Consider the following 288,358-nt stretch of genomic DNA (forward strand, 5'->3'; position numbering starts at 1 on the left):
CTTGCTTCATTCTTTGCTGAAAGGTCTGCAACAAGAGCAGAGGTAGAGAACTGCTGTAGAGTGAACAGCATTTAAGTAACTCACTGGCTACACCGAGTGTAATCCCAGATTCTTTCTTGAATCTCCACTATTTTCTACTACAGGTTGCTACGTCTACTCTGTCTATGGCAAGAAGGATGGTTGTACTCACCAGGTAGAGCTGAGCTCCTTTTAAGCTGTCATGCTTTGCAAGTCTTTGGTTAAAGGTGTGTGCTTTAGTTGTGCAGACAGGTGATACAGCTGAACTTCCCAGCACCTCTTGGCCATGCTGTGGCCACACCTACCAAACGGTGAGCAAGCAAGAGCCTCTAAATGGTATTCAACCTTTCAGGGTCAGACTTGCTGATTTTCATACTGTTTGGGTTGGTTGCAGCCCAAACTTCTGGGATGGATTCAATGAGATCCCATCAATCAAGGAGAGCAAGGCTTAAAGAAATTGCTATTTATGTATATAAGCAAAGCAAACAAACGAACCAAGCTTTTCTATAAGCAAAACCTCAGCAGAGAAGAGCAGAGACAGGCAGTATCTTGGCAGGTTTATTAAATAAGCCATTGAAGACTTCCCGTGCCTAGCATCCAGCAGATCTGGGGACAGGTAGCAGGTCAAGTCCATTTCTGGATACTATTTGGGTTGGAAACTAGGGTTAATTTAAATTAGAGCCATCATGCATATTCTGGGCCTGACTGGTGCTTTCCTATTGGTGCTGGACCCTTCTGCTTTCAAGGGAAGTGTTGTCCTTGCAGCTCTGCCTGGGTTGCCACAGGGTTAGTATTCTCACCATGTAACTTAAATCCCACTTAAAAGACACTGCAGCAGACAACAGCATCTCCCTGTACTGCAGAGCTGCTGGAAGCTGATGTGGGTTAACATGGCTTTAGGGGTCAGGCTTCACCCAGGCAAGGTAGAACTTAAAGTATTCACTTCAGGGATGAAGTTTCTCCTGAAGGCATGAGGAGCTGTTTCCTGAGCTTGCAGCCTTTCGCATCGGAGGTGAAGGTGCTCTATGGATGCTGTGTATTCCTGTGGATTTGATTTTTGGGGGAGAACCAAGCCAGCTTTCTTCTCAATTTCCACCAGCAAAATGCATGAGTTTGCATTTCAGACTAAGCATGTGATTTTTTTTTGTTTTTTTTGGTTTTTTTGCCTTTACCACGGCTGTTCAAGTGTTTAAGGCTTCTGTCACTGCTTGATGTAACCATCTAGTGTGGAGGTAACTTCACACCTAAAGGTTGGGCTTCACATCTTTGCAGCTGAGAGTAGCTAGTTTAGTTGATATTGCCCACTGCTTTTCTCATTCTCTCTCCTTCAATGTTTTTCATGATGTCTGCTAAGAGGAACTCAAGCTCTGAACTGGTCTGGTCAAATGGCTGTCAGCGGTGCTGGTATAAAGCAGCACTTATCTGCCTCTTGTATTTGGATAAACTCTGAGTTTCAGCTTGAATTATCACGGAAAGATCCAATTCCCTGAGGCATGGGAAAGCTGCACTACAAATACACTGATGCTAATGGTCTTGGCTCTGCATGTTATATTGCTTTTGTTGTTTCTAACATTCTAGAAAACATAACATTAAAATGAGCAGAGTAAAAAACTTTGGAGCAGGAGATGACTTTGTGCCCAAGGCTCTGCTTGTCCCTACCTCAGGATCACTGGACCACTTTGGCTCATGCTTAAGGTTTTGATGGGTGTCAGTTGGCGTTGAACAGCCTTCTTAGTGGGCACCTCGCAGAAATGGGGTGGTCTGAGGGCAGACTTCAGTGCTATAGAAATGGCTCTTACATGGTAGGAATAAGGCAAAGAAATTGCCTCCTGGGATTTGGACCTTGGTAGAGGTCAGTCTGCTATGATTTCTTGTAAGAGCAGATAAAGAATAGGAAAGTTGCTCAGCCCTGATGGCTGTAGAGTAGTGATGAGCTAATATTTTTTGTTGTTGTAGGAAATGAGTGTAAGCAAATAGGATTTTAAGATAAATAGTCCATTCTCTGTAAGCATTTGAGCACCTGGTTCTTAGGAGGGCTGAGCTGCCAGCAGGAAGCTGCTTCCTGCCTCTGCCATATGAAGGTTTTTTTACTTGTGTGAAGGATTCCGAATGCACATAATTACCTTTTCTAATCAAGTCAAAAAGGGGCTAGTGCTTAAGTAGCTCCACTCAGCAGCTTATTTTCATATTTTACCTTTTTACATTAAAGTGTCAGGCTTTTATAATGGTATAAAAACCTGACTTCAGACACCTTCCTCCCTGTTCCCACCTCGCAGAGGAGGTGACAAAGTTATTTATGAAATAGAATAACTGGAAGCCTGTGGTGGGGCTCAGAGGGTCTGACAGCTAGCCCTGGAAACATAATGCATTTTTCTTCAAGGACTAAGAACAACCTCCATATTCCCTGGACTTCGAGGAGCTTGGGGTGCTCAGTACCTCACAGAAAACTAAAATTTGGAGTTGAGCTGTTTAGGTCAGATCCAACTACCATTAAAGTCAACATCAAGACACTTGTTCACGTAAATGGGTGTATATGGATGTTTATGAAGAATAGCAGCTGAAGAAAGCTGGTGGTACTCTACCAGCCCAATGCTGGTGCACAGAAGGACCTTCCTCTGCATCAGTGCCACAATGGTTACCTCCATTTGTGATTTTCTTCCATAGTAATTTTTTACTTAGTTGCAAGTAATTGCAAAACTACTCCCTTCTTTTGGTACTTTCGTGACTTTGTTATTGCTTTTTCCTTTATTAATATAATGCTGACTGAATGATCTCAACAACATTTGATCAATAATTCAATGTAATTAAACTGACTGTGCTTCCTCAAATGTTGTGGCTTGCTTTGGTATTTATTCCACACACCAGCTCCTAATGCACTTACACCATGCTTCTAGCAACTACTTGCATGATGTAAGGAAGTGACATCAGCTGATGATGTAGCAGTTACTGTTTTTCTTCATAATCAGAAGCTATGTACATCATCCTCCAGGTGATGGATTACAGCTTGTAGAATGTTCTTTGTATTTTACCATACCTATATTATTATTAAAAACTTCTAGTCTCTGTTTACTTTCCTTTCTCCCCACTGTGTTCTTTACTTTTTCATTAATATTAGAGGTACTTCCTGCTGCTGCTGTGTCATGGCCTGCTTTCTTGGAACCTGCTGCTTTGGCTTTTGCTTATGTGAGTGCAGCTCATGGCACGTGGTCCTCTTCTGAACATGGTGTGGTACAGAGATGTTTTGCTTTCTGTCCTGAAGGAATCTGTTTTGCTGGCTAATGATGGCAGTTAGCTAATGATGCCCATTGCTTTTGGAGAATAGATGCTTCAGTGTCCAAAAAAGGACTCACAGAAGCACTTGGCTGAGTTCTGCTCCTCATTGCAGCTGGTTTCAAGGGGTGCACTGGTTTCAAAGTTAGATCCACACTGAATATCAAGGTTAGTAGTTATTTCCCCGCCTTGATCAGAACTCAGTGCAGCTCCTTTTTGATTGAGCTGTTCATTGTGTTTAAAGAATATTGTCTTTAAGTTCTGGGCAGGACATGTGCCTGTCTGTCACCTATGGTGAGAGCAGCTCTGTCTCTCGCTGGGAAGTTTGATCTGGGTGCTAAAGTTGGCTTCTGGGCAGCCTGAGAACAGGCTGAGACTGGGACCTAGATTCACACTCTACTTGAAATATAAGTGAAGAACTGAAGCTGGCTTGTGACCAGTTTTGTGCAGAGCTTGCTACAGAAGCCAGGTCCCCTGGCCCTTGAGATCATGCCTCTGTGCCTGGGTTTGTTGCCATGTTGAATGGTCATCGCCAGAAACTGGCACCGAGCAGATGAAATATCACCACCAGTGACCTCCTCCGTCCTGGCACATCCAGCCTCATGCAGATGTGCCCCATGCAGACATGGCAGCGTGTGCATGGCTACGTGCATGACCTTGCAAGCTGGCTGGTGCCTCTGCCCTCGTGAATGGAGGTTCCCTCTAGAGAATGAGGCACTGTGCCAGGGTAGCAGATGGGCAGGAGCAGCAGCAGCTGGGAGACCATGTATGATCATCACGTGGGCTTACTCTCTGCAGCAATGCCAAAATGGCCACTTGGATTTATCATGTCTGTACTCAGGATTGCTCCTAATCCAGCAGCTTCTGGAGGTGGGGTGTGGAAAGGGGGCAGGCAGCACCGACTGCAGCAGGTGGTGGGGTCTGCCCAGCATCCACCACCAATGGAGGAAGTAGGTGGTTCATAAGGGGCTGGAGGCCTGGGTAGTGTTTCCACCTCTATCTGGAGCACCATGTGAGAGCAGACAAACTGAGACCTTACTGTTCACTGTCATGTGTAGAGGCTGAGAAATTCTCTGCTTAGGAGAAGCCTTACCTCCATACACACTGTCCTGTTACTTCTGAGGAGAGGACGTAGCTCTAGGGGCTGCTCTTCACCATGCGAGTTGGTCTGGTGGGACAGGAAGGTCTCCAGTAGTACATGCTGGGCAAATGCCCTACTGATCAAATGGTGCAGGAGGCCCTGGAGAAGCCCTGTGTTGGCAGCCCCACAGAAAAAACACTCAGAACTAACATCAAGGGTGAATAACTCTGCCTTTCCCAAATAGTCATCTCCCTGCCATGATGGGAGCCAAGGACACACTGAAACATTAAGAAGAAGAGCGTCTTCACAGAGCTGTTTGTGCTTGGACTGAGCTGCCTTGATATTTGTACTCCAAAAGCTTGAACGTGCAAGGGAAGTACCCCATGAACTTGGTACAGGAGAGTGGTGCTTCAGAAGCTCTCTAACCACTTTGGCTCAAAAGGTGTGGATGGGAAGGAGTCCAGGCTCAGCACATCTGCATCTCCTGAGTACTATAATGCTTTGTCTCACAGTGGTTTGGAGACCAGCTTGATGCATTACTGACATACCATTAATGTGTGTATCTTCATTTGCTTGTTACTTGCAAAGCCACAGTAGACATAGATCTAACTTTCCTGAGGGAAAGCCCCCTTGAAGGGGCTTTATCTGTGTTCTGCATAGGAAGATGGACTTCTTCCTTCAAGCTGTGTTTTTTTTTATTTTAAGAACAGGTATCTTAAGGCCTTGTGATGGTTTCATGATCTAGAATTGAAATTGTGATGTCCCAGATGTGATCCAGAAAGAGATCTGATAAACTGTGATGGTAAATGAATGTGTGGATTGGTGGGTTTGGGTGTTTTGCTTGAAATGTGTTTCTACCTGCTGTTACCTCAAAGGAAGAAGTGTTTTGGAGGTCAAAAGCAAAACAAAAATTAACAGAAATGTTTATTTTGCCTTACTCCCCAAGGGCAAGCCCTCTGAACTCCTAATTCACATACTTCTCCGTTGAGAGGACCTCCACAAAGAAAACAAGCCCCAGAAGAAAGTAACCCACCTTTGCTAATGGGGACCATGCTATGGCTGTCCCTTTCAGGATGTTAGAAAAATATATTTCCTGTGTTTGGGAAACTTGGTCTTCATGTATTCCCATGGCACTGGGGCTCAGCCTGATGCTAAGAACCATTCCCCAACTTTTTCTGTGAAGCAGAATTATTGACGGCTCTTGGCTTTCCAGGGAGTGCGCAGCTTTGAAAGGAGTCTGCTGGTTCCTTGGTCCAGTGCCTGGTATTACAATGGTGCCTCAGATTATGCTCTTGGTAACGAGTCCTCTGTACCTTAAAAGTTCGGGTGCTTCTTTGCCCTCACTTTTTCCTGTTGAAAGTTGTTCTTGAATTTGAATGCCAGGAACCCTAATGTCCTCTGAGAGTTTGCCTGGTTTTAATCTGTGGGAGCTAATAACTTGAGTCTACGAGTTTTAAAAGAACTGGCTGAGGAGTTATTGAGCACTCTGGTGTATATTCTGATTGCGTTTTGGACCATTAGTAAGGACTAATAGACCTTGAAAGAGTTATTGTTTCGCTTCCTTTCAGAAAAAGCACACAGGTTGACCCTGGAAGTGTAGTCCGGTCAGTTTGGCATTGACAGTGGGTAAAGACATAGCAATGGGGAAACAGAATACCATCAGTTGATGAAAGAAACTGAGGAAACAGTAGAAATTTAATTTGACCTTCTAGTCAAATCAAAAAGTCTAAGTCTGCTTCATCAGTTCTCTATAGTGCATTTTGACTCAAAGCTTACCTACAATACCTGAATATTCAGTACTGAAATAAAATCAAACTAATATTGTTCTTCATGATAGTGTATGACTTGGTAAATGGGTAGTCACTTAATATGTGAATTTTACATGGTGGATCTTCATCCAACTGGGCTGTTTCTAGTTGATTTTTCAGGGGTATGTTCTTGCACTAATATGCCATCTCTAACTTCTGTGCCCTGCCATTTTGTGGGGTGGTATCTGAGAGTGGAGCAGGTGGTGATCAGAACTGCCCAGACTGTGGGCTAAGGTAGGATCATGTGCACAATGGTCACTTCCGTAACCAAATTCAGGGTTCTGCTTTGGGATGGAGAAGCCTGTAAGCAGTGTCTGCAGAATGGGTTACAGTGGATTAGAACAAGGAGCATAAGAAAGTCCATATAACCATTGACTGGTTTGCCAGAACTGGGCTGTAGATGAGAAGGTGAATATAAACACCAGGATATTAAAAGAAACAGTAGGAAAGAGGAATTACTGTTCCTGTATTTAGAAACTTAGGTAGTGCCGGAGCTGTCCATCCTCTGTGTGCAGATCCCAGCATGGTGCATGCCTTGAGCTGCTTTTTCAGTAACACAAATTGTAAAAATAAGCACAGAACTGCATTTTACCATCCCCATGGTACCAAACTTGAAAAAATCCATAAAAAATTAAGAGCTACAGGAATAATTCCAGTGGAGAAAAGTTTCCTTATAGGGATGAACTTAAGGAGTTCAGTCTATGTTCTCTGAATAGATGACTTGATCCTGCTATGAATGTTCTATTAAATTCTCATTAGCAGGGGATGGCTTGTTTTATTAAGCAAAGGGAGAACAAAATCCAGTGGCTAGATGCAAAAGCAGAAACTAGCCATGAAGTGGATGTTTTATGAATCAGCATAATTAATCTTGAAACAACATATCCAGAAAAGGCCTGAACCTGAGACTGGGCATCTCCTAGGAGATCCTCTCTGCGTCTGCAGGTGCTGTGGGCTAAGTCTGGCTTATATGGTACAGTGAGGCAGGGGTGAGTGGCATGATCCCTCTGACCTCCTCAGTTTGAGTGTTGTGGTCTGGGGGTTTGCCTCGGACCATGCGCGGCGCACGCATCACCTGCGGAAATTGGTGCGCATGCAGCAGCAGGGATGTGTTTTGTGTTGTGCTGCACGGATGCCACCTCTGTGTACCCAGGAGATGATTTACGTGCCCAGCTCGGCAAGGAGGGCTCCAGCAGGACTCCACAACGAATCACCGGGTGTTTGTGCCCGCGTTGCAAAACTCAGCGCCCCCGCTCGCAGGCTGGTGGGTGCAGCCCCTCCGCGGGTGCGGGGACGGGCTCAGGCCGGCCCCACCGAGCGGGCGCTCCTCCTCCGCGCCCCGCGGAGCCCGCAGCCGGCAGCCCGGCGGTGCCGCGGTGCGGGCCGCGGAGGCGGGGCGCGGGCGGGGCGCGCATGCGGGCGGCGCCAGGCAGCGCGGCGGGCCGCGGAGCCACTCGCCCCCGCAGCACCGCTCGGCCAGGGACAGCTCCCGCCGGCGCCCAGGTAACGCGCTCCCCCGCGGCCGCGCTCCGCTCCGCGCCTCTTTCCCCCGCCAGCGGCGGGGGCGTGGGGGGGCTCGGCGGCTCACGCCGTCTTCCCCCGGCGGTTGCTTGCTTGCTTGCAGCTCCGAGGCTGTGACGGCGCCGTCCCCACCGCGGAGCAGGCAGCGGCGGCCGGCTCTGCCCGCCGGGCTCTCGGGGCTTTCGGCTGAGGAAGGAGCGCGTCTTCCGGCAACTTCCCCGCAACTTCCCGGCGCTCGCAAGGCTCCGCGATGGAAGGGAAAGGTGGGTCGGGGCGGGGGGGCGGCGGCGGCAGGACCGCAGTGGCCGGGCTGGGTGCGCGGCTCGGGGCCGGAGCAGCCGAGCCGAGCCCAGGCGCTGTGCCGGGTCCATTGCAGCACCGGCGGGGACGCGGGCCCGGGGAGGTGCTTCCCTGCCCGCCCCAGCGGGTGGGATTCGGTCGGTTGCGTAGTGGAGTGTGGAGAAGGGTGGGCCGTGTGTTTTTTCTTTAAAAAAAATCATTTGTTTTCCATTAGGGTGGGACAGATGTTAGTTGGTAATTTGTTTTCTTAATGCTAAGGATTTGCATAATAAATATGAGGTCTGTCCCGTGTTTTTTTAGTCACTCAGCAATAGGGAGATTTTTAAGAGATGAAAAGCATTTCATAATTAGAATGGCTTTAAAAAAAAAATCTTTTTTTTTTTTTTTCTGAACCGAGAAGAACAGGGCTATAGAGCTCTGCCCTCATTACGTTGCATATTTAACACATCAGAACATCCTGATAGATTGGGAGAAATGCAATGAGTATTGTGCTATTGAACTATCCACCCTAGGAAGAAGAAATAATTAAATATTGCCTGTCTAGCTTGTGTGTTTGCATATAGAGATGTATATTTCATGCAAATATATCACTTCATGTTGGGCACATAGCTATGTATGAAACCAAAATATATATGTAGTATTGCGTGTTTATTTAGCTATCTACCTCTACAATTGCATCAGACATCATGCATTCAACTGGTACATGAACTCAAAATCTGTACATGTTAATTATCAGTGAAATATTGATGGTAAGTTGGTCCATGCAGTGGAAAGGCTAGTTGCCATTCCCACCTAACCCTAGCTGCCACCTCTCCTGTATAACAAATCTGGTGGCTATTTAATTGATAGAGATCAAGGCAGCGGGAGAATATGGACTATATTAATTCAAGGAAAATGATGGTAGACTTGTATAACACAATACTACATACCTTCCAGGGAGCCAAGCAAGCTATATTTAAACCTCAGGTTTATTTTTGTAACTGTCTTGTCAATCAAGGCTATAGTTCTCCTGTGTGGGAATATCTGATTATATGCTGATTAAGGAAGGAAGCTATTTCAATCATATGGAGGCAGTAGGTCCTATTAAGTACAGTTTCTTGTGGGCAGTGATCAATAGAATTACCAGGGCTGGAGGACAGGTAAGTACGTCTTTAAAAAGGTGTATCTGCAAAGATTTGACTTAGATTAAAAGCTCACAACAGTCATGTTAGCTTTGAGTTTGGTGAGGTTTGCTGTGTTGTGTGGGGTTTTGGGGTTTTTTTTGGTTTTTTTGTTTTGTTTTGGCTATCCACACTGTTTTCAGAGTTAACCTGAGATGGGACACCTTTATCTTTTTGCATGTCCTACTGGTACATGTCTTGATGGGAAACAAATAGACTGATTTCAGTATAACATATTATGTGCCTTATCATGCACTACTCAAGCAGGTGAAAGGCTCTCCATGGAACTTCTGATGGAGCTCATGGAACTGGAAGAGTTGTGCAGGGAGCAGAAAGGTAACATCTGCAATAAAATACAAGCAAAAGAGTCTAGTTAACTGGTGGCAAAAGCAGCACCCGAGGGAGAGTCACCCAATCCCGTCTTGTGCAAACAGTAACTGTTACGATGCAGTTACTGCCTGAGTTGGCAATGAGCAGCTGAACAAGGCAGCCTTTTGGGCCAGCGGTACTCGCATTTATTAATTGCGAGATGGTCTCCATGGCAGTCCATGTTCCCAGGCTCTGGGCTTTGGGGGAAGGATTATCAGGAGGTGAAAGAACACCAAGGGACACTACTCTGATTTTTTGCAAAAAAAATTGTCAGCAACTTGCTCTTACTAGAGATTTTTCTTGATGGGGTAGAGGTGGGGAACGAATACTCTCTGGGTTTCCTCTACCTATGCAGAAAAAAGGGCTCTTCAGAGCAAACCAGCAGAAATCAATGCACCAGAATGGGACAGGTCTGAAATAAAGATGACCCTAAAGAGAATGCTCAGGCAACTTTGGCATCTCAATGGGAAAATGAAAAGGCAGATGAAGTCTGTTCACAGCAGGAATCCAGTTGTGTTGGCACTGAAGTAATTCTTGAAACTTGATTAATGCTGGAGTAGCATGAGAAGGCCTGTGGTGCACAGATCCAACAGACTAATTTTGTGTACGTGTATAGTGAGATACAATGCAGGATGTCGCCCTGGAGGGAAGGTATAAGCCAGCCCAAACTCTTCATATCTTCAGCTTTTGTGACTAATCCTAGGTGGACATGCAGCTGCATTGCCTTAGTAGGGTCTTGTTTACATTTTGTTTTCATTACTAACCAAGCCTCTGCATTGCAAGTCCTGTGTTAAGACATTGCTGCTTGTATATGGTGTTTCTCTTAAGTCATCCCTTGCTTTTTAAATGCTTCCTCCTGCAGCCCGTCTTCCACCCCTCCAGTCTTCCTTGGTGCAAATCTTAGAACGTTTCAAACTCAGCATTATGCAGATACTGGGGAAGAGTGTGCTATATTAAGCATCATAAAGTCTGTTTAAGAAAACCTGCCTTCTGGTCTCTGAATTCAGCTATCTCTAGTGACTGCTGTGGACATTTATGCCTAGAATTTGTCATCCCAGGACAACTTGGTTGCCTGAATGTGGCTAGGACTGATGCTTTGCAAAGCCTGCAGTCCCCTGTAAAAGGGGTTAAAGACCCACCTCTGGTGCTGCTCAGAGTAGCCATGACTGGTTGGACTCATTCATGAGAATGAGGTGAGAAGGATGCACCCTAGTTTTTCTGCAGTGGGGTGCAGGACTAAGAGCTTTACCGTTGTTAGGACTATTTGAATAAGAGTGCAAGCAAGAGGGTCCTGGTGTGGGCTGAGGAGGAGTAGGTGGTGCAGCCTGTGCCTCCTTCCAACAGTCAAATCTGTCTGGAGTTGAACGTCTCTATCTCATCCTAGCTTCTAAAATATAAGTAATCGTAGCACTCTATGGATCTGCATCTACCAAAACATCTTGGTGGTCTTAAAAGTAACATTTGGCCTCATCTGACTTTCAGCTTCTTTGACTTACTCTGTTCTGCATATTCACTGTTTCCAAACCTTTTCCAGCAGTGAGAAGCTTAAAAGTTGTAGCTGTTCCCAAAGCTCATTAAGGCAATGGGGGAAGGGAGGGTATTGTGGATGAGGACTTTGTTTTGCATCTGCTACCTGATCCCTGTTCTCTGAATCTCGCCACTACAGCAGTTCCTGTAGGCTGCAGCAGTAAGCGATATCACTCCAGGCATCCCAGAGCTGGGCTTTGCCAAAGCTAACAATAGTTAATGTGGAGGTTAAAGAATATTTGGTCATTTGCCAGATTCTTCAGTCACAGTCAGAAAGACGCTTAGCAGGGTAAGGAACATCAGAGAGTGATGTTCAGACTTGGAGGCTGGGAAAGAAATCAGCCAAGCAAGAGTCAAACTGCACAGTGTGGAACGTATCCCAGGGCTTCTGGAGGGAGCAGAGAGGGACTGCAGACTGGCCTTGCTGCAGGGAGAGCTCTCTTCTTCTCAAGGTGCCCGTACCCTTTTCTGTAGCCCTGAAGGCACAGAGAAATCCCTTTCTGGTGGTGAGGGATAAAAGACATAGTAATACTTTTATCTTGTCTGAGGTGGGGAGCGGGGACTTGATGTGTCAGTGTTGCATGGGGTTAGGAGCATGCTGCCTGCTGGGCCCTTCTGCAAGGGTCCAGCCAGTTCTAAGTGCTCTCTCTTGCCCCTGGAGGTCAGCACTGGACTAGGGCAGCCCTGGTGAGGTTTTGCTGCATATGTGTGTGGGGCAGGCTGCAGACAGCACTGGGTGCCTGCTGTCAACTGGGAATTACAGCAGGACTTATTGTCAGCTGGTCTACTGGGATAGCGAAGCTAAAGCACGTGGTTGGCTACCCCATTGAGATCTGGAGTTGCTCTTGTCAGTCTTCTGAACCATGGTCTTGTCCTGTTGGATAGTAGTGTCAGGTTGGAGAGTCATCCTCCATGCAGTGGGTCTTCCCTCAGGAGCACCATCCCGCGCTCAGAAGGCTGGGCAGTAGAAGCCAGGGGATCTGGCCTTACAGCTCTCTTCTGCTGGAGAGTCCCACGGCAGCAGGGCTTTGAGGAGATGTCTGCAGAGGACATCTCTGCAGAGCGACTGTCCCAGGCAGAAGCTGCCACAGTGGTGCTATCTGAGTCATGTTCTCTTTCCAGTCACAAAGGCTGGGAGCAGGCTTTTTGCTTTTCCAGGAAAGTGACAGTGCTGTTGTTCAGAGACATGCAATGTTCAGGCTGTTAATTGAGGTCCTGTAAAACAGCACTAAGATCCAGTTTACCTAGGTCACAGAGGTGCTCTTCTTAGGACTGACAAACAAGGTCTGAGCTCTTTGCATCTCTTACTGTTTTGTGGATATGTGAGTGGGCACGTTGGCTTGATCCATCTCTCCCCACCGGAGCTGTTCTGAAGCCTCTTTGGCCAGACCCAGCATTATGAGCTAGCTTTCTCTGCGCAGCGCTCTGTGTGCTGTGCCTGTAAAGGACAGAATCTTCACCTTGAAGAACTTGTGATCAAAACCCAACAAGAGATGACGAATCTTGGGATTGCAGATGGGCTTTGTGGACAAGGTGAGAGAGGGTGGCAAGTGAGAACATGCTGTTCTGGAGATTGCTGTGCACTGTTCCCACCTTTGTGGCTTTCTTCGATGATGAAAGAAATGATTTTGGTGATCCCAGCTGCAGTTCATGTCCTGAAGCTGTTTGGAATGTTGACATCAAAACCTACCCCATCATGCATCATCTTTACACCTTGTGTGTTTGTCAGAGGTGAGTCTGCAGCATGTATTATCTACTTAAAAACATTTTTGTGTTGAAGTAAATGAAGATTGCTCTGGTAAAGACTGTGTCACACAAGTCTTCTCAGTTACTACTTTGTAATGGAAACCAAGCACATGGTCACTTTTGTTATGAAACTTCCTTTTTTGGGAACATTCGCACCTCTGTCAAGATGGTTAGAGGCTTCTCCAAGAAGCTTGTTTTCCATAGAGGAGGTAGCTGTGTGCTCTTTGCCCTTCACAGTGATGTGTGAGATCCAGGACATTACTGAGGCCAACAGTTCTCAAACTGGCTGCATGAAGTTTGACACAGGGAAGCATATTTGGGGATAAAAAAAAATTTAAAAAAAAAATCAGGCCATTTATGTCACACATGCCTTAGGCTGTGCATTTCTGTATGGATACCAGCTTTCTGTAAAGCAGGGGAACACCCTGATTACCTGACCTCAACACCTTATCCTTGAGGCTGGAGTGGGGTGCTCTGAAAATGCTTTGCTCCTGTGCCTCAGACTCCATCTCCATGAAAAGATGTGGGAAGGGAGTATAAGGCACTAAGCTAGCACCACGTTGCATGCATTTCTTTAATGCATTGCAAAAAGGAAATGAAATGTCCATTCCTCTTACATTAGAAATCATGCTAAAACACAGCACAAACATGACTGTGTCCTGGGAGGGCTCAATGATGGTAAGAGCTCAGGTTGCTGTGTGGGACTGGCAAATGAGCAAACCTTGGCTATGTGCTGCCACCTAGAAGAGCACATAAATCTAATACCTTTAACTGTCAGTTGGTAGCTGCTGAAATACTGTGAGCAGGCATCTGCAATTTCTGGATGAGAGGGTGACCCAAGCCTCTCTGATGCTGGGGGAAGTAGACATCATACCCCAGAAAGCATCTGCGCTCTATTGGGCCTCATGATGAGGAGGGAAAGGTGGCTATGCTCATATTCCTGCATACCTACAAACCCACCTTGTTACTAAAACAAAGTGGGGGAAAAGGACCCTAGTAATGGGCTTAAATGCTATAAAAATGGGAGGAGGACTTAGTCATCTGGCTATTGTTAAAACACCCAAGAACAAGATAAATTCCTCCACCCCACTTTCACAAGTTACGTGGGAGCTGTGGAAGTTGCATTTAGCCTGAATGAAATGCTGGAGTAATTTTAAATGATTTTTAAAATGCATTAAGCTGTTCTGATATACCATTTATATGTACAGTGGCTGGAAGCATAATCTGTGGATACTTTGAGTAATGACCTGCATGCAACTGTTTCATCATTAGTTCATTTAGGGTGCAGAAATTTAAAAGAAGAAACTTTATTTTTTTTAAGCAGTTTTTTTCAAAAGGCTTAGCTCACTGCAAGATTTTTATCTGCTCTTATCTTTCCCTCTCTATCTACTCAGCTATTCAAATCTGGTCTGAATTGCATTCATTTCTAATGTGCCATAAAACTTGATATGCAAAAGCTAGTTATTTAGGGAGAATTGCAGAAACTATTTTAGTCTGTGTCTTTTGACCCATAAATGAGATAACATGATTAATTTTTGCATGCAAAGCTTAGTGTTTATTAGCATGGTAAAAGGCAATTTGACAATGAAAAATATTCCTGATGGGCACAATAATTAATGCTTTCACTCAAAGTATAAAGATTTTAATAATGCTGTTATACTAAAATGATTGAAGAAATAGTTTACTATTTTCCTGTAAGTGATACAAGGATGTTTCCTTTTTTTTATAGCTCATATCCCTGCTTTTACTAAGTGTTCTTTATACTTGATAAGAGTACAAATCATCATGCTAATTCACTGAGTTTCTTCTCCTGGGTCCCAGGCTTGGATGAACCTTGTGATTTGATATTTATGCAGGATACACATTGAAAGCTACAGCTTTTTTCCTTCGGATTGAATTAAACTATTTATGGTGTCGTCATGTTTCAGTAAAGATCTTGTGGCTTGAGATGATGGCTGCTCAGCAGAGTGCGGGAGCAATCCTGCGGTGTGCCTGAGCCACGTGGCCGAGGGACGGCTACGTATCCATCAGGATGTGTGCTTTCAGAAGTAAGGCACCTTACTTGCTGTTTTTAATAGCATATGCAAAGCAAGAAATCAGGAAAGTATAGAATCTTCTCATTTGGAAAATTGTTTTTCTTGAGCTGTGCTTCTTCCTCTTGTTTCATCCCTCCCTTGGAAGCTGGTTTAGACTGACTTTACCCACCACCAGCCTTCAATAGGTAAGGTTAATTTATTGAATGTAACTACTTGGAGGGTTTAGCTAGAAAAGCCAGAAGTGCTGAATGTTATATTGGTATAATGAGGGAAAGTTGCCTCACTTCTCAGACACTGAGAATGTATTATTAATGCAAAAACACTTTCCTTGAACTTAATGCTATCTCTAAAAGAGCCTGACAAGTAAGAAGGCTTCTTCAGGAAGATTGAAGCATATCTGGTCACTAAATCTCTTGTTCCATGCTTATTCCAACATAAAGAGCTATCCTGATTCTTACTTTTCTCTCCAAATCCAGCCAGTGGTTATTGGTAGGATGGGCATGCTCAAGTGTTGTGATAGTTGCTGTTCAAGCAAATGCTGTACTAGAGACTTTGAGGTCTCTTCTAGCTGATGTTGGTCTCTGATATGACCCTACTGAGGAGCCTGAACTCTAAACCTGGTTCTGAATTCTGTATCTTGCCTCTTCCTCCTCCTATTCACATACTGGTCTGTACCCCCTTTTCATATCTGAATTAGTTATCATCACTTGGGGCACTGATGAACTGGCTCCAGATGTTATGGCTGGAATTTGGCTGTGATTTATACATTGCATAGGAGAGGGGTTACAGGTGGCTATTCAGTTTGAAAGATCAAACTTGTATGAAATTCATCAGTGGAAATAAACTTCTGCCTTGAAGAGCTCTAAGGGCTTCATCCCTTTGTGCAGTCCTAAATGTGTATTTTGTGGGGAGAGCTTTAAGTACAAAACTTTTCCGACCTTCAGGTAAGAATATCATACAGCAATGGCTTTAGAACAGCAAGAAAAAAAAAACCCACAAAAATATTCCAGATGTCAAAAATTACTCAGTTTCATCATAGGTGACATTATTTTGAGATTCAGCTTAGTTTTCTGTGTCTTTGTTTAGGAAAAGATGTACAGTATGAATTCGTTCTTTACTTGAGCATCCTTGCACATACTGTGTTTGCTATAGTACAAAAGTATCCATTTCGCTGCTGCTTTAGAATAACCCAAAATTCAGCTTTATAAGTGCTAGCAGCTCAAACATACTGTAAGCAAGTGGGGAACAGCAGTAATGCAAATAAAATGTGGAAAAATGTAGAATCCAGCACCTTCTGGTATGTGGAGAAAAAAATTACTTGTACATAAAGGAAGACTTGGATTTCCTAATTTGATACTAACAACCCATTGCAGCATAACTGGGTTGACAGTAGAATAAGCTTCCTCAGCAAGACCTGGTTTCTGTTATATTTTCAGCATATTTTCTCTCTTTGAAGGCTGAGTCTGAGCTTTTGAGATATTTTCTAGCCTTAAATTCATATTCCCTTTTAGTATTGACCAGTTCTCCTGGTATTATGAGATTGCATGTTAATCAGTGCCATACATTATTGAATAATTGCATTGTTTAAGTCAGCTGTTAATTTTTAAACTTTCTATTCCTATCATTGTGTCCCACTGGAGAAGTTCCATACTGCAAATTATAGCCATTTTGTTGCCATATGAGAAGTGAGGGAGAAATCAACAGAGAAGCTTAAAAATTACTGTCCTGGGTCTCCTCTTCCAGTCAAGATTTTAAATAAAGCCTGTGGAGCTACTCTGGATTTGCACTTGTGTAGGTAAATGCATCATTTGGTCAATAGGCAGAGGCCTTTAATGCCTTACCTAACTGAAAACACAATGGGAATAACACTGATTATGTGGTGTAAGACCTATTTAAATGCCTTTTGACCTTAATTATTAACTACTTAAGAAGTTGTAAAGGTCTGAAGAAGTCATTTAATATTGGTTTGAGGGAATGTTAAAATAACAAACAGTTGTAGCTTGTTTACCTTTGACTTTCTTCCTGCCACTTTGAAGGCAGTTTACTTTATTGCTACAAATTATATAGCTTTGAGGCTCTTTTGTTAGCAACTGCTATTAAAACTGCTCTATAGTATCTTCAAAAGTCAGAATATCCACCCCATCTTAAAAATTACTGTTAAGTACACTTATGAAAAGTGGCTTTGTGCTTTGCCATCACTACTGAACATAGTACCAGGTATCTAGAATTACCTGTTAATTTTATTTGCATGACTCCTGTGTAACCTCATCCAGGTGTTTCTGCTCCAGCAGGGGGATTGGACTAGATGATCTCTTGAGGTCCCTTCCAATCCCTAACATTCTGTGATCCTGTGACTCATCTCTCATAACATGTGTTTCAGGCTTTCCTACCTAAACTGCATTTGTAGTGCATTCCCCTCCCCAAAAAACCAACATCCAGGAATCGCAAGTGTGTGGTGGTGTGCTCTTTGTGTGTGGTGGGTTTTTTTATGTGTGTTGGTTTTTATTCTTTTTGTGGGGGTGTGGGAAGCTAGGGTTGAATTTTGCACCTCCTTTGATTAGAAGGTTCCCAGAAATAGTGAGGACAAGCCTGATATACTGAAGCAATGCAAGCATGCAGCCGTGGGCAGTATACAGAGACAAAGAACAGAATGTGTTTAAAATCTTAATTATTTATAGTAAGAAAGTACTGGTTTTGATTAAATTGTACCTTCTGTGGTACCGCGCTAAGGTTGGCAGCAGCAGAATGGAGAATTTAGCCTCATGTTCTGCTGTCTGTGAAGCTGAGAACAATTTATTGGGGCTGATGTCGAGCTTTGCATGCACTGGGATCCTCTACTGCAAGCAATGCTCTGCTGTGCAAGTCAGTCAAATGGTAGGAATTTTTGCATTGATGGCCCTGTTATAGACATAGTGACATGTGGAAACACAGGCAGTTCCTTTTTTATTTAAAAGTTTTTTGGGAACAGTGAGTTCAGAAGAGTCTCATTGAATCTCGGCACCGTTAAAACTGGCATCACCACCGCTGAAATAAATTTATGGTCATGTGGAGCATGAGTTTATATTCAGTAATCTCAAAGGTAAGGCTGGTGCTCAGCTGCTTTACTGCTCTTGTCTTCCTGAAGTCATCTTTATTACCCAGAAGCTGCCCAGCAATTTGGTCATCCAAACCAAATAGTCCTGAGTGAAGCTTTCCATCTTATCTTGAAAGCGGCTGTGGTGGGTGTTTGGTTTGGAGAATATTGGGAAGGACCACGTCCCACTTCTCTCTTTCTCCCTTGTAGCGTCATATCAATGCTGGAAGTTGGACTTGGGCTTGAGACCTGCCTGGGGCACCCAGGAGGTGTTCAATGCTTCACCCCTCTCCCTGGTTCCTCAGATCACAGAATGTTAGGGATTGGAAGGGACGTGTGAAGGCTTTGTCTCCTGCAGAATACTTGCTTGTGGGCAGGTCCTTCTTAGTGTCAGGAGTTCTGTTCAGCCTTAGGGGTAGTAGTTAATGGTCTATCAAAAGATAATATATGACACTTCTGGACTGTCCACTGCCTGTCAGGAACACTGGTGTACACATCTATCTCTTCTCCCTCCTGTTTGCAAAGGAGCTCCCTAAAAATCAGGTTTTCTGCTTTTCAGGAAATCCCATTTAACAAAGTTCTTGTGCTGAATTGGATTTAACCCAATATTTTTACCTACCATTCAGGACAGTCAGGGGCTTCTTAGACCCTGCACTTACTGACAGAACAGAATATTTTCAGTTGGAAGGGGACCTACCACGATCATCTAGTCCAATTGCCTGACCACTTCAGGGCTTCAGAAGTTAAAGTGCGTTTAAGGGCATCGTCCAGGTGGGTCCTGCCTTGGATCTGTGAGAGTTTGTCGATATGTGAGGTGTTACGAACAACACAACTGAGTCTAGAGACTCATGTATTTCAGCTAAACAATTTCATTGTGCTGTTTAAGTAAGGAGGTACCACAATACTTACTGATCTCTGAAGCACTGTGGATTTCATGTGATGCTTTTCAGGCCTTTCCAGGTGGAGGTACATATAGACCATAAAGCTTTATCATTGTTTTTAGTTATTGTATTATTTCCCTAATCAACCTTATAGCTCTTTTATTTGTTGAAATATGGAGGTTAAGTTGATGTTGGAAATGGTTGTTTCCAGCTTTCCATTTTAACTTCCTTTGTAAAAGAGAAACAGTGCTGTTGGCAAGGAAAGGAGGGCCACATAGTTAGGAAAGAACACATTTTTTCTCTTAAAAAAATACTGTATTTCAATGTTAAGTAACATGTTTTAGTTTGAATTTGTTTTGAAATTGGTTCCTTTAAAAAATAAGAACAAAAACCATTTTAAACAGAACAAAGAGTAATGCTTCATTTAAAGCTCTAAAAGTTATCTTTTTCTATGAATTTTCTCAGGACAGAAACAGAACAGTTCAACAGAACTGGTTGTGAAATTGCAAGAGTTACAACTGACTATATCAAGTATTTCTGTGCAGAAGAGTTCAGCTGCAAATGTTCTGCCAGTGCTTAGCTAACGGTTCCTGGCTCAAATGCTTTGCTAAGGCCGTGTGAACTTGTTTAGTTCCATGAAAATGGCTGATCTGGTCTCACCTGGATGGATTATCTTGTTGCTTTACCAAAAAAGTATCACTCAAAGCAGATTGCATTGTCTTGGTTTGTGAACTATGAGGTTTTCACCCTGTGTCCTAGAACAGCCCTGGTTGCCACTACTAGGTATGAACTATTTTATTCATAGTGATGCTGCGGGGTACCAGAAATGGTGACCAAGATGGCTATCGGCCAATAGCTGTTGAATGCTCTGAGTCTAATGAACTGAAAATCTCAAGTACATCACTGAGGGGAAAATGCAATCAAATTGTCTCTATGACCCCAGATGATGACAGAGCAATCCAGAAATAGCAAAGTATGGGCGGTGAACCCCCTTGATACAAGACAAAACTGGATGGGTCTGGTATTGAACCTTTCCTTTTCACTGAAAGATCTATTGGACCATCAGTTCTGTTCCTGGAGGGGCTAGTTACAGCTGCTTGAGGCAATAAATCAGCTGCAGCTCCTCTGGAAAAGAAAACCCTTGGCTCTCAGCTCAGCCCCTGCTGGCAAAAAAAGTGTGGGGATGGAGAGCCAGTTTCATGCAGCTGTGCCAAGTCCAAGACACTGGCTTGTAAATCACCTGGGTTCAGCCCCTTACGTCTGTACTCCACAGTGGGAAAATGGCTACAGAAACCTCTGGTTAGTGGAGATACTGTGAATGGGAACTGTATGTCAGTATGGCTCTGTGTTTTATGTTGAATGGGAAGTGGTCTGGTGCCTGAGCAGTATATGTTTATGTACATACTCTGGGGTTGAGGCATGTCTTCCTTACCTTACCTAGAAATTGTATTAGAAACCCAATGTGGTTTTAGTGTTGTATTCTGCAGATCTGAGACCTTGCTTGGGTAGAACTTGCAACTGGGACGTGGTTGGATCAAGATCTTGATGTTGTACTGTTGGCCAGAGAGCTTAGCGGGCTTTGGAAGGAGATCTTGTTGGTGGTAAGGAAGTGAATGGTATAGAGCAGCAGGACTCCTGGGTTAAATCCTATCTCTGAGTTTTCACATGTTAAAGTAATTTTTAAGCCTTCTCTGTGCTGCTGAATGGTATGAAGATCGGTAAGGTAATGCCACCCTGAAACCAGAGCACTGTTTCTGTTTTGCTTTTTTTATCTGCTAATCCTAAAGGTTTTGAGCCATTTTACTACTAAAGCATCTGTTTACCTGTAGCCCAGTAGGCTGCTTTCAGCTTCCCTATCTTCCTTTTTCTGAATTTCATAGCTCAAAGGTGCTGTCTGAAACATCTCAGATGAATTTACTGGAGAGATGCATCCCATGCCAGCTGTCACCATGACTAGCAAAGTTAAAGTTTATCAGTTATTTTTTTTGATTATGGATACTAATAGTTTTTCAGTATTTTAGCAACAAATAGAGCAGCAGTGTTTAAAACCAGAAGAACATAGTGTCAGGCCTGGAGGCATGCATTAGTGCTGCAGCATCCTGGGTGGTGGTCAAAGATTGTAGAAGGATAAAAGCACATCTGATCTGTTTGGCAGGATAGACAAGGGTGTTAGAAAACAGCTGTTCTACTTTTTTTCTTTTTCTTTTTTTTTTTCTTTTTTCCTCCTCCTTCTTCCAGATGATTGCTATTGTAACATGTTCTCTTGTTCTGTGTTTTTTTCCTTGTAGCTGTTGTCAGGGCTGTATGCTTAGGCAGTTGTCTGTGGATATGATACAGTAATGTCCCTCCTGTGCCTTGTCCCTAGTTAAAGACTATGCAGAAGGCACTGGAGATCTAAAGATCTGAGAACTGTTTCTATAAACATGTTATATCCTATAGAATGATCTGTGTGCTGTACCCCAAGGGGACATCCTTACAGAAACAAAGATGAAGGGACTGAAGTAGCAGTCCACGTAACTGTCACATATTTTTTGTTGCAGTTGCTAATCACCTGGCATTTCATGACATTTTTTTCTTCTCCTGTACTGTCAGCTCGAATAGCTGCTTTACAATCTCACCTTCATTGGCATGGCAGAAGATTGGGATCTCATAACTGCTTTATAGTTGGTTTGCTGTGAGACCTAGTGGATGGAAATTACCTTGAACGGTAAATGAAGTTACAAGTGCATGTGATCGAATGCCAGTGTGCATCACTGCCCTCTTCACATTTTATACTGCATGTGTAACATTTTTATTAGCTATCACCGAAGGACTTGTTCAGATGTTTGCAGTATTTTGCAGGATACACTAGACTTCTGTCTGAAAGATAATACTAGTATTTTTTCATACTGATAAGGTCTGATTTATATGCACTTTCTGGGGGGATCAAAATCCTTCAATATAAGAGACATTTCACTTACATGAAACATTTCATACTTTTTAAATATCAGAGAATCTTTATAGACCTATGAAAATTTTATTAATCTAACATGTAATCTGACAGTTTTAAAATTTACAGATGTTTTATAAAATTAGTATAGTGAGCATGTTTTATTAAGTTTAAAATAATGTAGTTGATTTGGGGTAGTAGTCTGTAAAGTTTCCGTGCACACTTAATCTCATTTTTCATGCAGAGAAAGATCTTTGAAGACAAATATTTGCGGTAATAGAAAAAGCAACATGGAGAAACAGTGTCTAAGAGAGTTATTCTTCATATAATTGTTTTTCTTTTCCTTATGGATCTTCACTGTAGGAGAATAGCCAGGGCTGTGTATGGATGTGTGTGCCTCTAACAGGTGACTAGTTTTAATCACCTTTGTATGCAGGGAGAGGTTTGGGAATTTTCAATGACAGGGTTTAGGAGAATTGTGCTGCTTTAATACTTGAGGTGTCTCAGATACTAGTTGGCTTGGTTTTGTGGGTGGTGGATGCATTTGGGAATGTACCAGAGAGATTAATGGGTCCATCTCGCCCAACCCTGCCAAGGGTGCACCACTAGTTAGAGGTCATTGATAAAAGTGTGTCCACCATTGAGGGACGAAGAACCTGAGACAATAAGCATCTATATCAGTGGCCACTTTTCCTGTATGTGCCTTGTTGTGTTCTCTTTGACTTCTGCTGTGACACCTGCCCTGGCACACCTGCCTGTGCCAGTCAGTAAAACTGGCACATCTCGAGTCAACATCTCAGGCTCTTATGCATTTGTATTCATGCTGATGGTGCTTAAGCAAAGATGCCTGTAATACTCTATACCAAACACTGTCTGTTTGAATAATGTAGCCATTTCACCAGTACAGTGTAGAGCCCTAGGAAATAAAAATAATTTTCTGAAAATGTTCTATCTTATTCTTTTGCAAAACCCAGCCAGGAACAATTGGTGTCAGCTCCTTATGGTGTTGGAGCACATTTGGGGTAAGGCAGCTCACCTCATATATGCAGCAGCTGTTCCAGCAGTCAGTTGGAAGCATTGGCAAAGGCAAAGCCTTTCAGGTGTGGTATAGGCTTGAATAACTTTTGGAAGACCCATCTACTGGGAAATTCAAGTGTTTCAAATACTAGCTTTTGCCCGGATTAAGAAAAAAGTGGAATAGAAAATTTGTGGGACGTGGAAGAAATCAGTTCAGCAGTGTTGAATTGCTTTCTTTTGATATTTCTGTTCAAAGCCAGCTCAATGTCTCAAGGATATTCAGTTGACATGTGTTCATATGGCATTTAATCTTTTGCCAAAAGAACCAAAATGCTTCATTCTCATTGACTTCAGTATTTTCTCCTAATGACACATGGTTTCTGGAGCTGTCTGGCAGCTGGACTACACTCTTTCCTCAAGTCAGTGTACTTGGTGAAACATCAGCATTTGTAATGTACAACACTAAGTTGTTGCATAACTCTTTGCATTCATGGGTATTGGGGCTACAAAAAGGAAGTCAAGAGCATTATTGGTGTTCCAAAGGAAAACAAGGCAGAGAGTAGAAGCAACTTGCTCAAGTTCAGAATGCTAGGATAACTCTCATTCTAGTACAGTTAGCAGTACAACACCTTTTCCATGATAGTCTGAGCTAGAACATCAGAAAATTCATATCCTTAATGAAAGACAAGGAGATTCCTTATTGCAGTTTGGAAGATGTGTTTCTCTAAATAAGAGAATGGGGGCATGAACCACAAGTTTGAAGCAGTTATATTAGTAGGGAAAGGCAGCTAAATTTATTAAACATATTCTTCAACTATTTTGGGTTAGTTGAACATGGCAGGACACTCTTATTTGGCCCTGTATTGGACACTTCACTGCAGCTACTCTGAGGCTGTCTCAGTGTTTAAAATGCAGGGAGTTTTATCTTGCATAATGGGGGAAAAAATGTGTAAGACAATTCTCATTGGTGGTAATGAAGGAAGCCAGGGGGATCACTGAGGATGCATCTGTGGACCCAGATCATAAGCAGATGATCATTCTCTGAGGGAGGACGATATTGTTCCTATCCTTTGGCATAAAGAAATCATAGGAAGCTCAGCTTAGAACAGCAGTAAGTCAGCACAGTGTTTATACCCACTTCTACTATTTATGATTCCTGGAGTTCGGGGGCTCTGAGGGAATGTGATGTTTCCCACTATTGACCTAGGTATGTACATATCTCAATCTACATATAGAGAGAGGTTAGGCTTCATTTCTTATTCTTAAATGAAGACTTTTCTGTGGAGTTAAGAGAAAGCAAAGGGTTCTTAAGTGATCACTTTCTTCCTCCATCTGCCAGCATCCTGACCATCCTCGCAGGAGTACTGTGGTCCTTCTAAACCAGAGTTCAGTGCCCTACATGCAAAGCTTTTGACTGCTTCCAAGCATCAGCCTCCCCCTCCCCAAAGGAGTGACACTGACACAGAAGAGGAGTGCGCTGAGGACAGAGCGATGCCTTTGTTTGGGTGGTGAGGGTGGAGGTTGTGCTCTGAGGTGTAACCCAGCCTTCAAAGCCAGACTTTGAATTGCAACTTCAGAAAAAGTTACCTGCTGGAAAATCAGGGAGTCCAGGAGAACAGTTACATAATGCAGACTCAAATGTGTATTTTTCCCAGAGATGGGTGTGAGCTGCCCAGTGATTTAGAGGTGAGTGTATGTTCATTAGGATGTGTCTTGCTATAGATAGGACCTGGGGTCACAAAGAATTAATAGAAATGGAAGCATACAGAAGTATCTCTGTGTAAGAGAGGCTGCTGTCTGTTATGGAAAAGGATATATAAAAATATATACTGTTTATTTCTGTAGCCTATACATAAGGATATAATTTGTAAAAAGATAATACAGCTTTTCAGGTCCCCGAGTTTTTATGAAGCATAGCAATTTAGTCATTTGTTAAAAAGCTTAAAATTCCTGTATTCAGAAAATAATAGATACATCTGGCTAGTTTTGGTTTTTGGTTTTACCCAAAATTTGAACTGTTCACTCTCAGTGGTTCAGTATCTCATGGTTGATTGTTCTGTATGGAATATGGGATGGATATTTCTCAAAGATCTATGCATAGTGTTCACAGTATCAGCAGCTGTCTAATCTCTGCTCAGATAGTATTCAAAAGCAACAAACAAATGGGAAGACATTGCTCAACACTTGAAGAAAAAGATTTAAGATAGGGACTGTTTTATAGTGTGCCGTTGCCTCAAAGTAATATATGTCAGAAGAAATGATTTGTTAAGTTTGTGCTGGTTATCTTCAGGCAACATAACCAGGTGACAGGCTGCTGCTTGTATAAACTGAATGTTAAATTCCACCTGGAAACTAGTCAGAAGCCCAGGGTGGCCACGGAAGCATCATTGTAGTATATTCCCTGCATGAACCATTGCTCAGTAGGTTGGCAGGACCATGGTGTATTAGTTTAAGTCCCAGATGCTTTCTTTGTGGTGGTATCTTAAAACCAAAGGGCAGTGCTCCACTCTGAGTGTGGGTGGTGGCCTTTCCTGCAGGGGGACAGCAGAAAACAAGCAGGTTTATCCTGGCGTACAAATTGTGGTATTTGATTCAGTGCAGAACTCCAGGGTCATCCTGGTGCTGCAGAGCTAGTATTACATATGACATGGTTCCAAAGTTGGTGCAATCTCAGGTTTTTTTTCTAGGCTTGTGCCTGTCTTTACTCAGCTGAGTCTTGTGAAACTGGTCTGTAGGTAGTTGCTGTGGAGGTGGATTGCACTGTGGCAGCCCCCCATTACTTGTGGGAATACCTGATTGGGACCCTCTCCAGCAAAGGCTGGGGTGTGCAGGTGGAGACTGGGATGCTGGCTGGGTTTTGGAGTTGTCTAGCTTTTGGTTGGGTGAGAGCTGGATCCAGGGCCATACTTCAGAGAGCTTGCCTCCTTCCAGATCTGCAGCTCTGGTGAGACAAACTGTGGCTGCTGTGCAGAGCAGTGGGAGAAAAGCTATCGAAAGTGTCAGCTCTGTGATATGTGCTGTGGTACAGTGGAGTCCTGCTTCCATTGCTCTCTTGCCCCATGCCAGCACTACTTCTGGAAAAGTATTTAACCATGCAGGGACTGACTTAATCTCTTGCCCCATATGAATTACAAAAAGAGGATGCCAGCGCTCCTAACCACTAGGCACCAGCATTACAGACTAGCTTGACTTAGCACTTCATCCTTGTGCTTATTTTTGAATATGAAATGCTACATATAGCTACTCATAGATTTGCCAGGCCTTTACTGAAGCTCAACCGACAAGGTGATAATGGATGTTACTCAGGTTTATTGATTTATTTTGAATCACTGCTTATTAGCATATTACATGGAAGAATTCTATTGAGAATCATTTGATAGACCTAGAGGTTCTCTCCTTTCAGTCTTTGCATAGCCATTTGAGGAAACAAGCATGACAACCCCAACCTTCTACTCATCTGTAGGCCATCCTGCTTACTGGTGTTCCAGGCAATAGCAGGAATGCCTAGTGGGATGGAGAAGCAGACATTTGGTATCCCTGTCTGTCCAGTCCAAGCCAGTTTCTTCCAAAATCCGGCTTTATCAAGTTGTGGAAACAGCTTGGGTTGTTTTGGGAAAGCCGGAGCTATTTGGATATTCCAGGGGGACCTGAAAGTTACTGTCCAAAACCAAGCTGAGTTGGGGAATGTGACCAGTAGGAGAAGGGACATTTTCTTCCAGTGCACATGAGAACCTGCAGCCCCTCAGAGAGCAGCAGTGTCTCTGTTCATTTAGCTTTCCTTCTCTGTCTCCGCCTAAGAGAAGAAACCCCAGAAGATATGCCTGAGTGTCCTAAGGAGTTTCCAGTGAGCTGCTGTTAAAATGTACTTGGGTTTGAATGCACAGAAGGGGTCAAGGTTGGTTTGCAAGGGGCAGGAATTACTTCACTCTTTATCACAGGGATCTGAGGGTGAGAAGGTCAAGCAGATGAGATTTAATAGCATACAAATCATTGCAGTTAATGGTAGGCTGGACAATTTCTTAAAAAAACAAAAAGCCATGCAGCTTGAGCAACTCACAAGTTGCTCTCAGATGCATTTGGCCAGCAGAGATCTAGCAATGACTTTCTTGCCATTCTTGAGGCAACTAGAGAAAGAACAGGGTCAAATCCCTACCCTGGGTGTGTATTGCCTGCAAGTCTTGTATACACACGTCTTGAAAATCCTTCCCAGGTGCCTTAGAGGAGCTAAATGAACAATGTATAGCCTTGACGAGAGTGGTGTTAATTGCTTATGAATAACCCTTGCTAAGCAAATATATTTTAAGTAGAGTCTCAAATGTCTGCCTTGGAAAGCAACTTACCTAAGACACCCTGGTGGGCAGGTGCTGAGCTCCAGTAATTCTTTTGTATTGATATGGTGAGACTAAGTCTGCTGCAACATGCAGTAGGGTGCGGTCAAAGAAAGTGCAAAATCATTGTTTGCCCTACAGAATATGGGATTTGTGGAAGCCTATTTTCCATCTAGGCAATTTGGAGAAGTTCTAATGTGGATCTGAACACTGTCTTGGCACTGTATGTGTGTTTATGCTTTTGCACACCACAGATTCTCATTTGCCAAATAGATTAGCGTCCCACAGGTGACTCCTTGGAAAGTGAAGTCATCCCTGAGTGGTCAAAACCAGCCAAAGATGCCCCGAAAACAGAGAAATCCATCCTCATAATTCTTGGATGCTTCTGAGTTTCTTCCCCTCAAATCTTGTTTTGTGCTCCTCTGGAAAGTCCCAGGGTCTAGAGTACAGCATTATTGATGGTGACAATGTGGCTCTTTTAAGAGGAGAAAAGAATATTTTAATTGATTTTTTTTTTTAATAGCAGATTAGGGTCAGACACCGTCTGTGGAAAAGTAATTGGCTTATCTTGATATGATTCCATATTGGACAAGTGTCTTTGTTCCAGCACTTGTTTCTGTTGGTACCTCTGTGCTGTGTGATGACAGTGGCTTTGGGGAATTAAACAAGCACTGAGGGGTGTGTGGGCAGTGCCTGTTGCTGATGGAGTGTGTGGTACCTACCCTGGTGAGAGGGGATGGACTTTTAGCCTTGGGTGGCTGCTGCTCAGGCAGGCTGTGCCAGCACAGGATTCACACGTGTCCAAGATGGTGTTTAGAGGAGCTTGATTACCAGGGGTAGGTGTTGCTAAGCCTGTGCAGCTCTGATTTAAACAGCTGATGTTAGGACAGGCAGTCACTGTGTGGCTGTGGAGATGAATAGAGGAGGGGGGATGGGGAAAGGTGATCAACTGGTTCCTTGGTTTGAACTCCAAAAATAAGCCTGAAATCTATTTTATTCTGCTCTGAAAGCATATTCTCCTTGCCTGGGAATTAACATGGTTGTGATGCTATTCCAGCACCTGAAGTGGGATTGAGGCTGTGATGTTCTGTGCCCTGGAGAGTCACTGCCTCAGAAATCTGCCAGGGCTCTGCAGTTGTCACTTCTCCATTGTATCAGCATCCTCAGCCTCATCAGTGTTTCAGTTTGAAGCAGCATGGGCTTTTGATCGTAAACCATTTCACTTTCAGAACAACATGAAGGAAACTGCATTATGCTTTACTTGGAAGAGGGGAGGGACAGAAGCATGGCTTTGTGCGTGTGTATTTTTCCAGCACACTAGAGCCCAAACCTTCTAACTTCTAACTAACAGATTTGCAAATTCACACCTGCAAATTCTGCCTTCCCAGGGTTTTTGTGTGCAAGCTCTTTATTCATGGCCCAGAGAGCAGCCTGCATCTGCTTCATCTCGCCTGTGAGATAGGCAGCTCGGATCAATTCACAGTTTGTTCTCTGATAATAAATGCCTCATCCTGCAGCACTGACCCCCTTTAGGGGGTAGTGAGGTTCGCCTTGATGAGCAAGGGCCAGAAACACAGCCCTGCCCATCCGTACACATACGGCAAATACTGTCATACGACAAGCACTACAGAACATATATAAAGCACCGCTGCTGTCTAAGCCCACAGATCTCCAAGCTGTCAAGAAAAGCTGCTTTTTTTTTTTTTTTTTTTGGCTGGCACCTGCCTGTAAAACATGGGCAGATGTGTACTACAGCTCCTTGATAAGTCTGGCCTTGTTTCTTCCTTACAGTGGTTTGTGCATTGCATTTTTCCTGAGATGGTAAGCTCAGGCTCCCATAACCATGGAAACCTGGTTTGTCTTCCCTAATAGCTTCAGCTGTACTCAACATCTGTCTCCCTGGGAAAAAGAAGGCTGCAAGCCACAAGTTAGTTGCATGCACCTTTTGGGATGCTAAAACCCTTGAGTACTTCTAGCAGGCTCCTGGCCCACCAGAGTGAAGCAGCAATGCTGAGATAAAGCTTGAGTGGCTTATAAATATATGCCAGGCAGGAGGGGAAAGTAGGGAGTGAAGGAACTCTCCAGAGGCAGGAAGGTGTTATGAAGCTGAATAAGAAAATGTTGCATTTTGGTTGTCTCGCTGTGTGTGTTGGCTGGATGTGCTGGGCATGTGGAGCTTTCTCTGACTTTAATGTTTTTTAAAAAAAGCCATTTTCCATTTTAAGTTAGCAGCCCCTTAAACAGCTTGTAGCAGAGAAGGAAATCTGGGTGTAAGTTGTCGAGCATAAAATAAGCTTTAAGATGTGAGAAGTGCCTCTCTTTGGTAACTGCATTTCTTCATACAGCCCTTCACTTAGTTATTGGAAAAATGTTGATAAATGTGTCTCATGGCTCTAACATATTTCTATCAGTGTTGTGAGACTGGTTAGCATGGGGAAAGGTGGTGAGAAGTATTTTAAAAAGAGGCTTAAAAACTAATTCAAGAGAGTTCTTTCTGCTGCATTTCTGCATAGATATGCATCTCCTACAGGCTGATATTTACATTTTCCTCATTGACTTTGATAGCTAGATGTGTCAAACAAAAGCTAAGCATGGTTACAGCTCTGTGCTCTGGGCTTCCAGGAGAAGCCCTGCAGACCACCAGTCTCTCAGAAAAGCATTGCAGGAGCTGGCAAGGCTGTGCCCCTTTCCTGATGCGCCCAGTCCTGTGTCTCTGTTAAATGCAGGAGCAGGCCTGGTGCGAGCTTTTGGAAAAGGAAGGGGGAAGAAGTGGAGAAGCAGCATGTTCCTGCACTAGGGAGGTGTTTGGTGCAGTGACCTGCACCAGGGCTCTCTATAAACCAGAGGCAGAAGCAGAAATAGAAGCAACCTTGTCCACGGGCAAATCACAGCCTCAGTGTGTCCACCTGGGAAAGGGAGGTGATAGTATTTCACTGTGAATGCTTTAAGGATTAGTTAGTGTTTATGAAATGCTCTGAACTTTTGGATAGTACCTGCTGTAAAGGGCGCTTGTAAATGTCCCAAATGTCTTTGATACAGCAGGTACATGAAAACACTGTCGTCTTCCTGGTGTACAGTATACAGAGGTGCTGGGAAATGCTTACAGGTTAAAATCAGAATGTTTCTAAAACCGGAAATAATCATCTAACAGCTACCTGGATATGGTGTGGGGATGAAGAACAGAAAAATGGTAGCAGGTAAAATCCAGGGTTTAGGTTAGTGCTTGAAAAATAAAAGCTGTTTGGGAAATGCTTCATACCTCTGCTTAATATAGCTGTTGATGTTCTATCTGTGAGCACAGAGCCACTGGTCTAGTGATGAGTCCACATTTCTTTGTGGACATGACAAGCATAAATCTCTGCTTTCTCTATAGCAGCCTGGTAGGTTTTCATGCCAGTTACTGAAGTCTTAGAAGATTGGACCAAATCAGGGAGCCAAACTCACCCTTTCAGTAGGGACTCTGGCCAGTATAGCCTTGCTAGATGTAGCCTTTTAATAACAATAAGCTTTAAAGAAACACTTCTTAGTTTCCTAGCTCCTTGAGTGTTTGGTGAGCAGAGAAACAAATGCTGATCTCTTGTCTGCAAAATCCAAGTAAAGATCTTGGGAATTGATCCTGCCTGTGTGCATCCACAATACACAGCAGCTGCTGTATTTTAGTTTACTGTCAGTTAGAAATCCATGTTTTTAACCCATGGCTTCTTTGGTATTATAGATGCTTTCTCACTCCTTGTTTACAGAGTGAAATGATCTTTCATCAAGATACGTGGATCCCCATCTGTTCAGAGCACTAGTTTCTGTTTCCAACTTGGACCCAAGGAACCTTTTCCTTAAGTAAATGTAATCATAGTTGCTCCTTGTAATTAAACTTAAATTAAAAGGCATTTTATGACCAAAACACCTTTTTGTTAATGCAAGAGCCAGCTGGGAGCACTTTCTCCCTGCAGGAGCTCCTGGGAGCCAGCAGTTCCAGCTGTTGGCTGTGTCAGATGTCAGAATGCACCAGAAGTACACTGAGCTGTTTCAATGCTCAGCACCGCTGTTGGAAGGTACCCTGAACTGCTCCAGGTTTGTAGTTGTTTTGTCCTCTTGTAATAGGGATTTCTCTGGTAGTACCAAACAGCTCTATTTGTCCAGTGACTATGGACTTAGAATATACATACTCTATGCATTTATATGTATATATACACACGCATACATATTTAAAAAAATGCATATGCTTATTAACTTTGCTACAACAGCAGCCATTTACCACACTGTCCATGCAACCAATGGGATGTAGTGATGGCAAATGTCACCTGAACTATTTCTGGTAGCAAATCAGCTTAATAAGAACAATACTGTGAATAGTGCCTTTTTTCTCGAAATTTACTCTGGCATTTATAATGTAACACAAGTAAGTTCAAAGCTAATCTCTGTATCACCACTTCAGAGTTGAGGTTGAAGCTCTAACAATATTCAGTTGGTGTTGCATAGACACTGGGGTCTGTGTGAGAGAAATAATCACATCTGGAAGTAGGCACAAAGTTGGACCTTCTCTGAGTTGTGCTAGAAAGCACAATGACTTTGAGTTGGATCTTAACAATAGAGATGAGATAATAGCTGGAAGTCCGTTCAGAATGAGCAAGTCAGCATCAGGAACTGGGCAGGAGATTCGTGTAGATCCATTGATTCGAAGTTGTCAGGGGTGACTTTGATTTTCTGAGACTAGTGGTAGGTGCTGGCTTTGTCTGCTGAATTGCATTTTTCTGGTGACCTGTTTCTTGCCAACTCAAGTCTATTTATGGATCAAATGGTGAATGAGTGACTACTGTTTGGGCTACATTTGTGGAGCTGAGGAGTCCAGCTGAATGGATCCAGAAGTGACAAATCATCCCATAGCTGCTGAGGACAATATCTGATGATTGCAGTTGTGGTGCAGGCTTCACGTACTGTTAATATTTTTTGCATCAGTGAGACAGGTCTGCAAAGAACTTATAGATAAGGGTCAAATTCATCAGGTTGGCAACTGAGCAGGGAAGGAGAACAAGGTGCTGGGGTGGTTTCAGGACACCCAAGTAATAATCTTGCCCCTTCACTTATTTTGCTCTGTGACCGTAGTCAAGTCTTGTCCCTTTATTGTGCTTTTGATCTAAAGTCAGGGGTTTGTTTGTTTTGTGTATGTTTGTTTTAATTTACCTGTTGAGACTGTAGATGTCACTTTTTGTGTCTGTGTATGATACTTAGAGCTTTCAGTCCAGATTCCAATCATTCCTTCAGAGTATTACTAAGCTTGAAATGATCTAGTAGCAGTTATGATACGTAAAGGAGCTGAATGTGACCATCTAAGGAAAGCATCCCCCCCTTCAGGTGACATGTCATTAGAGAGTCTGTTAATGGTTTATGTGTTTCTGCAATGTTTAGTAATAAGCTGTCTAAAACTGAGGGAAATCTTGGAGGCAGTGGGTTGATCTTATTAATGCATGAAGGAAGGGAGCATGGAAAACAATGAGGAACTGGGCAAAGCTTTACACTTCTAGCTTCCAGAACTGGTGCAGGACTCAGACCTCTTCACTCCAGTAGCCTGAGGCCAGTTAGAGGTGGCCGTGGCTCATTGAAAGCAGCTGTAAGCCATAGTGGTTTGTAAATCTCTGCATGGGGCTCAGCTCCTGCTTACAGATGTGCTGCCTCCCTTCAGGGCCTTTAGTGCTGCAGCACACGATTACACTGTGGCAGCCTGGACTCGCTGACCGAATATTATTTGCTGTCTTGAATTGCTGCCTCTGAAGTCATACTAAGAAATTATGGTGTAGTTACAGATGCTAAAGCAAGTGTGTCACATCTGAGCCTAAAGCATGCAGATGGAGCCATGTGCAAAAAGGTATAAACCTGATATTGTCCACATTGGAGAGTGGGGACTGCAGAGAGCTATGCAGGTATGTAGCTTTATTTGTGCAAAAGTTAGTGCCAATCTTGGAGTAATGGGATCAAAACACAGTTTTTCTTAAAAATGTGAGGTCTGGAGATGCTGCACTAAAAGCTTAAGAGCACTGTTTTATGTTCTGCAGTGCAGATTAAACCACTTTACTACAGTGACTTATTTTGGACTCTCAAGTGAAGAAGTGACCATGGGTTGCTTTTTGGTATGTCATAAGCTTTCTTGCTAGAGAAGGGTGTGTACAGGTACATGCTATGTTAAAAGAGCATCCTTGAGTTGCAAGGAGACCTTTTAGCTGGATTCCTGTTCTGGCTTTTCAAGTGATAATCCAGTCTCAATTTCAAAAGATCCAGGACAGGCAGCTTGGTTTGTACAACACACAAGGCAGAGAGTAAAATGTGAGGGCTTCTCTACTTTTGCTCTTGGCTCTCAGTTCCCCCGGAGTCTGGAGCTCAGCTGGGTCTGAAGCTGCACCTCTCCTGGGTGAGATGTCATTGATGCTCCTGCAGCAGGGTGAGGCTGCATGTGCCACAGGGCTTGTGCTGAGCAGGTGCAAAAAGCTGCTTCACCGGGCAGAGAAGTCAAGGAGGGAACCAAATGGATCTGAGTTGCTGTGCCAAACTGTTGGCTGTTCTGAGGTTTCAACTTTGGGTTTGGTTCCAAATGTAAAGATGCTTTTTAAGAAGCAAGTCTGAAAAATGTGAGCTACTCTCTTTTTAAAGCTGCCATGCATGTCTTCATAGGGTTACTTCTGTCACTGCTGCCCGTGTGACTTGGGTGTGAAAAGGTGGCAAGGTATGGGCAGGAATTTTCCTGTGGGTGGAGGCAGTAGTGCCTCTTTGAAGAAATGAAGTTGAAGATGCTTTGAAAGGTAACAGATCTGATAAATGATTGCACACTATTTTAAATGCAATTAAAAGCCATATGAAGAGTCTCAATTTAAGGCATCTTCAATCATCAGTCACTTTGGGAAAGTAAGTAATGTTTCATCTCATTAGCAGTTCATACAGAGTTAGAGCTATATAACTGAGCCTGGAAAAGGGCCTGATACAAATCCATGTATTGTTCCCTCCCCAAATCCAAAAAAAACCAGAAAAAAAGGTCTCTAGTTAAAATGTTATTTAGCTGGCCAGTTGCTTGTGTGCTCTTTAAAATAATAGATTCTTTCCATCTCTTCCTATGACAGATCTCTTGCTACGTGCTGTCAGTATCTCCCTTGCTTTACTCTCGAAGGTGCTTAATAGTGGGGAACCAAACCCCATTTTCTTGTTTGAGAAGGCTCCTAAAGCAGCTGAAGTTAATAGAAGTGAAGAGAATGTAAACCTAAGCACATAGAGCTTCCACAGCTGGAGAAAAGCTTAGGGTCCATAAATTAAGTATATTTCATCCATGTATTTTGAGCTTCTAATAGTTCTGTTGCACAAAGCAAAACAGACCTTGAAAGCCCTGGATTTCCATGGTTAGCGTGGAGGCTTCTGCTCATGCCAACACGTAGGAGTTCTGTTTCATGTTCTGTCCAGCCCTGTGGGTTGTGATAAGGTGTTGCAGACCTGCATGGATCTCAGAATCAGTAGAGGGTAGAGTGGGCTCCGGACTGCAGCCCTGCTCATTCAGGCCCTCATGTGCTTAATTGGAGTAATTTCTTCAGGCCAGGTCAGGACTAGGTATTGGTGGTTACTCCAAGATAGAGGAAAAAGGGTCAGCTTCAGCTAATCCAGCACAGCCCTCCTCTTCCTTGAAGAGCTAAGAGTTGTACTGTTTCAGATGACTAACAGGCTCACATGGACTGACTGCAGAAGCTGAAGCTCATGTGAACATCCAGTGAGGATGCTCCAGTTTTGTTTCTGGTTATTTATGTCTGCTGGTGCTTTGGAAACATCTTTATGGGTCTCGGCTACTGTGGAGTCTTATCAAGGAGACATTTAAGTCTAAAAATTCAAGGGCTCTGGAGACTGATGTCAAACTTTAAGGGAAATGCAGTTTTTCTCAGCTTAAAATAACTTTATTTATAATGTCCTTTTACTCTCCAAGGTCTTTCAAGGCTCTGCCTGGGTTGCATTTTGACTTGTGCAGAGCAAAGCTCCTGTGAGGAAGGAGGACCAAGAAATTCAGGGAAGGCAGTTTGGGGCAGGCAGGGGAAAGGAAGGGGGAAATGCTGATAAGGGTGACGAACAGTTTCACCTTCAGGAGTGATGAACTGTGGGAGAGTTGGCAGCATTGACGGTCTGGCACAGCTTCAGCATGCACACGTGGGGAAGGATCAGCTGAGAGAAATGACTGCATTTATTCAATGAATTTACATGAGGTGCCTGCATTGCCAGAAAGGGATGAGCTCCCTCCCCCTTTAAAACATCAGCGGCTCTATGTAGGAACGACAGGAGTGGAGCAGCAGGCTCAGCAGAGCCACCGGGCTAGGAATTTTTCAGCAGAGCCTTTCCTGTGAAGGCTGCTGCATGAAGCACCCACACGCAGCGTGGGGTTCAACTCCCTCCTGCTATTCCTGGGATCTGGCTCTTATAAACTGAATTAATAAATGGTTACATATAGCCAGCCTGCTGCTGACTGCTCTCTAGGCTGCTCCTGCCTCAAGCCAAACTCCCTCTCCCCTTTTCCCCGCAGGTCACCATCTCTAGAAATCCACCAGCAGTTTCTTACACATCTGATTTGAGGTATCAGCTTCTGCTCCGTAATTGCATTCCCCTTAAAAACAGCACCTATAGGCAGGGTGTAAGGCAGAAAGCATCAATTTGCAATAAGTGTAACAAACAGAAGTGGAGAAATAGGTCTGTGCTCAAAGGCTGGAGCCACAAATTCATGTGGTGAGAACTGGAGCTTGAGGTGAGGAGTCCTAAGGCACCTCATGCATCCTTTGAGCTCCCTAAAAGTGTATGACACTCTGTAAAACAAACTCCACTTCTGTGTTCTTATTCCTGGCCCTGAGAAAATGTCCTGCCACAAACCTCTGGTATGCAGAAGTCAAAGAGCTTGTTAAAGAAAACATGCTCAAGAGGTTAAATTACTTATTCCTTGACCCTGCTGGGTTATTAACAAGGTGAGTGTTAAATAGGCTGCCCAGGTCTGTGACTGGGGTGTATTTATCCTGAAGACCCCCACCATGGGCTGTTCTTGGCACAGCATATTGAGCCAGAAACAACTGGTCCATACTGGGAACAAGTGGGAGTCCTGCAGCAGATGCACTGCTCCCTCAGCTTCCAGAGCCAAAGAGGAAAGCCATGTCTCCAGGTCCTTCTGAAAAAAAAAAAAAATTAAAAAAAAATCATTGTTTATTGTGGATTTTTTTAGTCTTAAAGTGGGATTTCTTTAGCAGGGAACCCAATTCTTATTTATACTTAGTTATAGCTGCTGCCTTGCTGCATGGTCAAGAGTGTGGGCTGAGGTGAGCTCTGTGGGGTTGGGCTCTGTGTGAATGTGCATGTTCTACCCCCAATAGTCACATTTTGTGGGAGATGCTGAGGGATATGAGGTACTGTGGTAAACACCAGCTTGGTGGGGGAATGCTGGCTGGCCCACGGTACAGCAGGGGTGCTTCAGTCTTAAACTGTCATTCCTGAGGGCTGCCAGAGTGACAGAGCCTGTCCCCAGTGGCACAACCAGATTTCCCAGCTTGGAGCGATGCTCCTGCTCTAGGGGCCTCATGGGACACACAGAGCTGCTCATGCAAAGTCTGTGCTATGAAAAGAATTCCCTGGCTGCTCGGAATCAATTCATTTTTTTAGCTAGAAAGTTGCATCTGAGTAGGAAAAAAAAAGTCATCCCATCACGTTTTTAATGTGTGATGGAGAATCTATGACAGCTTTTACTGCTCTGCTTTCAGCTTTACTGACAGGTATCAGAGCTGGTAATACTGTCAACGTCAGCATTAACTGATAGTTAACTGTAATAAACATTGTTTTGGGCCTGAGTTTGTCTGGTTTTATACTGCCTCTTGTTAGACTGGATTTGCTAAAGGACAGAGCTCTTTGATCAAATTTTTGTTCCTTACGTTGGTACTTGCAAACTGTGATCAGATTGTCCTATTAACCTTCTCCCTTTGTTAAGGAGAACAGATGGTGCTTCTGGAGCATTTCTCGAAGCTGAGCTTTTGGTCCTTTAATCATCCTTCTCGTGGTTCTTTGCACTAGATCCACTTCCTCATTATCCTTCCTGAATTGCAAGCATTAGAACTTATAACTTGGACAATATTCATGTCAAATGCCACACACTGTTTTTTAACTTTTATTTTTATTTGTTATTTGAGCATCCCCCACCCAAAGCCTCTCTGAGCTCTTTTGACCACAGGACCATTCTAGCATAGTGTGCTCAGGTGCTCTTTTTCCTTGTTGACCAGGAAGTTCCTGCCAAAATCAATGGCTTCACAGGCTGTTCTCATCATTTGTGTCACAATGTGTGTGGCAGTACTGAAGTCTATACTGTATTCTTTGGGCAGCTTCTTTAGCCATGCAGATCTATTAGTCTCTTCTCAGTTATTTAGCAGTCCCATGCTATTTGTCATCTTCAGGCTTGATAAGTAATGATTTTAGGCTCTCTTCTACTCATTAACATGTGTTTGCAGCATGGGGCTGAGGAACAGCCTCTGCCAAGTCTTCAGTAGGGAACATACATGTATACCTGTGACTATTTAGTCACCACTGGATGAGGTGACTTTCATCCATTAATACACATCACATTATTTCCTCATCTTAATCAAATTACCATGTAGTCTGAAGCTAAATGCTGTATGGAAAAATCAACAATGTCATTTTAATGACAAAAGAGTAAAATCATGTTAAGTAAAATTTTAATTGTTATTTTAGACTTTTATTTTTAAAAGTCAATAATACTAGATACTCCCCGTTCTGGAGAATTTCCAGTTTATGCAGAGAAATTTTATCATTCTCTTAGTTTACTGGAGATCATTAGGATTTTCTATTTACTCTTTAAAATACTCAGCACATCAGCAGGTTTTGTTCCAGCTATTGCAACTTCTGTGTGCCCAAGATGTGGTTAAAACTTATATTAATAATACAGTGTGTTTCAGGATGTTCTTTAAAAACTGTGGTGCAAGTCATCCAAACCTACTGAATTTAGGTTCTGCTTTGTCAGTAGTAAGAATCAGGAGCACAGAACTGATGATATAACATGCATACACCACCTAACTGCTGTCCCTGTGCAATGAAAAGTGTTAAATTGCTTGTAATATTTTTTTTTTTTACTACTACCCTGTGGAAATGATTGAAATAGCATTGAAGGAATCTTTAATTGCCTCAAAATCCATCTATATGTTTCTTAATTTTACTAGCTAGATTCACCCCTGTGTCTTTATTTATAAATTTATGGTTCCAAGCTTTTGGCTCCTTGTCATCACCTTTCCCTTTCTGCAGGGCGATGTGTGTTTTGTCCTGTGCCTTCTAAGTGGCTGAGTGTTGGACACAGCACTTTTGTGTTAGTACCTTGTCATCTGGATGGTGGTGTTAATGTTTGGAGGGCATTTTGGTAACAGCCATGTGGGGCTTCCAGTTTTTCTACGCTGAAATCCACTGCAATATCCCAGTGTTTATTCTTATCTATTTTTGACGCTGGTTGAAGAACAAGAGTGAAATCTCAACTTTCTTTTTCTGAGCTATGATTGACTTAAGGACAGAAAATACTGAGAGTTGCTCCGTTTCTTCTTTGCTCACCATTCCCAAAAATGTTAAAACCACTGATTTCTTTGTATTCCTGTGGTGTGACTGTCTGCCAGGATGCAGCACTCAGTAGTGGAGTTTTCAGAAATGAGCAATCCTGGCTCCTCTGATGTATTATAGTCTTGCTTCTGCTGTGTGGACAGATAAAGCAAATTAACCTAATAGGAGACATGCAGAGAAGAAACAAGCTTATTTGCTTCAGGTTGTGTGTGTGTTTTTTTTTTTTTTCCCTCAGGTATCAGTGTTTTGCTGTTGGTTTCTCACTTGTCTGGCCAAACCCAGAAGAAAAGGTCTGTCTTTTCCTGAGACACATGTTCCACTTCTGCAACTCAATGGTGCATTGTTGCTCACAGTGAATGTCCCATGTGCCCCACAGGGTTCCCTGGGTGAGCGCTTACAAGCTGAGAAAGATATTTTTGAAGAACAGCGAGGAGTTCTCTTCCAGTGAATTGCTCAGATGTGGCTGTATGCGGTGAAGCACTGCTATTAGACCCTCAGGATATTTGCCAGCAAACTTCAGAAGCCCTGAAATTTGCACCTTGTCTTGGATCTGGGAGGACAGCAGGTTATGCTGTTGTTCTCTTTCCTTCCTGAAGAACACTTTCTATTCAAAGTCCAGAAGCTGTAAGTGTAGAGGGCTCGTGGGGATGAAAATCTCTCCTGAATGCTTGTATTATGAAAGAACTGTTCATAGTTAATAGTTAAAACCAGAATTTTTTTTAGCACTTCCACAAGGACAGAATAGTGTATTCTTCAAAAAAAAATGTGTAGCTTGAGCTCACCTGCCTGCACAAGTTAGTGTAAATCAGCAAATCCATAGCATCTACCAAGTGCTCAGCCTTTGGGGGCAGAGGAGCAAATGCAAAGCAATTCAGGCAAGCTCAGTTGTCTTTCACTGAAAGCTGGACTGATTCAAGTTGTCTTGTATTGGGCTTGAACTCAGGGTTTCCTCAGCTCGGTGTAAGCAGAGTTCCTTGATGATCTTGCTGCCTTCTTGTGCCTTATTTGTCTTAGCCTTACTCTTTGAGAAGAGAAGGAATTTGATGGTTTGTGTGGTACTCAAATTAGTGGGATTTTTATTACAAGAATCAGCTGATTTGTAGAAACAGAAAATATTTTTAAAAGGCTTCCTTTGAGAAAGCAGTGTCTGAGTTATGAGTGACCTTGATATCAAAACAACAGATATATCACACGCCTTTCTGAAATCTCATCCGTACTCTGCATTTGAAGTAGTTCTTTAATGATTATCTCCTCCACCCTCAGCCTCTTCCTTTTGTAATTGAAAGTTTATACGTCAGCCATGTGATTTCAATATGGGGAGCTGGCAAATGTGACATCTTTAATTCTCTCCCTCTGCTGTGACATGGTGGGAATGAAGATGCATGTTGTTACACAAGATAACTGTGTAAAGACTGCTAATGTGGAACAGTGGTGTTGGTAGACGAAACAAGTATTTGAAGTTGCATGGGGTTTTTTCTTATTGTTTTGACCCTCCCACCTGAATTGTGTGCAACTGAGATAAAATGAGCTCAGTAATTAGGCCTATCAACTTTTAACCTGCTTGATGTTGCAGAAAGTTAGCTCTAAGTCTGAACATCTCAGGCTTGGAAATTGAGTATTTTGATATGACAACTTGCACGTCTCTGTGGAGTGGTTAGTTCTGTGTTATTGGTATGTATGCTTTCAACCTGTGCTCTGCTGTAATGTAGCTTTTAATCAGTAAACATATATAGGATGAAATATGGCCCTTGTTGATGCTGCTAGTAAGGTGCACTTGCAAGTTGGAATCTAGTTCTAGTACAGGTGGGAGTCACAAACAGCATTTTTATTTCCTTTTGCTTTTTACTGTGTGTTTGTTTGGTTGGTTTTTTTTCTCTGTATTCTAAGTCTGTTTCATCTGAGTGTGCTCTAAACATCCAAAGCAGTAATGGAGAGGGCAGCTAGCTCTGTACAGGCAGAACAACTGGTCTGTCTCCTAGCTGTGGACTGGAGGTACTGAGTCTTTATTGATTAGAGCTATGTGGCGGGATCTTTTCTTTCCTTGAATAGTGGCATGCACATTAGTTTGCCATTGGAAACTCTTCTTCTACCAAAGATACAGCTGCAAGCTTTAAACTTAATGTACCGAGCCCAAGATTTTAAAGAATATTTAGAGGTCTCATTTGTTATTGATGATGATGCCTCTGCCATATGATTATTTCTGGAGATGGCTACAGTCATCTTTGGAGAAAGTACCCATGAGCAAGTCTGCTTCTGACACCCTGTTAGCAGTGGGGTATGAATTCATTGCAGGGCAGATGTTATTTAAATCATCTCAGAAGTGACTTATGGTAAATGATCTTGACTCAAGATCACCTTCAAGAGCTGTATTTTTGCCCTACTTAATGCTATGTTTGAGATCAGATTTTTTGGATGTTTCCTGCTGAGCTGAGAGCTGCACCTGTGAGCAAGGTGGACGCCAAGTGTGGTGTGCAGGACATGCCCGGGGTCAGCCAGCCCCAGCCAGCACAGGGCTGCTGCGTGCTTGCTGTCACAAAGCTGTGCAGTTGTGAGGTCCAAAGGACTTGGTTGCTGGAGCAGCTATCAGGTGCAAGGACGTGTCCTGCCAGCAGAGCAGTTGGCTTTGGGAGTGAGACAGGTTTGTAGTCCCCTGGATAGATCAGATGTCTCCAAGCATCACCAGGGCTCTTGCTGTAGAGCTGTGCTAACTATGGTCAGGAAACTTCTGTGCCCACTGTCCCCGCTGTGATTCTAAATCATTGATACTACAGGGTGACGTTGGAGCTGAGATCCTGGTCTGAGATTGCTCTGGGAAATGTCTCTGGAAGGAAATTCAGGCATACCCTGAGCTGTTCCACAGAGGGATGTGGGCTCACCTGTGGGAGATCTCATGGGGGCTGCAGCTGTGCTTCTAAAAGGAGATGTGGATGGGATTAATAAGCACTGTGGATCCCTGAATTCCCTGAGTGGTGTTAAATAGAAATCAGGAAACCCTGAAAAGTGGAAAATGATCAGTGAATATGAGAATATTAGGGGCAAGCAGCAAATATTTATGGTGTGTGCCTAGATACCTTTCCCTGGCTCTGCTAATAACCTGTATGAGACAAGATACTGGTCTATGCAGCCCATCTCTATGTTGAGAGTGGAGAAATCTAAACAAACTGGAATTGTTTTTGGCAGTTCACACTTTCTGTTAAACTTCACGTTCTTGTGGTAACTGTTAAATCAAATACTATGATGCCAGCTCTGTATTTTTAAGTATACTAATATCTCAGTTCCTTCTTAGTGCCGCTCCTGTTCAGAAAGACAGTTCTTGGTGTAAAAGGTAAAATGTATTTGTTCTCATTGTTAATAAAAGTTATATTCAATGACAAGACCATGAATCAGTGCAGCAGCATGCTGAATGTGCTGAGGCTACTTCTCAGATCCAGGATGCTGCAGTTCAGTGTGGACTGAGCATTAGTTCCTCATGGGTGTATTGTTTTCTGCTGTCCAGCTCAGTAAAAAGTAGCTGCAGAAGATGATAAAGGGAACTTTTTTTTTTTTTGCAAGCTACACATGCTGTGAGCAGAGATGAATGGAAAAAAGGATTTTTAAAATACCCGAGTCCTCATTTTGGAAAAGGTGGAAAAATGTTGGTTAATTCATCCCTGGTGGGATTCTGCTGCTACAGAGTTAATCACAAGACAGATTTGTCCGTATACTGTGATATTTCTGTAACAGGACAAAGGTTGCTTATTTAGTGGATAGAAAAGGTTTTACAGCTTAGCTATTAAAGAGGTGAGAACCAACCTGTCTGCACTACGGAACAGATGTGCTAATGTGATTTCAATGTGAAATGGTCCCAGCACTGTGCTCCATGAAAATATTTTGATATTTGGCAACAGTTTCTAGTTTTAGGATTTGGGAGGAAAAGGGGACATTTTCTCATCTAGGTTCCCCTTTCTCTTGTGATTTTTTTTTTTTTTCCGGCTTTTCACTTGAACTAGACTGTAGGAGAAATTAAACTGTTTTGCTTTAATTGTTAAAGAGGGAAATCTCTCTTCTATTTTGCAATAGACTTTATCTTGTTGTTTGGAGTAATTACATTGATTTATTTTTCTCCTCAGGCTACAAATATTATCCTGCCCTTATTGCTGTAGGTGAACATAGGTCCTGGAGTCTGTTTTTCAGCTTTTCGCCTGTGGGCAGACTTAGCATCAATAGGGCTTTCTTCCCCTGTGCTGCTTTAATTCACACACAGGTAATGATATTTAGGGCTTACCACCCTTATAAACTGGAGCTTGCTTCTTTGCTGAGAACAATCCAGAGAATTGCTTGTAGCAGGAAAATAAATTCAATGTGGAGTTTCATGTCTGATTTCTTTTCAGCTGTGCAAATTGTTATCCTAGCAAAATTGAAGTGAATATAATTTGTCCTTAAAAACAATTACTTTAATTATTTTTTGCTATGCTGCACTCTGCTGATGGCATATGTGGCCAGTGGGACTTATTTAAAATATGTATACTCTTAATATCAGCTCAAAAAGAAAGATATCTCAGCTGGGAAAAATTAATGTAATGTAAAAAATTAGATTATTTTTTCCATCTGAACTTGCCTCTATTTAGTTATCTCTGCATTTGATGTTGAAATTTACAGATTAATAATTGTAGCTTCTTGAGCAAAGTCAGGGCAGAGAACAGTTACTGACTGCAAACAAATCCCTCTCCTACTTCGCCTTTCTCTTGGTCAGAGTGAAGTGTCAACAGCACTGTTATAACTGTACACACGATTACTTACGTTCCTAATAACTCGGACGAAAACTGATTTACTTTTTCAGGACCGTTTGCTGCCAAAGGAGGGCCTTCCATTATCTGCCATAGCAGAGGTCTGCAGGCTCTATTTACACTGCATCGTTGTGATGTCAGCCCTAGTTTATTTTATCAGAGGTGCCTCTGGTGCAGCAGCGCACGGGTCTGGTTAGGGCTATGCAGGTTTTTCAGGCTGGTTTTGCAATACATGCTGAATTTTACTCAGTCCTTGCTAACCTGCTATCCGTCCCTACCTGGCTGTTTTGAAGCTCGCTTGTCTTGCTCTGATACATCGTGGTCGGGCTTTTGGCACTGTGCGAGTGCATGTCCTTGCCATGGATGCGTGATACAGCGCATTGTGATGGTACCAGTGATGCCAAGCCTGCTTTATGCTCAGAGGTGTGTGCTTTGTTGTCATTGAGTTCTCAGCTCATCCCTCCCTGGGTTAAGTTGGTCAAATACTCTTGTATCTGCTCAATTCAGGAACACTGACTATAAGATGGTCCAGTTTGAATGAATAAGACTCACCATTGCAGGTGCTGGCATGATGTGGCTGAACTGTGCTTATGTACTGTATAGATAATGTTTAGAGATTGAAGTCCAGAAATACTGCAGTTATTGAGGCTATGTAAGAGCTATAAAGGTCAAGTCCATCAGACCCATAACAGCTGATCGCTTGTGACTGTCAGTGTGACTTCTTGAAGATGCTGTTGCAGACCTTGCAGTGTACAGCATGTTCCCAGAGTACACGCTGTTCTTTGAAACTAAACCTGAAACTGGCTTTACCTTTAGGGTTTTGTAGTGGAACAGCCTGTTACAGCGTAACTACCTGAATTTTGGATGTGGAAAGGCTCTTAATCATCTCATAAATCCAATCAGTGCTGTAATTTTCTGAGAGCTCAGGATTCAGTGTGGACCTGAAGCCAAGTGTTTTTGGAGAAGATCTAAATCTGTTGGAGAAGGCAGATCCTTGTGCTACAAGGGTGATACAGAAGAGACACCTGTCCTCAGTGTTGTTGACAAATTGAAGAGCTGTTCCCCATGCTAAGCTATTTTTATTTTGTGTCTATAGGTTTGAGGGTGCTTTTAACCCAGAGCGCTGCTCACCAGATCAAAAGCATTATTGGGAAATTAGATTTTTAATTATTGCCTCTTTAGATATATAGGGACCTACTGTACAGAGCCTTCCTCCTCTGCCCCCGAAGTTGTTTCTAAAGCTCAAACCTTTAATTATTGGGGCCTTCTGGCTATGTAAGGCATTTCTTAGAATTAAAGGCCAACTGATTTGCCTGTGCAATTTGCAGCCCAGCTCTCTGTTCAAGGCTAGTGGAGTTTGAGAGCTGCTCTATCCAAGCAGGAGTAAAGCCTCTCTCTCAATAAGGGAAGTTCAGTCTTCCATGCCTGCTTCACTTCATATCTTCCTGGATTTTCATGACTGTGAAATAACTGATAAATTGTGGAGTTGTGAAGGTGTAGGTGCAAATAACTGCAAAGCAGCTTTCCTGTGAAGTGGTACCGAAAACTAGTTATATGGCTATTGCTTATTTGCACACACCAGATACAGTTACTGCTACACCACAGATACCTGCAGTGCCACTGTGATTAGCTGATGACATGGTGAGTGTTGGTAAAATAAACTTTCCTTGGGAATACACCAGCTACTTACCCTAACACATATTACCTTTTAAAAAGACATAATAAAAGGGGTTTACTCAGTCACAAGCAGCACTATTTCACATACTCTGTATGTGAAAGGATTTCCATTTTCTAATTTAGTGATATATCCAACTAACCACCTCACTAATAGAGCAGGAGGGAGTTAAAGCAGTGATTTTTTTTTTTTTTTTTAAATATCCTTTAAAATTAATTTGTCTGATCAGTTACTTCAGGAGCTTCATTTTATCATATGCCCACGTTCTTGTTTCCACCAGCAGCCTGTTGGATCTCATATAGATGTGGTTTTGTATCACATCGTGTCCTGTCACAACATATGACCCTTGTCTCTACCCAGTCCTGTCATTGACTTCAGTCTTGCTTTTATTCTTCATACAAGTGTGAATGGCTCAACATAGAGGAAGTCTTGGAGATGGGGACACCCTCCTGCCCTGTTTCTGTAGCTTCTGCAAGCCCTAGCAGAGGCAGAAGCTGTGGGACAGAGGTGTTGTGTTGGCAGGCTGGTAAAACACTTGAGTAAACACTTGCTTCTTTGTATGGTCCAGGAGAATCTCTAATTTAAATGCTGCAGAAAAGATGCTAATGAAGCGAACCTAGCAGCCTCATTTACCCATATGAAATCATTGCCAGTGGATAATTCATTCTCCTGGAAAATACAATAATAGTAATGTAATATACGGAACACAATACTACCCTCTAATAAGTCTGACAGGCAGATTGCAGTGTCTATGTAGACTGTATTAGCCAGCCAGCAATTTCAAATGCTTTTATGTGCAGACCCTTGTTGTTCAACTTCTGCTCTTTGCTGGTTGAGCTAAACTAATTAAAGAAAAATGTGCTGTAGCTTGGAAGTCCAAAAAAAAGCTAAAAACCTTTCTAAACAAAATAACCCTTCCAAATGAACAGCTTTCAGTTGTTTTTGCAGAAATCAAAGTCATTTTGTTTTTCTTCAGGAATGGACAGGGCAATTATGCTATGTTTAATTATCTTGTTCAGGATCTTGGGTTCATAAATGTGGATGTTTATTGCAGGCACTCAAAAAACTTGTCTTGCCTTGCTATTTTGCCCTTACAATATGAGATGACAGTTCCGTTAAGATAAATGCAACTAGCTGTTGTTTACTGCCTAATATATGGACTGTAGCCTCTAAACAGCAGCATTTCTGATATGTGTTTAAGGCTATTCGTGGCTGAAGCCTGCAGTGCTTGGGAGTGCCTTGGCATAGTTCATAGAGCGTGTAACCTGCTAAGGTCTATCCTATTTCTCCTTCAATGTGCATTCAAAATGTTGCCTCTTTCCTTAGGCTGATGCAAGCTGCCAGGCAGAGGGCATCTGTTTCCTTGATGGCTCTGGTGAGAATATCTCCAGCTTCAGATGCTGGCATGCTGCTCAGGATCTGCTTTGCTCCAGGCCAGCAAACATGTTAAGGGCTTTTGCAAGGAATGTGTTGCAATTAGAAGTAATGCCAGTTGTTGGAGAGCTGTCTTTACAGGCTGCCAGCCAGTTGTAGGCTTTACAAGTATGGGAGATACACTACTTGTAGACTCTGGGGGTGTCCCTTCCTCAATCACACAGCTGTTCAGAGAGCAGATATGGGCAAGGAGCACACGTGGGGTTGGGATCTGCACTGAATTGCTCAGCAGAGGTGCCGTCCTGATCAGCCTACTTGTGAAAGACAATGATGGTCTCGCTGGCGCAACCCATATACCTACAGGAGTCCTTTCTGCACCCTGTGCCAGTCATCCTAATGTCATCTGTTTATATGAAGACTCTGTATTTCCTTTTTGAATGTCTCAATCTGAAGAGCAGTTTACCTTTCTGCAGTAGTGAACTTTTGTTTTTGGATCTCTAGATTGCAAACACTGCATATAGCTAGGACTGTCCTGGTGTGTTCACTATTCATTTGGGTTAAACCATCACAGAGAGACCTGAGCAGGTTCAGGCTTTCCCTCAGTCTGTTTGAATTTGACTTGAGTAGCCTATTTTGATCAACTCAATGACAAAAATGGATCCAGAGTAGAAAAACTTTGTCTGTGGATGTAATGTAGAGCCCATAACTGGTTACCATCTTGAGCAGCACTTGAAGTTGAAATTCAGAAGCTGCAGTGTTCAGCTTGTTCACCCTGCAGCCCGTGTTTGAAAGATGCGTACCTGTTCGGTGTTCAAAGAAATACTGGCACAATGTGCTGTTGAATGCTGGCCTGCTTCAGTTACTGACGGAAAGATAAAACACATTTTGCTCTTGGCTGGTTTCCTTGCTTGCTGATGCTAATAACATCACACGCTCAGCATTTCAGGGGTCATCTTGAAAGAGCAGAGACCTGATCTCCCCTGGTCCTGCCCTCCTGCTGCCACTGCTGCTGCAGGGAAACATTGCTGGGTTAGACACCAGCATTTGTGCTTCAGCAAAGCAAGTACCAGGGGACTGCAAGGGCTGCTGTGCAATGAGAGTCATCATCATCCAAGGCAGGGGGGTGGTGGTGGTTCTTCTGACTGGCAGGTTTCTCCATGCACATCTCATCTCTTATTTTGCACTTGTTCTAAGGTGAGTCTGAAAACCTGCAGGACTGCGGCTTTAACAGACACTTTGTACACCTTGGCAGAATACAAACATACCTGGTCATGTACATGTATGTACATCTTTCTCATCCTCTGGAAAGTTTTGTAGTCTTTAGTTGTTTTTTAGCACTCCAGGGAGCTTCTCAGTCTCTGCCAATTAATTTGCTATGTTTGTTTTGTTTACAACCTGCTTTACAAGAACTCTTTAAAGCTAGACTCTTCACATTGAGGGGAAAAAAACATGAGGTTGGTCTGGATCACAAGTAACAGTAGGAGACATAATGCTTAGCCATAAAAACTGCATACATGCCTATAAGCTGATGTATGGAAAACTCCAGTGCTTCCTCAGCTGCCTGCCACTATGAATGATAAAGATGATAGAAATAAACTTTAACTTGTTCATTAGTGTGAAAATCAAACAACTGCAAAGTCAGCTTTTACTTTACCTCACAGAGAGTGGTTTTGCTACAACTACTTAATGCCAGTTATTTCTCTGCATGTCATTGTCCCACATGAAAAAGTGATGGCTTTCTTCCAGTCCAGTCATGGGACCTTGTGCTTGTAACACCTGATAATTGTAAGCACCAAATGTGTACTTTTTTCTTCTCTCCATACATATGGGCTTTTATTAACCTGCTGCTGTAGATCAGTGATTAGCTACACAAGTGATGTTTGCAATCGTATTTTCTACCTGGGGATGTTACAGTAGGCGCAGGATGGCAGCAGTTCAGCCAGTCCTTATACGAACATCACTTTGCATAACTCCTGCTAATGCTCTATTTCCTGGCAACTTCCTCTGAGGGTGCTGCATAATTCCTCTGCTGGAAACATTTTCATTAATAATAGAATTTAACTTCTTGACATGCTATTAACTAGATTTCCTTGTTTTAGGTTGACATGAGCTGTGGTGGTTCGTGGGGATTTTCATGTGCATGCAAATGTAATTGTGTGCAGAACTTGGTCCTGTCACTTGGGGTGATAATTCCCAGCGCCTTCAGTGAACTTTACCAGCTGATCTGAGGTTGAGGCACTTGGATCCTGCAAATCTGATTTCTGAAAAAAGACTTAATGTTGTTGAACTTAAAAGTGTTAAAGGCTGCTCTGGGAAAGGGTGGATGTCCTGTGCCTCAGTTTCCTCTAGTGATTTTAGTCCATCTGATAAAATAACCTCAGTCATCTGGAAATTTTGATGCTTCAGGCTAGTCACAGCAATTTAAAATAGTATCGTCTCTGCTGAGGATTTACTACTGTACAAAGATCAGCAAGCTCATCTCCCATTGAGAAAAGCTGGCTTGATAAAGCTTTCCCTTGCAGGCCTGAGGAATGATGAGAATGACCTGTGACTCCAAGGGGACCTCGTGTCCCTTCCTGGGAGAGCAGCAGCAGGGGCTGACCAATGTCCCATCTCAGCTGTTTGGCTAAGTTCCCCTAGGGACCTGGTGTTTCTTGGAGAGCTAAAAGCCATATCTTCTATGCTTGTCACAAAAAAGGATTTTTGAATGGGTTTAAGTTCCTTAAATTTATTAAAATCTGTTTTCCTTCTTCTGGTTATAAATTTAAGGCACTGCTTTCAAGACACTTTAATTTGGGCTGTAACAAGGCTCATCATATCTGGCAATGATGAATAAAGGGTTTGACTGGAGTGTATGTGAATGCACAGAAAACAATGACATTTAAAATAAATGCCCCCAAAGTGCCAACATCTGCAGGAGCTATGTAGCAAATGATGCAGTGCTGCCACTGTGCTAATAAAGGAGTATAGCAGCTTCTGACTGGTTCAAGGATTTAATTCTGCTGAACTCCAGCAGTCATGTGGGCAGTGACCTGCAATGAGTGTCTTGTAGCCAGACTTTCAAAATTAGCCACTAATTTGAGCTGTGTGAGAGGTTTGCAAATCTCCCTGCAAAAGGCTGTGAATGCAAGGCACCTCCAGCACCAGATGCAAGCACTTGGGGCTCTGGGGGCTCAATAGGTTTGAAACCTAGGCTGGAATTTGGTTATTTCTTTGAGGTTTCTGGGCTGAACATGGTCAAGGTGCTGAGTTCCTATAGCTGAAATACAGATCTCTGCTGCAGGATACCATCTACCAAAAGGTGTCCCTGTTTTTATTTACATGTGTGTTGTGTAGCTTAAATCATTTGGATGGAAGAGCAAAGTGCCATTTGCATTAAGGCACAGCTTTTGCAGTAGCCTGGTGTTTGTACCACAAGCAGAGCTACTTAAACATAAGAAATGACACTTTCTTTTGCAAGATTGCTCATTTTCCTCTCTTTGGCTCTTGTTTTTTTTGCCTTAACATGTAACTGAAAAGAGAAACTGATTTGTTGCTTGCAAGGTTTTGGTAGTAGCAGTATGATGCCCCAGGAAAGGCATATGTAATAGAAGCTTGGGGGGTTGTATGCTTTTTGATTAGTAAAATATTTATTTTTTGCCTGTGGGCACAAAAGTTTTCTTACACATCAACTCATTAATCAACTTAAAGAAAGCCAACAAAGTTTGCTAGCAAGCATAGTGCTGTTATGAAATGAAACGAAGTTGGCGGATGCACAGACAATTAATTTAGAGGCAGCCTGTAAACTTCACCAGAAAACTTGTGCCTTGTAGCACTGCATCCGTTTCACGGGAGAAGGAAAAAAACCCACCAAACCAAACAAACAAAAAACCACAAACAAAATGACCCCAACACCACCAAACAAAACCACAACCAACAACAGAACACACCAAAAAAAAAACCCCAAACAGACCCCACCACCTGCAAGCACAGGTAAAGTCTGTAACACCTTTTTTCCAGAAGGGGTTAATACAGAGAATGCAGCAGCACAAGGTGGAGAGTAGGGCTGGTTCAAGTGTGCGGGAGGGGTTGCGTTCTGCTCAGAGAGGCTGCAGCCCTGCAGGCTTCCCAGCCAGTGCAGCTGGGATAATACATCTGGGCTGCAGGGCTGGAAGCTGAGCAGGGTGAGGGGAAAGGGAGGGGGTGGGCATGCAGTGGGGGTCTGTGCTATGCAGCGGCTTCATCGTGGTCAGTTTTGCCATTGCGTAATTATGTGTTTGTGCTTGCAGAGTGACCGAGGTACGTGTTGTGCTGGATGCAGGCAGGCAGCTCTGCCGTGGCGTTGGAGCAGCTCCAGCGTGCCCATGGGAGATGGCATATGGGACAGCGTGGTGTTGGATGCTCTCACACAGGGTGCTGCGACTGGGCTGGGGTCCCATCCTCCCAGGGAAATAAACATTGTAAACTGTGTGCCGTGGCTTAAACTGAGACTGCTCAGACTGTGTTTGCTGTTGTGTTCACGCTTTTGACCAGACTGTGCAGGAGCACGTTGTGCTGGTGCTGAGAGCCAGCCATGTTTCTCAAGCAAGCGTGTCCAAGTCCTATGGCAGGAGCAAAAAGCCTGGCAATGTTTCTTCACTTGGATGAAGGAGGGCTGTTGCAGATACCACAGAGATCAGTGTTGGGTGTCTTGTGGCAACCCCTTTGCTACAGCTGGAAGTGGGCTGTGGAAATCTGGGTGGGAGAAAAATCAGCATGTGTGTGCCAGGGAGCCCTTTTGCTCAAAGGAGTTGGGCGTGAATTTTTGCTTGAAATAGCTGCAGGTGTGAGCTTAAACAATTACCAAAAAAATTTGTAATGTTACCCTAAGGAACTGCTGTGCTGTGGTTGAGAGTAATGGGAATTTAGGATACTGTGAATAATAGAGAAAATAAAATAAACAAACCCCACCAAAACAGAAAACAACAAAAAACCCCCAAACAACCTGTCTGGTAGAAGGATTTCTGTTTCCAAGCCTCAGTTGGGTGTCTTTTCACTGTTTTTTTCATTGTTCCATGTTCTGGGAGGGCTTATTATACCAGCACAGTGCTGCAGGAGGTCTGGCAGACAAGCATTATCTTTCTGGACCTGTTAACTCAGGCCAAAAGTCATGACAGTTGTGACAAACCCTGCCAGACCTGAACTAGTCACCCAGGAGGAACCGGAGGTGCTGGTGTCGTTGGTCTGCAGCCTGGGGAGCCTGCCTGTGGCAGGGGTTGGGTTTCTCTAGCATAGTTGGACAAACACCAAGGAGACAGAGGCACTGTGACCTAAGATGATCTAGAAAAATAGACTTTTTTCCTCTTCTGAAAGCAGATCTTTCCTAAACAAACTCTCAGGACTTTAAAGAACACCTGACAATCAGCTTGGCTTTTGCAGCACACTGGGATTTAGTGCTGAGTGAAGACTTGGTTCACTTTTGGTGGTTGTTTTTTCATTAGAAATGTGCCAGGGAAATGCACTGTCAGTTCAGCAGGGAGAGAAATTAGACTAATCCTTTGGGAACTTTCCTATTTTTACTCCAAGATACTGCTTTATTAATGAAGCAGGAAAACAGGAGGTTTCAGAACTTCTTTTACAAAAATGCTGATAAAATGAGCTTCCAACAACTTTTACTTTGAATGAAGAACGGATAAGAATTAAGCAAAATATTCATTCAGTAGTCTTGATTTTTGATGTGTGTGGAAAAGGTAACAAATATGAACCTATCTTGAGACTAGAAACCTGAGCTGGAAAATCGCCTTTAAGAGAAAACTGATTTGTTCCTCAGGTTACAGTTTCCAACCCACCAAGGCTAATTAATAGCAGAAACATGAATATGTGTTTGTGCTTCCCCGCCCAGTTGCCTCTCATCTGTAGATGTGACATCTGCTCCCAGTCAGCTGCTGTGAGCTAAAAATCTCTGGTTTTCCTCATGCTGTTTCTAGCATGTAGCTCTAAGCAGGCTTGACTGGTGACTTACATGTTTAAAAGCTATTGCTGTAGCTTATCTTCAGTTGTATTAATTGACAAAGTTTTTTGGTTCTTGCTAGTGTTTCACTGAGCCTCAGCTGCATAAGGAGGAAATAAATGTCACTGCCTTCTCTAGGATAGTGGGACTTTGTGAGCCTTCAGTTGAACTGAGACATCCCTTGGGATTGCCTTACAGGCAGAAAAAAAACCCCCACAGACTGCATATTAAACTTCCTATTTTTAACTTTGTCAGGTTTAGAGAGCGTAGCAAGACAAGCTGATTTTTCCCCTGAGGATTCAAGTAGAAATATCAGTTGGTCATTTCAGTTCACTACTTGGGGATAATTAATTACTGCTGTGGACAGTTAATCATTTTAAATAATTTGTTTCTTGAGGAGGGCAGGGACAAATACAATATAAAAGTCTCTGGCTGACCCCACATGAGGTCAAGCCAAGGCACTGTGATATGTTAGATGTAATAGCTATTTGCTGGCCTGAGCCTTGGTGATTCAGAGTGGCTTTGGTGTCTGGGTTCCTTGGTCCTGCCCTTCATGGTTGAAACCATAACTCAGTTGGGATGGATAGTTTCTGACCAGTTTGCTCAATAGTGGTCCCTGATTTGGGGCAACTGTGGAGAAACGTCAGCCTGTGGCAAGAGCCAGAAGGGCTCAGAACCATATGAATGGCTTGTTCCTGCTGCACTGCGTGGGTGGTTGAGGATGAAAGGGCCTGGTGCCTCCTGGTTTTCTTCTCCATCAGACCAGTCCATTTAGGAGGAGATGTGGCAGCAGCTGAGGTTGGCTGAATAACCTTTGTGGGTGTGATTGGTTCTGGACTGAAAGATCTCTGAGTGCTTAAACCTGTCTGATATCAGCTGCAGCCCTTCTACCTGCCATCTCATCTCCTACTGATTGCCAGATGTTCTGTGCATTGCAGAACCAGTGTCCTAGTGACAATAGTATAAAGACTTGTTTTGTAAGAGTAATATTATAATTTATATAATTTTTAGACCATTGGCCCAGCTGAGCACTGGTCTGATTCGGCAGTGCAGCCTGTTGCTCCCAGCCATTCATGTTGTGAGCTCATCCTGGGTCTCCTACTGAGGAAAAACATCATGTCGCTCAAGTGGGAGGAACCAGGTGCTGGTAGTACTTACCCAATAGGCCTGCTGTGCCTGTGGTTCCTTCTCTTTCCATCCTTAGGCCATGATGCATGTGTTAACATAAAGCTGCAAATCTTTCAATGAGCTTATTTACAGGACTTCCATAGGTATGTACGGACCAATTATTATATGTATTGATTTCCAATAAACAGATGTTTTAGAGCTAAGTGGAACATATCTTGGGAACACGTCGAATCAAGTATGCTTTATAAATAAATCATAGCTGAGATACTTGCTATGAGACTGTCTTATTCATAAGGTAGACTGTCTGGGGTCAAACATACTTTCTCTAGGTCATTGTAAATGTGACAGAAAATAAGCCAGTTTTCTGCCTATACTGTAACTTGTCTAGAAAAGTGGCACAGACTCTGTGGTGGGAAGGAGCACCAGCAAGTTGCTAGGCGTAAAGAAAGTAGTCAGATAATGTTGCCTTGACATTTTTCAGGGAAATTTCTCTCTGGACTTAATAAGCAATACTTTCTCAGCATGAGTCCCACAGGCTATGTCAGTGGTCAAATAAACTTACTTCTCTCTGTTTGCTCTGTCCCCCATTAACCTGGTTTTGTCCTAGTCTGGCTTCTATTAAGGAGAATTGTGATGGAGCTGTCTGATGGTTTAAATGTTCTCCACAAGTGCAGCCTGTTGTGCAGCGAAATCAATTGCAATGGATATTTGGGATTTTGGTGTCTAGGTGTTTGGAATGGTTTCCCGAGGAAGCACAGAGAACAAACATAGCGTGAAAGTGCATTTCCAAGTGGAAGATCCCTCATCTCACAAGCACTTAAGTAGAAAATATGACTGTCTGCATGCCCAGGCTTCTGTCACGTACCATGCAGCTGGTATCTTCGCTCTCCTGAGGAATTCTTGGTAGACTGACGTGGTGCTTTAGCATCTGACCTGAGTTAGAGGTGAAGTGTTCCATGACAAGGACAGTGTCAGAGCTGGGTCTTTGCTTCATTCATGCAGCAAAAAGCTGGTGCAGCTTCTCTTGCTGCAGATGACTCCTTTAGCCGTGGCTGCTTTGCTGCTGGCTGCCTGGATTTTGCCCAGAGCCTACAAATACTGCTGACTACTGCAGCATTTTTTTTTCTTTCTGCACAGGACTGAGGACAGCTGAGCTTTTACATAAGTGAAGTTTACTCCTGCATGCATGCAAGCCCCAGTGCTGGCTCTTACTTGAAGCTGGCAGATTTTGGCTCTAGCCCTCCGTTAATCAAATTCCTGAGTTGCTAGTTTGTTCTTTTTCCTGTCAAACCTTCACTGAGCTGAGTGGGCATTTAGCAGGAGTAAATCTGTAAGAAATGCTAATAGAGAGCAGCTGTTATTATCTTGAGAGAAACAACAATGTGAATTTTCCCTCAAGGTATTTGTGTTTCAAAACAGAGAGAAAATGTTTAGACAGCGGCTGGCCCATAGGTGGGAAACAAGCATGTTTGGAGAGAGGGGATTGATTAAAACCCCCTCTGCCTTAACAACCTGCCACTAGAGCAAACAAGGAGGGGCAGAGACCCCCTAGGCTGGCGGACCTGCTTTCCTCCCATTGCTGGAAACCACATTGTACGCCACGTTTATGAACTTCAAGTGCCATCTCAAAAGCTGCATTTCTGCTGGGAAACTGTTTCAGAGCCTCCCTGTGCTGATCAAACCTTTGATTTCTAGGTTATACATATTCTTGGCTGTATTTATCTGCACTGGGCTCTGATGCCGTCCTATAAATACCTCAGGGATGATCATATTCCCTCTTGCATTTGGTTTTGCTCGGTTTAAATGGGCCAAGCTGCTTTAGTCTTTGTCGTGCGCAACTCCATTGTCCGCAGATCCTGCTGACCCTGCTCTGCACATGTTCCAGATGGACTTCATCTCACTCAAACGCTGTAATGTAAACAAGCCACCTTCTTTAAATATAAAAGCCTTTCAGGTCGACAGGCTTAAAGATCAACATCTTGTCTGGCATAAGGCTGGAGTCTGCAAATTCAGCATTTGGACTTAAATAGTTTTTCATTTTTCACACATTTTAAAAAAATGCAGTATACATACTAAACAGATGATGCTCAGCAGGGCACTCTCTAAGCTGCTTTCTGTTGTGTATCGCTCTTGGTGATGGATGAAATTAGGCTTCAAGAGTCACTGGCAACCTTTCTTCTGGATATTGTACATATAGCAGGGGATGTTTTTTGGTGGTTTCATTTTCAACTCTTGTGCCAGCACTTCTTAAAGTGCCTGTTAAGCTCTGCCAACCCCCAGAGAGGCTGAGGAATGTAGAAACATTTGGATCCAAATACCTTGAAGGGTTTATGAAGCTCAGATCCAGCAACGAGCCTGGCAAGTGCCAGCTAATGGAAGCTGTCACAGTAGCTAAGATGTATGGTTCATTTTGTCCATTATATTTCTGACAGTGTCCAAGGGCCAGTGCTTCACAGGGACCTCTCAGAAAGCAGCAGCAGATAATGGTTCTGTAGGAAAAGCATCTTCCTCACCTCCAAGATTTGGCTTATTCCCTAAAGCAGGAGTGTTATATTCCTCATAAAATGTGTCAGCCAGTACCTGCGGATGTTTTTTTATGATCAGTAGATGATCCTTTTTGGATTCGTGCCATTCTCTTCCAATATAAGGCATTGTCACAGTGAGTTTCAAAGGTTATTATAGCTGAGCCGTGCAAGGTGAAAATATTGTGAATTTTGGAAATACTGGGATCCAGTTACAAGTCAGGATTCTTTGTATTTATGGATTACATGGAAAACATAGAACATACTCAGTGAAGGCTGAGACTCTTATAGTACAAGTTTTTCTCTGGTCTTCTAACAGACAGTATTACATGAATTCATTAAGGATTTATTAATATACTTAGTTCCACTTTGTTACTGAACCTTAAATTAAGCTCAAATAATTGGTAAAATAAAAGATTACCAGGAACATGGGAGTTAAACGAATCCTGATACTTTTTTTGGAATGAGCATGGACGTGAATTAAGCAGCAGAGCAGCAGTTTTGAGGTGACTGGTTCCTGAAGGTAGTGTAAGCATGCTGTTAATTAACATTTTTTGCAGTGCTTTGAAAATGTAAATTGCTCCAGGAGTGTTAAGTATTATTATTATGGCAGTCTTGAAAAGTAATAACTTAATCTATAAAATTATGAGTCTATTCTTCAGAATTACAAGTGGGACCATGATGTCGCTCTTAGAGTAGCAAACTGCAGTTCAGGACATTGGGTTCAGCTCTTGGGGCTTTTTGGTGGGGTGTCTCTGAGGTCAGCTTATGGCTGTTTGCTGCTCAATGATAAATGATTTGGAAGAAGAGTAAGGAAGATGAGGACGGGTCATTTGTAGAGAGCCATCTGGTTGCTCGGCGAATTTGCACAAACCAGTGGTATTTAAAGTGTTACTTGTAAAAAGAGGCATTTGGGTACAGGGAATTTAGGGGTGGCCTGTTTCTAAGGAGCAGTAAATCTGAAAAGGTGCTGGGCCACTGACTAGTGACCTGGACCAGAGCTCTCAGGATTTAATCTGAGCGCTCCCTGTTCCCATTCATTGTGCCTGCACTTGAGAGTGTGGGGGTAAATATTAGAGAAAAGCCAAAGAATAGGATGAGAATGGCTGGAAAATCTGGCTTATAATGAGAGGCTCCAGGAATGTGATTAATTCAGTTTCAAAGAGTGATTTGATCTGTCTGGTATCTAAATTGAGAACAGCTTTTTAATGTCCAGCAAGATCCAGTGGTTGGAAATGAAAGGTGGGCACACTCTGACCAGAGATCAATTGAAGTTTAACTGTGAAGGTAATTAGCATGGGAACAGTATCTGATACTGAAGATTATAGTGAACTCTCCATCACTAGAAATGTTAAAATCAAGATTGAATTATTTTCCACTCTTTCATAGAAATTGATTCAGGACTATTTCTTGGTCTGTGTTATGCAGCCTATGCAAACTGATAATAAGTGACCCTTATTTATCCATTCACTGTGTGGCTTTGGGCAGGTTTACTGGGGACATTGCAATTCTAAGCACTATCGATGAAGTCCCAGCTCCAGGGGACTTCAAAGGCGAAATTATGACTGAATTTGTCAGGGCCAAGATTTCTCCTGTGCTGACTTTCAATAGTAGTTAACACTTCAAAGTCTATTCACTTCAGTTTCAGCAGCTGTGAAAATACAGCAGGCAGCTGGGAAAATGAGCATCCCCAGAACTGGGCATCAAGAGGAGCCATGTCTTCAAATTTTGCCTTGTCCTTGCTGCGAGGATGAGGTTAGACATCTGGAAAACAGGAGTAATATTGACTATTATAACCCAAGGACATGTATGTGACCTAATGAGCATTTGGAGCAAGTCTTGCAGAAAGGTGCGTGCAGTTAAATTTGTCCCCTCTGGCTCTGCCGGGTGTCTGATGTTCACCGTGCTGCTTGATGCAGAGCGGCTGAGCTGACCTGCTGTCTGGCCAAAAAGCACGAGGTCTGTCTTGCCACGAAAAAAAAAAAGTCAGAATCTTGCATTTGTTATCTGTATCTGAAACTTTTCAAATTCTTTTATAAAACCCAAGGAGAGGCTGTGTGGGTGATTCATCTGAGTGCTGCTCCAAGCTGGGCAGAGCAGGACTCTGAGCAGGCACTGCTGCAGGAGGGAACCTGAGCATCACCTCTCCCTGGTTTTTGGTGGTTTTGATTTTTTTGTTTGGGTGGTTTTCAGGAGTGTTATTTTGGTTTTGTGTGTATGCATGGTGTTTTATTTTGTGGTTGGTTTGTTTGGTTTTTTACCATAAGCTTCATTTTTTACAGCAGTTCAATTGAAACACTAGTTTGAAAGAACTGGCATTTCCCAACAGTGGCATTTTAACCTAAGAAGTTCTTGGTAACAGCAGAATGGTCCCTGGCCAAGGAGAGGACCGTTTGAGATTTGCTGCCTCTCATAGGGATGGAGATGGTTTGGGGCAGGTATGCTGGGCAGGGATGGCAAGGTTGTTCCCTGCATTAGTGTGCAGGTTCCTCAGTGCATAGTAAGAAGATAATGGGGATTTGTGTTCTTGAGGTTTCCTTGGTCTGCCTGAACTTATCTGTGGCATCAGGATATCTGCTAAGTGAGGGACATTGCTGTTACTGCTCTCTGGTGGGGTACGGCAAAGAGCTATTTGTCACCAGAAGATGACAGTACCAAAACAAGAGCCTGTCTGCACAAAATGCTTACATTTGCATACAAACTGCCTAACCTACTATAAATGGATACATCTTGCATATATGGGTAACCTAAGCATGGCTAGTCACTCCAAATGAACAGGCATCAAAATTTGACCTATCCAAAGTCACACATTGAAGCAGGAAGCAAAAGCCAAGAATAGATTCAGGGTCCTGAACTTCCCCAACCTCTAGAATAGGAGCCAAATTTCATCTCTCACTTGTAATTATGGTCAAAGCCTGAGCTGGAAATGAGAAGCACTGATTTCTGTTTCTGCTCTGCAGTAGATTTACTGTATGACCTTGGAGGAAAATGTGTCCTTCTGTGTCTGTTTACCTCCCCACTAATGGACACAATTGTATGCAGTAAGCTTTAATGGACTTTGTTTCTGCACCTACTGAAGTTAATGGCTCTCCTTGCTGTGGAAGGAAGACCAGATGCACCATTTGTAGAGTGTCTGGATGAAAGGATGTTGCTGAAGTGAGACAGTGTGTTTGTTTTAACATGTGGGCCCAGGTAATAGCCATATTTACTTGAGAGTTGATTGCTTACATGCATAGTAAGAGAGAACAATTCTGTCTTGAACAACAGCTGCCTCAACCCTGCTTGCACTGCTGCTGTGTGCACATGTGGTCTCACCTGGCCTGGGTGCTGCTGGAGCACTGGGTGGCTTGAAGATTTATAAGAAATCCATGACTCAAATCTGTCAAGGATTCACCGAACCAGGTGAGCACTAAACCTTGATGCTAATTCATGGTTGTAGCAAACAAATAGTGTGTGGAGAGTTGCTGGCTGAGCAGGGCTCTGCCTTGTGCCTTATTTTCATAATTAGGAAAATCAGCCCATGCATTCCTCCAAGCTAGTGGTTTTTCCAAGTGTACAGAAACGAGACAGCTACTTGCAAAGATAAAGTTGACACTGACTCACTGTGGTTCATAATGATTAGCTAGAAAAGCTAGCTGTCCCAGCACCATGGCAATGAGTGCAGCATCGCTTGTTGCTCTTCATTCTCTCCTGTGCATTGCAGGGGCCTGTGTGGGTCTTTCAAAATCTGAGCTAATGTTGCAAAGTGTATCTGACGTGTTCCCTGGTAACTGGTGTCACTAAGTGCCAGTGGAACAATGTTTCTCTGTTCTTCTGTTAGTAGATGAAGTCTAAGCACTACTGTTGGTTTATGCCTTTTGTAATGACTCTTTGTTTCCTAAGCCAAGGGGAAATAAATCACCATTCGATCTGCTGACCAACCAGAAGTCTGTTCGAGTAAATTATGCTACTAAGTCTCCTTCTGTGCATTTTTACTTTGAAGTTTTTCAGAACCTGATTTAAAAGTCCCTATTTTGATGTATCTAGGTTGGTCAGGTGTCAATGTATTAATATTTCCTCAATATTAGTACTGGGAATCATTGGAGCGATCACTTATCGATGAATACCTGGTTTCCAATCACTTATTGATGAATACTTGGTTGACTGTGATTGCCTGATGGAGATGTAAGGTTACATCCAAACCTGTGTTGTTTCTTTAGCTTGTCAGTAACTGCAATAGCTTCCTTTGAGATTTTACTAGGTGAACAATTGCATGCTAAAGACAGCCTCCATCCCAAAAAGCTTATGACTTGAAGACAAAGGGAGATTTAAGTCTCCAAAGTTCCTGGATCAGATCATAGTCACGATGCTTTGTTTTCCATCCCTCCTGTTCAGGAGGAAGGATGGGATCGCTGGCTTGCCATTATGAAACTTTACACATACACCCTCACCACCAGTTTTTTGATTCTAAAATTATTTTCTCATAAAATTGCCCTTGATCTCCAGTCTGAGACTGATGCATATTTATCATGCTTCCCCTGTACTTTCTTGTCACTTGACTTTACCAAATCCCAGTCCTTGTCTTGAGTTGATAATACAAAGCACAAGCTGCAGCCAGAACAAGGATGAGGGCTGGAAGGATTCTCTTGCTTTGTCTTTGTTCTACTTTTAGCTCCAGATGTGTAAGAGGGCATCATTTTGTTGCCTGCTAATGAAGACATCCAGCGGGATGCAACCTGTGCTTAGCCAAATTCCTCCAGCTCCAAGACAGCTGGTTGACTTTCACTGCACAGCTAGCAGAGGTCCTCTGCAGGCAAGCAATAAGTGGCAAATTCCCCAAAAGAGTCCTTCTGCCCTCAGATCCTTTCAAGATATATATCCCTATGATGCTGCAAAGTAGAGGCCAACTCTTAGCCAGTGTTAATTGTCACAGCTCTGCCACCTGATTCAGTTTGCCCTCACAAAGGACTTGTGCCCTGCTGTTCAGAAACAGCCAAGAGAAATTAAGACAGCTCCCGGTCTCCAGAGCCACACTGGGGAAATCAGGCATCACAAATCTCACACCTCAGCCCAAGGGTGCTGACAGACTCACAGCTGGTTTCCTCTGAAAGGACTCTTCTTTTCTCTGAGAAACAGAGCACGATGCAGGATGGCATTGCACCTCCAGGCCCTGGGGGTCTATAATTCAGCAACTCATTGCACCATGCACCGTAATTCCGGGGACTATTAAGACAGCACAGCAAGCTGGGGGAGAGGCTGTTGGGAAGAGCTGTAAAATGGCAGTGTGTTTCACACTCTGTCCTTGGATGTGAGTCATGGACATCTCCGTATGCTGAGGGTAATGCACATTTGTATTCAGATGATTTCCCAAGCTCTGTTGTTGAATGTTGGGGAAGAAAATGTGTTTGCTGTTGTTTTTTCCAGGCAGGGACAAAGTGCAGGGTGGTCTATCAAGCTGCTTTCTAAAAGCTGCTCTTAGAAATGTGTGTTTTGGGCTATTTTGCTTGTTCTCTGCTTGCACAGAGACAGTCAGAGCTCTCTGTGCTTTCTCCCACCTACCGTCAGCGCGAGACAAAACATGATTCTCTGCACAGATCTCAGCAAAAGGCCTAGTTATGGTTGAACAGGTGGGTTTCTACTTGCTGGTCTTTATAACTTAGATACTTCCGTGTGCTAGACATGAAGCATATTCAGACACAAGAGAAACACTGCCTGCCTTCAAGAGTGTTTTACGACTTTGGTTTTGTTTGGTTGTTTTGGTGTGTGTGGTTATGTTTTGGTTTGTGGTTTTTGTTGGTTTTTTGGGTGTTTTTGTTTTTAAATAAAACTGCAAAATAGGGATTTACTATGGCTTGGACAAGGGCATGATAAGTCCTTTGCTATCTGACCTGCTGGTGCCAGGGCCCTGGCATCCTGTCTTCTGGGGATGAAAGAAAAATGTCCCTCATGAGCTGTGCTGCAAAGCTGTCAGCCAGAAGTTGCTGCATGGGTGTCCTCTACTCTGCTGCTTTGCATTGCACTGTGGTGGTGCCCCAGCGGAGCTTCTCTTCCTGCCAAACCTTCTCAAGAGGTGCTGAAAGAGCAGGGAGGTCTCTGGAGGCATGGAGGGCCCTATGTGGCATCTGGTTTATCCATTGACACAACACATTTTTTGATGATGTGGTGACGATTCAGGTCTGCTGAATGAGATGCTCCAGTTCACGCTGTGGGTCAGCTGTTGACTGCTGGCTGAGAGCACAGCTAAGGCCACTTCACTGAATTCACCAGCTGCGTCAGTTAAATGATGACTGCATGCTTCATCAGAAGCTGCTGCTTTTTGAAAGCCATAGAAGCTAACATCCCCACTGGGAAGACTATTTCTGAGCTGCTTCTGCAGAGCAGGTGTGAATTTTAAAGAAGTAGGGTCATCTTTAGTTAAGTTCCCTCAGCATTAATCAGTTACCAATATTTCAGCTTCCTTCCCTGTTGCTTTTGGAGTTATCTGACATCCATCAAATAAAGCAGCCTCCAGATGGCCCCAACATATGGTCCATGTCTCGGAATAGCTGAAATCTAAATGCTGGCCTCCTTGGGAAGCTGCAGCCCCTTGCTGAGTTTCAGCATCCAAGGGAGATGCCTGCTGCTTTAATCAATGTGTGTTCTGTTTTTTTCTGCTTCGTCATAGTCATAATAATAAGCAAGTCTCACTTTGGCATCCCTAGCTGCAAGAACCTTTCTGTGCTTGAAATACTAAATGCCTGTCAGTCCCTTTCCTCTTGTCTTTTCCCTTGTCACTAGGACCCTACTGATCATCTCAATCCTGACAGTGCTAATTACCCTTCTATTCCCTCCTGCTATTGTTGCCTTTTGTGCCTTTTTCTAATCTCTTATTTGTATAAATCACCAAGGGTGAAGGAAGAGTAAATATCAATAAAGCAATCAAGCTGCTTCTAATGTTTCTAAGGGTTGCCCAGGCTCCTACCTAGGGAATGGCAATTAGTGATGGCAGTTATTGGGCTGTCCCACTTTGCACCAAAGTTTGTCTTGGTCTGTCATCTCTTCATTGCTTTGTCCTCGCTGTGCTTAGCATTGTGATATGGCAAAGCAATTTCTGAGCCTTCTGGGATATGCCTCAAATCTTGTGCTTCCTTAAATCTTCTACCTGCTGTTGATGCTGTAGTGCTACCATGCCTAGGAGTGACATGGCATAAGTGCTGAGAGATGGGCAGCAGCCGTGGGAAAGTTGTCTTGCAGCTTGTGGTCACCATTTTCCTTGTCCCCATTGAAACTTGTTTGGAGGGAAAATCTCCAGAGGATGATGTACTCCTGTAGCTCCTGCTCCCTGTCAACGTAGCAAGTCACTTAAAAAGTTAAACTACTGGAGCTGGATAGAAAACAGTGCCTGTACAAAAACTTCACATGGAAACCTTCCAACAATTCTGTAAATGTATTTATAAGGCAAAAGTATGGTCTTCATTTGAAAGTGGCACATGTCACTAAGCATCTGATGGTGTGGCCACACTTAATATACACAAGTAATTATGACTTGTACCTATTTGCTTTGTGCGCAGAAGTATTTGGCCAAAATTTACCTAAATCAGAATTTCAGTTAAAATTCCCATTGATGAAAAGGCTCATCTCTGGGGAAAAAACAAAAACAAACAAACAAACCAAAAAAAACCCAAAAAACCTGAGAAGGAGTTGGAGTTGTTACTGCAGTGGTAGATTTCTGGCATTCTGCAAGGTTCATAAATTTTTCAAGGTTTACCTTGTGAGCGTGGGAACTTTGTATTGCAGATGTTAGAGGCTGAACAACTTGCTTGGGACTTCTGCATGCAGGTCCCTAATGGCCTTGACCTGCTGAACTCTGCACAGGATCATTTTTGCAGAGCTGCATTCACACACCCTCCAGACCCTGAGATTGCCATTCAAACGGTGCAATCCACTGGTATGAGATCAAGCCTTGTGTACTCATCTGTGTAATCTGCAGCTCAATTAATTTAGCCTGTGGCATCCTCTCAGAAGACCATTGCTTTTTATCTAGCTTGGTGGTAGTTCTCTGCCCTGTGTTTGAAAACCAAGGCAGATGCTCCCCTGGGCTGTAGCTTTGATTTTAAGTTTTTGAAACTGGAGATGAGGATGATATTCTGCAATGATGGTGTTTGTGGTGAGCCTATATGAAGTGATGATGCATGTTAGTAGGTGCGTGGGACAGGGCACTTGACATTTTGGGGCCATAGCAGTTGTCTGTGGGCCTCATTCAATGTCATATTTTCAATTACTTCACTTACTTTTTCTTTCTGAGATGAAACATCAATAATCTTGATTGTCTGTGATCACTTTATCCACTAGCAGAGTAACTGTGCCTCAGGTGCAGTCACTGGGGTGTCTCTGTGTGGAGCAGCAGGGCTGGAGCCTGGCATGGGACTGTGCAGATGTGGTCGTTTGGCTTTGGAGATGCTTTTGTACCTGGAAGCATCCCAGTGACATTTGTGTATGAGGCACTAAGCTCTGTGGGTCTGCACCTTTGTGCTGTTGACACCTGGGCAGGTTTGGCTTCAAGGAGCCTCTCCTTAGGTGTGGGGGGCAGCAGGACTGGCAGGGTGGCTGCAGAAAGAGGCTGCGAAAGTGTCTGGGATGTCTCTGTGTCCCCAGTCCCATATTCTCCCTGTACCCAAATCCCCCCTTGCTGCTCCCAAATATTCCATCCCTTCCCTTTCCCCCTATCTCTTAAAGCTCATTCACACCTCTTTACCCTGCACCACGTTGCTGGCAGCAGAGTTGTGTAAGTATCTTCTTTAAAATGTGCTGGTGCCCTCTCATCAGTGATCAGCGGGAATAGCAGTAAGCATGGGCAGCCTGGCACTTACCTTACACCTCATCGTTCCAGTTCTCTGTCTTCGAAGGCAGATGCCTTTTATAATTGATTCTGATAATGGTCATAAGACACATGGTCTACAAGATGTGAGGTGGTAGCTAGCAGAGGGAGAGAAAAACATCTTGATTGTATCAGCACTGATTTGATGCCAAGCTTAGCTCTTGGTTAAACTGGGACCCCGCTTTGCATGCTTACATCTGCTAGAGAAAAAAAATGAGTTGGGGACATAAAATTATTAACTTTTTTCATAGTATTGTTTCTACACTCTATATGCAAAACATACAGCATTAGTAGCATACAGCATGAATAAAAACATTCTTAGGTGTAATATTTTGGACTGACTCTGGTACTAAACTAAGACAAGTCAATTTATTCTGTCTCCACTGAGAAGCAGAAAGCAAATCTCTATGACTGCCATGCTCCATCAGCTTTCCTAATCACTTTGAACGTGTATTTCTGAAGATGCCGTGTCTCACATGCCAAATAATTTATACTGTGTTTCGAAGACCACTGGTGGTGTATGGGTGTAAAGGAGTGAGCTGCATCTCCGGAAGGCACTCAGGAAGGTTTCAAGGGTGGCAAACTCCTTATTTCTGTGGTTATTCTCTGTGCATCTATTAGTAGGTTGATGGGTATGAATAAAAGCATGTGGTTTTTCATTGAGACCTTGTTTGATCTGTTCATGAAGACGATGCATTATGGAAAAGCAGCCTTTGTTCTTTGAAGTTCACCCTTGAATAAGAAAACATAGGAAAGTTTTTGCTTGTACAAGCAGATAATGGAAAGATAATGTTCTGAAAAACCTCATCAAATAAAACTGGGATCTGGGGAGATGGGACAATGGGAGATGTGGAAGGACTTTTGGCTCAGTTTATTTGTGTAGGTGTGGGGTCTGGGGCTGACTTCCCTGTGTGAACATGGTGCAGCCAGGAGGTGCTTTTCCATGGGTGCTCTGGGTTGGTTTTTTATGCCCACCATGTGGTGTGCCAGACTGACTCTGTATGCCTGGATGGTCAGAGGTTAAACTGTAACTCTCAGTTTAAGTGATGGAGAGCCTTTTGCCTGTGTTTGAGAGTATCTTAAGCTGTATGGATGTAGCTAGTGTGGTTTATCCTCAAATTCTGGATTTAGGTCTTTTTCTGCCCCTCTTTCTCTTTAAAAATCTTCATTTAGACAGCTTCATATCACAGTTTCTACCAGTTGGAGAGTTATATTAAAATCAGCTAGAAAAAGATGAGTCTGTGAACTCTCAGCCCATCTGAAATGGGACATGCATGGGATACCAATTAACTTAAGACAAAAAAGTTTTAATGCCTTAGAACAACTCTTTGGGTGTGATCCTTCTCAGCCTGTGGCTTCTCCACTGCATGATGTGAATGTGCTGAGGGCTGGTGTTGGAAGCAAACTCACAGTATGATGTTATTGTGGAACCTGGCATCATTGCACACTAAACTCGATACATAAATAGATTTGTGAATTTGACGTTTTTCCTTATGATGATCTATATCTTCATTAAAAATACATACATACCTAATATCCCCAAATGGCAAATGTGTGAATCAGAAGCTTCTATTAAAGATACCACATTTGGAGGATACTCCATTTTTTATGCAGCAATTAATCTGAAATACCATGAGAAAAATCTGTATTATTGCCTCTCTGAGATTTTGCAAGTAGGGCTTTGAACAAAAATAGAGTTTTAGTGGAGGCAAGTATAAATTCTCCAGGTAATCTGACAATCCTTTCCTGTTATGCCACATGCTCTGCAAATGCGCTTTTCCCACACAGTTTTTCTTAGTGGGAAATGTGAACTTTTTTCCCTCAGTCAGCCAAACTACTTGTACTACTTAAAAACTGGGGAAAAAAAAAAATCAGGCACAATGGCATTTTTCTCTAGAGAATGTCATCATGAAGCAATTTGTGTGCAGAGGGAAAAAATATTCAACCTGTACTTGCCATCAGATATGGCAGAGTATAGACTAGGCACGTGTTCTTATTCCTCAGCTTGTGTAGCTCCCAGACAGGCATCCTGGAGCTCCAGCCCTGAGACCTAGGCTATGTTGTTCTCCATGTGGATACCAGCCAGACTATGTCAGAAAAGCTGGACGACTTCTGATTATAGAAAGGAGATCTCCCTCTAAAAAACTGTATTTCAGGCATTGCAAGGTCCATATGAGCATTGCTGGGTTTGTGTGTACAGAACAATTGAGAAACTGCAGTGTTTTAGGGCAAGTGCTGACTCTCAAGGAGTACCTGGAAGTCATTATTCAATATCATCTTATCTGGTATATCTCTGCCTCCTTTCAGGGAAGGTATTGGAATGGATGGGGCAGAGAATGTGTGATAGATTTCTGAGGTGATGCTCTCAGATGTTTGAGGCTAGGCTAAGATACAGCAATTAATTGTTCAGCCTGGCACAAGGCTTTCTAGCAGAAATATTTGCTGACTATGCTGGCAAAACCATTTACGCTCTATGTTGTCTTAAGGCGAAAACAGGACTGACCAGAAGGGCTTTATGAGTGAGACTCAATTGCCAAGCACTGGTGTCTAGTCCCATTTTAGTCTCCCCAAGGAGCCCAAGATATCCACAATAGTGCAGGCAGAGCTAGTACAGCCTGCAGGCCAAGCAGGACACCTTATAACTCCTTAAGTGGCAATGGATACATATATTGGGTGATTGATTTCCCTTCCGTGTGTGCTGCTTTGTCGAGTGTATGTCTGAACTTGCTTCCTAATGTGGTCTGCCCTGGGATTTAGAGAGTAACTTGCGATGCCTGACAAGGTTCTTGGCCACAAAGGAAACAGCAATGAACAACTGAATGAATGAAGCACAAATTGTGAAGCTCTGGGTAGACAGGAGCATGTTTCTGGTGCCTGTGGAAGCCCACCAGCAACATCTATGCAGATATGGTAGGAGCCAGAGGGACCAAACTGAGCGGAGAAGTGGGAATGGTGGTGAATGTTTATCTGCAGTGGAATGAGAGGAGCAAATGGGTAAAACCCCACCAAGCCATGTAAACACAGTCTCCTCCCAAAAAAATCTGTAAGCCATGTGCGGTGCTCACCAGTTCTCTTGGTGCACTCACAAGGTTACCTTATGTGGTCACCAATGCAAGGATGTGCGTGTCTGTGAACGCAAGCAATGGAAAACATCTCTCAAGAGACGAAAGCAATTGTCCAGCCTCAAATCCTACCTAATTTCTGTACCACAACTCTGGTCAGTTGGCGAGAAACAAACCCTGCCTTTCCTGGATAGATCTCTGGGACCAAATGCCCAATGAACTGAAAACTCATTGAAAATATATAGTTTTTTGTTTTTCCTTGAACCATGACTGAATCTGAAGCACTTTGTTGATCTTGGTCTGCAATAATGTGGGTCGAAACTGGATCTAAAACTGGAGCAAGATATTAAGCGGTAAGGGTTTTACTTGGAGACTATTTATTAGTACAGTGATGCAAAGACCGAAAGAATTGAATGGGCTGTCTTCTTGCTATGTGTTAATTTTGTGGTGTGTTGTCATGTGTGTTTTTTGTTTTGGTGTGTGTGGTGGTTGGTTGTGTTGGTTGGTTTGGTGTTTTGGTTTTTTTTTTTAATTTTATTTTATTTTTTGTGTGTGTGTTGTTTGTTGTTTCCCCTGGTAGGATAACTTCCATTATGATGGGATCTTGGAAGTTTTACAAGGGAGGACCCATATCTTCCTAAAGAGCTTACAGTGTAAGGTTCAGCCCTCAGGCCTTGTCCATACCGGTGTGGACTGAGCTGCTACATCTGAAGCTTTACCTCTGTGAGTCACAGTTTCCAGGACAGGGTCTAAAGGATGAATGGGGAAGATACAATATGTTGTCTAGGCAGTGCTGTGTGTTTTATCACCATCTTTTATTTTTCTAGGCTAGGACTTCTTCTAAGCCCTCTTTGTCTAAAATCTTGCAGTCTGAACCACAGAGGCAGGCTCCATGTGAACATGTGTGATCTAACCACTGTTAGGAAGCTTTTGCTTTTATTAGCCTTTGGGCCAGGTTTCATATAGTTCTCACTTATTCAGATCTGAAAATGTATGCCTTTGTCTTCCCACAGCACTTCTGTACCTCTTCTGTCTACGACAACTTGAGTTTAGCTCATCTCTTTCTGCTGATTTGATCATCTTTCCTGCACTGCCTTACTATATTTGCCTACTATTGATTTTCTGCTTTGACTCTGCAAGAACTAGAAGGAGTTTGGGAAAAAATAGGCTCCTAGAGTGGATATTTCTTGAGTGAGAAGCTACAGTTAACTATGTTTATTAGGACATCGTGAATATCTCAGACGGAGGGGTGGTCTCATCTCTCTGTGCCCATAGAAAGCTAGTATGTCCAAGCTTGAGCTATGAAATTACCAGCCAGTTGCACAACACACTCTTGATCCTCTGTAGAAAAGAACTGTTTGCCAAGAAAGGGCATCTGTTGGGCAAGAAGGACTTATTAATCTACAAGCACCTTCTGGCCTCTGTCCCTGCCTTCAGGGCTTGATGCAATGTCCTGCAGAAATCAGCAGCAAAAAGCTGAGAAAGGGCTCTGGACCTCCTGACTAGGTTTCTTGTTCCCTGAGCTAAATGTCTGTCAGGCTTCATTCCATCACCATTATAATTCTATGTTTGTGTAGACATGTCAGCATGGGGAAGGTAGTTACCTTAACTGTTTTCAATTGTTACATAAAAGACTGTCAATGAGGAGCTGCAACTACCCAGAAGTTTTAATTATGGCCTGATGTGATGTTATTGTTCTGGCCTTGCACGTCTCTGTGGGTGAACTTCTGAAGGAGGTGGCTTTTGTTACTCCAAGCTGACTCCTTCTGAGAAGTCCTTCTTTTCATCCAGGTGACATTCAGGAATGACAGTGTGACACATCACTGAGGAAGAGAAGTGCTCAATAGGGAACTGTGACTTTGATGTGATGTTTCCCTGTATCGCCGTGGTCTTTTCCAAAGGAGATGTTAGTGGTCCTCCAGTTTTTCCTGAGGTGTCATTCCCAACAGTAATCCTCTTGATCATGAAGAGAAGTTGGATCCTTTTAAGCCACTCTATGAGCAGCCATAAAAATTGGTGATGTGCATCTTCCTTGTTGCAGGTGCATTACCAGTCCAGGGCTCCCAGAGTCCAAGGAAACTGAACTGCATCAATAAGCACCTGAACTGTAATGAGAACGGATGAGGGGCTGAGAATGGCACATGAAGCCTTGTGCTTTCATTAGCTGGTAGCGGCTGTCTCCATCTTCTGTCCCCTCACCAGAGGTCCAAATTGCATCTACTGGAGATGCAAAGTAGTATCTGCAATTCCCCTGTCTCGAACTGCCCAGTTTCTCAGATCTTGTAAATCAGGACGTTCTTCCCAGAAGTTGCATAGAGTTGCTGTCTGCATTCACACAATAACTGGGCTCCCTGTGAGTTGGAAAGCAGAAGGTTAAGACAAGCATTGAACCCCTCAAGTCAAGACATAGTGGCAGGAGTACTACAGATGGTGCTGTGACGAGACAGTAGCTGGGAGAGGACTTTGAGTGCTGCCCATCATACTCTTTGGCCAACTTTCAGAGAAAAAAAAAAAAAGTTGTTTTTTTTTTTTTTTGCAAGCTGGAAAAGGGAGAGTGTTACCTTGTGTAGGTGTACTTAATTTGATGTAGACAAGATTAAAGAGGTTGTAGCTTCCCACCGAAGGGACAGTGCTGGTGACGAGAATGTTGGTAGTGAAAGTGTGACTGTCATGCAAATGTATAGCAGGGAAATGCAGCCTTCCTTTTTAAAACAGGTTCTGCAGCTTGTTTTGCCAAGTATTTGTGTTTTGGACTGTCAACAACTTTCTTGTGTGTTATGAAAGACACAAAGATTACTGGGGCAAAAATAAAGGAAGGGGGTGATTTTTGTATTTGGAACCATGCACAGCAAACAGTCAGTTTGGGGAAGGGTCTGTTTGAGCTCACTGTCCTGCCCCAGAATGTCTCAGACCGAAGGTCAGTTAGAACTTGGTTGAGTGATTTGTAATAACAGATGAATTTATATTAAACATTCAGATGTATTGGGTTAGGCAGTAGGGAATCTCAAACTTGAGATGCCTGTGCCCTAACTATCCTAGATTTGGTGTCTGCTTCATGGAGCCTGTGAGTAAATGTCTCTCTTTACTATTGGTGGGGCAGGACTGATAATCAAGTTCTCTACAGGGGCAGAAGCTTTTTCCTAGAACTGGAGGTCTGCAAGAGCCTTTCCTCTGCCCCCCATTGCTTCCTGACTATGTGGAAAAGAGTTAATCCTCAGGTATGGCATAGTACCTGGGCAGAGCAAGTAAGATACTCCAGTTTGGAGTACAATTTGCAGAAAATCTATTTGATGACTTCCAACCGTATGTAATAGTCACTGAAAGCAGCTGTACTGAATAGATATAACTTGACAATCGATGCAAAGTGTCAGCTGCACTACAGTGTTAACCTACTTGGTGAGACATACCTGTATTAAATAAATAGGATGGACAAGGGAAGGTTAGTTTGTCTTATTTTTTAGCAATGGGCAGATATGAAAGAATTTCTGATTTAGGGGCTTGAGGGTTTCTTTGAACTTAGGTCTAAGGGAATGGAAATTTTCAACTCTGCAAGTGCAGCTGGATGAATAATTTGTACTGAATAATATGTCTGGCTTTCGCCGCATTTGGGATTGACAGCAAACACATCACAATTTTGATTATTGGGAATGATTTGCTGAAATATTCAGGAGCTATTTTTGGTTCCTGCAGACTGTGCATGAAAAAAAGTTAGCTCTTTAAAAGCCAGGCTCTTTTTAAGTCATCTTTTTTTATTTATTTATTTCTCTGATCTCCTTGCTCCATACAAACTTCTCCAAACAGGGCCACAGGACTCATTGTATCCTGGCTTGAATAATCCTGGTGACAATTTTAAGTACAGGAACTTTAAAAACAAAAAAAAAGTTACTGCAAGTCTTCCTACTGTAACACTCAGCAGAAAGCATCTGAGAAAGATCAGGATGGGTTGATTCATTGGTTTCTTGAGGTGCTTGCAGAGCTGAGGGCTTTCCATGTAAGTGGGATGGAAATCTGCAAGGTGGAAAATTGAGACTTTTGGAGAAGTGGGGAAGGCATGATATTGTAATACTTTACTTTTCACAGCTATGAGAAAGTCAAAACCTCAAGGCTGGCCAGCAGCAGTTCAGGCTGGGTGTTATTTGGATGCTGCATAAGCGAGACTGTGGGGTAATCCTGTGACTCCTAACGTGGGGAGTTACTAGTGTGGCTGTCTTCCCCAAACCGCTGGAAACAGCTGTTTGCCCTCCCGACCCTCTTCCTCTCCCTGCAGCCTCCCCTTCCTGTGGTACTGTTCGTGCTGTATGTACTGCTGTGCTATTCCAGTGTGGTATTGCCTGCTGTCCACTGCTGCAGGGGAGAGTTGGCCTGGGGGGTGATGCGGTCACTATGGAAATAGCAACCAGAAAGAAAGGAGGGAGATCTAGGTACGGATCAGGCTGGTTTGCCTGAGCTTCTTTTAGCTGCTCTCTAAAATGTTTTGCTACCCTCTGGTGGCTTTCTGAGGATTTGTACAGTCTAGTTTTCATTCCTTGTACAATCCCCTGCCAGGTCTTTAGGATGCATTGAGAAAACCAGATCTGCCAATGAAGGTTTTTATTTTCTCTGATTCTAAAGCTGCAGTATGATAATAATAGAAAGGCAGTTCTGGGGTTCCTCTCTGCACTCCCCTTTTTTTTCTTTATTTTGTTTTCCTTTTATCTGTATGAAGCCCCTTTTGGTCTAGAGCTACAATCACAGAGGCAGCTTGGTTGGGAGGTTAAAATGAAAGAATAATAATTTTGCACCTAGGTTGGCTGTGTAGTGGGACTGTTTAGTGTTTGGGAATTACACAGGCTTCACAACCCAGCAGAACACAAACCTGTGTCCTCTGCTTATCTGCAGAGGACACAAAGCGAGTACCAGTGAAGTCAATAATAGCAAAACTCCCATGATCTCCGGGAGCCCAGAATAGGTCCTGTTCAGCCTGACGCAGGGGCAATACTCAAACTTCCGTCATCTTTGTACCGTGCCTTGGTCTCCATTATTCAGTAACTTCTTGGGTGTTTGTTTTTTTTTTCCCCTTTCCATCTTCCCTGCTCTTTAATTGATTCTACATTATGACTTCATGGCAGAGAAGCTGTAGGTAGGGATTTAAAGGGCAGTGGTTTGACAGATTTTACAAGAAACTCCTCCCAGGCATTAATTCCTGGGTTATGGGGTCAGGGAGGCTCTTGTGATCTTCTCCATCTGACCTCCTGCAGAGAGCAAGTCACAGGACTGCCCTCAATTGACTCCTCCTTGAAGTGCAGCATTGAATATAGAAAACATCCCCACTTGGCTTAAAATTTTCCAGTGATGGAAGATTCACCTTGTTAAATTGTTCCAGTGCTTTATCACCTTCAAAGTTAAATACTTCCACACTTTACTTTGTTTAGTTTCAGCTTCTAGCCTTGGGTTTTCTTGTTAATTTGAGAAGCTGTGTGCTGCTGAAACTGTGTCCTGTGTAGGGAGTCAAGGGCTTGATCAAGTTGCCAACCAGGTGGAGCTCTGAGAGGCACCTTGGCTGTAAGAAAAGTTGTTAATGCTGGCTGAGAAGTTGTGGGGTGTGATGTGAAATCACACACTCATTGCACGGAAGGCACAAGAAAAGCAATTCAAGGGCACTGCTGGAGTGTGTGTGCGTGCACACTTTTCCCTAGTGCATGTCTGCACTGAATATTTCTAGGGTTCACACACTTAAAACATACAGATAGTAAGGGAGGATTTATACAGGTTTTCAAGAGAGATCTAATTGCAAAAGTCCTGCAGAGGTCGAGTTGCACAAGAGATGACTTGAAATACAAAAGCACTTGCTGTTTTGGGTGCATTTTTTTTGTCAATCGACTGTGCTGAGGTCCTTTGGGATATAAGCTGCTACATTCAGCAGAATGATTGTTGTTAGCTTCTTACGTTGTTCCAACTCACAATACATTTTAAAATGAACTCCATCGATCTCATAACCTGGCAGAGGTTTGGAGTGGAGAGCAGCCAGTGCCTTTTGTGCTGGATTTGCCTTGAGAGAGAGTAAGACCACAAGCCTGCTGGGGCAGCAAGCACCAGCCAGAAGGCCACCTTAAAGGAAAAAGCAGCTTTTTGTGGTTGAGGCAGGAGAAAGGACTGCAGTAGATTTGGGTTACCTCAAGCACAGAATATGCTGCAGCAGCAGGTGACCCAGCTCCTGTGGTTTGACCTCCATCAAGCCAAATCTGCTGTTTTTAAAGCCACTTGAAACCCCACAGGAAGTGATGGAGAGGCAGTCAGTGTAGAGGCGTGCGACACACTTTTAAGTTTCAAAGCTTTGTCTCTTCTTGTCAGGATGTCTGAGCCCAGCATATGGGACCAGCAGTCCTGAGTGCAAAGCCCACTTGTAATATAGTTCCTTTTATGGTCTTGTGGGCTGCTTGCGTGAGACTCTGGGAGCTGCTTATTTCAGTCCTGCTGCAATGGCCCTGCTTGTGAAAAGGGGCCAGAAATGCCAACCTCAGCATCTCTGCCAAGGAATACTGTGAGGATTTGTTAATGTACACAGCTGTTGTGGGAGCAGCTCTGCTGTCGATGTTCAGCATCCCAAATCCACTTTCTGGCATTGATGCTTTCTAAACCAAAGAAATGTTTTGAGCTGATGCCAGTAGTCATGGGTATGTCTTACACAATCTTTAGCAGCCAGATGCAAACTTGTTTGGGCTGTATTTTGGCCTGTCTGGACTCAGTCTGGTTCAAGACTGCAGGCTGTGTAATTGCCTGGGTGTCTGAGCTGATAAATCCAGTGTCCCAGCAGACTTAAACAGCTAAGTGTTGTGCTTTGCTGACATGGCTACAGGGCTTTGGGACTGGAGACAGTTTACATCCATCCCTCTCAGGGAAACTTCTCACCTGCCAACAAAAGGAGAGCATAGACCCTTCTGAAAAGAGAGGACCAGCTTTTAAACCCCCATTCCCTCTTCTTGGCTTCAGTGACCAAGTGGATGGCAGAGATGTGAAACTGAGAAGGCTTCAACTGAGGCATTTTCACTTTAAAGTAACTTTTTACGTTCAAGGTCCATCTCAATACTGTCAGACCACAGCTAGTTCTGGAGGAAGACAAGATGCAGACTGACAGCCTCGAAGTAAGGGAGATGCCAGGGATGTGTGTGAGCACCTCTGCAAGGGGGACTCTAGCCTGCTGTACTCCCCCTTGTAGAGCCTGTCTGTGTAGTAACAGAAGACTGATGTGCAGGAAAATCAGGAGTATTTCAGAAAATTTGGATTCCTACAGGCTCAGCAGAAAAGCACTTTGCCAGCTGGGGATGAGGGTCTGTCTGTCTGATCACTGGGAGTTCCTGGAAGCTGTTGCGTTGCCATGCACAGAGACCCTTTTTGTGCAAGGTAACCTCTTCCCCAGCTGCCTGTATAAGAGGGCATCAAAAATGGAGGTGTGAAAAGCAGAGAAAGAAGTGTTGCATCCAGTGTTCACACTCCAAAAGGAGAGGGAAAGAGACAAAGGAAGGGAAAAGAGGGCTTCATGTCCTTTAAAAAAAACCAGTCCCATCAATTTGGAAACAAAACTGGCAATGGTTAGGAAAGAACAATCCCATCTAAAAGCTTCACCAGTGGGGCTGAACTCCTCAGTACTGAGGGGAAAATGCACTCTTGAAGCTATGCTCCTCCTTGTTTTCCAGGGCACTGCACACTCAGTCTCGGAGTGTATCAGACAACTTTCCCAAAAAGGCACTTTGGGGATGTAGCCTACATCTCTGGAAGGAACTGAATGGGGAACATGTCTCTGCTAATGAAAGCTGCAGCCAGAAATAAAAGTTCTGGAGGCTGAAAACTAGGTTAAAAGCAGCCAGCAACAGAAAGCAGCTGAAGATGGAGTGGGTTAAAGAGCTCTCGAGCGTTAGACAGTGGATGGTTTTGCTTCACTCCCAACTCCTGGGTAGTGCAATCCTGGCAGACTGATGGGGCTTCTGGGGTGAGTTGTCACAAGATACTTCAGCTTGTTGGGTTTTTTCCCCTTAGGCTTTTACTTTTAGTTGAATTCTGCCACACACTACAGTGATCCCTACTGCTGCCAGCAGTTATAGGGACCCTCTCAGTGCAATTATTAAACTATAGGAAAGTATTGCCTCTGGTCTTAAAAATAGATAGTATCATTTATAACCCTTAACTATGCAGAAAGTCTGCTGCTCAACCCTATACCACTAAAGGGGAAAACTTCTGTAAACCCTTGCAATGCTTAAACTGTGGTCATAGTGTTTGCATGAAGAACAAGAATCAGCCAAAACCTTTTCTCCCTTTTCCAAGACTGGAGAGGAGATGCTGACCATTTGGACCTCCCACACTATAAAACTGCTGTACTGCACCACATACAGCAGCAGCATCCTTGTTGCTCTGCATAATCCCAGCCACCAAGGCCCTCTCCCATTTTTCAAGAGCAGTTGTAGGGTGGGAAGATCCTGACACCAGTTTTAGAAGGGCATTTGAGGCTATTGCCCTTGTGAAAGCGGATGGCAGCTGCTCTACCTTCTGTAATTTCTGTCATGTGTTAAGGGAAGACCCTTATACGGGTTGATGCATAGCATTTTGTGTCTGTGTTAATTACTCTGACCCTGGGCTGAACCATCACCTGTTTATTTAACCTCACTCTTTTCAGCATGATTTTTCTGGTGAGCAAGTTGTTAATGGGGACATGGAATTACAAAGAGATTGTGAAGGAATATGAAGTGTGCGATGTGGAATAAAAGGAAGCTGGAAAAGTTGGAATATTAAATGAAATAGCAGGGTCCCAGTGAAGTGCAGTGCAAACACAGCTGCTGTGCAGCAGACTGGCCAAGCCATCATGTGCCCATATCCATCAGTTGTAGTCAGTGTTAACACCCCTGGGACAAATTATAACTGTCCTCTACAGGCATCCTGCATTAAATATCCCTTGGTGAGAATGACACTAAGGAACAAATCATGGGGTACCAGAGGCATAGCACAGCAGTTTCTACAAGGCAAGAACCTAAGTGGGAAAGCAAGCTGGGGAAAAGCAGAAGGAAGAAACTTTAAAATGAGATTATCCAGGCACTGCTGCCCACCTTCCTGACAGACCAGTGCAGGCTTTTCCCTTTGACTTGTTCCCCAGGAATTGCTTTGTTCTAGTTTTAGCTGCTCAGAGACTATCTCACAGGCTGGAGCAGACGTCAGCTCAGAGATTGTTCCTGATTATTAATTTACTCTTAATGTAGGCCCATTACCAGGTGCTTCCCCTATGGTGTGCAAGTAAAGCTGGTGTCTGTTCTGCCTGTCATCAAAGGCAGCTGCATGTTTTACCTGGAGACCATGGGCTGTCAGCGCTTTCTGTGCTTGCTGAGAAATGTCCCCACTTCTTTTGGTCTGGATAAATGGGCAAAGAGGCGGCCCTGAGGCCCTCTTGCCTGAGCTGAGGTGATTTGTCAAGGGATGTGGGGGTGGCAGCACATCAGGAGCCGTCCCTGGGTCTCCCGGTGAATGGTTCCTGCACCTCTGCGTGAACAGCCTGACTCACGGCCGTGATGCAAGTCTATGGATTCTGTCAGGAGAACACCCTTCTCCCCAAGTCAATGATGGCTTGGATCTGGGGAAAGGCAGCCCAATTACTGCAGCTGGGTGGAGGCCCAAGAATCCCACTTAAACACTCTTTTATAAGTTATCTTGGATAATCTGTCTCTCAAGAGCATCATCCTGAGAACAATCCTCCTGCTTTCCCCCACGTAGTTTGCAATTGGCATTAACGATCTTGGGCATTTGTGGTCTTGCTTGGTCAACCAGGAGGGTGATTTGAGGGAGCAGGGTGGGGAGTAAGGCTTTTCTCTGCCATGCCTCTATCTCGCTTGCTATCGCTGCTCTTCAAGGAGTGTATCAAATAAAAATGGGGAGCCAGGCTTTTGGTATCAGACTCTCCTCCTTCCTGCAACACGACACACTGTACAGTCCATCTTTGCAGAACTGGACCAGAGTGTTTTTGTATACTGCTGAGAGACACTGGATTACTTATGGTTTCATTATGCCTGGATATTGGGCACAAGGGAATGAAAAATAGGTGATGTAACCATGACACTTGCTGTAACTCAGCAGGGGAATAGGAAAGACACCCCCTTGGGAACCTGTGTTTCCATTCCTCACGCCCTCAGATGTCAAGTGTTGCCTTATGGTGTGCCTGGCACTGCCCTCAGGAGCTTGTGGCTCTACCATTGTGAAAAGCAAATAGCTTAACTTGTGCTTTACAACAAGTTGTTGAGGGTTTAAGTAAATGCCAGCTGGAAGGAAATAATTTTGGCAGTGATCTTGGGATGGATCCATGACATGTGAGAGCTTGCTCAGAACAGTTTGACTTTAATTGGACACTTTTTCCCCATCATAACTACTGATTTATTGCTGAAGTGTAGGATGCAGCTCTTTAGGAATGGAAAGCGATGACTGGTTGCACTCGCTCGTGAGCCCAGTATACCTGGTAGGACTACTTGTGTGGGGACAGAAATGGTGCGTGGGGCCAGGCAGCACTGAGGGCTTGAGATGACTCAAGTCTGCACTCAAGTTTTTTGATTCTGCAGGGGCTTTCTGGTCTGAGGGTTGCAAAGCACTGGATACACTTACTAAAATTTAGTGCTGCCATTGTGTGGCACTTGTTTGGACAGTGTCTGTGGCTGTCCTGATGTAAACAGGGAGATGGCTAATGCAGAACTAGCTGGAGGTCAAACATGTCCTGCGGCAGAGTCACTGCAGTGGCTCTGCCAACAGCCTCAGTGGATAACATGCTGTGGTGACTTCTCTCAAGTAGCCAGAGAAAGAGCATTGGCCACATGTCATTCACAAGCCAAGGTGAGAATTAGAAAAGGTGTGTTTTAGTGACTCACCAATAGCTTAGCATATGCTGACAGGGCAGCAGCTCAGCTTTATCATTCCAGCTTTGAATCCCTAAAGTGTCTGGGAAAAAAAGAAGTCAGTTCCTGAAATATACAGACTGAATTCAGATCTCATGGAGTAGTATCAGTTTATAGCAGGTTTGAATCTCTGAATCTGAACCTAGCTATCTAACATTATCAGTAAATCCTCTGCAGACACCTCTTTGTCCAACCCTTCCTTGGTCTGTTCTGCTGCTGCAGTTATAGCTTTAGCTTGTGCTGAGCTGGATTTTGTGCCATGCCAAGTCCATCACATGTGCCTTTTGTGTGGTCCAGGTTTTGAACTTTGCTTGCAGGAACTAGACAGCCACTGCAGTGACCTTTGGTAATGCCTTGTGCATGTTTCCCTGCTGATAAAGTAAGGTCTCGCTGATTTATCTGCTCACACACAAAAGTATTTCTCTCTTGTATTTTATTTTCTTCTTGAAATTCTACCCATTGGTCATTCATCTTTTGTGATTTCCTCTTTCTTACTGTGCTCTGCAGCAATCTTCATAGAATGGTGCTTCATCTTTCACTTGAAAACTTTTAATTACTCCCTGGTTTTGCCTGATTATGCATGTTTTGAAATGGGACTCACTGGAATTTTCCTTCCAACATAAGTGAAATATCTTCAGCTGCTGAGGAAAGAAGGTTTTTTTACCTTGTCATAGGGAAGCAGAACTTCCCAGGGGCTGTGAATCGGTCTAAGCTGCAGTCTGGGCTAACACCGCTCCATTTTCAGCAGATGTAGAGTAAGGCCATTACTGAGTATGTCACAAGTCAGCAATGATTCCTGTCTCTGGGAGCCAAACATGTTACCTGTCACTGGTGTGATGACTGCAAACTGGTGTTGCTAACTCTTAGAAGAGCTGGGGCCTTTCTTAAATCCCCAAACCATTATGTAAGAATGACAACTTGGCATATTTAAATATTTTCTGGTTCTAATGGCTGTGGAGAAAAGCTAACAACAGAAACTTTAAAAGACCCTAAACCATGAGTCAAAAGCAAGAACGAACCCCAAATTCATTACTTAGGTTCGTTTTTACTCTCCTAGCAGAGGATGGAGGAAGTGGATATGCTTTGCAGCTGGCAGTGTCTGAGCCTTGTAATATCGACTGCCTTCCCCATTTATCCTGAAACTATGAACAGCAAAGAGTCTCCTCTGCCCCGTGAAGCCAGCCTGTGGTGCATGCACCTCACCGTGCATGGGGCTGGGGCTGCAGCCGCAGGGTGGAAGTTGTGGCCTAGTGGGGTGGGAGTTAAGTTCTTCCCAGTTCACACCAGTGCCAGCCAAATACTCCTGGGTATTCCTCAATTGTCAAATTTTGTTTAAGAAACTTACAGATGTGTTTCATTTTGATAAGATCAGAACTTTTCTTTGCAACTTTTTCATAATATTGTCAAAATATTTCAGCAAAGTTGAAATACTTTAGAAAAACATCATTTTAAAGAAAAATGAGTGTGGTGATTTTTTTTTTTTTTTTTTTTCCCCCCCCCCCTTCTCCACCCCCTTCTTCCTTTGGAGCAAATGTAACAGTGTTTCCTGAGAAAGAAAATCTGAATATCTTTTTCTTTCTTAGCTCTCTTTCATTCTGGTGATGACTACATTGCATGAGACAGTCTTAGAAAAGGAATTTTCCCAGACAAAAAGTCCTCTTAGCTAAGTTACCTGGAAAAAAGTACCAAATATTAAGTCCTAAGAAGCTAGGATTTCAACGCTGGCTCTTATAAAGGTCTTGTAAATCCTGTCTTCAATTCTCTTGAGAGGTGAACTTCCTTTTACATGTATAGGCACACTATAAATACTCTGTAATATTATTATTTAATGCCTAGCTTTTGTCTTTTTGGTTTTTTTTTTTCTTCATAACCAACAGGGACAAACCTGTTTGTGAGTCTGGTAAAGACCCTGCTGCTGTAGCGATGCTATGCTGGAGGAGCTAGGAGTTACAGGCTCCAGAATAGTGGTCTTGCCAGTGCAATCTGTTTCAAATGTGTCTTCACGCGCTCCTCTACCACTGTGGCCAGTTAAGGAGTGAGAATCTGAACCGTAGTGCCCTGGCAGTGGCTTTACTGTGATTGGAGAAGCTGTGAATTGGAGCAGAAAGCGTTTCTTGTACCATCATTCCCCAGGCAGGGAGTTAGGCAGGCAAGTACGTGCTTGTCTTCATGAGACTGTGCCACACGTGTTGTATTAACATGTCAGAATAAATACGCTTCAGATCTGGATGACAATAAAAGGCTCTGTAAGTGTCACTGGAAGTAGGCAGATGGGGAGGTTCATACTTCCGTGGATGCTGCTCCCAACCTCAGATGCACTCCTGAACATTAGGAGTGAGTTTGCTGGGGAAGCAGGGTGGTTGGCTTCTTGGGGAGGTGGTCTATTGTACTTGCCCTTTGACAGTCTCCTGTATTAAGCCTCCCAACTTTTTCCTGTGGAATGGATAGATAGTTGCAGTGTTAGGTGAGGAAAGTGCCCTGCTGGTTGTTCATGTTTCATGCAGCAAATTGGTGGAGAAAGCAAAGAGCATGCCCTGGTTGGATTTGGAAGATGTACCTGTTCAAGTGCTGGCTTTGCCTCACTAGCTGCCTGCTGACAGCAGAGGAGCCAAGGGGCTGGCCAGCAAGCTAACATGCCTGCCCACCCCAAAAGCTTGGTACAAGGGCAAGATGTTGCCCTCTGAACTTAGGCCATACCTCAAGCAAAGCCGTTGCTGCCTACAGTGGATTAATAACATCAATTACTGGGGCCCTGTGGATCAGATCTTCCCCATGCTGGCTGCGTTATAGCCCTGCTTTCCTCTTTCATGACTTCTGAGCCTGGAGGGATTGGCAGACGGGGGGCATCTTCTGTCTTCCTGCATGTTTTTCACTTGTTGAGGGGCTGCAGAGACTGATTGGATGCAAAACAACAAGCAGAGCTGGCAGAGGAATTGTACCCACCAAGGAGGTGTCTCTATAAGATGCTTCTGCTGCTCTCAGGCACAAAGGACAAATGTAGCAACATTTGGGGGTTTGCCTTGAAATCCAGCCACCTGCAAAAAAAAAAAAAAAAAATCACAGCCCCCCCCCCCCCACCGTGGGGGGCTGGCAGTCAGGTTTGGTCATCTGGGGAAGGGGCTGCACGGCTCTTGCAGGGGGAACATACCCTCCAAATATCTTGGTATTGACTAAGCGTCTGGTTAAAGGTGATGCAGAAGTCACACACTTGGATTTCTAAAATGCTTCCCTTACTGGGTGTTTCCTTTGAAGAAAAAATGTCAAGTCTCATCAGTGGAGAGGGACAGGACTGCGTAGTCCAGTATGTTCCTAAATGATCTTGAGGAGAGAGGGGGATAGAGAGAAGACAAACAAAATCACTTGGAGTAAGAAAAAGGGACGTGGACAAGAAAGAGTTGCAGAAAGATATCCTGATACAGAACATCTGGTAAACTACAAGCAGTATAAACTGTGGAGTACAAGGTAATGCACCCATGGATAAAAAAAATAAATTGTGGCCACTCATGATAAGGGATGCTACTGGGGCCATGTTCTCTCTGGAAAAAGATCTCAGAGACAGTGTGGATCTCTCTGAAAGTGCTAGCTCAGTAGAGGCAAGCAGAAATTATTGGGAAAGGTACAGAGAGCAAATACGACCCATCATCCTGCTGTGCTAGAAATCCCTAGTGCACTCACACCTTGACTACTGTGTGCAGCTCTAGTTATCCCATCTCAAAAAAGATGCAATAGGACTAGAAAGACACAGGAAACAGTGACAAGGTCAGCAGAGCCTGCAGAATAGCTGCTGCCTGGGGAGCGATGGAACAGATTAGGCATTTTCAGGTGTCTTCAAAAATGAAACAATTGAGGAGGGAAATATGACAGAGGCGTATAAAACCATGACTGTCACGGAGAACATAAAATTACCATTTCACAATATAACCACTAAGGTGAGCATTAAATGGAACTACCAAGACAGTTTTAAACTAATAAAAGCTTTTTCCTGGTGCGTGATTAACCTGTAGAATTTCTTGGCAAAAGGTAGTGAGGAGATGAACAATATTGCTGGCTTCAAAAAACAATTATAAATATTTATTGCAGAGAAATCTACCAAGAGTTATTAAACACATTGTGAGACATCCTGTCAAGGAGGAAACTGCAAAGCTGCAGGGCTCTGGAAGCGGGTGGAAGGAGCATGTATGGCTGCCCCTTTTTTCAAATGTGTCTCTTCCAAGCTCCTGGTATTACTACTGATATAAGTTTGGAGAAATCCTAGGCGTTCCATCTTCTGAGGAGGCATCACTGTGCTGAAAAACATCTAGAACAACCACTTATCACTAATTCAGATTGGAGGTATTTGATACACAAAGCCGCCTTTACCTGTAATTTTAGGTTTCTTCTTAATGTCTGGAAATGAAACTACTAAGTACTTATTACTATGAGCTTTTTATGTGTCTGAGGATAAACCTATTAAATGATCAAGGCTATGAGACATCTTTTCTTTTTCTCCTGAATCTGCTTTGGTGAGCTGAGAGGAGGCTGAGATTTTACCAAGTCTCTACCAGGAGCTGGAGTAAATGGTTTCTGTTCCCTCTTGTTTATGTGATAACGCTGCTTTTTTTCAACCACAGAAGAGCAACCATGAAATTAGTATTTCTTGTCTGATGTACAAAATCAAGCTATGTCTTTTTTTCTCTCTCTCATCTCCTATTTGCTGTCAGAAAATGTGTGGTATACTTTTTCCATGGTAAAGAAGAATAGCTACAATCTTTGCACAATATTATACTGATCAGGAAGAGGCTAATCCTCTCATTAAATCACCCGAATGAGGACTGACAGATGATTCCCTGCTTGGCCACAAATTTATTGCGCGACCTTCAGCAAACCCCTGAACTTTGTGCTGCAGCTTTCACTGGCTCTGATGCAAGAGCTCTGTGCTTCGGTGGAGCTGGATGTAGGAGGAGCTATAGGTGGTCACTATTTGTACATGGTTAGTATTTCTCTGGAGCCTGCCCTCCCTCCTCGTCAGCAGTGCTCTGCTTCACAAAGCAAGAGCAGAGCATAAGCAGAAATACTCGGAGAGCACAGTGGTGACAGTAGAGTAAGTACTTGTTTGCACTGAAAAGGGCTGTACTTTTTTGGCCCATTCCAGGGTAGATTTTGCTCAAATGGCTTCTGCAAAGAAAGGTGCTGAGAAGTGTTTATCTGCCATCACTGAGGAATATACCATCACTGATCACAAATAAGATCCATGGAGTGAGTGTCAAGAAGTGAGCACCAAGTGCTCCTATAGGAGTTTTGTAAATTCACGGAGACACAAGGCCTGAGATGTGTATTAGCACTAGCTTAACCAAAGCTTTTGAGGCTAATGAGATGTTTATCTCCATATTTAACTGTGTTTGGCCAGAAAATACAATAAGGGCAAAGACTTGAGGAGGAAAAAAGAGAGAAAAAAAAAAAAAAGAGAAACACAACCCACCTGCACAGGGTGTTTATCTGTGTACCAGTTGCAATGTTCAAAGAACTACAAGTGGACAATATGGGAGAAAACAGAAGCAGAATGGACCCTGTACTTTGAAAGATTATTGCCTGCTTTTGTATGAACACAAGGAAATTGCCTTTCCTGACTAGTCTCTTTGAGCTTTTGTAGATTTCTTTTCTCTTTTGGCTTTTGTGACTGATGAACTCATGCATATTATGCTATTTTAATACCTAGCAAAGAGCCTTGTCTGCTAAATCACCTTATTTTTCTCTGATCAGAGCACAGTGCACTCCTCTTTTTAGTAGAAGGTATTAATTTAAATTCCATAATCCCAAACATATTCTCGTTTCTGCTCTGTGCTTCAGAAGGCCAATGGCATTTTAATTTAATAAGGGAGAAACACACATGACACTGTGTTCGCTGTAACTGTCTTCTGACCTCAATGAGTCTTTCACAGATTTCTTTGTGTTCCAGCAAATACAATCTCTGGTTTTATTCAAGAACAAAATTTAAATATCCATAGCATTTTCACAGTAACTTTTGAGATGTTATTTGCATTATTATTTGGTAGTGCAGCCCGTCAATGGAGGAACAGCAAGATTTATGCACCACTTACTTCCCATTGAAATATTGTTTGGGTGCATGCTGTCCCTTTGCAGAGGAATAAATTTTATTTTGGTTTACCTTGTTTTTGGATTAAAATGAGTTAACTCATCTAGCAATATTGATTTATGTCAGCTCCATTTATCTTTCCAAGTTCCATAAGCTTTGTTTACTGGGTTAAGATTTACCTAATTGGGTACATGATATTACTGAGTATTTTGTGGCATGTAAACACTTGAGTCATATGTATCACAGTTCCTAAAGAATCATCCTGTGCCATTTTTATGCTTCCATTTTGCTATTTAAACTTACTTGAACCTACTCAGTTTGAAAGAAGAACATGTGCTTGTAGCAGTCCTCACGGCCCTTCTTTAGAAATGTCAAGTAACACTTGTTCATTCTTTTCACTGTTTTGATTCTGCTCTGCTTTGCTCTGATGTAAATCAGGACCTGACCCCTTGGAGCCTGTCCCGCAAAAGCAGAAGTCCTGTCAGATCAGTACTCGTTAAGCCTGGATCATCAGCCTTGCTGAGAGGTAATGAACCTCCCTCTAGAGAAATTTAGGTTATTTTATTAGTGGTTTTTTGAGTTATTCTGAATAAATTTTCCAAGAACAACTCTGTTAGTTTAATGAACAGAGGTCTCAAACTTCAGTTACCTGTTGCATTCTCAGTTTTTTCTTCTTAGAAACACCTGTATTGTGTCCAATACACTTGTCCTCACATGTCCAAGTGATGATGCCTGATTGTTCCCATGCTGGCTTAATATGTGTAACATCTGAGTGCACCTCTCTCGTGGTACCTGGTGCTACACTTCAGTACTGGCATCTTTAAATCAGAGCCCCCTCATTTACAGCACCATGTTGGCAGCTAAGTAAGGAGGGCACCTTGACTTCAGATCTCACTGTACTGTCCTTGATCGGCCAGATCCAGAATTGTTCTTATCTCAAACATGCTGCTGATGCATTTGCAGAAAGAGGACTATTATTCTTTGTGCTTTTATAAGAGTACCCAAGAACCACTGGTTGTGTTTCAGGGCTTCACTGTGCAAACTACTTCTGGCCTTGTTCCAGAGGGGCTACAGGCTTGCTCAGTGATCAGTATAGTGGAGAACTGAAGGACAACCATGGGTGAAGAGGAGAGGTATCAGCTATAGTCTCAGTTTGGTATCTGCCCTGACATGGCACCATAGTCTTCTGTGATTGCTGTAGATCAGGTATTGATAAGGATGGTAGCAGGAACAATGATCCTGGGTAAGCGGAGACATGTAGTAATGGGGGAGAAGGGCAGTTTCAATTAGCTTTTTGTTGTGATTTGGTGCATGTGCAAGGTGCTGTGTAAAATGGCTGATGAATGAAGACAGAGTGGTGATTTTCAGCACAAGTCACAGCAGACAACAAAAACTGAATTTAGCATGGATCCCAGAGATTAGTTATTAATACCTTGCACCCTTTTAACAGTCCTGAACTGTATGCTACTGACTTTGCTTCTAGCTAAGTGCAGTTTTCAGTCTACTAAGAAGGGCTGACTGGAAAATTAGAGCTTCCATTTCATGAAACATTTAGCATTTTAACTATTTATTTTTTCCTATTCTAGAGGAAAACTGAAACTGTTGGGTATTTCCTGAGGGTATGAAAGACTCCAAATGCTCTCACAAGTATTGGTTTTGGCACAAAACCTCAACAAACTCTCACACTAGAACAGCATTTCCTTTGCTATACCTGATTTATGTGCCTTGATACTCTGTGTATTTTTTAGCTTTTACAGTTCCATCTTAATGGGGTTTCCAGTAAGCAAACCAGTTTTGCATCCCATATCATGTGGACTGTTGCCTCTCTTTTTTCGTTTTGACTTGAGAGACACCCTAACAAGTGTTAATGGTAAGGTCTCTGTCCTCAGTTTCACATCTCTGTGGAAAGTGGGCCAAAAGCCTGCTGCATCCCAAGTGAACTCTCTAAAACCTTCCATCTCATGTACTGGTCTGAGAAGCCCAGACACTTTTGCTAGGTGCCAGGAGCAGCAAGAGCTTTGAGAGGTGGTGCTTGAGTAGGTAGCCCTGCTGAAGCACAAGGTAATCCAGAAAGAAATTCACCCTGGTGCAAGGTTCAGATTTGTCCAAGAGGCATCTGCCTTTCAGTAGAGTATTGGAGTCTATGCAGGTGCAGGAGTTCATCTGAGAGGTTTTTGTATGTACTATTTCTTCTGAGGAGCTTTCTGTGCTTTCCAGCCTTGTGTGGTGGGTTTTGCATGGAGTAAGTTCATTAATTGAAGACAGTTCTAAGGAGAACAGATTTTCCCAGCCTTCCTTGCTTATGAAATATCGGCCCTACATTTCTGTGCAGTACAAAGCTGAGCGAGACTCTAACCTTTTTTTCGTTTGAAGTGTGTGCTTATAGCAACACCCCTTGCTCTAGGCACACGCTCCTACTGGTGATTTAAGACAAGAGGTGTGTCTTCTTCCCAGCCACGTTGCGGGTCCCGTGGTTTCTGCCAGGCAGGGAGCCCCAGAAAGGGCCATTCAGTGCCCCCTGCACGTGGTGCCTTCCTGGCCGTGCTCAGCCCTGGGAATATCGCGGCGGACCGAGCTTGCCTTGCTCCGCAGAGCATCCTCGGAGAGCATCCCCGGGGCGGGCGGCAGGGACGTGGGGCCGCCTCCCTCCCCGCCGGGACTCGGACAACTTCAGCGCGGCGGGACCGGGCTCTTCGCGGCGGCGGAGGGAGCTGCGGTGGGAACAGGGACAACCTCTGCCCGTCTCCCCGCCAGCCGAGCGGCGCGGCGCGGCCGAAGCTCCCGGCAGCTGGGGGGGGTCCCGGCAGGGGCTGTGCCGGCAGGGGGCAGGGCTGGGAACCGGCCGCTCGTGTTTCTAGGGCTTGACGTCCTTCCAGCTAGCCCGACCCCCTTCCCGGCAAAGCCTGCCCTCCCCCGGCGGCGAAGTCCCGAGAAGTGGCGGCGGGGTCCCCCACCCTCCCCCGGGCGCGGCGGGGCCGCGACGATGGGCCGGGAAGTTTGGCGGCGAGGGGGGCCGGCGCCCCGCCGCTGAGAGCCGGCTGCTGCGGGGCCGGTCCCTTTTCCGAGGAGCAGGACGGCGCCACAAAGTGAAATCCATGAGGATTCTTGGGCTTCTCCTGGAGAAAGGCTCGCATATGCTGCAGTGTCTCTGTGGAAGGCGCCTGAGATCCAGCCACAGCCCAGGTGGGGAGCGCGCGTCCTTGTCCCCACCGCCCTCCGCTCCTCGCCCGGGCACCGCTCGGCCCGGGCTGGCCCCGTTTCCTCGCCTTCCTCCCCCACCCTCCTCCTCCTCCGCCGCCGCTGTCTCGCCGGCGCCGCGCACAGGTGGCCGGCGGGACCCGGCGCTGTCCGTGGTGCTGACCCCACCGCGCATCCCCCGATCCCGGGCTCCCATCAACCCGGGATCCCCAAACAAAGGTCCCGTCCGCCCCCAGGTGCCTCTCTCATGGTACCATCCCCAACTCGGACCCTCATCCACCTAAGGACTCCACCTCATCTGTGTCCCCTACCTAGGTTCCACACCCCACTTGCAGCCCCCACCCAAACAGAACCTCCATAGAGGTCCCACTTCCCCATGTAGATCTCTACCTCACATATGGTCCTCACTAGTGTGCCCCATCCCACCTGCAGTCCACACCCACACAGAACCTCCCCACAGCTCCCTCTTCCTTACACAAGACTCCTGTATTACCTATCCTACCTGGAACCCCTAACTATGGCCTCCATTATTACCTGGTCAGGATAAAGATGACCTTTTTCAGTGTGCCTACAGCTCTGTGTGACTCTAGTGTTGGGATTGAGTCCACTGGAAGAGCTCTCTGTATCCTGTGTTTGTAGTAGCAATGTTGCAATGTTTTTCTGGTGAAGGGAGTTAAATGTGTTCTTGAGTGGGGATGTCCCTAGAAACAAAAGGCTCTTCCTCCCTCCCTCCCTCCCTCCTCCCCAGCTGGTCCTGATGGGGGGGGCAGGAGACTCCCAGGACCTCTATCGGCTCCCAGCCTGTTGGGGAGAGAGCGTTGCTGGAAGCTGCACCAGGATGGGGAATGCAGTGGGGTGAAGGGCTGAAGGATGTGCCAGATCTTGAGCTCTATCTGAGCACTTTTTGAATAGGGGAATTAATGCACAAGTGCCTTGGTTTGGTGTGGCTCTTCTCCTGAGCTTTAGGGTGATCTTGTTGAAGCTTTTTAAGTGATGTATTTGCAATTTGATTTGTGCTACGTGTGTTTTGTGATTCTGACTTCCCCTTTTTACAACACTGGGTAAACGTCTGTGGCAGAGGCGTCGAAGTCATTTTCACCTAGGGCCACATCAGCCTCACAGTTGCGTTCAAAGGGCCGAATGTAATTTTAGGACTGTATAAATGTAGGAGCAGTTACACTTATGCAGTCCTAAAATTGTATTTGGCCCTTTGAAGGCAGCCGTGAGGCTGATGTGGCCCCCAGTGCATTTTGACACCCCTGGTCTATGGAAAGAAACCCCATCTTACTATAAAGATCTGCAGAAGTTACAGCACTAACCCTAGTGTTTCAAGCTTGACTTGATTTTAGTTCCTACCTGACTTTTGACTAGATTTGCTTATCAAACCCTGAACATTGTAATCTATGGACACCGGATGCTTACAAGGATGTATTTTACAGTATTGCTTGTTAATGCTTGTGTTGTTTCCTTATGTGCAATCTTGGTTCTAGAGGAGAAAAATTTCCATGTCTTCTGGTATTGTCCATTGAAGAGAAAGGCTGTGCCTGGGGGAGCACCACTGTTGCTGAGGTAGCCCGGATTCCCTTTTGTCCCCACTAAAGAGAATTTGTTAATGGTTATAGCTACCTGTTTATGCCTCAGTATCCCCTTCCCTCCCACAAGACTTGTGCGTGCAAGTTGTTGTCTGCGATGGGCTCATGGTAATAGGGGATGTGTTGGAAATCTTTGAGAGAGTGGGCTTGACTCCCTTGAAAGTATTTTCTGCCCTGCTTTGAGGAAAGATATGATCACACTAAAAAGAACAAATTGTGGCTGTGCTTGGAAGCATTACATACAGTTGTCTTTTCAGTGAAAAACTGTGCTGGAGTTTTCTTTACAGTGCTATGTGTGAATGTTCGTTTTGTGTCATTTTGTTACTTAGAAACTTAACTGTGGCAGTAAAGAGTATAATAACCTACTAGTAAAAATGAGGTCGTGCTCGGGCCATCAGGACACTCTAGACTGTAGCTTCAGTAAATTAGAAGCTGATTGTCATGTCCTAATAGTTGCCCTGCTGAACTGGTTTGGCTTTACTGGTGGATACTGTGCTAAAGCACGCTTGGTGGATATGTGGTGATTGAGTCTTTCCTTAGATCTACTATTCTGACAGGGTGATACTGAACATCTCATAGTCTTTATATTTCATGATGTTGTGCTGTAAGGAAGCAATCCATGGAAATTATGTCCTCTCATTATCTCTAACTAGTCTTGTTCTCTAGATACTAGCCCCATGCTACCACAAGCCTGAGCACTCCAGGTGTGGTCTGTTGCTTTCAATCAGGCTGCTAAAATATGTTCCCTCTTTTTGGCTGCATTTTTTCCTTTTCCATTAAGGTTGGGCTTTACATTCTTGAAAAATGTATCATAAAAATGAAAGCTTCCTCCATAAGGGGGTCAATGTGGGCCAGGTCTGCTGAAGGAGAGATCTCCTTGCTACTTCTTTGACAGGTAAACATGCCTCAGGAGATAGGTGTGTACTCCTGCAACATCTCTAAAGGTGTAGTACTGTGTCCAGCTTGGCACTGTGGATGCTATGCCAATCAGAGATATAAACCAACAAAAGGATTATAAATTACAGGAGAGGAAGGACCATGGAAACATGGACTACAACCGTGGCGGCATAGAGTGCTATGAGCTATTAAACGCCCTCGATCCTCTGATCTGAAGTGATATCCTGATAGTAGGTGGTTTATGCCAAAATATTTGGCACTTTGTGTACTTAAGTTGAATGACGTCTTGGCCAAGCCATTGTCCTCCTCCTATGTTTTCTTTAATGCAGACAAGTCATAAGGATGTAAGCACGCGTTTAGAGTCAGATTCATACTTGTGCATTGTGTTGACTCAGAGCCTTAGACCACTTCTGATTCTGACAGAAACTAATTTGTGATACTTCAAAGAGAAACAGTGAAATACTGAAGATAGCTGTAGAGTACTGTGCAGCTCTATTGTGATGCTAGTGAAAATATTAGTAAGATTATTGTTATTACTATGCTAAGACTTCTCACCTTTACTCTGAGCTAACTCTAGCCTGTTTTTTTCTTATACTCCATTTCTGAGGTCTGCTGACACTTGTCTTAGTCTGTGCAGGGGCAGACTTCTTTGGTAGCTTGAGCAGCACCTTGCAAAATGGGGTTTAATGGGTCTCCAAGGCACCACAAAAGTACAAGTAATTCATAGTAGTACAGAGCAAGAGATTTATTACTCGTCCTTTGTGCATTTCTTTGCAAGTATTTTAGCACTGCGATGTCCTGTATCATCTTCTAGGTACTTCACTCATTATCTTAGTTTCAGAATTTGTAGCCTGATTGATTGTATTGCATGTACAGAGCTATTTCCCTTCTGTATGGTGCCATCATAATTAATTTTGTTAAATATTTTTTAGTTAATTTATTTTTTCTGCTAACATCTTTTTCTCCTTTGCTTTGGAGGTGTTGTTTGCCAGTCCAGATTTTTTTTTTTTTTTTTTGCTTTTACCTTCCTGGTCAACATTATGACATAACTACAATGTTGTTAAGTTCAAGGTAGACATCAGGTAATTATCATAATGTTGATATAACTGTGAATGGGGTTGTGAAAAAACATTTCAGGTGACCTGTACCTGGTTTGCAGCTGCTGATGCAAAAGGCCATGTACCCACAGTCTACATTAATAGCAGTATGAGGATTTCTGTTAGCAAGTGTTTCAGTCCTCATCCATAAGGACTTCTTATTTGGCTGTACGAGTGGTTTTGTCTCATGCTTGTTCTGCCCTTGGCTCCTGTACTGACTCTCCTGTGGGATGCATCATTGCTAAAACCACAGATATTTCTCACATCATCATATCAACTAGCAACAACATTCAGCAGCAATGCATTTTTAGCTTTGTTTTCAGTAGTAGAGACCTGGTTGTATCTGGAGACTGATCTAATTCAGATGAGACTACTTCTCAGTTTAAATCCCTATTCTGCAAATTGATTCCTTCAGTAGAAATTAAGCTCATATTGAAAGTAAACCCAAAACTTGGCTGCCGTGGGACTCTCACACTGGTAAAATTTGGAGATGCTCCTGGAAAGATGCTGATCGATACCGGCTTTATGGCAAATTAAAACAACGCTTGGTACAGTAGGTCTTCATATATCTCTAAGCATTACAACACTTGAGTTTGATATTTGGGGCACTAGGAATGAGGATTGTGTCTAGGTAGGCAAGGTTGGATTGTGGCTCTACCATTAGCCTGTCTGTTTCTGCCAATATGTATCTGTGCATTTATTTTGAGACTATTTGGGGCACTGTCATAATGTGTCTGCACATGGAAGACATCTGCAGATGGAAATGGAATCGTACACGTACTAGGTATAATTGCATATCCAAGATTAACATTTGACTTATGAGTGGAACAGACATACTTTGTTTTGCTTGTGCAACGATCTGTGCATTCATGTGTGCTTTACTTACATACACCAGTTCTAGGAAATTTTCCTATTGCTATTTATTCAAGTAGACAGGGGGTTACAGTGTATAGCAAATACTGTATAGTCAGCTTCGAGTTAATGGAAGTAATAGCTCTGTGTATGTAAGTGACAGATAGTAAAACTTGCAATTCCTTTCTGGGTTTATGGAGCACTGAGAGCCCTTCTGGTCTGTGGCAGTTCAGAGCGTGGTATGTGCATTGCTGGTAGGAGATGGCAATGGTGGCTCAGTGCCCCTGAACTGGAGATGGGAGTTGGTGACACAGCTGAGAAGGAGTGGTGTTGTGCTGGGGGTCATCGGCACTTTTTCCTTCCTGCATTAGGTCCCTTGCATGCTGTTTTCTGCCACTATTCAGTGTCTCAGTGTTCCTCTGTATGTTTTGCTTAGGGTCCCTCTTCCTGTTTTGTGTCTTTGGAAAAGTGACTCTTGCTGACCAGTGGACACTAAGTACCTGTGCTGTGCTGGGATAATTCCTATTGTTGACACTCATATGCTAGTGGAAAGAATACCTTTGTCTGATTTAGTTTAATTCACCTGGGAAATGAATTAAGCAAAACTCTGAAAAATCTTTTTTATTTTGTAATAGGAGCACTTCTCTAGGGTATTATTCAAGAATAGCTATAGCATTTTAAATCCACAATTTCCTTTATTCTGAAGTTACTCTCTCATATAGATATATGCCAAGCATCTCTCCTGGAAGCTTATACTGCTTGTGCATCTTTGTAGAAAAATCTATTCTGGCTGAGCTATTAATAGAAATGATGGATTTGATGGAGTATTTGGTGAAATTGTTTGGTTTCTATCAAACAAAAGTTCAGAGATATAGATTATAATGAACTTAAAGTTATATGCATATAACTTAAACTGCTCACAGCCAGTTCTGTGTAGCAACATGAAGGGGAAGTCTTTGATATTATGCAGTATTATATTGTTCAGTTTGCAATAAAGTATTTCATAAATCTTCAAAAGCAAATGCAGGTCTGGGACACTCTCTGGGTGTGAAGTGCTTTGGCAATGCGTAGTTGTCAGCCAGATGTCTGGGATTACAGAGCTGGGCATCTGGAACTGCCAGATCTTCACTCAGTCTTCTGAGTCTTGAAACTTGTCTGGGTCCTACCAGAGCATCACTGATATCAATTCGTATTTGTGAAATGCTTTACTTTCAGCGAATGAGCAAATTCAGGCAAAATAAGCTTCATCTGAATTTTCTTAACTAGCCGGAATTAAGGCGATTTAACAGTTCTCTGAAGCAGAGGTTGGCTAGTTTATGGCTGTTCTCACCTGGAGGCTTACACGGTTTTGCAAAGGAATGAAGTTTAACTTCCTTCACTTCCCAAACTAAACCCAGGAAAGAGAAAGAGTTTTTCTCAATTTAAACACTATGTGTAATTGTAACACATTTTAAACTGTAAGTCTGAGTGGGAAATGTTAACCAAGATTTTAATGAAAGATTTTATCCAGCTTTTCCATTGGTTTTCCTGAAAAATTTTGTACACAAAATACTGTTTTCTGTGTTCCTCTTTTTCCAGTTGAAAAGTAACAAAAGAATCCAGGTTCATAAACAAATATTTAAAGCTGATGACTTTCAGAGCAAATGCTTTCAGCTTAAGAGCTGTGTGAAGATCGTTAGGTCACGTCTACTCAAAAGACCAAGGAGTATTTCCGGAGGTAGGTCTCAGTTCAGCGAACCGTCTAAGTGCACATTTAACTCTACGTGTGCACCATTTTAAGAAGATCATGTGCTTGAACACTTACCAGAATCATTGTTTTAGATTAATGGCTTTTAATCTTTTTCTAACCTGTATCATCCCTAGATTTCTTTGTATTTTCCCTGTCCAACAGATCATCAACAATAGGCTTGTTTTCTGTTTTCAGTGGACCCCTCTGGAGGAATTCACAGCCATCAGTTCCCAGTTGAAAAGCCCTGTTCCTTAAAGCAATTCCAACCCTACTGCTTTGTTTGTGAGAATGATCTACTTGTAGCTTACTGAACTTTGTCTCCAGACCAGTCCACTTGTCTTCCCAACGCCCTTTCTGCTTCTTTCCAAAAGTAACCTGTTCCTTTTTTACCAAGCTGATGCTAGTTGTAAACATTTTAAGCCAGGTGTTGAAGATATCATCAGAAGTTCAGCAGGCTCTGAAAACTAGATGAGATTGCTTATGTGATGGTAGCACACAAAGCTTTCAAATGTATGAATAGATGTTTGCTTAAAAGGCCTTTAAATAGATTCTTCCCCTTGGAGAAAAAGAGATGTGTAATGTTTAATAATAAAAATAGCATTTCTTCCCATAGCCTGAAATGGCTTGGAAGGAGGTAATCATGTTTTGTATGGCAAAGCATTTTTCTAAATGGCATGTTTATGCTTTTCTGGTATTGTGGCTGCGATTGGCTGCTGGGCCTATTTGCATGTGCTAAATTGCAGTCCTGAAGATCTGTGAAAACAACCCAGCAAAGCCAATCTCAGCTGGGAGCATGGAAGCTGCTGCTAATTTTGTGATCAGCCACCCACAGGCCCAGTGTGAGTCATTATCATTGTTTTGTTTTCCAGAATTTAGCACCGAATGCTTCCAGGATTCAAAGTGTGGATTATCTCTGGAATTGTATTTATTCCCTCATAGCTTTGTCTGTTTCAGATAAGAGGAAAGAATAGGAAAAAAAATTGTTCTAAAAAACATGAAATAATTAATTGTTTGCTTATTAGTGTTCTCTTCCTTTTTTAATGTGCATTCACAGCCATTTGTTCACTTGAAAACTCACTTGTACATAGCTCAGCAGTCACCCTGCTCAGTCCTAATCGGCATCTTTGTACCACTGAGAGGATGGCTGGGCAACAAACAGTAAGTACAGCGAGATGAAGCGACTTGACGTTGCTTGGCTCTGGTAGAGCTGAGATGGGGAATTCCTGCTCTCTGTTCTTATATGTGTCCTGCTAGTTTCTTGGCAAATCTTTTTATAAAGTTACTGCTGTGCATGGGACCATTTGCTGTAGATCAGGAGTCTTCCATCTGAGAAACACACTGGCTTTATCCCCAGGGTCATAGGCCTGATACCCAGTTGCTGAGGTTGCTGGTTCTCCTGAAGACAGGACAAGAAAACTCCCTGCCCTGTGCTGGGATTGTGACAAATGTAGTCGGTTTGGTCCCAGATTTCAGCCCTTCTTCCAGAGTGGTTTCTCAGACTTCTTTGGTGTGCCAGTGACCATGCAAGAGTACCTGCAGGGAACGTGGGCAGGAGGTAGAGGAGATGCTGGGTCCTTCAGGAGAAAGGTCCAGGACTGGGAATGTGTGTGCGTGTAGGCATAGAGAAGCACGGAGAAGTGTTTTAAGTGCAAAATTTGGACACACAGAGGGTAGAGAAGACATGGACAATGTGGGAGGGCTACATGAGCATGAGAGTGAAATAAGGAGCCGAGAGCACTGAGGAAGAGGAATGGAGAAAGGGGGACTTTTTATGAAACCAGCTTTAAAAATTTAGTGATATGTGCTGTGCTTTCTTTGAGGATAAAAGTACTCAACGCAACGCTCCCTGCTTTGTTTTAGTCTAGCAACTTTTCAGGGTGGGGAAGTCTGCCGGGAGGATCCAAGGTTTTCTAGGTGGGAGAGACAGGCCATAGTGGTCTTTACAGGGCTTGGGGTAGAGCTGGACATACTTAAACAGATTATTCAGGCTGAAAAAGCACAAGGGTCTGTGACACTCTCACAGTGGCAATACTTAGGCATCTCTATGATACTGGTGTATCTGTAGATGCCCCCTGGAAAGGTGTTGCCAAGTGCTCTGTGCTGCGAATTCCTTCTCAAGTTCTGGATTTAATCTTCTGCTGCAATGTGAAATGAAAACCAAACCAAACAATAGTGATTATACTCCTGGTGGGACTGGGCAGCCAAAATGCTGCCACTGTTTTTCTGAACTCCTGTGACTTACTGTTGCCATTGCTTATCCTCTTCCTTGGTGCTTTGTGGTGTGGTGGGTTTTGTTGTTGTTTGGGTTGTTTTTGTTTGTTTGTGGGGTTTTTGTCATTTTTTGTTGTTGTTTTGTTTCGTTTTTTATGGTTGTTTGTGGGGCTTTTTTGGCTGGTAGAGACATCAGCTTTTTATTTCATGCGTGGATAGCACTGACACAGCAGGCCCTGGTCTCCTACAGGAGCGTGCAGACCATGGGCATTTATAAACAAAACCAAGTAGCAGTCAGAGCATGTTTAAGTGTGTCTGACCCTATGTGGAATCACAGCAGTGAAATTCAAGGGCAGACCCTGACCGTCTGGGGACACATTCCTCTGTCCCAGTGCACGGTGTTCCCCGTGTTCTCAGGTCCTTTGCTTCACTGCTTCTTGAGATTAGAAACAGACCGTGGGTTTTCCAGATGGTGTATTAGTGGGGCTGGAGGGACTCTTAGGTGTTGCTTTTGAAAGGCTGATTCCCCAGGTATTTATGTTCTGTGTAAACAGGTATATTCTTTGTAAATATTTGGCTGGTTGATCAGACAAATATGTACAAAAATATTCACCTGTGGCTCAACATCCTGCAGCTGTGTTTGGCTGTTCCTCTCCAATAACTGGGATTTACCTTTTATGGAATAGATAAAGAAATTTAGTTGCTTTTTCCTCTGTTTTTGCATTAGCTGGAGTTTCTCTGATGAATCCTTTGCTGTTCTCACCCTTAACCCGAAGTGGCACTTCTGGGGATAGAATTCATATCTCCCAGCTGCTTACAGGCTGTTCAGCGAGTGAAATGTTCCTTCCCTGCCTCCACCTAGCCTGGTAAATGGCTGACACACATCTTACAATATCTTACTGGAGATCTGTTACTGCCCTGCAGCTCATTCATAGCACCTCAGCAAAGAAGGTGACATGACTTTGTTTTTTAGGGTTGGTTTTGTGGATTTTTTTGAGGTTAGAAAAAGTGAATTAGAAAAATCAAATGTCTTTAAATGGTATGTCAAGTATGAATAAGGAGCATGGTTAAGTGGGAGCATGTCCTTTTCTTAGGAAATACTTTTGTGAATGAGTTTTGAATTTGTTTGGCATTCCTGGCAAAGCGGTGGGTCTTGCCAAGAGCACTCCTGTGAGAGCCTCCACCCTACCCATCCACAGCCCATGCCCTTTGAGTCTTCTCTAGCACACTGGCTGGCAAGGCAAGCTCTCCCCTCAGCAGGGGATCCCCCAACCTTACAGAGGGGGTCAGGAAACATGATTTTGAGATGCTAGTCTGCTAAATATAGAAATACTGAAAAAAAGAGCCTTTTCTTTGTTGCTAGTAAGAAAACCAAACCGAAACATACACACACACACAAAACCTCAAACAAACCAAACCAAAACAAAAAACCCCAAACAAAACTCAAACAAACAAACAAAAATTCCACCAAAAAACCAAAACCCATGCACACAAAAACCCCAACATCATATCCAGCCAGGCTCACTGCTTTGCAGACTAGCCAAGGATTCCTCTTGGGGACTATGCTAGGGGCTGTACAGGCACATGGTTGTCCCTGCACCATGGGGAGAGCTCATCATCCACCTAATATTCACTGAAGAGAAGGGGTTTAAATAAGAAAGCCCTGCTTGGACAAGGCCTGAATCAGACATTAGGCTTGAAAGGGTACAGAAAGAGAAATGTAGAGCCCTGAAGCGTGCTGGAAAGGCGGGTGGGGGTCTGACTCCCACCCAGAGCAGGGAGAAAGGGCTGGGGGCACTTGTGTTTTTTTTTTCCTGTCCCCCTGCTCAAACCAGTGCAAGTCTCAACCCCACCAACCCTTCCCCACTGCTTTGTTGCTGCCAGGCTGCAGAAGGGGAGAACAGCACAGTGCTGGGGAGGAGAGAAGGTCATCGTGTCTCTATTATTTATAGGAATGTTCATTTAGTTGGTAAAACACTGCTGGGATTACATTTTAGAGAGGAAAGTTGTGCTTGCTACTGAGTGAGCACGTTGCCCCACTAAATGCTAAATGACAATCTTCTGTTACAGCACTTTCATAATTTCTCTTTAAGCCTTCAGACAAGGAACCAGCATGTCTTACTCCCTGTTTTAGCCTCACTTTATCCACAGCACTGTTGTGTTACAGAGCCAGAGCTCTACTGGGTTTAATATACACTGGAGAGCATTATTTGGAAAAAAAAGAAGCCTCTCTGAAAAAAGTAATCAAAAAAGACATTTGGAGGCAACATCCATTAACAGAAAAATATGAGAGCAATTAAAGTGAGCCAGAATAAGGTGTCCATCTAGCCCAGTATTCTTTCTCCATCCTCATGAAACAGATAGAAAAAAAGTCAGAAAACAGCAATATGATGTGTCTCCCAAATGCTCTCCCAGATGCTAGCTATTTTCAGCTTAGGAAATTTTCTAAGTCAGATATGGTTTAATGTACTTAGAAATTCTCAGTGGATTTCTCTTCCATGTACTTGACCAGACTCCCTTTGAATTCACATACATTGTTAGCATCATAGAGTCCTGTGGAAAGGATTTCCCTAGACCTGTTGCATGAAGAAGCCCCTCCTTTCCTTTGTTTTGAACTTGGTTCCCGCTACTGTGCATTGAGATCTAGTACAGAACAAAATGGTAAAGAACTGATCCCGTTCTCCTCTCCTGCCACTTTTGACTTTGTGGACCTCAAGCATACCTCTCTTAAGCTGTCTCTCTCACAGTCTAATGAGTCTTTGACCTTTGTTGCCTTTTTCTAAAACATTCCCACTTCTAGTAAGTGCTTGTTGCAATGAGAGAAGCACAACAACACACACAAACTTGAACATTGGAGGGGTAAATGGGAGAAATTAACTGAAGCCTCCTCTTGGGCTTCTTTCTAATTTTTTTGCCCTTAAATGATTTTCTGATTCTTGTGCATATGGAAGGAAAATACTCCTGGGTTTACTGGTGGCTCAGGTTTGCTCTTCATGTTCTTCCCCACAATTTCTCCCCTCTCTGTGGCTGTCAGCTGCATGCCCAGCTCTCCAACAGAGGCTGAACTAGAGCTGAAGGGGCAACTGGTTGCACTGTCAAACAGCCCACCTCTGCATTACACTTCCATCAAAAAGCTCAAGTAGACATCTCACACAAACCAGTTTGCCCGGGAGGAGAAAGGAATCCTAGGTAAATCCAAGTCCCAACAATTGACGAAGTTCAGTGTGTTCTCCAGAACGAGAAGTCCCTTTTTGAAGAGCCAGGAGGACCTGAGACAGACTGGCCTCCATGGCATGCCATGTGCAGTGACAGTCCCCATCCTCACCTGGCAGTGCCTGCTGACAAAAGCAGTTCTTCCATTCATTTCTTGGGGCCGTAAGCAGGCATCTCAGTCCTTCATTTCTTCTCTTGCCTCAAGCACCAAGAAAAAAAGGCAAGATATCTATTTGCTTTGCTTTCAGTTATTAATACAATGGACCAGATGGGACCCTACTCCCATCCACAGGGGCTCACAAACAGTGGGGTCAGTTCAGCTGGAGACGTGGTCATTGTCTTGTGGAGTGCAGAAAGGAGAGCAGGCTGGTGAATAGGCTGTTACGGCCAACTGATGAGTTCCTGTGCGTCAGTCCCTACGAGCCTGTGATCTCAGTCAGCTATTTAGCCATGTCAGGAGATGAGGATTGCTGTCCTGAAAGCTCTGTGCGTGATGAAGCATGGTGGATCACCTTGAGGTGTGGTTTCATCTTTTGGATGTTTGAACTCCATTCTTCCTGATGAGCTGCTGTGGCAGTTTGCTGCCCATGGCCCAGACAAGAGCAGGGGAACTGGTTCCATGCTGATTTGAGATGGTGGAGCAAGGAATGAAATGCTGCCCATCCCGTGCAGATCTCTGCAGCTGATCTGGGCTTGTCCTGCAGCCAGAGGAGAGCAACTAGAATATATGGAGTACAACTGAGCTCCTTTGTAGTACACATCGGCTGCATGAGGAGATGAGTTGCAGCTTAAACCCCATTAATTGTATTGACAGGATATCCACTGAGTGTAGGGTAAGCTGGGGAGAGTTGCTCAGTCTGGCTGTGGGCATCTGCATGTATCTCCACCCTGGGTGCCACCACACCTCCTTCTGCCTCATTGCCCTGTTTGTAGCATGGAGACAACACTGCCGCCTTTGCAAGATAGCTGTGGGACTAACCCAGGATCCATACAGACCACTGAAGAACTCTAAGTTTCAAAGTAGTTTAATATTACTCTGTCTGGACACTGAAACTGGGGGAACGGGTTAGGATTTTAGGTATTTAGCAGAAGACACACTGTGAGAATTTTAGAGGACAGTTGAGATTCCTCATTTGTGCTTTAAGAGGCATTTGAGACTCCCAGGCATTCAGTCAGCTCCCATTAAAAGCCCATGCATTACAAATTTCTCATGTAAAAGTATTTAAGGTTCAGTGGGAGTGCAACTTGCCAGGGAGAATATGTTGGCTGCCTGTTAAGAGAAACAGATGAAGGTAATTGCTTTCTTAAGGGTGAAGTGTGACTGGTAAGCCAAGGCCTGCAGGGTTAGCAGTTGGCCAGCCAGCAGCTGCGGCAGCACAGTGGTGGATGTGTGGATAACAAATGTCCTGTCCTTCCATCCCTCCAAAGAAAGCCTTGCTCAGTGAAGGTTTCTAAAATGGAATCAGCAGCAGCAGTGATTTTAAAGTGCTCGGAGTTATGACTTCTACACACTAGGTGTTAATGGAGATGTCTCAGGAGGTCAATTTCAGAGAAAACAGGGTTTTCTCTGTTGTTTGGGGCTTGCTTATTCTCTCTGCATCACCTGCAGCAGTGTGCTAACACATAGGCAAAGTGGGCTGTGACCTCAATCAGCTAGTTAATTTTAAGCCCATGCTTAAGTGATTTGCTAAAACTGTGCTTATTCAGAGAAGGAAAGCAGACTGTATTTTCATTGCTCAAGCTAGGTGAATTATAACGTATAAGTGATTTTAATGATGAAAGGGTAAATTACGCTTTGAAACAATTATTTAAATTTCCATAAAGAATATTGGTAGCAGTCACTATGTCAGACAGTAGTCATGTTTGTACTTCGATAACAGCCCCTTCAAAGTTACTTGAAACACTATTGTGCATTTACATTTTTTATCTCTGTATTTTTAAGATGAGAGGAGCTCATTAAACCAAAGTATTTTTATGGCTTGTGTCAATAGAAAATATTCTTTTAAATATTCAAAAAGAATTGGTTACAGAACCATAGAAAAGATAGGGAAGAGATTGTTTTCCTTTCGTGTTCAGAATATTCTTCATCCTTTTGCTTTTTGATGACTAAACTGTTCTGTATTTGCAATTGAAAACTTGATTGGAAACTCTAGTGAGAGTAACACAAATGGAGCTTGATTTTGAAAAATGCATTCATGATTGTTTGCCTAATTTGTGTGTGCAATTAGCATGATTGCCACTGGAAATGGGCATCTGAGAACAGACTTTTGGAGATTTCTCTCTTTTTTTCTGATCTGTTTTCTCTCTCTTCCTCTTAAGGTGCCAGCTTCTATGATATCTAAATATTACCTCTGGAAGCTTAATTTGGTAATGTGTTTATTGATCTCCTTTCATCTCTTAACTCTCCACTTTCAGATGTTAAAAGGCTGAGGATGATTATTCCCTTCTGCTTCCTCTCAAGTCCACTTCACTCAATGTAAGAGGGGTTCTTTCATCTAAGTGGTTGATCTTGTAATTTAGACAGTCATATCCCATTCTGGTCTCGATAGATTCTTAAATGGCCATAGTAATATTTAAGTAGTTTCCAGGCACTCATGAAGGATTATAGCTCTCCTCTGTCAAGTCTCTTCCTCCCTCCTGAGGAGACTTGTGCATGCAGGGGACATTTGTTGGCAACATAATGGAATTTTTTTGTGTGTTTTGTTTTAAACATGATGAATTAAAAAGGTAAGATAAACGAGTCTGCAGAGTATGCTCTTCAGAGGGCCTCAGAAACCTGGTTCAGAATAGGGATTTGCAAGGCATGTTCAACCTGACTTGAAGGTGGTTCTTACAGGAGGATGGTACCAAGGCTGCAGTTTCCCAGTGGCTTCGCTGTTGTGTAAGAGCAGGGGACAAGCCTGTGCTCCCATTACCTGTAGGCACAGACTCTCATTCCATCCCTAAGCTGATGCTAGTGCTGGGTTTGTAAGTCAAAGCAGGAAACTAACTTTTTTTTTTTTTTAATTATTTGTCTGGGTTTGAAAGTGATGGGGTACTGCACCCCTCTTGGTGACATTTGCATCATGTTCATTACTCCTGACATTTTCTCCATCTTGAGATACAACTAAGTCAACTCTAAAGATTAGCTGGCCATCCCATTTTGGGATGTGACTCGGAGCTATAGTTGCAGAGGTGGGAGAGCCACAGCAGTGCTGCAGAAGACAAATATCCCCTGGATCATTAATCACAGGGTGGAGAGCACACCGGCTGATTGTTCATTGGCTGTGGTCGTTTCATTAAAAGTAAACTCAATTTTCCCAGTATCGACAGCTGCCTGATGGAGGGGCCAGGCGATGTGGCAGGCACTGAACTGCCAAAAGCAAACACTCAGATATAGCCATATGACAAGAATGATACCAGCAGTGTATTTCCTTCTTTTCCCCTGTGCTCTTTCTCCGTATTGAGAAGAAACAATTTATAGGGATGAGACGTTAAATATGCCAGTCCTGGCCTGTCTGCTAGCTAGGAAATGCTGGGACATCAATGTACTTCAAGTGGGGAACCTGATTCTTGTTTTTCCTTGTTATTCCTGGCCTGGGTTGGAACTGATTTAACTATAGAAATGTGGTACCATTGCCAAAAAGTCTCCCAAGCAAAACAAAACCTTTGTTTTCTTCCTGCCCAGTCCTACTGATCGTTTGCAAAGCACAAACGTATCTTGTGCTGTGAAGAAGAACGTGGGAAAGAAACAAACAGAATGCGTTTTTCCAGGGACCATCAGTTTCTGCTGACCCCAGCAGTGCTTTTAGCCCTGCCCTGTCCAACCAAGGGCCCTCTCCATCAGCATAGCTTGCTTGAGCATCTTCCCTCCTTGTTCTGAGAGCTTCTCCAGCCTCTCCCAAATGTATAATTATATACACGAAAAAAATAAACTTATTCAGCACCCGATAAAATGGTGACTCGGCATTTTCATTTTGCATTGGAAATCCAAGTTCTCGTGCATTCAGAGTGCTCACCAGCATGCCGTCTGAATCTTAAAAGGAGCTGTGTCTGCCCACTGCAAGGCAAAATGGTTAAAAATGCAAAAGGCCACATGGAGGCTTTCATAAGTAACTTCATTTGACCATGTGATGGAGCAAACCAAGGTCACCTTCCTGTCTCTGCACTTACCCTTGCAAGACTGACCTGCACCAAGCAGTGGGTTGTGGAGATTTTATCTTTATATACTTATCCATTCATGGTAGTCAGGATAAATATCCTGCCCTTCATATCAGACAGCCTGCAGTGGGTTTTGCTAGGCAGACCCCTGCTAAGGGAATCTATATTCTGCCAGATGTACAGGAGAGCAAAGCAACTCGGTGCATACAGGGAAATGCTGAGACTCTCAGCTCTTTGCTTTACCCACTGGACAGGCCTTGTGCAGTACCGTTGCCTTGGCAGGAGGGAGCACAGCCTGAGGTATGGGAGGTCTGAAGAACATCTTAATTCCTAGGTGGTCTTGTGGGCAGTGGGACTTCTTTAAGTCTTAACACTGCAACTTCATGCTTCAAAGAAAGATGCTTTATATAGCAGAAGAGCAGGAAGGAGAAGTCTTGGAGAAGGCAATTCCTGGCTTATCCCCACAGACAGCCGTATCCAGGGTTCCAGAGGATTTACTTAAGCCAAACCTGCACACAAGTCATGAGGTTTTGCGTACGACTGCCCACGAGCAGCCGTGTGACCTTTTGATGCACTGGCGATCAGGTTAAACGCACAGGAACAAATAAGAGGATTGAACTGGGCCAACCTGGTGACTAGTTGCCCTCTGGTCCCTGGGGCTGCAAGTCCAGCCCAGGATTTGAGACAAATACTGGAGCAAGACACCTGATCAGGTTTAGGATGGCCCTTGTGAACAGGGTGATGACAGCCTGTTCCTAATATAAAGATGTTTCTGTGCTGTGTCAGGAGATCGCTGGCATACAGCCTGGAAGCAAGGGACTTGCTGAAAGGTATAAATCTTTCTAACCAGCTTTAGTTGAGTTACTTTTAAGCTCAGGGCAGTCAGTGCTATGAATCCCATTGCATTAGGGCTGGTGGAGTGGCAGCCAGCAAGACAGGCTCTGGAGCACGAGTCCCCTCTTCCCGCTGCCCACATGGCCCATCCCATGCAAAGACAGTCCCCAGGCTGTGACAAGAGTGACAGGGTAACAGGGGCAGCAACTGAAGCAGCAGTGCCCTATCTCTGCCAGGCTTTGTCAAGCAGGGCTTGGAAGTTCTCCTGGTAAGCGGGGATAGGTATGGCATGTTGTGTGGTTTGGGTTTAGAATTAATTCATTAAATGGTGTTTTATTGTATGCGTTTACAGCAGCGAGAGTTGTAGGATAAATATTTACATAGAACAGGTGCTGGGTTAGTAGGCAGCAGATGTATAAATATATGGTTTTGCCCTTGTTTCTACCTGAAAGTCCCTGAGGATTTTGCTGGAATCATTTATTTCTTATACCCCTTCTAGAAATGAACTCTTTTTTTTTTTCATATTTTCATATAATTCAGGAAGCAAATGCATCCATGAAACAAACCTCAAGTCCATACCTGCTTTTCCTCCGTCTTGTGCCCAAACCCAGCACCTCCTGGCAGCTTTTCACAGGAATATACGGAACCAAACCCAAATTGGTGGCTAGTCACTCTTTCTTCAAGCATTTACACTGACATCAAATGCTGATGTAGCTGAGTAAACAGGACCCCTCATGAGAAGGACTGTAACATCTCTGAACATGAGCCAAAATCCTTTAATCATAAAGAGATAATCCACTAAGTAATTTGAGCCCAGCAGCCTGCAGAGCATGGGGGATGCTTTCTGGCTTTGCTCCCAAAGATTCAAAAGTTCTCTAGAAACGGCTACCTAGTGAAGGAAGTAGAGAGGAGAGCAAGTAGAAAAAAAGCCATTTGGGTTTGGGGGTTTGTTTTTTCCCATTATAACATAACTTGCTAAGTGGAGGGAAAAAAAAAAAGCCAAACAAAACTGGCTTTGTTTTTGTTTTTTTTTTTTTTCTTTTTACTCTGTTGGGGAAAAGTTGCCATTTCTTGTAGAAAGATCTTTCCGTAGGCTATTTCCAGCTTCCAATTCTCCTCTGATGAAATGTGGGTGCATTTTTACTGATGAAAAAGTCTTTCCCTAAATGTTCAAGGATGTGGAAGCAGTGGTGCTTTACAAATCACACGCTGTCTTGAAATGTTTTATGAGTGTGTATGTATTTGTGCATGTGTTCCTGCTGCCTGCAGTGCCTGGGCTGAGCTCTCACCAGCTCTCGTAAACCCAGTAGCATTAGCAGAAATGCCTCCTCCGCTTGGGCAGGGAGGGGAGATGTTTTGGAAGGGCAGGAGCCCAGGGTATCTGTCATGCAGTCCAGGCTAATGGCATTGCAGCTGATCCGTCGCTGCAGCTTGTGATATGGAGCTGCGATAGATCTGTTGCTTTGGCTCCAGTGATCAACCAGAGTTTCCTCCTTGTTCCTGTGACATCCAATGGGGCTCACAGTGCATGACCCAGCAGCAAGTGGGAAGTTTCTGGTCCTTCTACAGACATCTCAGGTGGCCATATGGGCTTGTTCTACACAGCAGTTCAAAGGAGGTGTCTCCCTTTTGCGGGGCCTAGAAGGAAATTTGCAGCAGCCATGCAGGAAAACTACATAGCAGCAGGATTGCCGTGTCCTTGGAACAGCGTACGGGGGGAGCAGAGGTTTGTCAGTGACCCACTAGCAGTATGTTTGCCAGACCTACAGGTCTTGGCAAGCGTCTGGAGTCCCTTAAACTGCTGACAAGAGGCTGATAATAGAAGGGATGAAGACTTGGGATGATGCTGCGCTGGGGTAGGGTGTCCCATGACCCTAACCATTGCTGCAGTCTCGATAGCAGAGCAGGGCATGCTTGTCAGCAGGGACCTCAGGGCCACCTGAGAAGAATCCCACTGCTTGGTTACAAGAGTCCTTGCTGTTCCCTTCTGACAGAGGGGTGGAGGCAGTTGTGGTGCTCATACCTCTCTCCGTTGAAGACTTTTTGTGTTGTGCTCCTTTGGGTGATCCTAGGTCAGCAGTGACAGCCTCCTTGGAAGTTCTGTCCCTGAGACCCAACCAGCTCCTCATGGTGCAGAGCTGAGAGCCCCAGCCTAGGGCTCTGTGTCACCTCTGTCCCCTCCTTGGCTGAGTCACATTTGTGAGTAACGTCTCACAATGATGCTGTCTCCTGGCATGTCCGTTAGCTGGACTCGTTCCTCTCCCCATTTTTCTTGTAGTAGTGGTAGTCCTTTTTGTGTGGGTTTTTTTTTTTTTTTTCCTTTAGGATGTTTTTACTGAATTTGGGGACATGCAGAGCAGAGATTTGCATAATTTGCTTTAATCTAGCTAGGTCCAGCAGCAATAGCAGTGTTGATGTATTCATCACATAAGCACATACCCAGAGCAGCTAGTGTGCTGGTGTAAGTTATGCTTGCAGCTCAAGTATTTTATTTTTTTCTACTATTTTTATTATCCAGGATAAATAGATTATAGTTAGATGTGCCTACCAAGAGCTCAAATATACCTTCAGTTCAGTAACACTCCACCTTTGACCCATCCTCCATTGGACTTTCCAGTAAAATTTATATCCCATAAGAAGCACCAGGATTACTCTTGTCTTGGACCACAGATAGCATTCTTCCAGTTAGTGTGATTATACCCAGAACAGAAAAAAATTGAGCAATCAGCTGTTTTCAGCCAAGCCGCTGATGTGCCCAGCTTCTACCACTTGAAGGGAATGTCAGATGTTTTCACCTCTTTGACAGAAAGGAGTGGCCAAATTCTTTTCTAAAAAATATTCTTAACTTTTTGGCTACTGTTTCTTTTGTACTGGATTTCAATTTCTACTTATTCTTGAAACTAGCATGAGATACATATCCAAATCTGCTACATAGTTTTTCAAACTATCACCTAGTTCAGATGCATGTATGTGCCTTTTATTTTAATGATAACCATCAGCAAGCTTGAAAATTAGTAGTATGGACTGATAGCTATTCCTGAAGGCAGCCACAGCCTCGAAACATCAGTCCATGTTTCTGTCTTTTATTTACTTATTGGTTTTTGTCTGTACTGTAATATTCATAGAGTTCAGCAAAATATGGAACTGAAAAGAGCATTTTTATGTAATTTGTGATACCTGTTAAAAGTGCTTTGCATGCTTCACTGAATGGATCAGTTGTGCAAAATTCTGTGCTCTTTCTGCTTTTTCTGACACTCGGCAAATACCTGCAGTGCAGGGAACCAATGTAAGTAAAATGTGGGGAGCAGAGATGCAGATGGGGAATATCTGCTGTGAATTCCTGTGATGGTCAGGAAAGAAGGATCTCATCAAGCCAGTTTTGAAGAATGGCCTGTCAGAGCCGGACTGAACTTGAATGTGTCCTGGTACATTTCCATAAGGAAGCAAAAAAGTCCCTCAGCAAGTCAGGCTGATCGAACGCTGCTGGCGGCTCACCCAGCCCGCACAGGAGCAGCCGCTGCACCTCCCGTCTGCAAACTGGGTCTGACCAGGGTGGGAGCAGCCATGGTTTTAAAACATTCCTTTCCATATGCTATAGTATTACTTGTGCTCGCCAACCTAACCTGCGGCTGTGCATGACACAAAATTCGAGTCCAAAAGATGTATGCTGGGCAGAACATGGGATCCTTCTTTGTCTGCTCTCCAAAACATTCTCCGCACTTTTTGCTGCCGTATTTTTCGTCACCTGCAAGTCACTGGTGTTTTCTAAAAGCTGGAAAGAAAAAACAAAACAAAAAACCCCAAACAAACCAAACCAACCAACCAAAAAAAAAAACAAACACAAAAACCCACTCTGCCTTCTCATTGCCGTCAGTGCTGTGGCTGCTGGCACCAGGCAGGCCTCCTGTGGGCATTAAGGCCAATGTCACCCACATTGTCACCCAGCTGGGAAGCAGCTGCTGGCAGGAGGAGCTGCTTTATGCTGGAGCAGGGGAGGGCTGCGGCTTCTCAGTGCACAGATGCTTTCCACGAACATATGCTTAATTAAGAGGCAAACTCGCTGTCTGCTTTGCAGCATGGATATCTAAGCTCCTTTCAGACAGGTATTCACTTTGCCGGGTCCTTATGCTTTTTTAAAGGGTCAGAAAGCATTGGTGGTTGGTTGTGCAGCTGTGCTTCAAACCCCACATGTCAGGTGCTGTTAGCATGCAGAGCTGCCAGCTTCATTAAGGTAATTGTGCCCAAGGCTTTTCCTTCCTTCTCCTGGTTTAATGAGGAGCCAGAGCATCCCCTCGATGCCTCCCTGTGGCTGCTGGGCCACACAGCTTCAGGGAGCTGGAGCGGGTTCGCCCTCAGCCCCTGGGGATGGGGAGGGTGCCACTGCCATCACCTGCAAAGCCCAGCGCTGGGAAGGGGAAGGAGAGCTCCTAAGAGCACATTTTGCTGCTTAAACAAGTATCTTGGCTTCTAAAAATGCAAATAAATTCGTTGCTCCCTTTTGAACATGCACCCCTACTAGAAAGCTGTGCAGGTTTGGAACCCCTCATCAGCCTTTTCCTAAGCCTGGGTGTCTCGATCAGCAGCCAAATCCCCCGCGGAGCTGGCAGCGCTGTGGCAGCCCCAGCAGGGATAAATGGGCCATGCACTGCGGTGCGTTGGTGGCATGGCAGCAGGGACAGATTAACCCTCTTTTGCAGAACCAGTGCAGCAACAGCAGCTGGTGGGTGGCTGAGAGCCCCCTCTTCCTCAGAGGGGGACAGCCTGAAAGTGGGCACGTGGGAGCCCACTGAAAGTGGGCACGTGGCTCAGGGAGCTCCAAACACCCACTCTTAGACAGAAGTCATTTAACATATCTGCAAAGCCCAGCCCGTTTTCTTTCTCTCCACTGTTCTCTCTGCACCTGTCACAGGACTGCCTTTTCCACAGGGAAATGCATTTTCTGTGCCCAGTTTGTGATGCATGTGACATCTTCAGTGAAATTAACATTTCTCCTGCAGCATTTTCAGGTTTCTGGATCCCAAGAGGAGATAATGAATGGGGATTTCAACCCACAGCCCCAGGATCTCTCACTAGGGAGTTCAGGGAACACCTGCAGAAATGCACATCTGTGTCCTGACCATGGAGCCATGTTCTTGTGCCCAGCAGGTTTCCAGACCTTTCATTCATTAAAGATACGATCCGGGATGGGGACAATTAATTATTCACTAAGAGTCATTTTAAATTTTCACTGGCTGCAAGAAGGCACCTGTGGGACAACAGGAAAACAAACCTGGCAGCGAGACACAGGCTTGCTCCATGGCAGCACAGTGGGTCAGAGCCCCCTGAGAGCCTGCCAGAGCGGCAGCTCCTGCCAGGCCAGTACCCTGCTCCCCAAAGGGCAGGCAGGCAGGCACTGGCAGGGCTGAGGCAGCATCCCAGCTTGCCATGAGCTCGCAGAGGCAATGACAGTGGAGCATGAGCCCTTCAGGGACCCCAGGAGCCTACTTGGGTTGCTGCGCTCTTGCAAAAACCAAAGCTGTCCTGGACCCACATTTTTCCAGCTGTGCAGATACACAGAGCAGCCAGGGGCTTATTGCGCTGCAGGACACATTTTTCCCTTCCCTGAGACAGAAACCACCAGCTCAGGTACTGTAAGGTGAGAGGAGGAGAGGGAAGACTCGCAGCCAGCTTGTATCAAAGGATGTGATAAATATACCGCTGTGGTTCATTCCTGAATGAGTTTTCAGGCAAGCTGGTTTCTGTACTGTCCGCAGTCCAGCTGCTGAGGGTGATACCGGCCCGCGAGGCTACGCTGAGCTGCAGGCTGCGTGCTGGGATTGTCACCGGCACCCCGGTGCAGTAGCTCGTGGCACTGTGTCTGCCTGCGCCAGACTCAACAGCATGAGAAACGTGAGCAGGGCTTGGCTTGCTCCTGGCAGCCCCTCTGTAAGTCCAGGGTGACTCCCCAGATTTCAGCATTTGTGCCTCCTTCACTTTTGGTGGGGCATCACATGCCTGATCCAGGGTCCTGCTCAAGCAAAAGTGGCTGCACCTACTGCTGTTCATATTGGTATAACAGGCATTGGCTGGGAAGTCTTTGTAATTACTTAGCACCTAGAAAACTGGAAGGATCTTATAAAATGAATCTCATAGTAACCCTAAATCCTTCCTCTAGCATAAAGTTAAGAAGGAAGAGCACTATCTATGTTCTTTTCAGGTCATTTTATTCCAAATGGAGTTAAACTCATACCCGTGCTGTACCCAGGGCTGTGCTGCAGGTACACAGGAGGCTGTTCTGGCTGTTCTTGCACCTTGTTCAAAACAAAATCTACTGGAAAAATTGCTAAGAGGAGAGCTCAGTGCTGGCCCACTGAGACTTTGCAGCATCCTACATGTACTTATTATTTGCTGTGATCAATGACACTGCGAAGGCTGTGTCCCAGGGTAGGAAAAGCCTAATTGTATAAACAGGCTATACTGGGAAGGAAAATAGTACCCAGGAGAGAAAGCAGTGGTGCGTTAGAAATAATGGGCTCTATCAGTGTGATTTTGTTGGGCAAGGTAACCTCGAAGATTTATTTAAATAGGCCAGAGATGTGAGTGACTGCTACATTCTCGCTTTGTAATACGTTTGCCAGTCAGACAGCAGCTAGCAGTAAGGCCACTGCTTTTTATACCATTTAAACCATAGCTCTGCAGTATTTGTTCTGTGGTCAGCTAAAGCAATACCCAACACATTTCTCTGTGTAGGAGAAATGGGTATTTGGACAGGAATAGCTGCATTTGTGGCTTTTTTTCCTGTTTATTTTCTGCAAATTTTGAAGATCTCCTGAAGCACAAATATTGAATAGATCTGTTTCCTGAGAAACAAAACTTAGAAGATTTGCCCCTGTGATCTATTCTCGGTTCTTGCTCTGGAGTCAGGATGAGAGACCAAGAGGACTGTGGAAATTTCCTTTTCCCAGGCAAGCAACTAGCCAATACAGCACAAACCCACCTTATTGCATTGAAATTGAATATACTGCTTGACATTAATGCTGCAGTGGAAAGCTGTATGCAGCCTCTTTCCTACATTAATTTCTGATTTTATAGGACAAATTACAAATGTTGGGCTTGCATGACTGGCAGAGCAAGAACTGCTCAAGGCAACATAAACAAATAGCTATGAATAACAGAGCAAGGGGGGATTTGAACAACTCGCAGACAAATAAACAAGCAATACAGCTAAGGCCAAACTAGTTAGCTGATGTTTTCCTTTGTAATCTGTGCACCAGCATTACCCTGAAGGTTGTAATGTCTGGAACTGATGTGGTTAGTACATCTGTGTGAGTGGTGTCCTGTTTTGCTTGGCAGTATCCTGAGGAACTTAACAGATTTTATTGGGTGTATATTCAGACAATTAAAGTGCAGAATCTAAACTTCCCAGGTCTTGCCATTTGTATAGGGTGACTATGCTAAAATGAATGGTAAAGGGGCAAAAGCTGACTCCCTCTTGTAAATTTTAGGTATGAAACAACTACACGTCCAGATTTGGGTAGCTGCTTCCTGCTTCTGAGGGAATCCTGGCTTGCAGCGACCAGGACTGGGAAGGAGTGTGTAAGGAACTGTTGGCATACTCCTGATGGGGTAGAAGAAAAAACCACTGAAACTCATACGGTCTCTCTGAGCTGTAAAACAATGCCAAGGTGTTTAATGATACCTGCTCTGGTCAGCTCCTGACTTGCCTGCCTGTGGCTTGCTCAGAAATCCGTGTCTTCCTTTGCTGCGCTGTCCCCTGGCCACTCTCGCAGGGACATTGCAGGGTGGTGCTCTGCGCTGTTAAACAGGTGATTTGTTCCACCCTGTTGCTGGTCGCATTTTCAGCAGCGAGTGAAGGTGACCTTGGTATGTACTCAGTTTTTCAGGAGTCTGTAAAGCAGAGCATCTGTGGAGGCGAGTAGGCATTTCCAGTGTAAGTTATAGACCTTTGCATTTAGCACCAGGCAAGTCTAGCTTAGAATTTGCACGTGGATTCTCTGGATGGGGAGCACAAGGGCTGTGGACTGCAAAAGGGAGAGGCAGTTGCTGGGAGAAAAACAGATCTGGGGTTTCATGAACTGTCAAAAAGCTTTGGAGGGAAAGGATGAGAATTGAAACAGTCAAAAACTCCAATAGAAAAACACATTCTGTTTCAAACTTGTTAAAAATACTTTGCATAAAATAATAGGCAAGTGCTCAGTTTGTAGAGAAAAACATTTTCCTCGCTTTCAGTTCTTTCAAGTTTTTTTCAAATCAGTGCTGTGAAATGGCTCAAATCAACCAAATATTCTGGTCCAACCACATGCAGGTGTCTTTTTTTAAACATGGAGATGATGACACAGATCATTTTATTGATGTGTCACCTGAAGGGCAGGGCATCTGTGCATCTCTCACAAAGATGCCAAGAGCTCTAAGGCTGAAGAGCCACTTATTAGATGAAGTGAAAAGCCCTGCTAAGAACAGTGCAAAGCTGAAACGCTTGACCAGGAGCAAGTGGTGGCCTTGGATGGACAGAAGAGCCATGGTATTGCTGAAGAAAACTCTTGCTTTAGGAAATGGCCTGGGATGGATGGGTTTACCTGGGCGAGGTCTCGGGGTGGTTGCAGATGGGTTGCTGGCATGCTGCTAAGTGGTGCCAAGGGGGGTGTCAGAGCACACAGGTGTCGCTGTGAGCACCAGGTGGCAGTGCTGGCACAGGGACAACGGGTCCCCGGTGTCCCCACACACCTACAGGGTGCTGGGGTGCAGGAGAATGTCCTGCTCGGGAAACAACCTGGCTTCCCCGGCAAATCCCTCAGCCCGTTCCTTTGAAGGTGTTCACTGATTTCCAGGGCATATGTATTTTCCAAGTTTGAGCCGAGACTGCTTATTTCAAGTCTCTGTCAACAGAAAGCCCCCAGCTTGCAGGGCTTGAGTTGGGCAAGTTTTATTTGCGATGTGGTGAAGGTGATTTGCTGCACATAGTGAACCGGCACTGCAAATTCTGCCTGGTGGGAAGCGGGGTGGCGAGGTGTCTCGGCTCTGCCCTGCCTGGCCCTGGGGCACTGGAGCGGAGCCTTCGTTTCCTGCTTTCCTCTTGGATTTAGAGGAGGATTTCCTGGCTGCCAGCAGCCCCATTTCCCTCCAGCTGACCCTGCAGTAAGTCCTGGCCCCTAGTAAAATCTCCTGGGGCAGCTTTGTAGCCTGTGTGAGACCCAGGTCCCCCTGCTGCAGAGCCAGTGGACAGCAGAGGGGTGAGAGGGGTCCCTGGGCAAAGGTGAATGCTGTCAAGCTCCCAGCCTGGCTTCTGGTGTGCAGAAGTCCCAGCTTAAATGAATAAAGGTCTTCCAGACAGCTATAGAAAAACCTTCCTCTGCATTTGCACTCTAGGGTTTTTTGGGGGGAGGTGTGGGGTTTTTCCCCTTCCTCCCCTCCTTCCCTTCCCTTTCCCACCCCTTTCCTCCTCCCCCCTTTTCCTCCTCCCACCCTTTCCCCCCCTTTTTCCTCCTTACTCCTTTTTCCCCTCCCTCTTTCTCCCCCTTTTCTTCCCCCCCTTCCAGCTCTTCCCCCCTTTTGCTCTTTTCTTTCCCCTTTTCCTCTTTTCTTTTTTTCCCTTTTTATTACTTTTTTCTTCGTTTTTTATATTTTCTTCGTTTTTTGGTTTTCCTTCATTTTTTTAGTTTTCCCATTCACTTCTCTTTTTCATCTTTTTATTTTCCTCTTTTTTATTCCTCCCCCCGCCCCTTTTCCTTCTTTTTTTCTCTTTTTCTTTTTTTCTTTTATTTCCTTCCCCCCCCTGCCCCCCTTTTCTCTTGAGTCGGAGGTGCGCAGGCGGCTCCGCGACCCGGGTTGCTCCTCTTCGGCCCGCGGGGTGTGCGCGGCTGCGGAGCGGCAGCGGCGACGGCTGAACCGCCGCTGGGCGGCACTGCCGCTCCGCAACCGCCCACAAATACCCGATTTGGACTATTCTATCTGGAAAAATAATAATAAAAAAAAAGTAGGCTTGCTCTAACCAACAGACCACCGCAAACAAAACCGGAGAAGCTTTTGTTTAGATGCAGCGGTGACCAGGATGCCTCCAAACAAAACACGGTATTGGATTTAGAGGCAAAATGAGATATTTTCCTAATTTTAGAAAAAAAATATAAAAAAGCATAACCTGGGGAGCTTTATGTTGTTCCAAATCATTATCCAATTGCACTTCAAATTTTTCCATGAGAGACAAATTCCAAGATATTTTGCAATCCCCTCCCTCCACCCAAAAATGAAACACTGGAAAGGTTAAAAAGGTTTGAGTTTCCCTGAAAATTAACCTTTTGAGGGTTAAATAATGTGGAAAAGAAACAACATCAATCTGAGGCAAAACAAAATAGTTCTGTGAACCCAATATTGTTTTCCAGGTTTTTTAATTCATTGTGGGGAAAAAGAGATGCCTCAGTGCAACACTCTGTATTTTTCTTACTTTTCACTCACATGCACAAAAAGCCCTGAAAAATTTCTAAAATTGTATATGCTGAGAGCTTTAATCCTACAACCCCGTGGGGCGCAGTTACTCTTGCCATGCTGCTGTAGTTGGATTCCTCAGTTGTTTATGCAGGATGGAAAAGGATCTTTCTGAGCAGGAAACATTTCTGTGAAGCCCCAGTGCTTCCCAGGAGCAGGGTGGAAGCTGCAGGACCAACCCCTGTTCATGATGCTGGAAAGGCAGGGCTTCCCCGACACCCATGAGCAGTGTCTGTTACTAATTAAAATGATTTTTATAGGTGCAACCTGGAGTCTCGCGGGGCACTGGGTGGGATTAGCAGGTCCCTGCTGCTTGCTCAGTGGCTGTTGGGGCACAGGGTCAAGTGTGCCCCAGCTTACTGTGGCACCTCCATCTTCCTGCTTCTGGGCTGCCGAGCTCCCGTATCGTGGTTTTGTGAGGCTAAAAAATGAAGTCCTGGTGAAGCAAAGTGGTAACCTTGTCATGTACAGCAGTTGCACAGAAATCCTGTGAGCTGTAAATATGCTGGAAGAGCTTGTGAGCGTGGGTGGTGGGGCCAAGGCTCCTCTGCAGCAGTGGTGCCAAGCCCTCTCCTTATGGCCTCGGGGGGAGAGTTGAGACGTGACAGGGTCTCCGCTTGTGGTGGGGAGGAGCTGAGCTGGACACCCTGGGGATGCTGTGAAAGGTGTATCAGTCCATCAGTCCTTTCAGAAATGGAGGGGCCTTTCCTGACAGCTTCATCTGTGTGAGAATGGGCAAAGTGGGGGTTCCTCTGTTGGCACCCCTTGGCTGCATTGCTTGAAAAGTACCACTCAGAAATCCATCTGACCCCCTCCATGAAAGTATGTTTGCAAGCCTTCCTGTGGGCAAGGCTCACAAAAGCAGTATCATTGCCCTCATTTTAGAGATGGGAGGAACATGAAGTGGTGGGGACGAGGGTGCGCACCTGTGGGTCACTCTGCAGGTTGATGGTGGACGTGGGAGTCGAAGTGAAGCCTGCGAACTTGGTGCTTTGCCCTTGGCATTGAGGATGATCTGCAATGTTTGTGTCTTAAATGCTTCAGTGCTGTGCTTGTGAATCAGACAGAAAGACTGCTTTAAAAACAGGCAGTCTAGTTTTAGAGCTGGCATAATCATAATTTTTACACCACTAGGAGCAGGGGGGAGGAGCAGATAAAAATCAGAAAATTAGAATTTATTACAATAAAAGACAAAGTGCTAGAAGCCAAAACTGTCATTGTAACGCAAGCTCTATTTTGATAGTGTCCTATTACATCGTATAAGAGGTTAAACACGCGTAAGAATATCTTGGTTGGTAATTATCTGATTTGTGATATGTAGCTAATGTGTATTTGTTGTTCTGCTCTACATTATGCAGTAGCAATTCATTTCTAAACAACATTAACTGGCAATATAGCAGTTCAGTGCAGAAATTACAGGCATAAACTTAAGTTTTACTTAGGCTGAGTAGTAGCTAAGTGGAAAAACCAGCAATCCTGGTCAGAGGAGATCTTCTAGGACCAAGAGCTGAGGGTGTTTCTCTCCCTAACTCATCCTGCCAACAGAATACCCCCCAACTAGATAATACTGGGTATTCCCAATCTGGCAAGCAGAAAAGACACATGCAGACAGATGTGGGTACCAGCTGTCTGGGGGGCCCCACACATGGGAGCCAACACCTTCCCTGTTCAGGTATGAGTTTATGGAAAATAGTGCTTTTGCAGACTGCACCAATCAGCAGCAAAGATGTGCAGGAGTGGCTTTGAAATTAAATAAGTTTTGGTGCTGAAGTCTGAATGTTAGTAGCAATATAAACACTTGACTGAATGCCCTCCTGTCATTGCATCCCTCACACTGCTTACATAAGACTATTTGTATTTTATGGGATCTTATTTTCTTGAGCTTTATTTAATGATGCCGCTAAATAAAAACACTCAATAATTGCTGTTGCTTACTTCATCAATTAAATGATTAAGGCGATTAGGATAGATATATTTTAAGAAGGAACAATTAGCAAAGGTGAAAGGGACAGTGCTTATTAAAAAACTACTGAGTGTGCATCAAATATCTCCCCATTCTTAGAGCATTAAAAAGGGATTTTTTTAAAGACTGAAAGTATTGGTGCTATCAATGGGAGAAAGAGTCTCTTGTCTCATGTTATTACAGGCTGTGTCACGCCATCTTTTCACAAATATGTGCAAAAATCCTCCTTGGAAAGGAGGGAGTAGGATGAGAGCAGAGATGTGCCCACTGGTCATATTGGAAGTGTCTTACTCCTCTGATCTCTAGAAACCATGTCTAATTTCTAGCCTAAATTTATTCTTGGCCAGTTCCTACCCTTTTGCTTTTGTGCCAGCATTGTCCTTCAGCTTATCTGTCCTCTGGCTGCTGTAATTTATGCCCTGTTTACATTTCTTTCTGCCTGGACAATGAAGATCTATGAAACATGTCCATTCTGCTTTAGTTTGTAGCCAGTTTCACTTTCTTAATTGCTCCAGTGCCAGGGTTTCAAGCAACACAAGGGAGCATCCTTTGTTTTAAAAAGAAAAGCTTTCATTCAAGCTGTACAATATTGTGGGCACATTTTCTGTTTGATTGAAGGTCTATGAATGCTCCATTTTTTTTTTCCCCACAAAATTGAGAAGCCTGGCCAAATTCAAGCTGACAGAGTCCACGTGAAATGGTTAAATAAATAACAACACAAAGAAGACTTTTCAGACCCTACATCGTGCTAGTGGTCAAGAAAGAAAATTGAGAGGATTGCATTAGTTGCAGGAGCCATCCAAGTGCAAATATAATAAGGCTGGGAGTAGCATGTAGCCTTTTCTAGAACGAATGCCTGGTGCCTGCCTCTTTATGTCAACTGTTTTCTTGAAGGGGAACTTTGCAGGAGTCTGTCTGGCATGTTTAATTGGGGTGAGGGCTGGTGCCTGCTGCACAGGGATCTCTTGCACACCCCACGTTCAGCACAGAGCCCTGGAGTGCAAGGGGCTGCGGGGGGGGATCCCTGGAGCATCGGTGAGATCTGGAAATCTGGTTCATTTACGTCCATTTTGATAATCGTGACCCATGTTTTTTGGCTCATTACAGTTAAGATTTGCTGATGAATAAGCAAGGACCTGAAAGTTGTTGAAGGTAATGAAGTGTCTATAAAATATGCCCCTTCACAAGGACGTGTTTGTGTTGCATATGCTCCTTTTACTGCTACTGTCTTCAAGCTTCTTTACCTGCATCTTTAATGAGGAGGCAGACCTTGCCCTAGTTGCTACAGAGCTTCACACTTAATTTCCTAAGTGCCCGAGTTTGTCATGAGGAAGTTGCTGCAGACTTAAAAGTAGCTCTATTTCTCAGTCCCTTCATTGTCAAGTAAGTCTTTTCATATGAGGGCACCTTCTTGCACTCCACATTTTAAAGTATTTGAGGTGGGCTTGAGTGGGTATTAGAGGCACTGGTTTCTAGATGTATCTGCTATAATGGACTAAAGAAATAATATATTTGCCTCCTGACACTGAGAAGGGAGCATTCATTATTGGTGTTCTTTAACAAACAGATCCGTAAAGCCAAGCAAATGGGACACAAAGTTTGTGAGGAGCTTATGAAAACAAGTCAGGAAAGAGAGAGAGCGCACCCTTGGAGCCAGGGTCACAATTAACCTGCCCATGTCACTGATGTGAAGCATAAGCCAACTCTCCTCTAGGCTGGAACTGCCCAGCACTTTTTGCTTCCTTTCCTTTGAGTGGGGAGGTTTTCCAGGAATTTGGGGCCTCTGGGGCTGTTGAAGACAGAGACACCAGCGGAACCCACCTCTACTGAGGAACAGGGACCTCGGGAGCTAGGTGGCTCAATAAAAATAATTTTGTGCATCCCTTTCCCTCATGCAGAGGATCTGAGACTCTGAGAGTATCAGGATTTCAGGCCCTCTGTTGTCCTGGACCTCTTTCAACTCTGAAGGATGCTCTTGGGGCAGAAAATCCCAACATGCAGCTAATGGATAGCTGGTCATTTCTATGTGGAGTGCTGATGATCTCCGCTGCCATATTGCCACCTGTACCCAGTACAAAGCCATGTTCTCCTTAATTACTGACAAAAATATCTCTTCAGAAGCCTCCCAATAATTACTCAAGTACCCACTTAAGTGGCTTTTAATTTAGGCTCCTCACCCCACACTCATACATTTTCCAATTGCTGAGCACATCTTGTCTTATGCATAAGCTTCTGCCAAGAGAAAATGCGAATAACTTGCCCCCTGGTTTATAATACCTTGTGTGAAGTTCTGTGAGCCAATAGCATCTCAGAAGATGGTATTTCTAACAGGCTAGAGCAGAAGCATTCAATCATAATGAAAGATGAAAGCTCTTATTGTGAGTTTCCCCTACATCTGACAACATTTGGCAATGCTACAGCACCTTTTGTTGAAGTGCTGCTGGCTGCCTTGCCAGCTCCTCTCATTACTGGGGGCTGCCCCTTGCCTCTGCCCTGGGGTAGCAGCACTGGACAGCAGACATCTGCCCCAGGAGTGCCCATGGGCTCTTCTAAATACTATGTGGCAGGTGGCAAGGACGAGCCACGGCCATTGCGCTGGATGCCACAGGAGGAGCAGCTGACGCTGTCACTGGGATGGTGGGGATGGAGCATTCCCAACCTTGCAGCCTTCTTTGTGGGGGTAGAAAGGGAAACTCAGGGGATCTTGTCCAACTGCATTCAAAAAGGAAGGCTTTAGGATGTGACTTTGATGGGTAAGCAGCATCTGTTGCTTGTTTCTCCGTGCCTGACAGAAAGCATTGCTCTCTCTCCTTATTTCTCCTGTTTTACTGGGATAGTCTCTGGACACCAAGTTCAATCAATGACTTGTTTGTAGCAAGCTCCAACAATCCTTAAACAGAATAATGTTATTTTGTGTTACGTGATGGAATAAGACCAAAGAGATATTCTTTCCCTGAAGTGGGAAAATAAACATGCTTATGAAGGGGGAGGACAGGCAAGCATGTCCAGAGAAGAGGAAAGAAATCACACTGTACAGGAATTCCTTGCCTAAGACAGGAGCTGTAGAGAGGTCATAAATAAAGGATGCAAGGAACCAGGGTTACCCATGTCCAAAAGCTACTCTTGGAAAGCCCCAGAGGGCCCTACAAAGTGGTTAGAGCAGCTATGGCACCTTCTGCTTTAAGCACTTCTGGAGTTCAGCAGTCTGAGGGCAGAAAAGGCCAAAACTGTAATTTGTCAGGGAGACACATATGAGTGATACAGGTTTGGGAGGCTATGATGGATGCCTGCAGAAGGAGCAGCCAAACAATTGGTAATGGTGCTTTTTTCTGTTGAAAAATGCCATTTAATCAAAACTGTGGGAGGGAGAAAGGAAATAGTCATTTCAGAGGAGCCTGTTGCACAGGGATTTAAAAAACCAGTTTCACACGGCTGCTCTACCTAGCGCAAAAGCAGAGACTTGAGTCTTGGTCTTGAAAGTGGTGTGGGACTACCAGTTCTGCCACATTAGTGTACTTTCTTGCTTTTCTGGCATTTCATAGTGAGCTCTAAAAGGTCTCATTTTCTTTCCTCATAGAGAAGAAACATAGCTTTGTGCCCAAGATTTTCTGCAAAATGGATTTCTGTTCATATTAGCTCTAATACTGACTCATACTAGGTGAGTCTCAGTAGTCAGGTAGAAGGGAGTATTTGTGGTTGCACAGTCTGGTCTTTTGCTTCACTCGAGTCAGGACTGCACAGAACAAGCCCAGTAAGTCCTCGGTGGCAGACATATCAATAAGGCAAGAAACTTCTGCATAAGTGGGACTTGGACTAGATGTTAGGAGGAGCTGTTCTCAGCTGAGGGTGGTGCAAAGCCATATTCCCAGGGGAGTGTTGGGATTTCCACTGCTGCAGGTCCCTAAGCAGCGATCAGACCAACCTTGTCAGTGATGATGAAGGTACTGCTGGCACAGTACAGGGGTGACCTCTCCAGGGTCCTTTGTACACTATATCAGCTCATCTATTTTTGAAAGAGGTTGTCTCTTAGGATGAAATGATAGAGAATCCATCACAACTCTTGCCATATCGTTCTCTTGATGAATTACCTTTGCTAGTAACAATAAATATGAGCCTCGCCTTGACTCATAGCCTCTAGACCTCATTCTGACTTTGCTGGATTGAAAGAGCCCCTCCTTTTGAAAATGTTCTTACTGAGAAGTAAGAGATTTATCAGTCAGGGCCAAATCTCTGTCATTCTCTTGGATACAGAGGATCTCAACCACTTTTCTTCTGTGGCCAGATTTTCAGCAACAGCAAACCAGCAGTGGCTACAGTATTAACAGACTAAATACAGCTGACTACCAATAGCATTTTCAAAGAGTCACCCCATGTGAATCATCTGTAGATGTGCTTATTACTGCAACAAAGAGATTGAACTGCTTGAGTTTCGCACTATACCCATATTCTTTGTAGACCTCAGACCCTCTTGGAGCTATGTTCTGATTCCTGCCACTTCTGAAGTATGGCAAACAGATTTCGTGACTTTTGTGATACTGGTGTTTGGTGCACTGGTGGGTACAAATGTGACAGAGCATTTCTGCTTCTGCTCCCTGTTCCTCCATGCATGTACCTCAGGGGGTTGGGCTTGGGCTGTCCTAGCTGCAGTTCTGTGCAAAACGCTCCTTTTCAGCTGTATCTCTCTCATGGTTCCCAATTCCCATAACTCTGCTTTCTGGGGGGGGCGGAAAAAAAAGTGCCCAGTCTTGAAGTCATAAGTCATACAGACTGCACAATTTATCCCCAGGGATCTGATCTGGCTGTGTTAAAATGAAACTTGTTTCTATAATATGAACTCGGTTTCCATGTCAGTTCAGTTTAGTCTCTTCACCAGACCTGCTGCGATCATCAATTACTGCTGCATTAGTCTTTGTATCCTTGGCAAACTTAGATTTGCTTCCAGGCTACTGATATCTTTATTGGTGTGTAGATTGCAGTAGCTGTGAGAGTGCAGGGAGAGAGGACATGGGATTTCATTTTACTGAGGAGATAGAAAAGTTGATTTATTGCTGGGGAAGGAAATAAATTACAATGCAAATAGCAAGAGGTGTGTTTGGAGGCCAGGGGTATGTGGGGGAAGTGGTGTATTCACTCAGATCCTTTTTACTCAGCACTTTAGATCAGCAGGGGATGAGGGAATTTTCAAACTTTGTCCTAGCTGTATGACAGCTGTAATCTCTTATTTACATTTAGTGTTGAGTATGCCCATGCAGTATGTGGGAGAAATAAGCAGGTTTGGTTAAATAAGATGCAATCTGGATATATGTAACTTCAGAGGCATCCTGAGGGCAGGATTAATGTCCCAGCACTCCTGTTCTGCAGAGCTTGATGGCGGTGGGAGTACCAGGTTTTGTCAGTCACTGCATTTCCTGTGAGCTCTCTGAACTGCAAGGAGCCTTTTCTGAGTGACAGAGCAATGGGCTGCCCCTTTGAAGCATTGCTCTTCTGACCCAGCAGGTTTTGAGATACAACCTCCTTCAGGCTGCAAATGCTGGGCTGCTTATGGATTTGGAGGCTGGATGAAGGGACAAGCAAAGTTTGGGGTCAGGGAATCTATTTCATGCAGATACAGAGATTTATGAGTTTGGAGGGAGTTTATTTCTCCTTGACAGCTTCTCTCCCTTCCACCTCTTCTGGTCTTTGCCAGTGCAACACTTGTGCAGTAACAAAGCCGATGTCTTCAGTCTCCAAGCCTTGACTTGCTGTGGAGCAGACCTGCTGGAGGAATGCGATAGGGGTTTCTTTATCCCTCCGTTCTTTTTATCGTTCTCAATCACATAATCGGGCTGGTTTGCCTCAGCCGAGATCTAATCAGGAAGGATCTGTTTGACTTTCAGCAAAGTCAGCTTGATGGAAACTTTAAATTGAAAGGCTTTTCCTCACACGCTTAAAAACAGTTTTGTTTGGAATCAATGTCTGGCTGTATGGTTAAAGCATAAGAAGGTTTCACAGCTCGAGCAGCTTGCTTTCCTCCCAGGGAGGGGGAAAAATCATGGGCAGCCCCTTAGACCTCCTGAGCCCAGGGCTTTGGAAGCCCTGGGCCCGAAACTGTACTGTGGGGTCACACTCTCCACCAGACCACATCACCTTCAGGCGGGTGGGAGGTAAAGCCAGACACAACCAGTTCAATGTCCATGGGAACTGGCTGCATCTCACATTATTGAAAGCACTGGCAAAAATGGGCTACAGGCAGTCATCAAACAAGGTTAAGAGATGGGGATGGCTGACCTCTCCTAGGGAGGGGAAGGTTTTAGGAGTTGTCTTCAAAGTGCCTCCACCCTGAGGTCTGAGCGCTAGGTCTCTGCTTCAGACAGAGAAAGGCATGATGTGTGTTCAGTCAGTCTCAGGCTCACAACTGGGGCTGTTTTGTGGCAGCTGTTTCACCTATTTCAGCCTCAAGCTCCTGCTCTGCATTAAAAGCACAAGGGTTATGAACTTTTTTCCTTGTATGCCGTGAATGCAGATGTAAGACCTGGGAAGAGCAGCTCTGAGATAAGCCCATCTTGAACAAGCCCCAGGTCTTGCTCTGGTGCGTGGGACAGGCACTGACTTCTCTGCAGGGAGGTCTCTCTTTGTACGTGGGAATGATTCAGATGCCCCTCCACTACTACTCCTTTTCGGGCTTTGTTTTGGGGTGACGAGCTTTGCAGCAAGAGGTAGGAAGCAGAATTGACCCCAGATGGTATTCCTTTCTGCTGTTTCCAGCAGGTGCTTCCAGAACCCAGGAGATAAAGTCTATTCAGCCATACAGGAGGAGACATGCATCATGGCATTTTCATTCCTAGTTAGCTACAGTTGCCTTCAGTGAAGCGAAGCTTTCTTGTGTTCCCCTGCCTCCACCTGGTGTAGGCAACAAGTCACTGAGGAGAAATAAAACCTTAAGTAGAAATCCTCCCTTAAAAAGGGAAAAAATACATATGAACATCTAAAATATGAGTGAAATTATGTCTTTTTCTGGGCTTCAGTTGGTTTTGTTGTGTTGATGCGGCTTGTGGCCCACCTTTTGCAGCAGTGGTTTCATTCTGCTATCTGTGTACCTGCTTACCTGCCACATGCTTTAAGACACAGAGAAGCCCAACTTCTCCCTAGGCTAGAGCTGTTTTTAAAGACACTGGGTAGGCTAATAAATACACCTCATGATGAGTTGCAAATTTTGTTTTAATTGAATCTTTGAAGCCAAAAAAAAGGGGGTGAGGGGCCCATTAAATAAATTATTTTAATATAGCAATCAGATGATGCAGGCTCTTCTGTGTTGATTAAAATCCTAGTCAGCTCAGAGCTCAGCTGTGCGAGAAAAGCCCAGAAAGCCAGGCAAGTTTTCATACTCTGCTGCTGTTTTAGGGCCAGATCTCTCTCCCTGAACAGCATATTTTTAAGTGGCCATGTGAGTTCTTATTAGGCATCCAAACATAGATATAAAACCTTGCATTGTAAACAGAATTACCATGTACATAAAATGAGCAAAATACTGTGAGGTCTTGTCTTTATCAGGTTACCCAGGCATGATTTTTTTAAAAAAAAAAGTCCACCCACGCAGAGAGACTGGGGAATGCCAAAGCTGCATGAATTTTAATTACGCTAGACATGCAACAAGGGGCTACCTTGTAAAGAACAAAGTTAATAAAACATGGATATGGGCTTAATACTGCTTAATAAGCAGCCCTGGCAATGCACATTTTAGACATAATTTAGATGGCATGGAAATTCGGTACAATTCTTAAGAGATGTCTGCATGCAGACTTTCCAACTCAACGGTGCCTTCCTATTGGAAGAGATTTGTTGCTATGCTGCTGCAAAATGGTGAATTAGGCCATTCATAATTATTGGCCAGAGATGGGCGTCTTTCTTTTTCCCATTCAACCACAGCAATACACATACACATTTTAAAGTGGTATTAAATTTAAATCTGTTCCTTAACTTTCATGTGTTCATTTTCAGTAGCTATGCAGATAAAACAGCATAAAACCTGCATACACGTCTATCTGTAGTTAGCTCTGTGTGTACAGAATTAGTAAAGCAAGATATGCCTAATGACTGAATCTACAAAACATAGCCCATGGCTTTTGAAGGCTCTATGAAAAATAAACAGGATCTTCTGTAAGCAACCCTGCGGGAATTATTGCACTTCACTAAGGAAAGATGCCAATAAACCTCCGTTTTGACCTAGATAGATCGTTCTGTTTAGGAAGGTAAGGGAATGCAATTCTAGATCTCTTCTCTGTTCAAGCCATGAAAGCCCTGAAATTCAGCCAGGCCTTCATTTTAAACTTCAGCACCTGAGGAGAGAAGAGTTGAGAAATATATAAAGTGAACAAAACCTCAGAAATGACAGTGTCTTTAAACGTTTATATTGGCCTTCTTCCATAGCGAGTACCTAATGCATAGGGTTCTTGTATGCTTAGGGTGGGGTGAGGATATTCAATAAGCATTGTGGGTCTGATTCTCCAACAGCCGTGGAGAGTCTGACCCTCTGCCTGCTCCCGTGTGCAGGGTGGGGCGTTTCTCCACAAACTGCAGGACGAGCATTCGCATCTGTCTCCAGTGTGATCAAAACACTGTCTTGCTTGTTCATTTCATGAATCAGTGCTATTCTTTCCTTCTGTCTTCATAGTGCGCACAGTGCAGCTTTCCAGATTGGGACTCAAGTTGAGGAGTAGTTGCCCAAGGGAGAAGAGGCAGTGGAAAAAAAAACTTGCTGTAATAATTCTATAATATAGAGATTATTCTATTAAATATAGATGGATAAATATGTAAAAAATGTGCCTTAAGGAGAAATGCCATATTTGCCCAGTTTGATCAAACAATTCAGCTTCCATTGGTGGTAACAGAATGCAGCCCCTGGATTCAGCAGGGACTAGTTGGGATGAAACAGCATAAGCTGTACTACCCTCGAAGAGGAGTAGCTGATACAGATGAAAATGGGAGGTGTTTTGAGCCCTCTTTACCAAAATGGAAGTGGAAGGAGAGAACTTCCAATGGCAGAGACCAAAGCACATGGAGGCTTTTTTGTTTCACTTGGCAGCCCACCAAAGGTAACGTTTCACCTGCAAGACTGACAGTGCAGGAGCACCATGAGGTTGGTCTTCAGTTCTTCAGCTCAAGACAGCTCTAGGCTTGCTTGGTGTTTATAAAAGCAACGGCTCTTCAGAAAATGTTGTGAAATTGGGGCATGATCCAGAATGGTGCAGAGCAGATTCACATGCCAGTAACGTCACGATGGATGAGTTCACGGCACTATGCCTGTATTCAGAACCAAACCCCATGGACTCCTTGGCCATCTATAAATAAAGACAGACCTGCATGCTAGCAAATGCAACATCATATTCGGTTTCACAAACTCTGCTTTAATTTAATTCCATCACTGCAGAAGCAGAGAGACCTGGGAGAAGCATTTCTTCTTAGAGTTGCAGTAGCTTTTCTTTCAGATGCACAAATCACCAGAAAAAAAAAAATACTGTGACCAACCTTATCACTGATTGGGATCATTTTAAAGTGTCAAGCTGCTGCTCCTAGTTTACAGCTACACAAGAAAACAAATTAGTTGCATGTCAAAATAACGGAAACTTATCTAATATGAGGGAAATAAACCAGCATTCTTTCACCAGAGATTTGAAGACTACAGGCAAAAAAGTATCATTATATATAGATGGAAAACCTCTTTCTTGGGAAGATACCAGATTTGCTCACATCCTTTGAAGATGAAGCTTTGGATAAATCACTGACAGTTCAGACCGTGACTCTCTGAGTGCAAACAGCTTTCTTTAGGCCATGCCTGTACCTTGTATTGCCACATTCTTTGATGTCAAGTGAAATAATCTGGCAGAGAAAATTAAAATATGAAGCATTTTAGTTACAGGAAAGGGAAGAAAAATCTTTATTGATCAGGACAGTGAAATCTGCTCAAAAAACTTGGCAACAGTTAAAAAGAGATCAACAGTCAAATGTTTGTATCTCCCAAATGTGTCTGAATATCTTCCTCCCCTTTTCTCTCCTGAAGAACCTGATTCCACCTTGTTTTGGCATGCATAGGGATTAAGAGTGAAAATCAAGAAGTAAATGCCAGACTTTAGTTAATCTTTAAGGACATAGTGGGTGGTTGTTCCAGTTGCCTTTTTTCCCCAATACATTACATCAGTTTAGAGCTGGAGTTCTTGTATGAAGTAGTTACAAGGATTATTTTGCTGAAGTTGGTAATTCCCAGGGTGTATCACCAACTGGTTTAAAGTGCCCTCTTCAGCTGGGGACATGCTTCACCCCTGCACCTTCAGGACTGCATTAGTCTCATCGTGCCACTGGTACTCACCAAAGCGTAGCTGGGGCAGGTGACCTCCTCCACCCTGACTGCTATACGCTCCCCCAAGCATCTTGCTCATCACCTCCTGCACATACGCTCCTTAGCTGTTACTTGAACGTGAAACTGGGGAGCACCATTCTTATGGAAGCTACAGCAGTTACTTCTCTGGATAACCAGAGATGTATTTCTGCTCCTTAAATTTTGTTTGGTGCAGTTCTGTGGCTGGATATACGAGGGAGCCTGTCCAGCTCCTGCGCGCTGGCCCGAGCAGAGCGCCTGCTGATGAACCGGTGGTCTGCCTGGGACCGTTCTAACCCGGGGCAGCACTGTGGTGCCCGCCACTGCAGCCGGCTTGCACGGTCCCCAGCCGAGGCACCGACCTCCCCGCCCCACGGCAGCGTAGCCCTTGGGGTCCCAGGGGCTGTCCCCCGGTCTCTCCTTGCACGGAGAAGCAGCGAAAGCTATAAAGATGCTCGGCTGCTGAAGCTGGGCGCTCGGGCACCTGCAGCAATGGCCGAGGAGGTGGCCGGGGTGGCTGTCGCAGGCGGCTCCCTCGGAGAGGACGGGCGAGGCTGCGGCTCCGGGGAAGCCCGGCTCCCCGCGGGGGCGGCGGGCTGGCCTGGGGGCTGCCCGGACGGAGGGGCAGAGCCGCCGCGGAGCTGCAGTCCCCTCGCTCTGCCTGCGCGATTTTTCTCATCCAAACCTCGATCACGTAGGATTGCGTAGAGGAGGGCGAGCGGGAGCAGCTGCAATTCTCCCGGAGCCCAGCTCCCGGCCGGCACCGACCGACTCACCCGGCCGCCGCGGTGCTGCCGGGCTCCCCGCCGCTTTGGCAGCAGCTCCGTGCGGCGTGGGCGTCCGGGGGGGGCTTCCCCGGCCACTCCCTCCCCTCTCCCCGCCTCGCTCCCCCTCCGGCTCCCGGGGCCGGGCCGGAGGATGCGGGCGGGCAGCGGGCGCGGCTTGGCTCCTCCTCGCCCCGCCACCGTCGGGCGGCACCGCGGAGCATCCTGAGCCCCGCACGGAGCAGCAGCAGCGGCAGCCGCACCCCCCGCCCTCCACCTCCATCTCGCATCGCCCCTCCCGCCACCGTTCCCGCCGCGGCAGCCGGGCCCGGGGCCGCCCCGGTGCCGAGCGCTCCGCGGCCTCCCGCCGGGCCGGACGATGTGGGTTGCTGCTGTCGGGGAGAGCCGCTGCCGGGGCAGAGACGGCGAGCAGGGCTGGGGGAGCTGCGCCAGCCATGGCGCTATGAGCCCGGGCCGCCGAGCTGCGGTGATGTGAGCTCGCACCCGCGGCGCTTCTTTTTTTTTTTTTTTTTTAAATTTAATTTAATCGCCTCTTTTTGTTTGTTTGCTGGCCTGGTGCTTTTTCCCGTGGCTGCTTTTTCCTTCCCCTCCTGCCCTCTCTGAGAGCGGAGTGGGGAGGGGGGGAAAGAGGAGGAGGAGTGCGAACAGAAATGCAGCGCGGCTCGCCCTGAGCCCGGCCGTGGGAGCGGAGCGGAGCCGCGTCCATGTGCGCGCATTGCCGCGCCGCGCCTCGGAGCCACCGGGCTGGGGTCCGGGCTCGCCGCGGGCTAGGGGGGCTCTGACTCATCCCACGGCCCCTCGCCGGAACGCGGCCGGCGGGAGGAAGCGCCGCCGCCTGCGGCCGGGCGGAGCAGAGCGGCACCGCGCCGCAGGGACCCGCGGATCCTCCGCGCCCCCATCCTTTGGACACAGCTGCCGCCGGCGGACCTTTGCAAGCGGGGCAGCCGCCTCTCGGATTTACAAGGCGCGGGGCCGCTGCCAGGCCGGCCGGCGGTCTCGCCGACGGGCGCCCGCGCCGGGATTTGCGCTCACCGGGGACAGACCGATGGGCGCCGGGGTCCAGCGGCCAGCCATGGTTGTTAGCCCGGGTGCCCTGCTCCGCCTGGCCGGCTGAGCCCTCCCCGGCGCCGGGACACGGGGCTGCAGCGCATTAAGCGGGGTGTCCCCGGCCCCGCGGGGCGCGGCGGCGGCTCGGCCTCAGCGCGCCCGGGCGGCGCCCCCCGGAGCGGCGCGGAGCAGCGTGGGGGGCCCATGAGCGGCGATGGCAGCGGCTATCGCCAGCTCGTTGATCCGGCAGAAGCGGCAGGCGAGGGAGTCCAACAGCGACCGGGTGTCCGCCTCCAAGCGCCGCTCCAGCCCCAGCAAGGACGGGCGCTCCCTCTGTGAGAGGCACGTCCTGGGCGTCTTCAGCAAAGTGCGCTTCTGCAGCGGCAGGAAAAGGCCGGTGAGGAGGAGACCGGGTGAGTACGGCGGGCCGAGGCCGTGGGGACCCGCTCCGCGGCCGTGGGGACCCGCTCCGCGGGGTGGGGCAGCCCCGGACCCGCCGGGATGGCTGCTCCGGGGGGGGCTGGCCGGCCCCGGGGCTCTCCCGGCACCGCCGGCTGGGGACAGGCTTGCTCCATGCTCAACTTTCGCCTGGGTCCCGGCGGATCTTCTCCGGGCTGGTGGGATGGGTGGGCATAGACCAGCTGCCAGCATCCCTCCGCTCCTATCTGAAGCGGGAGCGAAGTGGGTCCTTCGGCAGGAAACACCCGGCGGCTTAATGTGTGCTAGTTTAACCCAGAATTGTATTTTTCCATTTCCCTGTAGGTTCACTTTTTAAACAGTTTCCTCTTATTTTCTGCATGGTGACAAGGAAATCGATAAACTGAGGCTCAGTTAGAATTGTGGCTATTTGATAACTAGATCCATCAAGTGCTACTTCATGAGCACAGGGAATTTCGTTAGCTCAGAAGGCTTTCCAGATGGCAGCTGCACAACTGTTACACCTAACAGTGAGCTTGCAAGGACCTAGAAATGCGTTTTGGGATAGTGTTTTTTCCTTTCTATATCTTTGTGTACTTATACATAGTCTTGGTTCCTAGTGGAAAACTTCAGTCCTAGTGTACATGTTGCTCACATTTCCGTGATGAAGTCCCACCACCCACAGTTTCAGTTCTGAGAGGTGCTTTGTGCTCTCAACTGTCCTTGGTAGGTGCGAGAGTTCGCTACCTGGCAAGAGTAGGTCCTCTGCGATTTCTCGGTGGAATTTGTATTTACTTCTTTATTTTTTTACTGCCGTAAATCACCACTAAGGTAAGAAAGCCACTGTGAATGTGCCTTTTTCTCAGATGTCTGTCAGTATCATGGTTAAAAACAAGACACACTTGTTTACTCAGTTCTTAGAGTTGTGCCATTGATCTGTGTAATCCTATGTTTCCCATATACATTGATGCTTTGTTGATTAATTTCTTCATGAAGCCCCTTCTCCACATCTGAAGTCTGTCAGTCATGACTCTACAGCAAGGTGTCAGAGCTAGCTGAGGGCTGCTCTTCTGGTCTTTAGGTTGAGGTACATAACCTGTACTTAAGTGAGGAACAAAAAGAAATAGGGGGAAAACTTCTCACCATAGGAGACTGCTTACTTTTACTGCTGTCAACAAAGGGAAGGAATAATTACTTTGGATTGCTGGCGGCACCCCTGATTCACAGGCTGTGGGGCAGGGACTATATGTAGCTAGCAAAATGCTTCAATACTTGCAATGCACGGGGTTAGGCTGTGAAAAGTAGGCACTTTAACGACCTGTTTTAGAGCAGTTACCAAAAGAGGATGCAGAATACCTGAAATATAGCATGACTTGAAATATTAAAAAAAAACCCAAACTTTTTTTGTTTGTCTTACCAAGTTTTGATGAGTGATAGCTTGCTGGACCGTCCTATATATTAGTTGTCCTGTGAATACAGACCAAAATATGGCTCTTGTCAAAAAAAGTGTGGTCGTTTTGTCCCAGGAATGATTCTTGGTAGGATCAAGAGTAGGACCTGGGAGTCTCACTGCTGAAATCTTTTCGCTTTCCTCTTGCCCCTCCATCTGCTATTGAATGAGGTCCCTCAATGACTAAAAGTGCTTGGGAAGTCTGGACCTGTTCCTAGATTTCAAGATGCTTTGTCTCATTAAAGTTTGAGTGACTTTCACAGCAGGGTGTAGTTGGTAAGGCTTTTTGTTTTGGTCCTGCCACAGCACTCCCAGCTTCACAGGTCAAATTCTGCTTCCTTTGGACTCACTAAATACCTGTGAAGAATTGATGACTTCTAAGAATTCCCTCAACTTGCATGGACTTTCATGCTGAAGAATGTGTTTGATAACTTACAGAGCAGAGTGATTTAAGGAAGACTTTTCATGGGTGTAGAAGAAGGATTGATGCTACTCAGTGTTGTAAAAATAGAGCTGTTCAGTCTTTAGAGCTGTCAGTCAATCACTTGTAACCAGTACAGTATTCATTTTATAAAATTAAAGAAGTAGCGGAATTAAGTTGCTTTGAAAAAAATTCAAGCATCCTTTCCTAGGCTATGGACTGTGTCTGCTTTAGTTCCCTATATCCATTATTTAAATAGAGATTTATTTCACTGGTGCATCCTATTCCTGGACTCAGGTGTGCTGCTCAGAAAGCAGCATGCCGCTGGGTTTGCCGCTATTCACATTGTTTATTCAGGGAGTGTATTGTGCCCAGATAACTTATTCATTGCATAGGAAATGACATGCAAATGGACTGAAACTGGTTTAAAGAAAAATGCATACATTGCGCAGTGACCCTCAACCCTAGTGATTATGTGTGCTTAATGATCTGCTGGCTCAGTACTTTGCAAGTCAGTGAAAGGAACGTGAGAAACATCTTTTTTCAAAAGGGGTACAGTCCCATTTGGAAACGGTACAGTAGTAGGGGAACTGTCTTTACCTTTTTAAACATTACCTCATTTTATGGCTAAGGGGACTAACTGTCAAAATACTTCAATTTACAGAGTGATTTTCATCTGTAGTACTCAACAAGCTCTACCAAATGGAAAGGATTCTCCCCATTTTACAGAAAGCGAGACCAAGGCACAGAGCGTCACCTGAAACAGAGGTCTAATACCTGATGCTTGTTCCAGCACGATGCACTTTGGGCCCCCCACTGCCAGTGAGCTTATGAAGCGGCCATGGTGGAGCTGTAGCAACTCGCACCATTACAGAAATATAATACTGATGGTGGTTTATGTTCCCTTTGCTTTTATAAAAGTAACTCTGTGAGCTTACATCAATTAATTGTTTTTTGTATGCGACTCGGTGCTGTAACTAAAATATTCAGTAAAGATGTGCGTGAGCAGAGTTACATTTTGCACTGGTTGGCACCTTGTGCTTCATTTCACAGCTTGTGTGAAGCGAGAGCAAAATACTCCTGCTCTTATATGGGAAGGGAGAATTCACAGCCGGTAGAAGTTCAGGCTCATGCAGCAGTGGGCATGAGAATTTGCAAGTTTTGGCAAGCGATGGAGAACCAGGTCCACACAGGGACATCTTGTATAATCAAAGCTATCAGCTCTTAGGGAAAACAGACCAAACAGACTGTAGAAACATCTTATTTGTCAGTTGCAATAAGCACCATGTTGTAAAATGGGCACTTGTTCCATCTCCCTTTTCTATGGGCAAAGGCAGCTCTTGCATATGCACACTCTGTGTTCTTTTATATCTCTTGCGTGTGTTTGGCTTCATAATATAATTTAGCAGGCCAAATAAAGATGCTGAGTATTGTGGACCAAGCTGAAAATTTGGACTCATGGGCTCAATCCCATTATTGTGAATTAATGCAGGTCATTGGCTGCAGTTGTGCAGGTGCCAAGCAAAATACGTGTATGTTCAACAGCACCTGTACAATTATATGTATAAAGTACAGCTGGAAAAGATTAAATTATGTATTTTGCTCTGACTATATTAACTTGATAGAGGATTCAAAAGAAATTACTGTATGGCATGGCTTTTTGGTGCAGGTTCAAGAGGTGGCTCGTCCATCAGAGAATGATGGATCCAAGAGGGGAATGCAGAAGACTAGACAAAGCAGCTCTCTCTACATGACTTTTTTGCCAACAAATGGTTGAACCAAGTAGTTGTGTCGCCTTTGCAGCTTCTTCATCCCTTTTTCGGCTGTTTTGTAACAGGCTGGAAGCTGTGGGCTGGTGCGTCCAGCTTGTTTGTGAAAGCTGTGGCCATTGCTTCACTGCCTGTTCTCAGGCAGAGCTCACTCTGGAGAGCTGGGGTGGAGTTGGTTTTCCGTCATCCATGGCCATCAAACAGCAAAGCTGTAGAGTTTGGGGCCATGCACAAAGGGAAACAGGCTGGACCATCAGGCGTGACATCCGTTGGGGTTGGTGGGGATTTTTTCTGAGCGAAGCCTGCTGAAAGGGTGTCATTACCTGGGGAAATAATATTTTAATTTAGGCAGCTTTGGGTCAGGCGGTGCCAGGCATTGTGTAGCATCATCTCCACCCCTTCAGGCGTTGCTTCTGTAGATGAGTTTCTAGCTCAGAATGTGGAGCTCGGTCTCAAACAGGTTTTTTACCCCAGGAAAAAGAAAAAAATTCTGCTCTTTTTTTTTTTTTTCTCCCCTTCTGTCTGATATAAATTTTGTGCTCCTCTAGGGAAAGGATGCTTTTCATTAAGGAAGATTTAAAGGCTTCTTCCAAAGTGAAGGAAATGGCTCACACATAAAAAAAAGCAGTAACTTAAAACATGTTTTCCTTTTGCGGTATTTCTTGCTTTGAATAATAAATGGAGATTTGGAATTTAAATATACCTATGTTGGTATTTTTACAGCAGTATAAGTAAAATATAAGAGCAACTTTAGTTGAAGGACACAGAAGGACTTTGCTCATTCGGAGATCCATTTAAAACATTTGAGAAGTCTGTCATCTCTGCAAGCTGTTAAATTCCCCGAATTAAATCCTGAAGTCCTTTCTGATTTCTTGCAGGATGAAAATGATGATTGAAACTCATGGAAAAAACCCACCATTTTAGTTCCCCATTAAATTTGTCATAATCCTTGCCTGCTTTCATGGAGTAGTTCATCTCAGAAGAGCTGTAATATCTGCCTAACCTGTGGAATTTGGCCCCTCCGTTGCTATTGTGTCCCCATGCCGGCTTCGTTATCTCAGCACGTAGCTGCTGTTGGCAGCAGGATTGCCACTGGATCCCAGCGCTTTTCCATAACGTGCGTATGCATGCCTGGGTGTGCACCCAGCCAAGGGGAGTCCGTTGCATTCTTCTGCCTCTTTCTCTGCAGAATTTGGTGCTGTGCCCCGTCTGAGTTGCTTTGGGGAATAGAAATGCCTGAAAATCCTGGCATCGCTTTGCCAGCAGGACCTGTTGAAAGTACTAGCTGAGATGAGGGCATGCATGCCAAGTGGCTGGCCAAATGAGCCTAGATAATGTCAAGGGGAAGGGGCACGGCCTTGAGGGCATGTGTCCTTCTTGTTTGGGGCAGTCTGTCCTCGGAGAGGTTTGCCATTGGTGCTGTAAGCTCCTTCTGTATCTGCCAGTGCTAATGAATGCCAAAATAATCAGGACGGGGGGAGAAGGCTTCCTCCTGCTCATGACAGCTCCGCAGATGGGTTTCATTTTGTCAAATTGATCCCCGGGGGTGGTATCGCACATGTTCGTGACTTGCAGATGTGGTGACTATCAGGGTGTGTGTCTGTGCTTGGTTACTGGGGGGCGGGTCAGATAGCAACCCCGAGCTCTCTGGCTCCAAAAGCTGGGGGAGGATGGCAGGCTCTTGGCTCACTCCAGAGCATGGAGAACTCAGCAGCCAGCCTGCTTTGCAACACAGCTTGTGGGTGAGCATGTCAGTCAGTAAGTCACTTCATACTGTTCCTGGACTGGTTGATGCCAAGAAAATCAGTGGAAGTCATCCAAGCTCCTAGAGGGATGGATATCTTCTCTCCCCATGGCCTCAGGGGTAGCTGTGCTTGTGGGAGCAGTGAAGATCATTAGCCAGCAGAGGAGGTTCACCATTAGAGCAATACAAATGATTGATTCCTCTGTCACCAGCCAAATGGAAAAGTCAGGGCGAAAAGAGGTTCATGAGTGATTATTTTTTCCTTCCCCATAAACTAAAAGATCCATATAAATCAATTTATCACTGACTGATATAACTGGGGTTTTTTTGGGGGAAAAGGTGCGATTTAATTTGGAGGATTTTTATATGTGTATTTTTCTTTAACTTTCAGGTTTACTTCTAAATGAAATGTTGCTTTGAAATACTAAACTAAAAGCTTGAGTTCCAAAAATACTGAAATGAAGGCAAGATTTTCTTCCTTCCTTCCTTCCTTGCTTTGCTGAATTCAGCATGCATTTAGAATAGTTTCAGTAGACCACATACCACATATTTTAACAGACATCTGTTACAAAAAAATATCAACTGTTTGACTCAAGCAGTGTAGAGAGCAGGGCTGCCACAGGAGCTGAAGGGGTTGTATGAATCTCACTCCTGTGAGAGACAAACATGATCCTGAGTCTCACTATGTTGAGGAGCAAGTGCAAATTCACTTGGGCTTATCTGCCTTCTCTCCCCTCCCCAAGTGGGCACACCATTAACTGCCAGATAGCACATTGGCCAGGTAGGCATTTATTCTGTTCCTCTGGCATTTGTTTCATTCGATCCATCCCTCTGAAAAGTCATGTGCACATTATTTCTGGGAATTTCCTACTGCACAGTTGAAGCCAAGCTGTGATTAATTATTATTAAAATCAAAGCAAGAATTTTAACAAGCAAAATATGTAAGAGATTGACGTCCCTTTTGTATTTGCAAGCTCTATGGCTTGCCAGAAAGTGACCAAGAGTACTGAAGAGAGCAGGTCAGGGAAGGCAACTCCAGAAAACTAATATTTAAACATACATACATTTCCATATGCTCTGTGTGCTATTGTAGCATCGTTGCCATGGCTGCATTATTGTTGTGCCTTGCTTTTGGAAGTCTCTTGTGAAGTGACTTGTACCAAAATATCTACCCTGTACCCAGGCTGTTTGCACTGCATTCTATCAGGGAAATGGTATCTTTATACTCTGTTCTCTTCTTTAATACATGGATTGTCTCTATTCCCTAGCTAACACAATATTCTTCATATTAATACATTATCCTTTCTGAGTGTAAAGCAAACTACTACACCTGTTGTTTTGCCTTTACCCTGTTCTGACGTGTAGCAGAATCCTGAAATAACTTAGCCTTTCCGGAGGCTGGTTTTATTTTGCATCTCTATTAAAAGCTGTAGTAGAGCCACGGACACACTTTGTGCCCCTCATGCAGTAGACACTTCTACCATGGACTCCTGGAATAAATTACTTTTAAAGGGAGGGTTTGTGCTTTGAGGGGAGTCAATGTGGATGCTGAGTTTTTGCAGCACAGTAGCATGGCTGCAGGGCTACAGCTTCCTGACAGTACTGGCTCTGAAAATAGCAGCTACAACACATTTTTTAAATGGTAAACCAGAAAGCAGCTTTCGAGAGAGCTGTGGAACACGTCTGTGGTATTTTCTGTTCAGGCAGACCATGCTGGCTTTTCTAGCTCCCCTGCTGCAGCACAGACAAGTATCTGTGTGCTCGTTCCAAGTACTGAACTGGGGCGCTCTGAAATCCTGATGGAGCTTCCATGGCTGCTGAGAAAATTCAGCTGGATACCCCTTGACACCTGTCAGACACCTCTGCTGTCCTCTGTGCATTCCAAGATATCCTGGCTAAAGGTGACAGAGGGACAAAGCCTCAGGCTTGGAGGCGGAGTGGTGGCCTGAGCCCTTCTTGTCCTCAGGGCTGAGCTGCTGGCTGGTTGCTGGTGTCATGGGGAAGGCTGGCTCCAGGCAGTGGCTCCGGGCATTTCTGCTTTCTGCCCTTTCCCCGTGGAGTGTGCCTGGGCCGCAAGATAAGGGCTATTGCTGGAAACATCATCATTGCGGAATGGGGCTTTGCAGCTCTGTTCCTGCATCTGCTCTGTGGCTTTGGGTTTGTCCCTTTCCCCCAGTATCACAGGGGGTGACTGTGCCGCTGTTCCTGGGGTCCTGCTAAGGAGATGCTGTACGGGGTTATGCTGCTCTGATTTTGGAGGAGTATTGAGCTCTTGTGCAGACCCCTTTTGCAGACCTTGGCTCAGGCCAAGGGGGAAGGTAGCAAGAAAAGCTCCTCTCTCTGCTCAGCAGCATGTGCATCTGTTATACCTGAAGTTGTATGTGGGAGGAAGGGGAGGGGTTGTCCCAGGGCCACCTCCTTCAGACTCTGCTTTGCATCAGTACTCCCTTCTCCTTCAGTGTTACTGAGCACAAGGATGAACTCCATTTGGATGGTCCTTGGCACCATCATGTTCCCAAAGAGAAGCCCTCAGCTGGGGACCTGCGGCATTTCTCTGGCCAGAAAGTGGGCAGCCGTGGTGAAATGGGAGCTGTGATGCTGTGCCTGCCTGCGCTCCCCGTCTTTCTTTCTGGGGCCTTTCCAGTGTGATAGTTCACATTTGGAGCGCTTGACTCTATTGATGGATGTCAGAAAAGGGGAGATGTGAAATGGCCGGTTGCCTCCAATGGCAGGGGCTGGATTTGAGGATGAAGATCCAGAGCCAGACACAGCAGCTACAGTGACGGAGAGCACAGAGATGCTCCCCCATCCCACTGCAGCACCTATGGAGCACACTGTGCAGAGCTCTCTCCCTGTGGGTCTCCTGCCTCGCCTTCCCTCCAGCAACGTGCTCTGTTCATGGGATGTATTATATCTAGTGGACAGCTGCATGCTGTGAACTGGCAAAATATCCACAGAGAGGCAATCTACTTCTCTTACTTGTTCTACTTTCCCAGCTGAAAGCTGATTGCGATCCTGATAAAGATTTAAAAACCCTGAAATGTTCCTTTCTTGAAATATTTAAGCATTTTGGATCAAAATAAAGGAAGAAAAGATCCAGGTCTTGAGGTCAATAGAACATGCTCACTTAATTGATATTTATCTAGAACAGCATAGTTTGCAGTCCCCTCCCTTTGCTGGCTGCACAGTTTCTTTGCTTAGCAGTTGCCACCCATATTGCCTTAACTGCCAAATAAATATATTCCTTCATTCCCCAAAGCAAAACTGTTTGCAAAAGGTCAAGCATTATGGGACTGCTGCAAGTTAAGCCAGTACACATCTTCCAGAAAATTAAAAAGCAGTAGAAATTAGCAAAATAACAGGGTGGTTTTGGCTTCCAGGGACCAGCTTGGGTTTGGGAAGCACATGCTATTCCCGAGGTTGCTCCGTGGGGACTTGGGAGCTGTGGGGCTGCAGGAGATGGAGGGTTCATACACTGGCCACCTGCTCCGGAGCCGGTCCTTTCCCTGGCACAGCTCCTGTAACCGTTTTGGGTCTGAGCTGCTGGCTGCCTGCACCCTCCGCCTCCGGTATCGATCTGCAGCCCTTCGTGCAGGCATCCTCTGGTGACCGACATCACGCTCTTGTGGGGATTTTCTGTGACGGTGGCTAAAAGGGCTGTCAGGGCATGTGGAGTAACTACCAGTGCTCTGCTGGCTTTTTATAGTTTGGTTTTATGCTCTTCAGGACAGGGTCTGCCTGCTGCCTAACACATAGCATTGTTATTTAAAAATTTATAAACATTTGGTTTCGTTTTTATTTTATTTCCTTCTGTGCTACTCCTACCTTCTCTGCTTCCCTAAACGTTTCTTCTACTATTTTCCTTTCTGTTTCTTCAAAAACACAGCTCTTATTTCCATTAAATAAATGTTAGGTTTTAGAGCTAGAGCCCAATAGCAGCTCCTGAATGATTAGGAACCATGAGGTTGAGGTTTGAGAGCTCCTCCACCCTGAGCCCTTAGGCAGCGAGTGGCTCCTGGGCAGCTGCAGGAGCTGGAGCTGCGTTTGGAGACCTATTGGAGAGGCAGATTTTCTGGTTTTGCTCCATCTGCACTATGTCATTCTGAGCACACGAATCCCTGGGCAGGGAGCTCGCTGTTTACAGCTCTGAGAGAACAACGGAGCAGCTGGTGAACCTTCCTGTCTCCCTGGAGTTCTGAGGGCCACCCAACATCGGGAACGAGGTGTTTGTAGTGAGATATGAACCATGAAACACCGTCCTTGTTTAAAACAGAGCTTTAGCTGGAATGAGGAAAATTATGTCTTTCTCACACTGTGTTTTCCTTAGGTTGAAGGAAACTTCTGGCTCAGATGGAAAATTAAAATCTGCAGGTAAAAAAAAAAAAAGGTGTATTTTCACAAAGCAAAAGGAAAGAACTTTGAGTCACATGGCGGGTTTTGGCCCTTTTTAGCATGATCTTAGTCTTTGAAGTGTAACGTTGTTTCAAACCTGAGTGGCACATGCTGCACATTTTCTTTATGCGTTTATGTGTTGCATAAGATTTGTTGAAATTCAGTAACATCATAATTTTGGGTCAAAAATGCTTGTGAACTTCTACAGGCAGGCTGAAGCTGCATCAGTGCAAAAAGCAAAAAGTTCTTACAATACAAGCTTGACTGATTCAAGCTTTAATTTTTTCACATCAGAGGCTGATTACTTGTTAAATAAAGTTTCGCACCTCTCATCCCTTTGGAAAAATGCTGAGGGAGTGCATGAGAAAGCCTACCAAAAGGGGACATTATTGCCTGGTGTTATTGAATGCTTGCAGAGTGACACTGGGACCCAAATTTTACCCAGTGATTACCTAGGGCTCTTCTGTGGGCTGGTGTTGGTAGCACCAGGTACCCTCCCCAAGACCGATAGCATCTTAAGTGATTCATTTCTGCTCAGTGCTTGTTGATAGGATGTTCTGTCCATTTTCTATTTTAATTACTTTATTTTCCCAGGCATGCGGAACAGGGTGGAAGAATGATATAGCTGTTTCCATGGTGTGATTATGCGAGGGACTTCTCAGTGTTTCTGCGGTATTTCAGCCGTGTTGGATTGGTGGGGGGAAGCAGAGAGATGTAGCATCTGAGAACAGCACAAATCACAGGGCTGTGGCAGGCGCGAACAGCAGGGGCATCGTCTGCTCTGCTTGTGTGAGGACTATTAGTGATCTGGTGCCTTGTGTGGGGCACTTCAAGGTGAGGGGAGCTGGGGACGGTGTTGTGGAGCCTTTCAACAAACCTGGGGTGCAGAGGTGTGGAAATGTCACCAAGTTGTGGTCTCCTAGACCAACCCCCAAGGTTGACTAGTCCAACCACAGCCCTGCACTGACACGAGACGTACGTACCCCAGACAGGCATGTCTTTAACCTGTTTTTTACACCCTCCTGTGGAGCAATTCTCGGTAGAAAGAATTTCCTAATATCCAACCTAAATCTTTGCAGAAAAATGGGAAGAAATCTGATTAATTCACAGTGAAAAAGTTTTATGTTGCACACCGGAGTCAACAAAACGTAACACAGCCTTCCTAACCACACAAGCGGCAAAGTGCTGCCACAAGGTTGCCCAGGATTTCTGACCCATCAGACAAACCCTGGGGTTGCAGCTGGGTGACGTGTGGCCCTGTAGGAAACCCTCTTCCCCTTTATCTGTTTGTAGGGTGAGAGGTGCTGCAGGTGTGGGGAGAGGGCAGGCCTCCTTTTCCATTTCTCCCTCCTGCCTGCTCCAGGCAGCGAAGCCCAGCAAGCGGCATCTCCAGGTATCATCCTCTGAGCCTGCCTTCCCACCGCCCTTGGGGACAGCAGAGCTGGGTCCCCTTCTTTGCCAGTGTGAGCTTTGGGCTCAATCGTCCCTGAACCCAAAAGCTCTGCAGGGGAGGGATAACCATTTGCTAAATCTTTGTGTAGCACTCGAGCTGGCATGGGGAAAATGTGGATTTTACTCCCGATGTTTCCCCTTTGAGGATGCCCACTTGGGAGCTGGTGCAGCCCATGGGGGCCGGGGAGAAGCTGCCATGAACCCACGTGGTTAGTTCGTGGGGTCACGTTTGCACCCAAATGAAATGCGCTCTGTGATTGTGGGCTCACACATAATATTTATGCTATCCTCTGTTTCGCTCTGGGTGAATATGCTGTAATTTTGGCTAATTACACAATATGTCAGGAATAATTGCAGGGTGTTCCTCAAAATAAATAATATATTTTGCATGCTCTGCTATCCATACTTATGAGTATACTTTAACCTTCAGTAGCCAAGGCATTGACTGTGCTAGAAAATGACAGCTTAGGAGCTGTAGCTACAGCTTCTTTTCCATTAAACGTATTTTTTTAATTCCCTTACCTGAAAAAGCTCACCCTGCATAAATTCTGGAACAGCCCTACATCTCTCCTTTATGATTTTCATTTCTGTCAGACTTTGGTTCTGTCTTCATTGGAGCTCATTTCAATACAGGTATAGAAGATTGTTCTTTAAAGGGAAATGTTTTGAAATTTTGACTGTGGGTAAAACACACTGGATCAACAGAGCAACACAAACCGTGTCCTGGGGGAGGCAAAGACAAACCCAGGAGTGTGGCTGTATGAAGAATTGATTTTTTTAGCTCTCTGGTCAAATAAAAGAAGTTTCTGGGGAGGAGGGGATTCAGATCCAATGCAATATTTCATTCTACTCAAAATTAAACTTTGGCCTTCATGTCCAACTCTTTTAACATCTTTTTTTTTTTTCATTAGATTTCCAAACAAAACATTGTCTCAAAAGAAAAAAATCAACACTTGTACTCTTTTCAGATCTCCTTTTTTTTTTCCCTGTTAATGAAATGGAGTTTTTTGTATAGCTTCTGCTGCTCATACTCTGCAGGGTGACTTCTCCAAGTCCTAACATCCATAGCCTCCTAGGAAGAGTGTGGTCTGTGAGACACATGTAGCAGTGGTCCCAAGTTCTGTCTCCTATTTTCATTGCTTTATATGACTGTTGTCTCTACCCCTTACCTCAGACTTTTATTAACATCTGTGTACAGCTGATTCACTGGGTACGGGAGAGCCTGCATAAACGCCAGTGCCGTGCAACCCCATCCTTTTCACGTACTCTACAATTGAGAAATAAGACTTCCCTGGAGGGACTCCTCTTTGCAAAAGCGGTCGTAGTGCGGAGCTTTACACATCTGCTTCTTGGTGGAGGGTGCAGGCAGCTGTTCTCAGTGTTGGAGGGCTAATTACTATTCCTCCTTGCAGGCATCAGCACAGGAAAGGAAGTCACTTCTCTGGATGCTCTTTTTGCCTACAAAGTGCCATTCTGCTCTAGTGACTCACTGATGGTGACAGGAGGCAATTGCTTTGATGGGTGCTGTCATCGGCTTGAGCCTGTCATCCCTCTGAGTTAGGGAAATGTCATTTTCGGAAGCTTCTCCTTCAAACACAGAGGCCATCCCCGTCAGCACAGCCTGTTATTTCATGTAATGCATCCTGAAAACACCAGTTGTCTCTCTGTAGTTAGTAGCCCTGGGTGGAGATTTGCACTTGAGATGAGTAAATACACGAGTATGCTATGCATCCCTATTGTCTGAGAGTCGTTTTCTTCTCAAAATAAATTCCCTGTAATTGGAGTGCGACACTAACCCTGTAATCATGTTGAACTGGAGCTGGGCATGGCCTTTATTCTGCATCATCGGGAAAAGAGCTGGGATCAACTGTTCGGTGCACACAGAGTCACAGACCTTGGGAATAAATCTTAGCATTATCAGTCTGTTTACATCTCTCCGTCCTACTCACAGGCTGGGTGATGTGCCCGTGTGTTAAGCAGAATGGCTGTATCTAAACTGAAGGGGTTTGTGGCAGCTTTGCAAGGCGAGGCTGGATGCTGAGCTTTGCTATGGGGCCCCTCCTAATGCTTGAGCAGCTGCTGTTGCTCACCATGATGCGGCCTCTGTGCCCACAGCCTGAGGAAGCATCCAAATGCCAGTGCCCCCCTACGCTGCTCCCCTCCCTCGGCTCTGCAGTTCATTTGCCCTTTCCCTGCCTCTTACTGGAGATGCTACAGGCTGCATTGCTCAGTCTGTCCAGGCCACCTGCTTGTAGGCTTCCTCAAGGCAGAGCGTGTCCTTCTGCTCCAATTTTGCTGAGTTTTGCCACAGAAGCTGTGGCAAACATTTTGTGGGGCTGGGAAATGCCCTCCTTGCCTCCACCCGTGTGCTTTTCTGCACTCAGTGACTCCTGTGGGAGCTGAGAATGCTCAGCACTTTGCAGCAGGATTTCCTGCCTCCAGACCCGAGCGACGCAGCTGGAGCATCCTCCAGGATCCCCATGTGTGGCTCAGGAGGCTTCGACCTGCTCCGTGCGTGAGTCACTGTAGGTGCAGTCGCAGACACCCATGCACAGTGTCTGCTAAAGCCTCACGCTCCACCCTGGTCACAGCTTGGAAGAGTTGGGCGCAGCGTTTGGCTGGGGGAAGCACACCCTTGACCTTCGAGGGCAGCAGCTCCTGGCGCAGCCGCAAGTACTCTTATTCCTGAGCTTCCGAGTTTGGGTGGGTGCAGTCAATTGTTGTAGTGAGTTGAGCTATTAAACTTATGCTGACAGTGATGCATTTAATTGGAGACAGCCACTTCATTGTAACTCCAAACACCCTGGAGAATTTAGCAATTCCTGACTGGGAAAAATCCCCAACAATTTTCTCCCTCAGCTTTTCATTTTTCTTTTTCCCGGAGTTCTGTGGCAATGCGTGTCACCATAGTAATCTGCATGGAGCTCACTGACGCATTTTCGTGCCAAGTTAATAGACGCCTTCATTAATACAGTACTTCCACAGGAGGGATTTCATTGCCCTTCTCTGTCTGCATGTGTTCGTTGTATTTGGCTTACCGAGTATTCCGGAACCCATCATTTTCAGGGGGGGAACTGTGGTTTCTGCAGTGGTACTTTAAACGTGGAGTTAATCTAAGTAAATTAGAAGTAGTTTACGCTCTGACTTGAATGCTGGTTTTGGTGCGTTAAGGATTTGAGTGCTGGTTGGGTGAGTCATAAATCAGCCTCCCATTATGACAGCTGCAGCCTGAATGGGGGAAAATAAGAATAATGAAATGTGTAAATTCCAGGCTAAAATGTTTAATTGCAATAAACAAATGTTTAAAGAACATTTATGTGAAATATGCTCCTGAGAGGTATTACAGGTCCCATGTTTGCAGTCACATCCTCAGCAAAGCTGTTGCACAGACACTGGAGAGAGTCAGCAGTGTGCCCAGCCATGGCTCAGATCAGGGCTGGAGACTCTTCCCTTGCCAGACCAGTGTTGTTAGCAGGAACCAGAAGGGCTGTTTGGGGATCCTGCCTCTGGCATCTCTGACAGCCTTGCTGTACTAAGCCCAGGCTGAGGTGTTGAGTCGGACTGTGTCCTGCTGCAGAAAAAGAGAGCAAACTAACAAGCAAGTCTGCTGTCGAAATCATGCAGCAGGTACCTTCTACCTTGTTGCAGGTTGCTGAATATAAAATGGCTGCTTGCTGTCTAACCTAGCAGAGTCCTCTGTTTTTTGACAGCCTGTTGTGCAGAGAACAATAACCCCGAGAGCTTTGGAGTTTATGGTATAACCATCACCGAGCACCTCTGGCACCCAACACAGTAACTTCTGGAACGGATTTAAAAGCAGTTCTGCACCAACAACCTCAAGTGAAGGCCTGCCTGCTGACCAGAGCATTGCTATGAGAATCCTTGGAGCCAGTGGCTTTAATCCCTGAAAGGTCACTAAGCTCTTCATCTTTTCAAGATATCATTGAAAACCCTATCTGAGATCCCTGCTATTAACTCGGAGAGTTCAGATTAAGGTGACTTCTGTTAGTAGGGTCTTGTTGAGTCCTGTTAGATTTCCCAGCCCAAGGCAAAGCGGGGTCTGGCTTGCTGCTGCCTCAGGTCATTGTATTGCTGTAGTAAGAGGTGTTCTGTGAATTGCAAGAAATGAGGCCACGGCAGACTGCCTTCCACAATAGAGTCTCAGCCTGAAGTCAGTGTTGTGCCTTATTCCTTGGTCCTCCAGAGCTCAGGGTTTGGATCAAATTGAGCTACCCTACAGTGCTTGATAGAGCGTAGGGTTCTGTACCCAGGGGTTTAGGCTGTTGCATGTGGCCAGATTGTGTTTGTGCTGCTGCAGTGCTGATGGGAATAAACAAGAGTTAGTGCCCTCGATGAGGCTTTGCTAAATGTAGCATTGGTGCATAACTTCATGGATCCTCTCTGCCTTAAGGGGAGTTGTTCTGCTTGTATGTTCTCCATTTTCCAGTTAATGGGATGAGCTCCATATTCACCTTAAGTAGCAGAACTAAAATAAAAGATCACTAAAGAGCCAGTGGTGCTTCTGATAGGAAGCATTTCTGCCAGAGCTCTTGCTGTTTTCCCCATAGCACACAGCAAGTACCTTCAGCAAGGCCTGTGATTTGACGGTGAGGGATGTGACTCTGTAGAGCAGCTGATTTGTACCTGATCTCCTGGCCTTCTGTGAGCATATCCATAGAGATCAAGCAAAGTATGTGTGAGCACCCTGCAACTATCATGTCCTTGGCAAGCCCCAAGAGAGAGAAAATCACTGTATAGCTGTACAATAAGGCAGGACACAGAGCAGCTGATGGTGAACTGAGATGACTTTAAGACTCAGCAGCAGAACAGCTGAAATGAATAATGACAGCATCACATTACGATTTAAGCAGAGACAGGGAGATTAGCAATCAGATCATGATTTAGTTGGCCTCAGCTATGTCAAAGGGCTCAGAAACTTAAAAGCAGGGCAGGCAGAGCAGCTGACTTTGTCCTGTTGAAAGGGGAGCAAGCAGGATGCCCTTCAGGGCATGTGCAGTGAATTGGTTGCTGGATGACTGAAGGGTTATCATCTGAGAACTATGTCTTCACCCTAGGAAGAGCCTCTAGTCTGGCAGATGCTGCAGATCAGGAACAGAGCCGTGGCTTAGCTCTTACTCCCTGTTAATCTTATTGGTCTGTTCTCCACTGGGGCTGCTTCCTGGGCATGATATTTTCCTGCATCTTCTGGGAGTGCCACATGTGAAGGATTTCAGCTTGCTGCATCTGCATATGGAGAGGGTCTACTGAGCTTTCTCCAGCAGCCCTGAGCCCTGAACAGCTGTGTATGAGCAACCAGAACAGGATCTTTAAAGTAAGCATCCTAAAGTATAATAGTCTTGCTTATAAAATAAGGGTAAAAATATCTTTTTGTATATTGCATGGGGATCCTAATAGAGTGGGGTCTGTGCTGGGAATGCATACTGTGTGGAAATCTCTTGTGCTTAGCCACTACTTTGGGATCAAGGCAGTTATAACTCTGTTCTTAAATCCATTCTGAAATGCTTGACTTCAGGGAGATGGTAAATTGGTGCTGAAATCTTGTCCACATTAGTGCAGTTCCATTTCTTCAGGGAAATCTGCTCCTACAAAAAATAGAGTGTATGAAGGAGCCTGAGTGGGAGGAATAGGTTTATCCCAAGTGCGTTATGCAGTATTGCTCTTTTAAGAGCAAGAGGATCTGAGTTCCCCTTGCTACACAAGCATGAGGTTAAAGAGTAGGATTGGGTTTGATTCCTGGTAAATTCTGTGAATTATGGAAAGAAAGTGCTCATGGCAGGGTTTATGTTCATCTGTGCTGCGTTTTTGTCTTCTGTTTTAAATGGTTTGCCTCTTTCTCTTATTGATCATAGCCTGGAGCAGTATCATCGAGGGGACTTCAGACAAAAGTATCAAGGTTGTGGGGTTCTTTTTTATTTTTTTTCCTCAGTGCTCCAATAAGCACTGGGACTATTGCCTACTGGGAATATTGTCTGCTGGGAACAGTTTGGGTTTTTGTGGGGTTTTTTGTGTTGTGGTTTTTTTTTTTAAATTGCAAAACTGGGAAAAGTTCTCAGTCCGTTTTGTTGTCTTTCTGCCTTCTGTTCAGACTTATAAGGGTATCCCACCATCCTTAATTGATGAGTTGACCTGCTGGTTTTGAGATTTTTCTACAAACTGAGGTTTTCAGCATGATTGCTGCAGCATAAGGGATAGCAATGCTGGAAGATAAAATTTCTCTGTAGATGGAAAGAAGTAATGTTAAAATATACTATACGACAAAAGTAGTGTGTCTCTTAAAAGTCATGTGTTGAATTTTGCCTCCGGGCTAGCAGGAAAAAATCCTGTCCTGTGATTATACAGTTCCGTCTTCAGGTAGTAACATTATAGTGAGCTTCGGGAGGAAAAGATGGGCAAATCTTTGTTCCCTGTTAAAAGCTGCCTTCACCTACAATTTTGTCTGAAGGCCTCCCAGCCACACCGCTTGCTGTAGAAATGACAAATCCCAATGTCCTGCTTTATGCCCAGACATGAGACAGGAGGTTCCCTGGTGGGAAGCAGCTACTCTGCTGGCTGTTGTTACCAGCGTAGCTGCTTCTGTTCAAGCTGGTCCCTTTGCAATCAGTGGAGAGATGCAGGTGGTTTCAGGACCCTGTGGACCTGGCCTGGCTTGCCTGTTGATTTTTGGGATGCAAAGGGAGCCCAGTTCAGGTGTAGAGACACCTGTACTATGTGAGGCAAATCACACACTGCCCAAGCAACTCCCCAACCCTCCTGGGCTGTGCCCTGTGCTAGAGGAGAGAACTCAGTGTTGGCTGTGCAGGTCTCTGACCTGCTTTTGTATTCAGTTCAGGTAGGTACCCAAAGGTGCAGCTGTTCACCAGTGCTTCTTGCCTGTAGAAAGAGACCCAAGGAAATGCAGAAACCAGGGAAAGAGAGATCTGTAAATCTCCAAAGTTCTTTCTGACTCTGTGATGTCTGGAAAAGGCATTTGTTTGGTGATGCTAAGTGAGTCTGGGGAGCAGAAATGCTCCTGCCGCAGAGGGTCTGTGCAGTGAGGAGAGACGGGAACGCTGCTGCCATCAGACTGTGTTAGGGCCAGGAGGAACGTGGTGGTTTTGTGTGTGGCTGAGAACTCTCCATTCCCTTGGAGTTTGGGCATGAGCCTCAAACTTCAGTAAAATGAGGTCAGGTTAAAAAAGAAAAAAAAAAAAGTAAGATAAGATTTCTCCTCCAGCCTGACCCTAGGCAGGCATTGACTTGGAAAAGCCTGGGATTATGAAGAGGGCAGTTATTAAAGCTTGAATCAGACCTGACCATGTGTCTGTCAGATCAGTTACAAAAAGGGACCCTGGGGCTTTATCCTGTTTTACTCTGGTGACACTGAGCCTTCTGGTGCAATGGTGTTTGCATCTGTAGCAAAGATGTGGGGGGACCTTCAGGGCATTTTGGGTGCTGTTCTGATAAACTCTAAAAATGACATGAAGCTCCTAATGATGAGCAGATTTGTGCTATACTTGATAGGGTATTTAGTGAAAGTGGGAGAAGTTTTCACGTTATTCCAAAATGATTTGCATGATTGAAGTATAGTTTGCACCCCAAAGAAAAAGGGGTTTCTATTCTGTAGCTAAATCATCTTTCCAAGAAAGGGGAAGAGGTCAGGATTATTTTATATCTGCACTCTTCTTATCCTTGAGGAGGGGCTTTAAGACAAGATCTCCTCCCTTCCCCAGCACACAGCATCAGGCTGCAGGAACATCTGAATCTCTCCTGCTGAGAGCTCTTCCATTTTATGTGAAGTACTTAAACATTAAAACTTAAGCAGAGTGTAAAAATGAGGCTAAGACACTTTCAGGGACTCAATCATAGGTCTCCTATCAGATAGCGCCTATTAGTGCCTTTAGTATTGTGCTGTTAGATAAAATGGAGGAAGGGTACAGGCTTGAGGAGAGTGGTGCAGTCATCTGTGCCTGAGAATACAGATTTTCATTTCTTCCAGCTTTGATGTACTTGTTAGAAAAGGAAGTTAAGTCAAGATCCTACATTCAACAAAATAGATAATTCATTTTGCTAAGAAGAAAGCAGAATATTGGACTCAATCTAAGTCTCAGTTTGACATATATCAGCTTGACCTATGTTAGCTCTTAGTAGATGGCCAGTACAATTGTACTTATTTACTGTCCCAGAGTTGAGTCTTGCTGGGAGAAAGCCTGCCTGCAGTCTATAACACTCTTGTTGCTATGAAATCACTTTAAGGCAACATAGAAACCAGCTGAAACTGATTTATTCAGTGGCTTTTGTAGCTACAAAATAGTACCTGACTCTCCTCCAGCCAGCGGAGAGGTTGCTGAAGCCGAAATCCTTTGCACCTGCGTGCAGGTACCCTGCTTGCTGTGGCGGGTTTTGTCCATGCGGGTGCTCGGGGTGGGAGCTGTACAGGGTGGTGCAGAATCATTAGAGACGGGGTTCCTGATGGAAACACTTAACACACAACGTGACCGAAGTTACATAAGGACTATGGCTTATTAAACAGCCTCACTAGAGGCGTGGAAGACAGGAGGCTGATGAGGTTTTTGTATCCTATGTGGGATTGTTTTTCCTGTCTCTTGAGCCAGCAGTAACTGGATCTTAGTTATTTACTTTTGGTGGGTGGTCACATAAAACTACAAACTCCTGTCACGCCTGGAGGATCTCAGCCATCCAGATAGGGTGTCTGCTCATGTGCAGCCAGCTAGCTTGCTTTCCAGAAGCAATGCCTGTGACAAACTGTTAGACTCACATGATTAAAAGTGAATTTATTTTTGACCGCTTAATTTGTGTTTGATCGGTTGGATGTCAGAGAGACAGGCAGTAATGCTGCAGACCTCTGTCATGTGAGCTCAAATTGTTTCTGCTTTTTTTTTTTTGTGGTTTACTTTTCTTTTTCAGCATAGGTACAAATGTTGCTGAGGCAATAGGGAACTCCTGGGCTGGCTCATGATGTACATGGTCTGGGAAGGGACCCTGGTAGAGTCAAAGAGTGAGTCTCATGTACCAAAGTATGTGACATGTGTTTCGGCAGGGAGGAACATGCAGGATTTTTGAAACAGAGGTGTTTTAAGGTGCTCATAAATGCTTCAGATGTCATTTTTGGAGGTGTCTTGCATCTGTTTCTTTCCGGATTGTGCTCCCCAAGTCCCACATGGTTGGGCTAATGCAGCCTGATTCAGCACTCAGTTACTTTGGTTTTACACCACTATAATACCATTGATTTAAATAGAATTTCATTGGCATAAAACTGGAACTGCACAATAGTGAATCAACCATACAGAAAGCAAAGTAGTTGGCTTCACAGGCAGCGTAAGAAACAATAAGCAAATTCTTTGCAACACTGCTGGCAAATATTCTTCTGAACAAGTGGCATATTTAGAATACATAAGCTGTCTAAAGACTTTCATTTGGTAGGTAACTTTCAGCAAAGTGGCGTTCCATAAAACTGTTACTTTCTGCTGTACCAGCTATGCATTGCATTTTGCCTGCTCACCTGGTCTCCATTTTATTTGCCTGTATGTCTATGTTTATATGAATATTTTACAACCACACTTGAAAGGAATCTCAGAAAGCTGTCTTATCTGTCAAGCACTTCTACATTTACTTAGAGCTTAACAGGGGCCAAGCAAATTTGGTCTCTTGCTACTTGCTGCATATTGGGTATATCTAATAATAATTTTTTTTTTTTCAGAACCCCAGCTGAAAGGAATTGTGACAAGGTTATTCAGCCAGCAGGAATACTTCCTGCAGATGCACCCAGATGGTACAATTGATGGGACCAAGGACGAAAACAGTGACTACAGTAAGAAAAAATAGCCTGTTTTGCAACCTAGTTACAATCAAATACATCACCTAGTGGATCTCACTTATGCAGCTTTATTTTTGAAAAGATCAAATTAGGAAGAAGCCAGCTGTTTTCTGCACATTTTTTCTATCTATCCTTCCCCTTTAAATCTTGCCTGTATAATTTCATATGTTTCCTCTCCGATCTTCTTCCCTCCCGCCCCAGTTCTGTAACTGCTATCTGGGTGGGGTGGAGAATAAAACCCATTATTTGAATTGCAGCCAGAAGAGAAAGGAGATTATATTTATACACATGCCACGTGTGTAAAGGATATGGGGAATTCTCTCTCCAAGGAGAAGGGGAGAAAATTGTTTTCACTATTTTATCCTGAAAAATTAAGCCAACATCAGGAATTTCCAGGCTGGAGAAAAAAAGCTGTTCACTAAAGTCTAGTGCTTTGGGGCTCGTGTCAAAGTTGAAGGTGTCAAATCAAAGGAGTTGGGTTCATGCTGTTCAACAAAGGACAGTGAAGTGCCGCAAGCCACATACGTTTAAAAATGATGCTCATGTGCAGGGGCCATATTGGTTTAAACAAATGCGAAGCAGTAGCCAATATTTCTTTTGCAAAAGAAGTTGTTTTGTCAGTACCAAAGCTCCTCAAAAGGTTAAAAAAGGTGTAGAATATTTTCTACATCACTCTTCATTTCATAATCAGATTGATGTTTCTGAGAGGGCAGTAATAAGCTCAGATACTTGATGCCACAAACTGCATCAACAGAGTAGGACTTAAGTCTTGATTTGGGTCATTCTGAGTTGGTTTGAAGCTCCCTGTGCTGCTGCTGAAGGGACATCATATCTAGTCTGTCCTGCATGGAAGGTTTCTTCCCAGTCCTTACTAGAGATGAACAGAAGGTAATCTGTGTGGTAGGGTTGATTCAAGCAAACTTCATGTACTTTGTGAAAGGTGGAACCTACTTATTTGGGGACAAATCATATTCTAACTCAAGCTCCAAGCTGGATTGAAGGCATCGTTCCTTCAGGAAGGCAGGGGCTGGGCTGCAGGTGAGAGGGCTCTGCAGTGGTGCAGCACATGTCGCAGGGCACGGGCATTGTCCTGTGCAGGCGTGCTTGGACAAGGGTGCAAGGTGGCTGCAGACCCACATCCATGGTGCTTGCCCCATCCCCAATAAGCTGCCAGGGTGCTGTGGTGGGGCTGCTCTGCTGCGGCCAGCTCAGGGCTGGGGTCTGTGTGCAGAGCAGTGTGTGAAAAAGCAGCTTTGAGAAGACGGCAACTAAAATCACAGGAGGCTGGCAAAGCCCTTGTGAAATGACCCAAGAGGCTTCGTTCACCAGAAACTTGGTCTGTAACAGATGCATCAGCTTTAGTCCCCTTTTTTTGTATGGTGGTGTTGAACAAATGAAGTACCACAAATTGTAACGACACAACTTTTAATTTACATTGGAGCAGGAGAACCTGTGGCCCTCCCCACACACACTTTTACTCCATGAGAGATGAGCAGTTCTCTTCCTAAAAGAAGAGTCTGGCATTGTCATTTTTCTCAGGTAGACACCAATATATATGATTAGTTCAATGGGCTTTAGTGGGTGAGTAATGACTCAGTGTTAGGTTGTATTAGCTGCTTTTTTCTTAAAGAAAGAAGACATAGGGTGTCCTCAATCTGCAGAAAATCCCATTGGAGCCCTATTTGTCAATGACATGGGAAGAGCTGCTAGAGATGACAGGGATTCATTACCCTCATCTATCAGTGAGGACTGAACAACAAAGTAATGGGCTTAAATGGAAGCAGAGATGAATTTAGGTAAACAGCAGAGGAGAATAAAATGTAAGAACAGTTCTGCAATATTTCAGGCTGGTGAGGGATGAGAGAAGCTGCATCTGGTGGGCCCCCGTTGCCCAAATATCTCTTATTTATGTATCCTGGTAGAAATGTTAGAGATGAGTTTGGCAAGGTGCTGAGTACTTGTGAACCACTTCCACCCAGTCGTCTTCATTGGAAATAGATGGGCTGAAGGGCACTTCTAGAGCGTAAATTTATCTGGTGAGATGGCAGCCTTGCCTTGGCAGCTTGGTGGGACAGGAGGCATCTAGGTTAAGTGTGCCAAGCCACTTGCTCAAAGTCATGGGCTGTGTTGGAAATTTTAGTGAAGTTTTTGAGAGAACATTGAGGATTCCCCATCCTATGATCTCACAGATATCAAAAGGGGAAAAAAAATCCAACCTGATATTTGGCTCCTGAAAATGAAATTAAGAATGTGCTTTATTACCACACACTCTCCTTTGTAAATCTTCAGTTTGAGTCAACATTTTATATTATATGAAGCTTCCAGTTACAGCTTCAAATCAAAATCATATCTCTCACTTTGGAAATGCCAAAATAAAGCACACTATCTTTTTTCCTTTTCTATTCCTCCAAACATCTCGATTTCTGACTAGAGAACTCAAAACTCACTTGTCTAAGTGAACAGCTTATAGATTTACTTCATTGATAATTTTCTGTTTTAAAATACTCCTCCAGAAGATTCCTGGCCAGCCACTGTGCACTATCTCTGTGCAAGGGCAAAACTGATCAAAGACTAGATGAGTATTATTTCCCTACCCCTGGAGAGGGATTGGTTAACTTTCATCCACTGACAGAGAAGGACAATCTTGATGGCCACAGCAGCATACTTCCCACCCTGGATGATCATCTATTCTCCATGCAGAAGTCGTCATAGCATAGTTAAAATATGTGTTGAACACCATATTCCATACATTGCTCTGTGTTCTGTAGCCACACACTGATTATTCAAATTGCCATTATGAAAGGAAGCTTAATTTTCATGGAATACATAAGGTTGGTTTACTCTGGCAAAATAAATGTTTAAAATGAGATGCGACATGTCCCTCAGATACGTCTGATGCAATTAAAAGTTCTAATAAAAAATCCAGTTATTTATGTAAGAGGAACTGCTAATATTTAACCAATTTTAAAATTAATTATCTGGTGCCCATTTTATGTGTGTTCTTGAGAGGCTGGTGGCATTTATTTTCCACCTCCTCTCACTTAAAGGAAAAACCACCAAAACCCAGAAGCCAAGTTCTAATGGCATTTGAATGGGCATCCAGCCAACTTCCCGCGAAACAGCACTTGGGACATCTGTTCCTTATACCATGCAGCTAAAGGCATGCCATCTTAATGTAAGCAAGAAGACAGATTCTCTGCCTACTTGCACTGGTATATTTGAATAATTTTATTTAATCAGAGCGCAGTTTCATGGTGTACGAGGCCCTTGCTTGTGTTCTTAATGTTATATATGATCCTGAATTTAAGGCAGTATTTTTTCTTTCCAACTCTGATCTCAAATGGTTTTTCAGGACTGACTGTTGCTTTCAGTGCGTGCACCATTATTGCTTTTTCCTGGGCTGAACAGGGTAACTCTCATTCTTTGTGAGGGCAAATGGACTTCTTAATTTGCCAACATAATCATCCTGAATGTCTCAAAAGCCTCAGCAAGTGGACAGTATGTAAAGGACAGGTCAGTTATGCTGCCCAGGTGGAAACAGACCAGCATATTTAGGATGTTGTTTGGGGCTTTCCACCCAGAAACACAGAAAGGTTAAGATTAGGGAAACCTCTGGAGGTTTCCAGTCCAACATTCCTACCCGAAGATGAGTTATCTTCAGCTGCACAAAAGCCTTGTCTAGTCATTTCAAATGTCTCCAGGAATGAGCTATTTCATAGATTCATAACCTCTCTGGTTTCAGTGCTGCATTATTTTATTTATATCCGCTCATAATTTATTTCTGAGGCTTTTGTCTAATGCCTCTTGTCTTTTCACGGTGTTCCTCCGAGAAAAGTCTGTCTCTGGCAGCCTTATCTTTCCCTTCTTTGAACTAAGCAAACCCAGTTCCCTTGGTTTCTTCTCATATGTTGCACCACAGCCTCTTGATCACCTTAGCAGCCTTCCTCACTCTCCTCAGGATGTTAAACCTCCCCATCTCATGGTGCACCAAGGTTGCTGTTGCGTGTTGCATCCTCCGTTAGTTCTTCCTTGTTTGTGTGGAGCACAAATCATAGAATCATTTTGATGTGAAGAGACCCTTAAGATCATCACGTCCTGCTCCAGAACAAATCACCTGGTATAAATTAGTTTAGCTCCTATGTTTTACTACTATTTAAATCAGCTGAGTATTGGATCACATCTTGTATGTGGTATGTCTTGCCTTACTGTTCCATTTCTGTAAATAAGTTAGCCCAGACCCATAGCCAAGTGTTTTTCAGATTTTAAAACATGTTGTGCAGCTGATAAACTGCCATCACAGCAAACAACATGGCCAAAGGGTTTAGCACTGGAGCTTGCTAAAAGGAGTATCATCAATAAACAGGGTCGGGTGTAAATCTACTGGTGGTTGAAAATAATAAGACATAATGAAGGAAAATGGGCAGAAATATTTAATGTTTTTTTTTTTCTTTTTTGCCCATTAAATAAAACAGCATATAGTTGCAGGTGGCATATCAAATCTACTATTTGCAGTAGAGGGTTTTAGAAGTGTCTTAAATTTTCTGTCTTTTTCACATCAGCATACCCCGTGGTCAGTCCTGCTCTACCACCTCTTCCCTATCTCTAAATCTGCTGTTTCATGTAAACCAGGCTTTTTTTTTTTTCTAAGAAAAAATGAGACATCTTGCTTTCGAGGTTGGTTGAGGGTTTCCCCCTGCACATTTTTACATTCTTACAGTAAAGCTTAAAACTTTGAAATCTGTTCCAAAACAAGATGGAATGTTCATTTGAAAGCATGATAACAAAAAGCTTCAACTTCTTCAAAGATACTTCTAGATTTGAGTGCAGAAACAGGTCTGATTTTATAAAGTATTGATTGACTCAAACCAGTTTTTTAACAGAGGAAGACATTTGCTTCCTAAAACTTCTTTGGCTGTCAGTTACCTATGGCAGATGCATGTCCTCCTGCTTCCCTGCCTGCTTACTCCCCTCCTCTGCAGTGTGTTGCAGGAGATGCTCTGCATTGCCTAAAAGCTGTGATTGGTGCTACCGTGGTCTGGAGCAGAGCCCCGGGGAGCTTGAGACCTGAGTGTCGTCTTGCTTCTGTAACACAAAGCACAGCAGGATCGTTCCTTTGCTCCCTTAGCTGTCTAGGTGGAAAGAGAGAGATTTGGAGACTTGTGGGTGCTTCTAAATAGAACTTCTCACCCACTAATACTGGTATTATCACCTTGCTGCTTAATGAATGCTTTGAATGGTCTGTCACAAGTGTTTTATGCAAGACAAATTGGCTGTAGGGAATGAATGATGATGCCCATTTTGTTTCATTATTAGCAGTAATATGTTCCATTTTTCAGTAGGGAGAAAAATTGGGGAAGGGGAATTGCTTATAAATAGATTTGTTAATTGCAGAGGGTTTTAGACCTTCATGGCAGTGAGGCAGGGATAGAAATATAAGCTTGCCTTGGTTAGTGAGCTTTTCAACAGTAGGACTGTGCTATAATGCAGCTGTTTACTGCTGAGTAGCTACACTGGGGTGTGTTTGTCTCATCTGGAGGCAGTATCAGAGTAGCACCATCCTTAACTCCAGGTGCTTGCAGACCAATACCCAGGCTGGACTTCATTTGCTGTATACATCTGTTAATGTCCTCCTACAAAAATCACATAAATATAGGTGCTACCTTTGGTGAGACTTCAGCACGCTCAGAGATTTTACTGAATATGATGCTTAAAGGCATGAAAAGGGACTGGGGCTAGGTTTCTTTTCAGCAGACTTGAGGTGCTTCCCTTTTAGATGGGTCACCGAGGGGAGTCATCCGGTTTTGCTTGGGAATTGTGAGAGAGAAAAGAGCCTTCATTGGAAAATACATTTCATGAATGCTTTTTTTGGAGGCAGCCCTAAAACCAGCTTAGCCAGGGTACATGTTAGATATTTTGAGCACAGTGGCTTTCTATCTCCTTTGTTCTTTTCAAGTTTTACTTCTAAAAAGGTACCCACCTCTGACCTTTAAGCAAATCCACCACGAGTTTAGGTCAAACATAACCAGTTTCCCATTACATTTTGCACACTCTTTGGACTTTGGTTTTTCTCTTAAAAATTGTACAACTCCCGGGACTTTGGAACAAGCACACCGCCTGCAAGGAAAGAATCAAGCTGCAGTTTGTTCTTCCCCCTCCTTTCTCTCCATGTTTGCTATAATTTTTTTTTCTTCTTTCTCCTCCCCTCTGCAATAATTCAGATGCTGTACATCAGGGTTGTTCTTGGGAAATATCTCATGGTTGAGTTAAACCCATGTGTTACCTGGCGTGTGCACATCTAACCAGTCTCCTCAGAGCAGGGGGTTGATGCTGAGCCAGACTTTGCTCCCTCTCATTGTAACAGGATTAACACTAGCCTGACCTGAGGAGCTATAGCATTTTGAATAGCCCATTTCAGCAAAAGCTGCTTTATGCTTCAGGGCTAATGTTGAATTAGCAGTGGTCCATCTCCCAGGGAAAGAACTGGGAGATGGCACAGTGAGAAGGACTGTTTTACCTACAACTGTTATGCAAAGCCCCCTTTGTGCTGTGCTTACTCCAATGTGATGTGTCAGGCATAAAACTTTGCAAATGATCTATAAAATGCATCAACTAGAGGATGATGTCCTTAACAGTCAGCTGGAAAATAGGAGTGCTTCACTGCATGTTCTCTCACTCAGCCTTTCCTCCGCACTCTTCCCATTAACAAGTTTCCCCTGGGCTAATTTGAACACCCTCAAGCTCTTGAAGTTTGAAGCAGGCTTTTTGCAAAAGAGTGTGTTAAAAAGCCATGAGAAATGCTTCATGAATGTGGAAAGGGCAGTCTGACCTCATCACTAGAGAACCAGAAAACACTATTCTTGTTTCAGGGCACTTGTGTGGGAAGAGACGTTGAATGAAGCATTTCCATGGTGTCTGTGCCTATGCTGCTTCCCAACCTGTGTCCCTCTTTCCATATCCTGAGCTCCCTGGGACAAGGTCTAGTTAGTTCTTTGTAAGCTGAAGCACAAGGGGTCCTGCAACATCTGGATACCCTTGTCCTGCAAATCTCAGTGGGAACAAAACCATGCTAATGCCTAAGTGTTCAGTCTATCAACAGTGACAGTCCTCTCCTCTTTGAGCCCATTCTGCTAGAAATGTAGCACAAGCCTGACTGTACATTAACGTATATGCTCATGGTAAAAGTCTTTCAATGAGATACAGGGTCTACTTGGAATCGGGCAGTAAACTAATTAATTGGAAGTGGTTGCAATACTTTAATCAATAAGATTGCAGTATAATTGAGTATTGAAAGGTCTTGTCGTCTTCTATCCTGTCTAGTGCTGCCTCTGAGGAGCAGTGCTCTGGTCCTGGAGTGGAGCCGTGTCACTTCCCAAGTTTCTTCATTCCTTTAGCAGCAGGGATCACAGGGACAGACACACAGTCAAGTTAATTTGCATCCTGCTGGCCATGGTCACTGTCTGTACGCTCTTACAGCATATGGCAAATGCAAGAAAGTGTGACTAGGCTAAAATCTGTTTCAGAGTGAACTAAACTAAGTCGTATTGGTGTGTTTGCCATGCGTACATGTGCAGTTACCACAGCTCAGCTGGCCCACAGGAGGCCATTGAGATGCACTAGCTTGAGTGCACATATGAGCCCTTGGCATTGCAAAGGCAGTGATCAGACAGACTGATGGGTGTGTTAAAGCTTCTGGGAGGCAGCCAAATTCTGTACTTTTTAAAATTTGCTTTCAACATTGGCCCCACGGCTGCAGACCTTTCCTGTAGCTGGAAGCAGGACTTTTGATTCTAGTTCAGTATCTTTTGTAAGAGTCAGGAATGGGGTGGGCTGGCCCTGGGGCAAAAAGCAGCAGTGACCACACAGGGTGATGTCTCCATAACCTTTGCTTTTCTCTTCCTTCCGCAGCCCTTTTCAATCTAATTCCTGTGGGTCTCCGTGTGGTGGCAATCCAAGGGGTGAAGGCAGGTCTGTACGTTGCCATGAACGCTGAGGGATATCTCTACAGCTCAGTAAGTACTTTGCACTGCTGGGATCCTGGAGTGGTTTGGTTTTGTAGGCGAGAGGGAAGAGGCTGCATTGGGACTTGCGCTTTTTCTGAAAATAGTCACGTATCACCAAACCTTTAAAAGCAGGAATGGGGCAAGCTGCTTCAAAGACATGAAATATTCACTTTAAAGTCTCTCCATGGAGATTCATGGCAATATTTCCTGACCTGTGAAGATACACTTTGTGTTCCTTTGAGTAGTTACTTAATATAGGTCACGTTGTAGAACAGGCTGTGTGGTTGGCTGGTTATATTCTGGTTTCACATTTGAGAAATGGCATGAACTGAACAGGATTGCTTCTGAATTGTGCCTGGATAACTGATCATGAGTGGTGCCCCAATGGGTCATACTCCTGACTGCAGTGTAAATCCACAGAAATACTGACTTCATTAAAGTGGTTCTGGACTGTTCTGTTGGCGGAGTGCTTCAGCAGAGTAGAATTTCCCTGTATTTGTGTGGTCTCTTTAATGCACATAAAAGATAAGTGAGGCATTTTTTACTGGCTAATTTCCCTATAACTTTCTTAGATGGCATGAAAGGGCATGAGGTTATTCATAAGATTCTCATTTGAAGTAAGTAATTGATTTTCACAGTGAATAATTGATTCAGTGATTTATTAAATATGGCAGCCCTTTGCCAGATTTTTTTGTGCTTCAGATAACTTTGCTCTAGTTCTACATAGTAAAAAGTGATAGTTAATAATACACTTCTCATTTCTGTGGTTATGATATCTTTAAAGTGTATAGCTGAGATTCTAATCTCATCTGCCTTTGTGTAAATTTACAGTGCAGTGATTCTCCTCTTGTCTAGGCATTTACTTTGCTTTAAAAGTGTATGTGGGATTGGAGATAGGACCACTGAAAGGACAACAGTCCAAGTTGCTCCTGTGCAATGTTTCCAAACTCTTACCATCCATCTTCGTACCTGGTCAGTTTTAAAGCGCTCGTATAGTTGGGATTTCCCTCTTTTCCTCGGGAGGTAACAAAGTTCTGTCTCCACAGCAAGTGGATGTGTTAGTATGCCTGGCGAGATAGATCTCAAAACTGGCTGCCTGTCAAGAAGAGACAGAGATCAATCTGGATCTCTGCGGATGCCAGACACTTCCTGTTCTTTCATAGCCCAGTAAACATAAATGACTGCTTCTAAATAAATTACATTACTTTACTAACAATGAAAACCACCTCTTTTTGTAAAACTATCGGAGTCCTAGAGGTAATACCAAGTGTGTTGTGGTGTACTGCATTATTATGCGTGCTTCCCTCTAGGCACATAGTTGGGGGGTCAGGACTGATGTTTTGCCCAGTGTTTGTGCAATGCTGGGCATAAAGGGGTCCTGGCCCAGAGCTGAGGCTCCTTGTACCACCAGTGCCCTGTAGATGAGGACTGCGGGAGAGCAGTGTGTGCCAGAGCCACATCCAGCCTGGGGGGTCTGTTCGGAGCAATGAGGGTCAGAATTTTCTGAACAAATAGTGCAAGGGAGGGAAAGGTGTGAGGCTCAGGAAAAAGGAATTGAGAGTTGGAAATGTGATGTTTGACAGTTGAGAGAGTAGAGATGATGCAGAGGAAAAGGATCTCTTGCTAGCAGGAGTGAGATGTGAAGGGTGGGAGGGACATACCAAGAGATGGTGGGCAGCAGGAGAACGAAGTGTCCAGGAAGCACATCTGCTAGTCATATGAAGGTTCCTGAAAGGCACCGTATCACACATATATCTAAATGAGGGTGGTTTAATGGGGCCTGCTTATTCCCAGCAAGTGAGCCTGTCTTAAATAGGAAGGTTAATCAGGGAAGGCTACGGATGCACCGTGATGGCCAGTGGTTAATGAAGTGGACCTCATTACATGTCGTGGCTTGATGGCATTCAGCTCTGGCTGAACTAATTAGAGTTAAACTGTTAATTTTGTCAACATGATCCAAGATTTCTGCTTGCAGTAAATAGATGCTACTGGGCCACCTTTACTCGAGGGAGGTGGAACTCGCTGGATGCTATTTTCTTATGTTGTCTGGTGGCTCTGTCTGTCTTACAGCAGTAAATTGATGAATTCACTGTGCTTTGAAGCAAACCCCAAGGCAAGAAAAAGAAAAATTGTGGATAAAGCCTGTTAGGAACATGGAGTGTTCCTCAAGCCACTCATAGCATCAAAGACAAGGGATGAGACCAGTGTCCTGTAAGAGAACTGGATATGGCTGAGAAGAGCTCAATCTACTTATTCTCTTTTGGATGCTTCAGCTTTCCTTGTGGGGCCAGGGTCCCACTCAAAGCCAACATTTGGCCTGGCTGTGTCAGTCTCAGAAGACTGTGCTGGTGAATTGCTTTGGCAGGACTTGACGATCTGTTCCTCTCTGGGTGAGCAGGACCTGCGGCTGTGCCGCCTGGACCTGATTGCTGCTCACACCAAAGGACACATTGTCCCTGTTCCTTTGCTTAGCAGACCCTAAATTATGGCTTTGCTCTGTCTCAGGCCAGTTTCCTTCACTGTTGTGCCTGTACCTTTTTTTGTCACTAGCCTTTTCTGAGGGATTTCTGAAAAATGGGTCAATGGTCTCCATAGATACTGTTCACTCATGTGGATCCATTGATAAACTAACCCTTTCTGCTGCTTGGCTGCCTCCACTGCTGTCTGTCCAGGCTTAGCCTTGCTAGGACTTCTTAGAGCACCCTCAAGCCCAGGAGTACTTTCAGATAAAATGCAATTGTCTAGCGAAATGGTGGGGTTTTTTTGTAGGTTTTGGTTTTTTTCTTCTCCTCTTGATCCCCGATTGTGGCTGTAACTGAACACATTATCACTGTGGGTTTGTTTTCTTTCTCTTTGGTGGTGTGAGGTGGTGGTGTGGTTTTTTTTTTTTGGTGATATTTAATCTGTGTGCGTCAGCCGAGGCCTTGGCTGACATCCTGTGCCCTGGATAAAACCAGAGGCTATTATCAGCCTGGTCTCAGAGATGGCTTGTGCCAGTTCATTCTGAGCTTGGTCCAATGGGCTCTTGAATGAATTGGTTTAGAATAACCAGCCTTTGGAAAAAATCTTTCTGGTGCCAATTAGCACACAAGCAGGGCTGAGTGGGGTCCTCTAGAGCCGAACTTGGTGAGAAGGCTCTTTGCAGAAACACTCCAGACCCTCCTATGTGTTCAGCCACATTGATACCTTTGGCAATGAGTTTACTTCATCTCTTTTGTTCAGTTAGGGACAGTGTGGGGCTGGGTTGCTGGGTTGAAGCCAACCATAGATCCCTAGCCAGCTTCAGAGACCTAAATGCATTAGATGCCAAAGCCTCTTTGCTTGGGAAGCAGCTGTTTATGACTTTCATGCATGGTTTACTTACACTTGATACCTGGTGTTTTTTGTTGTGTGGGGGTTGTTTGATGGGTTGGTTTATTTGTTTGCTTTTGGTGCGTGGTATGTTTATTTGTTTTTCCCCAGACTATCTTATTGTTACTTCTGAGGTCTGCTGGGAAATTAGGTGCTTAGCAGGCAAGAAAAATGGGTCTTGATCTGAGGCACCAGGCTTTGCAGACAGTAGGATGCAAATACTATCTTCATAGCAAACTTGCAGAGTCATCGGTATGCTCCCATTTGAGATTTCTTGTAATGTAGAGCAGCTGTAAGTTCCCTGATGGTCCATGAAGGTTTTTAACAGCACCTGTTCTGGGGAGTGACACAACTCTCCTGAGGATCCACTGTTAGCATTTTAATATGGAAGTAAAAATATACAGAATGAATGAAGGGCAGTGGGTATTACTTGTACTGTCTTAGCTCTTGGGAAGCTGAGACCAAAGGCTGGCAGTTGCAGAGGAGAGAGGAACACAGAATAAAGAGGTATGTCCTGCTTCAGTGAGTTTACAGCCTAATCGTAACAGGAGAAGACACAGAACATGCTCACCTGTCTCTGCCTGGAGTTAATAGCTCCACCATCAAATTAATCCCTACTCCTGTATAACCTTTCTCTGGGAAGTTTCCTTGGCACCCAGCTTTCTCTTTGTCACCCCTGTTGCAACAGCTCACAGGAGCGTGGGGAAGGGAGTGCCTGCAAAGTGTTTTGTCTGAGTGACAAACCTGGTTCTCCTGGAGCAGATGCTCATGATGGGGCTGTAGACCCTCCACAGGCCCACCCAGTCGCTCCAAGTACACTGAAATTGCAGCTCTCAATATGATGATATGTATAATTCAGTGGCATCACAGCTGGGATTGGTTTTGCCCCAAGTGCATAACACTTCTCTTCTAAAATGCACCGCTCTCAGATATACCTTGTTGTTTAACTCAGAGTTCTAATTATTTTTGAAATGGCAAATTGTGATACATAATTTATTGGAAAGACTGAGAAAATCCTAGCAGAGATGCAGAATACAGAAGAAAAAAATGGGTTGCTTATGAGAGCTCAGTATGATTTTTACAGTATAAACCTGTGAGTTTGAAATGCTGAAATTAGAGCTTGAATCGCTTCAAAGATTCCTGCTAATAAGGGAATGATTATGCACAATAAAAAAAATTCTAAACAGCATTGAAAAAACCCAAGTCACATTAAGAGCTCAGTGTGTCTTTGCACTTTCTTTTCCTCTGCTTTTTTTTTTTCTGCTCTATCATTTTGCATAATAAACATGTCTTGCATAATAATAAACAAGCATCTGGGGAAGTATGTATATTAACTGTATCTTTTTAATCTGCTTGCAATGCCATAACTACTTTGCTACAACTCCTCTAGGGTTGCTGCACTCTTATTTACATCATTTCAAGGTCAGGGGCTTCAATAATACTGCATTCTCTCCCCTAATAGGCTTGGGGCGTTAAACCAAAGAAATGGCCAATGCCATTTCTTTAATTCCTATTTGACCTCCAGTGGTGCTGGTTGATTGGGTCAGAAGTACAGATACACCAGGCAAGTATCCTGGACACCTCCCTTTTGTGAACTTTGCAAGCACACTTGCTGGGGGATTCCCTAGTTACATGCCTCATTAGGGAGCCAGGTCAGTGGAGAGAGAGAAATGTCTCCAAAGGCAAAGCACAGCAGGAGCCCAATGTAATATGCTTTTAATTTCCCTCTAGAGTATCTATTCTTCTTCACTGGCTGTTTAAAGGGGTTTGCTGAATTAAGGCATTAACTGGGAGATGTAAAACTCCTCCTGTCCCCTGGCTTAATCATAAATACGGAGGGGACAAAATGGATGCTCAGGGAAGCAGCTGTGCTTAGGAGACCCAGCCCCTGGGAGCAGATTCCTGCCTTGCATCCAGCATTCCTAAAATACAGCTCCTGGCAGGCACTCTGGCATTACCACCCATGTAGCATAGAAACTAGTAAACACAGCCATCAATAGCAAAGTGGTCCCTTTTCTCTTGGTGAGGTGCTGCCGCCAATGTTGCTCTGCTTGGCTCTTGGGGAGCTCTTCAATGGTCCAACTTTCCTTTCACCCCAGCAGAGCAAGCTCACCCATCTTGTGTGTGATTGGTGCAAGCTGGCCAGGACCAGTGCTGGCCCACACTGGCTCGGGGTTATTGAGGACATTGCAAGAGCTAGAAATAGGTACGACTTCACTTGACAGGACTGCTGGACTGTTTGTCAGATGAGGAGAGCTGGGGCAGTGCAATACTGGCTTTTTTTGGGCAGGTTTTCCCATCTGGCATCCTGCTGAGGGACCTGTATTCCCTGAACTTTCCTAGGACAGCACCACAGCAGGACTCCCATGGGGAGGGTGCTGATCTGCACCTTGTATCGATGAGTTAGGTCAGACTTAGCTGTTGCCTATTCAAGCAAGAGACTGATTAGAGAACAAAATCAGTAGCAGCAGGACCTCATCCTGTTTTCCTAGCTAGCTGTTTTTTGTCGTATATGACAGCAATGCAAATTATAAAGAATAAATATGCTTCAATAAGAAGTGTCGTCTTTTAGGTTTGGTTGTACAGGATATTTAGCAATGTGCTGTGTTCCACCTAATGCCAGCTGGACAAGCGGGGATGGGATGTTCCTCTTTGTGAACAGTGGTCTGTCAGCATTGGGATGCATTATGATCTTTTGCTGAAATTTGATTTTGGAAGGAAATGGGGGGGAAAAATGCTCTAGTGGTGCTGACTCACCTCATTTTGACACTTCCCCAAAGAAATGTTACAGATGCCCATTTTGAAATAACTTCAGTGTTTTCTATTGCTTTACCCTTCCTAATAAAATCAGAATAAAATGCTTACATTTTGGTTGAGCATTTTGATCCTGCATGATTTCCTTGAAGTGTGGAAGGGGGAGGAGGGTAAAACACTGGTGGGGAGGGGTTGCTTTAAATTGTAAGGAAGTCAAGAGTATACATTTTAGGGATGAATCAGTTGTAGCTGCCATCTTTTGTACAGCTTCCTTCTGCTGATTTCCGTGAGGCCAAATAAATAGGTCTAACCTTAGATGAGCAAATAAACAAAGTCTGCAGAGCAGCTACTAGGCAGCAGTAGCATTGCACAGGGCTTGCCCATTTTTCTCGTGTGCATTGTATGTGATCAATTAAGCCCTGTAGGGGAAATGATGAGGTTAAAGCAGAGCAGTTGATGGCAATACAATGTTTGAGTGGAATTTTGGAAGGGAACTCTAGGAAATGTCTAGACTGAAGATGGGACAGCATGCAGGGAAGCCCCTACTTAGCAGAGATGATGTGTAAGTGGAGCACTCATCCCAGTAAACAAGAACAAAAGTCACGACATTGCTCTGGAGAGGCAGTCACAGCAGAGGTCCCTTCCGTTGCCTTCCCTTTGCATCCTGCTGGCTGGGCGATGCAGGAACAGCCAGTAACTGAGATCCTCTCTCTTCTCCCTGGGCTAATATTTTGCTTTTTCTCAAACTCTCTAGCCTGCTTTGCTTGTTTTTAATGCCATTTATCCAGTGTCTCTTTTCCACAAGTGGAACCTAGACAGAACTCCAGGACATCAAGGGTGACAGTGGGACTATTATTAACATTTTATTTTGTAGTGGAGGGGAGGACAAATACCATCCTTCCTGGGTCCAGGACTCTGATATGAAAAGAAATGAGACAAGTTTTGAGCAAGGACATATTTGGCAGGTGTGTGTTAATGAAGTGATTTGGATCTCCTTTCTGATAACACCAAAGTCAAATATAAAATGGATAAAACTAGTGAATGGTGTGCCTTTGCCAAACAGCGACTAGTGGCTCTGAAGGCGGAAGCAGGAGATTGGACAGTCATAGGCTAAGAAACCCAAGAGAAAAAAAACCTTACTGACTGTGTGCATTTAGTTATAACTGGGAGCCAAGTGATAGAAAACTTTTTAAATGGGGAACATTATTGGACTGTAATATGGCTTTCTAGGGGAAAGGAAGAGACATTCAAAATACCTGGACTATTTCAAGGCAGACTGGCTGAATCCATGGGGAATGTTGTGTACTGTAGCGGAAAGGCCTGGATGGGAGCCTGAACCATCCCTGCTTTGCTGTGAAAGGGTGCCGCCCTGGCCAAGTGCTTGCAAAGCAAAAATAATTTTCTTGAGGTCTGTGAATCACAGGACCTGAGTTCAGGTCCCGTAGCTTTTAGTTCCCATGTGTCCCAAGATACAGGGCTGGCTTCTGACACCCGTACATACGTGGCACAATGCCTCACAGGAGCCTCCTGAAATTGGTGGAGGAAATGTGCTTGTCGAGAGTTATGAACTTGGCCACAGAGCTGAAATGTGCTTGTACAAGATCTAGTTCAGCAAAGTGCTGAAATTGCAGGCGGAAGGGATCCTTTGGTACTGCTGGCAGCCTGTCACTGCTGTGATGTGGGATGGCTGGCATCCCTCTGCCGAGGAACCTGCAATCTGTGCGGGAGCGGGATGGCACGTTGCCGGCAGTGCTGCCCTAAGGCACCCCAGCAGCAGAGCGGGCAGGCTGGCCCTGGCTTTGGACCCACTCCAGGCCCTCTTGAACTGTGCTTGGTCCTTGCGTCTGGCCTCGTGGTACAAAGTGAACCAAAGAGGCCCTGCAAGGTCTGTCTTTGGCCGAGGCTGAGCCCAGTTCTGGCCTTGTGAGAGGGTTAGAGGGCAGCCAAAAAGCGGAGTTGTACCAAAGGCAGAGCCCACCCTTCCCCACCCACTGCATCAGCTGGCAACAGGGGCTGAGTTTGTTTTATAAATACACTTGACCCTCATGGGAGGCTGAAAATATCAGCCCCAAGGGGAGAAGGTTGAGTGGTTTAGAACTACTGGTTGTTTATTCCTGGGGTATTTAATTATATTAGCCAACTTGTAGATTTTTGAATCAATGAATGAAGGAATTGGGCAGAATCTGGACTTAAAGTAGCTCTTTAAAAATATTCTGCTCTAAGACCTTTTTTCCCTTTGTTATTTCTCTGGGGTGTTACAGGAGGCTCTAGGATGGGGCCCACATAGTTTTGAGATGCTGCCAACCAGCAGCATGGGGACAGGCAGGTTTTTTTATGGATCCTGGGCAGAATGATGACCTGATGGTGTCATTAGTACAATCAAAACTTTATTTTAACCAGGAGCCTCTGTAAAGCAGGTTGCTCTAATGAACATCCAAAACCCTCTGCAGAGCAAGTCAGTTCAACTGGCAGCCTTGCCCCTCAGCAGAGTGGGTCACTTTACATGAGCCATCACTTGAGCATAACTACCTGCCTTGTTGCTGTCATCCTTTTCACTTTTTATTAGTCTCACTTTAATGTGTTTCAGGCAACATACTCAGGCCAAAAGATTCATCTTGGTGGGTGGATACGATGTAGGCTTATGCCTGTGGCCTCCCCTACAGCTTTTGCTTGATTAAAAGAGGGAGCTTCTTCCCTGATGATGAACTACAGATTGCATCATTCGTTGTACGGAGGTGGCTACTCTTTGGTGGAAAAGCCTGACAGGCCCTGAAACTTTCAAACTACGTTAGACTAATTGTCCCTCTCTGAAATCAATAAATCCCTCGCACACACACAAGTTACATGGTTTGACATCTCAGCCATCAGGAAGGCAGTAAAGAGACTATGAGTGTGTCCTACCACCTCTGACATACCAGTGGCATCCGAGGTGCAGAGAAGCTGTTCTTTGGAGGCCTGGTAGCCTTTCATGCAGCTCTTTTGTGTAAGTTAGCAAAATTACAGAAAGTTGGAAGTATTTTAATATTCCCAATGTGCTTTCTAATCCCCCCAATACAAACCTAGGCACCAGCCCCACGCTAAAAGCTTTCTGAAATGTGAATGCCCTCTTGACATAAATAAGACATGGCATGAAGATGATAAGTCTTCCTATCTCCTCACCACTTTTCTCCTGAGAAGACTGGAGGATTGACTTCTCTTTATAAGACGCTTCCTTGGTCAGCTCCTCTGAAGGCTGCACATTAAATGCATTATTGATAGCAGCACTTGGGAGTTGCATGCACATATGCACACATCATAGACTCCCAGATGCTGTCTGGAGTGCTGCAGAGGCATTAACTGCAGCTGGACAGAGATTGTTTCTTTCTCTCTAAAGCCTCTGAGGTAGAAATCAGCATGAATTCCCTGCATAGCTTTTTCTTTTCCACTATTAAATCATTGTAAGCATGAAATAGAAGAGAGCAAAATAGAACCTCAGGGATTTTGAACAAGGCTGTTAGGTGAGGAGGCACTGAGGAAGATAATGTCAAACTTTCTAGGCACGTGCAAAGTGAGATGAGGAGCAAGATTCTGACATTCCCACAAGCGCAGTGGCAATGCTGGACTGTTGCTTCTCCCAGCAGGAATCTCTGCAAAGCAAGCAAGGGTCAAGAGCGGCAGTTCTTGGTATTGCTCTTGCCGTGTTCAAAGCCCATGCACTTGTGCCAGATATCGTGTGCCTTTTACAGTGACTGTTTCCCTCTGCTGGTGGGTTGAGGAATCACCACATTGTCCCATATTGCTCTAAGTTAGTTTATGTGCGCTGGAAAGAGGTTCCCCCTGGACTCCTGACACTGGATAACTACTGTTGGTAGAGCTGGGGCAGCCAATGGGTTTTGTGTTTTGGACTCTACTCAGTGCAAAGGTGAACCACTGCCATCTGCAGCTATTTCCTGTTCCCAATGTAAGGTAGAAGGCTGCAGAGGGCTTTGCTTTTCAGTAGGGCAGAGCAGACTGTCTGGGAAAAGGACCTCTGTCAGGGATTCAGCCAGCTCAGGAGAAAGATGTTGTGCAGGTGTGCAACCAGCCAGCTCCAGTTGGGATCCATAATGTTGCTTGTTGCCTTACTACTTCTTAGAGCAAAAAGGCTCACAGTTGTTCTACTGGCTTGTCCATAGCAAATTCCATCTTCTTGCAGCTCTTACTGCTGCTGTGGGTGTTTCAGCTGGGTGAAACTCTTCCTTTTTCTCCTTGTCTCTCCTGGCATGCTCTTGGAGCTGTAGCTGAACAGCACTGGCTGTGCTCTCTTGAGTGATACTCTGTGTATTTCTTATCTCCTGCCTGCTGATCTGTGTCTGCAGAGAGGTTCAGCATGGTCTTGTTTACAGTGGATGCCTATGGATGTCCTGTAGACACCTGGTATGACAGGAAGGTGTCTAAAATGCTACTGCTGTTCAATGCTTCTCAACTCCCAGACATGTCTGGGGACTGACATACCCTTTTACTGGCTTTGCGTGGAAAAAAACCTGGAGACCTTGTGTAGGGACTTCCCTCCTTCTTCATTTTCCCAGTTCTTGATTGCAAAGCTGTGATCTGCCCTAGCAAGCAGTTTGGATACATTGAAGTCGAAGGCAGATGTTGTATCTCCAGCTGAAGAAAGTTGGGGATCTCTGCAGGAGTCACATCTAAGAGTTTTTGTTTAGGGAGAAAAAAGCCATAAAGCACCTCTAAGAGCAAACTGCAGCTTGGCCAGCCATGTCATGGTCCTGTTGCACTTGAGATTGTTTTCAGTTTAAACCCTGTCACCTGGTTTATGATTCACATTTACTGTCCGTAGCAGAATTTCCATGTGGATGCTGGAGAATCCCACCGTAATCCGTGGTGAGCAGGAAAGGAATGGAGCAAAGGGAAGGACTCTAGAAGTATTGGAGGTAAAATCAGAAGCTGAGTAGTCTGGTGATAACTGCCAATGTTGGACGAGGAGGAGGAGGAGGAGCAAGAGCTCATGCTGAACACCAGCTTTTGATGGAAGGCCAGCTCAGAGAGGTGCTGTGTCTCTTCAGTCTCTGATGGGAGCACCACACAAATATTGTCAGCATAATGCAGGACCCAGCCTGTGGCTCTCACGTCTGGTAGAGATGGAGTTGCTACAATGCAATTCTTTTGCCCAAAGCTATATGCCATGCTTGGTCTTCAGGGGTGTGCTGATTTGATGGTGCCTGGGCCATCTGGATCATTGGTGGTAGGAGGAGTTCACTTAGCTGGGGCTTAAGAGGCCAATGGTGTGGACCCCAAAAAAGAATCTGTTACCACTTACCTGTGCGTTGCTCCTAGGCTCTCAGGCACTCTTGGATAATTTTCTACTCATGCTGGGAAGCTTCATCACATAGTTAAGGAAACTGAGCACAGAGGAATGATGGGACATGCCCAAGGTCATGCATGGAGACTGGATTAGGCTTTCTGTTCTTCCTGATCCTAATTCATAATCACAAGCTTTCTTTTGTATTACTGTGATTATTCAGGGAACTGACGCATCAGCAGCACCGCAAGTTGTTTCTGTAGTATCTTGTGTCTGAGCAAATCCATTTGCTTTGAAATCTGTGCGCTGTGTAGGCAGGGCTTACATCTCCCTCTCTTTCTTCCTGTTTCACTGCTTTTCTGGCTCCTCAGCATTTATGTCCCTAGCAATCTTCATTGAGGATAATGGGAGCAGGCAAAAGAACCACAGGAGAGTCGTACCCTGCCAGCCATCTTCCCTTGCACATCTTAATACCATATGTCAAGTGCAGTTGCTTGGGGCTCCAAAGATATCTCTTTTTCAGCCACCCAAGGAGCTGAGGCTGTTTACAGTGTTGGCTTCACAAGATGGCAGGTGGAGAATTGGAAACAGCTTCTGAGAAGCTCGGGCTTGCAGCAGTGCTCTGGAAAGAAGCACTTATAATGTGCTGATGCCCCCAGGAGCTGAACAGCCAGGTCTTGCAAGAAAACCATTTGCAGTAACAAAGTCAGGCATGGATTTTCAGACCATTTTAAGCCCAGCTGTCAGAGGTGTTGGGCACTTAATATATCCACTGCTTTTGCTGAGATGAATGTAAGGTGGCCCTTGTGGGTCCATTTAACTCGGTGTCCAGCTCCAGTAGGTGCCACTCATAGTGCAGCTAGGAGAAACCAGTAACTGAGACAGTAGCTTAATGAGCTATCTGACCACTGAGCAAACATCTCTTTAGGCTGTGCAGAAATAATACCTGGCTTTTCAGAGCTAGATTGGGTACCAGAAACCATCTGGGTGGATTGCTGAGCAGTCTGTCGGGCATTCATGGTGCTTCAGTAGCGCTTTTGAGCCCTGATATGGTGCTGTGCACTGTGCCGTGCTCTCTCCAGAGCATCTTGTGCTGTCCAGGCATGGCCAAGGACTCAATGAGAGCTGTGGGGTTTGCTTGGAGGTGAACTGAATGTGACTCAACAGAAAATGTTGTTGAATATTTTTTTTAGTGATGGAAGCATGGCCGTAAAGCATCACATAGCAAGTCAACAGTGGGAGGAACAGTACACTTTCTGTGGTATTGAGGGTTTTTGCAGGTTACAGGAAACCAATTGATGGTCATATAGTCAGAAAACTGAGGTGCGTGTGTTTACTGTAGCATATCTGAGACTGTGGTCTGCTCAGTCGTGTGGGTAATGTCCAGTGGATGTGTGCATGCTCATACTACTACATATATGGGAAACAAATTCCTTTCTGAGGCATAGGAATATGAATTTTCAATTAAGTTTCTTTGTTAATAATGTTTTAGGATTTTAGTGAATAAATGGTAATCTCTCAGAAACTGTGCTTGTTTTGTAAATTGGAAGTCGTCTTTCTGCTGCAGTCATAACAAGACTGGATTTTATACTAGAAATCTCAAAGTGATTTCCAGAAAAACGAGAGAGTTATCCACTTTCTTACACAAGAAAACTGAGGTGTAAAAAAAGAAAAGATGCCTGATGGCCACATTTGTCTTTGGTTTGTAGGTCCTTAGATGCAAAAGCAGGCAAAGCACCAAGATTCTCATAGCCTCAGTTTTTTGCATGACATAGGCTAATTTCAAGTGGTTTTTCAAATTCTTCTGCACTTTCATGAAAGTGTTGGCCACTGGATTCTGAGTGTGAACATCTCAAACATTTTACTCTGCAGCAACCTGTATTTTTCTAAGGAGCTCTGAGAGATTATTTGTTATTAAAGTATTTTAATTACTGTTTCTTGCATCTCCGGGAGTTTCTTGCAAAGGAGTTCTTTGTGCAAGTTTATTATTCAAATTTGGAAATAAATTTCCTCCTTCAAAACTACCTTTTTTCACCTACTCTATTCACTTATCACTCTCTGCCTTGCCAGGATTATTCTAATCAGATTTCACATATAAAAAAATAATAACACAAAAATAATTCTCTTCTTTCAAGTATTTGGGAGCCTTAAGTAAATGAAGACGTTGATCAGATTCTGCTCACTGTTGCAGCTCTGAATACAACAGAGGGTACCTGCTGTGGCTGGGGATAGAATTGTGTCTAATGTGTGTCTTTTATCTTCGGAGAAAGGCCAGAAGGGAGAATTGAAACTGGTGTTGTCCCTGGGAGCTGTTTGGTTAAACCTGTGTTTCTGGTTGGCCATTGGGATGTAGACCTGCAAGGTGTGTGGACACAGCCCAAATGGGGCAAATGGCAGAGAAGAGACGCTTGCGTGGCTGCAGGTTGCACTGTAGGAAACTGCTCTAGCAACCACACCTGCCGGGCTGGTGCTTCACCACCACCTCTTTCACTGAGCTGTTTCAAAGGGGAATCAAATGTTTGAATTGCTCGAGTGGTTTTGCAAACCTGTCCTCAGCCTAATGCACCAAAATAACAGCCTGCAGTGAGGCCAGCACAGCTTGTCTGCATACAGCTTATTTCTGATTTGGCAGCTGTTTGGGAACCTTATTTGCTGTACATGTCAAGATTGATAGCACTCCTATGGGGGCTATGACCTTGACCATCCTTTCATTCTTCCTCAGCGAGCTCGTTAGAAGCTCTTAAATCCTCATGAGGGTTTTGCCATGAGGTACAATGAAAGTCTCTTTCAGTAAATGCTGTCACAAGGAGGCAGATTCACCTTTCGATGTGAGCTCTGGGCTTGCAGACATGGTGGAGGAAGGCCACTCTGATGCTGATTCTGGCTCCTTGTATTGCAATCTAAGTGTTTCTATTGAGTTTGACAGAAAATAATTTTGTGTCCTGTGGGATTTTCTTGACAATGGCTGAAAAGATGAATGTGGATGTATGTTTATACTCAGCTGGGAAAAAGACAATACACAGGCTCCTGACAGCAGTAGTTATTTTGTAGGTCCCAAGCACATGAAACCTGGCTTTAGTAATAATACAGGCCTGCAGTCAAATGTGAAAAAAATGTTAAATGTCCTTCTTTGCGGATGGAAGGCAATTCTTGTATTTTGGGTGCTAGTAGGGTAGTTCGTAGGGTTCAGCTCCCCACTCTGCTACAAATGCCTTGCCTTGACTGCAGGGTTCTGTTCAGTTGCCTAAACCTAGACATTCATCTCCCTCAGCAATGTGCCAGCATATCCTGCCTGGCCTCCAGAAGACCATGGATCTCACTTAGGTCCTATGTCCCACCTGCCAGCCCTGTGCATGTCTTGCATGCCCCAGGACATCTTCGATGGCACTAGAAAATTAGGTTTAGGTAACTAGATCGAGCCCTTAATTTCTCTGCCTCAGCTGCTCATCTATATGGTAGAGATAAGATTTCTTTCCTACTCCCACAGAGACAGTGTGGAGATAAGTGCATTGGTGATTGACAGGCACTTGGATGCTATGTTGAGGGCACCGCATAAGAGTTTGAATAGATAAGAGAATGACTACATGACAGCAGGAGGTTTTTTTGTTTTGTTTTGGTTTTTTTTTACTTCAAAAGATTTTCTCCTTCACATGTTCTTTTCCTATCAGGTTGTTAGTGCTGTGAAAGGGAGATGAGCTCACATGAGCCTCTCACACCTGAATCCTTCCCAGGCTGACATTGCTCCAGGTCTAGCTGCGTTTCTCTCCAGATCATCCTGGCCCTGTTTAACCTATTTGCCCCACATTACTCAACCAAAGAAGTGTGCGTATGCCTCAGCAGCATTTGGAGGCAGCTTCCATTTGGGATTACTCTATTATTCATTAAAAAAACCAGAAGAAGCAAAAGGAGGCTCTTCGTTTTCAGGTCTGCCAAGTTGGAATGGTGTGGGGAGGTAGGGAAATTACTGTTTGACTTCAAAATTGAATAAATTGACCTGGCACCACCTGAGAGAATAAACTCAGAACTAGGTATCTTATTTTTCAGCTAAATCACTATTCTGGCACCTAGTTACTTCATTGCCAGTGGTGCTGTAAATACTTGAGCTCCCTGTGGTTTTAGTGGAATTTCAAAGTAATCACCACCCCTGCAGTTCTTTCCCCTTTTATTTACAGACTTCAAAAGCTCAGTTTTATGCTCATCATTTAGGACTCTGTTTCCTGACATCCATTTGGAGACCGTCTGAAAGACATTTTCTATAGCCAAGAGATTTTTTTCAAAGTTTCTACTGTGGGAACCCAATAGCGGGAGTCTGTGGGACATAAGATACCAAACTATCATAGGCACTTTAGATGCTATAGACCCCATTGAAATCTAAGGCAGGGGTATTAGGTCGTCTGTTTCCTCAGGTCTCCCCTGAAAAAATCAAACAATTATTCTCTGCAGCAGGGGACTCCTCTGTGCAATGGGAGAGGTGGGTACATTGTGGGCAGCAAGAGGAAGTTGTGAAGACCTCCATGTTCTGCAGCACAAGCTGTAGCCATACAACTGTCAGAGAAGAAACTGAGTAACCATGTATATTTTTTCAAAGAACCTGTGAGAGAATCTGCAGCATGCACTTTTTAGGTCATTATGTCCTTTTGTTTATCTTCACTTTCACAGTGTCCCCTTTCTCCATCCCTGTAGTCATCAATCATATGCTCAAATACTTGGCTATAATCTGCTCTCGGTAGTGGCACTTCAAAGTGTAAAATTCTTTGTGGTTAACAGTTTCTCAGTTTCCATGAACAATGTATTTGTGTAATTATCAACAATGTACTTTCCCTCCCACAACACCTGAACCTCTAGTCATTGGAACATCCAGAAAGTGAGCAAAAACCAACAGAAGCCTTCTGAGTGCATTTGTAAGTCACAGGCATTGCGTGGATTCTCGGTTCACTTTCATCCTTTGGGTTTTTACTGAAAACAGTTTTAAGAGAAGGCCATAGTGGCCATTGCCACAATTCCTCCTATGCTAGCAGTTGGAGTCAGGAGCCCTTCATATCCATGCAGTTTTTGCTGGATATTTCTCTGGCTGATTCAGTGTTCTTGTGCAGTAACTAAGTCATCAAGGACACAAGCACATCCTTAATTCAACAGGAAAACTCTTGTGTCACCAGTTACTCCTCTGTTCAAGTATTTAGCTGACCTGAAGAACTATTTTCCTCCAGAAGATCCTGGGGGACTAGCTTTTGATCTGGACCTCAGGGCACCTCTTGTGCCCTGTAAAACTTGGCAGCATCCATCTGGTGAAAATATCCCTCCCTGCATCTTTCTCACTCATCTCTCTGTAGGAGCCATCTGTCTCTCTAATCTTCCCAAGCACTAACGGATGGCTGTGCTGAAGAGTTTGACCATCCAAATAGAGTCCTCTAACGATGAAGCCAATTATGCAAGGATTGCTACTGCATGGCAAGCACTGTGCGGCCTTCCTGCAGCTGCTTGCTTGCTTTCTGTCACCACTCAGAGCTGCAGTGTAATTTTTTAAATGGACGTCCCACTTGCCCCAATCTTGTGACTATAATGCAAATATTGACTACTTTTCATTTGAAAAATTTATGGAGGAAGGAAGGAGGAATGCCTCAGTTGAACTGCATTGCCAGCTATACAAAGCTAAATCCACATTCAGTAGGACAAAGATGAATTTACATACTCAGAATGGGTAATTGCATAGCAATTCTTGCAAAGCAAGAACACAGTGTGCATTCTAGGTATGTAAATTATAATACTCTGAGACTGTTGTAACAATAATGCTGAGGGGACAAACCAGATTTACGTATTTGAAAAAGTGGGCTTACGTATGAGTTTTGTTCATTTAGATAAATCAGTTAATGCGTTAGCTTAATACATGGCGGAGACAATGGTCTGACTCCTCAAATATGTCTATTCAGAGAAAAATAAAGGTTAAGAAACAATTATTTCAGTAAATAGGGGGATTATCCACAAATCCAATAAAAATCTACAGTTTTTATTTCCCCTGTTACAGTATTTTCTGGCTTGAAAGCATTTGAAATGATGCTGTTTCCTGATTAGATACCTCTTTAGAATTCCCTATCAGCCATTTTCCTATTTTATTTTTGAGCATTTTCTGGTTTCCAGGTAATAAAAGCCATTGAATAGTTCTTTAGTGTGGGACTGTGGAGTCAGCAGAAAGTAACTGCCCATACTGCAAAGGAGAACTTATTTAACCTGGTCTTTAGATTACAGTGAATAAATGAGGGGGAGAGATGTGTTCCTGGATGTTTTCAGCCTTCAACAATTCAATAACTGTGCCCTTTTCAGCCTCAACTGACTGAAATATACACTCCTTAGGAAGTTCTCTTATTTAATTTTTTCATGTTTGAGTTTTTTTTAGAAGGTCTTCATTGCCTGGAACAACGGCATCTCAGTAGCTCGTCAGTCCATCCTTTTTCTGCTTAGGACATCCCATCACCTTTGGTGTTGGAATACCTGCAGATTTATTTGAGAAAGTAGTTGCAAGGTGGAAAGTGTGATTGAACCAACCAGTTTGTCTTTCTGTGGAACGCAAACTGTGAGGCCTCTGTCAAACTTGCTTGAATCATGCTTACCCGGAGCAATATTTTAATGAAGCAGCTGAGCCGGGACTAGAGGGTTTTCATCTGTCCTTTAAGGAGGATGGTGTGTGCTGAGTGACTGTCTGTGCTCTTGCAGCAGTTTGGAAGGTGCCTGGAAAGTTTCATGTGATGTGACAGAGCAGAGCAAGCAGGAGACTAATTAGATGCAGGCACACCGTGGTGAAACAAAACAGGTCCCAGAGTCAGTGAAAGTGTTGTATATGTTTGTGTGCAAAAAAGAGAAAGAAAAGAAGGAGCAAGGTTCAAGCCTAGAGGTGAGACCTTGGAAACACAGCCCCCCTGAGAGCTTTAGAGGAAGGTGAGCCTCATTTCCTGGGTATCCCTGCCAACATTTCCCAGGAGAACATTAGCAAGTTTAAAACAGAGAAAGATAATATTCTTCACATAATACATGATGGCTTGTTAAAGACAAGGATACCACAGATTGCTGGAGATTCAGGGCTGTAAGCCCTGTTCCTACACTAGTACATCCAGTACCGATCCCTGTCAGCAACAAAATACTCATGTAGATGGACTTCTGGCAGAAGGGAATATGTGTTCGCAAGAGTCTAGGAGCAAAGGAATAGGAAAGGATGCCCTGAATGAACCTTTACCTGCCTGTAACCTCCAAGTGCCGCTCAAAAACAGCAATGGGGTATCAGCAAGCTGTCTCTGACAATAGGGCAGATGACGAAGCCCATTTGAAAGCAAGAGTTAGAGGAAGCTCATGCAACTCTACCACATGGGATGTCCATAGAAGACCTGAGCATTTCCTTAGAATCGTGATTGGAGAGATTACGTCTGTCTTTGATTTCTGGCTTTCCCAGTAAGCTTTAGAGGTCTTTGCAGATCGCCCTGGAGATGAGTTGTAAAATTCAGCTGAAGTGGCATCCTGGCTATGGAAGCTAACAAAGGACCACAGAGTAGAATAAAGCTATGGAATGTCTTTAGATGGCTTTAAAGTGCAAATGCAAATGTGTTACCAAGATTAGACCCAGTGAAACAAATGCAGCAGCAGGGCAACCTGCTGCAATGAGCTAGTGCATAAATATCCCAGCAGAAAGGTTCAGAGCGATCTGCAAAGACCACTAAAACTTACCGGGGAAGCCAGAAATCAAAGAGAGAGGTAATAATGAGTCTTCAATGTCTCGGAAGCATACGGGCCTCTTTCCGCATTATGCTACGTGAATGTCTTTTGTGTTGCAGTATCAGCCTTTAGGTGATAAAAAAAAAAGAGGAAGCCAAAACAGTTTTAATAGAGAGCTCAGATACAGACTGAAGCTATTAAATTGCTGAAAGTCCTGGTTGTTTTGAAGGAGCAATCTGGTTACCATTACAAAAGCAACAATTAAAAAAATCTCTCTCCCCCTCAAAATTTGCATGTTTGCATTTGTGTTAATAGTTTCCTTTTTCTGCCTCATAACATGCCTTTTTTCCGTGAGGTTAGAAGAAACAGTGACAGGAAGGACACTTAAACAGGAATAGTAGAGAATACTTGGGTACGGGAAAGTATAATAAGTGGTGGGGGAAATTTGTTACATGATGCAAAACCTATTACCTGTGTGTCCAGATTCCTCTCTGTCCAACTCAATACCACACCAATAAATCTCCACCTCTTGACTAGTGTTCACATCCAGGCCGTGTCATTAGTCACTGGTGACAATTACTACTAGTCGTTATTGCCAGTGTAGAAATTCAGTATTGAACAGACTGGCTGGGATGGGAGAGGAACCAGTCTAGAGAGAAAAGTTTGCTGCCAGCGATGTGTGGTCTAGGAGCTGTTACAGCTGACTATTGCCCAACGCTTTCCATGCTGCATTTCCATGTCTTGGACGATACTCGCTGGTTTTGTGTTACCAAGTTTTAATGAATATTGTGTTGGTATCTGTGTTGCTTCCTTTAGTGTGCGCCAGCCCTCCTCCCAGACACTCCAGAAGCTTTGAGATGATCCTGCAATCATTGGTAATAAAAATGTTGCCACTTAATTTGCACTTCCATTTCAGAACACGGAGATAACGTTCCCAATGATGTGCCTTTAAAGGGAGCACATTTGTTGCTGGTACTCAGCAAGAATCCAGGGAGATTATTTTGTTCGGTTTGGAAACTGCAGTGTTAATTAAAAGGTCTCCAGAAACCATCTGTGAGATTTTATTACAATTTGGGATTTGCTCCCACTGATTCCTTTAGTTGGGGGGAGAGCAGGGGTTACACGCGGATGGCTCGTAATTGCTTCCACATTGGTGTATTGATCACTGTGGGCACATTCACAGCAGAAGTTATTAAGGTCAGTAGTGCTGTCTCACTGTTCTCCCGCTGCAGCATCTTCCCCCAGTCACCCAAGTTCTCCCTGTAAGGATCTTTCCTGCCGTTATGTATCTGACATTTCCGTGGCTGTGAGTTTATTCAGCAAAATTCCTCCAGACATGCTGTCATGGATTGTTACAAGCCACAATCCAACGGGACAGAAGGTGCCTGAGTTACTTCAGCAGTGAAATTATACAGCAGAAGACGTATTAGAAGTGGATCTTTAGTCCAGTAAATCCTCCTTCATGAGTCAGAGATTGGAAGGAATTCAGAGAAGGGCAACAGAAGCAGCTACAGGGCTGAGAGTTGGGTTGGGGGGGATCAATTAAGAAAGGGAATGGTAACAGCATTTGATAAAGGAGAAAATAGAGTGTGTATTATGCTGTACTGGCTAAGAATTGGGATATATTCAGGAAACCAGCAATGAACATAAACCATTGCAAGAATTACGTAGGAAGTTCCAACCTGGTGTTGGCAGTGCACTAGTTCAGTAATTTTAGCTCTGCAAAATGGAGGTTTCCAGGTGTGTAGTGAATATAGATACAGGTATGTGATTTAAATCCCTGTCTTTGCACTGCTAGGGACGTGTCCTTTGACTTGGCCCATAACCAAGGGTGGGAAGGGCAGGGGTTACTAGTACCCTCCCTTTTGATAGCTGTATGCAAAGGACACTTTTATTCCAGCAGAAGAAAAATCCATCTCATTTGCAAAGGATAACAAGTAATTTGGGAGTTGAAGAAAGCTTTTCTTTTCCAATCAGTGTGTGTTAATTAACTGTCCGTCTCGCAAATGAACTATTAGTAGAAGGTGCTTAAGTAAAATGCCCTGAAGCTACCACTTTGCTTCCTTACCATCTTCTCTGGAAAAAAGATGTTGGGATCTGCTGTGAAGCCCAGTCACAGAACTGAGGAGAGCCTGCAGCAATCCTCCTGCAAGAAGGACACTGGCAGCATTTCCGTCCTAGCTCTGCTAGATCTCTTGGCAGCTTTTCATTTCAGCGATGACAGTATTCTTTTAACTCACCTTTTTTACCTGTTGGGTTTTCCTGGAAGCACCTTCTCCGATTTGCACTGCATATGTTGTAGGCTGCTGGATTTTGGTCTGTTATGCATGTATGTGTAGCATAGGTGCATCTGATCTTAAAAACTTCTAGTTAAAGGGGCTTCTAGGCTTCTGGCTCTGAGCTGATGCCGATGTTTTCCCAGCTGATTAGGGGAACAGCACGTGTCATCATCCTGACTTTTGACTGTTGGGCTCCAGCATAGCCAGGGGGAGAATGTAGCTTTTTTCCTTTTGCTCTATTTGTGGCTGAAGGTCATGAGTATTTATTGTATTTGCACCTGCTCTGGGTGCTGGGTGGGTGGCCTCCATTTATGAGTTTGCATTAGGATTTTTTACTCTTCTCCTCAGTTACTGCCTGCTGCTTATCTCCTGTGCCACTTCTTTTCCTGCAAAAACATCATGGTGACTGAGGCAGTGGGGACTGCTCTGTGAACATGCCTGTCTTCCCTTTGGGGATCAGAGCTTCTCTGTTTAGGGCCCGTAGGAAACCTGAAAAAGACAGCAGGGATGCAAGCAAGGATTTGTCCCAGCTTGTCAGCTACCCATCAGAACAGATGCGAGCAGCGTGTCTCAGTCTGATGCCTCGGCACCTCCTTCCTTCATCTCCCTGGGAAGGCAGAAAGGATAACCCCGGCTCTATTTTCACCAGGGGAAAGTGAGAATTACTCACTGCAGCACTGCGCAAGTCAGGCTGCATGTATACTGGCGTGACTCAAGTGGGCTCATCATAACACTGGGGGACAAGGGGAGTCTGAATCGCTTTGCTTCCAGCATAGGGTGGCTGTGCCGTGGGGCAGGCGTCCTCGCCCAGAGCCTCAAAGCACATTTCCATCGGCAGCGGGAGCAGACGGGATTTCTGGCACACAGCACGGGGTGGGCACCTCTCCTTCTGCTCCCAGCAGGGCTGTTTAGCTCCGAGCCTTAGCAGCCAAAGGCACCCATGTACTGTGTACAGAACTTTGCTAGGGCACAGTGGCTTGCACAATTTAATTATTTTAATTGGAATTATCAGGGGAAAAATAATTCCTTCTTATGGTACAAATAAGCAGGATATGGACTGTCAGAATTTTTTCAAATGAGCTCTGCTGAAGGCAGAGGTGCAGAGATACCTAGTCAGCCTGCTTTACTGAGATTTGGCTGTAATTTTGTGATTAAATTATACTAGGTTAAACTCAATCACAAAAAAAAGTGTTTCATTGTATTAAGGCATATTTGAGACTCAAAAATCTCGTTTGTATTATTGGTGAGATAAAAACTCTCAGAAATTATGTCATTTTGAGAGATTTTTGTTCTCCAAATAGATGTTGGAGAACAAATACTGCCACTAATGCTGGGCCCAGATGTACCAGGACGTGATAATGCATGGATTTCTTTTCCAAATAGTTATTACACAAAGAAAAGCAATGCAGATTTGCAAAGTGTTGAGATTACTGTAGAAAACTTAGACATAGAAAGTGACCTTCAGCTGGGAGATCATGAATTGTTTCAATTTAAATTAAATGGAGAACTAAACATTCAACTGTAAATAAGATTTATTATTTCATAACAGTGAAGGAAACTAGTTACGGAGGCAAACTAGACTGTAGAGCTCATGACTTGAATGCCAAAGTGGCTTGGATTTTTTTTTCTCAGAGAGGAAAAAACATGTAGAATTAATATAGAAGACAAAGGAAGAATCTGATAGGGAAAGGCACTTAGTCTAACAGATTTAAAACAAACAAAGCACAAACAGAAAACCCAACCAACCAAACAAAAAACCACGAAAGCTAAAAAAGCGATACTTGGTGCAGGCAGGAACTCTACAAAAATGCAAAATGTGATTCAGCAGAGAAAGCTGTTGCTCTCTGGTCAGAAAGCATAGAGGAGAAATGAGAATTATGACTATGAAGAGGAATTAGACCAAAGAAAAAAGGAGGGGGGGAGGGTGAGAGGACAACCAAAACCAAACCAAACCAAACCCAAATAAAACAACAACAAAACCAAACAAAAAACGAACAAAAAAACCCCCACAACAAACCTAATAGTAAAACACTGTTTAGCCTTTAAAACCAAAACAAGAAAGGAGAATTGGACCTGATATGTTGTGAGGAGCCAGCAGAAATATTGAAGATGATTTAAAAAGATCCACAAATATGTGAACAGAAGGAATAGTGCTCTTCATTAGCAGGGAGGGTGGTGTTGCCAGAGAGGATAGAGAAAGCCAGTATCTAGGAAGAAGAATGAAGCAGCTGCATCTCAGGAGGAAATGCTGCCCCAGTCTGCCGAAAGATCTAACACACCAAATTGCGAGTCTCTTGACAATACAGTTTTATGAAGGCTGCGTTGAAGTGCACTTCTTACTGTGGAATGCAGGGATTTTATTTAAGAATCAACAAAATAGGCATGGGCATATACAGGGCCATCCTTTTGACTTCAGTCTTATCCAAAAAGGGAAAAATCAAGACAATGAGATAAAATGTAACCCAAGTTGAATAAAGACAGATTGTGCAGATTACTCTGTTACTAGTCTTTATAAAATAACTGACTTTCTAGACAGGGGGAATGCAGAAAATCTGATTTATCTGGATTTCAGTAAAGAGTTTGTGATCATATCACATGTGTTACTAGTCCAGTTAGGAAGAGCAAATTAGCAGAAGAGAGGATTGCAGAGGGAGTGAGGATCCCCAGATTGGAGATTGGCAACAGGTTGTGCTGCAAGGGTGGGTCTGGTCTGGCTGCCAAGCTGCTGAAGTTTGGGTGAGGGAAGCACCTGGTGTAGCTGGATCTGGGAGATGCTGTCACTGCAGTGGGCAACAGGAATATTGCACAAGAAGAACAGGGTAACTATGGGGCACTGGAGCTATAGAAGCATCAGGTACACAAAAAGTTGTCATATTAAGTGGATATTAGAGAATTTGGTCTGATAATAAGAATTTGCGCTCTGAGTTATTAAATTTGCTGGAAACAATGGCTTAAACCTCGGCTGTATTATTTGCATCAGGCAACTGAGAACCGTTAGTCAAGTGCAACTTGGAAAATGCCAAATGACCGTGCAAGTTGTAATAGGCACAGATTAGCCATAGAGAGCTAAGGGCATACTGGAATGCTAAAGAAATCATCATGGAGAGCCAGTCTAACTTGTGCATGCATTTCTGATTAATTGTATTAAAAAAGATTGAGTAGAGCAAGTTCAGAGAAGGTCTTTTCGTATGATCTGCATTCAACTGATTTGTTTAGTCCCCAGCAAAATGGAAAATGAAAATGCATTATAATTACTGTATAAATTAACACCAGGGGGTAAATACCAGCAGTGTTTATGCTGAAGGCCAAAGCTGGCACAAGAACAAATGGTCACTGCCTGGCAATGAATCCAACCCAATAACTCATTTAAAAGTGAAACTTGATGGACTTATGAAAGGGACGATGAGATATTGCCAGGAACTGACAGTGTGAACCAGGAGGGTACTTTCTCTCTAGTAATTTTCCTCTGTCTTGGAACAGCCATTTTTTTATAGCTAGAAGTCCAATTATGGTGAGATTGTTTTTTTAAATGGAAGTAATTTATAAACGACATTGAGGAGCAAATTATAGATGTTGAAAGCCCTATAAGTATTCCCTTGGAAAATTGCAAAAGTACTTATAAATGCACCTTTGTAGGATGCTGCTTGTGAATTGGAACACACAAAAAGAAGGGAATTATAAAACATGGGTCACGGTGCTGCCAGAGGACGTTGCAATGTAAGCCTCTGTAAATGGCCGAAGTTGTTTTCCTGTTGTTAAACATATGTATGACTGAGGGGCTTTTCCCAGCTATGCCCTGGTTGTCTCCAGTGTGGAGGGACAAACCTGGGTGCCCAGAAAGTGCCCATCATGCCCATGGCACAGCCTTTGCTGAGAGCAGTGGCCAGTGGTCTCAGTCCATCGGCCGTGTCCGCAGCTATGGGAAAGGGCTTGTAAATCCTTCCTAAGTGTGGGGGAGCTTGCTTCTTGTTTGGTGGAAGGCAGAGGAGTCCCATGGCCTGCCAGGCTGCTCTCTGGTACCTGAACCCAACCCATTTGTTAAAGCTGCTCAGCAAGAATCCTGGGGAACATCATACATGTGCCAGACCTTTTATTCATATAGTGTCAGGGACTTAAAAGGGGAGATGATCTCAACTGGGAGCTGTGCTGGTGATTCCACCTGAGCGCTATTTTAGAAAACCACTCACTTTTCCCATAGCTAAATGAAACTAATCACCTCCTCATCTCTTTGCATCTTCTGTGGTTCCCTTGCTCTTTGCTGAGAGACAAAGATGTTTATGATGTCTTCATCTCACTTGTGGCTTAGTGATTAATATTCTACAAGTTACTGAGCTTATGGAAACCAGTGATTTCCTGTTCTACTTAAGGTACTTAAGTCAGCCTGGTTCGTTTTTCTTCCTCTTGTTCATATCCACCTGGTGAGTTAATTGTGTATGAAAGCAGCCAGTGAAGACAGAAAATGCAGGAAACATGACATCAAACTCAGCTAGGAGCATTCTGAAGTTCAGACCTATGTGTGTTAGACAACAAAGTGTGTAAGAGGCTGGATGGCAAAGTTTGCTGTGTTGGAGGGAGCTGTTTCTGGTGATGTTCCCTTGGTATGGCCCTGAATTGTGCACAGGAGTGGTGCTGGTTTGGCTGCGGGGTGGGGGGGTAAGCCGTGCATGGATTGTGCTCTTCTTCCCCAGAAGCTTGCATAAGGGCTGGGTGTCTTTCTTGAAGGTGAATAGATATATATATATATTAATTTTTTAAAATTTTCCCCTTCTTCCTCAGTATTTATTGACAATTCTGTGAATAGATGGGAATTCAGGCTTTGTTACAAGACTTGATTAAAACAAAAATGCTGGAGGAGAAGCAGGTGGCAGTGTTCCCTTCTTGTTGGGTAACTCATCAGGGTAAGGTAAGCCCTCGTCTACTGAGAGCATTGAGACTTGCATCTCCAAGCAGGTCTTGTGAAACAGCAACAAATGGGAGTACTGGAACAGTACTTTGGTTGCACACTACCACTTTGTGTAAATAAATATCCAGTGGATCAGGGTTTTGAACAATGGCCTCAGGGCTTGAGGAGGAGTGGTGTAACCACCCAGCAACATGGTGTACTGAGGCTGGGCTGTTCTGGTGTCTCCTGGGGAAAGTGTTCCAGTTCATAGAAAACATTGGTGGTTGGACTAAGAGAGTCAGTGGTCTTCCCTTCCAACCTAGCCCTGCTTTCTTCCTGGTCCAGTTTCTTTCTTCCGAGCAGTCTCGTTACTAATTCTTCTTCTGTCTTACCCTCTGAAATTGGATAATCTCAGTAGCTCCCTTTATTGATCCCTGCCCAGTCAGTCCCAGTTTAGCTCTTGCTTTCCTCATTTTCCCACATTTCCCTTCATCTCTCTTTCTCGTTTGCTGGTCCAGCTTTCTCTCATTTGTATTCAAATTGGCCAACTCCTCCATTTTGTCAGGATCCAGCAGAGAAGATAGATGAAAAGAAATCTCTCTGCTGTCAATTCAGAGCAGTCCTGGCACAGCCTGTAACCATCCAGAGTTGAAATTGCCAGGAATTTGTTCACTGGAATGCATTCAGGTTGGACAGAATCAGTAGGAAATAACAGCTCTTGAACTATAGCACATCTCCCCTGTACTCATGTGTGAACTGCTCATTTTCACAGATCATCAGCTTAACTAAAGCTTGGGTGAATATACTTCACTCTGAATGATGAGGATGAGGAATGTTTCTGCGAGAAAACTTCACCAGAATTAACATTTTTTTTTTTCTTACTTTTTTCCTGGAAATGTATGAGCTGTCATGACTGAAAGTTTCCAGGTGAATTCATCTTGAAACAGTTGAAATTATCAGTCAAATGGTTAAACCTTGGCAAAGTTATATGCATCTGAAAACAGGGGGTTATCATGGGATTTGTCAGACAACCTTAATAATAGTTTCACCTACAACAGCAAAATTTGGTAATGCAGTGTAATTCTGAGGCATCAGCACTGCACAGATGAACACCATTAGATAAATGGGACCTAAGAGAGTGCAGAACACCAGTACCTTGGCACTTAAGGCTGTGGCTCTACTTTTATATTTGTAAGGGTTATGAGCATAATAACAAAGTGGAAAACAGGTTGTTACTCCTAAAATGCGAGTGTAGCAAAGCCCGTGCTGCGCGTAGTCCCCAGCGCTGTGTCACACCTTAGATTCTTCACCTGTCCCATATTTCTGCCTCGTGGTTCAGGTTTGAGGGAGATTTGTGGCAGTGCCAAACTGATGGATTGCCATCTCATTTTCTGAAGTGCCCTCCCCGAGAGCACGGGCTGTGCCAGCAAATCTAACCAAGAAAATCCAAGATAGCAACTCTGCTGAGTTTATCAATTCAGTTTGAGGCTTGCAGGGTAGAATTTCTAACTTCTCCCAGTGTTAGTACCAGGAGTAAAAGATACCCGTTCCCAGTAGGTTTCCTCCTCGTGTACCTCTCGTCTGCTCAAGTGTAATGAACAGATTAAACGTGAAGCCTATGTGTCAGTTTAGCCTGTCTTTGCTGAATAGATGGAAGAGAAGTAGTCTGGGACAGGTGGAGTGTACGCCTCCTGGTTGTGCTCGCCCTCTTGTGCTCAGTTTCTTGACAGTTTATTTTGTTGCCCTTGGTCTGTCCTGTTACAGATAACATTGACTTAATACAAGTTCAGTTTCTGCATTCCGACAGGGTGCATCTGAAAATGTGAAAGTAGGAAAGTGAGGGTGACTAGTAAAGAAAAAGGACTTCATGAGTTTTCACCAGCTGGGGAGCTGCACGGGGCTGTAGGGAGGATGCTTGAGACACTTCTCCAGATTTGTCAAGTCCGATTTCTGTTTCTGAGCTGAATTAAGAAAGACCTGCTATGTGGACTACTCAGTGCCATGTAGCAAGATACTATGAAAGGGCTTTGAGCTTTAAGGCATTCTCTGACTTCTAGAGATCAGGATGAGACCCAATATAGGGTACTACCCTTTCCAATTGCTGTCAGAGACCTTGGACCTGGCCAGCTGCCATATTTTCCAAAATGTTCTGCAAGGAAGACATTCCATGAGTCATCCTGGTCATGGTGATGAGCCGAGCCCAGCCCGCACAACAGTGTCGGAAACACTTTGCTGTGACATTAGCTTGTGACTTTCTTCTTGCTGCAGGAAACCAGCGTTGCAGTGGGATAACGTAAGTGGGAAATGCGGGATCGTTTCCACTCGATCTCCTCATTAAATGAGCTGAATTGTGCAATGTGATTCAGGGAGTTCAGCCCAGGCTCTCCTTCAGCTGGTCACTTCTTTAAATGCTGCCTAGACAACCAGACAGCTTCTGCATATGTCTGATAGTTTGGGCAGGCAGGCAGTTGTCATGGTTATGGATGCTGCATAAGAACCAAAATAGATGTATAGAAAGATGGTGATAGAAGTTGGTGCAGATCCTGTCTTTTTTGTACATGAGCTGTCAGGATATAACATGGAGGAACCACCTGTGTCCTGGGTCCCTCCTGCTCCCTCAAAGACAGGACTAGCCATGTGGTCGGCCCTGGCAGCTGCAGATGGCAAAAGAAGCCGAGCTGTCTGAAAAAGGAGAAGTCATCTAAGTGAAAATTTTTGGGGAGAAAATAGAAAAGTTGTTAATTTGTTAGAAAAAACACATTTATTGAGTTTTAGATTTCAGGGAATGAAAAATACCAGTGTCTGAGAGTGCCAAACTTTCTCTTTCCTTCAGTTATTTCTCTTCTCCCTCTTGGAGGGAAATATCAAGACATAATACTGCCTTCTTCCTCTCAAACTGGTTGCCAGATGCTATTCGTTTTTAGCAATATGTTTTTTGCTGTTTCTCATAATAACGAAACACTTCCTTGGGCTTTTCTATACAAATGCATCAAAACTCAAAGGCATGGGGAGTTCCACTGAAGATGCGGTGAGCTGCTCCTCAGTGGATGGCTGCTTCAGGTGGCCACCTGAGCACAGAGGGGAAGCAGAGCAGCTCCTGTACAGCTGCACCGCTTTGTGAATCATGAGTAAACCACTGGAAGCCGTGGATCTCAGTCACAAGCCCCTGAGAACTACTGGGCAGAGTGGTAGGGAGGGAAGCAGCTGAGCAGTTGCATTGGGTCCATCCTCTTCTCCTCCGGGTTTGCGATTGCACCTGGCGGGCAAGGGAAGTTGGAAGATGGAAAGCAAAGGCACTGGGAGAAGGTGGTGGAGAGCTTTAGTTGTGTGGGGTTTTGGACAGAGCCTTGACTGGACTCTGCACGCAGGTCCTCGCAGGATCCCAAACAGCAAGAATTTTGGTTGAATTCAGGCTGCCGACATCAGGTCCTGCTGTATCATGCCCTGCTCCAGTACTTTTCCTCTGTCCTCTTTCTGCTACAAAGTCTAAAACTGCCTGGACATTTGCTTGTAACACCACAGGATAAAGGCTAAAAGCAGAGATGTTATTCTGAGTGTTTTTAAACCCAGTTCTCCCTTTTGAAAGCTTCTTATAGTAGAGGTTTAAATTGGTTTAGGGACAGAGCCTGAATGTGATGTTAGTTAACATGACAGGATAATCAAGTCGCTTTGATTTCTCCCTTGGCAAACCTCTCTGCAGTCTATTAAAATGAAATATGATGCTACTGCCATTTCCCTCAGCTGTAGTCAAGGAGATATTTGTTTTAATTCAGCAAAAGATTGCCCCACAGGCTCTGATTTTTACTATCCGTATTGATGTTTGTAATTTATTGCCCTTTTACAATACACACTAGAAGGATGTTGTGTTTACCGGGCTGGCTTTTGAGAACCTCATCTCTGAATCAGTCTATATAGAATACACTGAAATTGTTCTGTGTCTGTCATTAATGTACTGTGTCATACAATATTAACACAGGCTCCATTCGTTTTGCGAGCAGCCTTGGGTTTAGTAAGGGACACAAATAGAATATAGCATATTCACAGAATATAGTCATATTATCCTGGGTGTGATTAAAACAGAGGAGCCCTCTTGTCTAAGCTTGTATAAATGTTCAACAGGTTTCTGAGTAGCTGACACTTTACCTTCAAATAAAAATGACCTTAGAAGGTGTGAGGAACCAGACCATAGATGATAGTACGTGACACCATCATGTTTCATCCAGCAGCAATGCATTTCATTAAAAGGTGTATAATTTATGAGGCGTGTTGGGACGAAAGATGCTGCAAAAGTGCAAAACCCTGTCTTTAACTCCCAGTTTAAGCAAGCCCATGAGAACTGGAACTATCTGAAGGTTACAAGCACCGATGGCACGTGAAGCCGTGCTCAGCGTAATCCACGGGTCAGAGCAGGTGATACAGGCAGCTACTTCCACTCTTTCAGCTAATATGTTTTCTAGATGGCAAATCTGACTTTCATAGACCTAGACTTTTTCAAAGGGAGAATGACAAATAGATGAAATGTTATAATTTTTCAATTAGATGAATTGAAAAAAAAATCATTTTGGCATTGATATGTCATAACATTATGATTTGCTTGATTTTTTTTTTTTTTTTTTGGTCTGGTTAGTACATCAATATCTTGTCCTGCTTTGAACCAAGAACATTCCAGACATTCCCAGAAAAATAAACTTTTCCTAGTGAGGCTGGTGGTTCACTCCCACTGTCATGTATGTGATTGTACAGCCTGTGACGTGAGGTCCTGCAGCCTCATGCTGTGTATATTCTGGTAGTTACATATCTCACCATTGTGCTTCTTTTGGAGATCAAAATTTGGCCTCACCATGTCCTTGGAACCAAGGTATTATCGCGACTAAATCTTGTGCAGCATTTTATATTTCTTAAGGCTAAAGAGTAAAGTAAAAGAAAGGTAAAAGCAAGGTTGCTGGATGGGAAAAGAGCTGCTAGGTTAATTCAAATCAGATTCCTTTGGGACATGGCTGAGGATTTATAGTTCTCATTGTATCTCAGTTTGTTTGAGATACTTCAGTGAAGCATTGAGGAGATGCATAAAACCCCTTCATCTTTCCTATCCGTCTCCTCTTACTCTTGCCCATCTCAAAGGGTTGGCTTGTTAGAAAAATACAATAAAAGACTAACTGCAAAGAATGGGGGATTTTAATGACTTCATTTACATATAGAGAATTAGTCTAAAATCAATATTAGACTGTCAGAAAGGAGAATTAGCTGGTTGTTTTTTCTGGATTTTCATGTCAAGGTAATGTAAGTTTAAGCAATGCAGTTTGGAATTCTCTTTGGGATTCCTTTCCTCTTCCTTCCCTAGCAGTTCATCCTCATTCATTCCAAGACTTTTATTTCACATGAAAATTCCAGTATGAAGGGAACTTTAAATGTTTTCTTTGTACTTGTGAAAAAAATCTGGCCAGGTTTATCTGCAGATCTGGTTGTCAGATGGTGTCAGGAAGGGATAGTGCTTGTGTAATGAGAGCCTGAAGTCAAGGCTAAGGAGGAAACACTGAAATATATGCTGATTGTTCTGGAGGAACAAGGTTGTCTTCCCTAGATGTGGCCATTGCTGGTGCCTAGAAAGGCAGATAGACACATCCTAAAGACTAGCCTCAATAAAACTGTTTCAATTTAGATGATACGTGGAAAAAATCTTGCCAAATACACCAAACAGACTTACTAAGGACCCACAGTATCTGTCCTGCTGTCTCTGCTCTGTGCTGGAACTGGCTCCAGTCTGAGATTTTGGAGAATGCAAAGGCCATTTATAGCGTTGCCATTCCATTACAGTGCTATTGAGCTGGTCTAAACTGAGAGAGATGTTGTGGTTCTTCAGAGCTGTCACTATACAGAGTTTGTATAGCCTTCATTTGTAGAATGTGAACATGGACCCAAGTGCTGAACCCCCAGATTTCTGCAGCACTTTGGCCCAGTTGTGCAGTGCCTGTTTTTCCAGGTCCCTCTTGCAGCCACCAGTGAAGTTCTGTTGATTTGCTATGGACAATGTTGATTTGGATTCATTGTGCATTTCAAGAGTATTTTCCGATCATGATACATTATGGGTTAGTTTTAAATTATCCAAGCTTAAAGCCATAAAGAAAATAAAAAGTGTCTTAAATCCAAAGATATTTATTTAGTTGTACATCAAGAAGAATAGTTTTTCATCCTGCGTTAAGATTTCTCCTGATACATACATAATAAAGCTGAGCAAAACAAAACAGTATCTCTTTTCATGTGTGCTAAGGCTGATTCATCACTGACATGAACGTTGTTCCTGTTCCTGCCAAGAGAGGAGATAGCTCAGTCTTTGATCTTCAGAGTAACTAGGGATTGAAGAGCCCTCAGAAATCCGTAATCTCCCTTTTTTTCAGCCTTATCTGCATTGAGAGAATGGTCCTGCAGATATTTCTATATCAAACTGCCTGTTAAACTTGATTGAAGGTTTTGATTTCTATCCCCCTTCTTCTAGAGATCTCCCTACTCTGTGGTGGATCTACCTGTATCCACACACAGGTGTTGATGTTTCATGTCAGGATGAAAATTGACATATATAAAGTCTTCAAGAATGATAACTGCAAATCTAAAAAGATTCAGCTGTTTTCCCTTGTGATTTCCTGGCCTGGCCTACAAGTCCTGTCTATAGTTGATGTAGGCTATGGATTACCCACTGACCACCATAGTGGTTTAGCTGGGCAGAAATGAGTGAGACGTCTAGAAACAGGAGTGTGGCTTGTCTCAAAACTGGGAATACAGACATAAGGCACTTCAGTGTCACCTCTGATGAGGCATCACAGTGTCCTAGGAACAAGTGGTAGGGAAGGGTATACACTGTGTTCCTCGTGTCTGCTCTGCTACCATTACAAATAAGTATGTCATTGACTTTTATTAGATACAGATTCACAGAACATCCACTCCGAGTCCCACAAAATGCTTCTCTAAAAAGATCAAACTTAAAGGACATAATAGGAAATACTAAAAGCCACAACAACAGTGTTGATTTTATGACTACGGAGGATAGAAATGAAACATCATGTTTGAACTTTGCATATATAAATGATACTTTTATATAAAAGCAAACCAAAGCTCAGAACATTTTGACCTAGTATTATTTAGTGGCTCTTGTTCTCTCCCAAACAGGATGTTCCAAACATAGACATGTCCTTTATCTAGAAGAATATATCCATCAGAGAATCCACTTGCCTGCCTCTTCTGTTCATAAAATATGTAATTCCTCAGTCATCATTCACACAAATACTAGATTTCTTTGTCTGTAGTTGATGAAAGAGGTTCCATTCAAGCTGAATTTGAGAAGAGAAACAAGGACAGGCATGTGCGGAGGAATAGAACTGAGGTCATATAGTGAGCCATAAACGACGTGAATGTCCAGAATTTTCTAGCAGTACAGCTAAACTCCACATATGTGGACCAAAATTATGCTAATAGTTAATTAAACCATTACCAGCCTTCTCTTGTTATAATAGCTATTAATTTCTAATACTAAAATAGCTGAATGCTCCCACACACTGCAAACAACTTTATGAATTGTGAATTAATTAACCCTCAACCTGCCCTGTATAGCTAGAGAGAAGTTATTGCTTCATCTGTTCTATGTAACACATGTTCTGAGTCCTGGTCCTCTGCACTGTCAGTGGACAGGACACCATTCAGTACCTGTTGCTGACAGATTTACGAATAGAACATGAAAGCATAAGTAAAACTGGTATGTTTTGTACTGAGAAAGCCTATTAAGAGGCAGCTGTTTGCTAGATGGAAAAAAGAATAAGGAAATGTGAACCAAAATATCTTCTTAACTAACAGTCTATGTTGGAGAGGAGCTGCATGACACATGGGGACAATCCTTTGGGACTAACTGATGTCCCGTGGTTACTCTTGTGGTTGGGACTGTTTTCGTCTCTGTTTTTCTTGCCTTATCTTCCAGGCAGTAGGTCAGGTTAAGTCTTTGCGTAGAGCATCTCTGCTATCCAGAATCTCTTTGTGTGGTTTCTTCCTGCCTGTCATCGAGCCTCTTTCCAGACTTCAATGAGCAAAGCGATAAGGGGCAGCTGGAAAATATTTCTGTTCTGCAGAGGTCTCAGTGCCACACAAGCATGAGAGCTTGGGAACAGTTTGAGGAGAGCAGATGAGATTGGGGTGTCCACTGGAGCACCCAAACCCGGGGAGGGCATGGAGGCGCAGACCTGCACCTCAGACCTCCCACTGGAACTCTGTGCAAGACAAGGATATTTTGATTTTAATGAAGCACTTTTCAATGAAAGAAGTTTCTTTTAAGTGTTGGGGTTTTTTTAGGCAATACTGTGCTTTGCTTATTTGTCATTCATTAGCTCCACTGAACAAAAGCCTGAGGAAACGAGATGCGTATGTACTCTGGAGGTCCCAAAGTTGGTCATACAGCCCCCATTCTCGGACGGGCAGGGCTGCTGTAGCTGTGGTGGTGCTGGGGACGGGAGGGTGGGTGCACAGGTGTGGAGTGTGCACTGCGGGGACTTGCCATGTGCCACCTCCATCCTTGTCCAGTTAGTCCACCCCTGCTGTCTCCAAGCTGCCAAGCCCGTCCCAGGAGCTGCCCCTCAGCCCGTCCTCACCAGCAAATGAAACACTGAAATGTCCTCACCAGCAAATGAAACACTGAAAAGGTCAGGAGGATCCTCCTTGAAAAGCCCCAGAGTAGCTGCGGGGGGAACACAGAGGGTTTCAGGCGCTGGACAGGAGCAAAGTGCCCTGCCAGCCCGTGTGGGTGTTCTCCCAGGAGGATTTGGGAAGATTTTCCATAGATGACAACCAGCTACGTGTGCAGGCTACAGTTCTCAGACCGTTCCTATCAGCCCTCAGATGGGAGAGGTCACAGCCAGTTCATTTGATGTTTGAATCAGATGAGGCTACGTTTAATAAAGCAAATCCAGGGAGCATCACAGGCCCCTTTCTGCTGCTGCTACTGCCTGTGGGTTTGTTGTCAAGGTTGTTTAACAACCTTGACAAATGTTCTTAATAAGTGACAGGCTGCCTTGGCAGGGTTTCCATGCACATCAAACGTGCTGCTGGAGGTTAATCCAGCCGTCCCACTCCCGCTTGGGAGGGACGGGAGAAACTCCTCAGGCAGAACCTCATGTTTTGTGGGATCGCAGCCAGCCTGCAGTTGAGGTGTCCACGTGGAGCTGTGGAAGTCATGGTCCTGTGGGCACAAGCGGCAGGTTTGGTGGGGTGGTAACATTTATTTGCCTTTTTTTAATTATTATTATTATTTTTATTATATCGCTGCAGTTGCGACATGTCAGGCCAGACTTGCCAGTGTCATTTTCTGTCCTTGGTCAGCGTGTGACATTTTTTATGATGGCCTTTTATAAGCCACATTATCTTCCCTTCTCTTACTTAAAAATCTATTATCTTTTTATGCATGAGTTCAATCTCGTTTTCTGCAATGAAGTGCTTTCTGGTAGGACATGGAGGTTCAGAAATGCTGTGGCTGTGGATTTGGCTTCCCCAGGAGTTGAACTGATGCAAGGACTTTATATTTAAGCCAACCTTTAAATTTTAAGGCTACAGAGGAAATTTTCCTTGAGGCAAGCACTTGCACACTCTCTGAAGCAGCTTGTGTTGCTCAGAGAGGGGATGTTTTATTGGACGCCCCTCAGGTCGTATCTGATGTGGCAACTCCTACATATAGTAAGAGAACTTGCATGCAAAAAATAAAATCTGTGGCTGGAGTTGTCTGTGTCCAATACAGATATTAACTGGGAATCACTGATGGGAAATAAAAATGAAGAAATACAGTCCAAAGAAGTACTTGATGGTTTTGACAGTTTGCGCCCTTTTAGAGATGAAAAAGATTTTCTATTCTGTCAGGATCAATACTGAACTGAGCTCCGCACAACTAGTTGCACCGTCGTTCATTAGCACAGCACCCAGAGGCAGTGATTTGAAATTGCCACGTCACTAGATTCTTGCAAATATTATTTCCTTCCTCCCCTACCCTTGGTTCAGTAACCAGTATCCTCTCAGTCTCAGCAGAGCCCAAGTATTGGTTGCAGATAATGGTGAAAACCATCAAAACTCCAAGGGCATGCATTTCCCTCCGTGCTGCCCTAATGTCTGTCTGGCATTGGACACTGTTGTTCCAGCTGAGGACTGAGACTGTTGGAGGATGAGAAACAGGATCCCTGCTCCTCTCTGATTGTAGGGCCCTTAGATTGTAGCTCTGCGGTCTTATATTTAATAATGTAATTTACCTACTATTTACGTCTGCAAGGCTTATGCTGAACAGTGGCATTGTAGTATGTATTTGCTTGTGTAAACACACATTTTCATGCACTTACAACTGAAATTTGTAGAGGTTGAAGTTAAGTTTAATTGTTTTATTGGATTTACAGCCCTCATGACTAGTAGATAACTGTCACTGTGTGGGTGCCTATGTACACATGTGTGCATCCATATATGTTTTCCTGGCTTGCATGGGGCCCGTCCATTCGTATGCCACTGATAGTTTCCATTTCAATTTCAAGCAAGGATTTAGCAGCAGCGGCAGAGCAGCAGTGAGGATTCCTGTTACTGAGAATTAAATTACTTTTCAGAATAAGCTGCGATGGAATGGTCCCCAGCACCCTGTGAAGCAGTGGCATGCATAATTAAAAACCAAACTGCTCATGTCAAGTAAATGAGCAGAGCGTGTCTTCTTGGCTTCCTCCTTTGCCTTTTTAGTTTTTGTTATTGTACGTCAACCCTTGCATTGGAGTTTGCAAAACTCAGTCATTTGTGGTGATTCTCACATCATTAGTATGGCAAACACAGCAAGAATCAGCTTTCTTGTGATAATAAAAACAAAGCACGGTAACTTCCAGACTAGGTCAACTGTGTATTCCCATCTCATCCTGTAGCTTACCCCTTCAGAGAAGATGAAAAAAAAAATTATCCAGCAGATAGGATTGAGGTAATCTGCCAACCCTACCCCATTTATGTGCCATCAGGTAATATAATTCTCCATTGTGCTCTTTGGCCCAGTTTCCCCAGTTAATCACACTGAATGGATGGGCTTGTTCCCTATCTGTTTTTTGGAGTGAACCACCTGTTTCCCCCAGGGCTGTGGGGTAGCAGCTGTTCCCCAGGAGACAGTGTGGAGGAGAGAACAGGCCAGGCTTGGTTTCTTCCATTCCTTGTACAGTCTTCCACAATTATCATGGCAGGTCTTTTAATCTCTTACACCCCTACAAGCTACAAACAAGGGCAGTCAGCGCTCAGTCCAGTGCTCTAAAACCATCATCACCACTGGGCTTCAGCATGACTCTCTCATTATTTCAAGGACTTTGACTTGAAGAAACACGCAGCAAGTAGTGATGGTGTGACAGAGCCACAGGAGCACCTTGTACAGCCCAGCCTGTGGGTCAGGGGCTGTGGGGACACAGGAGTGTGTCTTTGCAGGGGGTTGCCACAGCAATTTGGACATGAACCCGTCTCTCCACGTCTGGGGGGACTGGGTCCATGTAGCATCCTGCCTGTTGCCTGGGCTTGAACACTCACCCGGATTCCTCTGGCGTAGCTCTCAAGCACATGACATTTCTGTCCTGTCTCCAGTCCTTCTCCTCTCCATATATGTCTTCAGCCCTGGACAAAGGTGAAACTTGAGCCCAGGAGAGAGAAAAATGCAAATAGAGGAATCTCATCTCCTGGGCGGGGAAGAATTCAAACTGATGAGTGATCCAGCATATCCCCTGAAATTGCTCAGAATCTCAGAGAAATTTCTCTTATGCCGAAAATCAATAAAAGCCAATTAACTAGAGGTTAGAAAGGGTCCTTGCTGATAAGCCAAACAGACACTTGGCTTCCTCCTTTCACCTGCCAGGCTCATTAACAAAATCTGAACCAGTTCCAGGGACCTGCTTGCTGCTTCCCCTTGGGGCTTGCCCAGCTCTGGTAGCCCACCTCTGTCAAATGGAGCACTTTGGGCAAATCGCTGAGCTAGACAGCTTTCAAACCTGCTCTCAAAGGAACTGAACATAGGTTAGAAAAGGAGAGAGAATGCAAGGACACAGAGGAGCTGTTCCAAGGGGAAATAGTTATTAAGCAGCTGGAGAATACAGCAAAGAAAGCTCTGTATAAAGAATTAGCTGCATGAAAGTCCATCCACTTTTTATAGACTTACCTTGATTTTTTCACACCCCAGTGCCATTATTAAGTGACTGAACCCATATTTCTGAACAGAAAAGGTTTATGTATCTAAAAAGCATATAAGTTTGAAAAAAACAGGCCTTACTCTTCTCTTAGTCCCATTGCATCTGCACAGTGACTGCAGTTGGGATGCAGGGTGATGAGCTCTGCTTGTTTCTTCCAGGACTGTGATCTTGCATTAGTATAAAGGACTTGAGATGCTGTAGCAGATCATTCTAAACCAATGCAGTTGCTGCCTTTGGCAAAGCAGCTGACAGACCTAACAGCCAAAAGGGAAGGAATGGGGATGCAATATACTACAGCAGGGGTGTCAAGCTCATTTTCACATTTATACAGTCCTAAAATTACATTCGGCCCTTTGAAGGCAACCGCAAGGCTGATGTGTCCCCCGGTGAAAATGAGTTTGATACCCCTGCACTACGGTATTAGTAACCCTTTTGAGAACTGTCCACAAGGAACTCCTATCTGAGCAAAAGCGGGGTGGATTAAATTAATGTAAGGTGGGTGCAAAAATCACCCTCAGTGCATAGCAGTGTGTTGAGGTTAAATGGGGAACAGACTCCTCAGAGTTTTGAGAAGTTTGTCTTGAGTGTGGTTCAAGCCAGTGTTTTCATTAATGGTGCATGTGATGGGAGACTGTACTCCTAGAAAAATGTGTGGATTGTGCTAGATTTGGATTCTCTTTGAAGGATATGGTCAGAATTCAAGTATCACCTTGATACATTGGAGAAGTATACCAAAATCAATAGAGCAGAATTTAGTAAAGATGAGTTTCTCATGAATTAGGCTCTAGAAAGAAAACTTAAATGCACAGATAGGGAATGAAAAATATTGAAGGCAGCAACGCTGCGGGAAAGAAACAGGAGCTTACAGCAGACTACAAATTGAACATGAGTCAAGACTGCACAGGAAGGTTATAGAAAAGGCACCTTTTATTCTGGCTCTGAATGGATGCCATTGGGAAGGGCTTGTTATTCTGCTCCTCACGTGGAGGACTGGAGCCAGTTCTGGGCACTGTGCTTAAGAAAATGACTGGGAAAAAAGGCAAGGAGGAAAAAAAGAGATCCAGAGGAAAACAGTAACGTTTAAAGGGGAAAATATGAAATATTGGGAGGATGGAGTGCATTTTTTTTTCTTAGAAGAGAGAAGATCAAGTATAGCACAGAGGCATGAAAGATGACAGACAGGCATGAGAGCAGCGTTCACTGACACAGAAATTGTTCTTAGGGTGGCTGTGACCATTTGTTCTGCATCACTATTGTGGGAATAGCAAAAAACAACAGCTTTAACTCAGCAACAAAGGAAGGAAGAACTTCACTAGCTAGGGGAGCACTGGGCCAAGTAATTAGGGGATATTGTGCACGTTTAAGACCATGTTAGGCAAATATCTCTAAGGATTGGTTTTGGTATATTTGCTCCTGCTTCAGAGCAGATAGATTTGAGGTCTCTAGAGAGATATCCTGGCCCTGAAGTCAGTGATTTATATGACAGCAGTATTTTCACATTAAAATGATGCTTAACTGCTGGAGTGTCTTCTAAGCAAAGACATTCCAAATCATATTCTGTCCTCATCTGTACATCTGCAGTCACTGAAGTATTTTCTGTATATGCATAGGAGGCTGTAGGCACAGGCACATCACTGATCTGGGATGATGGGCTGTAGACAGTCAGTGTATTTTAACCTTATTCAATTCCTCTTCTTCCACTTTTTGAGACCTGTTCAATTATCAATGGCATTACAAGTCATTGAGCACCGCTAATAACCCCAGTTAATCACAGAAGCACATTTCCCCTTGAAAGAGTTCAAACAGTGAGAGTGAGCACAGCCAAGTTTAATGTCTCTGCTGCAGAGATGATGCCCTGGCTGCAGGGCCGTCAGGGCCAGGTAAAAAAGAGCTGCAAATGCTTAGTCCCCCTGCGAGATGGCTCTTCTGTAGTCTGCCTGGTTGCTCAGATGAGACTGAAGTTTTTTTGTAGGGTTTTGGACCAGGATAATAATTATGATCCAGATTTGCACACAGCTGCTTACTGTATATTTTTTGTTGCATCGGAATTCCAACCTTGTCCCACATCCTGTTATTATTAGAGTCCTGTGTATATAACGTATCATAGCCACTTGTAAGTGTTTAATAGCACTAACATTTAGATTACTTATAGATCTTTATGCGTCTTCTACTTCCTACATTACAACACAGATTTCCAGTAGTATTTGAATGTGAAAAGATGCTTATGGAAGCTTTGTGGCATTTACAAATGTGCTTAAATGACTTAGGTGCCTAATTCCCTTTGACACTCAGTGGGAGCTAGGTGCCAAAGCTCTTTCTTGCCCTTAGTAAGTAAATGAAATTTGTGTCAAAGCTGCTAAATATCTGCCTTGGGACATGGGCACCCAAGCATGTACTGTACTCTGGTACAGTCTCTCTGTGACAGTAATTAAAGTAGGAAAGATCGATGCTTTTAGCTCTAAAAATCCAGGGCCAGACTTTCACTTGTGGCCATCCACTATGATATTACTTATACAGATCTGAAGCCATTAAACGTGGACCTTATTACTGAACTGATGACAAAATTGAAGGAACTGCTCAAAAATCAATTAATTTTAATGCCAAGGGCCTCTGACCCTCAAACCTGAATCCACATCTGGCACAGAAAATGGCATAGATTGGTTGTAGGCCAAACTTAGAAAGGCGTAAGCCGTGCTGCAAAGTAGCTGTGGAGCAAGGGAAAGGAAAATATTATGTAAAAAATGAGGTGATTAATATTCATGCAGGTGCTAAGGAGTGACATTTTGATTCCCTAACACCCGTATTAGCATTTTGCTTTTTGTCAGCAAACCTGAATTGATTTTTGGCTCAGTTTTGCCCTTTGAGGTAAATTCGTGGTAATAAAGTTGTACTTTCACAGATTACTGAGTGTGCAGGCATGCGTTAGAAAAGGTGACTGTTTCGATGGAAAATGAGAGTCTGTATAAAAAGTAATGTACCAAGAAACCTTTTAGTAATAGCCATTTCTGTTAGCCACTGGTTTGTATTTTCATTGCAGCTGGATAGCCGGGGGCCAGGAATATGCAGCATAAAGAAAAGTCCGTGTTCCCAAATTCCGATGGAAACTCGAACAGGTAGAGGGATGTGGAAAGCAGCTGGAAGGACAAGAGGGATGCTCGGGCAGGCAGCGCTGTGCCCTGTTAGAGCTCTGTCCCGCAAGAAAATCCAACTGCAAGGGCTGTGCCTCGAGTGGGGCTGTCACAGCACAGAGTTCTCTGGAGTAATTACCTGGGAGCCACAGTTGTGAGAGGTTATTTGACCTGCTGCTGAGGTTATTTGTCTCAGTTTAAAGAGCTGCACAGTGAAAATATCATTGTTGGCAGAAGATCTCAGAAGAATGAGTATCTTACAGTGCAGTTGAGCGTTCACTGCCTGCTGATCAGTTGCGGGACCTTTACGCTCTGATTAGAAGCTGAGTGTGACACTTTTTGTTTTCAGAAACTCCCAATTTAAATTAATCAAGCACAGGAGCTCACTCTGGCTGGCAGAACACTCAGGAAATCAGCTGGGAGCTGGGGTGATATCTCCAGCTCTCATCATGTTTCACTCTTATTGCCGTCGGTTGGTGACTCTTGATTTGAAAAATATTGGCTTAGCAGAAATGGGCTTGTCACCTGTCCAAATAGCCCATCTCCGATATTCCAAATGTCTAAAGGATTTTCACTAGCCGTGACTGAAGGGTTCATCAATAACATAGAAACAGCATTTAAAATATAGAGGAAAGTTTTGTCAAGGGATCTTCAAGGTCGAGGGAGATCAGAAAAGTTTTACCCATCCGTGGGTAGTGTGTTTGTCTTCTTTGAAGGCATATAAAATCACGTCTAATATCATACCTGTGTTGACAGAACAGCAGAGGAATCCTGCTGTCAGCCACAGCCAACCACAACTCGTGCCTTCTCTGGCAGAAGTAGAGGCCTTCCAAGAATTATTGCCAGGGTTTTCACCTAACAGCAAAATGGTGCAGCTTCTCATAGGCAGCATCAGACCACAGTGGATGTTTGGAATCTGTTGAGGTTGTCAATGATTCCTTCCAAGATGGAGGCAATCAGTTGGAGTACTGAGGGTTAGTTTAGTGCATGTCAGTGTGTTTTCCAGTCCCCACACTGTCAATTAAATCATCAGACTTTGGGAACTGTTGCCCTAAATACTCCCTTATTTACAGGAGGGATGACTCTGATATCGTAAATTCCCTGGAGAGTCTGGTCCCTGGTTTCTATCCATGAGTATATGAATTTGGACAAAATCAAACCTAAAAAGCACAAACCGTGTAACCTGCTGGCACCAAACTTGCTGTCTGTGCAGAGAGCCTCTATTAAAAATGTGCCTTTTTCCTGGAGCTGTCAGGTCCCCTGCTTTGTCACAGAGCTGCCCTGGTGCGACGGGACATGGAGGCTGTGACTCTGCCAGCCACACTCCTCCTTCTGTCACCTTTTCCATCCATATGTGTTATTTTTTGAGACTTTTTTTTTTTTTTTTCTGGTGGCACACAGCTGTTTTATCAGTTTTAATAAAAAGAAGACAGATGGGAAGCAAGGGCCTGAATGCATGTGCAGGACACTGAACTGGGGTAGGAATTTGCTTTCTCTTGCTTTCCCTCACCAGTGACAACGTTGCCTCTGCTGAGGCCAAGGTCTAGTCTCAGCATGGTTGTCCTGGGAAGAGTGTTGTTTGGATAAGGTGGTAATCGATGAGCAAGAGTTATTGAAATTCTCTTTAGTGACCTGCTCTTAAATACAGGGATAAACAGAAGAAAGGAGATGCCTCTGTCAGCTTGCAGGGTCCAGGCACATTTTGCATATCTGTTGTAGTATTTTTAGGTTGAAAACATGAAGAAACCAGTAGCTGGGGGGGTTGGCGGGGCGGGATGGATGATTATATGAAAGCCATTTCCTACTAAGAGAAAATGATGCTTTTGCTACTCCGTGTGTGCAGGGTGCTCTGGGGTAGCGGATTTAAGTCCACGTTGCCAAACAAGTGGGATTATCTTTCGGGGGAAGCGGGGCTTGAGGTTGCTTTTACTTTCAATTTCTGATTATCTTTTCCATGTGAGCACGGGGCTGCTCACAGTGCAGTCCCAGCTCTGGGATTGCCATCAGTGTGTACTGCAGAGAAGAGCAGCCAGGCCATGGCATGTGGGCTCTGCTGTCCCACTCTTTCCTTTTCTCCTAAGGATGCTGACAGCCCCTTGCACGGGGACCACTCTGTGCAAACTCCCTCAGTCCTGGCGATACACTCAGGGTTTGAATTTCTGAGTACAGTTCTTCCCGACTGTCCATCACTGCACGTTGCCTCTAGCTCTTTCTTTCCTTGGAAACAGCTTTTTTGTGGAAATTAACCTGTTTGATCAAAGATTCTCGCTGTTGCCATTAGGATTATTTTCAAGAGTGAGTTGACAGCAACAGCAATAAACTGTCCTGTGTTTGGGCAGGAGCCACGTCTCTGCACCACTTACCAGCTGTTGCAGAGGTTGCACGTGGTGTGGAGGAGTTGGGGGGCTAGACCCGGGGGTTTCTGGCTGCAGAAGTGTGGCAGCAGGACAGAAAACTCCTTTTTCACACCAAAATTCCCCACAGGTCAATGCAGAGAGGTTTGACTGTTGCTGAGGTTTCATCTAGAGTGGGAGAAATCCCACGCAAGCAGCTGCTGCACATGTGTAGGCAGGACAATACGTACGAGTCAGCCTGATGTGTCTAAAATGCAGCATGTGTTGAACTCATCCAGCCTTTTTATGCGGCGACTGTACAGTACTGATGCACGAGGACACGCTAAATATGTGTGTCTGCTGGGTGTGTTTCTATTTCCCGCAGGGGAGTGACGGGAATGGATGAGCCTGAGCACAGTGTGGCAAGCTCTCCCACGTCCCGCACGGCCGTAGGAAAGGTGTGGCTCCGGGGCTATCCTGCTCACCTGGAGGGCGGTCAGGGATGAGGAATATTTCCCAGGAGGACCCCTGATGGCTCTCAGGGTGGTTTGAGAAGTTCAGAGACTGAATATCTCCTGCCGCAGAGGCTCTTTCCTAAATTCCTACCCTAAGCACTAAGGGGAGGTGATGAATGCTACTTAGGTACCGTGGACTGCACAGTTGAGAGCAAGGTGGGGACAGGAAACCCCAGTGCTGTTCCATGGTGGGCACGAGATGCCCTCTTAGCCCAGGCTGGACCAGTTCACATCTCCTAACTCCAGTGTCGTCCTGTGTGATTAGGCTGCCAGCCAAGGGGCTTCTCTCCATCACTGCTCTGTGCAGGATTGCAGCAGAGAGAGGGTAACAGATGTGCTAAAATCAGTGGCATGAAACTTATTTCACATGTGCAACAGTCTGAGATTTGATGACTGCTGGAGCTGAGGCTCTCTGTGTTGGGATGAGATATTGATGGTGACCTTGGTCCTGTTACTTTTTGCTCCATCATGCCAGTGAAGTTTCTCATGGGAAAACAATATGTCCCTTTCTCATTATGCTTAAAAAGCCCTTCTCCTGTCTCACATTTCTGTTCGATGGAAGCGGCCAAAGAGAAGTTGCTTCTTACAGTCAATCGAACTTGAAATGAAGGGGATTTGTCTCTAAATGTTTCTAGAGTATGGCATAGGGTGTGTGACCTGTGCCTGAAGGACCCATCAGAGCAGCTGAATTTCTAGGTGATCTCATTTGTTTAAAACCGCGGCTCAGGAACAGAAAATTGCTGTGGTTAAGTAAAGTGCCAGGGAATAAAGAAGAAGGAATCAGAAGTGGGTAAAAGATAATGTAAGTTATGAATTGAAGGAAGGGGAAGAAATTATTATGACGTGGCATTGCCCATATTGTGAGACTGAAGAGGCAAGTTGTTTGGGGGTTTTAGAACAAACTGTTATCCCGAAAAGCGTGGGAGAGAGCACATCCCTTTCCCAGTCCAAACAGCCCGAAGAAGAAACACCCCGCAGGGTCATCCCCGAAAGGGCTGTTGTCAGATATGATGAAGATGAAATCACTGTGCTTCCCTGCTGTCCCCAGCACATTTCTCCTGAAAGTGCAGTCAGTGCAGCTGTTCTGCATGACCTGTGAATGCCGACACATCTCCCCAGTGCCCTGTCCCTGAGTGCACACCTTTAGCTTTATAATGGCTTCGGGAGCTGCGGGATTGCCTGCCACGCCTCAGGCATCCCCGGCTGCTCTGTGGTCATCAGATTTTCATAAATTGTCTGGTTTCAGCAATTCCCCTTATAAACACTCCTGAGTATCTGGTTGCAAATTTTCCTAACCCCAAAATATTTTCATCACTGTCTGCACGGATTCATCCTTTGTCCCAGCAGCTAATACAGGGGGAATTTGCTTTATGAATGATTCATGCTGAGATGACCCTCATCCTATTCAGTTCAAAATGAACAGCAAGAAATGGCACAGTTAGAACTGCGACAAGAAGAGGCCCCTGAAGTGCTGTGGCCATCCGGCATTGCATGTCCTCACTTTCTCTGGTGTGTCTTCACATGGAGGCAAGAGATGTTGCAGCACCTCATCTCAGGGCCTTTTGAGGAGCCACAGCTTAGAGGGGTTGTGGTGGTGAAACTATATCCAGCTCTGTTTTGGCTTTTGATCACCCAGAGATGCATCTGTCGAAGAGCAGCAGCAAGAATGACAGTGCACTTCATTCTTTTGCCTACAGGGACAACAGCCCACTGCTTGAAGCACATGGTGTTCAGGAGCTTGCCACATTGATTAAGGGAAGGCATATCAGGCTTTGACAAGTTACACTGGAGGCTGAACATTTTCAGGGGTAAAGTACATGCTAGCACATATACTGCATACATAAAAAGCTATTTATCTTTGCAAAGGGAGAAGCTGCTGCTGACGATAGGGAATTCATTTCCATGGACATTTGGGGCTTTTTGATATGCGTGTGCTCGGCGTTGCTGCTGAACGACTTTATGTTTCCCAAACATTGATGCTGCGACTGCTAGAGTCACAAAAAAGAGACAGGCTACAGCAATGTTGTGCCTTAGTGCCAGGGCTCTTGGGCTCAAAAGGTGATGTGGAGTGGACCTTTCCTGCAGACTGGATCCTGCTCTGTCACACCATCATCTTCCCATACTGGCCTGAATGGGGCAGAGAAAAACTTTTACGCTGAAAGCATTGGGCTGGGATTCAGAAAATCCGACACAGCCTTTCAAAGGATCTTATGCACCTGACCTCATTCCTCTGTGTCCTTTACCTCCTCACTGTAGGACCCTTGTGTGAGCGAGGCAGCTTAAAATCTTCAGTTGCTCTGCTGATAGGCACCATTTGGTTCCCTAAAGGGACAAACCTCCACTCTTACTTGTGGCATTATGAGGCTGAACCTACTTCTGTCCCACTGAGCTGCACGTGGGTGTGTGAGTCTAGCACAATACAGCCAAGTATCATGATGGTCAAAACTTTGTTTGACAATTTATTTTTTGCCTAAAAATATCATGTTCTCTTTTGCCATTTCCTTCTACCCACTCCAAAATCTAATGTGGCACAGGCGAATTCTCAACGGGCTGAGACCTGACAGGAGTGCATCCTCCCCTGAGCTAGGCTGCAAAGTGCAATCCTAGAGCTGCTGTTCTAGGCTGAGCCCCATCAGAGAAACTCCCATCATGTTTTCCTGAAACCTCTCCTGGCTCAGACCCTTCTCGCCTTTCCCAGGGGAGCTACATCGGCTGCTGCACCCTGCTCTGAACACACAACGCCCACCACACCTGTGCATTCCCACAGGGAGCCAGATACTTTCCCTGAGCAGCAGGTCACTGTCACCAGATCCAGCAGGCAGAGGCTCCCGGCTGCTGGGAGCAAGTTGGAGTTTTCGCCACAAGTTTGCCCTGGTTTTACACCTTCCTCTCAGCGCTGCTGCTGGCGACTGCCAGACTGCTGGTCTGGCTCCGTACAGGTCGTCTTAAGTCAATTTTAATAAGTGTGTTTGAAGCAGAAGATGACTTACTGGAGGAGCTGGTTATCCTCAGGAACGCCGCCCCATCACACAGCATGCCCGTCGTGAGCTTATTTCTGGCGTCGGGATGAAACCCACAGAGCTGGCTGTGAGGCTGCAGCTCAGAGAAGGTTGCCAGCTGTCCGCAAAAAGCAGCTGATGGATCAGTGTTGCCAGCAGACATTGTCCCCTGCATCATGGCCAGTAATTGGTACATGGGGCTGCGCTGTCCTTTTATAATAATCACTTCTTTTATCGCCCTCTTCAAAGGTGGCTTTGCATACAAGACCAAGAGCAAAACCATAGCTCATTACTTGATTGCATAATTACATTCTGCTACAGTGTAATTTGGTTACGGAGGTAATTAAATGGATCAAGGTCAGCAGTAGGGCTCAGGACACAAGCAGGGGGAAAAAAAGGCTTTTTAGTGCAGAATACCAACTTGTTGGCATCTTTCGCAGCTCAGGTTATTTTCGTGTGGCCCTGCTCCTTGTCCCTCATGCCTCACAGGCAAGATGGTCATTTTCATGTGGTCATAAGGTGGCCAGCAGCAGCACTATGGTTGGCTGGCTTGGGGGAGCAGACGGTCGGTTCGTTTGGAGAGCCCACTTGCCTTCCTTGCAGAGCCTTTCCACAGGAGCCCCTCGAGACCCCTGAACCTGATGCCTGTGTCACTGGGGTCTTTGGGCAAGACTTTGGCTGGAAAGCAGGTTTGTAGCTCTTGGAGCAGTTTGCTTCTGAAAGAGCTTTGTAGTATGAGTTGTGGGGGAAAGAAATCAGGGGGTTATAAATGGGGCTTTGCTGAGAACTGGTGTTGTGCCATTGCAAGGACTGGATCAAATAATTCGAGGAGCCTTTTCCACACTGCACATTCTCTCTCCTGCTGTGTTGCAGCATGGGCTGTGCTGCACCGTGGCAGCCGCGTCCTGGATATGGACATTACTGAGTGCACAGACATTTTTCTCCCGGTTCACAGAATTGGAGAAAGAAGGAACAAAAGGCTTTAGTATACCTCAAGACTTGTAAAAATGAATGTACATTCCTCAGAACGGTAACTGAAAGTACCCGATAGAACAAAGTTTATGAGAGTTGAGGCCTTCAGAGCAACCTAGCCTTTTACAGGTTTCTAGAACCTGATATGAATAAATAATTTAATGGCTATTAATGTGAATGCTGCTGATTTTGAATCTCAGTTCCTACCATATTAAACCCTACAGCCAGCTCTGCCCTTAAGGAACATTCTTTCTTCAAGGGCTTTGTATCCATGCAAATGTTATCTTCACCCTCCGAAGAGGTTAGAACTAAAAAATGGCTTTTGAAAATGTGTAGCACCAGGATTATCACCCCTCTTTTTTTATCAAGTTTGCACTAAAAAAAAAAAAAGAAGAACAAAACCCAAGACTTTTCAATATCAAAGTTAAATTTAGAAAGCAGACTTTTTAAAGCATCCTTGTCAGTTGAAAGCTTATTTTTTTCTTATGACCAGCTTAAAAAGCAAAATCTCTCAGCTCATTATTTTTCTTTTTGTGCCTCACATGCCTCATATTTTTTTTTACTGCCCTCTTCTAAGTAAAATGATCTCAATGGTGCTCTTACTTTCTGTGTTCCTCCAAGTGCACAGGCTTGTTGCATGTATTTCTCTGTGTATTAGCAATATGCTGATATGCTTTGGTTAGGTCAGTAGAGATGCAGTAGTGTAAAACTAGTAAATAAAGCCCAATGATTTTGTAAGCATTCTCCCACTTGCCTGATTGAATTTCTGCTTCGTATGCTTTCACCCTCCAAATACTTTTGCGTTGTGAAATATGCTGACAGTTGTTCATGGCTAAACTGTTCGTTGCCCTGTATGACAGATTTTGACGGAGTGGGACACTGTGACTGTTACTGACCCCAATACCGTAGACTGTAGGGACAGAAGTGATTGTTCAGGTCCATTAACATGAAAAACATCATCAGATAACAGAGTTTTGCTGAATCATTCTGCTTGCATGAAGTCCCTGCCTTTGGTTCAGTTAAATCAGACACTTTGGGACAGGTTATCTTCGTGTCTTTTCTTCCAAGCACCAGAAGTTATGTTCCCACAGGTCTTGTAATCTTCTCTTTTGTTTCCCTTGTTATGAAAGTGATTGTAGCCATTTATTTTGAAACATTAATGAATCAGTGTTTATTCCTTGAACAGAATGTGTAGCCCAGCTGTAGTGATTCTTAGAGGATCCAGTTCTGCTCTTGTTGCTGCAGTAATGATTCAGGACTTAGCATTGATGAAAACATAGGAAAACTATGAAATATTGTGGATAGTGAGAAAGGACTGTTATGCCTATGAGCAACTGGTTTCTCTTCTGTGGGGCTTTTCGGTTTGGGTTTGGTTTTGGTTTTTTCCCCCTGTTGTGGACAAGCACAGAAGAAAGCAGTAATGGCACATTCCTTCTTCAAAAATAGTCAGGACAGCCCTGATGTTTCCTTCCCCCTCTTAATGTGTTTGTTAGAACAGGTGAACATGACTTTAAAATTTGGCATGCTAAGTAAACTATTTTCAGACCTCTGAATGATCCAGCTGTGACACATGGTCAATGCCAGGCTTTCTGAAAGCAAGTACAGAGACTCAAATAGGTAGGCTTGACAGCTGACCTTTTCTGTTATTATCAATAATGTGGCTGTTTCTCTTTGTGGGTGTTGGTGGTTAAGTGCTTTTCGGAAAGCTTCTTGTTCCTATACCCAGTGTGGCTGTGAGGCATTTCAGATCATAAAGGAACAATTTGAAGTCTTATGAGGAGTGTCTAGGGGAACCGGGGTTGTTTAACCTGGAGAAGAGGAGGCTGAAGGGAGATCTTATCACTCTCTACAATGTGCTTCACAACCCTTTCCAAGGAGGGTGTTGGTCTCTTCTCCCAAGTAGCAAGTGGCAGGACGGGAGGGAATGGCCTCAAGTTGTGCCAGGGAAGGTTCAGATTGGATATTGGGAAGAATTTCTTCATGGAAAGGGTTGTGAAGCAGTGGAACAGGCTGCCCAGGGAAGTGACTGAGTCACCATCCATGGAGGTGTTTAAAAGACATATAGATGAGGCTCTTAGAGACATAGTTTAGTGTTAGAGTTAGCTTATAGTTGGACTCGATGATCTTAAGGGTCTTTTCCAACCAAAATGATTCCATGATTCTATTCCATGATTCTATGAAGTGCAGACTCCACATGGCAGGTTACAGCATGCTGCTCACATCCCCGTTTTCCAGTGTGTGTTTAGATCAGAGTGGACACAGGGCCACCGGCTCCTTTTAGGGATCACCATTGTGCAGTAGGTTGCTGACATTTCACTTCCATCACAGACCCACTTTATTATACCCCGTTGCAGCAAGCCAACTATCCCAGCAATCTCTGGGATTAGTGTTTTAGTTCAGATCAGGAGTGCACTTTTGGAGCAAGTCCTCTAGCCATGCTCACATACAGCTCTTTGGTTTGTGCCACAGACTGGTCTTAGGCTGTACAAACTGGATTCCTTTTGGTTGAAGCTAAAGTGAAAGGTGCTCTCCAGGAGCGCTCCTTAAGTGCCAGACGTTCAGGCAGTGGGACTAGGTGGCAGCTAAAAAAGACTGAACCCATCCTGAAATGTGTATAGTGCGAGTGCCCAGTCCTTGCCACCAACAGTTTCACTCTATGCATTTGGTCCTGTGTTGTAGACACAGCCTCTGTGAAAAAAAATCAAATGTATACAGGTCTGATTGTGAACCCTGGATCCCACTGAGACAGCACGCTGCAGTAAGTAGCTACAAATAGGAAATAGCAATTTTTAACTCTGGATTGCTTTGTTGATGTATTTTGGGTCATATAATTTAAAGACAGTTGCACAGTCTTCTGTACACTAGTAACACAATAAAATGGTCTCCTGCTTTACTGTGCATTGCGCCAAATAGAGTTAGTCTATTAAATTACTCTCTCTAGAGTGACTGTATTATCTTAGATTGGAAGTCGCAGTCATTAGTTGGCTTCTGAACAGGATCAGATGCCAAAACTCATCTGAGTTCTGTAGCAAAGTGTGCAACAGAGTGAAAAAATTCACTATAACCACTACTGCAAAATCCCTGATGACACACTTCCATCTGTCTGATTCCTGGGAAGCAAAGCATCAGCTCTGGTGGATCACTTGGCTGCATATGCTGTAACAGTCAGATCTAAGCTGTGGCATAGTTTGGGTCCGTTCAAAATGTTCATGCATTGTCCATGGGTTATTTCACGTCAAAAGGAAACTAACAGAAAAAGACTTAAGTCATGTCATAAACCTATACATATGGTGGAAATCTATTCAAAGTATAAACAAGCCCAGTCTTCTTTGTAAAGTTGTTTTGGACTGTGAGATTTGTCAGCTCTTTCAAGCTATGCAGAAATAGTGTGGTCAATATGTGGATGGGACTTACATCACAGCAAACTTGGCTGATTTTCTGAACTCTCAGAAAATGAATGAACAAAGGGCTGTCTGCGCTTCATGCAAAACACTTTCTTTCTTCTCTTTTTCTCTCCCAAAAATGTTCTGAGGAGCTGGAGGCTCATTCATTCCTCAGGCTGAATATCCCTTTGTTGTGTACAACCAAGGACAGGCACAATGAGCGATTTAAAGAATATTAGATGGGACACCAGCCCAAAGTGTCTGACTCAAGGGCACAGAACCTGGAGGAGTCAGGACCAGCAGAGGAGCCTGCTCTCAGGAATTAAAATCTAGTCCCTCAGTTACGTGACAAGCGTTCAACAAGCTCTCTTCACTGGCAGCAGATGATGCTCAGGACCAACAGAAATATGCCTGCAGCTCCTCTTCACAGTATTCCTTTAGGGCACATACCCGCCTTAACTGGTAGCTGGGATGATGAGCAGAGGGATTTGAAGTGCTGGGCACATGTTTTGTTTAGCTGTGGTAAAGCAGCCCCCAGCAGAGATGGGGGAGACACCTCAGGGTCACCCTGGCAGATTTTAGGGAAGCGTGACTGAGCTTTTTTGCTGGTTTCATCAGCAGAAATGGTGCTGTGACCCAGGCTTTGATGTACAGATCTCAGTGGGTTCTGTTTGGCTCTCCTGGTGGGCAGCAGAGCTGGCCTCCACCCAAGAATATGCCATGAACCTTTCCTTTTCTCTGTGTAGGCGCCACAGCAGCTGGTACAAGGGGGAGGGAAAAGCCACATAAATTGTCGCACTTCATAACATTTTGTCTTGTTGTAAGATCTTGCCTATCCAAGACCAGCTCACCCCAGCCTTGGTGAATGCTTTAGACCACAGGACTCACTGTTAATTGGCCAGTTGTAGCCAACCTGTCAGTAAGCTGTCAAAATATTAATAATCTGGCACCACTCATTTTCAGGGTGGAAGTTTTAGCAGCAAAGAAATTGAATTTCCAGCCCTGGCGATGACAGCTCTGACATGGGTTTAATGCAGGAGAGACCTTTCCAGCCTTAGGGAAGATAAGGGAGAGTGTCGGAGATGGTGTGTTTCCACCAAGTCTTGCGGTTTCAATGTAAGAGTCAAAGCAAAGAGGCTATCTCAGCACATCAGCAGCTTATGGTTGTTAATAGGCCTGGTGAGCTCCCCGGCAAGTCCTCTTATCTTCTGCCCATGTGATGTGTTACTTCAAAAAATGAACTACACTGAAAATTGGGCTCAGGCCGTTTTCTTTCTTCAGACCTGCTCTCCATGCCCAGCTCTGTACCACTGGGCTTGAACAAGCATGATTTTGTCTGTCTGCTAAAACACCGGCCACCAGAGAGTCTGCAAGACAAGGACTGCGACTCGCTTGCAGTCGCCTTCTCCCCGACTTTGTTATAACCGCATTATTTAACTTACGTCAGAAAGAGAGGGCTTTTGCCCAAGTAACTGAACTAGAACCTGGGGGAAATAAGTTTCTCTTGCTATTTCTGACACCTCTTGTTTTACGGAACAGCCAGCAAGACAGTTGATCTTTCAGTGCTCAGGTTCTCAGCACAAAAATGTAGAAGAGGTCTCCCCTGTACTCCTGTCATGCTGAGGGCATTTTTATTAAAAGTCCAAAGCATTCGTACTCTGGTTTGAGCTTTTGAGGGTAATTTTAATATAAATAATAGCACGATAAACCTAATATTCATTGCTAATTTTCCACTAAGAGCTTTCTTTTGACTTTCAGAAGAAAATAGTGTCATGTTTATAAATGCATAATCATTATTTTAGTTTATACATTGTTGTTTTTATTATCAACAGCACTAAAAATAGCAATATCACGAAAGTAACCAAAGGCCACAAACCAATTTATTGTGCCCTGTGCCCAGACTGATGCCAAGAAACTCTCTCTGGCCCCATACAGAGATCACACGTTCAAAGCATCCCATCTGGCTGTGTTTCTAGGGTTTTTACGTTATTATTCTTCTTCACAGTTATTTCAGGCTTTAGCAGATGATGCAGTATGATGCTAATTTAAGAAATTTGTTTTTCTTGTATGCAACTAACGTATCTTCATCTTGTCCCATCTTGCCTCATGATCATTATCTCTGAATGTAAAGATATATTTCAGGATACTGTTTTGGAGTAAGCAGAGTTGATAACATTGTTACCAATTTCAGACACTTTTTCAGAAAAAACAGCCTATAGAGAAGACAGTGGAGGAGTTGAGGTTCCCAGGTTAGAAATGATCCTGGGGTTTTACCAGATCCCCAGGCTGCGAGGAGTGCAGTACCAGAGACAATGCTATCAGAAAACCCCCTTCGTAGGAAGCAGTTGCTTTCTTAGAGAGTAATGCTGAACTGGGTGGGCCAGGTGCCACGTGAATGAGCTGTTCTGCCATCACTACCTGAGTCCATAACACTTCCAAATTTTAAAAGGCTTTAAAATTCCAGCTTGAAATAAGATCCAAAATTAAAGAACAAATCAATCAATTAAAATCCAAATATACCTTATATTTTAAAAAGAAGGGTTGAAAATTTATTCTATCCAACCATGAATTCAAAGTTGAGCACAAGTCTTCTGAGGAGTGGTTGAGGGAACTGGGGCTGTTCAGCCTTGAGGAAAGGAGGCTGACGGGAGACCTTATCGCTGTCTGCAACTACCTGAAAGGAGGTTGTAGCATGGAGGGTGTTGGTCTCTTCTCCCAAGTAGCAAGTGACAGGACAAGAGGAAATGGTCTTAAGTTGCACCAGGGCAAGTTTAGATTGGATATTAGGAAAAAATTCTTCACGAAAAGGGTTGTCAGGTGTTGGAACAGGCTGCCCAGGGGAGTGGTAGAGTCACCATCCCTGGAGGTGTTTAGAAGGTGTTTAGACAAGGTTCTTAAGGATGTGGTTTAGTGCTAGACTTAGGTTAGGTTATGGTTGGACTCGATGATCCTGAGGGTCTCTTCCAACTGAAATGATTCTATGATTAAGAAAAACTGAAGCAAAAGACAATGCATATCACTTGCTCCGTGTGCCCCATCGGTGAGGTGCTCAATGTGCAGCCTTCCCCAGATAGCGCTGTACCGAAATCTTACTTCATGAGCCTGTTCTCTCCCCCAGCCTACCCAGGCTCTCCAGGGAGGTATGGAAATGAGCAGCCCAGCTTGAAGAGTCATCCTGAGTTACATTCTTGTCAGCGCTCATCAAGTTGAAAGCCGTGTTCCTATCAGGTTTGCATAAGCAGCTCGCTTAAGGCCAATGCAGTGGATTTGGTCATTTTTACCTTTTTGAAGTACTTGGTAGAAACGTGCCTGCACAGTGGACAGGCAAAGAGCTGAAAGCAGAAGAACACAATACTGAGGTATGGTGGGATGGGCAGGTCTGAATTTAGATCCCCAAAACTTAGGGGGTTCACCTGCTTTGTAGCCAAATGTGAGACAGTAGCTTGTGCTGATCTATACAAGCTTGTTTTGATCTAAGTAACCACTTGGCCAGGGCAGACTGGAGCTCAGCGTGTCCTGCAGAACTTGACACAGGTTTTGTCAATACTCTGTTGCTTGTCTGGGCAGATGTCCTTGCTGCTGCAGGGTTACCTTGGGCACGTCCACACTGCAATCACACCTTTGTCTCCGGCATTCACAAACTTCCTCTGTGGTCACATGGATGATTTAATCAGTCCTTGAACACAGAAAGGTGCTTTAGGACAGCTCGTGTCCACATATAAAGATCTGCAGCTTAATTACACAGGCTCGTCCAGCACTTGATTTTTTTTTACTTGTCCAGGAATATTGAGTCAGCTTGCAAGACTTAGCAGAGCTGCACTCCACCTCTTGCTTGGTTATTTTAAAATGAAGCCAACTGAACAAATATGTACCTTGAGCACAGAGAGTTCCTACAAAAGTGAGGGTAGATAGCCCCCTGGTTATGTTTTTCAGAGGCAGTAAGTTAGATTGCTTGCTAATGCTGCTTCTCAGCTCCCAGAGCTGGGGAACAGACCTGCGTAGATGGTAATTTATTTGAAAATGTGCTCCCTCCAACCCACAGATGGTCCAGGCAGACTCAGAATACTTGCAGATAGCATATTGTCTCATCAAGTGAATCTCTGCTCTGCAGCAGGGCTGTACACTCCCATGTAGCAGCTTGTTATTTTAAAACGTATCTGCTCTCTCCTACTTCTAAAAGGCCACCAAGAAGACTTGTCACCAATCTCTTATGGAGATAGAAGGGGGAGGAAAAGTAGAGTGTGAACAGTAGAATATCACCTGCCATCTGGACAAAGATGTGATGAGATGTAAAGTTTGGATGCACATTTGTGGTTCTTGATCACTTGCCAAAGAGAGAGCTCAGCTCCAATTATTTTAAAGCGTTTCCAGACAGATGCAACCCTAGGTCAGGGGAGAAGCTGCATGGAGGCAGGAGGACACTGAGCTCGATCAGGCTGTACACGATGCATCATTGCCCATGTGAGTGCTGCTGTGGTCTGCATAGAGCTTGTCCTGGGAACAGGACCTGTGTGGTTCAAGACCTGTCCTGGGAATAAGAGTGTGCCTGGATCCAGTGCTATGGTATGAGGTTTGTGGTCACATATTCTTAGATATTCGAAGACAATGTTTAGTCACTGAACTTCCACAGGTTTAAATGGGAGTTGAGCATTTGCATTTCATTTGGGAGCCCAAATGTCTTTGAGAATCCGGTGTCTTTGCTTATCCACACAGGTCTATGTGTGTTGCTACCAATGCTGAACTTCTCGGTGCTGTTGGCATCAGAGGGGTGTTGATTAAACCCTGCTCTGGCTGAGGTCAGTGAGGAATGTAGAATGGTCTTTACTGGGTAAAGAGCACCATAAAGCAGATGCTCTGCTGCCGCACTATCCTTTCCTCTGGGATGGAGCAGCGCTTATACAGACACAGTGAACACGATCCAGCCATTCTGTGGTCTTCCTGCACATCCACGATGAAATGCCACTGCTGATAGCTGTGATGATATTTATGATTCCTACTTAATATGTTTTAAATGACTTGATGAGCTCTAAGTATTAACGCTAACATCAGTAAGTATGCCGAGCCAGATTCTCAGGGAGGGAAGCCTTGCCGTGCCATAGACTTGGGTGCCGTTTAGTGCTTTTATCCCATCTGAAGATCTGGCTCAGTAATTGTACGGAACATAAAAGAGAAACCTGTAAGTGCTGTAAACAAAGGAAAACTGTTACTCTGGGAGTGTGTTAGTTAGATATTTCAATACTCATCATTAACATCTCTTTCCTAAACCATGCCACAAACTACTTGCATAATGGGCTTTTTCTTTTATTGCTGCTAGCTTCAGTGACTAAATTTATTAAGTCGTTAGGTTTAAGTGTGGATGTGTATATTTGCCATTTTCCTTTGGGTTATAATAAAAGGAGATCTTGAGGGAAAAAGAAAAAAAAAAAGATTTTATTTATCTGGCAATTTTTAGGATGTTTGTAGGGAAATGGCAAGCAATACAAACAAGTCGCCCAGTCCAGAGGGATGCTGAGTGAGCAGCTGGATTTGTGTACAACAACTAGTGGCAGCCTTCCCTCTGGCTTCCTTCCTGTCCCCGAGCATCGCCCCTGGAAACCTGTCACCATCCTGCTGTAGTCTTTAATGTTTCTTTAACGTTTCTTTACTGTTTGGACAGCACCAAGTATAATTTGGGTGCATCATTTTCATTATCCCCATAGTGGCACACATCATTTGCAATCACCTGATTGATTTTTCAAATGGATACCTTAAGTAAAATTTGAAATTAAAGCAAGAAATGTTCTTATGCACTGTTCAAAAGTGCAATATTTTCCTATTATAAGCTTAACCAAAACTGGCTTTCTGTTAATATCCTCTCGCGATTGATCCTCACAGGATTTGTAATGTTTTCTTCCTTTGGCATCTGAACATAGTCCAACAAATACATAGAAATACATGAAGCAGAATTTTCGAATAACACTTAGGTTCTACTTTGGAGGACTAGAATATTTCCTATTTAAAAAAAAAAAAAAGCTGAAGAAGCCTCATTGTGACCATAGGGGCTTCTGTGCCGGTCAGAGCTTGGACTCAATGAACAAGGGAGCAAATTGCTTGCTCTTGTGATCAGTACCAAGGAGCACCATGCTGTTGCTCACAGGGGACCCTGTCTTTGCAGCTCCCAGCTGAGGATGCTGAGGGAGCTGGTGGCAGCGATGGCCCCAGCCTGGCACGGGCAAGGGCTGACACCGATCTCTCATGTTTGGAGCAGCACCACGGCTGCCCGTGCCCTGGCAGCGCTGTGCCCAACACCACCAGATGGGCATTTTTTTGAAGGAGTTGAGGTATCCGAGCATGTTGGTGCATTCCCTGAACAGCCTGCAGCCTCCCACCCACAGGTCTGGCAGCAATGCTTCTCCGCCAACGTCTGTGGAGCTTCTCCAGCTTTACAGAAGTGCCGAGTCGAGTCCAATCACACTTATTATGTTCAAGGTCAAGAAACTGGGTTATATTAACCTAACCAGGGCAGGTGAAAGCTGAGGTAGATTAGAAAAAAAGTCTGTCTTCTCACAAATCACCCCCAGCCTGTGCTGCAAGGGGGCACAGATGGGGCCAGACATTCCCATCACCTCCCCAAAGGGCCAGACTGGCCCAAGTGATGCAGAAACTGGCTTGTGGCTGGAAGTCCTGTCCACATTTCCATCTACAGATGGCAGGAGACACTAGTGGGATCAAGGATAAATGAAGTACCTTGTTTTTTTAAACCATAAAAAGCTTTTGGGGCAATCCATGGTGCCTTATACCCTCCCTGAGCATGTCTGACACACTGAATCCCCCCCAAATGGTAGTTGCATCCATTTAGCTCCCTACTTTGATTCCAAGTCTCATTGCATGTGGTCTCTCTAATTTTCTGTGTAATAGCAACCTTTTTTTTCCCTCCTAGACTGTGCAATTTCTGTTAGAACTAGAGTTAGCACAAACCAGACTTATGTTTGTTTTTCAAAGCAAATCTAATTACTCTTCTTACTGGAATTGCCTTTTGTTCAAGGGATTGGACTGAGATACAGAAAACAAGTTGCAGGCAGATGCTAAACATTTTCTATGTAAATTAATAACATTTATTTTACAAATATTTCATGCAGGTTTTTAGTTTAACAATTAAAAAAATCTACTTTTTCAAACTGCTTTCGGTAATATCTATAGATATTTAACAAAATACCTCAGGCTCTAAATCTCCAAATAGTGACCTAATAAATGTATTTATTTACTTTGCATGCAAAAATAATTTAGTTAAAGACACGTATTTCACATGAAGATAAAACCAGACAAATTTCCTTTTTTCTTTCTCCAAATCACAAGCATACTTTTTAATGAAGAGAACTGGTAGGTTTTCTGAGTGAGCTGAGTTCATGATGGTGCTGACAGGGGACCGTGGAGTTTGTACAGAAAATAGAATCATGGTTTATTTGTTTAAAGACTGAAAAAAGACCAGTGATTAAAGATGAAGCCGTCTGTCCTCTCACTGTCTTGTATCTGGTCATGCTACTGCTATCAAGGACAGGGCTGGGAAAATAATTGAGAGGGGTTTGTTATAAGCCTATTTCAAAAGGTCCCTGCATGAAGGGGGCACTCTTGACCGTTCCATTACCTCTGGAGGAGGATGTCCTTGTGTCCTGCCAGAAGCATGTGGGGGACACAACCTGAGGATCCCTTTGCAGTTTATACCCACTCTGTATCTGTGGCATGAAGAGAAAGTGTTGGACTCCAGGTCTGGCCATCAAGCACATTTCATCAACACTGAATTCATCTTAAAAAACAAACAAAACAAAACAAGCTTGCATGCCCCAGTGGTCTGGCCAATAGATCATTGATTTTCCAAAAATACCTTCAGTTATCTCAGATTTCAGTCTGTGCAGCAGTGGCTGCTAAGAACTGCTTTATTAGTGTGAAGCCTGTGTCCTGCTTGTCTGTCCCATCGCCTTTTTGGTCAACTGGTTTTACCTTCTCCATCTGCTTGATCATTGCATCACATCTCCACATGACAGTGTCCATACCAAAGGTTTCTGGTGCTCAGATCTGTGAGGACCCCACAGCATGTCGGTTTGGTGGCAGGATGAATTGTGTCCTGGGGTGTGTTTGTCCCTGCATGGCACAGTGGGACACCAGCTGTTGCTGATGAGGTGATGTAGGTAAGAAGAAGGATAATAATAATGAGTAAAAATGGCATTATTTAACTAGAACTTAACTGTCAAATCTGTGGGGTTTCTAAACTGCCAGAGGGACAGAGCTGCAATGTTTCTTGGTGGTATTGCCATGGTTAGTGTCCTGAAGTGCTATTTCAACTGAATTGTGGGGGATGAGGAATCAACCAGCCAACTTACAAAAACAATGGGACAGTTTTGTTTGCTTGTAGGGGAGCTGAAATGTTTAAAGGAAATCACTATTTTTTCTTTATTTTTCTTAAATCTTTATTAGGTTGATGTCTTTAAATGCATTTGTTTTAAAAGAATATAATAATTTTGTTGCTTTGTTGGTACAAGTGTATATACAATACAGCATTTGCTTTTCTGAACTACTGCATATCATAAAATTTTATACTGTGGTAATTTAAAAATAGATATCCATCTGGAAACTCAACTTTCAATAACTTTTATATCAAAATCTTGATTATTTTTCTTTCTGAAACAACATTTTAAAAATGTTTAAAAATTTAAATTTGTTGTTGGCTTTTATGTTTCTTCTTCTTGAAAATAAACAATAGTCTTGTTAAAACAAATATTGGAAATCCAGATGTCTCATACACAGTAAATTTCATGTTCTGGTCAAGTCGATAGCTATCTTTCACAGCCTACCAACTTTTCAGTCCCCCTAAAGGGAATTTTTCTGATAACTTTTTATTGATGGGGTAACAAAGGCATGAGAAAGGGGACTGAGTTGTCCGTTTTGGTTTTAGAGCTGCTCTCCACCGCGGGGTTTGTGCGAGCTGCATCTTCCGAGGTCAGACAAAACCTGGAGATAAAGAGCAGATTTAAGAAGCGCTTAAACACTGATCTTCTGGGAAGCTACTTCAAACACTGTTTTTTAGTGCTCTAAGTCATCTAGATCTCTTTTTACTTGTTTCACTCTCTTCTTAAAATATTTATTTCTGCAGGATGGAAGACTCCCTCAGATAGGGCAAAATGACCCGTTGGGTTGTCAGTGGTTTTATCTGTGTGGTGCTAATGATTGATGCAGACTTCACATGTGCAGCACAGCTCTGTGCTTTCTGCTGTGCTTTATCTTCTGTGGCTTCAAGCCTGCCTGGCTGTGTAGGTCTGTTGCACACGGGATTTATTGTCAGACCACCAACACTTTATATAACCCCAAAGTGCTTGGGAACACATACCCGAGTGCTGCTGAATGTTCAAAATGTTCACTCTTAAAATGAGGTCTGCAGTAAATTTGTGGCATTACTCCAGATGCTTTGCTCAGATGTTGGTCATGGGTTTTCCATTAGCAAGGCTGGAGAAGCTCCCAAAGACCTTCTGAGTTGCAAGGGCTTGGGAGAGAACATTGCTCGCCTATAGCAGCACCTGCCCTCACCCATAGGGCTCTGAGATACCTTGTCTGGGTCCTGCAAGAGGGGATTTCATTGTTAAAACAGTTTTTCTTCCGAAAATGCTTTTTTTTTTTGCTTTCTTTTTTTTTTGCAAAGATGTCACAGTTTTAAGGAACACAGTGGGAGAATTTGTTTGGCCAGGATGAATCTTCTGCTCAAAATCGAAGTCTGAGGGAAAAAACAACAAACAAAACAAAATCACAACCTCACCAACAGCCACATCTGAGTCGGGGAAGGTTTGGGAACCCACTGCCACACAGTCCCCTGGCCAGACAGCTATTTTAAATGAGGTTGAATATTTCCCTGTTGTTAATATCTTGAGAAGCTACAGGGACATGACAAGTTTTGTTCCATAGCTGAGTGTAGCTTCCTTCTTGAGACTTTCTGCAAAGCCAGCGCAAGCAGCAAAGGCACAGCCACCCCCAAAGCTGGCACAGGCTCAGTCTCGGACAAGCCCATGTGTCCTCTGTTCCTGGGCAGGTGTGGGACCAGTTCTTGGTATCTGAAGAAATGCTTGCGTCAGAAATCTTTAAAATTACTTCTTTCTCTTTGCTTAAAGTTTTCCAGGCTTTGTGTCAGCATTTCCTCCCATCGCTTTTGAAAATAGGTGAATTGTTTACTTGCTTTTGTACCCACATTTCTACAAATCCACTTAAATGTCCCTAATAAGCTGCCTTTTGCTCATAAGAATTTGTAGAAGCCTTAATATTTTAGAAAATTATCATTGCACATTCCTTGCCCATGACAGAGAAGGCAAGAGTGCCAGGAAGGCACCGGGAGCAGCAGATGAGCAGCAAGGCTGTCTCTACTTCTCAGCTCTCTCTTTCTATTTTACTTAGTATTTCAGTCTAAATCATGGAGAATGCCTGATTTCCCTGCACATTTTTTCATGCCTGTTCACTACAGGCTGTTTTGCAAACCACAGGTCTGCCAGAGAAGGAGAATCTTCCCTTTCGGTGAGGAGTTTTCTGGGTGTGTGTTATTGCTGGGAGCTGGTATTGCTGATGCCTGTTGTTTTCCGTTGTTAAACTAACTGCAATGCGTGACCATCGTGTATCACTCAGTGATGCCTAATTTAGGAGATCAGTGATTAATTCCTTCCATTGCTCGTTCTTCTCTCTCACTGCAGGATGTTTTCACACCAGAGTGCAAATTTAAGGAATCCGTCTTCGAAAACTACTACGTTATTTATTCTTCCACGCTGTACCGGCAGCAGGAATCTGGACGAGCGTGGTTCCTGGGACTCAATAAAGAAGGTCAAATTATGAAGGGAAACCGAGTGAAAAAAACCAAACCCTCATCACATTTTGTACCCAAACCCATTGAAGGTATGGAATCTGCGCGTTCCCTCCATCTGTGGGGTATGGGGAATGGGGAGTTTGCAGCTGCAGTTTTGGGGCTTCCTGGATGGGGGTGTTGGGCTGCAAGACCAGAAAGCAAGGACAATATTTGTAACGTTTCAGAAAGTTGCGGGGCTGCACTCTTAGCCTAGTATTTGACAGGTACTAACTTGATTCCGGAAACAGGGAGACCTCTTTTTTTCTGTTGCTTGGAAATTGCACTACCTTTCGATCCCCAAATTAGGTTACACCTTTCTGACCCCATCTCAGACTTGCCAGTGGCCACCTCAGGGACAGCGCAGCCTGGGGCTGGCTCTGGTTGCATGGCTCCATGCCCCCTCTCGCTACCCCCATGTTGGCTGTGGGGTCAGGGCTGGAAAGGTGGAGAGAAGGAATAAATGGATGCTTTCCTGACAGGTATCACTCATGCGTGGTGGAGGCTACAGCTAAGTCCATGCACTAGTAGCTGTTTTAACAGCTTCCCAGCTAAGGTGCAGGGGCAGATGAGTGTGTGTGTGTGTGTGTGTTTGAGAGAAAGGCCAGTTCAGAAATGCAGGCTGAAATCATCTGTTGGACCACTGAAGCAAAGCACAATGAGAGAAATTCAGTTCAGCACTCCCAGAGTATCTCTGGCCTTTGCACAGGAGATGGAGATATTGCAAGAGCAGAGAATGGCCTGTAGCCTCTTGTCATGTGCTTGTTTTCAACAGCTTTTCTGCAGCTGGGAACCTTTTCTTGTTTATCTGAGGCATTAGTGGAATTAGCGCCCTAAGTCCTCACTGAGTTTTGCTGAGGAACAAGTCTTGCTTCTCTTCTGTCTCCTCTTATGTCTTGGCTGGGAGGAGAGTCTTTTGCAAGTACTTGCTTTCGCAGCTGGGTTTCCAGCCCCTTCTGGTATTTCTTTGCTGCCTGGCTGGGTGTTGGCACTGATCAGCACATTCCTTTGAATCGAGGTTTCTTTTTGATGTAGCATGCGTGGCATCTGCTGAACAGCTCAATAGTTGTCTTCTGCATTAAACTAGGCCATTCCTGTGGCTCTCCTCATGGAAAGCTGTGCCTTAATAGAGGTGTTTGACCCACAGCGGAGTTCTCATTGCAGCAAATGCCGCTCGGGCTTTCATTTTGAAAAACTCAGCCCAGCCCGAGAGCTTCCCTTACCCGCAGTTGCATCCTCCCACGCTTGCTTCAATCACAGCTGTCACATAACCTTCCGAGCGAGTGAGCGCTTTGGAAGTTGGCAGCCAAATTAAGGGCTCCTCCACCCCTTCCCTCCTCCACATGCTTTGCAGTCAGCCTCTGTGAGCACTGCTGCATCAAAGGGCTGGCAGTCTCCCAAGCCGAGGCACGTGTCAGCTTCCCAAAGCATTCAGCTGTCTGGGACTGTGACTTCAGACAGAGGACTCTGTTCTCAAGCCTAAGATTCATTGTAGGTAGCAAAGGCTTGTGAGGAGGGTTGGAGTAAAATGCGCTCAGCTCCACATGACTTTTCTGTGCTGCACCCGTCAAAGTCTCCGCGAGCAGAGCTTGCGAGCAGACATTTACAGAAAAGGGGAAATTCCTTCTCTGTTTTAGCAGCTGCTTTGTCATGACTCCAAAGAAGTATTCAAAGCACTCCTCTGCTGTATTTGCATGTCCCTTTTGCTAAATGCTGTGGCATGTCCCAGAGTGTGGGGTTTGCTGTTTATTCAGGCCAATACTTTGCAGCTTCCATTTGCAGTAACCCACCCAGGTTTCCAGCAGCATTAGCGCTGCCACATGATGGCTGACACAGTGATGTACGCCAGGAGGAATCTGGTCCCCTGGAGAGTAGAGGTGTTACATGCATTGCTAGGAATCACTTCACCCACCACTTCAATGGCAATTATCTCTGAGATTAAACTTTCCAGTTGTTTGCTGTGTGCAGAAAAATTATGCGGCAGGTTAGTGAAGAGAGTGTTCGCAGGGGAAGGCAACATGAAAAAGTCCAGGTTGCTCCCAGAGCTCCTTTGACTCCTGTTGCTTCATACTGCTTTCTGAATTTAGAAGTCCTCTATTCAAACTTGCAAATGGCCAGTAAATTAATCAATAAATATGAAATATCCTCCCAGATAATTTCTAAGGACTGCATATGTGTACGTGTGCATGTATCTACAGTGGTATCTGTATGAATGTGTGTTATCTATGGCTTTTAGCAGCTACAGCTTTATGCTGTGCTAATCCCACTGAGTGTTTTGACTCCTGTAGATTGTCAGGATGCTTGAGGTGTTCTGTGCAAAAGTCAGTAGATACCAACTGGAAAAGTTTTCAGGTTTTGTTAGGAGGAGGGGTGTTTTGGTTTAGTGTAGGTAGGATTTGTTTGTTTTTTGGAAATAGCATTAAGCTTAATCAATATAAAAGCACACAAAACTTACTAAGAAGTAACAGGGGAGACGTTAAGTTCCTCTCCCATCTGTGCACAGGCAAAGCCAAGGCAAACAGCCTGGCAGGCAGCAGCTAATGTACTGTGTCACACCAGTTTTAGTTAAAAATACATATACGCAACATATTTCTTTTGATATTTTTATTTCTGATCACTGATCATTCAAGCTAAATGAGCCCATGAAGTGCAGACATATAGATTGAACCAGACTGCACAAGAAATTAGCTGAGTATAATTGTCACTTGCCCACCAAGTAATCTTTTGAAGCAGTTTCAGTCTCTTTAAGTGTCTGTAGTGATTTGTGATGGACAAACAAGTAACAGCAGCTGAATCTTTCCCAGTGTGTTTTCCCAGGGATGCACCATCCCGGTTTTGTTAAAGCAGAGCCCTGAGATGTTGCAAAGAAGTACAAGACACTGTTGCATAGGAAGATGTGGCAGGCCTAGTGAAAATGCTTTTAAGGTATCACCTGAAGCCACAAAACATTCTAAAAAGTGTTCTTAAAAAAAAAAAAAAGACAAACCCCACACTCTTTTTTAGTCTTTGTTAACACAGCTTCTCTTTAGGGCGGGCAGGCTTTGGTATGTTTTCAATCCTACACTAACTCACTTGTTCATCCATCAAACTCCTAATCATCTTATTAGATGTCAAATGCAATATATTTTAACCATGATTTTGCTTGGCTTTTTGTCATCATCTTGTGCTGCATTTCTTACCTGAACCAACAGTGATTCCATCTGACAGCACCCTGCAGATTTAGCCACCAGATAGATGGCGAGGTCAAATGTCTCTGAAATGCATCATCTGGGACTGGGTTTAGAACGCAGTAATTAGAGGCAGAAAACGAGGGTGCATAATCACTTGCTCCCTCCTGCCCCTAGCTGCTGCTCAGACAATTCTCTCCACCAAAGCATTAGCTAATGCAGCTGCTACTGCAGATACCGACACCCCGAGCTGTGGCATCTGTCAAGGGAAGGAGCCTGTCTGGGGGCTGCCTGCCAGCAGGTGCGTGCCCAGCCCTGCCCGGATTCTGGTCCAGGCTGCCATCAGGACACGCCGTCATCCTGCTGGGATAACGACCTGCCCACCTGCTAAACAGCAACTTGGGAAAAAATTTGGTTCCTCTTAACTCATTAGAGTCTGTGGCAGGGAAAGCCAGGAGTTAAGCTGGATGGATGGGATATATGTAAGGTCCTTTGATAAACTTTTTCTTGTATTCTAGAGAAAGGAGATGGAGTTTGTTGCATCCCCTGACCCTCCTCAACTTGCAGTGAGGCCAAGTGAGAAATGCTGGGATCAGGAGACAAAAGGGTGTGTTCTTCCCAAATTCAGGCAGTCCCTGATGCCCAGGGAAGCCACACAGGGTGACTTCGGTTTCACCGTGTGGGTGGCGTGCCAAGAAGCAGAAATGAGGCTGGGATCCTGTGCCAGTATGTAGGCGAGGGATGGAGCTGTTCCTGGGTGACAGGCAGACCCTCCATGCCTTCAGGAAGAATGCTCGCTCCTGCCCCCTTCCCCCTGCTTGTACCTCCAGTCTCCTTCCTGCCTAATTTGCGAGTTGTTTCTTTGTGCAGAATCGTTTCCTTGTGCGTGTGAATGCCAGGCACTGCTGGTTAACAGGGAAACAGGGAATCAAAAGCCGCAAGAAGCAGCCATCGGCACAGCCCCGCTGCTGCTCACCCCCTTCCTGTGGCTCTTCAGCAGATCAAGCTAATGGCACTTTCCAATTAAAGCATGAATATGGATGTGTTGATTAGAATCTGGGACAGAGGAGCTGATTATCTGATTGAAGCTCCAAAGTATTAGCTTGGTTTCCAGACATTAAGGGCTGTATTTGGCTTGGTGTGTGGGTGTGGGTGGGTGGGAGAAGCAAGGCAAAGCAGGAGGGGACACTTGTTCTAGCCAAATTGCTCATCCTTCCAAAGCTGCCTTGTGCTGTGTGCACCAGCAGACCTCCCAAGCGTCTGGATGTGCCAACTGTCACACTGCTGCAACTTTACCTTGATGCAGGAGAGGGACAGCATGTCACACATGCACGCACAGGAACTCCAAACAGACCGGTCAGAGAGTGTTGGTCCTGAACCATGAAGATTTAGTTTAAACCCAGGAAGACCTGGGCAGTCACAACAATCCATTTGCAGACACCCCCTCTCCAGTCCATGACTAACATCTCCGTGCATGAGTCATACTCAAGCTTCCTCCGTACAAGGAGTAACAAACTGCAGTCCAAGAGCTTGTGTTGTGCAACACGTCACACTGTGCTTAAAGTCCCATGCATGTGGAGCTGTGTGTGCACACACACTGTGTGTCTCTGTGCACACACCTGACCCATGCAGATGGGTTTTCAGCCACTTCTGAGCGATGGCTGGAGCTGAGCACATGGCACACAAGCCTCTTGGGTAGTGGGATATCCAGGCACTACCTTGTGCTTGATGCCATATAAATACTTCATACACTGGTACTGTAAGTGTATTTAAATCCAGAAAATACACTTGTCCTATGCTGCTACAGATTTCTCTGGCATGGTACAAAGGCTTTGGTAGTCCTGTCTGAAAAGCACAATGTGAGCAGCCTCCAGCTGTGCCCCATATCCATACTTGTAGACTGGAAGATGAACTTAACATTTCTGCCCTACTTGCTAGGCACAGGGTTTCCTTAATTTTTAGCAGCAAATGTTGTTTATTTCTGTAGCCTGATTTATATTCATTACTCTGTGGGCCTTGTTAGCAGCTCAGTGTTTTTGTCCAAAGGCCATGATGAGTGGCAGGGAGCTGAAGAAAGGCAACGTGCCATGGTGCTGCTGCTGTGGGCTTTGCTCAGGCTTAACCCTTGTGGTTAATCATCTGGCCCAGTCCAACAGGGTGTTTGGGATGGCAGCAGGTAAGATGAGGTTAGTACATGCAGCTGCCTGAGGGATGAGCTCACGGAGGCCACTCCAGCTTGGGACCAGGGAGCTCAGGGTGAAGACAACACTGTACTTGAGGCAGAACTTCTTTGCGTATGGGACGCAGGGGTAGTGCCGGCACAAATACCCACCTTTGCTGGGCTGACATCATGTCAGCAAATAAGGCTGGTCACAGAAGTGATGTACATCCTCATGGACACAGGTTTTCCTCAGCTATTAACTTTTTCAAGAGTTTCTTAGGTATTTCACAGCAACAGGCAAATTCACCATCACCAGGTTGTTGAGTGACACTCAAGGTACAAGGGGCAGCTCAGTGGCTGACAGAGGACACGAGGTCCCTTTTCCTCCTTTTGCAACCGTGCTACGCACTTCACTTGCAGCATTCAGACAGCACTGGTAGTCTGGGCAGCTGACAGGCAATCTTGGCATTGCTCATCCTGGTCCAGACCCAAGGGATAAGTCATTCTTTTTCTTTTTTTTCATTAAAAAATGGCTCTAGTAGCAATAACATTTTGCAGAACAGTACCTACCTTGCAGCCACACTGGGAGGCCCAGCTAGTCTGTGTTTGTTTAAACTGCTTGGAAAGGCTTGCCTGAAAAATGCTCTAAGGGAAAAGTAATGTTTTTCCACTGCTCATATATTCAATGTAATATCCCTCCTATTAATACACAGTTGACTGCACTTTATCTCTGTCCTGTATTGTTGCACACTGCTATAACTGTTTATCTAGCTAGGAGTAAAATGCAGAGCAATAATGTCATTTGTAGCCTGGCTCTAATTGCCAGGATTTATTTGCAAATCAGTGGAGGTTATAAATATAAGCGCTTACATCGCCTTTTTATACGTGGGGTATTTTTTTCATTTCTTCAGATAATATTTGAAATTTTGTTGTTCTTGACTACCCAGAACCAAAACCTGATGTGCTCTATCCCTGTGTTTGAGCTCTGTGCCATTGCTTGTGACGTGACAGCTTTACAAAATGAAGCGGTACACAATTGTTTCTTTCTATCCTAATTTTTGCAAAGATCCAGGCATGACACTCGCAGTCTTGACCTGCCTCAAGTTCTCAACTCCAATATGCTTACCCTTGAGATGCCTCACTATTTCAATCACATATACACCCCACCACATTTGTGATGAGCTCATCGGAGCTGATCCCTTTGGTACGAGATGGTGAGTTGATAAATGCTTTATGTTGCACAGGACATGGGGATGTGCTGTGCCTTAGGCAGACATTTCTTTCTTGAGCTGTCTAGGCTCCAGCAAGGACATTTTTGTAGGGGGCACGTTGCTCAATCAGGATCTGGCTAGAAGGTGCCCTCTGTCCACCCCATTCTCAAGTGCTGCCAGGTAACCACACAGAGCTCTTGGCTTGCTGTCACTGAACTCATCCCTGTTGTCTGCTCACAGCCTTGGCTGTCTCTCGTGATTTACAGGGGTAAAAATAACAAGTGCTGAGAGCAGACCTCAGCTCTTGACCGAAGGAGCCAAATGGGCTTGAGTCACCATTTCCAGATCCAGAGCCTAACACCCAAAAGTCTTGGACAGCTCAGATGCAAGTGTAGTTTTGTAGTTTTGATTCAAGACTTTCAAGGGCTTCTTGTTGGAGGTTAAGTGCTGAGTACCAGGTAATTTTTGGACCTGTTGTTAGATGACAATTAGCATCTCGAGACAATGCACGGTGCTGTGAACTGGAATGGTTTTTATATGTATATATATTAATATAACATGAAAAAACACTAAAATACAGAAAATCTCTGTGAGAAATCCCCTGTTTCTACCTGTGCCTTTGGACGAATCCAGAGACAGGAGGATCTGACAGCGAGGGCAGGTAACAGATCCCACATGGTAACAGGATCTATTGCTGGGTCACTGGCATTTCTGTAAGTGTGTGTGTGTTTGTATTGGGGCTGGAATTTCAGCCTCATATACAAAGAAATAATCATTACGGCCACTAATGTCTGTGACTTCAGGTCTGTTAACGGGTGTCTTTTCTCTTTGCAGTGTGCATGTACAGAGAGCCATCGCTGCATGAAATTGGAGAAAAACAAGGACGCTCAAGAAAAAGTTCAGGGACACCAACCATGAATGGAGGCAAAGTTGTTAACCAAGACTCGACATAGCTGACAAATACCCTCCCTTCTTCCAACTCCTCCCCTCCCACCCACCACCCACCCCACCTGGCAAACCACACTGAGACGACAACAACTGAGCAAGGCAGGACCTACCGGTAGTGGCTAGGAGTCCGAACTCCAGAATCTTTCTTTGTGTAGGACGAAGAAATTGAATCCCAGATCCTGCCTGCTGCAACGTTTTAAAAAACAAAAACAACAACAACAACAAAAAAAAGTGAAGAAAAAAATGTTTTAAATCAGGACTCCATTAACATTTTCAAAAGCAAACTGTTTGCTCTGATCAAAGAGGGAAAAAAATTCATCTCTGCATAATAATAATAATAATTACTAATAAATATAATAACAATAACAATAAAGATGTTACCTTTAAAAATAAAACAAAGCTTTTGGAAAATTGAACTTAGCATATGATGTGCGAGAAACACATGGGAGATGCAGCCTGGAACTGTGCTTGCTGTCTTATACTTTCACCTCACATTCACACCACGGTTTTTTCCATCCCTGCTTCCCTGGGTATGGATGGGATTTTTCACAAAGCAGGAAAGGTAGGGGTGGATTATGACTCTGTTTGCTCTGCTATCAATAAAATATGGCCTGTCCGAATTAGGAACCTGTCAGTTATGGGCAACAAACTAGCTACTCTGTATTCAGCTTTTTCCAGCTCCATTCAAAGACCATGTAGTTATTTGTTGCTAGTGTCAGTGTGTGAGTATGTTTGACCCAAGTCGGGCATTTTATGCCTTTTTATCACAATTATTTATATTTATAGGCTTATTTTACTGTATTAGTTGCCAGGGGAATTTTGGAAATGGGTTTTCAGGTCTCGCAGGATGAAGTGATCATATTTATTAGGGGAGAGTTACAAGATAAAGGGAAGGAGGGATGGCTGCTTGCTTTAAAATATAAAACGGAGCAGGGAATGCTGCTGAAATCCTTGCTGTCAGATGGAAACGATGAGGCATGTGGTATGTGAGAGGGTGGCGGGGATTTCAGTGATGGAAAGAGGGGTGTGGGGAGGGAGTAGGTGGGGTGCGCAGGGGAGGGGGCAGCTACAGGGAATGCGGGTGGTTGTGCATGACCAGCTGTGCCAGGGCGAGGAGATGCTGCCAGTTCCTTCTAGCAGCTGGGCTCTCCTTAGGTGTTATGGCTCCCCACACATTTCATTTTACACGTTTTCAATGCCAAGATCAAACAACTCTAATCTAAAGCCTTACCGCTGCCAAAGCTGTTATGGGATGAGAACCCCTGAGGTGCTGCAGAAACCTGGGAATGGCTGGGCGTCTGTGTCTTCTGGGTGCCGGGGCTGCAGATGCTGGAGAAACACTTTGGAGGTAACAAATTCACAGACAGGGAAAGGCAAGGAAGAGGGCAATGGCGTGAGGGGTGCTCAGCAGCGAGCCCACCTGCACCAACTAGGGCACAGGGGATTTGCAAGTCTCTCCATGTCCAGCGCTTCCTCTCGTTATGTATATATGAGCCACGCGCCCTCGCTGCGATGGAACCGTTTTGGTTGGAAAGGATCGAGTCCAACCATTACCACTGCCCAGTCTGCCTTTAAACCATGTCCCTAAGAACCTCATCTTTGCGTCTTTTAAACACCTCCAGGAATGGTGACTCAACAGGGAGATGAGGGCAGATGCCCTTTCTCTGCCCATACACATTAACTTCAGTTTTTCACCTCTTTGGGCAACCAGAGCCTACAGGCAGGACCAGCAAACCATAGAGGCAATATGGTTGCTGTTAGAAAAAACAGGCACTGTGAGGTGAAGAGCAAAATGAATAAGCAAATGTCCAAGGGCATGGAGAGGGGTGAGGGGGACAGAAAGGCTCATTATACAAGGGGAAACAGCCTAAAGCCTTGCTGTTACAAACCCAGGTGGGAGTGGTTGAGTCATTCATAAATTATAGGCATACACGAAATATCAAATAGTACCTTAAATCTTGAGGCTTCCTTGCTGTCGTGGCAAAGCTGCTGTGGCTGCAGGAGGTGAGGAGTGCCTGGGCTGGCTGTGATGCTCCCTGCTGACCCCGGCGGCGCCAGCCCTGCGGCACATGCTGGCACCGATGTGTGGCAGGGCTTGGTGAGCAGCTCCACGCAGGAACAGAGGGAGCGGGGAAAGCTACGGAGAGAGCCAGATTTCAAGGTTATGGAAAATTCCCAGGATCGGCATGAAGAACTGAATTTCAAGTATGGCCTTTCATGTTTTGAAAAGCTGAAACCTTGAAATAAAGAGCCTCTTACTCTGGCTCTGCAACCTAAGTGCTGCGCTTAACAGGCAGCCCCTCCGTGCTGTAGGGACACAGAGGCCACCAATAACCTGTGTGCCAACAGCACAGACCAACGAGGTTTATCTGGGGCTCCCAGTCATGCTGGGAGTCGAGAGACTCCTGCACTCCTCCAATCCCCCAGTCCCACAACACTGGGGCAAGATCACTCAAGCATATTCAGATCGGGAGCATTCCCTACACTCTAGCTGATAGAATCCATCGCCTACATTTCAGCTCCCTCACAAACTAGAGAGCACCCCATATTAAGGGGTGCAGGGGGGCTGCTTACTTACTGGAGAGATGTACATTCAAAGAAATAGAGCCTCAAGACCAACACGTTGAGCTAGCATGTCTCTGAACTAACCACGCCACCAAGATACCAGCACAACAAGCGCACCATACTGTGCCAGCAAGTTACGCCACAAGAATCAGCACTGGCGTGTGACAATGTGCTATAAAGCAAAGCTGACACTCAACAAAGCAATTCATGAAAGTTGTCTGTCAACAACGGGTTTTTTTTGTTTGCGCTCAGGATCTGGCTGACAGAGCCCCACACAATCCTTCAAGCTGTCACGGGCCTCACTTCACACCTTCGCATCTTAAACTGCACAGATCGTGCACCATGAGTTTCACCGCCCCAGAAAGACATCGTTGCCACACTCTGAGCAAAGCTGAAGCAAGTGGTGGTGTAAACTCCCCAGGCTGATTAGAGCCAGCAGGAAACAAAGTGTGCCATCCTTCCTGGTTTCATGCCAGCAAAGCTGCAGCATACATGCATGGTAAAAATGAAAAAAATGGCTTTTTGAGGACTACAGTTCCTAAAAAAAAAAAATAAATTATGAATGATCATTACTTACAGAAAACAAAAACCTTTGCTAAGGGACATACACTAAAATACACTACTTTTAACATGGGGAGGATGTTGGCCCCAGAGCATGTCCCAACACTAGACCTCTATTAACTGTGTCATAGCTTAGCTCTGGCCCTTGATGGCAGGGCTCACTTTGTGTGTCACTTTGCATCAAGAAGGAAAAAAAAAAAAAAAAAAAAAAGACAAGAAAAGAAAAGACAAAAGTGGGTGTCTTTAGGACTAGATTCCTCTCCCAAAACTGCAACAAAATCTTTAGTTGCTGCTATGAGATGACCCACTGCAAGCACCTATGAGTAAAATAAATATAACACCAGTGCGCTTCCTCAGTGAGGAAGAGAGGTTTCCATGGCATTCAAGTCTTCCCTCTCCCACCACTACTGCTTCAGCCTTCAGGGTGACTGAAAGCTGTTTTCATGGAGTAGAAGGCAAGCAGGGCCTACATCCTCCACACCAGCATGGAGTAAACTGCTCTGCTTTGAGTGGTAAGCAACAATCCTGGCATCAACCAATTTCCCCATGTTCTACCTAGACACCTTGATTAAAGACCAAAAAAACCACCCCATAGCCAGGCTGATACATTTTTAGCATCACGTTTAAGTATATCAACATCTCAAACCTTCGTGGCCACAAAGTTAAAGCTGAATAACCACCATTTCAGAACAGAGCATTTCTTTTTGCGATACTTGCGTAACTAACTGCTGCATGCACAGAGAGTTGGACATCTTCCCAGCCTGCTTCCCTCTTGGACTTCAGGCACCTTCTCTTTGGCAAAGGAGGTCTCAGTCAGCATGGCTCCAGGACTCATTTCACCAGCTCAAACACTACAGGTTGTTGTTGCGGTGCAAGGAGCTTGCACGGGCTCCAGAGCATTCCCACCTGAGGCAACTGGAGGATCAGTGCAGAAAGATTTGACCTTTTGTGGACTTCTGGAAAAGACAAGAACTCTGGTCAAACAGCTGGTTGGAAAGAGAAAAGCAGGGGTGTGTTTTATTCAAAACACACTCTGGTGCAGGGATTGGGATAATTCATCTTCATGAAATACCATTAATACTGAGCAATACAAATGGATCTGGGCGCTCTCTCTCAGAAAAAAATAAAAAAGGCATTACCAATTATTTAAAAAAAAAAAAAGTGTCTGGGTATGGGATCTGAGGAGAAGCAGAGGATAACCCTCCCAAGAGTCTATTAAGAATGGGTTATATATTGTTCCATTTTCCATGCTCATTACAATCACTGCCCCAATAATAGCTGCATGCTGTGCCCTTTTCTATTCTAGTACAATTTTCCCCATGGGAACTAAGTATCTCAGCTTAAATACTGAGCAGATCTGGTAGAAGAAGGCAGTACGCTTCTGCTGTGCTAACCTCGCGTGTAATCTGCATCTTCGGTAGCTGGTTACTATCCTTCTTTCCCATTGCTCGACACAAAAATGAAGGGGCGCCGCAGGGGAGGAGAATAATATTGGTCAGACAGTCAAATTAAATGACATTGTGAAGGTCAAAGTATGTCAGACTTAACATTTTTCGGAAATTAAGGCTACGGTGAATTTCAGTTCCTTGAGCTCTGAGAAAAATTGCAGGAAGAAAAGCAATCAGTGGCTCCATCTTGGCACCAGTCCCTAAACTAGGACTTTGGTGATGTTTAAGTCTCTATATCCAGCTCCTGACTTGAGTCCTGCATGCAGCAATGTTTTTCTTTTCAGAGGTCAAAGTTTCCCCGGGAGGTTGTCCTTGCTGAGTCCTTGAGGCATCCTAGTCTAAACAAGGCAGAGCAGTTTCTGTTTGGGCAGCAGTGGGACCCCAAGCCAAGTACCCTGCTCAGGCTTTCAGCTGATGGCCCAACCCAGAGGGGCTCCTCACAGAGTCATCCCCAAAACATCACACATCTCCTCCAGACATGCCAGGAAAGACAAGAAAACAAGGTTCAATGTCCTGGACAATTCTGCTTCCAAAGACCTGATGCGTGCAGACCCCATAGCAAGAACCCAAAATCTGAGACACAGAGGTGTCAGCCCTCCTGTTTTGCTGTCCCTAGTCTGTGCCCAGGGTGCTCCAACCACCAGCAGCCAGCCCTGCTGCAGGGATGTCATAAGGATCACAGCGTTTTGGCTTATAAAGTGGTCTGATCAAATGATAATGGGACCCTGCAAAGGCAAAGAGATTCTGATCTGATTGTGCCTCGGAGGACTGACTTATATACTGTGACTCTGACACTGCATCTTATTAATTTTATTTTCCAACTTACTGCACAAGCTGGCAAGTGAAATAGTTCCATTCAATTCACCATTAAACAAAGGACCAAGCCAGTGCATAGAGCACAAGTTTTGCTTGACATTATCTCAATTTGAAGATCAAAAGGAGGTGTGTTTTACTTTGCATTATCTTCATTTTTAATTTTCACTATTTTCCATGCTTCCTGCTATCGGACAGAACAGAAAGCAGAACTAATAGGGAGAAACACACTGGAAAAACATTGACTTCTGGTGTGGAAACAGAAACCATTACCTCACAAAAAGATGGATGCTCTGGTGATTCCCAGCTCAGCCATACCTCTACAAAAATTCCTCTGGGCTCTAGATGCATAGTTTTCGTGTGAGTGTGTAATGAGCTTTCACAAGGTCACATTTAGAGCACTGCAATGCTTGCTCTTCACCAACAAGTTCAAGTGATTCTCCCAGCAGGGTCAAAGGGCTGCAAGGTAGGACATAAATCTGAATTCAAACTGTGCAGTCAGGGTGTGTAACCAAATCTTCCCAGGGAAAGCTCGCCATGCGGACTCAGAGACCTAAATTTGCCATGGTCTAGTTCAAATTCAGCATTTTTTGATTCCCCTTTCATATTTTTCACTATAAAACCAAACCAAACTTCTAAATCCTGTGCTCACCTTTCTTTTCCTGAATCTCCAAATACAAAAACTGGACTATTACAGAATCTTATTGCATCTGTAGGATTGACTGGGCCTTTTATAAAGTGGTAGTGTTTTAAACAAGAAAATGTCAAGTATCGGATATATCTGATCGCCAAGGAGCACAATAACCTAACTGTAGACATGCCCAAACTTTGGAGTCCACATCCATGTAGGAATTTAACTTTGACTGTTGCAGCTTGAGCCTATCTATTATTAATTCAGTAAAACCATTTTCCTGTTCAGAAATATGTTCCTTGGGAGAAGCTTCTGCAAACATATCAGCAGGTGGTGGCTTCAGAGAGAGACTAAATTGATGCAGACCTAAGAGTGAAAGCTGGGGGTACTTCAAATACTAACTCATCAATGAAGTGAAATATTTCCAAAGGCAGCATGAGCTGGTTCCAGGTGAAGGCTTTACTTTTTCTTCGTAAAACAATTGTCTGTTCTTACAGATCAGCAGAAATAAATTTTAAGGCATGGTAGGTTGTACTAAAACAACTAGAATAAAACCAACCAAACAAAAAAGCCCCATCAACTCCATACTGCCACCCACCCGGACTTTGCTTTGTTTTGGAAACTTTAAGGAGTTGAGAATTGAACTTGCCCTCAGGGCAACTCCAGTGAAATCAATATGCAACCCTGGGAATTAATCTGGCCCAAGCCTCATTTTCTCTTTAACCGCGGGAGCCAAGGTCATTTTCCCATCTGGATTTTGCAGATGCTTCTGCACATACTGATGAGTTATACCTTTTATCAAAGCATGACCATCATTTTCAGGGCTAGAAAATTATTACGCAGTGTCAGGGAATCACAGGAAATAACAGAGATTCTTGGTGTTAAAATCCAGACCTTATATTTGCCATGTGCCACTTTTCCTGTCCCCCAAAGCCATATGCAATATCTTTCTACAGAGCAGTGGACTTTGTCTCCAAAAAATCTCCCTTAATGCTGGATGATACCACTCATCCTCTATCTTAACTTAAGGGAAGCTCCTCTTTTCCGCATCTGTAGGATTTCATCTAACAGTGTGACCAGCATTTTTCTGCTGGTTGAAGGACTGAGGAGGACAAACCACAAGCATAACTTTTTTTTTTGAGGAAGAGTCTGTCTATCTATCTATGCCTATAGCTTTGTTCTCCTCTTATCTCCTCAGTAATACCCCTTGTAACAGTACACGTGATGTCTGGATAGATCTGACCCTGCAGACACCTCTGATAACAGCAGATGCGCCCAAAAATGAGGCTGCAGACATCCTCTCCTTAGTAAGGTGGTGTGCACCGGACACACCAGCCAAAGATCCACCTGATACATCCAGCAGTACCTAGCACCATTAGGGCAAAGAAGATATGCCATTCAAACACAGCAGTGATTTTAAGTCTGTATATTGGAGAAAAAGGGTCTTCAAAAGCAGTTCCTGCCTGGAAGCAGACTGTACAAGGCTATCTTGTGTAGCCTTTCTACCCTAGGCTTAGGATGAGCATGTCACCCCCTCAGTCTGTAGACTGGGGTGCTAAAACACACAGATGCCAGCTACAAAGCAATAAGACTGGGAAATTTGTGGTTTGTGATATTTTAATATCCTGAGCAGAGGATTATTTGTTGTTTAGTGTGCTTTAAAATGTTCTCCTTCTGTGCAATTGATAGCTTTACCGCTCCTGGACAGAATAACAAACAGCTGTGCTGTTAAAATAAAAGAGATCCTTTGGATCATCTTATGGCAGCATCTTGACAGTCTTAGAATCATGGTGACTTGTGGAAAGGGTGACTGGTTGTGGGGTAGATTTGCCAGCTGGTACCAGCACCTGCAGCTGCTTAGAGTTCATGAAAGAAGACCTCATCACAGATTATTAAAAACAGAAAGGACCATTGTAAATCATAGTCTTAACTCTTGTGTAACAGGGACTAGTGACTTAGGACCAGAAATCATAGATGAGCTTGACCAGAGGTACCCAGCTGGGTGATGGAAATACTGCTCTGGTTTGCTGGAATTTCACATACTAATGCTGTATTTCCATGATGCAGCAGAGAGTTCATCCAGCAGCTGGAGACCAGGTAATCAAATTTGATACATATTTATTTCTTGATTGTTTATTCAATAAGGATCATCTCAAAAATCTACTGGAGGCAGTGAGATACTCCTGTTGACTGCAGCATTCTGAATCAGACCTGAAGCATTCGAAGTTTTAATTTGCACAACTGGAATTTGGTACTGATGCTTCCAAAGGTCTGTATCAAGCTATGAGCTCCCTTTGGAGTAATGTGTTCATCACACATCTATACTTGCTTGAGGGTAACTTCTTATAACCTTCCTCAGAACAGCTATGAAGCAGGATCACCTACTAACCTCCTTCCATGCAAAAATGGGGTTTTTTGGCCCAGGTGAAAGAAAGCATGGCTGACAAGGATGGCAGAAAAGATGGAACTGCAGCTCAGGAGAGCTGGGAGCAGTTGAGGCAGAGCTGTAGAAAGGTCTCCAAATAACTTTGTGTGACGTTTTGGCTAATGTTGCCTGGTCCCTCTTTTCTGTTTCCCCTTCAAGACAGGACAGTGCAGGCACTCCTTCCTCCCTTTCTCCTGCACCCCCATTTCCCTCTGCCAATACCTGGACATCGTCTTTTGCTGCAGCTGCTGGGGTCCCTGCAGTGTACAACAGAGCAGAGAAACAGCTCATATTGGTGAATTCTGGGGTAAAATCTTTCTGGGTCCAGCTCCACACAAGCCAAATAAAGATGTGAACCCTGTAGCTGGCAACCCTGCTATGTGTAAAAGTACCAAAGGGAATGATCTCTCAATGTTTGGACATCTCAGATGTCTGGAGCCAGAACTGGTTATAGTCTATGTTGACCACTTCATAATGAAGATCTTTTGCCCAGTCTATAGAAGATTGAAAATCTAGGTAATATTTTTTGGTGTAACAGCATTCCTCCGATGAGAAGAAATACACTCTCTAATTTGTATTCCTCTGACTCAAAATAATTCATTTTAAATGACTGTTTGTTCTGCTAATTTATAATCTGAGCAGGCATGGAAACAATTTATTTTGATTTGTGAAAGAAGCTGAGCTTGAGTTTGCTAAGCACATATATGCTTTGTTGCTTTGGGATGCAATGCAACTCCCTGCTAGAATAAGATTTCTTCAGTGGCAGGAGCTCCATAGTGAGCTCCATGATGATACCATCATCACCTGTCCCTCACCTTCCCTGGAATTCTGAGCAGACCCAGTGATAGCTGGGTTGGTATGGCTTGCCTCCGAAGAACAGCTCTACGCACCCTTTACAGAAGGTGTGATGGTGGGATTTGGCCCTACAGCTCACCCACAGCACCTGAGAGTGCCCGATGAGGTGACAGGCTGTGACTAAAAGCATATGGCCATGGTCCCCTGACTGCAACAGCACATGGAGCAGTACAGTATCATGTGCCCTAAATTAATAGACCAGATGCAGTGGCCCAGGAGCAGAGATTGCCTTGTCCTCTCCCTCCCTGACTGTCACACATCTTGTGGGTCCCATCAGCTACTGAGACATAATATTTTTCACTCACCCCTCCTCAAGCCAAAGCATCAGTTGGTGTCCAGTCAGAGGCTTCTTGCTGCAGGCTGCTCCTCATGGGTTCAAGGTCTGTGATGAAGTTGGAGGCTCTTTGCAGCATTTCTCCCACCTTCCACCTTCCTGATTAACCTGCCTGAGGAAGGTAGACTGAACATCAGATCTGTTGCACCTCACTTTGTCTCCTCTACAAGAGTTATTGTCTAACACCCAATGTACTTAACATTGTTCAGATGGCCAAAGTGACTTTCACACCCATCCCTACATGATGCAACCCAGACTGATGTTCACACAGGAGCCCAGTCTGACTTGGACCTTCTGGCTGAACTCCTCTTGAACTCTCCCACTTGTCTCCAAATTCCAATGCGAGCCCTCCTCTTCACAGCAATGGAAAAGTCCTTGCACTTCTCACAGCCTCACTGGAAACTTAAAGTCTCACTGCTGGAAACATGGAGACTCTTTCAAAAAGCCTCCTCATGTAGATACAGATAAAATGGGATTTTGACATCTCTAACTATGTTACTATCCCAGTAAATAAACCATCAGCATTCACTTATAATTGTTTTTGTTATACTTGTGCCTGCCTCGCAGCGAATTTCTCAAGACAGTGAGTTCTAATTGTCTGTTAACTCTGTTTTCCTTAATGTCTAAGAAAAACCCATTTTTTGGGAAAAATGCTCCTTATTATTTGAAGCAGAAAAGTAATTGGTATTGAACAAAAGCTGGATAATATTGGCTTGCATGATATGCTGAGCAATGACTTGGACTGTAGCAATGTTACATGAAGTATGGATTTGTTTAAATAGCTTTCATTCTGGTTTGCCACTAAACCTCAGTAATAGTACATTAAATACATGTATTTCAGTACCCCAGCACAGACATTTTGTTCTGTAACTCAGAATGTTTCATCTTACCGCTCTGAGGATTCTTGCCAGTTGGCAGCTTCGCACGCATGCTAAATTGCTAAATTTTTAGCATTTACCCACTTATCTAGTTTGACGCAGCATGCTTGCATGAGGCAGAGGGATTTGGGCCTGGGAATAGGAGCACTGCACTTTCAGGGTTGTAGACACTTTAACTGGCACTCTGTAGTCAGACAGCACAACAATAGGCCCCTTGTAATTAAACTGATAAAAAGCAAAATATGTTAGAAGCTGGATAAATTGAAACCATAGCCACCTAACAGCAGAACAATTTGCAAGAGAGACTGCACTGTCAGGACGAGTCACAGGCAAAACCTGCCTGATTTACTGCAGACAGCTCATGCCCTTTGAAAGCAAACAGCGAATACATTCCATATCTTTGCACCAGCCACCCATGGGTTTGAAGTCAGGTTTGGTTGAAAACCAGCAAAGTCTTTGTCCCCATATCTTGGATTCAGCTAAGCTGATGTGGCAAGTAGCTGCTGCCAAACTGGGGCTGGGGCTGTCCCTCATGCTCACGCCACCTGTTATCTGAGCCCAGCTCAGAGCTAGTCCAAAGCACTGAACCTGAAGAAAACAACTCGGTGGTTTAGCCCTTCAAGAAGCTCACCCCAGGGGCAGCCAAGAGGCAGCGCTGGCACAAGGGACAGGGTGGGAGCACGTTGCCGACAATGACAGCTGGCAGCAGGTCCACTGCTGCGGGGAGCACGTAGCTCTTCATCATCTTATCCATAGTGTCAAGCCACGTCCTCAGCACCTGCTGTGCTCACCGCAGACAGAACAGTCAGACCAGGAGACTGTGGAAGATTTCTAGCCACTGTCAGATTAATGAGAGACTCTCAGTCCTAGATTGGCTTTTGCTCTGAATCAGAGACTTTCTATGTTGACTGTTATCAGAAATGAGAATTAACAACAACCCATGAACAGAAGCATGTTAAAGCTATGCAGCTACTATGAATACACAGAGACAGGGTCATCATGCCACAGATAGCTGCCCTGAGTATTTCTAACACTGTTGCTAACTGACGGTATCAGAGACAGCCAGGACCACAGCAGACCCTGAGATCTCCCAGACATGTGTCCACAGGTAGTCTGCATGACAGCAGCCTGCTGACAGCCTGCCTGGTCTCCATGACAGCAAACAAACTGCCTAAACTTCCTAGCAGCATCGTGCCAAGCTGCCAGCTGTGCTCAGCTCTGTTCTGGGTGCACCAGGGAGCCTGTTCCAACCATGTCTGTCCTGCCAGCTTGGTGTCAGAGCAGGGAGCAAGTCTGGTTTGGAGAGTGGCCCTGAGTATCCAGTGAAGGCAGCACAGACTCAGCTGTCTTCTCAGGGAAGAAAACTGGCTTCTAGAGCCCCCTTGCATAAAAAAATATTTTAATTAAAAAGTGAGAGAGGCTTATGGACAAAATTTCACATTTTGTAGTATTTCAGAGAGGTCTAGTCTGTTCTGGACAGAAACTCTAGCCCACTTCGCACAATTCCCATGGGTTTCAGGGCAGCCATGATTTCATTCTCTAAATTACACTGCTAAAAGCACTAGCTTATGAAAAGTGAGTAACTTCTAAGAAATGGGCTGGAGCCAGGACTGGCCTTCCTTATCACTGTTTTCCCAGGGCTTTTTAGTGCCAGTGGCAGGTGACTAGCTAGTAGTGAAAAGCATCCACAGTAGCAGCAGGGTCCCAAGGGCTGCTTGAGGCAAAAGCTCCGACCCATCTCTTAGGATAGCCCTATCTGGGGTGCACAGTAATATCTCAGTAAGACCGCCCATAAGAAGCTTTACAGGGAAGGAGTTGAACTACACCATTTCTACTGAGCTCTTTACCTTTGTGATAATCCAGAACAGTGAGTTTCAAAGGATTAGTTATCCTCTATGCAAAATAGTCTTACAATTTCTTCCTGTAGTAAATAACAGCATATTAACAATGTCAAAGGAAATAGCACTGTTGCAAGCACCTGAGCTGTTCAAGGGGGAAAAAAAAACATTGCTAACAAATCTGCTGTTCTGAATCTGCCCAACCTACACGGGTCTGAACACTGGAATAAATGCCACCTAGTTCTGGGGTTCTGCTTCCACCAGCAGCCCCAAGTCTGCCTGCGCTCACCCTCCGCTCCCCTCACCCCTTGCGGGGTGACTGGGTCTAGTACCCACTGCTGCCTTGGCTCTGCTCCCAGACTTCCCTCTGCTTCACGATGCTGTGCAGCTCAGATTCTTTCCCTGAGCCTCAGTCTTCCCATCTGTAACAGAAGACTGAGCCATTAGTTTCTTTTTAAAAGCTTCAGGAAAGCAATGAAACAGTGGAGAAAAGGAAGGATTGGGATTATCCAAACTGCCACTCTATATGCAATGGCCTGAGCTCAAGACACAATGTGAATTGGGCTCCAGCTACCTCCAGCTCTGGTTTTGGAAGCAAATGCCCTCGTCGCTGAAAATGTGCAAATCTAAATCTCCTTCTTCCCGCACTCCTGTCTGTTTTTTGATGGTGCCTGTGAAAATTCCCATTTTGTCATTTGAAAACAAAAGTGCTTAGCTGGCAAGAAAGACTCCATAAAGAAGGCAATAGAAGCTGTCACATCTGTACTTTCTGAACACCATCTGTCTCCCAAGTTTAGTCTGAAAGAAAGCAAATCCCTTTCAGTTCTCTTGCTATATATCAGTAAAATGCTTAGCAGTGACACTTGGAGAACGAATGAACACATTTCAATTAGACAAAAGCATCATAAACCACCAGCTCAGTAAATAAAAACCTGGAGGTGAACATTTGTAGAGATTAAGCAAGCTGTTAAGTAAAGTTTACAATGGAATGTTAGAGTTTTTGTAATACATAGTTATATATAGATAGCATCTAAAACAGGCTCCTTAACTTGCTTTTCAGACTATTCTTTTTGCTTTAAGCATATATGACTGCCTTACAAGAGTTACCTGAGATCCAGAAACTGCTAAGGAGCTGTAGACACCTGCAGAAACAGGTGTTTCGGTTTCGGTAGAGAAAGGAAGGATGGCAGAGCAATGAAGAGGGAAAGCAGAATCACAGAATGGTCTGGAAAGGACCTTTAAAGATCAAACAGGAAAATCTTATCTTTTGCTTAAGAGGCTGGTGACAAATGCTGGAAACAGAAGGCAACTGCTGCAAGTGTGCTAGTTACCATTCAGAAAGATGTAATTGTCAGGTCAGATGGAACTGAATGCTGGAATAACACCTTGCTGAGAGCCCTGAAGTATAACCATCACCACTGATTTCCAAGACTCTGCAACTACTATGGTTATGAGGTTATAACTTACTGCTTTCCTCTCTGTAAATCTCAAAATAGCCTCACAGGTATTTGGTCCTAGAAGGATGGAGCAACAACTGTATCCTCTGCAAGCCTAAGCTAAGAGGAGGATCCACTGTTTCTGGGCTGGTTTTGCAGACAGCCTTTGCATCAGTGTAAACCTGGGCAGGCTTCAGCTTTTTCCAATCTCAGATAAATGTTTTTGATTAAGATAAACCAGTGCAAATACTGAAGAAAGGCTGGTCCTGCAGCGTGCTCCTGGGTTAGCAGGTCCCTGTGTGCACAAGCAGATCTCACAGTGCATTTCAGAGGAGTAGTATCCTCTGCCTCCTCCAAAAAGTGGCTGCTCAGAGCTGCCACACTGTGACCCTCTGATGACTTTATGAACAAGGATTGGAAATGAATTTGTTCAAAGCAGTTCATGAATCTTCAGTGTGAAAGTCACCAGCACATTCACATTGCAGTGAATTGGGCCTCAAAACCAGCAAAGAACATTGGTCCGGTCTTATACATGGGGAAACGAGTCTCCAACAAAGACAATCTGTGACAATGTACCTTCCACTGCACTCCAGTCACAACTGGACCAGATTCACCTGGTGCAAGTGCCCCAAAGAGCTGTTGAAATCTGCTGGCTGCCAAAATGTCCCTGTATTACAGCACCCTTGCTCCTGTGCTGCCAGTTCTCCTTCCTTGTCGCTTCTTCCCCTTGCTTCAGCATCATGTCCCCCCTCCCATGAACTGAGAGATTATCTCAATTATTCCAGTTGTTGTGCTGCACCACACTGAACACAATCAAAGCTAACAAAGCACGCTTCCCTGGCTCCATTGTTATCTGCACTGAAAGCTGGAGATCCTAAATGAACAGTGCTTAAGCTGATGTCATATTCAAGGGAGTTTGGCAGGGGATGACGGGGGGAGAAAAGAGAAATAAAGCTGTGGATTTTACACAGCTGGGTTTTTTTATTATCATTAGAAAACTCCAGAGAAGTTTGGATAGAATGGGATAGGATGAAGCTGTGATTCTGAGGGTGTATCAGTCTTGATATCTTTTTGGAATGCAGCCTTCTTAGACAAATACCCCCAGGAATACCTTTGATTATGAATGCAGATTTACCTGAGACTGTTGTCATACAAGGTCCTGGATAGCCCTGCAAATTCATTCACTTATGCTGATACAGGTAAGATGCAGTCTTCCACTTTAAACACCACGTGGCATCTTCATGGCACCCATATGAAACAAAATGAAAAGAAAACGAAAGGCTGTAAAGTAGAGCCCACATTATACATATTTCTGGCTCACTTCCCTAGGCAGAGAACTTGAGACTCAACAGCACCAGGGTGGATGATAAGTAAGGACTAAAGCCTTAGGTGAAAAGAAGTTCATCTGCTTACCCTGCTCCACCCAAACTTGCAGCAGTGCAAAAACATGCTCCAAGTGAGAAAGAAGAATGGAAATAGTTTGCCCAACAGGTTATAGAGAGGAGTCTGCCTCTGCCAGTGGGTTACAGGTATGTGGTCCCAGTCCATTTCTACCTTTTTGGCTGCTAAATCTTGTTACAAAGAAGTTGAGGATACACCACATGCCCATGAAGTGGCACTCCCCTCCGGCAGTTGTTTTTTTCAGGTGCTAATGAGATCCACTTCACACCAGCTGAAAGCAGCTAAGTGAGACACTCAAAGTCTGGCACCTTGGGGACCCTAAAGCCATCTCTAAGGAGTAGAGAGTAACAACTTCCAAAACACAAATGATCAAAGCTCTTCCCATCATGGCCCCACTCTTACAGACTTCTGAGATATTTAGTCCTCTTTAAAAATTAATAGTGACATTCCCAGATCCTCTCCCAGATGCTGAAAAGGCCACTATCATTGCAAGTTTTCATGTTATGACCTTTCAGCAGGCTGAGAAACATTTCTTAGCTTCTCAGACTGTGAACCACAGCAAACTCTTCTCCATTATCATCCTCTAGTATTGCACCCAGTGATGCACATTGCAGGGGCATTCAGAGCTTCAGGACAAGCACGGAATAATCTCCCAAAATCTGTTGCCTAGAATGAAAGAAGGGACCCTCTGTGTGTTGTAGAGCTATGGCATACAACTGAAGAGGCCAATCTCGATCTCACATAGAGCAACATTAAACACATGTAGAGCAAGTTTCGTGAAAAATTCCTCTACCCCTCTGTCAGACACCGTGCGAAGGTGATACCCACATGCACACACACACAGAGCTCTCTAACACCTGGTACCTGAAGTGTTAATACAGCACAGCAGAACCGAGGTAATCTCTGAAATGAGGACAGTGCTCCAAGAACGAATCGATCCAGGGTTGCCCTTCAGTTCCCAGTTGCTGACAGACTGCAAATTGATCACACTGTGGTTTGAATTTCTCTCCTGACAATTCAGGCAGGCGAGGGCCAGCAGCTCTGTAAATGCATAATCTGCGCCTGGCACTCACTCGCTACGTACTAAACAAAGATAAAACCTTTGGAGCAAGCTGTTTCTTCTCCAGTCAGTTAACATTTGTAGCCAGCTGAACTCCTGGGGTGATAAGTACAGCACACGTCCTCCTCTGAGGCAGATAAATAAAGCATACCGTAAAGAAAAGTACATGTATTGGCACGTCTCTCCAAAAGAGGCTGTCAGCAGCTGAGTGCCACAGTCCTCATGAATGCAAGGAAGGAGAGGGGTATTTTCTCCAGGGAGCCTCTGCTCTCTCTCTGCCTTCCTCACTATTCCTCATTTTTTTGTTCCCCCTTCCCCCTGGCTTGGTGCGCATAGAGCCGTGCCCCAGCACAGGCCACAGCAGCATCTTTGCTAATTCTCAAAGTGCCACCTACAGTTTGTGTGAGCGTGTGTACGAGTGCACACAGTCACAGGCAGAGATGGAGACGTGCTACAAACATGTATATATATCCATAAGTACATGTATACATGAGTGCTGAGACGTGATCAAACCAGTCTGTAGCTCCCATGAAAGGATAGAAATAAGCCTGGAAATGCTTTTGCTCTTCTGGGGAGCAGGTCCTCTCTGTGCAGGGGAAATTGGACATGGAGCACACAAACTCTGCAGGAACACAAGCCTTGCAGGGAATTAAATAGGGTCGTTCTGACTGCATCTCATATACTTTGTGAGTGGTCCTCAGTCCCTAGCTCAAGAGAAGTGCCACAAGCACATAAAAGGGATCTGGTATCTATTTTCCCATCATCTGGCAGTACCAGCTCCCCAGAGGTGCCACAGAAATGGTGGCAAGTGGGAGCAAGTGCTGGAGTGGAGCAGTGCAGCAGCTTTAATAGTCACAGTAATTTAGCAATCGCCACCAGCACCTACATCCCACTCCCCTAGCAAAAGAGTCCCACACAGTGGAGATGTTTTTTAGCTTGCAGGGCAAAGGAAATGAATGTAACAGCTGAAATACTTGGGTTTTAATCAGAGCTGGCTTTATACTGCTTGATTGCTGTCTGTCTTCACTTATTTTCAAGGGAAAATGTCAATGCCTATAGAAAATACAGAAGGTTTAAAAACCCAAAACACTATTCCCTGCTCCCTCTATATGACCAAAATATAGAAAAAAAAAAAAAAGTCTTTTTTCTCTGAAAAAAACCCAAAACCCCCACAAAAACAAACAGAACACACAAAAACCAAACAACAACAACAAAAACTCAACAAATTTTCTTGCAGAGATATTTTAAAAGAAATAAAAGAGGACTTCACTGGTCATATGTTGTCCTGTAGCAATCAGGTTATCTGAGGTGCTCACAAAAGCCATCCCTGGATCCATGGGAAGAAATAATGGCCGAACACTGTCAGGTGGAGTCTTTCCTGGGAGAATGACTTCCCTCACCTGGGTATTTCTACAGCTCTGTGTGGTGGCTTTGTCTTTTCCTTGGAGTTTCATCCAGCCCATAGAAGGCTGTGGTGAACTGACACCATCAGGTGATTGTACTAGCCAGATTTTAACTACTGTGTGTGCAAACCTCAAACAACCCCCCTACATTTGCTGAAGAACCTGCAGCAAAACCACCCTCAGGCTTGAGCAGATGTTTGCAGAAGATGACTCTGGAGAGATCTGAGTGCTCTGGGGCTACTCATCCTCTCTGCTCCCTGTTGCAACCAATCCCAGAGAACCCAACAACACATTCTGCTTGGACATGGGCACCTTGAAAATGGTTATTTACAATTATTTTCACTTGGACTGACAAGAAAACAGGAGTACAGAATGGTTTTTAAATGCACCCTGTGGCTAAAAGCCCAAAAGCATCTGGCCTCTGGCCACGCTATGAGAATCAACAATGATATTTTTGGACAGAGGTGGTGGCAAGCCCAGCTTCTTCCTGCTATTATTTGACTTTTAAAAATGTACTTAAATTGAGATGTTGCTAACTAATTGGATATCTTTTAGTTTGACGCTTTGGCTCATGATACAGTATGCACAAACAGCACATTCCCATTATCCCCTTCAGTCATCAGTCATTCCTCTCACCCATCAGTTTTGTGGGTTTTTTTTTAAGGTTTCTTTGCTGAAAGTTTAAGCCTTTTGTAAGAAATAGAAGACAGAAGAAATTTTTCTTCCTTTCTGTTCATGAGAAACACTTTTATTCTGCATGTTGACTGATTTCTTGGCTTCTGAAGAAGTAAACAAAATCTTAAAAAGACAAAATCAAAGATGAAATATTGAGGTTGTCCTGACTTCTGGTTTCTTTTACAAACCTGCTGTCAATGACTTGAGATTTTAATTTCTCTTCCAAAACAGCAAGCAAGAAAATAATTTACAAATTCTTCAAAACTCTTACAGAAACGGGAAAAACATTCCCACTTACCATCTGGACAACTACTGTGTCTGATCCAGCTCATGATTGTTGGGGGTCAGACCTCAGCCTCCTCACTGGTGAAGGCAGGAGCCAGCTCCATCCCGCAGGTGATGGGACCTCACTGACTCCTCCCGTGGGAGGTCCAGTTCTCATGGGGCATGTGGCTGCCGTGCCACTTGTCCTGCACCATTCTGTGCCAACGAAGGACACAGCGTCACTGAAGGTTGAGCCAACACCACCAAGAATGGTTTGGAAAGGTCCTTCAGGGCAGGCCTGGCAGGATTTGGGGCTGGGTGGACATTTAAATAGCTGCTTCTAGGATAGGCTCTCAGCACTTTTGAACAATAAAAGAATAACTAAACAGGCCTCTGGTTATTATTATTTTTTTTTTTCAATCTTCAAGGGGTCACTTATCTGGCAGATCTCCTGATCTTTTTCTGTTAGGGAGGGACATTTGGTGGGGGAGGAGAAAGGGAAGTTTAAAATGCAAAAGGAAAATTTTACCAGACTACTCCCACTCTTTGAAAACCCAAAATACATGCGTGCATGAGTGAGCTGGCTGGATGGGAGCTTAAATTCCAGATGAAGGTAGAGTCACCCAGCGATATCCTTAGTTGTACCCTTCCTTCTTCCTTCCGTCTGCTACTGTTAGTTTGGAGCCTTGCAGCTACCCATGGGGTCGATAAGAGGCCCAGAGAACATGGGGAGACCTTGGTCAAGGAATTGGCTGGGGATGGTCCCACGAACTGACAGCCATACACTTGTCTGAAGGAACCTGCTGTCACCAGGTTTCAGAAGCTAAGCCAGCCCGTCCTGTGAGATGCCACAGCTGGCTGAAGGCCTTTATGATAAGACAGAGACATCCCAGCAAAAGAGCAAGTTCAGTGCGTAAGAAGGTAGGCTGGAGCTCAGGAGCTGTACGGGACTGTTGCAACAGCTTGATCAAAAGGAAAAGAGTCATGCAGGGGCTTTCTTTTAGCAGAGATTAGTCTCTTCATCTGCCCCATTTGTGGAAACGGCTCTTTGTGAGCCCATGTCCAAGCAGCTGGCAGGCTTGGGACCTTCTCCCATGCCTTATAAATACACCCATCAAGCATGCCCTGAAGAGCTTTGCAGATAAAGAATACAGGAAAATATATGTGAGGAGGAGTGTGCAAGACTGAATACACAGGGTGAGAAGAAAGGAGAACATGAGAAACCAGACATCTAACAAAGGAGGAGGAAAAACGATCAGGGAAAGCAGCGAGATGAGAGAGAGTTGCTACTAGAGGCAAGAAGTGGAAAGAAGCAAATTAAACACCAGTTCAAACCAGAGTAAAAATAGCGCAGGAAGAAAAGGAAAAAAAAAAAACCAAACACCTGCAAAGGAACAAACCTGATGTTTTTCAGGAGGTGCTATCACACTCGCACATCTGCTCCTCCAGCTCTGGAGGGGAGCAAACCCTGAGATGAGCTGCAGGGCAGGGGCTGACCCAGGGAAGGGCCCTGGCTGTCGCCCACCCTGCAGAGCCCCAATGCTCTCTTGGTGCACCAAGTGAGGTAACCAACTGGGGGCTGCTGCTGGGTCACTGCACTAAGTTGTATGCATCAAGTATTGAATGGTCACCACAAAACAACTTCGCAAATGAGCTCTGTGGCTGCTTTTTGAGACACCTGCATCTCCCCTCAACTACAGAAGACAACATAGTTTGGGCCACTGGAGCTAAATCCAGCTAAAACCAAAAGTTGAATCCAGATAACCAATTCATTGGTGCAGAATTCTTCATATATAGCAATGTCGAACAAGAGCATCTCTATTAAGATATCTCAGAAAGCTGATACAGACTCAGGTCCATGCATTTACATTTGATTTTCATCCTGGTCACAAAATGAAGGCTAGGAATGAAAACAAGATCAAAACTTTATTTTGCAACATGACCTCCCAGCTGTGCTCTTTGTCTAGCTACATTCATAACAACAGGCTGCATTAATCCCTGGGGACAGCAAAGAAAACTGAAAGCAAATAAAAGAAAAGCAGCAAGTTTTTGTAAGAACCATATGATACAGGGTGTAGAGCAACGATAATGCGTTGCTGCAAAAATCACAGCTGATAAGATGCATCTTGGGGTTGTGTCCCCTAGTTCCTTCCCAAAGAGACACCCTGAAATCAGACAGGCTGCTGATGACAGACAGGGGTGGTGGCTGTCGGTGCTGCCCAAAATGTCTTGGCATTCTCCAGTGAGAGTGTCCCCTGAGAAAAGAGGTGTCATCATCCAGATCTGTCGGCGTCTGCCCCTGGGGTTGCAGTTGGCGGGAGGGGGCAGCCCCGGGGTGGGACACACAAGGCAGCAGCCAGGGAGTGGGCTGGGAAGAGGACCCCAGGTGAGTCTTTCCTTTGACTCCCAAGACAGATGAAAAGCACAGAAGAGGGTCTCATTTCTGCTCCCCAGCACATACCAGCCTAGATCCAAAGCAAATATAGTGACAAAGAGGCAAAGAGTTTTCACTCCTGAGCTGGTGGTGCCACCACCACAACTGGGAGCCTCTCCTCCCAGCACTGAGTGAGGCTGGATGCCTCTTTCCAAAACCTTGTGCTTTGCTTCAAGAATTTCCTCTTTACACGTTCTCTCTCCTGCCCTCCCTGCTGTTGCTTCTCACCATGGCTCCTTTGGATCCATCCAAAGCAGCTTTGAAAAGAAACCTGAGGGGATGCTTTTGCTTTGTCCTTATTCTGGGTACCCCAACTCAAAAGCAGGAGTCACCTATACATACCCCAGGAATGCAGCTGGTACTGCTGTCACCTCTGGCTGACACGGAGACATCTGTTAGCATCAGGCACTGAAAGGGTAAAAGTGAGTCACAGCTCCACACCCATGCCTGCCCTGCTCAGTCCTCATCTCCCACAGGATTAGTCTGATGGGCAGGAATTTTTATAAGGGTTTAAGAAAGATGTTGTGCTCCCTTTTCTGCCTCTGCCTGACCTTCACCAGGTGACTCTGCAGTTAAACTCCCTCTCTGCAAAATTAGGATTATAGAGCCTGCCTTGAGACAGCATTGAAGAATAAATGCGTTAACAGCTGTATTAGGCGCAAGAATAATGGGAGATGGGATGAATATGAAAGATTACTGCACATTTGATCTCTGTCTCCTAGAGAAGACTGAATAACCTGACTTCAGTCAAAGAGTTCCAGCAGAGAGTCAGACAGACAAGCCAGTCTCCTCTACATACTCTTCTTAGGAACTGAGTGGAAAGACCAGCCCTCGTCACTATTTGGTTCTGCTGTCACTTCACTTACAGCGCTTCCCCACATTTCCAGATGTGCACACACTCCGTGAGCTGAAGATCTGAGCAGAACAAAATATCAAGAGAAAACAAAGCCGTCGAACACATATTTAGATACACTCATAAAAATATGGTGCTTGCTTTGATGGTATGTTAGCCTGACAACTTCCAGGCGTAAATACATGCTATTCCAGCTAATCTTGGGTGAAACCAAATGTTAGTGCACCAGCTATTTGTTTTAAAATAAATATAGGTCTTTGGGAAAAAAAGAGAAGCTGTGTTTGTGTGCCTGTGTGATAGACAAGCGAGTTGGATATTTAAATGAGAGACAGAAACATTTAGTAAACACTTTTGTGTGATGGTTTTATAGCTAGGGGCTTCTTAAAGAATAACAGTTTTACTCCAAACCTGGCTTCCTCCTCTCCCTCCATCGCGGGCTGCGTTGCTGCTTTGCTTTGCAAGCTCTGTAACGCTGGATTTACCGATTCAGCTAACAGTTGGGGAAGGTCGAGCTGACCTTGCCATGCACACGCTGTCTGGGTAGGAGCCTACTGGGGACCATATATGTCTGGCTAATACGGCCTCCCCGTGTGGTAAGCCTGCAACTTGCCGGAGTTAATATTCACACTCACTCTGTACAGGGGTTGCAAATATCCGAGGAACAATTAACCTGCCACAAATATTTGTTTCATCATTTTTAATCCAAGGTGTTGACAGAAAAAAAATATGTTTTTTTCCTACTTGGCTTAGAATAAGAAGCAGTGAAGTCTACAGATTTACTGATGAAATGCTTCCTAAAAAAATCCTCAAACAATGAGCCCTCCAAACAGCCTCTCTCTACCCTCTGGTTTTCACACAGTGAGGAATTTAAATTTCCCAGGACTTAAACCTGCTTTTGTGAGGGAAACGCCCTTTTAAAACATGCTGATGTCTACTGACTGATGCAGCTGCCTTGCCCTTAGGAAGAAACAGTTAAAAGAAATACATTAAATCTTATGACAGAGCCAGACCTGCTGTCTTGATTCCTTTGAGTCGATCAGCACGTTGTTGCTGCTGTAAATCAAAGGCAATTCTGCAGCACGGCACCATTCTATTAAGCAGGTACTGCCCTGCAAAGGTAAATGCATATGCATATTAACTACAAGAATTTACTCGAAGTTCAAAACATCCCAATACTTTCTTTACAGTCTAAATGTCTTAAAACATTATTTTAACTGACACATCTTTTATAAGCGAAGTGCCAAAGATGTATATGTATAGGCATATAGTACAGATGTGTGGATACATCACACATACATGTATATTTCACTACACAAGATAATGAAATCATTGTTATATCTCATGGATGCTATTTTCTGTACATCATGGTGACAACTTCTGTTGGAAAACTACAGGATATTAGCCTTGGATACTCTGAATACATTCTCAGCTTTTTGAGGAACTGCAAGAAAGCAACTTATATTCAAGTTTAAACTGTTTCTCAAGAAATATGCACATTATAAATAATGTGATTTTTCAGGACAGTGTTAACAAAAGACTGTGCAGCAGAGGAAATAAACGTGCAGAAAAACAGACTGGAGAGCACCCTGAGAATATTTGTATTGTTAGTTACCATACAGGGACAAAATATTGTTGTATTTTATTATCATTGTATGCTTTGATGTCATATCAAAAATGAAACAAGGCTTATGATTGTAGGTTTCTTTTACAAACAAGTAGCTTACTATGAATTTGCCCACCATGGTTCTTGTTCTCTCACTAGTAAAAGGGACACTCAGCAGCAGAAGCATGGCTTTACTGAAAAGCCAGAGCAAAACTCCGGTACCTTTTATGATTTAGGATTCCAAGTCTTTTCCAAAACTAGGTCCAGTCCAGCTGCATCTCTCACTTTTCTGCAGTACAAGCACATGAATGCATTATTTGAAGCTCCAGTATGTACACTCTGAGCATCAGGAACCACAGAAATGCCTTGCAAAACCCAGCAGCAAGCATGAGACACCTTATCCACAGTGAAAGCAACATGACATCAGCTGCAACAGCACAATCCACAGTCTATGTGATCTGGCAACTTTATCATCTGCCAAATCCTTTATGTGCTGATGAACAGAAATAAGCACAGCTATAGAAATGCTGTGGTCAAGAGATGCCTCTCAGAGCACCTTTCTGGATAAAGCAGTAGAGCTCATCTACACAAGCCAAAGGCTTGTAACACAAAGAATAAAGCAAGGGTGTTTGCCAGCTTTGCCTTCAATCAGTGCCTCAGGTGCTGCACTGGTTCCTTACATCTATCACAGGAAGCACCTTGAATGCTGAAAACAGCAGGAGCCAAGCTAACAATAAATCTTTGTTACAGAGGCTGTCTAAGGCAATTGGTGAGTTTGTAAGTACTAACGCTTGTATGTATGTGGTCTGTGTGACTGCACTGGGTATGCACATCAGCAGTGGATTCCATGCTAGAGGTTTATATAGACATATATATGTTATATAAACACACAGACCCAGAAGATGTATTTTTCAATATAACCCATGGCCAACCCATATAACCTAGATAATTCAAGGGCAGGAAAGCTACATAGCATAGTATCTTTGCTGATAACAAAGCAATAATCTCCTTTCTGTGAGGAAATGACAGGTTTGAAATTGCCTTGTGTTCCCAGGCTTTAAACTTGGCAGCATGTCGGTTCTTGTAAATGTTTCATTCCAGAAGAGTCTGGCTATCCATGATTAGCAGCTAATTCACTGTCAAGCATGTGGGCAACAACATTTGGACATAAGCAATGAAGCACCAGTTGTTAGCCTGTTGCAGCTCCCCATGTGTTAAGGACCGGGGGATTTTCTGATACAGGAATTTTTTTCATGTCACTCCTCTGGTGAGAACAGCAATTCAAACGAAGTCTAGGCTTTGCAGAGACTCGCTTTTTCCTAAGACAAAGTCCTGCTCTCCCCTGGCCGATGGACAGAGGAAAAGAAGGTAATTTTACAGTTAAAAAAATAACAAGGTGAGAGGAGATATGTGAGTCCTCAAAACTCGTATCAGCCAGAAAATCATTGTTGTATTGGGTAAAAGTACATGTCTGCTACCTAAACAATCTTCCTTAGTAGCCAACTTGACAGGGGCATTTTGGTTGATGTTAATTTCTGATAAATATATAGTTAAATTCTTTCATAATGCTGTCTCCTTTTTTTAAACCAAATAATTATCGGCAATGAACAATTAAAAATACCTTTATAAATATCACCATGCTCTTAAAAAGGAAATGAGTAAATTCATTGTACAGCTTATCTGCCACAAAAAGATTCAGTTAGCACTTCTATTTATAACACTATCTCCCTTAACTAATTAGCAGCATTAGCATTCACAGACTGTTCACCAGGAGACTCCACAGACCCTCACCTCCCGGGCTGGCTCTGGATATTTTGCATCGTATTCCCATTAGCTCATGAGGACTTTCTACTACCTGTGTCCTCAATAAGTCAAGAATCTCTTACCTCTCGACCATGTACTTTTGTCACAGCCAATGTATTATTCTGCCATGAAGCCACATCTCTCTATATACACATGACATAAAGGCACATAGCACCAAAATTCTGGCCAAACTCACCATCACCACAAGTCCTCAGTCCTGTTTGCTATATTATCTTAGATTCCTTTGCACAGCCATCACAGAAGTCAAGAGCTGTTCAGCAGGCATATTATCAGATTTTTGCCTATGACTGAGTGACAGAAAAGAAAAATCTTTCCAGAATAGAGGGGGAAAGTAAAATTATTCTGAATATTTGCCAAGAGCCAGAGGAATGCTTCAAAAAGAGGTTTTGATACCAGATTGAAGAAAAGGAAGGGAACAAGGAGGAATAAGTTCTAAAATATTTCCCCTTGCTGGGCTATCTGCCCTCTAGTTAATAATAGAGATTGCACAGGAAACCCAGCTCAGACTGTGATGGGAAAAGTTATGGAGCGAGTGGGGCTGGCTTAGGGAGAGATTGCAAACCATGTGGAGCTGGCAGTGATGCAGTAAAGAAAGGGTGGAAATCCCATCTCGGATTTGACACTTGGGGAACTGCAAAACTGTGCATGGAATAGAAGTCAGGCAGCTCTTCAAAACTAGGTTGGGAAATCCAGCAAAGATACAAGCTGTGCTGGTTGCTTATAAAGACAGGACCTGTGAGAAGAGGGCTGCTAGCATTTGCATTGCCAGGCAGTATGCAGAAAGCGCTGCGCTGTGCTCAGACTATTTTCATGGTGATTTTCCTGCCTTCAGGAGGCATTCAGGCTGTCCCTCTAAGAAGCCCATTTCGTATTTATAAGGCTCTATGAACTTGCAAAATCTTTCAGAAATTCTGATCTGTGCATAATTTCCCGTGCCTTTCTTCAAGTGCTTTTCCTCTCCATGAAAATGTGTTATTAAATTTCAAAATCTTACTGCACGACTGTTAAATCCAGAGGAGGCTTCAGAGCATTGACTCTAAATGTTGGAGAGTGGTCCATTGGAAATGAAGAAAGAAAATGTTCTGGGAAACAAGAAAGGGCAGGAGGACTACAATCATTCTGCGTACAAAGAAAAGAAAGTTGGAATTGTTTAACAAAGCAAGCATGCAGCTTTCGTTCTTTACTCACAGGAGGAAGATGCAGTGAAGCCAAAGATCAAAAAGGGAGAAGAAACTGATTTTTGGCCTCCTCTGAATCCTTCTTCATACTGCAGACTGGCTATTGCAAAACCCATTCACGCATGTTCTCAGGACATGTAGTTTCATGGCTAATACTTAATCTGCAGCCACACAAATGCACACAAGCATTCAGACTTTGCCCATTGTATCACTAGGTTTCTGGTGAGCAGATTTGTCACAAATCACAAAATACACCCCACAAACCCATTTCCCAGCCATTCCAGGTTTCAAAGATTTGTGGATGCCAAAGGTTGAGCAAAGCATTCACATTCCCTGTGTAATACAGAGGATACCAGCTGGTGTATCTTCAATCAGTGAAATAATTCTGGTTAGTACCAGTTTATCACTATGAAAGTCACCTGATTGTAAGAAAAAAATTATAAGCAATGGAAAATCTACTCTGTCTCTTGTTTGTCTGTTCCAGTACTAATTCCCTTCTTGCTGAACATTTGAACTCTGCCTTTAGACTCAATTTTCTAGCTTTGCAAATTGTAGAAGTGCCTGGGTGAGATTCTCCAGACTTTGTGATAGAAAGGAGTTGAGACTAGCTGATTATAACAGCATTTTTGCTTTAACATCTCTGAAAATACTATGAATTTTGACAGGTTTTCAATACGTTTATCCACCCACAGAGCTTATGTCATTTCGCTTGCTGAAGGAAACAATAAAGGAAAGATTTCCTTTGGCTTAAGAGAGACGTCTGAGTAGTGGCAAAGTCTCTCCTTCTGCAGGCATTTCAGCCAGCAGGGAATAGCCTGAGAATCCACAGGCCGTTATATTCAATCAGTGGCCAGAAACAATTAGAGAGCTCGGCTGGGTGCTTCTTCAGCCTGCATCGCTCAGACAGCCCAGCTATCGCTGGCAGTAAGAGCCAGAACTGCCTCTCCCTGAGATATGTTATTAAAAAGCATCCTCTCATCCCCTGACACAAGGTTATCACTGGATGTGAAGGGGGTGACATGCCAAACCTAGCGATATGGAGTCCAGATCAGGCAAATAAGCCTGTCTCCAGCCACTCTACCACTGCCCATAATGTACCGCCAGCCAGCTCAGACATAGCCCTGTTCTCAAAACCTTCTCCTCTCATCACATCTTCTCCTGCACAACATCCTCCCTGAGGAGGGGCAGCCCCTGACCAAAGCAGCTCTGATGCCACGTGTGCCTGTATGCGATGCTCAGTCTCTTGTCTGTCATTTGTTGCACTGGGGGTTTTGCATATTCCTATGTCTCAAGACAACCTCCTGCCTTCATCCGCACACTGGATCTCACCATGCACCCCTTCAACTAGACTTTGTCATCCACATTAAAATTGGTGATATTGGGGCATCTCACTTTTTGTGACGTTACTTATGGAACAAGGGAGAAATCCCAGCACTGACCTGAACATTGGGCATGCCACCAGACCTGGCCCCATGCTCCAGGAGCCCTGCTGAAGGACAAGTTTCCCTGGTTCCTCTGGTGGCACACAGATCACTCTTCAACCGTTATTTGGGAGAGAAAGGAAGAAAGTGGGGAGGTCTGCTTTTGACTCTTCCTACCTGCAGCTTGGAATATAAGGGCTGTAAAACTAATCAGTGTTTTAAATCAGTTGGTGAAATTTTCCTCTGTCAGAGTCACAGCCAGTCAGATAAATGTGGAATAGGCATTAGAAAAAGATAGATGTGGCAGGTCTGATTAATCCAGGTGCTTTTCCTGAATAACGATAATTGGAGTTTAGCATGGCTATACGTATAAAATCAAATTTAATCAGTGAATGGACTGCCTCCAATCTTACTGCCAACCCATCCTCACATTTATCTAGGGCTACTGCTGTAATTTCATTGAAATTGGAGTTTTCACCCTGAAAATATCTTCCTTCACCTTTGATGGCATTTTAATCCTTTCGTTTGCAGAATGCAGATTTGGACTTCCACTTGAAGTGGACCTGCATGCTCATGTGCCCGGTCTTGTTGAGAGGCCTGAAAGGTCAATGAACTTCACCTCACCTGTGGCTGCAAGACTGCTAATCCACAGCTTAGAATGAAAAAACCAGCAAGGTAATGCACTGACTGTCAGCTGGGGCTGTGAACGGGAGAATTTGCCTGAATATTCAAACCAGAGGAACTGACTACACCAGCTCAAGGAGTAGCTAATTGTAGTTGACCTTTCTCTGCAGTGGTTTCCTCTGTTACAGCAGATGCAATATGTCTCATTAGTACTGTAGCACGTAGGCATAAGTGTAATTGCACTAATTACTTATTTCAACTCTCCCAATCACAAGCACCTGAGCACCATCCTCTTGGATTGTCAGAGGACCTGAAAAGAATGCTGTCTATAACAAGCATGTGGATAGGGCTGCCAGAAACACATTACATATAGCAGACAATAGGCGATACTCTCCAATATTTGCATATCAGAAAAGATAATGAAAACAGACTTTCCATGGATAAACCTTTTTTGCCATGCAACATGGGAGCAGTTCTGCAGCAGGTACGATAGGGTGGTCACTGAACACTAGCATAGTAAAACACAGTGATGCAGAACAGCTCTACTGCTGCTTTGACACAGGAAGGACTTGGTATAAGCGAGCATGTCTATCCTTAATCAGAAATCACTATTCTAGGAACTCAGCCAGCCACCCAACTGGGATATAAAAATCCAACCCAGACAGGGAAAAAAAAGCAAGGTGTTCCTTCAACTCACTGGAGGCAAATTCTATCAAGTACAGACTGAACACTTTTCCCTAGGGCTTACAATACTCATAGAACAATTCCCTTGTTTTATTTTCCCAGGGAATTGCCCTGTATAGTTATGCTAAAGATCAGACCAAAAATTTACATTCCCCCTTACGCAAATTGCATTGCAATTCAGGGGCTGGAGAGCAGAGGAGAGCTGGCAGCAGGAGATGGCTGTATCGTCTCCTGATATTTCTGCTGGGGGCTGCAAAGCGTTTAGTGCCGGTTGTGTTGAAAGAGATTAACTTGTGCTGACAACACCCCACCCTGTGTCAAATGCTAGAATTCTGTGCTCTCCAGATTGCTTTAACGCTAGAGGTACCCTTTATCATCTGCACTCAGCAAAAACTTCTTTATCAGGTGCTTCAGCCTGTGGGTAAACCATATGAGAGCAGAGGTGGTGGCAGTGCCCGAGCCTGCAGTCAGACCCCACATCAGAGAAAACATGTTGCAGGAAGGACACCCTTCATGGTCATGCTATGGTCAGTCCAAGGGAAAATGTTACTTTGGGCTGGTTACCTCATTTTCTTTGCAAAGGGCATCCTGAGCTGACCCCTGCCCATCTCCTGCCCTCTCTGCAGGCAGGCTGCTCCTGCCCTCACCACCATAGGGCAGCTGTTCCCCAGCATCCTGGGGACCTGTGCTCCCCCCGAGCCCTGGGATCTCAGCTCTGAGTTACACTGTCTGCCTGGCACTGTTACAAAATTAAGCCCTCCCTGCTAAGAGTCGATCAGCAGCTTGACAACAGACGAGGCTGACACTCTGAGAGCTGATTTTGGCAGCACATTTAACGTTGCACCTCTTCGAAGGAGGTCTGGCTTTTATCCCTCACAAAAGGATTGCTCTGGACACGGTTGGTACCAGAGACATAATCTTACCTCCACACACTTGGCACTTGCTCGTGCTTCAACACCAACGGGCGATGCTCAACTCCGTCCATTGCATCTGGAGTTTAGAATTAACTCCTTAAGATTCAATTTATGAACTTAAATATAATACAGACAAAAGCATCTGGTGATGGTACAAGCAGAGCCTGCCCAACAGCTAACAGAAACTGGGCTAAAACGTTATTGCTTTGGTGATTAGGACAAACTGGTCCTGTCTGTGAGGCAGCTCAGCCACAGTGGATGACACAGTAGTGCCCCTTGATACTACGGCTAACTTTCTGAACCTGAACTATAACTGGAAAAATAATAATCAAAGGAAGGAAGCACAGGCTAGAATAATATATGTTCAGATGGTAAAGTACATTGCAGAAGGTAACAAGCATTTCTTTCTATCAAAATGCTTGTCCAGTTAGATGGAAGAAAATCATAAAAGTACACATAATAACATCTCTGAAAGACTCCCCAAAAGCCATTAAATGCAGCTGAAATTTGACATGATACTTAGAGCTCAGACGACTGCTTCTTCCAAACCACTTTACAAAGCCTATTCTTTATTAACAGCTGGAAATGGTGCATACCTCTTTTTTTTGTTAACTATATTAGCAAAATCTCCTGCCTTTCTGGATGAATGAAGGGATGCCTGTGATTACACCAAGAAACATGTAGCCCAGTAGAGAGGTGAGCTCTTCGGACATGGTCCCTTCTCTTCTAGAAATCATGCTAATACTGAGAGAAAAATCTCACACAGACCCCAAAATTAATCTCTGAGGCTCACTTAAAATAACTAATTGCCTGTGTTAAATTAGAACACTGGACACAGTATAACATTATAATCCTCCCTCAACTTGAGAATAAATATTCATCTTTCCATGATCTACAGATCACTTCTCCAAGGGTGCTATCTCCATCTTTCATCTTAAACTGCTGCAGAACACAGAACATTTGTTTTCTATTAATAAAATACAGGATAAATACTTTCTTCCTCAAATCTGAAACAACACTCTTCTGGGCTCAAGAAGTCTTCTCCAGGCCTCATTTAATTGTAAACCTGGACTTGTACAACCCTTATTAATTCCATGGTGGTAAAGAATACGTGATTATACCATCTTTATTTGATTATATTAGTTTGCTTTTCAGTGCCACAACGCTTAGCCATTACACAAATAGACAGAGATAAGTTATAATTAGCAGCTTCAGGAATGTTCTGAAGATCACTTGCAATTGGCAACAAAAAACCACCCCTAATTAATTTAATTAGGCATGCGATGGGTATTATGACTTGTAAAATGTATCTAAGCTTATTGATAAGGAATAATTATTAAAAGCAGCTTCTGTTTACTAAAGGAGCAGTAGCAGATACATTATAAACACGGTATTAGACCTGTACGTCTCTGATTAGGGTGGGTATTGTCATTTTGTCTCTGTTCTGCTGTAGTGCTTCAAAGGGTGTACAGCACGGCATTAAGGGTAACACCATGTTTATGCAAAGATTATGGGCTGCTGATAATGAAATAGCTTAAGATCTTTTCCAAAAGTGCTGTTTTCAGACCTGTGCCACAATAACATCTACATCCTGGAGAAATAAATTAACGTTTGTAGGCCCTCAGAAGAAAGTTACTTCAAAATGCCAAGTATGATGACCTGAAAATTTACACTTCAGGTTACTGAAGGATATCATTTTCACGAGGTCTGGAAATTGGTCTCACACTGTGCTTTTAATGACAAGGGAATATCATGATTTGGAAATCTAAGCAACTCATCAGGAGGCTGGGCTCTTAAATGACGTTTAAATTGAATGGTGGGTAAGATGTTCTCCAGAGCATCCTCTATCAGCTTTATGTTTTGAGTTTTACCAATCTCAGGGTAAAAACTATAATTAATTTCTCCTTTTCAAACCTTTAAATTATAATTAAAGACAACATACATAATAAGAAAGTTTTCTCTTGATATTACATGCAATGTCGGAGTTAATTATTATAATTCTAGCTCGGCGTTTTTATCACTCAGAATGTTAATCTCTCTGTTACTCTGAGAGATTGAGGAAAACTGGGAAAAAATCTGTAATTGGTTTTTCCCCCAAAAATGCTTCTGTACACAACTTTAACATAGCGTGCATCTAATTTTGGTGAAAATATTTAATTGCCAATGACTGCAAAATAAACTTTGTTCTTGCTCTCAAGAGGTTTTCTCCCTGTAAGAACTACTTTTGGTAATCAAACAAAGGTGAAAGAACATAATACATAAAATTGCATACACTCATTAACTGGGATGTTGTACAGATTCAGCTGGATACAGTTTTGCTGGATTCTAGCCTTAATGGCTCATCTCCACAAGCATTAATGCTCCTTCTGCAGCTTTGCACAAGTAAACAGTCCTGCCAAAGTCAGAGACTATTTGGGAGGCTCAGGTTAAACAAGTTTTCAAGTTTTGCAGGATCAGGGCCATGGTTTCTCTCTGGGAGCCACTAAATCAGCGTGAAGCTGCACTGCACTTTTATTACCTGTGCTGTTTTCTGTTGTGTTCAAAACTGTTTGGTGGAGTGTTGCTAGCATCCTGGCAGAGGCTGCCTTACCAATAAAACAATTATGTTTATTGTTCCACTGTCAAGCAACTCAGGAGGGTTGGTAGTGCCACAAGCTGTCAACTGCTTCTCGTGGAACTAGATCAAAGGACTAGGATTCAAATCTTGACTCTGTCATCAAGGCAATACATGGCCCAAACCAAGCTCCTGAATGTAAACTGCCCAGCCTGCTGCTCTCCCTTCTCCCTCCACTCCCAGAAGGCAACCTGTATTTTGGCCCAGCACTGTAGGTGGGATGATGGGATGTGTTAGAGCAGGGGTGTCAAACTCATTTTCACCAGGGGCTACATCAGCCTCGTGGTTGCCTATAAAGGGCCAAATGTAAATTTAGGACTGTATAGAATGTAACAACTCCTACAAAATGAGTTTGACACCCCTGCATTAGAGCATCTGCAGCAGCTCAGTCTGGCCAACCCAGGTAACAGCAGTGACTCAAGAGAGGCAGCCCAGGTTTTGCCCGGAGCATGGACTCCAAATCTCTGGGGATTTTTAGTGCCTGCATTTTGTTCTGTATTTCTGGAGAGGTAACAGGCACAGTTGGGATGCTGATGGGGCTGGAGAAGAGATGAAACAGCCTCACTGCTGCTCTGCATCAGGAACAAAAATCCCATACAAGGCAGGTGTGCAACAATTTTTTTCTCCCCTGTAAACTCATGCGTCTTGTTGATTGACCTGAACTGGCTCTGCCTGCACCAGAGGAGCCGTGAGCATTCACTGACTCAGGCTTGGCACCTGATAGCACATCCTACAGCTCTGGTCAGCTCCAGGCTGAGAAGAGAAACTCCTGTGCGCCAGCAAAGAGCAGGCAGAGGGACTCAGTGCTGCCAGCTGTGCCAGGTGTTGCTTCTGTCCTTCTGTCAAGCCCAGTAGCGTTCACAGAGGAAATTATAAAAGCACAGGACAGTCACAACCTATCCCTTGGAGGAGCAGCTTGTTTCTCCATTGTCTTACATTGTCATTGACAATCCAGGAAACCTATCAAACCAGGAACAAATCCCATATGTGTGTTCTGTTCTTGCACACAATGTGTTTCAGCATAGCTTTTTTCCTTTCAATATGAATACATCTTTGCCAGGAAAAACACTGTTGCAGTATCTATGGTGTAAATGTCCACACTAAAGTGGGTTGTGGGAAGGAAGTTATATTGTTGCACAGTTCAAATTCACAACTTGGAGATTTTCATTTTTTTCTTAAGTCCTTCACATACAGAAAAGATAAAACTTCTCCAGGCAGAGGGAGAAACTTTTGCTACCATCACACTGGCCACATCACAAGCAGGAAGGGCTTCGTTCTTCACACATATTCAGGTTTTGAAAAGTCTTGTAGTACATTAACCTGAACCAAAAGGATAGATACTGCACTCTGATGTGAAGACATGAGAGAGAACACTTAGGGAAGAGAAAGACGACTTGAAAAGAGACCACTGTAATATTATCTTGAACACGAGAGAACAACAACCTGCAAATCAAACCAACCCTGATTACTTTTTCCAGCACTGAAGGTGAAATTGGCTTTGCAGCCCACAACACTAAGAAATTCACTGCCATGGTCTAGCATTTCATGGACATAACCTGGACTGAGGGTGTCTCTCTTTTTTTTTTTTTAAAGCGGGTATCTACAAAAATATATACACATACAAGTACACCTATGTTGTCCTATAAAAAAAAAAATCTTTTGACTAGAGAAGGAAAGAAGGACCACAGGAGTTCACAGCTACTGTATATATTTACATATTTGTTTGAGAAAAACATCCTGTCTGAGCCATATTGGAGTTTGTGTAGAAAAAAACAGGTTCTCTTAGATTTTTGGAATCAGCATGTGCTTAGAGGAAAACTTATTTGTGGGTCCTGGTCACCTGCTGAGCCACCATCTAAACTACCTGTTAACCTGCCATTGCCACATCAAAACTGAGGCTGTGACTCATCAAACCTCAGTACATGACATAAGTTAGGGAAAGAGATTTGCTGGAAAGCTTTTTGGTTGATGTTGGTCAAGCTACTTCAGTATTTGGGTCCCGTGCTGGATGAATTATTTCACCTGCAACAGGTTACAAGTGTTAACTGAGAGATAGCAGAGAGAGCTGTGCTGCAAAGCTAAGTCGCACCCAAGCTTTCTCCACTATTGGAGGAATTCTCAGTGCAGATTTTGCAGCACGGCTGTACATGCGGCTCGGCTCCTGGCCATCACCTTCGAAAAGATCAGAAATACCAGGATACAGGATTTGAGCCTTTCTCTATTTTAAGTCTTACAGGAATACTTCGTAGCTGGCCTTCCTCTGGTTGTACCATGAACAGTTAGAGTGGCCCATCATTTGGCACAGCTATGCATCCCCTGGAGGAGGGAAATACAGCACAGATTTAGCCAAGTTTGTGCCCTCCATGTGGGAGTACAGAAAGATAGTCTCCTAGTGCCAGACCAGCAAAGCTCAAACTCTGAAAATGCAAGTTTCCTTAAAACCAAAATTGCAGCCTTCCCTTCCAACCTGCTGAAGTAAACAAGCAGCTCCAGGGTCCTCCTTCCCTCCTTCAGCATCCAGGGTTGCACAACTCACTCTTCACTTAGACTTAACTTAGCATAACTTCTGGGGTACATCCCTCTGAAGAGAGAAGCAATGTTTCAGACCACCACTCGGTCACTTTAGGGGACGGCCCCTCTCTGTAGCAGCCAGGAGTGACTTGTCTTTCCCTGAGCTGAGCTTTCCACCTCCACCTCCAAGCATGGCATTTATGAAGCATCCTGGTTTACCCATCAGAGAAATAATGTTTGATGCAGTGCCTCCGAACTGAGTGATTTGTCAAGGTAACTGCAACGGGGAGGACATAGCATGGCTAGAAGCTAATGTATTACTGTCCTGATAGATTCATGTTGTTAAATTGATGGCTGACATTGCTGGACCTCTCAGTGGAGAAACTGCCTCAGCCATCGAAAACGTCATGTTAAAAATACTAGTATTTATCACTTACAGGATACTTTATCACCTTAGAGCTATTTACAAAAATTAACCAGCAGATCTCCTCCAGTTTCCATGGTGGGTCATCCACATAAGTAACATTACTCTCATCTTAAAGAAGGGGAAATTTGAAGACCTCATAAATACAATTTCTAGCACTGGCTGAGTACCCACAGATCCAGATAAACACTGTAAGAGTAACAGAGAAAGTGCACCTGTGATGTAAACCTATAAGCACTGGGCTACGATGAAAAGATTGGTTGCAAAAAAAATTAAATTCTGTTCTCTCCCAAAGGAATACAGAAATATGCTTTTTGTTTTTAGAGATGTCATACCATGTCTCTATCTTAGGAGCAAAGAAGGAATTCTGGATTGTTGAGGTTTTACCTGGTGTCATATCCCAAATCCCATTTGTAATATCTTGTTGACCTCTCTGCTTATTAGTATCAGATGTCACAGCAATTCAGTCAGCTTCCCAATAGAAAAAAAAAAAAATAAGGAATGCAGTATCTGGGTGTTATTTTTAGTTCTTTTTTTTGGCAACTTTTGTGTCAGTCCTGGAACTTTAGAGCAGACCACACAAGACAATCCCTTCCTCCAGAAACATCTCCATCAGTATCATGTTTGCAAGTGGCATCCTGGCAAAGCACAACCACCCTTGACTGCCCCGTGACTCTTTCTGTGCAGAAAAACAAAGAATGAGTTCTCTCTTGCAGGCTATCAAAACACCAGCAGCACTGCAAGGCTGTTTGTAAGTGTTCCTCTTCAATGCCTGATTGCAAAGCTGTGTTGTGCTCCTGGGAGCTCCCACACACCAATACAAGTGCTGTTTGTATTACCTACAAAAATAACGAGGTAATTTCTCCTTCTTGTCCTTCCAGCTGTCACTACTGCACACTCCTGACTGCAGAGTCCACCCCCTCCAGCCTCTATGGCATTCCTTGCCACTCACAGGTGCTACCGAAATAGCTCTGGGAGCCGACATTATCATTGCCTGGCATTTTCCTCTGCTGTTTTGCATTTTCACATTTCTGTATTCCTAAAAAAGGCGAGACTTTCAAAGCAGGCAAAAGGGACACTGTACTTCAGTCTAAGAGGTCTTCAAATTGTGAATTAAACACCTAAAATTCCATGTGCTATTAATAAACCTCTGCCCTACCCCCCCCATGAAGATGACCAGCACAGTATTTTTGACATCTGCAAAGCAAAGTACTGAATAGCCAACCTTCCCTACCTTTAATGCTCATATTGACTTTCCTTTAATCCCCACTCTTGAAAAATGCATCAGGCATATGTTTCTGTTTGCAAAGGACAAAACCCAAACCCGTCAGCTCAGAATAGCTTTGATCTTATTTATTGAAGTTGTCTTGGTGAAATATGCTCCTTTTAAAAGTCAGTTATTAGAAGTTCAGTATAATGAGACCATTAAAATAACTTAGGCACAGGCTGGGATCAATTAAAATAAATGGGTAGAAATAAGGACAAGTTGCTTCATCAGGGAATTCAAACTCAGCTCTGTCTACCTTGGCTTCAGTATATACCATATGTACCATATGTATATTCATACTGCCTTGACTCAGAGTTATATACAGCTGAATGCCACAGTTATTGAATCAACTGCAACGTACTATACTTTTTTTAAGGCAAAAAGATTGTTTTTAAAAAACACAGTGTATGCCAGTACACTGTCATTGAATCTTTAGTGGTCTCTTTCTTTTACAGCCAAATGTAATTGATGTAGCAGCTCTCCAGGTATATAAGCCCATGCTTACGTTTATTTTTATCCAGTAAATCAGGTATTTAAGGCTAAACTATTCACAGGGCTGAATGACTTTTAGCAGGATTTGGGGAATTTAACCTCCCTTCGCTGAATCTTGCAGCCAAAGTACTTAACTGAATAGGGATGAACAAGCTTAACTGGAGTTTTTTAGCTCACCAGATGTGCTGCTTTCTTCCAAAACTAGAACTAAATATAAAGAAGGGGAGATGTTGCTGAATATCTTGCATAAAGAGAAATTTTCTGATGGGACATAAGCCCGCATATAAAATCAGTTATCAGCATGAAGAGAAGTTCCAGAAAAAAAATGTAGCAGCATCAGAAAAAAGCCTTGGAATGGGAAATTAGGTACACAGTGTCTCTCATGGCTTGAAAGTTGGTAGAAGTCCTTTCTTTCTTGTTTACATTAGAAATAGTAGAATAACTGTGCAAGTAGAATAACTGTGCAAGAGCACTTCAAGATCTGAATAATGCTTTCATGTCTAAGATGCAGCATACCTTTCAAATCTAGAAAAGCTGTCTATAAAAATGAGGTTAAAGCACCATATGGAGACACAGGAGAGCCCAGTAAGTCTTGAGCTCAGCCCCTGATTTTCAGTGCAAGGAGTCAAAGCCACCAGTCTGGCCACCAGGTCTTGTTGTCTGTTCTTTGGTGTAATCCTACTATTCCACGGCTGCCCTTCCATGCAATGAGGAAGACGATTCATGCTTTGGGAGAACAAAGTTTGTTTAATGGTGTAGCTGGTGAAAGCAAAGCAGCAGCACTAGGAACAGATGCTGAGTTTTGGACACTGATTTTTCCCCAGGTTTTCTGCCCAGACCTGCTGCAGGTCTGTCCGCAGGGGCTGGAGCCTGGGCTGGTGCAGCCTCCCTGGGACAAGCACTTCTGCTCAGGACACAGGTCCGTACTAGAGCTGGAGTCAGGCTCCAGCCATCCCAAGGAAAGGCAGAGACAGAGAATAAAAAAGCCACTTGAGCTTGATTGAAAGAGGGAAAGACAAGCGGGACAGCAAGAGCTTTCAGGAATAGCTGAAAACTGGGAAAATCGCAGGACATCGCATTTTTCTGTGCATTTTTAAGAAGTAACATTTGGTTTTAGTGCATTTCACCTTAATTTTAGAAAGCGATCGCTTTCCACTAGTTTCCAGTTGTCCATGTATACCAGATTTAGTTGAAAGGGCTTCCAACCTTAGTTTTCCTTCAGATTGTTTTTAGTAACCCTGTCTACACAAGAACCTCATCTGAGCAGGAACTTTGCATCAAGAGAAATTGCATCTCAATAAAAAGCTTTCAGTAAGCAGTTCTCCAAGGCAGGGAGTTATTAATGTACTTGAGCATGCTAGTTAAGTAAGGTAATTAATATATCTCTGAACATTAGGTATGCATGGCCAACTCTGATAGCTGTCAGCAAAACATAATCTAGGTAATTTCTAGCATATAAATCGAATGTATTCTTGAAAAACAATTTCTAATTATGAGGACTAATTAATTTTGGGGAAAAGCCTGCTTTTGTTTAACTGGAACAATAAATTTAATTATGATAACACACACTCAGTGGACCAACAGTTCTGAAGAACATCATCTCTGTCCACAAATGATTAATCAGTTTTCTTTTCTCTAAAACCTGATCCTGTTATGTTACCAAGAAAAAATATCTGCTTATTGCAAACAAAAACATGATTTCTTGTGTTATATTTAGAGATACATCTGGCATTAAACACACTTGTGCTGGTGCCAACTGAATACGCATATGCAGCTAGGTATCGCAACCTGCCTGATGCTCAACAGTGTGGATGAGACATTCAATACCACAGGCAATTGATAAAAAACAAGTAGCTGGAACAGAAGGTATTTTTTTATTATCGGCTTCCAGCAGCCTGGGTAGTGAATAGAAAACAGTGGAACAAAACCAGGGAAAAAAAGTTGAGCTGTGCCAGGCTTTCTCTTTTTCTCCCCAGGACAGCAGTCACCCTTAAGAACCACAGCAAGGTGTGAATCAGACACTGTCCTTCTTTGTCCTCATCACATTAACACTCTCTTCATCACCACCACAGGCGAGGGACCAGGCTCTCCTGTGCCTCCCATCCTCAGTCCTCAAGCATGGGACAGTGGCAGTGATTTCACATTGCCACCTCCGTGCAGCTGGGTATGCTCTTGGGGAAAGATGATCCTACAGCCAGGTCTTTTTTGCTCTTCTCTTTCCTCCTGTCTGGAAGGTGCTCACCACATGGCAGAGTTGCACTATGACAGCCATGAGGTAGTTTTCAAAATACAGTATCTTTCTTTTGCCCGTGGCAGATAGCTGTTTTTATTTACTCTGAAGCGTCACACTCTGCCCTAGTTTGTGAGGGGTTTGAGATTATAAAGTGAAGTTCAAGCAGCCAGTTAAAATTGCTGAGATCTGGAAAGGGAGCAGCACAAGAAACAAGGATTCCCCTGAAGCAGGACAACAAGCCTTTGAAGTATTTTTCCTTTGCTCAGCCATCTGACTTGTGTGCAATTCATGGCCCCTGGGGTTGAGATTTGCATCCTAAAGGAAACACTTGAAAAGCAGCTGGTTTAAGGCACTCACACTTAGAATCCAGAGACTTCACAGGCTTCATGGATAGCTGCATCACATATCTCCAAGGCCTCTATAACCTTGGCGCTAAGGAGTTAGTCCTGTCAGAAACCCTTCGTACAGCGCTGAGTCAGGCGAAACATCAGCAGGGAGGTGGCAAACTTGCTTACTCTTGTTTTTCTTCATGATCGTTGCTTTCCCTTGCTAAGTACCTGGCTTATCAGGGCAAGTTCTTCACGAAGGATTGCTTCAGCAAGGAGACATGCACTCAGATGGCATAGGAAAGGCCACAAAACTATTACAAAAATATAAAGGGAAAGAGAAAAGGGGACTTGTGGTGTCTATATCTCTGCTAAAGGCAGGTTGGAAGCACCTAAGGTCTTTAAAAGACTTGAAATGAAACACAGCCTCGACTTTGAAGAACTGTGTTCGTGAACTAAGTATTGTCCTGACAGACAAATACATCCTCCCTCCTCCCTCAAAAGCTTTTTCTTCTCACGTTTGCTGTTTTACCTCCTGCTACATTAACTTCATCACAGCTGGAAGTTTCTGAGCTGTATTTCCATGAGTCACCACCTGTGAACCTGAGGAGAATCGCCTGGTTTGCTGTCCCCAAACTCAGTTACAGGGATAAAGCAGGGATCGGATTTGGGAAGTGTCCGATACTCACTCAGATTCTCATTTAGTCTCAGGCAAATCACCACAGATGGTGGTGTGAAAAATCTCCCACAAAACTTCAGAGCCCAACTAAAATAAGAAGTGAAACAGCTGATCAAGCCAAGCAAAACTTATTTAGTAAAAAGGAGAATGGGACCAGCACATGCCAAATCCAGCTGGGTAAGTCTGCTGCACCATGGGACTTCTGAAACAGTGACAAGTGAACCTAGGAGGACAGGCTGGGAAATTTAAGAGATAGCTGAGAAAAGACGCATCATCACAGAGTAGTCCCGTTGTTAGACAAATCAGAACAGAGATAATGGCAGTATTAAGACTTATCTAACAGAAAAAAAGCATTTGGAAAGATCTGAAAGCAAATTGAAAGGTAAAAAGAAAAATTCTGCAAATGCTTAGTATAAGTCATAATCATCATCCTGATATCACAAGTGAGAGCAACAGGAACGAGCAAAATTTCCATTGCTCTGCAGAATACAGTGCCCTGCAGCTACCAGCATTTCTCATGGGAGAAGGGAATCCCTGCAGAGGCATGAATAGCAGCATCTGGTTCCGGGTTGTATTCCCAAGGTCACTCTTAAGCAGAGCAAGAATTTGGCTGCTGCTGAGACTCAAAATGCTGCACAAAGCACCGTGTTGGGCCAACAGAAGCACTCGGATGATGCCCATGCAGACGTTTGCTCGGGAACAGCAGTATGAGGGGGAGGCAGGTGCCACAGCCATGGAACCCTCCTTCTGTCTCTCCCCACTGAAGCACTGTGGCACTTCAAGTCCACAGCTCCAGTTGCACTGCGCTGCCAGCAAGGACCATGGCCATCCAGGCGAGTACCCAGGTACACACTGGGAGGTGGAAGCAGCTGAACATTCTGTCATTAATGCTGCCATTGCATTTAGTTATTTTACTTTCTAACCAAAGCAACTGGCTCTCAGATCACCTGCCCTGCAGAGGATCTGCTGCACACGGAGTGCCAAGACTTCACTGCTTTTGACGAAAGGCTCCTGCAATTACAAGATTCCTGGAAAACGTCTGATTTCAAGGAAGCAGCATTTTCTGGTTGGAAGCACAGTGCAGGGCAATTGCAAGCAGCACTAATGGTGATCCCCTTTCTGTAGGGCAGGCATCCAATGCACAGGAGGTGATTTTCACTAATTTACAGCAAACCAAGCTGCAGAAGGAGGATCCTGACTGCAGTGTTTGCTTCAGGTACACAAGGGCAATTCTCATTAGCAAGAAAGTCATTATTTAAGATAATTTTTATCTTCTTCTTAAAGAAAGAACTGGTATGTGGCCAAAGGTTTTGTTTCCCTGCCCATCAGCCTGGCCCCAAAGCCATCTTAATTTTTCTCATTAGCTTTCCAGCAGGACTCTTCCACCACAGGATTTAGATGCTTCATAAACATTAATGAATTAACCTTGCCAGCAGCTCTATGACATCAGAAAGTATTACTGTTACTTTGCATACTTTAAAGATGCAGATAATGCCACAAATTTGTTTTGGGTATCCACTATGAGATGTAGACTTCTAGGGTGCCTGATATTTTCATGCTCTAAGGGATTCTCCCAGAGAATTCTGTGAAAAACACAGACACAAACCACTAGGAATACTGAAAAGGAAGATGTGATTTTTTCCTCATCCTATCCAACTTCAGGCACCTAACAGAAGTTAAATTAGACCTTTATTTGATCTAACCCTCCTTTATAGTCTCTGAAGAGAAATAAAGCAACTGAAGTCCACATGGCTGTGCAACACCTACCCTAGGTCTCCTCTCTCCACCTATCTTCCTCTCAGGTGTTTCCTCAAATGCAATGATGAGCATATTTCCAATAGACTCTGTGGTTCAGCTTCCTGTAGCTCAGCAATACACTTTGTTGCTCTTATAGAACCAACAGTGCTTCCAAATGGACTGGCTGCAGTGCAGCGGTCCCTGTTACTACTATGATCCGCTTGTATACCTTTGCTTTTGATCCTGCACAAGCCAACAATAAAACAGCAGTCTATGCTCCAACAAATTGATGACTATGAAGGACCCACTGATCCTCCTAATAAAAGAATGATGAAGATAATCAGCAGGACTGGTCTATGATACTGTCCATTTATTACAAAGATGTTAATTAAATTTTGTTAAATCTTTGATGGTCTGGTTATTTGCAAAGGAGGGCTGTCACTGTTTCTGACCATGAATATAAGGCGTGGTCTCTGTCAAGGAGGCAGAATTACTTTTTTCCTGAACATGCATTTTTAGTTAAGCCACTTGATGGGCATATGCTGAGCCTTGGTTTGCAAAAGCACATGAGGGCGGCAGGTACCTGTGTGACTGGAATCCTTACCCAGGTTGCAGATATGAGAAACTCAGCATTGCACAGTCCCCCCTTCTTCCCTGGAAAGCCAAGCCAAAGCAACCACTTGCAAAATACAGCTTTTAATCTTGAGCTGCTGCAGCTGCAGTTTGCAGACTGAGGCTTTCAAAATGCAATTAAAGTACAATTTGAACAGGAGGGAAAGAGTGTGATATGTGTTTTATAGCTAAATAATTAACAAAATGAATTGAAAGGGCTGAAATATTCATAGCTTTAAATATTTATAAATTAATTTTAAAAGTCACTATATAGTATTGAATTATCTTTAAAAGTCTGCCAATCTAGAACCTCTCAGTTTCATTTCTGCTTGTTATTACAGTTATTAATGTTCCAAAAATGACAGGTATTTGGCAAGAGAGATGAGAAGCAGCTTCCAAAACAACAGCGGCAGCCAGTGCTTCTGCACTAGCGCAGGTTCAGCTACTCTGCCTGGAGTCCCTCAAGGAAACCCACGCTCCTTTATTTCTCTCCTGAGTGGACATGCTCAGAGGTAGATGTGCGACACTGAGCCATGCAAACGAACCTCCCAAAGCACTGATTCCTGGCCCCATCAGTGTTAGTAATGAACTCTGTTGGTGACTGTCTGATAAGAGGGTAAGTAACAACATCCCTCTGCCTGAGATCCTTGCTGGACAACTTAACAGATGTGGTGCACCTCTGTAAAAGGCCATTGGAGACAAGGAAGACTGGTTCAACAAAAAGTCCATTGGCTGAAGCTGTAGATTAATCCTCCTTGTCCCCACAATAGTCTGCACATTCTAGCAGGAATTTCGCTTGGCTTTATTCATCCTAAGATAAAATAAAAATAGGAATAATGTGGTTGGTGACGTTCCATTCTGGCACCATGTTACTGTGCAAGAGGAGACCCATAATTGCTCTTCTGCCATGAATACCTGAAAATTTTCACCATGAAACATAGGCATTTTGCTGGATAGGTGGGCAACTAGATGCATAGCTCCTTCATGCTCACAGACATTAGAACATCTTCTGTTGCTCTGATGTGCCCCCCTTGCAATTGCACAAGAGCACTGGTCCCTTTTCAATATCCCTGCATTATGTAGCTCCTTCACTTCCCTTTAATGCTTATTTCTGATAAATACTCTGTATTCATGTAGCAGCAGGAGACCATTACCCTTTGACAAGAGTGTGTTTTCATTGACATTATCTCTAAATTATTCTCATTTGATGTGACTCAGATGGTTTACACTTAAAGAGGCTTACATGGCAGTACTTAGAAGAAAAACAGAAGTTGTCAGACTACTTTTTTATATCAGCTAAGGAAATAAAATCATTAGGTTTAAAAAAAAAACCAAGAATTTTCCGTATTGTGTGTGAAGAACTGGAGCTTAAATCTTTCCAGAACAACAAGAATTAAAGGTCAGTTTATGTCTTACAGAAGAAATAGTTTAATCTAATTGTCTTAGAAAGTTTAATAGGTTAATCTGGAGCATTGCTTTAATCATATAACCTCAAATAGAGCTGAATACCACAGTAGAATGGATAACCACATATATGAACAGACCACTTCTAAAATGGAACAGAATGAGAGGTAACCAGTGAATACGATAGTTTTGTAAAGGTACTTCTCAAGCCAGGAGATCATTCCCATGAGCAGCCATCAATATTTTTCAAGAGTTCCTTTTCTGTTCTGTGTTTGTGGAAGGTCTTGCACTCTTGTTGCATCTGCTTCTGAGTAGTTCTGGTCCATCACAGCCCACGCCAAGAGGAGATAAGCACTTAAGAGAGGCAGATCACCATCTGTCTGGTGATGAGGATTACCTGAACCTCTCTGCTTTTCACTCACACTTTCTGGCAATTTCCTGTCTTGATTTAATCTTTCAAATTGGACTAATTTAAATAATGATCCTTCTCTGACAGTCAATTGCTATGGCTGATGTAAATCGAGTAGGTGGCTTGTCATTGTACTGCAAAACATCAGAGAGATGCCGCAAACTTCAGCAGGCTGCAATTAGTATTTTCAGAGCAATTTACATGGTTCATTTGCTAGTGTCACTGCTGGTTGCTCCTATATAGTAAGGATTTCTCTTCATGATTACCAATGTTATTCAAAACAATTTTAATACTTTTTCTTCCTTTAGAATCACTCGATTTATGGGATTCTTTATTACACGTATGGGAAACTGAATAAATCAGAAATAATTTTTCCAGTTCAGAAAGTGCCTGTGTAGAGAATGCCATCCTTTCAGACACGCTATGCAAAATTATTGTTGACTTATTTCTCAGAATGACGGCCTTGCAGCTCGTTAGTGAGAAGGCTGTAGCAAGGACTTTGTATTTGAAGTCTGACCTTTAAATGGGAAATAAGAGTTGGAGCAGTTATTTCTTGTCTTCGAAAAAAAATCGAAGTAATCCTTAAGTCTAGGACCGCATTCTGGTTTCTGAAAAGCATGAAAAGGCCTTCCTGCAGGTCTCCTCTTAAAGTTTTCACTGTAGCAAACACTGGTAAAATAATTGCCGGTAGTTCTATTTTCTTAACATTCGTTGCAATTGAGTGGAACCAGCAAGGGGGCAGACACTGTGGCAGACGGTCCCTGCAACAAGCTGATACAGCAGCCAGCCTGGGGAAGGCAGAGCAGGGGCACAGACGCCATCCCAGTCCCGGTCAGCTCATCAGTGGCTGCACTGACAGCAATCACTCAGCTGGGATTCTCAGCACAAAAGCCCAGCGAGCATCCTTACCTCTCTTCCACTGAAAGGCATCTATGGGAGCATGGTTTCAGCCCGCATTATGACTGAGGAGGTTGTGGTGCAAGAAGAAACCAAAGGAGATAGTTTAGATGTTGGAAGGATAGTCCCCATCTATGTGCTTTAAAAAGGGAAGTAAATAAATTTAAATCAGAGAAGCACATGGGTTTATTTGGCTAAGAAGGACCGAGGCACTCGCTCCTTGATCTGAAGGCAGAGGGAAATGGCAGTAGTAACCTGGGAGGAGAGAATAGCTATAACGAGGACTGATGACATTAAAAACTGCAGTGCCAGCATCCTTCCACTGCAAACCAAGCTCACACTTTAGATCCCTGCCTTTTCTCTACAGCACTTCTCAACATTTCTTTAGCTGGCTACCTTTATGCTGAGGTCACAGAACCACTGATCAGTGTCTCAGCTGTGAAAGTTTTACAGAGAAGCTGATCTTGAGGACGACTTACTAAGGAGTATCTCATCATATAATGACCTAACAGGGTATTTTAGCAAGGGGAACAGGTGACCATGGGCTATTTCATTTTGCAGAACACTCAGATAAACTAGATTTGGGGTGAGGCACCCAGCTGCATAGCTTAAAGTCAAAGAAATAATAAGGTCCAGTTGCTGCCATCGAAGAAAGAAAAATTCAAACCGAATTGTTTAAGAGTTCAGGTAAATAATGATGGGAACAGAGTATCTGGTGAGTCTGTGAGTGGGAACCACACAGCTTTATAAAAAAAACATAAGCTAATTCAAACACAAGTTTAATTTAAAAGAGAGTTATAAGCTTGTGGAAGGTAAAAATCATTACAAAGTTTCTCCTGCCTTTGTTTTGCAGGTCAGACTAGATGGTAAAAATGTTTATTCCTTTCTTTGATATCATTTATATGCCTTGTCTGTGGCTCTGCCCAGCTCAGAGCTGGACTGGAGGCTGCTGGAGAGGCTGAAGGTCACATACCAGTTCTGTTGCAAAAGCCTCAGCAATCAAAGAAGGAACCTGCCCATGTTACTGGTATTCTGTGTGAGCCAGTGCACACCGGTGACCTGACAGGACTTTGTGCACAATGATATTGAAGGCTGCAAAGACACCAGCATCTAGCAAGCATGCTCCATGTGCCACGGCCCCAAAGCACGTCCAGAACAGGTACTGCATCAGATCAAGGACACCTGAGGACACAAAGGCCTGGATTTTCCACTACATCAAACCTTGTTTGGCATTTTTCACATGTGCAAAATATTGTGCATAAAATCCTGCCTTTCTGGTTATCTAACACTGCACATGAGTGAGATACTTTCCCTAGCTGACAAGATGACAAGGGAATGTCCTTCTAAACCAAAACACTGAAAGTGAGAAATTCAGACCCTTCCACCATTGAAGACGGGGGAGAAGGAGGAACCAAAGAGTTTCATCTTGGTGAGCACCTTTACAGGTGTCTCTGGACTTCAAAAGTTTAAAGAGAACCAATTTCTTACCATTTTGCAGAACATTAAGACAAAGCCTTCAAATGACCGAGGACATTGCTAACTCCCAAAGTTTTTACTCATGCTCTAAATAAATTAAGTCCTTATGAAAATTTTGCATCCAGTGTCCATTTTGCCCATGATGAAAAGCAGATACAACATTTATTTACTTATGCAAGATTATCTCCTCTGGGCACTAGGCCCATGTGTAACAATCATCCTCTATTGAGAAGATGGCTTTGAACCAAGCCATCTTGATGAAGTATTTCTCATAGCCTCATTTACAGCTGTGTGTCAGCCAAACAATCCAGCTACAAACAGAAACACCAGCAGGAACTGCTTAAGTACCCTGGTACTTTGGAATTGAGGTTTGGCAGAAGAATAAAACACAAAGATATATCCTTTGTGCTGCTGTCTTTTGAGCTCTTTGATGAAACCTGAGGCTTGCAAGGCAATTTCAAGCCATGTAACACACACATGAATAGCTATTGATAATGCAGACAAGTCAAATTAAACAAGCCAATGAATATTAGAAACGAAGGCATCCTTGACTATATTTCTTGTTGCTCCAGCCATCTAGGCTGAATATCTAATTCACGCTAGAGCCGGAGGAAGAATTAGTATTACTGTTATTATTTATTTTTAACCCTTATATTATAGCAAAGTTCTTAGTAAGATGGGATAGAGACACATTTTCTAGGGGTTTTTGTCAGCCTTAGTCATAAAATTTCTTTAAATAAGAAGCCCCTCATATTTTTCAAGAACATTGTAGGTTTTAAAATGAAGCAAAAATCTCTTTAAAAACGATATATTTCTTTTTTCTTCCAAAATTGAAGTTTTCTCACATTTCTGTTTTAGTGAGCAGACACTGACAAAAGTTTAGACATGCTTTTAGTTGGTTGTGGCTCTTTGGCTGCACTGCTTGGCAGATTCCTTGGGAACCTCATACCACACAGCCTGCTGAGACCCAACAAGCACACCTGAATTTTGGGACACAAGACTGCTTTCCGCCTCACTATATTTTACTTTCTGGCAAGCACACATCATTCCCCGTGTCAGCTGTCGGGTTTTATGGAAGGAAACCAGAGCCCACAGGCAGTATTACACTGACCTGGCCAGGAGGCCGTACCTTTACCCCTGCAGAACATTTCTTTAACACCTCATATGTAACCTAAAAGGCATCTGTAACTCACAAGAGCACACACCTCCTCTAACGCTAAGCATTTCTGGAGAGAAGCCTTAAAAGCAATGAAAAGGGGTAATTTCAGAGAGGATAAAGCTGAAAGGCTAAGAGCAAGATCATGTTGAAGAAACCTTGCATGAGTGCTGGGTCCCAAAGCTCTAGCTCCTCTGGCAGATGCTGCACTCAGGCATCCCTGGCTGTGATCATACTCAGCCCTTTGCTTTCCTTTTGCAGGAGGGACTGATCAGTCCCTCTTCCCTGGGAGCTAAAAGCAGAACCAGAGCAGCATCAGGTGGGTACCCCCTTTTCCAGTCCGCTTTGCTGGAGCAGCCCTGCCTGGCCACGGTACGGCTGATGCCCTCTGCCTTGCTCCACGAACATCCCCCCAGTGTGTTTAAAGCATCACAGCAGCAGGTAGCACTGGAAGTGTCACCCAGGATGAGAATAGATGTTTCTCATCAAGCACTGGTTCCTGAGCTGACACAAACCACACTGGGTCTCTGTGAAGTGCAGAGAAGAGAGCTTTTAAATTGCCTTATACCTCAAGGACACCAGTCCACACTTAAAGGTCAGAAGCATCAAAAAGCAACACGTTCCTGATGCAACCAGCCTGAAAAGATGCAGAAAGGATTAAGCCACGGTGCCCGGCACTGACAGGCAGGGGAGGGGCAAGGTTGGGTAAATGTTTGCTGAGATGTGGCAAATGCAAAATTGATTTTCTTCTTCATTTAACATGTTTTTCTCTCTCTTCCTCCCTTCTCCTCCCCTTTATGATTAAATTTAAAACCAACAGTGACTTCAAAATGCAAACACACTTAAAAGTTTAGAGGAGAGGCATGGGGAGAGGGGTTCAAGAGAGGAAAAAGCTGCATATTCAGCATGGTGAGAGAAAGTCCTGAACTAGGAAAGCTGAAGGGATGCAGGAATGGTATGAAAACGGATTCCCTGGGGAAAGAAGAAGGGGATGCTTTTTGTTTCAGCCCATTCTGCAAGATCTGAGCTCTTGACTCCTCTGAGAAAAGGGTGACATGAACATTGCTTTCGAGTCAGGAGGGACCACACTGATGGTTTAGCTAAACTTGCACAGCACAGGCCTTTCCCATGTACACTTTGCTTCAGATATAGCACACAGAGGTGAATTAGACATCTTCTGAAAGAAGAAAAATCCACCATAGATTTTAAATTGTCTTTAACAGATTTTTCAACTACCTTTCGCCTGGCAAAAGGCTGGGAGCATTCTGAAGACCTGTAACATTAGCCTCATTTATTGCACAGCAGGAATGTCCTTGGGAGGTGAAATGGGATAGGGATATTTTAAATTGCAGCTATGAAAGTGCTTCACCTAACATCACAAAGCATTTTCCAACTTTCCTGTCTAATTCTGCCATTCATGTCTGGTCAAGCTTGCAAATCATGATAAGAACAATAAACCAGGGTGGACTTCAAGTTTTCACCTTTACTTTTTTTAAACTTTCTTTAACTTATACACACAATTTCTGATGAAAATAAGCTGGAGAGAAGGAGACACTGGAAAGCCACATTTGGCAGCAAACCTGCAAAGGAGAAATGCCTTTTTCCTTTGCATTCAACTATTGCACTACTGAGAACAACATATTTTAAAGCTTTCCTTAAACTGATATTCCCACTCCCTTTCCCTCTTTTGCAGCAGTTTTGAAGTCTCAGCTCTGCCAAACATTTTTGCATGGAGTAGCTCTGGACACCCTCGCTCTCATGGCACATGAGCCCCTCGGCCTGTACCATCAGTATCTGTCAGTGCTTCTTTTCACACTTTGCAACCCCAGAGATGCTTGCTTTAATCCAAGTACAGGTTTTTCCCAGCCAAATTAACCCATAGCAGACAAATTATGTGGTGCCTGTTAGTCATCTGAATGCACATGCACACTGCTAGTGCTAAGCTGAAAATCTCACCTACATGGATAGCAAGAAACAGTTTAGAGGCAAAGGGAGCTGACCAAGCTGTCACTCAGACTGAACAGCTTGTCACATGTCAGTTCTGACTGGCCAGGCATGCAGCAACCGCTTAGACCAAACTTAACATAGGTCTACTGTTAGTATGTCCTCAGATAATAATTATTTATTTTAAATCATGCTGGCTGTTGTAGAGTCCCCTGTTGATTTTTCCTCTGCAAGTCTTCTAACAAATAAACTTCATGGTAAGGTTTTACATGGGAATAGCAGAGGTCATTATTAGAAAAGTCCCAGTTCCCACATGGTTAGCAGAGTGTTGCCTGGTTTTCAACTCCAACATAACACAAATCCCCACAAAACTCTTTCTTTCATTCAGCTGCAGCTCAGAAACAATATTTTCAAAGGCCACTAAACCACATAAATCATGTATGCTAACTTACAGAAAGCAGAGTGCTACTAGATATAGATGTGCCTCTGGAAGCCCCAGGACACAGCATCCTGGCAGCCACAGCAATCCTGATAGCTCGATTCCTCCCAATGTTCCTTCCTCCCTTTTTTTCGGTCACAAGTATCCGAAATCATCTACAACCCGACAATCAGAAAATAATGCCATCAACTATTTGTGTGTAGCATCATTCCATGCTCTATGTCCCATAATGTCTGTGTGAGAGTAAAGGTCAAGTCCACTCCCAAGACTTTCTTACCCTCTGTGACCTAAAACTAAAGTGATGTTAGTGAAAATCTGGATATAACAAGACATCACTCCATACAATGTCCTCCACTGAGTGTGGTGGGGATTATGAAGCTAATAGTGTGTGCAACCAAATCCAGATAAAGCTGAAGAAGCTTCCTATCAGTAGATGTATATTCTGAACTGGAACCATCCATCTCACAGGCCTGGAGTGGACTAAGCAGCACTGTTTTTTCCAAGTTCTGTTTTAAAAAACACTGTGTCATGAAGCTTTCTGAGAAAACACAATATCAGCACTGCACGAATCGTGGCAGTGCAGTTGCAAAGTTCAAACTCTACCTTATCCTTCAGCTTGAATTTATGAACGAAGATCAGCTCAGAGCTTATCCTCAGGCTTGGCTCTGCCTCAGGATCTTCTTTCCAGCTCTGCCCATATGCTCCCTTTTCTTTTCCCTTGAGAGTAGGGAGTACACAGGAGATAGCAACCTGCTCCAGTGAGCCAGTAAAATCCAAATCCAGCAAGAGGGTGGGATGTTTCCGGCAAAGAAGAGCCATGCCAAAGCACCCTCCAACATCTCCCTGCCAAAAAATAATTTTGGTATCCCTCACCTTGCTCCGTGCTGATTTATTTCTGTGGCAAGGGGAGTTTTCCATCTGCTTATTAACTATCTCCAAGATATCTTTGGCAAATTACATTGCAGCTTTTCTCCTTGAATGCATCCCACTGAAATCTGTATTCTTGTCACCTGCCGCCACCTCTCTCAGTGGCAGTTACTCCGTTCAGCTCTTCCACTTCGCATTCCTGTTAGACTAGCTATAGCTGCATAATATCTTTGGGGGAAAAAAGCTTTTGAAATACGGCTTTTGTTTCAATGACAGAACAGCACATGCTGTCACTCCTCCAAGCATTTTCTAAGTCATTGTCATGCTCTCAACTTATTTAAGAACAGTATTTTCCACCAAGACCCTTTGTGTAACGATGCTCCCACCTCATTACTTTCAGTAGTTGTGCTAGCAAACAAGGCACATGGAAGCCAAAAGGATATAGGTTGCAACTCAGACAAACAAGAACTAGTCAGGGATGGTAACAGACCCAAAATGCTGTACCCAAAAATAAACCAGGAGACTCTGACATTAGGATTGTTTGAAACAGTTACAAAGACAACAAATATAGCCGAGACTCACTGTCCTTTTGCATCCTGTACACAAGAAATGCTTTTGTTAAAGGATGCTATTTGCAGCAAAACATTGAAGCTGCACAAACATCTTTTGTACCATGTGGTGGCTGGACATGAAAGCGCCTTCAGATGATAGGCAGGCTCCCATTGCCAGCTCGCCATATGCCTCCTGCCCACCCCACAGTCAGACCAAGACGCTCTGAGCTGCAGACCCACGCGTGGCACTTTGCCCAGCATCTGCCTACCTTTGCTGCCAGCACACGGAGCGCCTTCCAAAAGCAAGCAGTAGACGTATCCATGGGTGACGTTCAAGGCTGTAAGATCTACTCAGCTGATTGTCCATACAGAAAGAAAGACCCGTGCTCAGGTTTGTATCGCTGACACAGGGAGCACTGACACCCCCCACCAGCATGTTTGTCACACACATACAGGTCTGTGACCTGGCCCTGGAACAAGATGTGCAGCACAGAGAGCAAAGGGCAGAGGGTTGGTCACAAGATGGAAAAAGCTAAGAAGCCATCTCTACACTGCTGCCCAAATTGCTTCCCATGGCTCACTTGTGCACCTCTCCCATTTGACAGCATCTTTCTGCCTCTTCTGGCTGTGAGAGCAACTGTGATTCCAGATGGTACCTGCTCCCATGCGAGTCCCACTCAGCATGCTCGCACACATGTTTTGACTTGTTTTGTTTAGACTTGCAATATCATCCCTGGCTGGACAAATGTGAAGTGACTCATTGGCAAAGATTTTTGAAAATTATTGAATTATTTACTTACTTTAATACAGATAGGAACCTGCTCATTAGCTTTGATTATATGTGACTGTAGTTGATTTAAATTAAATTTGCCCTTCGAATTCAAAACACAAACAGAAATGACAGCAACAACAAACCCAGCAACAATGTTTGTCAGTCCTAGGCCTGATCAAAGGAGCACAGGACGTGAGCAAGGGAGACTCCTTGGGGTACTCAGTGCTGCTTTCCCTTTCCATGTGGACAGCAGGAGTTTGTTTCCCCATTGATTCTGGGATTGAACAGGTAGATTGTGTGCAACAACTCTAGAAAATCCCATTATAATTTACACACAAAAATATCAGGCATCAGAGAGGAGGATATTTCTGCATCCCCTTAAAATAAAGCCAAGGAAACCCCATAACCTACCATGCACAATTACATTCCCAGATTGGTTTCTAAATGAATGAAGATGGCATCTAAATGAAGGCAGATGGCATCAGTCCCAACAAACTACAAACACCCCAATTCTGTGCTGGTAGGGAGGTGACACCCCCTCTCAGGCATGCAGCTGGCTCAAGGGCTTTCATTTATTTCAGAAAATAGTTGAAATATGAAAGTGGAGACAGAGACTGGAGAAGTTCCAAAGGCCTCAAAATGTCATGCTTGTTATTAAAGCAAAAAAAGAGTCTGTAGAGCATGGGCTGAGAAAAGGACAAAAATTTTTTTATGAAAGAATCAAATTGCTTTTGCCTTCTCCAGCTGTTGCCTGCAGCTTTGTTGACGCTTCCACTAATAAAACGTGAGGATATGTTGGATGTGCCCTGAAGCAGACCTGCCCATTGAAGAGATGGGGTTTCCTCCAGCTAATGACCTGGTAAGGCAACTTTCCCACCCAATGGTGGTTACTTTTGGATGTGCTGCCCACAAAGAGAATGACTCAGGAGTGAGGAAAGGTATGGAGTGACTGGAGGTGGTGCTGGGATTGCCACCCCCAGACTCTCCTCTGCTGGCAGCTGTAGGCTGATGAGGAAGAAACACCCACATCAGTCACCACAGGGACAATCAGAGGGGCAGTTCCTCAGCTTAGAGGAATACCCAGCTTAGATCTGACAGCCATAAATAGCAGTTTGTGACACTAGAATCAACCCACGCTCTGGAAAGGATTTAGGTCAGACTGGTACTGGCAGAGCAGCAAGACCCTGAGATGGAGCAGATGGGCAGCACAGGGAAGCTGGCTGAAGGCAGGAAAAGATGCTCTGAGTACGTGCTCAAACGGAATCACTCAGAGTTAACTTTTCCCACTTGCTCTGCATGTGAACTTCTAGGGCTTGTCTCCTTCATGAAGTTCCCAGACAGATGCCAGAGGGAGGTGTGAGCTTTACAAAGGAATCTGACCTGCTGTCTAGACCGTCCTGAAAGATGTGCTTGATTTTTTCTTATTTATTCACAGTACATTTCTTCCGCTAGGTGGCAACTCTCCCCAGCCAAAAATGCTCAGGTAGGACTAGATGGGTTCCTTTCCCCTCCTACGAGCTTCCTTGGCCAACAGTGACACCCACTCCTTGTGTGGGAGGCACCGCACCAGCAGGTCCTGGAGATACCACAGGTCTGCACCGGCTCACTTCAGAGTTTTGCAGCACAGAATTGAACAAAATAAGTAAACCATGCTGCAATGAAAGCTGAAGCTTCCTACTGGCAGCTGGAGTTTGGTGTCAATTGGATGGTAATGCCTGCAGGTGCAGTCCACCAAACCAACACTGAATTGCTCCTTTCCAACCAGCCCTGCCTGGAGAGAGCTCTCTGCACTTTTAGCTGAATCACTGAACAACCCTGAGTGATGTAAACACCAAAGAGACTATTTCTCCTGTTCTTCCAGTGATATCCATGGGCAAATCAGGAAACCCTCTCGGATAGCCAGAAACCCCTGAAGCCAACCTTTGCATAGGTGATTGGTACTTAACACAAGCCCCACCCCTCCCTTTGCATGTCCACAGTCCAGGCCACCATGTGACACCCTAAGATTATAAATACTTCATCTACTTAATTCATGGCTTGCTGCAGATCTGTTCCAAGTCCATGGTCACAAACAATCTCCGAGCAAAAGGAAGGAGATGCCAGAACACCTGCCAGTTTCCAAGATCATTTTAAACATCCTATATGTAGTTTTAAAACATATCTAAACCAGAAATAAAATAAAATATAAATAAAACATAAAATATAAATAAAACATAAAATATCCTTGTTCCCTTGAATCTGTTCCAAACGAGACTCTGTGACCAAGTCCTGGGTATTATATGTAAATTACGAGTCATCACCCTAACACTCAAATGCAGCAGTGTCAATTTAGGATTGCAGAATCTGTCTGGACAGTGAAAACCAGCCCCAGTCCCTCCCCTGCAGCATCAGATGCCTCAGTGACTCAGATCAGTTACTCTTGTATACATTTAAAGATGTACCTGTTAGGAGGGTTGTGGTCTTCACCCACACACTGGCTCCTCCTTTACAAACAAGCTGAACTGTTTGTATAGGAGATGCTTTAGTGGCTGTAGCCACAAATCAGAAAAAAACTTGATGCTTCTTTTTCAGATACTGGAAAGAAATCTTCGTTTACCCACCACCAAGATCTATGACTCTTGGGCTGTGCCTCTTGGTAACCACATATTGAAGTTGCAAGCAAGCTACAAGGTACGTGAGCTGATGTGCTGCTGGGCTTGGAAGGGAGCAGACCAGGAGGAACAGCTCCTCACTAGCGTTGGTAGTAGGAGTCCGATGGGTGTGGAGCTCTGCGCTACTAAGCGACACAAACTTGTGTTGTGCTTGGAGTGATGCTGTTACAGGTGGGGAACAGGTTTATGGAAGGCCCTTGCATTGAGAACAAGTCACCTTGTCTGCTCAAGCCCCTGGGAAATTGTCACTCGGGGTGGGAGCTCTCTGGTACTGAGCAGGCAGCAGACAAGGGCCCCTTGTCGACGCACACCCACTCCCTCTTTCAAGTGGTCCTTGCTGGTTCAGAACAAAAGTGGCTGAATAAGCAGCTGCACATCCCTGCCTAAAAGGCAAAAAGGTAGATGCCTTTTAACTCGATATCATCTTGGTCTCTTGGTAGACAAGCAGAGCGATTCCTTGTGAAATCACAGTGTGACACTGTGTAGGGTATCAGGGGGGCCCCCCTTTTTTTTTTTTTTTCCCAAAGTGAAAAAGACAAATGCCAGACCTGAACAGCAGCTTATCCTTCTGCACAGGCAGGCAAATGAGGCAAAGCCTGAGTGTTTCAGAGGAGCCCACAGTCAGTCCCATATGATGAGCAGTTCAGGCTTCTCCACCTTGCTGGGACTCCCCTGCAGGGACTGGGTCTCCTTCCCAGCTTCTGCAGTTCAGACCAATTGTTCTACTCATCCTCATGCTACAATGGGAAATGGAGGCACGAGAAGACCAACATTTTTTGTTATGCCTATAAACCTGGAGGAAGAGTTGGTTTCAGCACCAGAATTCTTTTTTTACACCTATCTCCTAGCCATACCACAGCTGTCCTGCAAAACACCACCATGGACCATCCCCACCCACAGGGAATCAGGAGCTGCACTTTGCACTCCCATCAGCTTTCCTGGTAATGTGGGTGGGCAAAAAGTTTTAAAAGCTGAATTAAGCACCTTCCTGAATCACATCAATCTCCTTTTCCTATGAAAGGCATGTGAGCCATTTTCCAGCCCTTTCTTTTTCTTCCTCTTGCAAACTTCGGAAAAAAACCCCAGTACATTTATTCAGACAGACAATTGGAGGAACAGCAAGTCCCCACTAGGTTATGTGACAATTTGCCAGGGTCCTCAGGCCCTGAGGAAATGGTGCTGGGATGATGGATGAAGGTGTGAAACAGAATTGTCACTCCACAGCTGAGGCATTAATCAACTGTCAGGATGGCTGAAGAATGTGGCAGGGAAGCCTGAAAAACGGGGCACCACGCCGCAAGTGAGGCCCCTGCTTCTGGCACCTCCTGCAGAAGGAAAACACTCTGGGACAGACTTTGGATATGCACAAGATTCAGCAAACGGTCCAGGCAAATCCCTGGGAACTTATTCCTAGAAAAGGTGCTCATTCTTGCATTTTAGAGAAATTTGTTCGCAAGACTTGCTGGGCTTCCCAGAGCCCATTACCAGCTGTGGCAAGTGACTCCAGCTCCATTAGTGGGAGAGCTCACAAGCAAGCCCAGCACTCCACCCTCCTTCTTTTTATTAAACAGTTTTATTTCCATGCTTTGTTTTAAATTTCATTTTGAAGTTATTAAATTACTTTAAAAAATTTTCTTTTTAATTTTTTAAACTTAGGCAATTTTTAAAGATTAAAAAACCATGTTCCATCATAAATGGTATTTTTGCTCTTAAAAAATAGAAATCAAATGTTTAGTCGTTTGAAAAACAAAACTCCCTTTATTTTGTCATGAAATTATTCAGCAAGAGCTAATTTCACAAGAAGTTTTGTTCCTTTGAGAACTCAACTGTTAGCTGAGATCCCTACACCTCAAAAATGCTAACACATACAGAACAAAACCTGTAGAAGGCAAGCTCAAGACAACTTCTAGGGCCAAGGAAGTGGCATCCCAGATCACTATTAAGCTGCTTCTTTTCTATTTCAGCCTCACTCCTCCCTATTATTTGTTTGCATCTTTTCCCCAAGCTCACACATCTGTAGCTGTCCCCAGAGAAGTGGATGTGGCATTCACACTGGCCTGTGGACTTAGCTCTGTCATACACTGAAATGACGCAGCCTGTGATAGATATAATATTTGAAAACTTTCTGGACAGATTTACATACAAAATTCCCCTTTGAAGAACAAGAGGGACAAAACCCTCGGTACATGTCAACATCAAATTCCCGGTAATTCAACCCAGACTGTTAACTCGGTTAATATACACTGTTGCAGACTCAACCCTACTGCCTTGATGTTAAAAGGACTTCAGTGTGCAACTTCAACAGGACCATTGTTCCATATCTCCTGCATATTTTTATAATATTATGCAAACCTCTTTGCATATATGTTAACGACAAGAAAAAGCCAGCTCAAAAGCCAGGAGCCATATTGCTGAAGTTCTGGGTTTCACAACACCTCTGATATCTCTGAGCTAGGAGAACAAGCTTGACATTCCCTCATCCAGAGATATTAAATTTTCCTGCTGGGCCTCAAAAGAGCTGTGAAGCATCACACAGCTGACAGGTTTAAGTCATAAACATCTCCTGAGTATGGCCCAGAAGGGATAGTGTCAAAAGCGGGAGATCAGCAGCATCTGCTGCTCTCTGGTCTGAAATGGTTCTTATTTAGTGCAGAAATGTTCTGGTCTCAGACACACTCTGAAGGCTACATTTTCTCCTCCTCATGTGCGTGTTTTCAAAGAGATTTGCAGCCCAGTAAATGGGTTTCAATAGCCTGATGAGAGTGAAGAAGGGCAGCCCCAGCAGACACAAGTGTGCAGCCTGCCTCTTGCTTGTACCATGATGGTCAGACAAGTCTGAACTCCTGAGCAGCCTGGCAAATGTTGATAGGTCTTTAGTGACAGCTTTTGCAGAGTCAGTGTCCAGACAAACATAAAGCCCAGTCCTAGTGAAAATGCTGTGGGGAAGGCACAGGGGGCAGAAATCCTCCCCCAAAAGTTCAACATGGTTTCATAAAAGTATTCCAAGGCAAAAGAGTCAGCCCACCATTGCTACCCTGGTGAGCTAGGAAAATAGCTGCCATATGGATGCAAATTCTGTGAGGACACCTGAGGTTCTGCTGCCGTCATCCTCCTGCTCCTTCAAGCAAATCCTTCCAGAGCAGTCCTGTTCCAGGTTTTCATTAATGATGTGGGTCATGACAAACAGAGAAAAACCATGAATCTCACAGACCACACTGGGAGACAACTTCCAATTCAGCACTCAAATTCTCCCAACAAGAAACTTCAACTTTATACCTGCTTTTACCACTTCACCGCTCCCTATCAAACAAAACACTACAGAGTTTGCATTTTGTCTTCATCACATGGCCATGAAGGAGGTAGATGAGGATATACGTTTTGCATGTATAACACAACCTACCAGGAACAGTCCCACAGTCCTGGTTCAGTTGTCTGCAGCCCTGTCAGTGGAAGTCTGCAATGCCGCTGAAGCATCTAAGCTTCACGGTGTCAGGCTTATTCAGTAACTAGATGAGAGGTAGAAAACCCATGTGCCAAATAAATTGATTGCATAATCTTGAGCCAGTCCAGAGTGGCTCCAAGGTAAAGGAGGGATAGTGGATATTATAAGGCTGCCAGGAATATTTTCTGTGATGTATAAAATCAAAGATAAAAATGTGGAGCTGAGACACTGGAGATGCAGATAACAGTATACAGTGGAGGAGCTCCAAAATTTCAATGCAGGACATGCAAAATTTGACGGGTATGACCAGTTTTTTCTACCTCCATCTTCAGCATTTACTTGCATTCTATTCGGCATATAGGTCTACACCTTCTCTCTTCTTTGCTCCCA

The 288,358-nt window shown here is 44.2% G+C and overlaps 1 protein-coding gene across 3 annotated transcripts; it reads left to right on the forward strand.

The window, feature by feature from the left end:
* The first annotated feature begins 7,612 nt into the window (after positions 1-7,612).
* FGF12 (fibroblast growth factor 12) lies at positions 7,613-229,304 on the forward strand. 3 transcript variants are annotated; one of them, XM_065640005.1, is made up of 6 exons: positions 7,613-7,677; positions 7,799-7,958; positions 150,716-150,826; positions 158,738-158,841; positions 221,311-221,509; positions 228,830-229,304. In XM_065640005.1, the coding sequence occupies exons 2-6, from the start codon at positions 7,946-7,948 to the stop codon at positions 228,946-228,948; spliced, it is 546 nt and encodes a 181-aa protein (XP_065496077.1). In that variant the 5' UTR covers positions 7,613-7,677; positions 7,799-7,945; the 3' UTR covers positions 228,949-229,304. The 3 variants fall into 3 exon arrangements, with proteins under 3 accessions (XP_065496077.1, XP_065496076.1, XP_065496078.1); XM_065640004.1 differs by lacking the exons at positions 7,613-7,677; positions 7,799-7,958 and adding an exon at positions 129,527-129,765; XM_065640006.1 differs by lacking the exons at positions 7,613-7,677; positions 7,799-7,958 and adding an exon at positions 146,287-146,329.
* The last annotated feature ends 59,054 nt before the right edge of the window (positions 229,305-288,358 follow it).

The sequence above is a fragment of the Caloenas nicobarica genome, chromosome 8 (genome assembly GCF_036013445.1).
Source record: "Caloenas nicobarica isolate bCalNic1 chromosome 8, bCalNic1.hap1, whole genome shotgun sequence".
Taxonomy (NCBI): Eukaryota; Metazoa; Chordata; class Aves; order Columbiformes; family Columbidae; genus Caloenas; species Caloenas nicobarica.

What these genes read in the sequence shown, in the direction of transcription:
- FGF12 (XM_065640004.1), top strand. Translation starts at nt 129,567, where the DNA reads ATGGCAGCGGCTATCGCCAGCTCGTTGATCCGGCAGAAGCGGCAGGCG. An exon ending in GCCGGTGAGGAGGAGACCGG is followed by an intron (nt 129,766 to 150,715) that starts GTGAGTACGGCG and finishes TTTTTTTTTCAG; the next exon opens with AACCCCAGCTGAAAGGAATT. An exon ending in GGACGAAAACAGTGACTACA is followed by an intron (nt 150,827 to 158,737) that starts GTAAGAAAAAAT and finishes TTCCTTCCGCAG; the next exon opens with CCCTTTTCAATCTAATTCCT.